General features: G+C 41.6%; 11 protein-coding genes and 2 long non-coding RNA genes across 16 annotated transcripts in view; 9 read left to right on the top strand and 4 right to left on the bottom strand.

Moving 5' to 3' along the window:
- The first annotated feature begins 19838 nt into the window (after positions 1-19838).
- Positions 19839-28723, top strand: igfbp5a (insulin-like growth factor binding protein 5a). The gene is made up of 4 exons (XM_061032220.1): positions 19839-20725; positions 25721-25932; positions 26311-26430; positions 26582-28723. The coding sequence occupies exons 1-4, from the start codon at positions 20392-20394 to the stop codon at positions 26717-26719; spliced, it is 804 nt and encodes a 267-aa protein (XP_060888203.1). The 5' UTR covers positions 19839-20391; the 3' UTR covers positions 26720-28723.
- A 1388-nt stretch (positions 28724-30111) lies between these two features.
- On the bottom strand, positions 30112-42186 carry igfbp2a (insulin-like growth factor binding protein 2a). The gene is made up of 4 exons (XM_061032219.1): positions 41731-42186; positions 32456-32637; positions 31191-31331; positions 30112-30717 (listed from the first exon to the last, which is right to left on the bottom strand). The coding sequence occupies exons 1-4, from the start codon at positions 42128-42130 to the stop codon at positions 30559-30561; spliced, it is 882 nt and encodes a 293-aa protein (XP_060888202.1). The 5' UTR covers positions 42131-42186; the 3' UTR covers positions 30112-30558.
- A 4173-nt stretch (positions 42187-46359) lies between these two features.
- On the top strand, positions 46360-66983 carry stk11ip (serine/threonine kinase 11 interacting protein). 2 transcript variants are annotated; one of them, XM_061032141.1, is made up of 25 exons: positions 46360-46498; positions 46776-46978; positions 47112-47186; positions 47311-47406; positions 47496-47603; positions 47690-47761; positions 47853-47982; positions 48391-48494; positions 48711-48800; positions 49238-49279; positions 49528-49695; positions 49800-49881; positions 50087-50551; positions 50639-50859; positions 50939-51049; positions 51694-51865; positions 53770-53927; positions 54010-54268; positions 56074-56183; positions 57204-57301; positions 58691-58866; positions 62583-62667; positions 63681-63763; positions 65138-65364; positions 66091-66983. In XM_061032141.1, the coding sequence occupies exons 1-25, from the start codon at positions 46408-46410 to the stop codon at positions 66229-66231; spliced, it is 3567 nt and encodes a 1188-aa protein (XP_060888124.1). In that variant the 5' UTR covers positions 46360-46407; the 3' UTR covers positions 66232-66983. The 2 variants fall into 2 exon arrangements, with proteins under 2 accessions (XP_060888124.1, XP_060888123.1); XM_061032140.1 differs by having other exon boundaries at positions 46361-46498; positions 58688-58866.
- A 5347-nt stretch (positions 66984-72330) lies between these two features.
- LOC132959555 (gap junction gamma-1 protein-like) lies at positions 72331-81070 on the top strand. Its single transcript, XM_061032669.1, has 5 exons — positions 72331-72674; positions 77223-77494; positions 77579-77804; positions 77883-78563; positions 79503-81070. Exons 2-5 carry the CDS (start codon positions 77255-77257, stop codon positions 79514-79516), a joined length of 1161 nt encoding a protein of 386 aa, XP_060888652.1. The 5' UTR covers positions 72331-72674; positions 77223-77254; the 3' UTR covers positions 79517-81070.
- A 126-nt stretch (positions 81071-81196) lies between these two features.
- Positions 81197-84084, bottom strand: inha (inhibin subunit alpha). The gene is made up of 2 exons (XM_061032671.1): positions 83429-84084; positions 81197-82613 (listed from the first exon to the last, which is right to left on the bottom strand). Exons 1-2 carry the CDS (start codon positions 83787-83789, stop codon positions 81862-81864), a joined length of 1113 nt encoding a protein of 370 aa, XP_060888654.1. The 5' UTR covers positions 83790-84084; the 3' UTR covers positions 81197-81861.
- Positions 84085-87417: 3333 nt separating this feature from the next.
- Positions 87418-132000, top strand: spega (striated muscle enriched protein kinase a). The gene is made up of 42 exons (XM_061032205.1): positions 87418-87779; positions 88948-89483; positions 104809-104907; positions 107933-108083; positions 109254-110108; positions 110291-110745; positions 110872-111018; positions 111475-111657; positions 113871-114028; positions 114483-114571; positions 114730-114905; positions 114993-115176; positions 115295-115368; positions 115676-115834; positions 115928-116117; positions 116323-116552; positions 116639-116758; positions 116852-116956; positions 117143-117349; positions 117431-117554; positions 118178-118350; positions 118748-118860; positions 118995-119163; positions 119552-119651; positions 120360-120560; positions 121027-121084; positions 121168-121245; positions 121339-121511; positions 121615-121641; positions 121748-121900; positions 121997-122039; positions 122153-122218; positions 122594-125276; positions 125368-125535; positions 126781-126903; positions 127849-128013; positions 128199-128802; positions 129238-129477; positions 129570-129793; positions 129951-130026; positions 130364-130513; positions 130595-132000. Exons 2-42 carry the CDS (start codon positions 89117-89119, stop codon positions 130830-130832), a joined length of 10098 nt encoding a protein of 3365 aa, XP_060888188.1. The 5' UTR covers positions 87418-87779; positions 88948-89116; the 3' UTR covers positions 130833-132000.
- LOC132959303 (uncharacterized) lies at positions 99098-103543 on the top strand. Of its 2 annotated transcripts, none has more exons than XR_009666964.1 (3): positions 99098-100213; positions 102331-102373; positions 103245-103543. It is a non-coding gene; the product is annotated as an uncharacterized LOC132959303 (long non-coding RNA). The 2 variants fall into 2 exon arrangements; XR_009666963.1 differs by lacking the exon at positions 103245-103543 and adding an exon at positions 102937-103135.
- A 1901-nt stretch (positions 132001-133901) lies between the features above and the next one.
- LOC132959853 (carboxy-terminal domain RNA polymerase II polypeptide A small phosphatase 1-like) lies at positions 133902-144151 on the top strand. Its single transcript, XM_061033093.1, has 7 exons — positions 133902-134235; positions 139012-139160; positions 139317-139412; positions 139945-140001; positions 140494-140586; positions 141061-141246; positions 141611-144151. Exons 1-7 carry the CDS (start codon positions 134163-134165, stop codon positions 141737-141739), a joined length of 783 nt encoding a protein of 260 aa, XP_060889076.1. The 5' UTR covers positions 133902-134162; the 3' UTR covers positions 141740-144151.
- Positions 144152-144752: 601 nt separating this feature from the next.
- On the bottom strand, positions 144753-156067 carry obsl1a (obscurin like cytoskeletal adaptor 1a). The gene is made up of 24 exons (XM_061032792.1): positions 154792-156067; positions 154326-154595; positions 153744-154004; positions 153173-153478; positions 152674-152940; positions 152311-152586; positions 151892-152006; positions 151568-151728; positions 151178-151450; positions 150814-151089; positions 150395-150670; positions 150035-150310; positions 149662-149937; positions 149303-149572; positions 148938-149204; positions 148594-148863; positions 148236-148502; positions 147158-147424; positions 146885-146997; positions 146619-146772; positions 146348-146509; positions 145838-145942; positions 145473-145739; positions 144753-145329 (listed from the first exon to the last, which is right to left on the bottom strand). The coding sequence occupies exons 1-24, from the start codon at positions 155984-155986 to the stop codon at positions 145052-145054; spliced, it is 6648 nt and encodes a 2215-aa protein (XP_060888775.1). The 5' UTR covers positions 155987-156067; the 3' UTR covers positions 144753-145051.
- A 28321-nt stretch (positions 156068-184388) lies between these two features.
- LOC132959851 (sodium/potassium-transporting ATPase subunit alpha-1) lies at positions 184389-199781 on the top strand. Its single transcript, XM_061033088.1, has 23 exons — positions 184389-184583; positions 185018-185128; positions 188203-188262; positions 189599-189700; positions 189867-189968; positions 190058-190171; positions 190523-190657; positions 191029-191146; positions 191264-191532; positions 191621-191929; positions 192945-193079; positions 193368-193560; positions 193638-193813; positions 194078-194214; positions 194789-194939; positions 195029-195197; positions 195279-195433; positions 195587-195710; positions 195799-195944; positions 196093-196223; positions 196608-196709; positions 198084-198175; positions 199582-199781. The coding sequence occupies exons 1-23, from the start codon at positions 184572-184574 to the stop codon at positions 199608-199610; spliced, it is 3072 nt and encodes a 1023-aa protein (XP_060889071.1). The 5' UTR covers positions 184389-184571; the 3' UTR covers positions 199611-199781.
- A 3230-nt stretch (positions 199782-203011) lies between these two features.
- Positions 203012-228296, top strand: LOC132959850 (sodium/potassium-transporting ATPase subunit alpha-1). 2 transcript variants are annotated; one of them, XM_061033087.1, is made up of 23 exons: positions 203012-203209; positions 215092-215205; positions 216068-216127; positions 217625-217726; positions 217864-217965; positions 218174-218287; positions 218669-218803; positions 219388-219505; positions 219799-220067; positions 220152-220460; positions 221729-221863; positions 222216-222411; positions 222515-222690; positions 222799-222935; positions 223151-223301; positions 224556-224724; positions 224835-224989; positions 225152-225275; positions 226345-226490; positions 226586-226716; positions 226947-227048; positions 227331-227422; positions 227656-228296. In XM_061033087.1, exons 1-23 carry the CDS (start codon positions 203198-203200, stop codon positions 227682-227684), a joined length of 3078 nt encoding a protein of 1025 aa, XP_060889070.1. In that variant the 5' UTR covers positions 203012-203197; the 3' UTR covers positions 227685-228296. The 2 variants fall into 2 exon arrangements, with proteins under 2 accessions (XP_060889070.1, XP_060889069.1); XM_061033086.1 differs by lacking the exon at positions 203012-203209 and adding an exon at positions 212063-212176.
- A 2142-nt stretch (positions 228297-230438) lies between these two features.
- Positions 230439-275887, top strand: LOC132959376 (uncharacterized). The gene is made up of 3 exons (XR_009666980.1): positions 230439-230484; positions 238752-238868; positions 275793-275887. It is a non-coding gene; the product is annotated as an uncharacterized LOC132959376 (long non-coding RNA).
- Positions 273880-287199, bottom strand: part of LOC132959375 (prospero homeobox protein 1-like) — a 37065-nt gene continuing 23745 nt past the window's right edge. The window contains exon 7 of the mRNA XM_061032321.1: positions 273880-276397. Within this exon, the coding sequence (XP_060888304.1) occupies positions 276212-276397 (186 nt within the window). The 3' untranslated portion in view covers positions 273880-276211. The remainder of the gene's footprint in view (positions 276398-287199) is intronic.

The following is a 287199-nucleotide window of genomic DNA, read 5'->3' on the forward strand; positions in this document are numbered from 1 at the left end:
CACTTTATTCTTCCTCTTAGTTATTTGCATTTCAACACAACTTGAGCTGAAGGTGTTAAGTTGAAGTGACATGACACCAAAGAGCATCAATAGAGGAGGAGGATTTTTGAAATGTAACATGGTGAAAGTCACAGGTTTTAGCGATAGTTTGTCACTTCCAAGCAGAAGCTGTGATCGATATGAAAAAACAAAAAGTGACGACGAAAAAGATGATGATGTGTCGAATTAGAAGAACGGCTTAGCTATTCTTGTTTCTCTCGCCCTGCCGATCCAAGGGACTGTTTAAGAGACCACAGGTATTGTGCAGGGCTGTATGTAGGAAGCTACACCTGCAAGTAAAGACAATTTATTTGGCACACTTTTGGCCTTAAAAGAAAGTGAAGACGACACGTAGCAAGAGGCCGAGGGTTGATATCGTTTGTGGGTTCATTGTTGAAATGACTAAACCTCTGTATTGGACACACTCTACCCTGAGGTACTGGGAAGTTTTATTAAGATAGGAAAACGTTACTATGCTTAAGATAGGAAATGTTCCATGAGAAATAATATGCACTTTGTTCATTTGAAATGATATGATGCCATGTCATTTCAGAGTCCAAGTCTAAAAATCCTGAATCAGTAGTTCCAACCACAATCTAAACTCCAAACACACCAGAGCTAAACTATCACGAGAGCAAACAGATTGACAACAGGTGTGTGCATGTGTGTGTGTGTGTGTGTTTTTGTGGCCATGTGCAGAGTCAACAAAGGCAGCTCTCCAAGCAGTAGCAGGGTGTTTTTGTTTGCGCCGCGTGTTTCCAAGTGCGAGCACCAGAACGCCAAAAACCGGAGTCAGAGGCGTGAGTGACGGAGCCAGGCTGTAGGGAAACATAATCGTAACTGTGTGAGGTTCTCACGGCTGCAGACGGTGTGCAAACGTGCAAATATGTATGACACACTCCCCCCCCCGGACAAATTACATAGGCCGAGTCGCCCTCTGTGATGCTGCAGCTACATTATGAGCTGTAAGGGTGGTGCACGCACCCAACAAGGGTTTTTTTTTGGCTCATAGACTCTTTAACATTCAAATGATCCTTAAAAAGGTCAAGTGTAAAGGTAGCACATCTTGGATTGCTGCTGGATTGTTTGAATTGACATCTTTATTTGGACCATTTACAAAAAGTCTTTCTTTTAATCGATCCCTTGAGTGCAATATATCTAACATTTCACAAACTTGAACAAAATAATGCTAAATCAAAACAGATTGTCAAGAAAATGAAAACATGGCGAAAGATAAAGCTTTGGATTGTTGTGATCCTGAAATCATATGGCTCTGGGTTCACGCGACGCCAATTCATTGGGTAAAGAATCAGGACTGCACGCTTCTTTCTTTGGAACCGTTTAAAAGCGACTTCTTGACATGAATGCAAAACCCCTCGGCCTGTAATCGAGCTGAAGTGTGGAACGCAGTGGAAACATGTGCGGTCTGTGAGCGGCATCTCACCCAGGTATGACCTTCCTACACGGAGAGTCTGCAGTTTTGGAAAAACCTGACCCCTACACATGCAGATGCCACTGAACTGTAAATATTCAAATAGAGGGAAAATTCCCACTCTGCTCTTATCAAATGGAAAAATCAACCTGCTTGTTTTGGTTTTATGCACTCCACCTCCCTGTGTGCTGTACTTACCCTCCAAAGACTCTCCCTCCAAAGAGAAGTTAGTGATATATTCTTGTGTAACAAAAATGATAACATGAGCGTGAAAAGCTTCGTCTATTGTAAAAGAGCAGCAGGCGCTAATTGCATCTTAATGCAAAACGAGCTTTTATGTAGCTTTAAAACATCAGTGACATCATTATACTGTAGTATGTTTGCTGACAAAGAAGAAAAATCTTGTAGGAAATATAAAAACCTCATCAGCAATGTTCTCTTGCTCCTGCCAGTGATAATCCTTTCTAGAAACTCATTATTTTAGTTCACTCAGACTTCCTTAAGACAACACTGCCGAGTTCTGGCTAATTATGGGTCGGAAACGGTACACTGGGCTTTTCCTCACATCCACATGTTGGTCAGGAAGAGGCCAACACGGTCGCTTTTGAAACAAGCCAGCTGTTCTCACGCCACAGCAGCAAAACAAGGGCCGTGATAGACTCTCGTCATGTCCCTGCAAGAGCTCGCTGGCTCCCTGTTTGGCTTCACGCTCGTGTGAAATCTCTCTGGAACAGCGATCGCGCATCAAGAGTGATCATCAGCGCTCGTATCTGCCACGATGACGTACATTTTTCAGAGTCGTGTGAGGATTCAGATCCAGTTCGGCCGTTAAAGGGTCAAGTTTTTGGAGACTGAGTGGAGACTGTGAGGCATCTCTGACGAGCAGACGTAGGAAGCAAACCAGTCCATTCAGGATCAAATAAAGATTCCTTTTCCTCTTGTCTCTTCTTCAAAAATATATGCAGAAGATATTATCAGACTCCATGCTAAGCTAAGCTAACTTCTCATCAGCTCCAGCATCTTACTCATTGTACAAAGTCAAGAGCGCAAGAATACCAGCTTTCACTCAAAAAGCACCTGATCTTTCTCCTTTGTCTTGTGTTTATGCTAAGCTAATGGACTCCCAGTATGAGCCTTGTACTTTACTATACTACCACTTTGTGAATGAAAGCAAATGGACATAGAATATATCTGAAGATGTCCAACTATTTCAGTAAAATCGGGCTTAAAAAGGTTATCTCAGAGCCAGTGATACCTGAGGTTTTTACAGTCAAAGTCTGTCTGATTTGTTATTTTTAGCATGCAACCATCATAACATTGAAAGCATCATAAACTAAACAAGAACAAGAAGTGAAAGATACCTGATGGTCCAGAAACAGACCAACCACACAACCAGAGGTTGGCAGGTCACCTGCTTCATACAAGTACAGCGCATTGCATTTAAGAGAAACCACAAACTGTCATAAGTGTTAGCAACTCCCAAACTTGAGTCATGTCGGGCGTAAGTGTTTCTCTTTACGACGTGGCTCTTGAGGAGCCTTGGGGGCTTTGGGAAGGGCCTGTCTTCCATCCAGCTTTGAAGAGTCTGGATCTCCCAAAGAGTCTGCGACGTATAGAATTGGATGCATAATTAGTTTCAGATGCTCTGATCAAAATGATTTCGTCCTTGACATACTCTATGCATATGGCGCCTTTTAGTCTCGAGATCCATATTCTGAGAAACCTTCCAAGGCAAACTGGAAGATTCGTCTGGATTTAAACTACCTTTAGAGGCGACCACAAGCTCCCAAACCAGGAGTGATTTCTCCTTAATGGTTGCCCAGTTTCAAAATGTTTAGTGCACCAGACGAACACACACAAGTGGTATTAGATTTTGGATCAATCCACCACAGTCCATCCTTTCCAAAGTTCATAATTTCTTTTCTTTGAGTCGGTTTTGCCTACACTCCCCCCCCCCCCCCACCCCTTGAAAAGCCAGTGATAATTACCAGCATGAATGAACATGACCACCACCATTTATTTCAGGCAGCACCGATTCCATTACACAACCATTATTTAGTCTGCGAGTTTTGCCAATGCTAATAAAAATCGAGACAATCTCCTCCCCGGTGGAACCTACACCCTGGCCTCAACGCATTCATTCAGAGGCGAAAGCTGCCAGACAACTGCAGAACGTGTCTCACTTAACACATTTTTATCTCCTCTTCAGTCTAAAAACATCATATTTTTCTCATTCCAAATCTATCTGTTTGAAGAATCAGACAGAACACTATGCCCCGTCTCACTCCCTTTGTACTGTATATGCTTTAAATTCCTTGATCTGTAACATCCACCACCTTGTAAATCTGTCCAAATCCAGCATAGCAAGAATTCTTTCAGAGCTGTAGGAGTCCTGCATTAAGTCCTGCAAAGTTTAATTAGTTAGTTGTTGTGATTCTGTATATCTTCAGCATGGTGCATACTCTTTACTCTTACTCTTAATGCATCATTTCATTCTCACATCTTTACTTTTTCAACATGTTCTGTATGCCAGCCATTTAGTCCAAGAGTTTCTCGCAAGTTTGAGTTTATCTGGACGGATTTTTATTATTGAAGCAATTTTTGTGTAATCTCTTGATAAAAGTACGTATTTTATAAAATGAGGGATAAAAAGATGAAGTTATATTGATCAGAACAATATATTGAGTTGCTTATATGAAAGGTGGACCATTGGTTCAATGAACTAGGAAGCCAGTCTTTGCCATTTGCAATGGAGAAATGTTGTTTTAAGGCGGATTCTTTTCTAAGTAAAACATGGATGTAACACAGAACTCTTACACTTTAACAGCAGTGAGCCATAACAGTTCAAGAAGTAATTCATTTAAGATATAATTTATCTCCTTGTGCCTTACACGTACTCTCCTAATTATTACCTTTTCTCCAGTATTGGCAGAAGTTATCTCTTCAAGGCGTGCCTCGCCTGTGCCTGTAGCTACAGAAACTGATACAAATATGATCTGATTTATTTGATAGAGATAGAAACACACTGGGCTAAGTAGCTATGTCAACTGAGGCTATAACTATACACCACCATTCATAACTCTGCGATCGTGTTACTTCTTTATCGCTAGCTGTTTGAGTCAAGCGCAAAGATTTATTGCTTCATGTAGGGATCAAAATACATAAAAATGTGTGTTCTGATGTCAGATGTCAAATGAGGTGATCATGGCACCTTATTTTCACTCTGAGCTGGTTAAGATGTAAAGCTGTACATTAAATTGGACCAATCTTGCATTGCAGGCTTTCATGAGCGGCATTACCTGTGGGGTGATAAAGGATGAAGAGATCAGGACAGTCAAAATATGGAATCAAGTGTCATAAGAAGATTGGAACAGATGCATTACTTAAGACACAAAGAAAGGAATTCGCCATGAGGGAGACCTCTGTGAAATAATGCCTGAACATGTTATATAATGTGGTGTCAGGCCACGATAATCCAGATTGTGTTATAATGAACGATGCTGTTGAGTTGTAGGATTAGATCAAATTGTACCATTCAGTGTTTCTGGAGCTTGACTAGAGAATTGAAGTCTGGGCCTTATGCTTCAATTTTGACCATTCATTTATTTAAATCTGTGTTTTGCTGGTCTCAATAATGAATAAAATAGAAGTATTTACTTTTGAAACAAATACATTTGTATGTATAAACATGGCCTTTCACTTCTAAAGTTCAGGAAAGAACTTGACCCTACAACTCTCTTTGTTTGGTTATTTGTCATTCCGCTGGCATCTCCCTTCGGAGTTTAAAACAAACTGAACGGTCCAACAACAACATTAGGTAACCTTGCAACATGCAGAGGAATTACGTTACAAATGGATATCTAAAAAAAAAAAAAACACTTGATTTGAGAGTCATTGTTAAGGGAAGAGCAATCGAGCCATGAATAGAAAAGTGTGACTAATGTGGTTCACATGAGTTCTTTGGTATGAATTGTGCAAATTTCATAGCGGGACACGGATTCCTTTTGTACCTTTTTTCCATCTTAATATTGTCTATTTGTTTCTTTCTGTGCCTGCGTAATGTTGCGAGAATTGGCATGAACCCCTTCAGTCTTGCTTCATCAATCTTTTAAGCTTCCTCCATCAACACAGGCTTCAGTCTCTTTGCCTCTGACATGACGACTGCATTGGTCCATGCAGTGCAAATTTAGCTGTTAGGATCGCTAAGTGCCCTGTTAGAAGTCAGTGTACCATCTTATTGGTTTTCATCCCATTCAAAGGTCATGTAGTGGAAATATGTTACTTTGAGTTTTTGAATATTGAATCAGCAAACTGTGTCCAGTGAAAACACAACATGAGTTATTATTTCTGAATGCCAAGTCATTTGCTTGGAAGGTGAGCAGCCATGTCTTCCCTCAAAGAAAAACTAGAGAAGATTTTGAACGCCAGCGACATCAGCACCTGGCACAGTTAAGGATGAATCACTGCCATTGGTCATCAATCCTGTCAATTCCCCCGAAGGTAGGATACAAACTCCGACTGTAGCCTAGAGACACGCACTGTACACACACACATAGGCTTGTGTCTGATAGGTTGCCTGGAAAACTCTGAGTAGAGGAAGAGAAAACCAATAATTTATCCTTCTGTCAACATCGACTGTCAGAGGAACCCTTGAGTATAATACTCAACCCACAACTAAGTAGAGCTGCTCAGGTGCCAAAAGCAGAAGACTTTGGTTGAACTCCTACAGGTGTTTTGATATGAAAATTTATGAGGAGACGAGATCTCGCCTGCTCAGCAAAAACTCTTCTGGATAAATAAAGGTGAGAAAAAGAAACACATGAGTCACCGGATAATATCTCCCAAGGTGCAAAGCAAAGATGCCAGAACTCTGAGAGTGTCCCGCCTCTTTTGTTCAACACACCACTGGACCTGTGCTGAACTCGCTCTTTGCCTGGAGGGGGTTTACAGTGTTTTGTTGGCGAAATCTCTTTCCTCACATTTACCGACAAGGACAAAGAACACCTTGTAGTGGTGTCTGGTGATCAGGGCTGACGGCATCTTTAGGCATATGTCTGTGAAAAAAGGTCACAGGTCATAGTCAAAAAAAAAAACTGTGTCCATTAGCAAATGTTTGAAGAAACATGTTTGAGCCTCTGAGCCAAACATTCTAAATTTGAAGGAAGCACTGTCCTGTCAGTGTTAACACAGAGCTGAGTACAACAAACCCAGAGGGAGTTTGACTTCACTCTTCTTTTAGAATGCCATGACTCAACGATATATTTAGGATATACTTGATTGGCCTGCCCTGAGTCAGGTTGAATTAAAATTTGATTTGGAACCGATAAGTCCCAGGGTTCACTTGGGGATGTTGGAGACCTCCACATTTGATTGGCTTTGAGCATGAGCTTGATCAAAAGTTTCCAAAGCAGCCAGGATCTTAGAGATAAAAACAGTGATTTCATTTTTTATCCAAGTGTAAATGTTGCATCTAAGGAGGCATGAATCACCGCACTTACCCTACGTTAAGGGATTCAATACATCAAGGGGCTTAAATGGAATTACAGAAGACTCAACTGTACTGATAGCTATATAAAACGTGTTTTTAATTAGACTCTATCTTGCTTAAAAATGTGTTTGAATCATTATGGTGTTGAGGGAATCTGTCCAGACCGTAGTTATGTAGCTGTGTGCGACCACATCTGGAACGCCACTTGTGCATGCAGGTTGTTTTTAATGTAAACAAAAGAGTTCCGCTGTACATGTGGGAATCGGCTGCGTCACATGTCAAACTTGGTAAGAACAGAAGGTCAACAAAATCAGACATGGGTGAGAAAATGTAGAGCTGAGCATCATAGTACTCAAAGTCTTTCTAATAGCATTCATTTATTGTGTATTATTGCAATTGAGAACATGCAAGAAAATATGTTTTAAAATCGTAAAGGCCTCAATCCAACAACTTCCTGGTGATATGAGCATGCTATGGCTCTTTTGTCTTCCTTCAAGCGTTGAGCGGAGCAAAACCTTTGATGGAGGTGAAATCTATATATATTATATTCTTTTGGCCACGATGGTCACAAAGTCATTAAGCCATGTTTTTTTTTGCCAAGCATCTGTATTAGAAATCAATCCCTACATGAGCTACACTTTTTCACACTTCACATTTTCATGCAGCAGTTACAGTGGATAAGATCAGTCATTTTGTTTGGAAAGGGAAGTACAGTAAAAAAAAAAATGCTTAATAGAGACTGTATCATCTAAAACCCACCGCTCTGGTCGAAATAGGAGACAATATTACTTTAAGTTGTTTGCGCATGGATGTTTAGATTCACCTTATTTGCTATAAAAAAAACTTTCTAGGAATTCAATTCAAAGTTTAATTTGGATATTTAAGAATGACTAATGTCTGGTTTTCCTTTTTATATTTACTGCCAGATTACATACAATGTTTCCAGGAAACTTTCCTTCCAAGTTCAGTTATATATAGGAAATCATTAGAATGTCATGAGCCTGTTAAATAAAGTGCTTCCACACTTTGCACAGGCCCATAAGGTTTTTTTTAAATGTTATGTGCCACAGTTTAGTTGCTACAGTCAATAATCTGAATTCCTTCAACATGCAGAATGATTTTGTCGGCTGGATCTGTCATCATCACCAACAGGTTTAGCAGTGTTGTTTAGCGAAGCAGCAAGCTATGAGAGTTTTTGCACTCTGAAGCCCATCTGGGACGCACAGATTCACTGTGTTGCACCTCTGCTGTCACTCAAACAGCCCACTGGGTATCATCGCTCTCTCACACATCCACGGCCAGATCTCCCTCCACATCTTTCCATCAAAACAACCCGGTATAGCCTCATTCATCATCCTGACACTGAATGTCTGTCCCCCCCCCCTCCCCCCCCCCCCCCCCCCTTTGACTGCACAGGATGTCCTCTCCTCGCAGTTTGCAGGTAATGTCAAAGGAATAATGGCCATTTGCGATGTGTTTATGTACACTACTGCGGGATGTTGCCCCTAGCTTTGGAAGTTCAAGCTGAAAATTGACAGTTTTGAGTAGCTCCTGTAACTTTATCTCTTTTAAGCACAATACGGGTGACTTGCTTGAGGTCTTTTGATGGTTTCTACCCTTAGAAATGCTTTCAAATACATTTCAAGTACCATGACCGTGTCAGCAAAGGACCACCTGATAGAAAGTCAAGTTTTCTCACCAGCATCAAATCAGCTTTTAGCTCAAAGTAACACTGTGTCCAAATTAAGCCTCACAAAGTTACTAGTTTAGCCTCTGGCCCAAACCATAGTCTTTGGTATTTGTTGCAGTTTTCATGGTAGATTTATCCTGATATATCTTCAGTAAAATCTCCTTCAAACACAATTAGGCAGACTTGTTTGAGGTATTTGATTGATTCTACCTTCAGAAAAGCTTTACTGTATGTTTCAAGGACCATGAATGCACCATGTTTTCTTTAAAATGGCATTAGCAAAGGACCACCTGATGGAAAAATCTAGTTTTATCATCACATTTCAGAGGTTCTTGACCTTGGAAGGCCTTCTGAAGCATCTTGAGTGTAATAAATTCAAATTTCCTTCTCACTCCTGTGCTGTTTTGCAGGGCTGATATGGTGTTATGCATGTACAAAAACTTAGAACCTCCCACACAACCATCTGCTATCACGCTGTGCGTTGGAAAGTATTTATCATGCATGCAATCATATTCCTCTGATCCTGCAGAAGTTTCTTCGAATAACTTTTCTTGCTGCAGATTGCAAAAGTACGACACTACACAAGGCCACAAAATAAAATCACTTCTGCATGCTGCTGTTCCATCAGTTTTGTACTCAATAAATGAAGATGAAATGGGAATTATGATGCTGCAGCATGTAGATAACAAACCTCCCCTCCTCCCCTCACTCTGATCTGCTGTAAGAGGATCTGTGGGCCTGGATTTGGCATGGCAGCTGTACAAGGCACCAAGCTTCCAAGCACACCGTATCTGTTTGCTTTGGATACTGATGTTGTTGCAAACCTCCCGTAAGAGGATAATATTTCTTTGTAATTAATAGCAGCCTGTTCTGTCTTTTGGCCGGGGGAAGGAAGCTGGTTTGCGAACAGAGAAACGGAAATTTAGCTTCCTTGCCAGCCGTGGTTGAGTTGGATCAGCTGGACTGAGGCAGCGTGGAAAGAGCGTCCCTGGACCGAGAAAACTCAGGTTCAGGGCCTCATGCCGGCAATTATCTACTCTGCTGAAGTACGCTTATGCAAATGACTGAATTACTGCCATCTCACTTGCGTGCAGAAAGAGAAACGGTGAAGAAAATGTAGTTCTTTAAACTCCTTTAAACTAAATGTAGTTCTTTAAACTCCTTTAAACTAATTCTCTGAAGATTGACTCTCCTCTTTACAAAAAAGTATGCACAGAGTTTTACATTTTAGGAGATAAAAGAAAAACTAAAATTGTATCTAACAAGCATGGCACATAGAGCAACGATTCACTCTTCATAAATGTACCCATTCGGCAGTCATGGTATAACAAATCCTGAAAGGTGTGTGTTTAAATTGCCTCTTGTAGTCACATCCTTTGCCTTATCTGATGTCATCGGGTTCATTAACTTGGCCTGAGCTCTGTGTGAATTGGCATCAAGAATAGTAGGAGAAGTATATCCAGCATAATCCCCCAGAAATGCCACTGTCTAAAGCTGTAATCCTGGAAGGCTTTAAGACTCTCGCTTTGCTAATACTCTTCAAGTAAGGAGCACTCTGAAGATATTAGTTTGGCCTTAAATTTAGACATCTCACGCATATTTGGAGGTTCTAGGTGAAGATGTCGTGCATAATTTGATCTATTTCTGCACCATCCCAACATGGATTAAACACCCTGTATTTACTTTAAAAAGTGCAAGAGACACATTTTTACCTGTTGAAACCTTATAGAAAGAATACGCTTTTTACCGAATGGCCAAAACATCAACATGCACACAACACACATCCGGCCCTGGCCTAAAACAAGAGCAGTTCTGTATGTGCAGTGAGGAAAGAGGCGCATCCCTCTGACAGATTTCCATCAACTCTCCAGTGTGATTGTAAGCGCCTCATCTCCGCCAAGAAGGGTGACTCAGGCTGCACTTATGACATGTCATTAAATCAAGACTGTAGTGTATTAAGACGTGTCAGTGACAGCTTAGTGAAAGGTTTGTTTTGCCTTGTTTTTCTTTTCAGATGAGAGTAGACAGCTCAGCTCGCAGACAGAAGAAGGTAGAGAAAGAGGCAGGCTGAAGAAAAAAGGCCTTTAAGGTGTAGATTTTAGAGGGACATTATCTTTTTCACAAAACTACTGAAAATATATAAAATGAATGCAATATTGCAGAAAGGGTGTTTTTTGTGAGCAGTACTTAAATATTGTGAGAAAAAAGCCTACTCTCTTTAATGCTGGAAGTTAGCTGAGAAGATAGATATCTCACATGCCCAAACAGTAAATTATTAATTCAACTAAATTCAGCAGTCAGTTAGCTTAGCTTAGCATTAAAATGTAGCTGACCCTTTACAAAAGACTAAAAGTTGCTGACAGGCATTTAAAAAATCAAGGCTGGCTTTTCCTGCAATTCCTGTTTCTCATGCTAATCTAGCCATCAACTAGCTTGACAACTCTGCAAATGTAATACATGGAACAGGAAGGGCATGTTCTGTCCAAAATCGGCCTCTAGAACTCACAAAGTAAACTTGTTTTATCCTGTTTGTTTAATCTATATATAATATGAGTGCCAAATGTCATGTTAAGTTTTAACAAGGCGTAGTGTGACCTATGTGTTGGCAGGGAGCAAGAAATAGTCTAGCAAAGGTTCAAACCATCACAAGATTGACATCTGATGTTTAGCTTAGCTCAACATAAAGAATAAGACCCTGTTAGAGCGGCTTGTTGTTTAGATGTTGAGGTTTTTGCAATGATGAAATAGATTTTTCACCTTTATTATATTATGCCTTGCAACCTTTCTTTTCCTCCCTCCTAGAAACATCTTACTCGCTGAAAGTGTCTATCTCTTCAAACTTCAACAGCTGTCCCCCTTGAAACACAAGACTTCACTGTGTCTGTCATTCACCTGCGAGTATCTGCACTCACACGCTGTTTCTGAGTTTCTGTCTACAAAACACAACACACTGTGACTCAGTGCAGCCTGACAATGCCCTCCTGTTACAGTATCACATATCTTGCAGAGAGACACAGCTCTGGCAGCAGCTCAAACATATGAACAAGAGCTTCAATCCAGCTGACTTTCGTAAGCTGATGAAATGCACGTATCCTGAAACTTGACAGATTTGGAGGGGGGACTTCCAATGATAACTCAAAACCAGAAAAATAAAGCACATGTAGTTCTTGCAGTCTTGTTCATGGTGCCAATGTCCATGATTCCTATCAGCGTCAAATCTAGGTATCCCTGCATCCGAAAATGCAGAACTGACAAGCTCAGCAACTCTTGATAGGAATCTGCAACGCTCACGGAAATTTTTTTTCCCTCTTGTCCCCTTGTCGTGCTGGTCTCCTTGGCCTCTCACACTGCCACAATATGCAGGATCCTCAAGGACACTGACGAGACCACAAGTTCCTGAATCATGACATGACTTACCTTATGCAAGCTGAGCCAGAACTGTAAACTAGACCCTCTGGTTTGTACTCTCACCGCAGATTCCCCACACACTGACACATCATACATGGGGTAAAATTGTTGAGGATAATTAACCTCTGAGGGTGTAAAACCACAGTGTACCATTGTTTATACAAGCCCACGCCTGAAGGGGAGTCGATAAAACATTCTGATTTGGGAGCAGTGCATAGACTCATTCCTGTCTTAAACAGAGTTCTGCAAACCTAGGCTTTCCTAAGAAACCCACTTGTCTGTATGTGGAAACAGCATGGTATATGAGACAAAAAAATCTAAGAAAAATGCTTTTGATTCTTGTTAATATTTGGCAGAAGTTATCTTGCATGAAACACTCACATTTGGCTCACTCATCCAAGGCAAAGCTCCTTCAAATCAACGTACTTAAGGTTCTACAGTCCGTTTGAAGAAGCATTCTCGTATCTAAGTGTGTATCTAGCACTTCGTTTCGCATCTGCCCCAAAGCATGCCTTTTTCAGTTTGAGTTACATTCTTTTTGTTGACTCAGCCAAACGATATACCCCCTATACAATACCATAATATATAGTCAGACATGATTAAATTAGGGGTGTTGCTTTATGAGCATTCAAACCTGACATATTTATTGCTTGATTGAAGGTTGCTGTGATGAGCATTCCCTCGTCAGCAAATTTCAATGAATGATTCTACTATCTCAAACCAAATGACTCTCGCTTAATCGAGACAGGAACCAACCTGATTAATCTAATTACACGGCGGCTTTATTGGGCCCAATGGGAGACACAAAGTCAGTCAGTTACATTGGGAACACATAGCTGCCACTTATGTGAGTTCAGTGCCCAATTTGCAGTTGTCTTAGAAACTCATCCTGGTGGTCCATATCCAAAAAATATGATGGTCAACACATTGCTCTCAATCTTCTTACAGGAGAATTACAACATTGCCATTGCCATTTACAAGTTCCATAATCCTTTAACCAATGCCTGGGTGCTCATGTGTACCCCTCAGCAGTTTTTGCTTGCTGCGATAATCGCCATTCATAGTTTTCTTTCCAAAAACCATCCAGTTGAAGGAATGGAGGACAAAATCCACAGGCCTCCTCCTGTGCAAAAATGCATTGTATGGGTTTCTTGACTGACATGATCCCAAGACAGTTTGTTCTTCGAGTGGTTTTTCAAACCACACTTGCATTATTTACTTGTGAAAACAACCCCAATGCATTTCCAAAAAATTTTAATGTACTAGCACAAGCATGACTGGAGGATCACAGACTGAATGTCAACAAATGGATGTCACTTTCATACTTTTTTCTACAAACTCAGTCCCTCATATTCTTTTTCACCTGCTCTGAGTATGTGCATATTTCATGACCATCTTAAAATGAGGATGTTAACTGGAGGAAACAGGTCTCTAGCACTTCACATGAAGACATACTGACACAAATGAAGTACAGGACACACTGACCCCAGAAACCACAGCAGGACTTATTCTGGGAAAGACCCTTTGGAGAAAAACTCTACCATAACTCATTGCGTAGTGCACCCCCGCCAGCAGCAAAGCAGCAAAGGGGAGGACAACGTGACCACAAGTTCTAACCATTTGGGCGCACAATAAGGACTAAAGCCTCGGAGCAGTAAATCACAGCGATTCCTTGGAGAGCCTACTCTGGCCAAAATGTTGGATGTTCAATCGCACATACCACGCTGCAAACGAGTAGCAACCGCAAATTCTGAGAAAGCCTTTTAACGAGCGTGAAGCATAATTCCGGGTTTTCCAAGAAATGTTTTGCTAGTTTTTTGGCTTTGAGCTCTGCAGGTGCTACAGCAGGGTTGTTCTGCTTTTGGGTCCTGCCTACGACTTAGTTCCAAGAGAATCACTTCCTGTTGGGGGGAAAAAACATTTGATTCAAAAGTATGTTTTTTTTAATGCGTGATCTTGGAAGAACTTTCTAAAGCAAGTTTGAGGATGTAGATATCTTAGCCACTTGTAGACCTACTTTTAGGTAGACCTACCTAGCTACCTCCCTCAGAGAGAAAGACCCCTTGATACACTTTGTCTTTACTACAAGGCTTTTCAAGGTTTTTAAACCCAGCTCTCAAGTTCCACGTATTCACGGTAAAAGGAACTTGTTCTTTGAATAGAATCTCCATGGCACAGGCGCACCATGGCTTTTCCAACATCTGGATCCAATGATCTGCCTTTGTCCAATCGACGGTTGCCAGGGCCACACAGATGTGCTGACAGGGTTCAGCCAATCTGCCATCTCACATACTGCCTCCTCAAACCCTCCTCCTTCGCTGCAGTGCTCTTCAAACACCTTGTTCTGCTCGTTTTTTCCTCCTCTTGCCTCCCACTATACTTTTGCAACGAGATCACAGCATCCTGCTGATTTGAGGTTGACATTTCCCAAACATGAGTACGCCGATGTGTAATTTGGTGCCAATGACTGCTATTGCTGTGTCATGGAAATTAAAAGTGCAATGTCATCATAACAAGTGTGTTAATGGTGGCGACCGCAGTTTAGCAGTTTACAGTAAAAGGCAATTTTTGGTGGAAGATATATTGATGGGCACAAGCTTTGTTTTGTATCTTTGCTGCAGCAGCCTGTAAACAACGCATTATGTTGTGTTTCTTAATTCAGATACCGTCATTGATGCTGCACAGCTAGTGATGTGGTTTTCTTGCACTTCCCACATGTAAAATTGAAACCTAAAAGTGTGACCAGATGTCGGTTTTTCTTGGGATTTTCCCCTGAAGCTTAGCTTTTTTTTTTTTTTAAGTGGTGCTCTGCTTGTTTACTGCTAATGCTATATTCCCACAAACACCACTGCCATTGCCAAAAAAAACATAAAAAAACATCCTTCCTGTGCAGCATAGGACAACTTTTCATATCAAAAAAACATTTTTTTTTCCCTTAAACAACCATTAGAAATCCAGTAAATCACGACAATTAGTATAAACCAGTTATTTATTTTCTAGTATGCTTTGGGAAAAGTCCATGAGCTCCAGCTGTCCTGACAAACACACTTGCATTGCTTGAAATTTCAGCCGCCGATAATCCAGTGTCAACTCCTCGAATTGTTTCTGAAAATTGAGTGCTTACAGTATTCTGGGAACCGACTCTGTCTCTGCGTGAGACTATATGGGGGAGGTTGACGCATGCTGCCTCAGCACATTTGCAGCGGTTTACTCGGCTTTGTCACTTACAGTAAGCTCTGACTGTGTCATATGGTGCACATCAGTCACGTACAACTAGTCAGCTGTTGATTCACATCAAGCTGCGTGAAGTCGGGGTGATAACTGACTTGAAGCCAACCCCCTTTAGAAGTGCACTGTTTGTGAGTGCATGAGTTTCTTTTATCATTTTCTGGTAAGTCGCCCACACATTCCTTGATCTGGCTGCAGATCCATCCCCTGAAAGACTGGAACCTCCACAGCATTATCCAGGTCTGCTTTTGGGTCCCTATTATCCACATTGAGGAGGCATTCTGTTCAGTTTCCAGAGCACCTCCAGTGACTTGTTTCAACACAATGGAGAATGAATTCTACTTAAAATGCTTCTGATGTCTAAAAGCAAAAACACCCCAAGGGAAACCTGTTTTTGGTTGATTAATCTAATTCTTTCACTCCTTATCAACGATTGACAACCATCAGTAACGTTTTAAACTTCAATTGAATGGAAATGCTATGCAAACGCTTGGATCAAATGGCAATGCTCACCAATCTGCCCATGAATCTAATGCTTCATTTCATTTATTGTTCATTCACGTTCCATTAGTTTTACACATGGCAATCTTAAATCATCCAAGATTTGCTTTCTACACTGGTTATTTTCCTGCATACAGTCTATGCTCATAGAACATATAGAATACAGTACTAAGTCTACAAACAGAAGCTAGAACTGACACCAAAAATGTGTCCCTTGCCTCATATTCTCCATTCAGAATTCAGATAATGCATCTGTTTATAGAGAAAACCCATTGTTGTACGTAGAGACAATTAGACAAAACCTCTGGTTTCCAAAGTAAAGTCAATGTAGATGTTCTTTCAACCTACTTTCCTTTCTGAAGGCCAGCAGGGGACGACTCAAGTTGATTAAGATTAAGCAGGGTGTGCTTTAGGTTGAGGCGAGCTGTAATTGACTAGAGACTGCTCCTACAACCTGTCAACCAGGGTAGAGGGATTGCAATGTATAAGCCCATTTTTAGAAGACAAACACAGATAACATCCAAAATAAATAAAGGTTATTGATAAAATCCTAATGTTCACAGTCTTATTTGATGATACCTGACTTGGATTTTCAAGGCACCAAAAGATACTCTGTCAAACTCCAGAAAAAGTCTTGCAGACCAAGCCTACAAGGTATCACTTTCGTTAGGATTACTTCAATGTGCGCAAAACTTTTCCTCTCCTGACTCTCCTGTAGTGCTGATCTTCTGCCCAATGTCCTCGGGCTGAGGAGAAATCTGACACTGAAGCTCTGTTTCCCTTAGATTGTATCACAACTCTACACCATTTTGTGCTGAGGTTGCTTCTTTTTTTCCCACTTTTGATCATTTCTCTCTTCGTTTAGACATCACTCAAGTTCAATGCAGCTTCGTTAACACTTCCAGAACAAGTGCAGGAGCTGCTTCATTTCCTTTGGATGGATAAAGTAGGTCAGCATAAGAAAGCCAAGCTGCAGACAGAAGCAGAAGAACAATGGTAGAGAATCACAGATGAGAGGGGAAAAAGATGGATGGCTTGAACACAACTGAATATATCTCTCGAACGTCCAATCCAGAGGAGAATCTCTTTCAGTTGAAGAAAACTTCTATCCTTATTGTTCTGTATCTTCTGTGTCAGCCTTTTGAGTATGTCACGTTTCTGAACATTGAAACCCCAAGAGCGAATGTAAAGGTACACAAAATATTCCCTCTGAATTCAAAGTAATGTTCTGGAGAGGCAAAAGAAGTATAGAGGGAACGTGAAGAAATACACGCATTGACTTCAACAACTCGTAAAAAGTGATACAGACCAAGATCAAGAATCAGGAAAACACAAAGAGAGAAAAGGGCTGTTGTATTATCTTGTTGTCACGGGGGGGGGGGGGGGGGGGGGGGGGGGGGGGTGAAAGGTATCATGCTGTTTTATTAACTGTGTGCAATTCACTGGCAGAATAGAGAGAGAGAGAGAGAGAGAGAGAGAGAGAGAGATAGTTAAAATGAGCTAAAGTCAGAAAGTACCAGTCAACCTGGGTTTTTTTCATTTCAACACATCTGTTTACCAAACCAAGGTAAACTCAAAGCTATGTTTCTTACTAAAACGTTGATTATTACTTTGTACCATTACACCTCTAGCTGCTTGAAGGTTGCTCAGGGAATTTACAGAATAAACACACCCTAATAATAATTTTTAAAAAAACATCAAATATCTTGCCCTGGTCTTAAATTCAAGGGGAATCCCAAACCAGAACAATTTAATGTGCCATCTGTGCATCATAAGGCCCATATACCGACTGACTCATACCCAGATGTAGTGGCAGGGTTTACGAACCCCAGCAGCCCTTAGACCACAGTTCCCAAACAGTTTTACATCTGGAGAAAACAAAACAAGACCGGAATACAAGCATAGTCAATATTGGTAATAAATGGTCACTTTATGAATCATAAGCACAATTCAGACTGCCGCCTCAAGCCACAATATTTACGCCTGTGATGTTTTGCTTTCAATCTTAATGTACCGTAATAACCTTAATGGATGGACGAAGTGGTCCACCATCTGCACTATCTTTTGGCGGTAGTAACAGAGGTGTTGCAGAGACGAGATGGTTTTAGAGGTAGACGTGAAGCTGCGACCATTGAGATGATACAAGGAGGCTGGCCTCAGATGTTGGTTTGACCATGTCAAGGTTGGACCATCATTGGGTTATTGGTTTTAATCATGTTAGTTGTTGACTGGGCCGTGTTTAAGTGATTGGTTTTACTTTGTTTTAGCTGTAGGTTGAACCACCTTTGAATTGTTTGTCCGAACCTGTGAGAGACAGACGTGCTGCACAGATTCATCATCTGAATGGAGCTCTTTCTTCTCATGTGGACAGGTAGATGGAGAAATGAGAGGTTTGTGTGGGCCACGATGAGCTGACCTTTCCACCTATTGTGACGTTGTTTGACACCTGATACGATGCAAAGGTGAAGGGCAAAGGCAAAAAAGGGGTCGGTTGATAAGAGCAGAGTTTGCCGACAAAGTTTCACAAAGGGGGGGGGGGGGGGGGGGAGAGGAAGTGAAAAGAAGCTTTGATCAGTGTGGGTCTGTAAAGGTCAGTTTCAGGGCTGAAAAACATCCCACGTTGAATTCATTCTATCATATAAAGGACACTAAAACCCCACTTAACTTACGAAACAGGATGAAAAATAACAGGATGTAATGAGAGGAGTAAATAAAGCCATATAACCAAGAATTACACAGTGTACTCATTCTTGACTTGGGTCAAAAGCATTTAATAAACTCTTCCTTGGCTCCAGAGGCTCTGTTTACTAAAAACAAAAACATGCTGATCATCTTAGACATATATTGCTATCTGCCAAAACATCAAGTGAATTATGAGCAGTTTGTACTCCAAAAGGGCTGACCACTTATCTCGCTGGACACTGACCTCGCTTGGTCATAAAAAAGGGTCAGTGTGAGTCCGGATCTGCCCTGATCAGGCCTTTTTTTTTTTTTTACAACGTACATCTTTGGAGAGTGCTTTTGTTATGGTTAAGACAGCATCGTACAAATATTTTAAGCTACAGCTCTTTGGCGAAAGCGAGAAACCCAAAGATATCTAAGGGGAATTGTAAAAGTGTTCTTGCTTCACAAGCAGGATCCCACCCTTAACTTTGAACAGCTTCAGCTTTGTTACATGAGTGTATTTGGCGCCATTAGGCAGTCAAATTTCCCCCAAAAGGTTTCTGAAAGAAAGAAGAAAATGGCACACGTAAGAGTGTATTGGGTCGTCCATCTGGCAGCTCCACAGGGCAACATGTTCAACATAAATATCTGACCGCATCTTTCAAGGAGGAAATGTCAGACAAGTATTAAGATCTTGATGGAGATCATCTTGGATTTCTGCTTTTTGCAGTAAAACACGCAGGGATCAGGATGAATTCCAAGCCTGAACACGAGATTTCAGGGGTCAAGTCAGGAAAATGGGATTTAAATTGATGTGTTTGTGATAGGAAAGCAGAGAACTAGAACTATGCTTGTATATAGTAAGAGATATGAAGGAACAACTTGTTCTCAGCCTTGATTGTAAATGCCTGATGCTGGAAGATAATGATGAAGAATGTGAATACTTGTGTATCTGAGTAAGGAGAGTATAGTCATTTTTAATTTCTCTTTGATGTTTTTTGGGACCAACAGAACAGACAAAGTATTTCCTTAACTGAAAGCCAATTTTTGAAGGTGAAAACCATGTTAAGGAATGAATTTAGTCCCATTTTCTTCTTCTTCTGCCATGTTTCTGTCCTATTTGCAGTAAAGGCAAAACCTTATTGTTTCTCTCTCCTGTAAACTCTAAAAGTGCTATTCCAATTCTAAGTTTCAGCAGTCTTGTTGCTCTTGTAGGGAGTGACATGTCCTGTTTTAAAACACAAACTGGTAAAAGAATAATGACAATGTTGTTTCCATGAGCCTGGGGAGACTAAATGGCCACTGTGCAGCGAGAGAGAGAGAGGGAGAGAGAGAGACAAGGTCTTATTCAGTCGCCTTCAGGAGCATCGTCTCATATCTGGCAGATCTGGAGGCATGCCAGCACCCGCCCTGTGAAATCAGCATCGCAGCGCGCGGAGTTGACAAGTGCGCCTCCCCCTCTCCAAACGTTGTTTGACATACCCATCGTTATAGGCTTCGCCTCAGGCAGTTTCTTTTTTTAAAAGGCAAGCTCAAAGCCGCAGATTATACATTTTGCTCACAAACCGTGCGGGTTAAATAACCTACAGAGGGAGAGGCATCGGGAATCAGACGCTTTTCTTTCCCATTTGGAGACGGAGACGTTGCGCGTAAACGGCGGAGCATCACTGAAGGATAAGATAGCCTGCATATATGTGGATATTTTCTGCTCTTTTTAAATTTACTTCAAGGTTGCAGGACTGCAGAGAGGGGGTAGCAGAGAGAGTGTGAGATTTGGATGCATTGAAATTTGGGACTTGAGCGCGCAAAGCACCTGTGGATGCAAACACCCCCTTTTGTTTGGACTGAAACCTTTTGCAAAGAAAGGATTCACCGTAAGATTTAGTTGATACACGTTGCAGGTTGCAATCAAACAACCTTCAGTTCAGACTAAAGTGCACCATGCTCCTGCGTATTCCCTTCCTGGTTGTCACCCTGCTGAGCATCACCGACTGCGGCTCGTCCTACGTGCCCTGCCAGCAGTGCGACCAGAAGGCCCGGTCCATGTGTCCGCCGGTGCCGGTGGCCTGTCAGCTTGTCAAGGAACCCGGCTGCGGCTGCTGTCTGACGTGCGCGCTCGAAGAGGGCCAGGCGTGCGGCGTGTACACGGGGCCGTGTACGCGCGGGCTCCGCTGCCTCCCCAAGACCGGCGAGGAGAAGCCGCTGCACGCGCTGCTGCACGGCCGCGGGGTGTGCAGGAACGAGAAGTTGTACAAACTGCTGCATCCGTCAAAAGGTAAGGCATGTGGAGAGATGACTGATTGAGACCACAGAGGCTGAAGTTCGGCTTAAACAGGTCACTGAATTCAACAGAACATTAATTAAGTGGATTTATTGAGTCATAAATTAATGGCAGCTTCATTCTATTGTATTTCCTCTCACAATACTGAACTTAAAGGGAGGGGAAATCGAATTGCAGCACTGAAAATGTAGTTTTCTTCTTGGTTAGGCATTATTTTACACACTGTTGTACTGTCACATATCAAGTTTCATGATTTGGTGAGAATAAATAGCAGCTGGATTGAGATGATACTCTTCCATTGAAAATAAACCCATAAAATGACCAAAATTCATCCAATCATGTTGTGGGAAATAATCAATTATCAAACTTAGATTTTAGGTGTTCAAAGTCAAATTAAAGCTCCTATGTGGAGTTTTTACCCATGTAACAGACTGAAGTGTATGTTGCTGCCTCTTTGTGAGCCACAAAAGCAAACAAGATCATCATCAGCTTAAAGAGTGAGTGTTTCCATAGTTTGACTAACTGTTTGTAATAACTGCAGTATGGGGTAGGTGTCAGACAACGAGTTGCATGAATCAGCCTTTTTAAAACACTTTTTCCACAGCAAAGATTAGTGATGCATTTGGCTGTAAAAAGAAGCAGAAGTCGATTTTTGGTAAAAGAAAATCACTCCCAAATCACAGAGGTATAAGAGGTATCACTTTGTCCACAGGGGCGGCCCAACTCTACACAAATCAAGAGTTTCTCACAGGAGCTTTAAAGCTAACAGTTGATGTTGTATTCAGCTCTTTTAGTGCGCCTCCGGCAGAAAGTGTGTGATCTAGTGCAGAGAAAGAAAACATCAGGATTGTGATGCCATTCCCCCTTGGTAATGAAATTGTTGAAATTACTAATTTTGTAGTGGGAATTGACTTATCAATAATCACCTCACAACAACCACTCCTTTTTAAGAATTTGACCACAACATGCACGCTTATATTCTGTAGCTTCTGATCTAGAGGTGAAGTGAGTTAAAGAAACCCTCCTCCGTCCTCTTGTGTCTCCGGGAGCCAGTGATCCTGATGTGGGTCATCCTCACTGACACCTGTCATTAACCAAGGCACACGACTCAAAGGCCCCCGCTGAGCATTGACCCCGTGAACTCTGTCAACAATTGGTGCAGGGCGCCAATCAACCTGTCATCCTGGCTTTTTTTAAAGGCCGTTGTGGGGGCTGCCAGCAGTAAATCAGCAGGTTTCGTGTGAGTGGCCCCGCCGCCTCAGGGCCCCCTTAGCCCGACATAAAACAAGGGAGAAGATTACAGGTGGTGCTAAAGGAGAGGCTTCTTGTTGGCTCCTTTGAATGACAGTCACTGTGTCTACTTTGTAGAGAGAATTGTGGGAAATATTGGCCCTCTTTTCTTCTACAGTTTCTTGTTCTTGTCTTTTTCCCATTCTTTAGTCACCTCTCTTCATCCACCACCTGTGCCCTTTTTTCCCACACCTTTTTGTCTCTTTATACTCTCCCGCCTCTTCTCCTCTTTCCCTGCCTGGCTGCCGTCCCTCCTCATCTTTAACACCCTATTCTTCTTCCTTTCTTCTCCCCTCCCAAACCCCATACCCGGTTTCACCCTTTCCATTCTGTCTGCTGCTTTATTTTCCAGCAGATTGGAGTTTTAGTGCAGAAGAAAAAGCTACTCTGGAAACATAAATAATCCTTCTGGCTGTGATAAAACCTCAGTTGGCTGAGGGGAAGAACCGCAGTTTTTCTTGCAAAGGGCAAAAGGGGGGAAGCTTTGGAAGTCACGTTCAAATTAGGTTGATGAAAAATAAGCCATCGCTTTGACGTTTACAACCCCTTTTTCTGTTATCTTTATTTTCACTCTCCGCTCTTAGTTCACTAAAGAAGTCTTCCATTTATATCCCCTTCCCTTTTTTTCCTCCCTTTTTTTCCCACACTATCCCCCTCTTCCTCCCACCCCGCTTTGTTAGTCCCACCCTGCTCTCTCTCTCTCTCTCTTCATCTCTTAGTCTCCCTCCTACTCCTCCCCTCTCACTGTCTCGGCTGTGCAGTGATTCAGCAGAATGCAGGTCGAGCGTGGGTTACTGATCCCCCCACTCAGCCCCTCCCATCTGCCTGCCCGTCAGCCAAGCTTCTCCATTAACTCCACGGCTCCTGCTGGGCACTCGCTCCATGCATAAATTAAGCAAAAAGCCCTTGTGTACACATGCCCTAGAAAAAATGACATTTTATAGACACTTGAAAATATTTGTATATGTGTTCGTACTGTAAATTTCTTAGAATATACGAGAAGATTCTGAAAAGTGTCAGTAGTGACTATCAGATGTCCATGTATCCAATCATACTTTTAGTCACCTGTATAGGTGCATGGAATGGTTTTTACGTATTCCAATAAAACAAATGTCCAAAATGACGTTCTGGTTAATTGCAAGATAATGAAGCAGACAACACTTACAGGGATGATGATGGGAAATGATGAGCTATATCCAGACTGTTAAATTCTGTTGCTGAGATTATAATGCTACATGTTCGTTCCCACCATGGATGTATTATCGAACTGGATACAACATTGGAGGCGGAGCCCTGAGCTGCTCAGTGGCGTATTTTGCAAAAATAAGGTCTACGCTACTTGGCCCATAGAGCATGCACACTTCTGTGGCTCGGATGCATGTTCATTATGTCTAAAAAACCATCTCTGAATTCCGCTTTAATTGCATCTTACCATTTTAATCTATTGATTTGTAGACATCTTTCCCAATGTAACTTTTTGGGAAAAAGTCTTTGTGGGCCCAATGGGTTCAGGTGATATTGCCACCATGTAAAATTGACTTCAACGTAAATTGTCATTCAAACCTGATCATAACAATAATAATATGTTCATTTAATTCCCTTTTTGTCATGTGTGCATGATATCAAATTAAAGTTATAATTATGTCTTTTTGACATCATCTGAAGCAGTATCTAACATTGATGCTGAAGATTAAAAATGAGGAAGGAAACTTTATTTTAAAGAGCATTAGAAGGGAATAAATATCAAACAAGGAATCAGCTTTCTGTCTTTAAATCCTGAAGGAATCTCGTTCTCCAGGATTGCCGTCTTGCCAATTCAAACAAGGAAAAAGAGAAAGAAGGGAAGAAAATGAAAGATGTGATCAGTCAGCACAGGTCAGATTAGAAAAGCATCAGGATTAGCAAGTGAGGACTTGATTGGAATTATGCTGATCTGCTACAGCTTTTTCTGCAGAGAGAGAGAGCGAGAGAGAAAACAGTGTCAGCAGGAAACTGGAGGATTGGGGAATCTCTTGCTTTTTTCCAAGAACCTGTCATTATGTGGACAGATGACATCACCATGATCATCATCAACGGGTTGGGTGGAGGGGCTTAGGCGTCATTTGCAACGTGGCGGGTGACCTTGTTTCACCGCCCGGTTAGCTTAATAGCTTAGCGATCACGTCAGTGCAGAAATGGAGGGGCTTTACTTGCAGAATCCGCCCAAAATGAAGCAGAAACAAGTGCGTGACACAGCAGTGGAAATGGGCCAGCTGTGGCTTAGGACGCGTACAAGCTAATGCATGTTTAAAACTATAAATGAGGAGGAATATCAGTTTTAAAGTGCTTTTGGGAAGGGAAGCCTCAGTGGCTTGTTTAGGCGTCCACACAACCGTTATGGTCGTCTGAATAGAGGGTGGGACAAGGGAGAGGGGTGAGTTACTTAGATTTAGCTGCAGGAGAGCTGTATTTTTGATGAAAGATGCATGTACATGAGGGCTTCTGCTACCCAAAATGGGCTGCGGCTGTTTCTGTCGGCTTGCCACATGACAAGTGTAATAGTATGTTTTCATGGTCCTGGGTGCCAGGGTGAGACTAAATATCTCATTTAGGTCAGTGGCTATAAAAGTTTTAAAACCCCTGGTCTACATATACCCCAAACTGGCAGCCTGACTTGCCATAAATGTAGGCTATGTTGTCCCTTATGTCAACACTTCCAATCTTGAGCTGGCTGGTAGCCACTGACTGTGTTAAATAAGCATTTAGCTGCTGCAATGAAATCATCATGTCGTCTTGTGACGTTGCCAAAAGTGACTGTGCTGTCTTGGATTTAGTGCTCCTGATTTTGAACCCTTCTTCAAACAGGCCCTTGAAAGCGGCAGAAAAATGCTTTGAAGCCGTCTTCGAGAGGACTAATATTACAGCTGAGGACATTGAATTGTTTGTAACAATTGGTTGCATTGGTAATTTAATCCAGTGTGTCTGTAATTTGTAAAGTTCCGGTGTAAATTGCAGTCCATGCTGTGGTGAAGACGTCTGATAATAGTAATCCAGCTGTGAATCAAGCTTCAGCCGACAGTAGCTGGACTCTTTCTTCCACATTCCTTTCTAGTTCTGTTTTAAGCAAATCGGAACTGAAAGGCAACTTTTTTTGATGGCATTCTTAGTCGAACTATTTCTAAACTGTCAACAAAGTCAAGTATTTAAGCATATCTTTGGTGTTGGGGAAGTTTCAGCCTCTAGTAGCGCTATTAAGCAATGTTTTAAGAGGTCCCTTTTTCCTCGTATTTCTTGCTCTCCTAGCACCTGCACAAGAAAGTACCTACTTGTTTGACTACCAGGATAGAGACCAACAAAGATGACGACAACTACCAAGCTACACTTGAGGCTTTCCAAGTCCATTAACAAATGGGTGGGGGCACAATGGCTATGTCCATTTCTTATACTGTATGCTTGGTCCTGAGGATGTATTGACCTGAGTTTAACACAACTTTATCTTTTAATTGTTAAGCAATAACAAGCCAAGATATATATCACCAGATTACCATAAAAAGACAGAGAAGAAGAACACAGACTGACATTTTTCAGTTATTGCAAATGTTTTATAACCAAGGAAGTTAATGTAACGTCGTTGTAAGACCCTAAATGTTATACACAGTTTAATTTTAGAACAAACAGGGTACCTTTAATAAACCTTAACCCCCCTTCGTCCCCTATCAGATGGAGAATCTCACGATGACGCCATGCTACCTGTCCCAGAGTCGATGCTTCCCCAAACCAAGGTGCCTTTATATGGAATAGACCACATCAGCAGTCGGAAGGCCCTGGCCATGAAGCAGGCCAAGGACCGCAAGAAGCAGCTGGCGAGGCTGGGACAAACCAGCACCCTGGACTTCACTCCACTGAGCCTCGACAAACTGGAGCCAGAGTTTGTAAGTGTAGTAGGGATTGCAAAGATGCAGCTAAACCCTCAGGGAAATTTTCGCTTCACTGATCAAGATTTAGAGCCATTCCTGAACCATAATTTGTTGGATATTGGCAAGAAAACAATGTTTGCTTTGCTGTAAATCATAAAAATCTCAGATACTGCATCCTACTGCTTCAGGCTCCATAAAGAAACCAGTTCTGACAAATCTGCCAAGATGCCTCGCAGGGCCACTTTCACACGTGACAGCATTGTGTGAACAGTTAATTGCAAAATCACCCCGTAATTCTTGACATGTCATGTTAAACCACAAGTTTCACTCAGGGGCAAAAACACACTTTAAGATAATGCAAAAACAAACGTATTTGGTTTTGTGTGTGCGTAGGGACCCTGCAGGAGACGACTGGATAATCTCATTCAGAGCATGAAGGACACTTCTAGGGTTTTGGCTCTCTCTCTTTACATCCCCAACTGTGACAAGAAGGGCTTTTTCAAGCGTAAACAGGTACGGAAACATGTTTTTTTTTTTGCTTATTACATTAATTCAGTAAAATAATTTGTCACTTTGGCTTTTGAGACAAACTTTTAAATGAGAAAAATGACTGGAAATCATTTTAAACTTTCTTTTCTTGCTTCTGCCAACTCTTTCCTTGCAGTGCAAGCCGTCTCGTGGTCGGAGGAGGGGGATTTGCTGGTGTGTCGACCGCTTTGGCGTGAAAATCCCTGGCATCAACTATGCCGGCGGAGACCTGCAGTGCAAAGAGCTCGACAGCAGCAGCAACAGCAACGAATGAAAGAGCTAACCGGTCAAACTCGTTGAGCCCTGTTCTTTTTAAAACCTGCCAATCAAGCTAGCACGCTAAATGACTGCCAAATCAGGAAAAAAGTGACACAAATCGTTATATATATGGTCAGGTGTGATGGACTGCATTGTTCTTTTTGTTGTCTTGTTAAAGGAGAGTTGAACCGAAGTTCTTGCTTGGTTAAAATCTGCACATGTAGGTCTTAATTCTGGCCCCAAACGGACTGTTCTGAGGTAAGCTAACACCAGGCCTCTTTATATCCATAGATAGAATAGAGGATTATATATATATTTGTATGATACTGATGATATATTGTCTACTTGAGTCTGTTAAATTTTACCTAGAAATTGTAGGACAAAACATATTTTAAATGTGGCTACAAATCATATTTTTTCTTATTTGATTCAGTTTTGTAGTAAATTAGCCATGTAATGCTAAATGTTAGTAGTGTAAATGATATTCTGGTATAAGGTGAGTTTTTATATTGTCATCACATGGGGAAAAATGACTCCTAAGTGGACAGGAGTCATACGCTTAAGCTGTGGTGGCAGGATAGCTGTCATTGTTAGCCAGTTTTGCTAATTGGAGGCCTATAGCTAAAAAAGCCTACATACCAAAAGGAATAGTTTGACATAAAACATGATTGCGTCATTGCAGATAGTAAGATGAAAAAACACCACTTTCACACTTGAAAGAAGAAGCTGAGAACCCCATATTGGACTCTGTCCAAATGTTTAAAAAATCCACCAAGCACCTCAATTGCGCACTTATTTATTAAGTTGTGCTAATATTTTTTGGTTTATTGACAACACAAATGTTTTCTGAAAATGTAAAAGAACTCACTGATCAACCAGGATACATTTTTTTGACTGGAAGCAGCTACTTCCTGTTGTCTCTGCTAGCCTAGCAAGGAATCGAAGCTTGCACTACAAACTCACCAATATCAATTAAGAATTCAACATTACATTGGTGGAAACCAAATCAGAAGCCAAGAACAATTCCCATCAGAATCATGTTAATTTTTTAGGGGGTGAAATATAACTTTTCGACATCATAGTAAAGGAAATAGGCTACCAAAGCTTAGCAGTGCAATTAGCCACAACTGTAGCTCATATTCTGTCCCTATCAGAAGAGTCTTGTATGCGTCTAGTTGTTAAACTTGGTTGTATTTTAGGCAATTACAATAAAACCTGACTCTTGAACAAACTGTATTTTACAGTAAAAGCTTAAATATTTTAACTGCTCTTGAATGGCCTTTTCCAAGTCTGAAAAAATGGCGTCCACTGTTTGTAAATGTATGTACAGAGTGTGTGTGCATGCTCCTGCGTGTCTGTATGTGTGTATACTGTACTGTACTGTACGTGCCATGCCCTTATATTGTTCTCAATAACAAAACTCTCTGGTTGAAATGCTTACAAGCTAAGTCAATCCAAGCTACTGCCTGGTGCTGTTCATTTCCCTCCACACACAAATCGTATGCAAACACCTCACGTTGATTCTGTTTCCACGTGTAGGGTGTCCACAGGCAAATCTGTTGGCCGTTGGGGACTTGGTTTTCCGGGTCTCTTATCCTGCAAAGAGCAAGGTCGCTGAGTTTGTATGTAAATTCAAGTGCCTTCTGGCAAACGCCACTTTGAATTTGATTTGCATGTGGACCCAATGTGTTGTTGAAGAGGGATACTCCAGAAAAGTTTTTCAGATGGTTTCTGACAAAGACAACAATGATCTCCTAGTCAATCGCCACTGTTTGTTATTTTAATCTCCAATGAATGGCTATTACATTCTCAGACATTCCTAATGCATTGACAGGGGCTCATGAAACTCTTGCTGTTAATAGTAGCACAACACAGTGACACTTTGAACTTTTCAAAATCTCAGCTAAGACAAAAGATTAATGTGAACATCATGGTGAAATATTTATCAGGCGTGTAATTGATGTACTCGTTTTTGTAATGACAAATCACTATTTAAATAAAGTTCATGTACTCACTAAAATGCACATCTGTACTTTTTGCTTACATGTGTGAACCTTGCTGTCTTAATGCTGAGTCCGTGGTTGTGTTATTAAGTAGATGCTATCTCTATGACATTGAAAATGGTAAAGACACTCTTGGTTTTCCATGCAGGTTGTTTCCATCTGCAGTCAAAGACAAAACCGCATGCAGGTACAATACTCATTTGAGAGGAACACTACGCTTTGCACAACATTTGGTTCATTTTGGCTCACAGTCATCATGCATTACTATTACATTTGGTCGACCTATATATGGTCATCAGAGGCTGTTTCCTGTCAACCTTCTAACTTTTCCTCCAATGCCAGATAAGAATTGAATTTTTGACCAAACAATCTCTACAAATATTTGATTGAGTGCCATTGTTATTTTGTCTCAAGAGGATGTATCCTACAGACATTTTTTCTAGCCCTACCATGAGGTTGAAATTTGTGTTTTTAATATTTGGATGAATTGCTATCCAATTCAATTGCACCTCTGAGCAAGGAATGGATATAAACTTTTAAATTAGGTAGGATAGGTAAGACACATTTTTTCAGAAGCTGTGATTGGTTAATCAAAAAATGTAGCATAAGTGTGATAATTTGCAAGACATACTTTATAAGTATATAGCCTACAAAATGTTTGAAATCACATGTCCATTTGTGCAGCAGCTTCTTCACATGCTGATCGGTACAACAGCCGGTAAAGAGCCTTAATTAGTGATTGGATGCACCTGTGGAGGTGAGCACATGTATAAAAACTCAACATGCACGTCTCACTTTGTCCTGAAAGAAGTCAGAGATGGGTTGAAATGTCTGTTTGGCAGTGTTTGGAGGACATTTCTCTGTTTTCGCTTCAGCTTGAGAAACTCTTAAGCCTGTTGAAAGTCCTCTTCACTACTCCTAACAGTTTAACACTTTATGAGCTCTCTTAAGGGCTAAGACACTTTGTGAATAAATTCCTTACAAGGATCTAGTCCTAACTTTGAGTGGAAAATGTCCTGATTTTAAGAATTTTCTTAAACTACCACTAGGAGCAACGTTTAGTACTTAGGAGGCTTTGTGAATATGGCCAAAGTAATTTAGCTGTTTCATGCTGCAAATGCTAGCATGCTAAAGTTATTATTTAGCTCAAACTTAGATGTGCCAACAGGGGGACAGCCTCGCTTAGTAATTTGCATGATTGTAGTCTTTTTTCAAATGCAACTCGGTTCAATTAAAAGTTTAAAAACTTGCAAAACAAACAGTTTTTTCAACTTTAACTTGATTTGTTTAAATGTAGACTGTATTGCCTTTTCCTGTTTTTCCTCAAATCCAACCACTTTTTAAAATGACCCTGCTTCTCGTGCACAAGATTTAAAGTGAAACAGTAAAAACAGACAGGCGTGGATTGAAATTATCACCATTTTAATAGCATTATCTGTTAATGTTGTTTAACAGTAGTCTGCAAGCTATGACACAATAAACTCCTAAAAACACCAGATATGTTGAAGGCTTTTCCTTTTTTTTTCAAAACATACAGTACAAAACACAGATAACAGAGCAAATCTGAGCAAAGTCACATTAGCAAAGCGAAGTCACCGACTCCAGCTGACATCTACTGAATATCTACGAGTCTTATCTTTACTCCTCCTAAAATTAATCTGCAGTTACGTCCTACGCAGCAAGCTGGATTCTACCATTTAATCCTTTTTGGTGGCTAAGATTTCACATGTCGCTGTCATCAAATGTACTAGAGACGCAAACACACAGAAAGATAAGATATAGCTTACTCAGATGTTTTTTTGTTCCCAAGTACTTTACAGTTTTTTGTTTTTTTGGGGGGTTTAATGCCACTCTATATCTGGGCCGTGTCGGGGAGCTCCAGCTCCAGCTCTCTGAGGTACTGGCTGCAGTTGGGGTCACCCCTCACAGTGGGGGCTGATGGGATAGGTCGGCCGGTGTGAGGGTTGACGCACCAGCACTCACCCCTCTGACCGTGGAGTGACATCTTGCACTGAAAACACAAAATCAACTTTATTCCTGCATGTCATTCTTTGAATTGAGTCATCCCTTATTATTCATGGTTATCGTTTATTTGTGCAAAAAGTTATAGTTTAATATTTCGTATTTTTTAATTTGACTCCATTTTATTTAATATCTTGAAAATATCTTTAAATTAGGAGTTTCATTTTTTATACTTTGCAACCCTAATACACTGCAAAAGATTTGCAGTTTTATAATCCATATGTTTCAATTATATCATCTTCCTTTTTTCTTTTTATTTCTTTACATTAAGAGGGTTTAAACAAACAAAAATCTATGCAAATGTTTTTTTTTTTCCTCAAGTGGTAAACTTATGACTGTAGGGTCTTTTTGACGTAAAAATACAAAAACATTTTTGTCTGACTTTACGTTTCTAATGCTTTACACACCAGAGGCCTGAATCCTGCCTGCCTTCCACCCTCTGTTTCAAACTCCTGGAGTCACCTGTTTGAGGTTATACTGCCCCCTCTTGTCGCAGTTGGGGATGTGCAGGGCGTACAAGTCTTCCAGGGGACCTCGGTTATCTCTGAAGGGCATCTTGGATATCCTCTCCAGGATCTGGTCTAGCTCCTGCTGACACTGAGTCTGAAAAAGAACAAAACACTTGTCATGCTTTCAGGCCTGTATAGCTTGATTTGGGTGTGTTAGCAGCATCAGGTTTCTGGGTAAAATGATGTGGCTTGCTGTGAAAAAAAGTTCAGTACAAATTATTCTGTTTATTCTAACTTCTGTGCATGCATATTAGAATTTGTTTACATTGAAATATGCCCAAGAATTCATGAAAATCAATGCACACAAGAGAAAGTAGCTGTGCAGATGGATTAAAAGCAAGATGTGTTTGCAAAGCAATCGCAACTTTCTAACTTGCTACATCAAGTCTCATAAAAAAGGCACAGCACACACACACACGCACACACAGACACACACATTATAGAGCAATGGGGATTTCTGTAATGAAGCAAATGAATCGTGTTTTCTTGCCAGTAATGAATAACAACTCCTGCCAGTGACCCCAGGTTTACCTCCCGATTCAAAAGGAGCCAAATGTCTTGTTGAGATAGTTATATGTTTCTGGTAGAGCAATAACTTTTTAAATGTTTTTTTTTTTTTTAATGGTGGACGGAAAGTACCACGATGCCTGTTAGAAATACCCCGTAAGTCAGGCCTCAGGGATCAGGTGCATTTGAGGTCAGTAAATATCAGATTTTTGATTTAAAAGGCGGAAAGGAAAACATAAACTGGAAAATTACACTTTTTCTTCGTGCCAAATCCCATTAAAATGTATATAGTGTTTCCCTCTCAGGCTGTAAATGAATTCAAATAGACCTATCGTCAACAGGCATTACTGTACATTTAAAGATTTTTTAAAATTCAAACATGAACCACTGCATAACCAGAGTGAGGCAGCACCGCACTCCCTTTTCTTCCCTACTCCACATTCTCAGTCTCAATGGCAGCCATGAAACAGAACACATTGTGCACCCTGTTTCAGCTCTTCACTCTTCAATATTGGATGGTTTCTTATTGAACTAAGTGGGTGTTTTATCGCAAGTAAAAGGTAAAGTGAAAGAAAGCACCTTTTGAAATATTTTCTCGTCTTCAAACTGTTCAAATGATCATGTTAACTTTTATTATGTATTGATGAAAAGTTTGCAAACATCGCCACCACAGCTATATGACGCTAAAGGGCCACCTTCGTAATGCCTCACCTGTTTGGGCCGTGCAGGTTTTGTCTCCTCCACCTTGTTGGTCTTCATCTTGGCTTTCATCTCCTGCCTGTGCTGGCGTACGGCGCTCTCTTTGGGGCCCAGCCAGGTGGTCTCTTTGCTGGGCTTCCTGATGGCCGGGATCTCGCTCACACCCTGCTCGGAAAGCGGCTCCACAGCCTCACCTGCGGGGGTTTGGACACACACTTTTGTGATGTTGTGAAATGTCTTGTTCAAGGATACTTTAGAGGACCTTTTGGCCTCTGAAGTCATTCGACCAATGACTTGTAAGGAGGTATTCTCCTCGCGCTGCCATTTCCATAATGGATTGGCCTTTTTAGAGGCTCAAAGTGAGGTGAAATGAACTACACTGATCATTTGTCAGAGTGACACAGCGAGAGGTCTGCTCTGCTAAAAAGTTTTTTTGATAAAGGCTGCTCCACAGGCGGCACCCTGACCCTGCACACTTTGCTCCTTGATGCAATGCAATGTGTGTAATGTCCAAGCAACTACCCCTCTTTTCCTTTCCTTCTTCTTGTTTTGAAACAATTTAAACAACTTTTTAAGTCATTTAGCAAATTTCCCAGCTAGCTAGACCAAGCTAATCACTTTTCTTTCTGTCTGACTTTGAATTTTTTACCACTTCTTCTTGATTGTATATTTTTGGTTCGGCTTGAATTTTGTGCAAATATCTTCCCTTTGTGGCAAATTCCCTCCTTGTCACAGCTTACATTTCTCTTAAAGAGTGAGTGGTTAAGTCGTGGGGGTACACCTGGAAGGGTCCAAACCACTGTTAAAGTGCTCTGAAATGCATCAGCACAATCAGTGAGTCACTACAAGCCTTTTTCACAGAGTGAGGCAACCACATGCAGCTCTGTTAACAAGCTCACTGGCTGAGAAAAAGTTGGCCACTGCTGAACTTTAGTCACACTCAGGTTTCCATGGTTGCTTCTTTTCCTTAGTAGTGTGATTTTAATTTCATGAGCAGATGTTAAGAGTGGTTATAAATGAGTTCTGGTTATAAGGCTTTTTTGCACTATTCTTGATTTAGAAGTCTAAGTGATGATACGGTCTATATTTAAGGTCTCGACAGATCCCTGCAGCTTTGTCATTAAATACACAGTGTCTTGAAAGCCAGAGAGAGAGAGAGAGAGAGAGAAATCAGAAGTTTCTGGGAAAAATAAGTCAGAATATTTGGTCTGTGAAAATATCTAACCTAAGTACCACTTTATTTAGCTCATAAACTATAGCAAGCAAGTCCATAGATGAACCACTTAAAGACTCTTAATGTGCAAAATGCTCTTAGCTAGCTAGCATGTAGGATATGGCTACTAACTGGGTAAGGTTAAATGAAGTTACAATGTCAAAATATGTATAAAGCAACAAAACAAACTTAATTTATCTTTTCTTGGATGCATTTTCAGGCCCAACATTGACTAAAGTACAGAATGACAAACATCTACCGAGCAACTCAGTGTGTGAAAACAAAATGGAAAACACTAATGTGATTGCTGCAAAAAAGAGAAAACCTATAGGCCATCAATTAAAGTATTTGGGAATATGCTTATAAAACAAGATTTTCCAATTTAGACAAGTAGTAAATTGTCCAAATTCTCTTAAAATCAATTGCTTAGACAGTTTTTGTCATGTGAAACTTTGTCAAATATCAGACTTTCTGTGGCCATCTAGCCATTCCTTCAGATGGTTTTCATTCACTATACTGTCTCCTCTCTTCTAGGAGTCTTGTTAAACATCAACCTAAAAAAACTCTCTTCAAACAGATGGGGCAAACAATGTGAGAGGCCATCAGGTCCAACCCAACATGTTATTTCTGACAACAGAGCATACTTAGGGAGTGGAAAAGGAGCTTCACTGCATCCAGCTGATTTTAGACGAAAAGTCTTAGAATACAAATTCTTAAGAAAGCAACTAGTCTAAAACCTTAGCTTGTGAAAATGATGAATATACAGAGCAGGAGGTGGTTACTTTTTGTAGGAAAGCATGTATTTCTCCTTTGCAGAACTTCACTTGACACCCAAAGGAAAGAAGGGAAATAAGCACAGACAGGAGAGAAGGTCAAACTGTCGGCCAGAAAGTTCACAGTTATGCAAGGGCCAAGCTGTAACTTGCAGACTCGTGGAAAGTCATCTGAGGGGCAGAGAAAGAAAGCGAGTGTGGATACTCTGCAAGAGGTAAATTTGACATCCGGTTGTAGAATATGATTACAAAAGGCCTAACACAGAATGGGAGAAAGGAAATTCCAAACGAAGCAATAACAAGGTGCTGGCGCCTTTCGCCATCAGATAGATCTGGTGTTGTTGGACTTGAGTTCCCCCTATGACGCTCCACTGTGCTCTCTCTGGTTTTCCTTTGAAGACTTTGCAAAAGAAGGGGCAAAAGTCAACTGAAATCAGGTGTGTGTTCAAACTCAGGAGTATCGACAGCTGGGGAGCCTTTTGTTTTGCTGTCTTACATAATCTCCACAGTATCCAAAGGGCAGAACCATCACTCCCTCTTTTCTTGAAGAAAGGAAACTTGAGACGTTCACTGTCTGTGCTCGCATATAGACACACACAAGAAGGTATATTTCATGAGCTGCGATCTCCCTATTGAATGTATACGCACACACACAAACCCAAAGGGTCAGGACCCCACTTTCAGGGGGCACTAGGCCTCTGCAGTCCAAGCCGTTCCATAGCGGTGGGCTCGGGATCAGCAGTGTCAACAGAGCAGCAGGCCTACTGTCCAGTCTACTGCTTGAGTTAATCCCAGCACAATGGTGCAGAGAAGCTTGCTTTCTATATCTGATCCATGTCAAATTCCCAGATGGCACATAGGCCAGAAGTGTCATGTCTGATTGCCCAGGTGAGCGATTGGCAAAGCTTGGACGAGTCTTAGAAAATGAAGAGGTTATGAAAGGAAAGATACAAGCAGGACAAGATTTTACCTCCATCTAAATAAAAAAGACAATTGGTTATGAATTGGCTTTGGGGTCTTAAGTCTCGCCATGCACTTTGTATTTTTAGTGGTTAGCTTATAGAAAGTAGGAGATGTCAATTCAAGTATAGCTTTTCTTTAGTATAGGTTGTGAACCTACATATAATACCATAGAGATGAGCTGATATGAAATGAAAAAAGTATTTCCATGAGACTATTAATGGAAATCGTTGGACAAAGAAACTGCAAAAACAATTTTGCACATCCCCAAAACAAACATTTCTGTGTCATTGACTTGATCGTTTATCTTTCTTAATCAAATTGAAGTTGTTTTCAGCTCAATATGTTGATGCTATGCAAGTTCCTGTTGTTGGAACTAATTTAAGGACACATAAATAATAACTTTTTTGTTGTTTTTAAAAAAGCCGTTTCTTTATAAATCAAGCAGCTACTTGATTCCAAAGACATCCATTGACTTAGAGAAGCCAACTGTGGACCTACCAAAGCATTAAGAAGCTGATTTGGGTAGGTCTGAGCAATATTCATCAAAAATTTAACCTTTCTTTTGAAGGTGAAAGTGTGAAAACTGTAACAAAGCATATCTTTCTCACTGTGGAGCTCAGAGGTGTGAAACGGGTCATGTTGCCACTCAAGAAGTTGATGAAAAGGTCTGCCAAGAGTAGCTGCAGTTCATCATCCATTATGAAGTGGCACTGTTTTCCTAGAAACACAAACTCAGCAAAGTGCAGATTTGTTTACCTTCCAGGCTTTCTGGCCCGCAACTTTCATCCAAAATTGGATAGGCTCTGGCATGCAATGCCACATCCAAGGCCAAATATCTTCCTAACTAATGGCACCGCAGGGTGAACCTTCGGAGGATTGTATGGGACCCAAACTAGGACATGAACTTGGGCAAGCTGAAACAAATTGGACTTGTAGGGCGTCACATGAAAACTGCATCCGACAATCATTCCTAATCGATGTGAGTGGATAAAACCTCTGAGGTTAAAGCTTCTGTTTTACTGTATTTCATGGTCACTAAAATGTCAACAACAGTGTTACCAGGGCGATGGCCAGTCAGGTTTTTAAAAGGTCAAGGGACAATATCAACCTACTGTAGAGTACAGAGTGCTATTTTAAGGTTGCATGTTTTTTTTAAACTATAGAATGGACTGTTACATCATTTGGTACAGCCAATCATATTACCCAGAGGATGAACTCTATAAGCTTTGAGACTCTAAAGAACCTGTTGAGAACTGTTTCAACTCCTTCATCTCCATTCTTAGGCAGATGAAAAGGGAAATTTGAGAAATAAGCCCCCAATCATGCACTGTTGGGAAAAAAACTAAAGTCACAAATGGTCACACTCTGCAAGCTACTTAGCTAAATAAAAATCAATCATGGAAGGTATTAGCCCATCAACCAAATTGACTGGGCAAATGTACTTATGAATACTCAAATTTGATGTCACATCTGCATATTTGACAAAGACATATTCAGGAAACTGAGAAATAACATAAAAATCAGCTTTTTAGTTGAGGCATGAAGAAGATGCAAAACACATCTGCCCATGTTACGTCTTCAAACAAGCTCAGAAACTTCCCCCCTCCTAAACTCAAAACTCCTTATATCCCATCCCCTCCGGTGTCAGTAGTATTCTAGACAGTGTTCATATTGTCTTAAATCACCCTTGACCCCCAAAAAAGCAGGGTGGGAAGTCACTGTGGATCTCTATAGGCACAGGGAGATTCTTGGCACGGATACATGTGAAGTCGACGCCTGCGGGGAGATGGTACGAATGCCCCTGTTTTTGGAGACGCCTGTGGGGGGATTATCTCGGAGCTATTTCAGTCTATGCGGGCTCCGTCTGGATGCCCCCGCAGGTACACAGGAATGCCCCTTGTTAGCTAACTGTGTTATGTCAGTGACTAGATGGCACAGGAGTTTTCCACTTTTCTTTCCAGCCCATTTTGCCTCTCCATAACAACTTTTATAACACAACTGACACAAAAAAACCCTTTCCCCCTGATTGTCGACATCTCAAACAGACTTTGAATATATTTGATGAGAGATAAAAGGTTGTTTGGAGGTTTAATAACCAACCAACGGTGTCTTGGACCAAAAAGTTGGCACCATTGGAACCACCTTTGGGCTCTGTTTAGGCTATGTTAATCAACTTCCTTCCTCTGAAGGTCATAAATGGTGAAATCCCAGTCAAAACAACTAAACGTCCATCCAAACTGATTCAGGGAAATATATGTGGGTCCAGGTTTCTGTGAGAACAGAATATCAAGTGATACTGTGCATAAACAGAGAATATAGGGGGAAAATTTGGGGTTTTAGTTGGAGAGTCAGCTTAAAATTAAAAGAAACATGGAATATTTTTGTAGTTAAAGTCTGGAATTGAAATGAAAATATACTGTCTGAGATCGTATCTATGTTATAGTTTGGAAATTTCAAATTGACCCATTTAAAATAGTTAGGTTTATGTTTCAACTTTTTGAACCCTACAGTTGCACCAAATGGGAAGCTCTTATTTCATCCTCCAATTTTTGCCACAACATATAGAAGTCAAAGTGATTATTTTGTATGGTTTTAAGATCTTTTTATGAAAACGTTATGGTGTTAAAGTGCAAACAGTCCACTCCGCTTCAAACTGATCAAATGTATATGTTACTTAATTAATCTCAGGATTCTGTATACTCCATCAAAACTTGTACTTATTAAGCCAACGTCTACAAAAACACAGTATTAGACCACCTTGGCATCAAATTGAATCAAACAAACTTTTAACTCCCATTCAATGCAAATAGTATTTTCAGGTTATATGAATAAAATCAAATATATCTTCTCAAATACAGAGTGAAGCACACGTAGGCTATCATGCAGCACACAAACACACTGATCACAGATGCTCAAGAGGGTGGGAGGTTTTAGGGGGGAAATCTGAGCACACAGGGCTTGGGTTTTTTGGTTTTATTCAACTTCACCAAAGAGCAATTTGGAATTTTGATGTTTCCAATTCAGATGTTCAGCTGTGACTGGATGAACCACATATCTGTGTGGTCGCATGCATAAAACGTATACGTCTGGGCACCACAGAAACATCAGAGGCTCGTTGGTGCATGGAGGAGTGTCATGCAGACACTTCTCCATCTCATCATTTTAAGTGACTGCACTGAGATCTTTGAAATATTGAGATGCAACTATGAGTTAATTTAAATTCGAGTTAATTGGCAGAAAATAATCAGTGTGGCAGAAAGCAGAAATTTGCATCTGCTCTCTGCACCCTGGGCGAGTGCATTTTTGGAGATTTATAAAACAATATCTAATTACTAATAGGCTGTAATTAGGTGCTTGGATAATTTAAAACAGAGAACAAAAATGGCCTGAGGTCTGGACCACAGAACAAAATAAGCAAGTGCAGTGCCAGTACACTTAATCCAATCAAAGTTTCATTAAAAGCAAACAAAAAGCTTAATTGGTTCATTGTTTCACTTTCTTGAAATCATCACTGCAGGCTTTATTTAGCAGCGGGGGGATAGTTAGAGGGTCATAGGAAGACTGGATCTGACCTTTGATCGCTTTTCTTGTAGTTGTTTTAAGTGCTGATCCAGGAGTTTTCAGGGATTGTATTCCTGCCTGTCATTGCATTTTGTGCAGGATAATACCTTTAAATCAATTCTTCAAATGCATTAAGTGCTGTAAAAGCCCTTTGATGCTCACATTCACCATATTCTAACGGCAGCCATTTTTCCTCTGACTGCACTTAGGGTTGGGAGCTAAAATGTTAAAATATGCTTACTTTTGTGTCTCAGGTTGCATGTCATAAAAAAGCATGTGATGATTAAATACCACTTTCCTGATTATTAAGCGCCTGGAATAACGATGAACAGTAAAAATACATATTTCAAGCCAAAACCATTTTGATTGTATACAACATGGACACAATGTCTCAGTGACATCACCCATTGGTTTCTGGAGGGTGTTTCAAAGCCAAAGGATGGTGGTCACCATAAAGATATGCTATCTTAACCTAACGTGATTCATTTAGCGAGCCAACCCTTTTTCACTCCTATGTGGGGATCTTTTTGTTGTTGTTAAATGTTAGCCCTGCATTGTTTTGTTGTGACATAGTAATGTCACACAGAACTATATCGAGAGCCAAAGTTTTTGGAGGTGTTATTTGTTTGTATCTGGCTGAACGAAATAAGCTGTAAAAACAGCATGACAGGATGTTGAGGCTTTCAAACATCCAGCTAAAGCAGCAGCAGTGTTTCATTCTTTGATTCTTTGCCCATGTCTTAGCTTAGCTTTGTTCCTCCTTCAAATAAGTACAGCCACTTTGATTCATAAGCAGCCTTTCTCCCCTTTTTTTTTTTTTTTTTTTACAGATTATTTCTCTGGAGCAAATGACTTTCAATAGGAAAGTAGCCAGAACTTGAAGGCCAGAAGGTTTTTCTCCACCTTCCTCTTGTGAGCTGCTTTCCATCAGTGATCTAATTACTTCCACTTTTTGCAGCATATCTGAGAAGAATTAATGACAGGAAATCAAGTGAGTGTAGTTTAAATCAGGGCCAGAAACAGTCAGCAACCACCTGTTAGAACAGCTGTAACTTTGCTGAGTTATATTAAAGGAATTAAATCAAATATAAGGTGTAGAAGTGGAGGAAAAGCATTTCCTGGCAGTTTTCTGGTGGCCTTTTCAGCCTCGCTTTTTCTTCGTAAAAAAACATTTATCTTCTTCCGTCTTTTGACCTTGGGAAACACTTTGTACTCTTCGCTCAGGCCACTCTGTCTTTGTCAGAAATCGCTCTTCCATCTGAGGTAGCTAGCCTTTTGTCCGAAACAGCCTTTAGAGCCAATTTCTAAGCTCTTACTGCGATTTGGGACACTTCTGACTTAATCTCAGAGCTTTCAACCTGCAAGAGTGAACACACAGCAAGGCCCAAAACCTGAGGGGGAAGGAAAATCATTGACATCTAACAAATTGCCTTCTTGCAAGCAAGTCTTTACATGATGTCTCTGAGTAATTTGTCTTGTTTTGCTCTTGCGTAACTCTAAAACTCAGGCATGTTTTATTGCAGGTGAAGGTTACAAAATAGTGGAAGAAAATGATTATGATGGGCGGTTATCAAAAGTGTTGTCAGGCTTTTTGTCAAGCTCTGTCAGCATGCTAGATAGTCCTTGCAGAGTGCAATGTTACTCCAGTAGTTTCTCTAAGTTCAGTGCCAAAATAAACACGTGTCAATCTGGAGGTAAACTCTGACAAAGCCTGGATTTTGTAAATGAGTATAAAATCACATCCGGCAGGCTCCGCTGGTCACTCATTGCCTGTTTTACAGCCTCAAAATCAGCTAATTAATAAAGCTGTTGACTGTTCTTCCTCTCTGTGACCTTTTCTTGTTCAAACACACACAACATGGACCTTCACTGTGATCCTCCTGCACACATGTACAGCTTATTTTCAATGCAGACAACCTCGTTAATGTCGTCACTGTCAACAGCAGGTTATAGCTACGTCCGGTCAAAGCTTAAAGTCCACTTTTCCAATCAATACAGCATTCCTCCTGCTGTCCTTTTCTCTCTGTTTCTCTCTCCACTCCCCTGTAGAAATGTCAACATCAATACTATGATGTTTTCTGTGTCCCATCCCACTGAAAGTACAACTTCTGGGAACTTCTGGGAATTCTTTTGCAGGCCACCTTGTTGTTTCAGTCGTTTAGAGGCAGATATCGGGGAGAAGGCTGCAGGGCCAGCTGTTTGGTGCATAGCTGAGGTGGGCAGAGTGATTTTCTTTTTCCTCCTTTGTTTCTCTCTGCTCATGCACACCACGATGATTCAGGAAACTTTGAACAGGTCTGTGCAACTCAGATTTTACCAGGAGTGTATGAAAGTGTCATGCAAGAAGCAAAAAACAACTCAATACTGCAGGAATATAAAAAAAAAAAGATTGCACAATTAAAGACACAAGCAACACAAAATTCACAGCAGCAGATCTGAAAATGGGCTTGTAGAGCAATTTTCCATAATATTTTAAGTTGTTAGGAAGATGTGAATGCAACAGGGGTGTTAAAAGGCAAATGAATGATACAAAAAGCATGCATTGCAAACAAGAAATCAAAACTATGTGTAAAATCATAAAGATAGGCTATCTTTCAAAAAAGTGCAAAATGATGAGTAGAACTTCCCCATTAAGCAACAGTCCCTGCTTGACACAGATTTTGGCTCAGCCTTCATGACTCTGCAAAATTTCTACTCTATTCCCCATGCTGCAGTCTAGACAGAGTCATTAAAAATTGATAAAAGACAACCAGATTTCCAGGAATAAAGCGACTAACCACTGGTTTGCTCCCGCTGCTCGTGGCTGTAGGTGGTGGTCTCGGTGTCCACTTTGCGCCGGCACTGGCCCTGGCCCTGCACCAGTTGCTCCAGGGGAAGCTCCGAGTCGGGCGTCGGGTAGCACCGCAGACCGATGGAGCACCTCGGGGTGTACACGCCACACATCTCGCCCTCTTGCCGGGCGCACACGGGGCAGCACCCGCAGCCCGGCTCACGCACGATCTCCGCGCAAGCCTCGGTGAGCTTCGGGCACAGCGCCTGACGCTCCGCGGTGCAGCCCGGGCAGCGGAACACCATCTCGGCCAGGGAGGCACCGGCGAGGGACGCAGAGAGGATCAGCAAGCTGCAGCCCGCGTACGACAGCATTGTTGGAGGCATGAGGGTTCTGGGCATTATCATGGGGCGTTAGAAGGCAATCCCAAGTGGGAAAAAAGGGGACGAATTGTGCATGCGAACAGGTGAAGCCGGGGGCTGGGAGGGCTGCTGGGTCCTACAAATTCCCAGGTTTGCTCTTGGGGCCACATGTTGGTGTTGATGGGAAATTATAGACATTGGATTTGGTTCAAATGACACTTTCACAAGAGAAAATGTAAGATTGGTGTGTGCTTCTTTATTCATTTCAACTCAGATTAGTTTGCCCCAGGATGAGAATAAAGGTTTTAAATGTTTAGTTAAATTGGTTTATTTTGTGCAAGTTTTTAAGGTCAATGTAAAAATGATCCATTACTCCATACATGTCTTCTTCTTCTTATAATTTTGTCTAACAAACACCTCCATTATATCATTGAATAAAAACACAACAGGCATGCAGGTGCAAAATATTTCTAAAAAGTTTCACCTCTAGAACATGAATTCCTGCTTATCCTCATTCATTGCCCTAAAAATGCATTTTTAGCTTAAGTGACTATTGTCATCAGGGTTTTATTTAAGGTTTCGAGGTTATGTAGCCTAGTAAAAAGAAATGTGAAAAAAGAGGGGAGTTGGATAGCCCATAGCAGTTATGTTGTGCGTCTCATGTACAGCGGCCATTGTCCTTGTGACAGCGGCCATGGGTTTGAATCTGACCTCTGCCCTTTGCTGCATGTTATCCTCCACTCTCTCCTCCCCGCATTATCTGACTCTTCAGCTGTCCGATCAAATAAAGGCGAAAAGGCGTTTGATTTTGTCGGTCATAAAGAGGTATCAGTGTTCATTTCAGTCTGTTTCATTAACAGGTACAAACTCCTCAAAGGAGCTTTAAGGGCAACACTCGTTATCTTTAAATGAAACCGTTCTGCTTCCACCTTATCTCTCCAAGGCTACATGAAGTGGGAAAGAACCTCCTGAGGCACAATAAATACAAATATTATCCTTATTGTAAAACCGAATTCAACCCTAGACATGAATCCTGTACTTCTGCTCAACAGTAGACAGTAAATTAACCACCCCCCACCCCCCACCCCCCGCCTGAAGGACTGCATTAATATCCTTACTGCATGTTTTCTTTCAATCAGCGCAGCCTGCCCCAAATCTCCCAGAATGCATAAATAAACAAACAAACAAACAAAAGGACTATGTGCAGAGCATTCCTAACATGGAAAGACCTCCCTGCTGTGGCAGACATGTCCATTGACACTCAATTAAAACTCACCATGTGTACAGTAATGCTACTGTGCACATATAGGCTACAGCAACATTTCCAATCGAAAAAGCTCCTATTAACCCTGTGTGTGTTTATCCAGAAATAAAATGTCCTCTGCAGAAATAAATGCAGATTATTTTGTTTTGTGGGTGCACACTGATTTGATACTATTTGGGGACAGAAAGGACACATTTGAAGCTGTCTTGTGCCCCATTGGTGCAAATCAGGAGGATGCCTGGAGGCCTTGTTTGCACACAGAACCTCACATGTCACATTATGAAAACCAATGCATGGAAAAGGAGCCGGCTAATATGCCCAAACAGGCCGCAGTATCTGCCCATGTGTGCAAAGTTATCCCCACCCCAAGGTCACTAACTTAAATTTCCTCCCCGTGGAAACTCTGGATAAACTCCACATTGATAGAAGAAGGTATGGGATTTCTGATTGGACCAGGACGCATACAGAACACGTGTTCCTGCAAGTACACAGAGCAGCCTTTTTAACAATTTACCACTTAATTTTCTCCCCGTATTTAGCATTTATGAGCAGTATACAAACACATAATGAATGCTCTGTAACTCAATAAGGTGTCAATTTAAAGCTCCTGTGAGGAACTTTGGATCTGTGCAGGATTTGGTGCCTTCTGTGGACAAAGTGTGACCTTTTATGAACCTCCTCCTGTTTTCTTTTAACAATCAAAAATGTCACTGGTCGAGAAATGTTGCCATCTGATGTTTCTGTTACATAAAAGGTCTCAAACTTTGAATTTGGACCAAGAGCTGAACATCGCAAACACTAATAGGTTGATTATAAAGCAATAAACAGCCACATTTTACAGCAACTATCTCGGACGTTAAAGTGTAATAATACACTGTCTCAAGTGTTATTTTAAGAAGGCTTTCTGGAAGATTTCTGCAACGACTGTGTCACTAAAACCTACTTCCCCTTGTGTTTCAATGCTTAATTTAGCAACTGTTTCAAATGCTTATTCCTAAAGCCAACAAACAAAGTATTACATTACAGTAGTACTAGCTCTATATCCCTATAAACAGAAACAGGTCCCTTATGACATCAGGGACTAGAAAAGTCATTTGTCATCTGGTCGGATAAGATAAAATTAGAAAAGGTCACGCTTAAAACTTCTAAAAACAACAGATTTGTATCCCAGAAGAAGATCTGTATTTCATTGCAGTACAAAGACAGAGTCCATCTTTGTCAAAACGAGCTTTCATGCATGCAGAGTTAAACAACAAGCGCAATGTGCAACATCTCACTGAGTGGAAATGTTTACCAAATTACAGTACATAAATCCTTACATGGAAACCCTCACATCACAAGTCCCAAACGGAAAAAATGCTTGTGTGTGTGTGTGTGTGTGTGTGTGTGTTTTTGTACGCGAGTGTGTTTGTTTGCTGCCTAGCAACAAGTGATGCATGTCTAATTTAGGGAAAATTCTTGCTTTATTTGGTCATGCAAATCTTTGTGAGGTATCTGCATTACGAGTTCCCCCAATGAAACTAAATAAAGACTTGTCGAAAACTGCTCTCCTAATGTGTTAAAGGAGTTAATGTGTGGGTTTACAGTTTTTGAGGCCAGAAGTTGCTACCCTTATAGGCTGATGTCAGCATTTCATTTCACTGACATATTGCAATAGCATTAGCAGGGCACGTCAGGTCACACAATTGTCTCTCTAACGTAAAAAAAGAAGTAACAAATTGGCATGATAGTTTTTCTAAGTGCAGCACAAATTGGAATCAGACGTGGTTTAATCTGCTTTATGCTTTAAATGAGTGCACTCTCTGCAGCATGCAAAGTAAGCATAAATAGCACTCACACTCCTTCGCCAACCAGCTACCCTGCTCTGTTTTTAATCTGTGCCATGACTCGGATATGGTTTGAACACCATCTGCAAGAAAGCAGAGGTAGTGTAAGACTAAAGCTGGTACATTTGACAGCTGGCATTTATTAAAACCTTAGCCACAAGGAAGGCAGTGCCTCACTGCTTTGGTCTCAGATGCTGTGAAGCACAAAAGAGCCCCTTTAGGCCTTTGTGGAGGTCGCATGTTCAAGTTATGAAATGATAACTGGCTCTTGGTTTGAAATGAAAACCTTGTGTTTGTTAAAAGCTGCACAAAACAAGAAATTACAGTTATTTATTGTATTAGTTTGGATTCTGTGTCTATTATGGTTGTTGTTTGTGCTGCATTTGAGTTCCTAATAGGCAAACAAATACTATTATGGTCAGTAAAGCCTGTGGAGTCTGGGGTTATTGCGCCACTTAGTGGTCCCTTGCAGCAATAACTACAGGGCAATAGAAACAGTTATTGATCTACATCTATGCTCCTTTAAAGCGAATGTTCAAATGAAATTAAATAGGCTGATTTAGTTGAATTTAGTCGACACACAATGCAACTATTATTTCGTAACATTTAGAACATTGTTTATCATTTGTCAAGCAGTTTTGCTGAAAAATACTCAAAAAAATCTTTATTTTGAGTTACATTAGGTTAGTTCCTCCTCTTTGTTCATATATATATAAAAAAAAAAGTATAGACGCAGTTTCTAAAAGAGGTCATTTCTTCTGTTATTGGACATTTTCACGGCATAACGAGGAAAGGCTTGCGACTTATTTTTGGTCTGCCGGGGCCACCGTAGAGGCTTAGGCGGTTCATCATGTGACAAAAAAAAAATGTCAACACCACCGAACACTGCTCTGCGAAATCAAATATTCACCACGGAAATGTCGTTTTCTCCTTGTAAAAAGAGGAATATGTTTCGGTAGTGACCCTTTCGAAGTCAAACTTTATGTTAGCTGTTCATTTCTTGCGCTGCCACTGCACAGGTAAGTCTGTTTTAAATCTCTACCAGGAAACGTGTTCGCTTGTGTCACATTATGTGAGCTAACGCTAACAGTGACAAGTGCAGAGGTTTTGGATGGTTGGCATGACAGATACAGGAAATGAAATAACAAGGGGGAAAAAAAAGATATTTAGAAGCAGCTCAATGAGGAATTGTCTCTTTCTTATTCTTGTTGATATCATTTGATCCTAACTTGATGTCTTGTTGGAACTCTTTCAGGATGTCTGTCTCTCATAATGGTCAGTCCTCCCTCGTACAGAGCTTGGCCACACTCCTCCGAAACGATGGTATGTCACTATTTTTACTAAATAACTACATCAGTCACCCAATACAAAAACATTTGACACATGTTAACACCAGATAAATATCCTTGAATGTGCTCTGATCTGAGGTTCAGCTCCATGTTTTATTATAGACATGACTAGAGTGTTTCAGTCTGACCTTGCAGATACATTCAATGTGGGAATTTAAGGTTAAGATAAATTGTTATCAATTGCCTTGGATTGATGTTTGAGGCTATATTAGCGAGAGTGTAATTCATTTTCTCCCCAAAATAAAATGTAGGCGACTTGGTGCTTGATGGCAGCAGCACGCTGACGTTGCCGGCGTCCACCTTGCAGCAGCTCACCCGGCTGTTCGAACAGTACCTGCTGTCCAGGAGTCAGCCTCATGGATTCCTCGCGCTGCCCTCCCACCCTGCCGACACCGCCTCGCTGCTGCAGCTGCAGTTTCTGTTTGATGTCCTGCAGAAGACGATCTCCCTCAAGGTGAGCGACGGAGCCCCCGAGCGGGAAGTGGCGGAAGTCTTTCGTTTGCGCATCTGTTCCCCCCCCCCCCCCCCCCCTCGGTTGAAGCTCTTACCTGCTTGTTCGCTGCGCTTTCTTTTTTTCCCCAATGCAGCTCATGAACCCTCCGGGGGAGAGACTTCAATCTGTGGTGAAAATATTCCCGTTCAAGTCTTTGAAGTGTTTGGAGGTAGAGTATCTCAACCTGATCACATTCATTCCTTCATCTTCCTTATCCTTCTATATTCCATCTGCTGCTCATCCCCCTTAAAACAATAATCGAACTTCCTGTGGTGTCCGTTCTTCCTTACCAGTTAAAGCGAGTCCCCCCACACTGTCTGGAGGGACTCCGAGGGGTTTACTCCCAGCTGGAGGTCTTCACATGTTCAAAGAGCCTCAGCTCCCTCGAGGTACCGTCCTTTACAGGAAAAGTATCGCTCACTGTATGTCCGGCATGTGCGACTATAGAAAAAGTGACGCTCGTCCGTCTTTCTTTCAGGAGCTGCTCTCCCTGTGTGGAGGAGACCTCAGCTCTGCACTGCCTTGGCTGGACCTGCACACCCTCAACTTCAGCTACAACTCAATCGTCTGCCTTGATCAGTCACTAGTGAGGCCGACATACATCATCATTCCTGTCTCATACCATGACGTCATCGTCATCTGACCGTAACTCTTCTTGTCTTTCTTTCCTAGAGTTTACTGAACGTCCTGAAGTCTTTAGATTTGAGCCATAACAAGATTCAGGAGTGCGCTGAATTTCTTAAGGTGTCTGTGTTTTTACTCCTGATTCAACGTTATTTCAAAGATGTCTCCTCTCTGTTGTTATTGTCTCATTTCTTTTTTTACTTTCCCTCAGCCTTTGAGCGAACTGGAACACTTGAACCTGGGCTACAACTGCCTGCAGAGGGCGCCAACGCTCGGCCTGAGCGCCAGGGCCAAACTGCTCACGCTCCACCTCAGGAATAATGAACTGGAGACAATAAACGGTAAAGCAGACTCACACAGGAGGCTGCAGAGTGTTTCTCTTTCATCACTGATCGGCGTATTGCACACTAAATTCATCGTCAAAATGAAGCTGATCAGTGTTCAGGAAGTCAAAAATGTGTTTTGTGAGATAGTGGATTTTCAGTAACAACATCCTCTAAATGTTTTGGAAGTTCTTTTGTTTGTATTGGATATTGTTATCGTCACAAAGGGAAACATTAGATAACATTACACCTGCCTGGTTATTGTGTCTGCGTGGGTGGGGAAGGAGAAGAGCCTCAGGATGGAATATGAGCTGCAGGTTTTTTTCTTTTCCATTTTATTGAATTTGTCGTTTAAACTTCACATTCTGGATGTCCCGTCTTGAGAAAAGCTTCCCCCTTGCGTTCGTGCTCTGTCTGATGACACAGGTGTCGAGCAGTTATCTTCACTCCAGCACTTAGACCTGGCCTACAACCTGCTGCTGGAGCACTCCCAGCTGGCTCCGCTCTCCCTGCTGCACAGCCTCAACACAGTAAGGAAGCACATGCACACATGCACCCTCAAAAGTACATGAGCTCAGGGCTCTATTTGATCAAGATAGCAACATCTAGGTCATGTACGTCATGCCAAGAATGTATGAGAACATGGTCTTATTTTTGCAACGTAATTTATTTGACTCATTTATTATCCTTTGGTGTTGTCTTAACACACCATATGTGGACTGAAAGTGTGATCTACTTTCTTTTAGCTGAACCTGGAGGGCAACCCGCTCTACTTCCAGAAGTCCCACCGCTACTGCACCGTCCGACACCTCTCCCCAAAGGCTGCAAATCTTCGAGTAAGAGATTGTTAAAGCAACGCACCTACCGTGATATGCCAGTTTTCTCCCCTGAAGAATGCCGAATCATTACAGATGTGTAAAAGTAGCTGAATCAGTGTTTTCATAGCAGACTGAGTTCAGCAGCTGAAGACAGAGGGAGAGAGCCCAAATAGAAACAGGAGAAAAAGGACATTCGTGGGAAGCTGTAAACTTCCCTGTGTAGGCTGTGTTTTCAGAATCTAGCGTAACATCTGTAGCAGCTGTCCACTCATCCGCTTGCATGTAACTGTAAGCTCTGATTTATCTCAAAGCGCAGCGACTCCTCAAGTAGAGAACACAAAGAGCTTCCTGCCTGTCAGAACAGACTCACGCTGGCTTCTTGTTTGACAACATAAACAAGTCCAAGTGGTTACTATTAGAGAATGTATTAACGCAAATGTGGCTTCTTCTTCCAGCTCAAGCTTGATGGGACCACGCTGTCGTCATCTGAAATATCAGTAAGTTTATTATCTGTGTGTTCTGCAGCAAACAGTCAGTGTTTTAAATCATCAAACATAGTGCAGATCTGAGGCATGACTTTCTAGGTATATAAATGTAATTGTGTTCAGATGCATTTCATCAGGACGTAATATATTTCTTGGCACGAGCATGTTTTTTCAGCTTGAATGAATATTTGTTATCATAGGTTGTTTTTGGCTTCTCTTAGTTGGAAGCAGTTAGTACATTAGACGATTGTTGTCCGCAGGTTCTCCCAAAACAAGGCCAGCTGATCGTGCAGGTGCAGCCTTCACCTCCCGTCACCGGGCCACCTGAGCGCAGTAACCAGGAAGCGTCGAGTGGAGCCGGCGAGCTGAGTGACAGCATGTCCGTCGGGGAGGTCGCGGTGGCACGCATTCGGAAGAAGAAATCAAGAGTAAGGCGTCGACTCTTCCTCAGTGTCACTTTTCCTTTCGATTTGAAGAGACGGTAACCTTTTTTCAGTCGCGTGACGCACTTTTGTATGCGTTTGTGTTGCAGAGTAAGGTGAAAGTGCGGAGAGCGAGCATATCGGAGCCCAGTGATACGGATTACGAGTCCAAGCCCCTTTCGACCACACAGGGTGAGTTTTCAAAGCACGTTTGTTGAAGATTATTCTATACTTGTGTTAAATCTCAAATATTTCCCCCAGGTTTCTTTTTAAATGTTTCAATCAAGATTTTCACTTGTAGTTTTTTTCTAGTAGCTGCTTGTAATGTTGTTGAACAAATGAAAAGCTCACTCAGCTGCTAGATAAATATTTAAAACATGTTTCATTTCTCCACTAGGTATTGTCCTCCCCCACCAGCAGGAGATCGAGCGCATGTCCAGCTTCAGAGACCAGATGGGTGAGGATTGGCTGAGGTACCAGCATCATCTAGACGGTGTTCCCTCTTCCAACGACACCAACCAGCCCCTCCAAAACGGCCTCAACGCCACCCCGTGTCCCTCTGCCAGCAACAGCTATCAGCCGTCCTTTGATTCTCTGGAAGTCCCAGAGGTCCTCCCCCCTCCGCTGCTGTCCTCCGAGCCCAAGATGGAGACCTCAGACGCCGATGCGGACCTTGAAACGGAGTCCACGCTACAGTGGGCGGGCCATAGCTCTCGGCTCACGTTGGAGGAAAGTGTGGTGGACGGTCCGGGGATGAACCAGGAGACAGAGAGCACACTAGGGCCGAGTCCAGAGTCCCAAAAGTCGACAAGAAGGGAGAGTGGAGACACCAAAGAAGAAGAGGAGGAGGAGGATCTTGGAGGTAAGAAAGTCAGAAACGCGTAGTATCTGTAGACTTAAAATGAATCTTCATATAATCATCATTTTCTCTCCTTCTTTTGCGTCTTAGTGGACCTGTGTCACCCCCTCCTCGTGGGCGTCCTGACTGACAAAGAGGAAGAAGACGCAGCCAATGAGGGGGAGAGGAAGGGGAGGAGGAGCGAGGTGTTCCTGTGCATCAAACAGGGTCTGGTGCTGGAGGTGGACATGCAGCGCGGACGGGAGAGATGTCGGCTCGAGCTGGGCAGCCTAGCAAGGGTGGAGGCTACTGAGGCCGCCTGGACTCGAGGGGTGAGGATTAAGAGAGAGGGGGAGGGATGATAGGAAATGACATTGTAGTCAAATATAAGCTTTTCTTTTTGTCTCTCAGGAAACAGAGGAGATGCTTCCAGCTGTGGAGCTTCAGTTCGACTACATCAGCAGGGAGAAAAGGAGGAGACGCTACGTCCTGCTTGATGACGACCCCCTACAGGCGCTGCAGGTTAATGACACACACACACACACACACACACACACGTTGATGGTAAAGCTCATGCAGGTGAAGTGAAGCACATTCAGTCCACGTGAACAAGACAAACGGCCACCCTCTGACTTCCTGGATGTGTCTGGTCATGCTCGCATGCTGCCCTCTCCTCTCCTCTTAGTTCTCTCAAAGTGACGTCAGCATCCAGCAGCACATTCTGTACCATGTTTACTACCTTGTTTACGATTTCTTGTCTCCTCACATTGTGTAACAGCCAAAGTGTTCCAGATTTAATTTTAACACAGAAAGCCGACACCGATGCCAGTATGTGATGTTGTTTTTTCAGGTTTGTGGTTAGCCGTCTGGAAGTTAGCTTTTGCAAACACCAGCATGACTAGAGTGACAAGAATAAAAGCCCTATAAATACTTTAACTCTTGACACCCCCAGCTATGATGTAAGCCTTTAAATTATCCTCAAGTCTGACAGATTGTTGTCCCTTTTTAGAAGTTTGTTTTAAATCCTATGGTTTCCGTGTTTGCAGCTACAAAGTTTAAGCTTTTCTGTGCATTTTGTTCATGCAAAGAGGACTCCAAAAAAATCCCCTTAGCAAGGAGGGAAGAGCATGAAATTGTCAGAACATCTTTTAGTTTTTTCCTTTTAGGCTCTGACTGACGTGCTCTCTCATGTGGCGGAGGAAAACCAGCGGCGCGTCCTCGAGCTCCGCCCCAGCTGCGTCCTCCTGCAGTGCCTCCGCTGCCGGTCAGAGTTCACGCTCCAGGGAGGGGTCGCCGAGGACGAGGCGGCAGGGAGGAGCAGGGATGAAGACGACAAAGGTGATGAGAGAGGAATGAACTGTAGCCTTTGGGCAAAACACGTACAAACAGAGGCATGAGGAGGCTTAGGTCATATTTGCACAAGCATCTCTATTTGTGCAAATGTTTGGGCTTCTTCCAAGTTTGTCAGAGTTGAGAGAATTTTCTGTGCTTCTTTTTGTGGGCTCAGCGCCCAACAATCATAAGCAAAAGGTTCACATTTTCTGCTGATGTACATTTGTTAACTTGCAGGATGGGAATATGAAAAAAGGGCGGGGGGGAAAAGTTCTCCAAGAAACAAAGCAACAAGCAGCAAATTTAAGACAGCACTCAGATGGAACAGACAAGAAACACAGAACAAAGAAAATCTAGTTTTCATTCAAGTTTTGAGTGGAAAAAGAACAAAATAAAGTGGTTTGATCAATCATCAGCTTTTGATCTGTTTGTCGTGACCACATGTAAAAAGGCATCTCGGAATAAAAGAAAACATGTTTTAAAAAGATCAATAAAGAGCGTCTGACTATAAAAAATTGCGAGCTTGTAGGTGGATGCGTTGCCCGAGCGATGTGATGTTTGTCTTAAGTTTATATCTCAATCTGTCATCTGCCAATTTCAAACAATCCCGCACACACACACACACCACAACCTTAAGTCCAAGAAGTCTTTTACTGACTCATCCCTCACACGCACACTCTCTGCTGAGTCATGCTCAGCCTCCTTAAAAAACAACATGTCCTTTAATTTTTTTCCATTTAAATGATGACTTGTGTGCTTTTTTTTTTTTTTCTTTCCCCCTGCTTGCGCTGCTTTTGAAACAGCAAAATCCTCATGAGGAGGTCACGCGTTTCAACTCAGCGCGTCGTCACAATCGTGCAAAAAGAAGTTAAGCATCTGACTTCCACTCCTCCGCAACTTTCACGCTTGTGTGCATTTTTTTTCCCAAAACAAAATCCCCGGTCTCAGATGAACCCAAGAGAAGCATCCCTGGAGTTATCTGCTCTCCTTTATTGCCGCGCTGGGTTCCCACCTCTATAATCAGCAGCAGACAGATAGCACTCTTTCGCTCCCACCAAACCTCACATTAAGAACCTGCTCCGGCATGCACGGGCTGCACGCAGGCTTTGTTCCACAGATGTTTCAGGGATTCTTTTGAACCATGCTCCTGTGTTAGTGCGCTTAGGAGAAGATTTCAGGCAATAAATACCTCTTTCAGACGCACGTGTCTGAACGTAGTTTGTTTGCCTGTGTGGGAGAGAAAGAGATGCCCTGCAGATACAAGAAGAACATACACGCTTTTACATGAAGGCATGCATTGTTTCCCCTTTTTCTTGCATCATTGCTCACTTGGTTGTCACTATCATTAATCTCTAATTAAAGCTCCTGTGAGGAGTTTTTACCCGGTTATGAAAAAGACTGAAATTAATATTGATGCCTCTTTATAAACAACACGAACAAAAAAGATCATCAGCAGCAAGATTCATAATTTATAGATGACAATTGTTAATGCTTGTAACCACTGCTGCAGGGTAGGTGTCAGACAGCCTCTGTTTGAGGAGTCGTCCATTTCACTGTTAAAGAAACATTTCTTTGTGGGGAGCAGCGATAGCCTAGCGGTTATCTTTTGTGCCCCATGTACAGAGGCTATGATCCTCATCACAGCAGCTGGGGTTCTAATTTGCAACTGTGGGGGTACAAGATGAATATTCAAGATCTCAAGGAAACCAGAAATTCCTCATTATCACGGGAAAAGTGTGTCTCATTTTGGCCTCCGTAGAAAGTCATTTAAAGTCAACTTCACAGTTATTAAATAAGCACACATAAACATACTTGCAATAGCCAGTCAAGTCCTTTAGGGGGAGCACTTTGTATTCAATGTCAGTGGTTAACATTTTTTTAACCATCACATCTGTGTCTTTCTACGTCAGGAAGCAGCAACATTTGTCCAGATTGTGGTAGCGATCATGTGGTCCAGCTTGCCAGCCAACCAACTCCCTACACAAGCACCCCGATCCGCCAGTCATCGAGGCCGGACAGCGAGGACGATCACCTCGATATCACTCAGAGCACCCGCAGCGTCAATAAGGTGTCCTTTTCCTTTCTTTTCTGTTCTTTATCTCTGAAGTCTCTGACTCACAATCTCATCATGTCCTCCTCTGCCACATCAGGACAATTACACCGACGCCAGCATCAGCAGCAGTCCTATACTGGAATCTACGGCAAACACAGAGGATCAAACCTTCATCACGGCCCACGGCAGCACCTTCCACATCGAGGACGGGCAGGGGGGCACCGCCGGCTCCGCCGTCTTCTACAGCACAGAGTGCCAAAGTAAAGAGGAGCTGGCCGGGAGCTACCGGTACAACGCTGCAGGCGCTACTCCGCCTGACGTCCAATCACAGCCTGCAGGGAGACCCGACCTGAACGGTGGGTTTTTACACTGGCCTGATATTTCACGCCTTTAAGAGTATACAAACTGGTTAAATATATTTTATAAGTAGTCAAAAAATCTGCTATATTTATGACACTTTAGGTCGGCCTGGGTCGGTCATTCTTCTGCTTATTTGGGTCGGGGTTGCATGAGTTTGATTTACATTTTTACTTCAGAAAATAATTCCCAAAACTCTGCATCCATTGTCCAAATACTTCCTGAGCCTTCTTCTCTTATGACTCAGCAGTTTATCGTTGCAGCCCCAGCACTCTGGGGTGCAAATCTTTTTGTTTTTGTCACAGCCTCTGAACTGTTCTGTTTCTGATGGGACTTAAATAGAAGTTAAACTCATCTCAGCTGTAAATGATAATCTATGTTTTATCACTCAGTTTTTCTTTAAAGGCCTGCCATTTAACTTGTTGGTGAATACCGACAAATCGCTGATTCGGAACTGAAGACAAACATTTTCTGTCCAGTTTTATTCCAGTGGAATCAGTTTATTCCCATCCATTCATTCAGCCTGTCAGCAGATTCCAACCCGACATCTGTGAGGAGACAGAGGAAACAACTTCCCTGCCCTCTAATCATTATTCAGAATAAGGATTGGAGAAAGAGAAGTGCAATTAGAGGGTGAAGCTAACATGAAAAAAACATGAAGCATAGCAGCAGCAGCACAGCAACAACCAGTTTGTTTCACTGCATCCTTTTCTAGTGTCAGAAAATGACGCTGATTTCTGATTTAAAACAGCAAATGGTCACAAGAAGCTTGATCCAACAAAATGACAACGTGAGCCGTATAAAGATGAGATTAACAAGCAAAATGAACCCAGTCGTGCATTTTTGACATCCAGAATAAGCGAAGGAAATTGGCAGGAAAGAGGTTTATTGGAGGAGAGCCCAACCAGCAGTGAAATAGAAATGGTGTCTTACGACTTCATTTAAATGCTGCGGCTCATTCGGTCAATGTGAAACGCATCAACCATGGCAGAGTGTTTACATCAGTGAAGAGGTGGGACATATCTGGATCATATGGATGTAGAGAAGCTCTCCGTATCTCTGTGGAAGCATCCCACTTCCTCCCCAAACATCTGGGTGCCATTTTTAGACCGACCGCATGCTAAATGTGCAACAAGACGGACTGGAATCATTACTGGAAGTGATGGGAGAGGAATGAAAGCCGAAGAGAGGGACGGCCTGACTCGTAATAACAGCTTTCTGCCACTTTTTCCCTTTTTTTAAATATATATATATATACTGTAGCTGCAGAGCCAATAGCGTGTAATCTGTCCCTGTGAAACCGCAGGCTCACACTGGAGACGAGTCAGACGCATCCTGCAGCGCTGACACTGAATATAGTGTGTGTGTGTTTTCAGTGACACAGTGCTCCCATTGTTGTGGCGCAGAGCCTGAGTCTTTGTCTTGTATGTTTTTTCGGTGCATTTACCTTTCACCTCGAGGCCTTTTTAATCTCACCTCCGATCTCTTCAAATGAGAAACATGTTTGTTTTGGCCGCCGCAAGTCCGGCCCTGTCGTCTTTGAGCGGCTCGGTCCGTTAATCAACGCTAATAAAGCCTCCGCTGCTGTTCAGTGGTCGATTTATTGCTCTTTAATGCCTTTCTGCGCGAGGCCTGTTTGGCTTCACAATGCAGCCTAAAGTTTCCAACAAATATGCTTTTATGAAAGGGGGACACCGCTGCCAGGAAACTATGGCTGAACTGTTAATGTAAGGTATCATTTGAGGGAAGAAATAAAGAAAGAGCTTCTCAGTTTGACTCATTTAAACGGTCGATTTGTCCGTAGATGGTTTGGACCTCCTGACTGAGGACTACACGGCAGTGGATCATCGCTTACAACTTTTCCTGGACGTGGAGGTCTTCGAGGGAGAAGAGCACCTTCACTCTTTCCTGAAGGTGTGTAAGAGGGAAGCACTGGTGACATTAAAAAGTCTCTCTTGTTAAGCTAAGCTTGCCTTCTGCTGGCTTTTCTCTTTAATAAATCTCCGGACTGTGTAGCTGTCTGGTTCAAGGTTTAAACACTGCTTTTATTGTAATTAGCTTGTTGCTGAATTCTGATGACATTTGACTCCAACATCATATATTTTACAGCTGAGCTACAACATTTGAAACCAACACAACTAGCAAGGACAAAATCTGAGTTTCAGAAATAGAATAAAGAAATAAAAGTCATCTAACTTTGGCAGAAAGTATTCTGTTTTTTTTGGAGCACTCCGTCGCTCCCAGCATGAAGAAGTTATAAAAAGCTTTTCTGGGCCTTTAAGTCTTGATGGGAGCTCTTATAAAAACTGTATTATTACCAGACCGGAGTATTTCTCCCTGTGACAGCAGCCTGTGACTGATCGTTTAAATTTAGCAGCATATTGTTTTTATGTCGCTGTTATTGTTTCTTTTGTTATTGCGGTTTGAAAAAGTCCTTAAACATATCTCCCTGATGGCCAAAAGACTCCAGCGTAATGAGTGGTGACAACTTTAGGACCTACAACACTTCAGCTGCGGTTTGCTCTTCAGTCAAATCTCTCTGGGGAGCCCGTTCAACCCCCAAATCTTCTTCTTTTGTTAGCTTCTTACACGCTCCTCTCCTCCTTCTCCGTAACATGCAATGCATCATGGGAGCTCCTCTCTGTCGGGCACCTGGACGAGGAGCAAAGAGCGGAACAAGACGGAGCGAACACACAGCTGGAAACAGGAGGTCCCGCTCCATTCCTCTTAGTTGTGTTTATTTGTGCAGTCACAGGGCTCCTCACTGTTTCACTTGAGCGATTTCCTCTTGTGTGGTTTTACAGGAAATAAAGAAAAACCTTGACTTATTTATCTGTTTCAAAAGCCTGAAGCTGCTCATCAAAACAATAAGCATTCCTCTTATACATGATGTGCATCTCTCTCTCTCTTTTTTTTTTTTTTTGTTGCCTTCAGATGTCAGCTGTCAAATTCGGGGAGCCGGGGGAGGTTCCCTCTCTGCTTGTGGTGTCAAACAAGAGCATCTATTTCTTGGAACTGATGTCAGAAACCCAGTGAGTTGACAGGATAGAAAAATCTACTTGTTCTGAATGATTATTTTGCACACGAGTGCACATGCTTAGAATGCATAGCTCTTCAACGTCTTGCACTGTCGCAGGTTTTTGCACAAATTAAATCTGATTTTTTTTTTTGTGTTACACTTGAGAGGTAAGAAAAAGAACCAAATCCGTTTTTTTACGTGTTAATTTATATGTAATGTGAAGCTACGAGCTAAATAAAGAGCACTAACGTTAGCCTGCTAACACAACAAATGCAGCTCGAGCAAAGGACAGTTTTGTCCACCGCTTGAGCTAATCTCCTCTCTGCGAACTTGAGTGGAGGCGGGTTGGAGGCGTGGCCAAACAGCAGTTTGTTTTGGTTTCATGCTGATGCTCAAGGGCGACATCTACTGGATCAAGAAAGTCAAACAGTCTTCCTTAAAATCTTTCATTTATTTTCATACAATCAACTAGATGTGAATTGTTATCAGTTCATGCAGGTGGATGATTATTTGTCGGCCTTGGGGGTGGGTAATGATGGAGAATATTTTTTGAAATTGATACTTTTGGGGGGGGGGGGGATTGGGTAAAGCGACATCATTTGAAGATATGCAATGCAACTGATGAGTCATATATAGTAGAAATATGAAAACGAAACATAATTCAGTGTAAAGACTGAAGATAGTATGTTTGAAAGTGTCAGAAAAAGCTGGAAATATCATGTCAAGCTAACTCCAGCAGGTAGACATGGACTTCAAAATGATGAAAGGAAACACTCTCCGGTTTTCAAACATAACTTTGAAATATAAACCAAGTCAGTGAGATGTTTCCGCAACACATTCCAGTTTATCAAAAGGGTAATGAAATCCTGCTGCAGTGGATTCAAGAGAGGGCGCCACACTGCAGTAAACAATTAGGACTTTTAATGCTGGTGTGTAGCCCCCCGCACCCCTCTTTTTAGGATGTGGATTATATTGCATAACCTGCGCAGGTTTCTGGGTCACATCTTGAGAACACATTGACCTCGCAGTGTCTGTTTGGACCGCGGCGTCTCTCCTGTTTCTCCTCCTGATACCCTTCATCCCCTTTTATTAGTTTTTCCTCCTCCATTAGAAAAAAAAGTTCTTCTCTCATCAAAACAATATCTCCCTCTGCTGAGACGTGAGCCCACGCTGTGACGGCTCTGAAGAAGTGAGCGGGGGTCGGACCACAGGGGTTGTCTTTTCTTGTTCTTGGCATTGAGCAAGAATCTTTAATCTAAAGTTAATCTTTGAGAAATGAGGTATTACATCATTTGTCGGAGGGATTGTGCTGAGTAAACTTTGGCTTTAACAAACACCTACACCTCCGAACGTCAAAGAAAAGCCTTTTAAACCCAGCGTCTCTGCTCTCTCCTCCCAGCAGAGGCCAGCTCTCTGATTGGCTGCAGAAGCGGGACAGCCACCCAATCATGGAGCTCGGCTACCTGGAGGTGGGGCTTGGCTCGCAGACCATCCACATGGAGTTCGACGGGGGCGTGGCCTACACTCTGCTGGTACGAGACAACCTACGATGCAAGCGGTTCTTTGGCTTGTTGACAGGTAAGAAGGAAACACTGCCAAATAGGAGCAAAGTGCAAAATCACTTAATGTATGGAAAAACACATAAAGGGAATTTTTACATTCTGGGAGAGAAACTCGCTCACCCTGCTCTTTTTTTTATTTTTTTTCCCTTCACACTGGTTGCAAAAAGACACCCCAACATGAGCGTAGACTCATTTAGATTTCAGGACGAGTCGCAGAAAGCTGTTGTACCCCTGAGGCAGGTATGAGAACAGCGTGTTCCTCTCGCAGGCATCGTGCCACTCTATCTAATACTATACCATATGTGGGCTACGTGACGCAGGCTCCCCCCCCCCCCCTCCTCCTCAGTATTGTGTTCACACAGACGTGCGTACATCCTGCCCAGGCCTACTCGTCTGCTACAGAGAGGAAAACCTTTTATTAGAGGAGGGGGGCTCCTGCGCGGGAGCTGGAATGTCTGGGAAAATATGGAAAATGAATTTGACAATAAGCAGCCACCAGAAAACAGGAACAAACATCTTGGCACGTGTGGAAGAAAAAGGATTGCAATTCACTTAATTGTAATAGAAAGTAGGACGGGGAGTTTTTTTTTTTTGTTTGTTTTTCCATAATGGCTCGTTCAGATTAGCAATAAGAGACGGAACACAAGCAAAGCAAGCCTTTTCATTCAGTCCACAATCACGCTGATTGGATGATTAGAGGAGCGACTTTTTTCCACAACTGTTGGGTTCCCTCCAGCTTTCAGCCACACACAAGCAAAGAGGGGCTTTTCTTTGTTTCATACATGATCCTAAACCTTCACATGCAGATTCTTTATACTCTTCCAAAACGTTTGTGTGACTCAAGTATTTCTTTATTTAACCTGGTGGGCTTTTTCATCCTCCTCCTGAAGCTTTGTCCTTCTATGTAAGTTTATAAACGGCTCATTTTACTTGAAAATTCTTTCCAGGTCGCTTCAAGGAAGACGAGAAAAACAAGATACGGCTTGCTGTAGGCCTCAAAGTGCGTCCTAAAAAAGACATTACCTTCACATGGAGTATTATGATGTTAACATTTCCCATGATCCTTTGAGGCAAAGTCAACTACAGTAAGTGTAAACATGGTGATCTCCATTTGCACTAAATTGTCGCAGAATCAGCTGGTGTAATATTCAGTCAGCAGAAGGAGGAATAGATGAAATACTCTGGCTCCCAGCGTGCAGAGAAAGATAAAAAAAAAAAAAAAAAAAAAACAGCTGGAATGATGAAGGATTGAAAAGAGGGGAGGAGGATGTGGTTGTAATTGTGGACGAGACAGACACAACTTTATTGAAACATGAGCGATAACACGAGAGAGGAGCGTATCTGCAGCCAGGAGAGAAGTGTAGAGAATCTGTTGCTGTTTGTGCTGGCAGACGTCGTCATTTCACACGGAGGGAAATCTGTCTGTTTTACTCAAACTGTGTTACCAGAAACCTCTCCTCTCACACTGTCCTGTCTCCGCGCTCCAATATCTCCAATCATGTCCTGGCGTTTAATTTCATGTGATAATCATCAGGGGGCCGAACAGTCTGAGTGTGAAACACGAGGCAGAAAGGAGCGCTGACAAAGACCAGAACACCCACCAAACTTGGTTCTCCACCCGCTCGGCCCGTCGCCTTTGTTTTGAGAACGCGCTCTTGGATGGCACCTTGTTCAACTGTCTTCGTTCACACGTTACATAAACACTTCACTTCCTCGGCACGTGGAAAAGTTCTCCCAAAAGCGTGGGAGACTTCGACTCCACCAGCACAATGCAGAATTGACCTGAAAAGCAATCAAACCTTCTTAGGCGAAAATATGTGAAAGCACACTGGAACTAATTGCTGGCTTCTGAACTCAAAAGGACAAGAGTGAAAAACAGCGTTGAAACTGATTGAAGCTGCCTCCTGTGTGTTCTTTTGCATTTCAAAAGGTCAGAGACATGACAAAGAACGTATATCCTCGTGCATTTATAACATTCAGAAGTGAAATTTGACACAAAAAATAACATTTCTACCAACAGATCCATGAGAATAGTGAGTAAGGATGCTTGTTCATACAAGGTGTGCAGATTAAATATGTTTCAGAACTGATTATTAAACCTTCAAATATTCAGATTCCTACCATGATGGGGAGTTTTTAAGAAATGAAAGCAACAATGTGTTTCTATTTTTTCCACTATCTTTCTTTTCCACATCCCAATATAAGTTTTACAACAGGGAGAAAAACATGTGTCTATTTCAACAATCACGCCACAACTCCTGAGACTCACCCAGCAGCTCTTACTGGGAGTCCCAAACCAACACGAGGACACAAGTCACAGCTGTTTGTTTTCTGTCTGTTGGGGTATTAAAGTAATACTTTACATGTATTTAGGTTAAAGCATGAATCAGAGAGCACAGAAACAAACATGTTTAGTGTCATTTTGTGGAGTATGTGACCCAATATGTGAGCCTGTTTTTCCTGTTATTATCACAACAAGGACATGGACGAGTCTGCTTTAGCTTGTCATCTTCCTCTTCTTCTTCCACCACTTGTCCCCCGTGTCCCTTTAACTCCCTTTGAAGTCCGTCTATTCACACTTGACTGCGGAGCCAGAGCGCAGAAATCCTTCGCCCTGTATTGTTGTCACACTCAATGATACGCTACAATCCTTGAGTGTGAGCGTGACCCGGCGCTTTGTGTTCCCAACATTTTCTCACCCACCGAGTCCAGTGGAGCTGAAATCGTACACCTGCAACCGGAGACCTTTTGGCTTTTCTTACAGCGCGGTTACAATAGCAGAAGAAGAAGAAGTCTCAGACTGAGTTTGGCTTTTGTGGTCACACCTCTTTCCAGGAGTGTGTTTTTTTGGGCTACTGTAACTTGTCTCGTTAAAGGAGGTGTGTGAGTGTTCTCTGAGCTTTCATTGGGTACACCCTGAAAAACTCTGGACAAAAGTTTTAAATCTTTAGCCCCTGGAGGTTGTTGTTGAAGATGTTCCAATTATTATATGGATTGTTTCCTTGAGAGAAAGCTATATTTTTCGTAGAGTCCGACCGATTCATTGGTTACATTTTCATTTAAGTTTCATTGTGTTACACTAGCAGTTATCTTTCTGGCTGTCACCAGCAGAGGGCGCTATATGGATTACAACGAGCATTATCACTATCCAGCGTGTCAAGCGGTGATGTACGTACATGCTCTGTTACTTTCCAGCTGAGTGACCATCTTCTCTTAGTTCTATATCTTCTCCACAGGTTTTTGATGAGTGAGTTTGAGGGATCATCATGCATATCTATCTATCTCAACGGATCAAAGACAGATATAAGATAAGATATTGGCCAATCAGATCAGTTCATTTTGGTTCGTCACCAGATGTTTTCCAAAATGTTTCAAACCAGAGAAATATTCGATTTCATTCGGTCGACCCTCTTCAGTGGTAACACAACATGGGAGGTCGTGGCTAACTCGTAACATTATCTAACATTTACTTACTGCGACGTCTTTGAAATCAAATGATTACAGGTGGATGAAATGCCGCTCCTAGTGGTGGAACAACAACACTCAGGAGAGCATCCTCTACTGGTGGTAGAAATAAGCGCCTCTGCTTCTGTCACTTTCTAAGCGGTGAAAAACCGTCTTCAAAAAATCTCAAACAGAGTTACCTTTGAGTGCTCGAGATTCAGTGAACCGATCGATGACACCGTCGCTTGTTTCAGCACTTTTTCATTTTCTTTTCTTCTCCTGTTTCAGGAATTGTGCGTGAAATGGCCCACGACTCGGACAGCAAGCTGCAGTCCATCTCGACCACGAGACTCAACCCTCAGCACCACCTCTGGTACTCCTCTCCGCTCTGCCGCTCTACACCCACTTTTAACACACTGAGAACATGGCGGCCATCTTTGTTTTATTTGTTTATTTGCTGACAGATGTGGTCCTGATTGTGTCGCGCTCATTTGGATGTGGTTGGGAGGTGCGAGCTAAAGAGCGTTTTTTTAACTCATGTTTAGTTAATTACAATCAGATTATTTTTTAGTATTTTATTTTTATTTTGTAGAAGCGGAGCGTTAAATTAGCTGCTAGACCACATGTTAATTTGTAGCATGTGTTGCTCTGCAGATCTCAAAGCATGCATGACATGTTGTGTCGCCTCCTTTTTAAGATTTAATTTATGTTCTCACAACAAAAGTGAGATTTTTTTTTTTTTTTAAATGTGAAGTAAATGACGACGTTTTTCTCACATATGAAACGAGATGTGAATAATCAATCATTCCATTTAAAACCGTCTCGGTTTATAAGTCTTTGTTTCAGTTCGGACAAACACGCCTAATTCATCTCAGAGAAGTGAAATAAATAGCATTTTTCCTTCAGTTTGGATCTGTTCAGTGAAAGATGACGGGTTTCCATGAAGAGAAGATAAGGAAATCCAGGTTCTTAGAGCAACAAATACTTCCAATTCCCCTGTCTTTTTCCCCCTCGTTTGTCCTCCGGTGACAGACTCCACAGCTCAATAATAAAGAAGTAAAAACAAATCAAAGCAAGGCTGCTAACCACAGTGTAAGAACACACTTCCCAGTGTTTTCTCAACCAATTCCTGTCAGCTGTTATTATGTCAATTATCCCCTTTGCTTCACAGTTACTGTGAAACTCACCCCGTGATGTTCAAGTGCTTCCATGTGAGAGCGCAGCAGCAGCAGCACCTGCCAGCCGCAAACCACCACAGACGCCGTGTTATCTTTAGGAGAAACAGTGTCTGTGCTTTTAGATCGAGCAGCCGCTGTGTGCAACTGATTTTTAAAAAATTCTAATAAAAGTGCATTCATGACATTCTGGTTTCTTGTATTCTGATAGGCCGCTGGTGTGTGAAGACATCCAGGCAGATGTGGAGGACGGGCAGCTGCAGTTTTTCTACATGCTGGCTTTCATCCTGCAAGGTGAGAAAACAACTAAAATATGTCATTACTCATGTTTAGGAATGGAAGATGTGCTTCCACCTGCTTTCCTCCTCTTCGCTGAGGCTACCTTTTGGGCAGGTCTAACAGGATATAAGACTCAACATATAGATGCAAATAACAGTGATGTTATTATAGTGCTAATGACTTCATTATGTAGTCTTCCTGTCTGCTTTCCTTCTGGATATACACTGGTAGAGTTATGTTTGATTGACCCTTTTTTTAAGTTGTTTTTGGGCCTTTGGGATAGGACAGCTGAAGACGGACAGGACATGTTGGGAGGAGAGGGTGAGGGAGGACAAGCAGCAAAAGGCCAAGGTCGGATTCCAACCCACGGCCGCTGTGACGAGGACTATAGCCTCTGTACACGGGGCGTGCGACATTACCGCTAGGCCAGCGGCGCTCATGCCCTCGCTATTGTCGTTGTTGTTGATATATATAACGTCCATGTGATAACAATACACGTGTTAGACATGAGAGAAAATACTAAAGATGGTCTAAGAGGATAAAAAAAGAGTTACAGAAGAAGACATCATTTACAAAATGAAGTAAAACAGGAGGGAGGGAAATTGGAAGAAAATAAAAAGTGACATTTGAAATGAGAAGGTTGAATTTCCGAAATTGATCATAAATTCAGGCACATGAAGTCTAACCATGGAGAGGAAATCCAAGTGTAAATTCCTCCATCAAAGTGTCATTACAGCCTTTAACCGCAGAGAAGAAGTCCCAAGAAAATAGACAGAGGAATGAGAGATAATAAGATAATGGATCAGACCAAAATAGAGGGAAATAAGGAAGACAGGAAGTGATTTGTGGCTGATGTGAGGCGCCTGTCAAAGACTCGTGAACAACCTCAGCCACTAGTCTTTGTGGATTTAACGGGACTAATTGACAGGTACTCATGAGTGGGATGTGTGGGGGGAGAGCTGCGATGCCTCGCTGTCTGTGAGTCGGCAGATTTCAAGCCCAGCGAGCTGCGGGCTACACGCAGCTGTGCACGTTTGAGGAATGTCACTTTTGCATGCCTAGATCTGCCTTTCTCCTCCGCTTGCTGCTCTGAAGACACAGTTTGAGATGAAGTAGAGAAACTCGTTATGTATCAGAAACGTACCTCGTGAAGCTTTTCAAGTCGTCGGCAGGTAACTCAAATGTAAAGACATAAATCAGAAGCTGAAACACCCTTTGAAACGGCTTTAGTTATACCTTAATCAAAGATTTGAAGCAGCTCTTAGAGGGAAAAATAAACAGATTTATGTCAAGCTGTAAACACAACACAAAGAAAAAGCCGGAAACCTCATACAAAAAGTGCATATTGATAATTTGTATGAGGTAGAACTGCTCTCCTTTCTTTTTCAGATGACGTCTGGACACCGCTAACAGTCCTCGCCACCCGGGAAACCCTGTACCTCCTCAAAGAGGACCACCAGTGGTCCAAAAGCTCAAGCGGCTCAACGGAAAACGAGAACCAAGAAGTGAGCAGCGGGAGCGTCGCCGTTTTGGAGACACAGGCGATCAGCTGCGTGAGCTCGGTCCACCTGTGGCCGTCTGATCAGTGCAGGGTGGATATTCAGCTGTACGATGAGGTCAGTGTGCAGCCCTGTTTGTGTTTCTGCGTCTTTCTGTGATCCCTGGAAACACAAGAAATCTGACAGATGAAGAAACGCCGGCTGAGGAATCCGATATAGATGATTATACGTCATCATTACAAAAGGACCATGATGAGGAATTAAAAAGAGTGGGTGGGGGGGGGGGGGTTGTGTGTCACTGCAGCATCCTTGGGTTGGAGCTGTTTTTGCATCTTGAAAAAACATTAGGTGGGCGTGTGTTCATTTATCATTTGAATCTTAGAAAGTATTAAGGGTTTTTATTCTTGTGAATTTGTGGCTTACCGTAAAGCTTCAAATAAACGCTCATCTCAGTTTAAGGCCCTTTTACTAGCCTGGTGTAGCTGCATGCTTTGATGACATTTTAAAGACATTTAGATCATAACAATATTTAGAGTTAACAGCTATAAAAAAGGGGAATAGGTAGAGAAAGCAGCTTTCTAGGAGGCCACGTTTGGTGTTGATTAGTCCCATATGTTCACACAGTCGTCACAGTAGAACACTTACATTGCTCTAATTGCTCTTCTGTTCACCGTGACAACAAACATGACCACACAATTTACTGTCTGAGTTGAACAGAAATGGATGAAAGTGAAGATGTGTTTGACGTTAGAAAAAAAAACACAGGAGGAGATCGGATATGTCGTTAAATACACTCATTGGTACGTGCTTTAATCTGTGATGTTGTGTGTTTTCCCCCTGCAGACTGCGAAACAGGAGAAGACGTGGTGTGTGCACTCGGAGAGCACGGAGCTCCTGCGGGGTCTGCTGGCCTGGGTCAGAGCTCAGTGGGAGGCCATGTTCGGCGTAAAACTGAACTGCAAGACAAAGCAGAACAATGGCTGAGGGCATTGGACGTATTACAGACTCTGTGTGTGTGTGTGTTATGTGAGCGTTAGTGAGTTCTGCCTGTTGGTACTGGGAAATGTTAAGTGAGCGTGAGTGAGTTGGTCTTTATTTTCTCTGCGCTGTCTGCACTCAGTCTGCTCCCATTATGCTTTCTTTTTAAGCCAAGAGCTTGGAAATGATTGCACATATCCATGTGGTACACAAGCCTGTAAAAGAAGAAGCACTGGTTGCATAATTCCACCCTCCAGATACCAACCCACTGAACTTCTCCACAGCGCAAATGGAGTGTGCCTTGTTTTGTTGTTTTCTGCAGCTGCTATGTAACTTCTGTTGGAATGCACCTGAACGCATCTCGCATTGTCCCTCCATCACTGGCGTCAGAGCAGATTTGGGTTTTTGGGAACTAAGAGAAGAGAGCGTTTCGCTGAGCTCGTCGGAGCTCTTCCTCACTTTCTTAGGGTGCACTGAGTTGTGACATCACGCGCTCAACACGAGGACAAGGGACACTAGTGAGAGGTCAGAGGTCACAGCACTTGTCATCGAGGGTCACCAAACACCTTTGCCTCCCTATTAGAGTCTTGTGATGTCTCTGCAATGCAGATAAGATTAACAATAGTGCTTATTTTTTACAATTGGAACAAGTGTTTCTTTAGTTTATTTGTAGCGTGGGTGCACTGCTGTCATCTAATAAATAACATTTCTGTAGTTTCTCAGCTTAAATCTTTGTTGTTTTTTTTGTTGAACAGGTTCATAAAACAATCCTGTAGACGTGTCACTTCTGTCTGCAGCCACTAGGGTGTAAATAAGCCGAGACTCCCGTCATGCAAAGATGCCGTAAAGATCAAAATTAACCCCCCGCTGCTGATTATAATGTTGACACCTGTGATGTAATTTATTTCTCTGGTAGCGTTTTTCATTATGGGTTGTTGCAACAAGAAAAAAAATGTTTTATTTTTATATAAATACAGAAGAAAAAACATAATTGAATATAAAAGTCATGTGTTCAAACCTGTGTTTGTTTGGTTTTCTTTCTTTAATTTAAGTGTTCATTAAAAAATAAGTCTACTCAATCAAGTTCCTGTTCCTGAGAAGAATAACCACTTCAAGCCCGCCATGTTGAGTTGGATGTAAACAAACAGTGTTTACATGCACACTTTCTTATATGCATGTAAACATAAGTCGTGTATCTTTAAATTTAACAATACATGATGTGATCAAAATATAACATTTGCAAACCAATCTCAAAAAAATTCAACCGTGCTCCAAAATCCAACCTGACTGCTGTCCTCTCTTTTTACCCTCTTCGTTTGAAGTTATTTTTGGGCCTTTTTATCAGACAGGACAGTGACTGTTGGGAGGAGAGAGTGCGGGGACGACATGCAGGAAAGGGCTGAGGCCGGATTCAAACCCACAGCCACTGTGAAGCGGACTGCATCCTCTGTACATGGAGCGTGAGACATAACCGCTAGACCATCGGCCCTCCTCTACCCATTTTGGTTGGTAAATGGAGTATCTCAAAACAACTTCAGGGTATAAAGTAAGTGGTGTAAGTTCATTTGTACGAGCATTTAACGTTAAAAACAGGTGACATATTCAGGGTTTAAAACCTGCAGAAACTAATTGTTAGATTTCCTCAGCGTTGCTAAATAATAGCCTGTGGATCTGCTGTCTTGACCAGCCATTTCTACTTTATTGGTTCAGCTTAATCACTACAGTATTTCTGGCTCCAGTTAAAAGCAGCAACAGTGGAGGAATGTTGAAAGCTGCAGAGGAACACATCATGAATTTCTGATTATTGGATCCAAATTGTGGCCTTTTTAGTTACACATCACCACTCAGCGCCAAACTGCCAATCCCATCCCCTTAATCGAAGCTCCATTTGAGTCCAGGCTCAGCTGTGTAGAGGTATGTTAACCAATTTCACAGTGTAAATATTTCTTTAGCCCTTGCCGGTGCTGTACATGTGTTGTCCACATGCTCGTAGGAGAAAACTGGATCGCCTTCAATTGCACCCACGTGGCTGACAAAGCCCACGATCCACGGCACAGTCAGCAGGAGCAGCTTTACGCACTGATGACTTGTGACTGCACTTTTTTTTAATGCTCTTTACATAAATCTAAATCACACAATAAATACAAGCACATTTGGTGGTTGACTCTCTTTGTGGCTTCTTGTTCCTGCAAAAAAAAAATCACCCTTACATCTGATCTGGATCTTTCCAGTTGGGATTCTTCCTACATGAAAGTCTTGAACCCCTCAAATCTCCCCCCAAAAATGAGGGATTTGGGTTTCTGTTGACATATTTCTATGCAGCCTTTTCACGGGAAACGGATCCAAAAGAATCAAAGGACTTACGGGATATGTGCAGAAAAAAATGACAAAGCTTTCATATTAAGAACTTGTGTTGCAGCTGCAGCTCTCAATGCTGGATTTTGGGATTTTATTCAGCACGAGTCAACAATTGATATACTATGTGCTGCAAATCAGCTGAATGCACACCTCGTGCACACCACTTTTTTTTTTTGCAAAAGCGTAAAACAAACTTCTGTCCCAGTTGATCAGTTCTACAGAAAATGTAGCATTTGACATGGTGTTTACTTTTACATCTTTGTTGGGAGGCTTTAGTCGTTTAAAAAAGTGTCATTAAGGGTTTTAGTCTCACTCAGAGTTTTGGATAAGGAGTGTGTAAAACGGATTCAAACTTCAGGTATACTTCTTGCAAAATGCATAACTTGCATCTTGGAAATTCTGAGTTAAATCACAGAAGAATATGACTAAACCCTGAGGGAAATTAGTTAGTCTACAATTTTGAATATTTACATGTTTATGTTCATTAATGTGCACTGTTCATATTTTAAATAAATGAAAAATAGCCTTGAATGTCTCACATATAGTTTCAGATGGTGCATAAAAACAGGTCAAACCTTCCACAGAAAAGTCACATTTCATTCCTAGCTTTAGGACTTGCATCTTAGGAATTCGGAGATTTAGACATGCTAAAATGCTTCTGTCTCTTAAGAGGCCAGGGGTCAAAAAGGGGTCTCAAAGGTGCATGAACAGCTGAAAAGTGAAGGGGAAAAGTCACTTTCTAGCTAATTAAAAAGAAGCAATAAGACAGGTTTAGTGTAAAATGTAGGCCTTAAATAATCCAGCTTGTATCCACATAATGACATCTCATTCAGTGTTTCTATCTTTATGGGAAGCTTGGGGTCAAAAGAGTTCAAAAGGTCATTTAACCCCCTCAGACTTTTGTGATTCCAACAGTTCAAATGAAAGTAAAAGCAGCGGGTACATAAAACTGATTTGTGCATCATTAATCTGCTTTATAGACCTGACACGGCATCTGGGACTATTTTCCTCACACGTTTCTCAGTTTTTATCATCCATCTCCATGTGTAAGTTGTTTGTTTTAGCTTGTATTCTTTCGGCAAACGTCTCAAAAGAAAAAAAAAAAAAATAGGTGATTTCCGACCCGATGATCAAAATACTCTATCAGCGCCTCATCCATCTTGCCTGAAGTAAACTTCTCGTGAGGAAATATTGAATCCTTTTGGTTTTTGGACTGCAATATGGGCAAAATTAATGAGCTCAGAAACTCAGCCTCAAAAAATCCATGAGTCATAACGGTTACGCGGCATGAATTCGTGTCAAAAGGTTTAATGTTGGGGGAGGAAATAAGCAATCAGGACTGATACTAAAACATAACCACAACATGGACACGTCAAAAATAAAAAGGGCTCCAGATCTGCGCTTCGCTCCTGCAGTCAGGCAGCTAATTGAATCCCTGCAGGGGTGGAGGTAGGAATTTAAAGCCCCTAGATACTCACCCCACCCCTTATGCCACTTTAGCTTACATTGCATAATGCAAGTATCATTTTAGGCCTCTTTCCAGCTTGTCACCCCAACACTAGTTCATTGGAATTGAATATGGCTACCAGGTGCAGAAATAAGAAAATACTGACTCCTAACAGAATCTGTGAGTGAAGAATGAGAACTAGAGACTTCCCTGACATGCCAGGGTTTAATTATTTTGGTCTGCAGGGATTTAAAGGTGCAGGTGAATGAGTGCATGCCTCACTTGGATCTGATTTGAGAGGCAAGAAGAAAAAGCAGGGAGGATAGTTAGTGTGAGAGGAGAGCTGGGGTGCAGCCACGGCGCACTTGGCCCGGCACACACATCTGGCCTGACTCGACTTCCCACAGCCTCCTCCAAACATTTTCAGGTCCTCTGCTTCGATCAGGAGCACTACAGCTGTGGCGTGCATGACAGCAAGAAATCTATTGTTTTGCTGAATGCCGGACTCAACTAAAATCTTGGATGGTGGGCCCTGTCTTCAAAAAGGCTGCAGTCACGCAGCGCTCCGTCAGGCCTCCGAGCTGCCAAACTCTGGTTCACAGGAAAACACAGGTCCTCGGCTAGGAAAGGAATGATTAGATTATGGTGTTGTAGCACTCAGTGTACCTTTTTAGCATCAAAACAGAAAGAATGTAAACTGATTCTGGCAACATAAATCGTCTCATGAGGCGATGCTTTGGACAAGAAAGTCTTTAGAGATCTTCCATGACTCTAAAACAGTGGTCGATCCTCAGGACCCACCACCAACTCCTTCATGAAAAATCCCAACCCAAATTTCAAATATTTGTCAACCAATCACGTTTATTTAATGAAAGACGGTGCAGTTTGGTCCTCAGGGTGAAAAACAGCCGGAACAAAGAAACGTCACAAAACAAACAGACATACAACAGCTTCACATTCCAAGCACACCTTCGCGACCCACTTAAAAAAACGACTCCACGACTGACTTTTGGGTCCCGACCCACCAGTTGAGAACCACTGCTTTTAAAGATGGACCTCTTAAGTCTGAGGCAGTGCCATAGTGACGTCATCTGTCCAATCTTGGCCCTCCCTAACAGAATATACCAGAAGGTGAAGGTTGCAAGAGTGAAGATAAAGCTGCTTCTACTGTCATGTTAAGTGTAAACAGTCGGGGCAATAACAACAATGGCTGCCAGTTTTGAAGATAACTTAATAAACCAAATGCAGAAAAATGTTCATGATGTCTGGGCCTTCACTTCCGTTTGACTGCGCGGTTAACAAAAGTGCAACCTTCTTCTGTGGCTTTGCAAACGTAGAGGTTCTTCGTGGTTTGAGTTAGTTGGAGTGCCCCCCTAGTGGAGCACTCCAGTACTGCACAGAATATACAGAAGCAGGTGTAGGAACTACTTGAATCCCAATGCAGTCGTTGAAGGTGTGGCGGAAGAGACATACGTCGCTATTTCTCTATCCCAGTAAACAGGTCGCTACGGCAACTTGAGCAAGGTCGTGAGAAATGTTGTTTTTAAACCTCTGCCTCACTGACATATTTTTGCGACCGTTGGAGTCTCCCCCTGGTGGCCATTAGGAAAATGAAGGTCAAAGTCAGTACCACGTTTGCTTCACTTTTAAAACCAAGAGGCTACGTCCATTTCATATGATTGTTGAGTAAAAGAATCTCAGGCCTATGCAGCAGCGTCCCCCCCCCCCATTAACTCTAGATATATATATCACAACTCCCCCTCCCACACACACACACACACAAAACTGAACATTTTAACATTCATGCAGGATTCATTTATTGCAGGACTGTTAGTTTTTGCAGAACATAATGGCACCTGGACAGATTTGTAAGTATAGGGTAAGACCATCCATATATCCATTGGTTTTACTGCAGGCCTTGACGACTTTACCATCTTTAATTTGTATTTCTAAGGTTTTTTTAAGAGTCAAGCACCATGACTGTGCACTGACATAAGGTATAGGTTTTCATCAGAGAGGTTTTAGAGGCTTCATTGTTCCTCGTGGTATTTTTTATGTCCTGTGAAATTCCAATAAACTCCCCGTGGACACCAGAGGTCTAAAGTAGCATCATCATATTATAAAACATGTAATAGGATTTCCATAGTCCTTTTGTCGTGAGGGCAGAACGGTAGTCGGAGTCGCGGGGCTCAAGTTTCAGGCCTCCTCTTTTTGAAGTTACGTGGAGGAGGTGCAGAAGGAGGAGGAGGAGGAGGAGGGAGGAGAAGGAGTTGCCTATTCAGAAATCAGAAATCCTTTTTTTTCCCCCCCTCTTGTTCGCCGACACATGGGGTCACAAGAGCTGAATGGGTTCACACCATAGACTGTAAATATTGGTGCACAGTGACGGGCTGCCTCGGACGCGGACGCACGCAGACGCCGATGAGAGCGCGCGCGCTAATTAGGAAAACCTGGTTGAGCAATTAAGCGCGAGGAGAGAAGACTCAAAGTTTGTTAAGACAGTTTAGTATCTTTCTACCCGTTCATTAAACCCCGGTGGAGCTTCTTTTTTGTATCATCGGGGAATTGATTTTACGAGAAGTCTAAATTTACTCAAAGTGGGTTCCACGTCAGGAGTTTTGGGATCTGCGCGTCCCGGAAAGCGGTGAGTCGCAACACAATCCTGTCTCTCTTCTGTTCAAAGTTTAGAGAATCTGTAACACTTCGATAAAGTCGCGTATACCTCGACTTTAAATGTCAATAAAAGTACCACAAAAGCTATTTTTAAACTCCTGCCACATCAGAATGGCAGAAAGAAACCCGCACGGCACCCTCCCAAGCTTTACACCGATTTTCCTTTGTTATTTTAATGAGTAAGTCTCCTATTAATAAGTGGTTTAACCTTTTTTTTTTTTCTAATCGTGTCTTATTCTGTTTCAAGTGACTGCTTCATCCTCTAATCCACCGGATTTTTGTTTCCCCACTGAAGCTTGGCAGCACTTTGTTTTCCTCAAGGAATGCCACAATTTCCAAAACAATTCAGTCTGAGTCAGCAAAGCGTGTTCATAGCCTTCAACAGCTCTTTGAAACCGTCCTTTCAACTTCTTTTACTGCTTTATTTGAAACAGAGAAGGAGAAGGCAGCCTGTCTTTGGGTGAAACGTTTGTCCCCTTTTTTTTTTTTGGACGTCCTGGGCAAACTGTACTTTTTGTGCACCAAAGAAGAGCAGTGATTGACATTTGTAGGTGCTGTCTTCAGACTGCATGGGGATTTCATGTGCCCCCTGTCTGCTCCCTGAACCCTAAAATCCAGGCTTTCTGCTCTTGGTTAGGCAGGAATGTTAACTCGGCCTTCGCTTTGTCCAGATCCTCTGCCCAAAAAAAAAACTCTCCAACCCCCTCCATCTCCTCCTGCAGCCCAGTGACTCCTGGAGCAGGAAAGCCATTAAATCAGTTGAGCTGGGTTTATCCCACATGAGCAAATAAGCTACTGTTTGAGAGCTGACTTTGGTTAGCTGTTGCAAAAATGTTTGCGTTTACTCGAGGTAGTTTGTCTAAGATAAACAGATTGTTTGGAGATGAGCTTCTTTTTTGTGTCTGTGTTTGGAGAGGAAGATGGCAGCGAGGGGCATTTAACAGTGTCCCATCAGTGAAGTTGTAAAGTGCATTTTGTGTGTCTACTGTGGGAGGAGACGGGTCTTTAACCTTTCCTTTAGGATCCGCACCTTTGGATCCCTTTTCACAGATCTTTAATAGGATCTTTGGAGCAGGAACACCTGCTGGATGAAGGTTATATCACCAGGTCCATCTGTATGAGTAAATCATGATAGAACACAGAGGCTGTGGTGGTTACATTTAATCCAGTGGACGTTGATGATTAATGGAAACTTGGAAAAATGTTTTTTGTTTATAAGGTTTCATTCTAACAGCAGAAAACAGTGCTAAAAACTAAAGATCACAATACCAGAATTTTAGACCTCAATACTGCTCTATGAAAATCAGACATTATCCATACCTGTTACCACGGCAACAACAATACAACTCCTAGTCATCAAATATTTGGAAATGTCTTGGTTATAATCAGCACACATTGCAGACAAACTTTTAAACGGTGTCTGAATTGCGCAAATACATTGGCAATGTTTTGTGTGGCTCACGGCCGCTTTTGGTTTTGAAATATGTCTGAACGCTTTGCTACCTTTGGGCTATTGATTGTTAAAATAAAGATGTGGATCATTTTAAACAAAGTGGTATCAAAAAGTATGACACTTTGACAACCTTGGGTCCAACTGCTATATCTAATTGAATATCTGAAAGTCTGATAATGGTGAGTCTTGTGTGTTTCTTTGCAGCAGTGTGGCTGATGTTCTCAGAACAGTCTGCAGCTAAGGAAGCACAAAAGAAGTCATTTTTGTGCAGAAAAGAGTGTGTAGTCAGAAAAAAAAAATAATGTATTTTTCTATCAAGCTTGAAAATTCCCCAAACCTGAGGCAATGTTCTGTAACAAATGAGCTTAACCTCTCTTGAATAAGTCTTAACAACTCCAAAATTGACAGGCTCCACTAAAAAAAAACGAAGACAAAAAGATGTAAATGGGTTAAAATGACTGACTTATTTTATGGGCATTTGGCTGACTAACGTGGAGCTTTGTGGAGAAGAAGTCTGGACACACTGGCTCCATGAAGCGACCACTTCTTCTTCAGTCTTGCCCCTTTCTTTGAAAAGTCAAGTAATATTCAGCAAGTGTAAAGTTTCCAGGTGTGTTTGTGTCACTGTGTTGGTGACTGATAAGTTTGTGGAGAGTGTGTTCAAATCCAGATGTCAGCCCTCTGGAGCTTCTTGTTTTGGCACTTCAGTTTTTGATTCTATTTGTATGCAGATTAGACGCCGATCAGCGGTCAGGCCTCTGCTCAAGACATCTCTGTGGATTCATGACGGTAATAGTTTTCAGTTCTGGAAAGATGCTTTATGGCCAGTGTGTGCAGCACTTTTTCAGATCGGGTCATGTCCTCAAATCACAGCTTGAACCGGAGTTTCTGAATATCAGACTTTCAATGGAGGAAACCAAACACTGTGATAACTGGGTCGCATGATGTTTAAAGGGACAGTTCAGCGTGTCTGAAGCAGGAGTGGCTTTAAAAAAGTTTAAAAGAACACCAACATGGGGAAAAACTGCTTTACAGCAAACCTTATGAAACAACCTCCTTGTTGGTTTGTTTGTGTTTCAAAGTGCTTCTTTCCATGTTCATGTGCTCTACACCTCTGCCTTAACACCCACTGTAGACCATATAGGTGGGGTTTGTAATTGCATGTTGGGGTAAAACAGATGCCACATCCCAGCTGTGCTTGTTCCTGTCTCAGAACTACTCTCAGGGTCATGAAGCTGACTGGTTTTTATGCAATTTCCCATTCCCACCCTCAAGAAGAAGCACTTTTATATTAGTTTTCCTGCAGATTAGGGTAGGAAGTCAATGGATCGGCTGACTCTTGTTTTTTTTTTTTTCTGAAGTTAATGAGTTTGAGATTTCATGAAGGGGACTTTTCAGACTGAGTTTTAGATATGAGAAAAATCTCAGACCCATAATTTTCCCCGTCTGGCTCTCGCCAAGAAAGGCCAACTTCCAACGTGTTATCATAGTTTTGGTTAGCTGTCGAGCGTCTGAACTTTCACCATGACGGCTCTGGTTTTGGGGAGAACATTTTTCTGGTCAAGCTCGGGCAAGTCAGCCTTACCGAAGCTTGTGAAGATGCCAGTTTGGAGAGAGGAATGGATGAGTAACCTGGTGAGGGAGGGCCGCTGTATAAGGCGCTGATCTGAGGAGACATACCTAAAGATGCTTGTAATGGTTAAAGCCTTGTACTGTTGAAATGAGTCATTAAATTTCTGGTAATCTTCTGTGTTACACCCTTTTTTTTTTTTTTTTTTTAAAGAAGACATTTAGAAATGAGAGGTCCAATAAGTCCTAGAGTGACTATTGGATTTAAGGTATTAAATCAAAATATTGTGGCATTAATATCGGTTTAAAATGTGTTTTTGTTGTCTTGTTTGATTTAGGAAATATACATGTTTGATATGTAATCAACCTCATATGAGATCAATTTCCAAATGCAATGATTTATTTGTCTGATGTTCAAATTTAGTGTTTGAAGCCTTTCCTACAAAGGGACAGCAGTGTCATGTAAAAGAAGCAGTAGTGAAAACAGGACCCGCTCTGTCTTTGTGTCACGGCCATGTTAGATTATCAAATAGTGGTTTTAAATCATTTAAAGGGAAAGGTGACAGGAAATAAATTCCTAAGCTCCATTCACTGCTTTAGTATCATAATTCCTGCGGTCCAAATCCGCAGCAGGTCTCCTCACAGCTAGCTGCAGCTTGCCGGCCCGACACTTTGAAGTTTGATTAAGCAGCTCAGGCTCTGAATAGCGGGGAGGTGTGAAAATGAACGAGTACCAAACTGTCACTAAGGCTACGAGTCTGAATCGCAGCGTGCTGTGTAGTTTACACTCAAGATACCTGCATGTGTGAGAGCTCTGGGTCTGATTAAAACAAAGAATGTGGTTGTTTATTTCTCTGACCTGCAGCCGAGGTCTACCTAAAACACTTGCATGCAAGATTTGATCTCACATTCTTTTATCATTTGGTGGAAAGATAAACCTGCATGTGCACACTTTTTCTTTCTTCTCTAATGAAGTAAAGGCCGACAACGAGGGGTGAATCGATGGCTGATCAATGCCTTGGTGAATTCCAGATTTACAGTCCATAAGCTTCAGGATTTGATTCATGAGGAAACTGAGAGAAACAGCTGATATTTAAACATTAAATCATAGAAAACAAACATTTAGTAATCATAAAAAAGACTGAAATGATCATAAACGTGTCAAAATAGATGCCGCAAGTTGGATGGTGGACTGATTTATTGATGCATCAATAAAATGCTTCAGTTTTATGAACCCACTTTTCTGTGTGGACAGACAATAACTGCTAGTAGTTGCTTTTGTAGTTCTCAGTTCATTCTTGTTTGTACAGTGGAAAAAAAGTTATTTTTCCTCTTTTTCGTTTCTGTAGAGCTGTAACCTCAAGAAAAACAAAAACGGTAAAACTGTGCAAAAGAGCATATGTTTGCAATACAATGGTGGCTCAGGGAACTATAAAAGGAACAAAACAAAAAAAGCAAAGTAGAATTTAACTGTTTCTTTTAATGTATTTTTTCCAGAGCTGGTTTAGCTCCCCGGTCACCTCGGCACCATGAGCTGGAGCTTCCTCACTCGTCTGCTGGACGAGATCTCCAACCACTCCACCTTTGTGGGAAAGGTCTGGCTGACTGTGCTCATCATCTTCCGCATCGTGCTCACAGCCGTCGGCGGCGAAACCATCTACTACGATGAGCAGAGTAAATTTGTCTGTAACACGCAGCAGCCTGGCTGTGAAAACGTCTGTTACGATGCGTTCGCGCCGCTCTCGCACGTCCGTTTCTGGATCTTTCAGGTGAGGCGCCCATCGTATTTCTATGAAACCGTTCTGACGACGCTATGCCTCAGAATAGTTGAGTCTTAATCGTTTTCATTCCAGGTGATCATGATCACGACCCCCACCATTATGTATCTGGGATTTGCGATGCACAAGATCGCGAGGAATGAAGACGGCGAGTATCGGCCTGTTCGCAAACAGAAGAAGAGGATGCCCATCGTGAGCCGAGGGGCGGTCCGAGACTACGAAGAGGCGGAGGACAATGGAGAGGAAGACCCCATGATCGCTGAAGAAATCGAAACAGAAAAACCAGATAAAGTAGAAAAAAGTAAGATGGCTATTTGAGCAGCTAGATTATTCCTTTTTTGTGCAGATGAAGATTCTAACCAGTGTCTCTGTTCCCAAGGCTCAGAGAAAAAGCATGACGGTCGTCGGAGAATCCTCCGCGACGGCCTGATGAAGGTGTACGTGTGCCAGCTGATGTGGCGCTCGGCTTTTGAGGTAGCCTTCCTCTTCGGCCAGTACGTCCTCTACGGCTTCGAGGTGATCCCCTCCTACGTGTGCACCCGCTCACCCTGCCCGCACACCGTCGACTGCTTCGTGTCGCGCCCGACAGAGAAAACCATCTTCCTTCTGGTGATGTACGTCGTGTCCTTCCTCTGCCTTCTCCTCACCGTCTTTGAGATCATCCACCTCGGCATCGGCGGCGTTAGGGACACCTTCCGCAGGCGGGCAACGCTGACCCCCCGAGGCCCCCATCCAAAGTCATCACGCGCCATGCCAACAGCTCCGCCAGGATACCATGCCACCATGAAGAAGGAGAAGCTCAAAGGAGAGCTGAAGGACTTGCCGATAGGCGACTCCGGGAGGGAGAGCTTCGGGGACGAGGTGCACTCGTCCAAGGAGCTGGATCGGTTGAGGAGGCACCTGAAGCTCGCCCAGCAGCACCTGGACCTGGCCTATCAGGCGGATGAAGGAAGTCCTTCACGGAGCAGCAGCCCCGAGGTGAACACGGCTGCAGAGACGGCAGCCGAGCAGAACCGCCTAAACTTTGCCCAGGAGCAGCAGGGAGAGACCAGTGAGCAAGGTAAAGATGCTTTCAGAATCAGGCCTGAACTGCTCAAATATTTGAGATGTTTTTTATCAGTATGTCTCGATTTCTGACATTGAAACAGCAGTTTTCCACCAAAAGGTTTGGATAAAAGCTCCCAAGATGTTATGCCTTTGTTTGTGCCATTTATCAAACTTTTAAACCTGAATAAACAAACACTGCATATGTTTTGCAAAACACAGCAATTACTCATTAGCTATGTATACCAGAAGAAGCTAAACCATCTTTAGTTGAGACCTCTTAAAAGTAAGGATTTGTACTTTTTGATGATATGTTGTCCTGAATAGGGAAACTAATGTGGTTATTTGACTGTCAAGTGTACTACATACACATTTCAGTGACTAAGAATAACTGTTGGTATCAGACCCAAACCTTGCACTCGATTTTTTTTTTTTTTTTTTGGGGGGGGGGGGGGTAGAAAACATCTGGAAGAAAAGTTTTGCCAACCTATAAAAATACTTTTTCCATAAGTCATGTTTTGCAACTTGCAATGAACCCATTAACATCAAATGAGATTAAGTTTCATTGAATTTATGTAAGAAAATAATTTAAAAATGCCCTGGAGAATTTCACAGAGCTCGAGTTTACAGCTTGAAGTTGAATTTTTTCCAGCAACAAACTGCAAACTGACTAAAATCAACACTTTGAATGCAGTGAATCTCTTCATTTCACACTATGCTTTTAACCAATGAGCACAAAGTTTCTAGGGAAGATTTTGTGGATTGACTTGTAGATCCAGCTCTGCTGAAAACCTCCTAATTACTGATCTACTTTAGATTTCTATCTGTAAAGGAATGGGCTGACCTCAAGAGAAGCAAAACATCATGTCACCCATGGAAGAAGCCTTTTAAAGTTGAGGTTTTTAAGTGAGAGTACGTGCTGAATATCCCTCTTGTTTTGCTCTTCTTCCTCCAGGAATACATGCCTGAGCGTGCTTCCTGCCTCAGACGTCTGCGCCTCCATTCCTACTGGCCTTAAACACATGGGGGAAGCACATATGGGAGTGCAGTCAGACCACTGAGGGAGACCAAGAGCGTATGTTTGCGTGTCTGTGTGTGTGTGTGTGGATGGGAGAAACGTGCCTTTCAGTATTAGGGGTCAGTCTGAAAGCTGACTGAGGTTCATCTCCACGACTGTAAACTTGAAAGCCGGCCACATCTCCAGCTTCTACTTGCTTACCTACGTAAAAAAAAAAAAACCTTGTCTACACCCTTTTTTTTTTTTTTTTTTTTCCCCTGAACGCCCACTCTGTGTTTTTGTGGCCATGCTATAATCCTCCATTTCAGACCTCGCCAGGATTATGGAAAGCTTTAAACTCCTCCGGCCAAGTCTACTTTTGTTGTCTTCATCACAAAAGAGTGGCTCTCTGTTTATAAAATGTCCCCAAATCCTAACTTTGTTGGCTTCAGAGAGGTTTTCAAACAACACAGCCTTGGGTTATGTCGTGTCTGGAGCACGAGCAGTAGAATCTTTTCCAACAAGGGTGGCTAAACCTGTACTAGATGGTTCATCTTTCATGTGCAAGAGAAACAGATCTCATTGTAGGGATTATTGGTGTTTATTAGCTGGAAACCACAGCATTCATTTCAAAAGTATCTGACAGATTTTGTAGCCTGTATATTTGCTCAAATCGGCCAAAATGTTTACCTGGGAAATGCTTGAATTCTTAAACAGGAAATGTTCCAAGAGATTTCCAAGAACCATTTTTATTGGTACAATCATTTATAATTTTTTTTCTTTCAGTTTCTTGACCAAAGCTCTTGATTAGTTTCCTTTTGTCTAGATTAGAAGGAAATGTTGGCATCTTAACGCCACCTGTTTCACATAACTGCTGAAAACTAGGCTCTTGGATGATAGATACTCCTTTTTTTTTTTTCTCCTTCCCTGAATTATGTACAAAACAAATGATTCATAATGTTAGTGCAGAAAGCTTAGAAAATATCACTTTTTCTTTTGTCAAACAGCTGAAAACATCTGTCTCCTGGGCTACCGTCAACAATGACATTCCATCCTCCGTCTTTTGAATTTACATATTTCTCCGCTGAGACATATTTTCCACCCTTGACGTGCACCACTGCCCCTCCGTCGTGCTGAAACATGGGTGCTTTTCATGCATCCGGGGGAAAGAAACACAAACCCAGCTGAGGAGAGGATGACAGTTGGCTGCTGACGCACAACCCGGCACCATGTAAACACACACATTCTCCATTCATCATGAGACTTTTGATCAATAGCTTTCTGTGTTCAGTGTACTTTGGTTTTATGATCTTTGGCTGGAATAATGAAACTGCAGATCGCCAAAGAGCTTTTTGATGCTGTATTTTTGTAATCATCTCAAATTCAACTTTCATACAAGGTACGACGTTCCATTTTTGAATATGGTACTTCTTCAATGCTTTTTTTTTTTCTATTGTCAGTTTTGTAGTTTTTGTAACTGTAGAGATTATTTTGTCTTCAGAGTAAATAAATATATTTGAACAATATGTTTGGGACTTTGGACTCCAATCTTTTTCTGTGGGAAAGTTGCTGCGTGGTTAGTTCTAGCTGTGCTTTTAGTCCGACAGTCTTGTTTGAGAATTGAGTCAGCTAGTTAATTGTGCAAATGTTCAACTTTAATACTCGTTTAAACTGAAATGCACGCAAGAAGAAATGGCCATCTTTGTTTAATCATCTCAAGCAGATTAGCGTTGTGTGTGTGTGTGTGGATGTACAAAAACAAAACAAATCCACGTTTAAATCAGTGATTTAATGTACATTACAGAACATCTGTTAACAGCAGGTTTCAGACTATTTTAAGTACTAGGGAGGGAAATGTTGTAAAAGTTAGGTCAACACTGACCTCTACAGGTTAAATGAAAAAACACAAAACATCAAAATCAACCTTCCAGGATTTGATTTAGTAAAACAATGACAGAACATCTCTGATTAGTTGGACAGAAGGCATTTATAAGCCGAGTGAGTGGAGTCTTAAAGGGCCAGTCACCTTTAAATTACAAAACGTTTTTGTTCTATGTGCTTGGATTTAAAATAATCCACTTTGGAATTAAAAATCCAATGAAACACATGTAGCATCAAAGAAATGTGCATGTCTTGTATACTCAACCATACCCTTAGGCATTTGAAAAGTAAAGGGACTTTTATTGTGAAGTGTTTGTAATTGGAGGCTGAAAGTACTTAACCAGGAAAAAGGAAACATACTTGACAAACTTCATGTAAATAAAAACAAATATGATTTAGTTTTTTTTGGTGAACTGGCCCTTTAATGCTTCAATCTTCAGATACAAGTGCACTCCTCAGGTATGATATTGGGCAGGGTCTCGTACTTGAATGAGTACCCTCCATCAGATGTCGTAGTGATCCTCAGGGACCTCATCGTCCCGGGCACTGGAGCGCAGCACTGCGGGATCCCCAGCACGGAGGTGGTCCGATCCAAGGCCGAGCAGTTCCCGTGGCAGTAGTAGAATGTCAGCACCTTCGGGTGGATGATCCAGTTGTCCCAGCCGAGCTCCTCGAAGCTGATTTGGATCTCTGCTCGGTGGCAGTCTCTGTGCTGGGGTCTCTCCTGGGAGGGCCTCTGGAGGAGGTCAATGGCAGAGAGAGACCAGGGGATGGCGACAGGGGCCTCGCGCGGGGATCGAACAGAACCACGAGACTGAGCCCGAAGGTGGAGAAAGGGCATCTTGTCTGATTCGTTGGCGTGGCACTCACAGGCCAGACAACGCACTTGAAGCAGAAAAGGACCCTCAGCCATAAAAACAAGCAGCTTTTGGTCGAGGTCAAAGGTGGTCCATCCGTCCGAGCTCCTCGTTGCTGGTGATTCTGCGGCCTGCAGGAGCTGCTGCCCTGAAGTGAGGATAAAGAGCTGGACCGAGGAGTTTGCCGACACTCCTCCCCCCCCTGCGTAGAACCAGAGGTGGGCAGATGTGAGCATTGTCTCGTGGTTGGTCACTGACGGCTGGAAGTAATACGTAAAGTGGGTGTTGGTGGTTTCTGCAGGAGCTGACTCAGACTGGGCACAGGACGAATCTGCAGAAGTGAGATTAGAGAGCAATCAGGGACATAATTGGGGCTGCTTTTCCATCATAATACCTTTAACCCACATTACGTGTAATGTTTTTGCTGACCTCTAGTGGTTCCCAGTTGTCAAAGACTGAGCTAAAGTTACCAACTACAGCGGTTGTAATCACAAAAATAATCCACATCTTGGGTCTGTAATGAAATGCCTCTCAAAGTATGTCCATGTACTTTAAGGTCAATTACTTCCACACCTTTTTTTTGTTAAAGTCGGCCTCCTTTTCCATTTTTGTTCTATTGTGTACTTATAGAAATCGCAACTACCTAGCTTTAGTTGTTCTGCATGTGCAGCACGCATGCACTGCTATACAAAAAAAAAGTGATTTTAACATTTAGATAATGACTGTATGTGGTGCACAATAGCCTCAAAGGTAAATGTAAGGAAGACGAAACATGCAGCAGTGCTTCAGCGTCATACCGTCTAGTCTTATGCTGAAGAGTCTAGCATAAAAATGATTTAATATTTTCTAATATTTGCACCTAACATTCTCTGTTACACATCACTTGCATGGCACTCATAGGTTGGAGTTTTGGTCAGAAAATGTTTCACCTACAGCGCTTCAACTATTTCAATGCGAATTATTTTGACTCATAAGTTGGGGGTTAAATGTCATTTACATGTGACATACAATTTGCACAAAGTGTGTGATTTATTTGCACACGATCAGGCAAGTTTTGTTGTGCAGTTGCATGAAAAAGTTGCATGAATAAGTGTGCTACACTGGAATCTATAGTAGCTTTTATCTGCTCGTATCTGGGTTTCTTACCAGAGCTGGGGAAGACAATAATTTGTGTTGTTTCCTGGTTTGAACCAGCTGGCTGCTTGACCCATGCTGTCCTGCTTGTCCTCGGGGACCTCAGCGGCGCTGGCCCTGCATCTGGCTCTACTGTATCCCCATCTGCACGTTGCATTGTTGTTTGAGGAGGCTCCTCTAAATCAAGGCCCTGCAGAACCCGATCTCTGAACCAGGACAAAACCGCTTCCCGGGGCACCTCCTCCCCCCTGCAGGCATGAGTCAGAAAGTGGATCCACAACGGGGCCAGGATGAAGACCTTGCAGGACACCATGACTGTACTGTAGCTCCAGAAAACTGATTCTGTTATGTGACTTTTCCTATTCTCACACATATCTGTTTGGCTCTGCAGCTATCTGACTTTGACTGTAGTCTGCAAGGCAAGTATTTTGTTGCGGATACACAAAGGGAAGATAGCAAAGGATGGCCTTGACGGTTGGGATGTTGTGTTTTGCGTTTCTGTGGCTAAACTTCACTGAAGGAACTTTTCAACTTGTTTTGTTCTCTAACACTAAACTTAAACTTAACACTGCGTTGCTCTTTACAAAATCTAGACCAAAAAAGTGCAATAAAATCACATTTATTCTGTTTTTATTAACACATAAAATATGTGGATAATAATTGCCATATCTAACACACAAAAGCCTATTGTACCTCTCTCTACCTTTTTATCTGACTGTCCTTGAGTCCTTGAATGCATCCTAGAGAAATATGTTTTCACAATGTTTATCTTTCATATTGTTTTGTACCAGCCAATAATCCTTTTGACTGCTGTTATAAATAAGATGTTATATTCAAACAACTCAGTCCTGAATGAAAGTCCACTCACTGACTATTTCCAAAGCATTCAACTTTCAAAACTGTCTAACTACTAATAAAAATATGTATTATGTAACAATGCTGCAATAAGGAACATTGCACAAATAACTAATAATAATGTGCTGTGTTTACATCATTAACTAAACTGTTGTTGTTTTTTTACCAGTACATTCAAGGTTTTTACTGTATGGCCACACGGTGCATTGCAGGATGGTGGCACATTAAACTTCTCATTATTCTATTTAGAATATAATTATCACATTTTACTGAAACTGCTTATCTATAAAGCACTCTTTATTTTTAAAGATGCTATTATTACTCTTCTAGTTTTTTAAAGTATGATTGTCAATGCAATACTGAATCAGTGTTTAAATACTTTGTTTCTTTAATCCAGCACTTGTCATGTGAATGTATTTACTATGTTCACCTTAGTTTCATTGATTTACCTGCATTTTGTGTTTTTGTAAAGTAGTTTCTCCTCAGAGTCAGGGGTGGATCTAGAAGGGTGGCATAGGGCAGTAAATGATTCAAATATAATCAAGGTGTGTAGCATATATATATATATATATATATATATGTATGTGTGTGTGTGTGTGTGTGTGTGTGTGTGTGTGTGTGTGTGTGTGTGTGTGTGTGTGTGTGTGATGAGTGACTATACAGTCAGGTAAACCTTGTGCATGTGAAAAAAAAAAGTCTAAAAACACACATTTTTTTTTATCAATAAACATTTGATTATTTACTTCATCTTGTTTATGTGTCCTCTTATTTATAACTTTTACTTTTCGTCGATAGAAACTTTCTGCGACACTTCCTGTTGAAGCTTCCGCTAATCACGCCCAGGTGTGTTCAGGTGTTCTCAGGTGTGTACAGGTGTTCTCAGGTGTGTACAGGTGTTCTCAGGTGTGTTGATCATTGTTTGTACACCTTCGGGCAGCCTGGCTGTCGATCAAAGCAGTGGAAGAAGAATGAGCCGGGGAAGGAAAGATGAAGTGTAGATACTCAGTGAGTCATTCAAAGCAAATTATGCGCGTATTTTAGTCTCATTATTCACATAATGCTTACTGCTCATTAAAATCGGACATGTCGTTTTAGTTAAGAATTTAGACAAAGTTAAGAGAAAGTTGTTGTTTGAACTCAACATTCAGGGTTTTCTTCTTGTTTCTTTGTACAGGTGTGTGCAGGTGTTTCCTCGCTCTGTGCTGTAGCTCCGAGGTAAAATGATTTTCTAAACATTACTGTTCACAGAGCTCAGAGATTAAATGTTCATCTTGATAAAGTAATATGAATAAACTTCATTTATTTAATTTAAAAAGTAAAAGCTCTTCATCCAGCTTTCTGTGTTTAATTTACTCAAAGAAACAGCAGTCTGATTAATTTATTATTTAAGTGCAGTAACCAACAACTAACCACCAGAGGGCGCCCTCTCTATATAAAGTGATTTATAAACGATATAATGCATTTATTTTAAACTTTACAACTAACCACCAGAGGGCGCCCTCTCTATATAAAGTGATTTAATAATGATATAATGTACTTATTTTCAACCTATAACTTTAATTAGAATTTTTGTTCTTGTGACAGTTAATTAAAGTCAATAAAGTGATTGGATATTTAAGATTACATCATTGTAAGGTAAATTATTTATATTAAAACTGCATTTTTACTTTAGACCTTTTCATATTAGGTTTTACAAACATGTCATTTATTATTACAGTGTCGACAGCGACTGCAACGGGACCAAAAGCAGGTAGAAATCACTTCCATTACTTCTTGTTTATTTTTTGAGATATAAAGATAAAAAAAAAAAATAAAAAAAAATATTTGTTGAAGTACAAAAACCTTTATTCATCTGAAAAACTTTCACAAGGGCTCTGGTTGCTAGGTAACATGTAGAAATTATTTGTGGTAATATTTTGGCGTTTGTGACAGTTTCATTTGATCGAACTCATTTATAGGCTTTATATAGCCTAAACAGAGCCTTTCTTAGCATTTGGGTTATTAAACTGTTAGCCCCCTCTTAGCTTTGCTTTATTTACAACAAAAAAAAACAGAGCTGAATTATGTAGGCTACGTTGTGTTGTTTTTAACGTGAATGTGACAATTCCGTTATTGTCCACAAGAGGGCGATAAAATACCACAGCAGAGTGTGAATCTTTCACAGTTGTATGTTTTTGGACACTGCAAAATGAACCGGTTATAAGTGATAAAGTGTGTCAAATAATAAACAGGTCATGTGGGGAGAATCATTTCATATAAATAGAAAGTATACAAACATGTAGGCTATAATATTTTTCAGGAGAAAATAAGCAAAAAGGCTATGAGGGGATGCCATTGAACTTTCTTTTATAAGATCTTAAAACTGTTTTGCAACCAACAGTTTAAAAAGGGAAGAAAAAGAGATGATGTTATGTCATCGATATATATTTTGGGCTTCTTTTCAGGTCAGGATTTTTGGAGGACAAATCGCAATTTAAAAGAGATGTATTCAAGTTTTTCAAAGTCTTGCTGCGAATGAGACCCGTGATACTTCAGATTTCTCATTATCTTGCCTTGCTTTTGAAAGTGAATATCATGGGGAAAAAAAAAAAACCCGAACAAAGATTCAACTTAATATATGCCAACATGTTGACAGGAAATGAAAGACAAGACATATAAAAGTGTACAAAGCAAACGAGAATGCACAAGATTGTTTTTTTAATTTACTCTTCATAAAAATGTTTTGGAAGAACTTCTTAAATGCTTCTGTTTGCTGAACGTCTTCAACAAATTGTTGTGTCTGTTGCAGTCATTACACAGACTTGAATTGCATTGTATTGCTGTATCACTGCTGTACAGTTGCATGAATCACTGAGCCCCAACTTTATTCTTAGACTTTCTTTTTATAGCAGCTCCGACTGTCACGCGCACGCTGTCTCTGCTTGTCTCACACACATTTGGGTTGATAACACTATCTAAAGGGCTTGGAGTGTGGGAGCTTGTGTGTGCCTGTGTGTGTATGAGTGTGTGCGTGCAGGTCATACATGGCAGCCAAAGAAATGTGACCTATCAGTGGTGGTGCAGCTGTCGTGTCCAACCTGAGGGAGTTGGGGGTGAAGCAGTGAGATGGGAGAGAGAAGGAGACAGATAACATGAGCTGGTTTAAGCCCTAACAAGCTCAAAGAGGTAAAAACGTGTGTTTCTTTAAATGCGCACAAATGTAGTTACCTAAAAGAGACAGAAGTTAGAAGGCCAGATTGGTTTGACATTTGGATAAAGGATCTCTCGTTCTCTCTCTCTCACCATTCTTCAGCAGGGTTCAATGTGTTGAAAAGGGACCATGGCCGTGGCTGCTAATGCTACATGATCTCGTCTGGACTTACACCTCCAGGCCGTGCTCGCTAAAGGACACAGAGAGACACAAATGATTTGAGATGACACATTTTGCTCGATGGATCCTGTTACCTTCACCAGGACTTTGCAGGGATGTCCAAAGGGATTCTTTTTCGGCTGTGGTGGCAAAAGTGAGGTAAGCTGGATTTCTCTCTATTATCGAGCAAAGTCTATTTTTGGAAAAACTCTTTAGATCAGCATATTAGTGGAATATTTAATTAGCAGATGACGCATAACTAAATGCTGGTGTATTCTTTGATCCATTTTGAATTTTAATTCATTTGCAGGGAGTCCAAAAATGATGTGCTCACACCAGTTAGACAGCGACAAACCAGCAGTGTCTGTTTTTCACCGTAATGAAGAACTCCTGGCATGAGATTGCAAAAACCGGTGTGAGTGAATTGTCTGAAGAGATTGGAGCCTGATCCCGGCCTCCAGTGTCAACTCCTTGTGTAGGGACATACTACTAACCTTTTTATTCAGACTTGTGTAACATTACAGTATTGAAGCTTTTTAATGTGAAACCCTACAGCACAGCAGTGTAGATGGCTGAGGTGTCAGAATGCTTCTTTGTCACTTTTCTGGCCACCATATTAGACGGCTTCCTCCTTTCTGATTGTCGTGATTTCTGTTTATTTCTCACATCCAGATTACAGACGAGGCCCCTTATTGAACATTACGTTTTGAGACATCTCTCAAAAAGAGTACATTTTAGTAGTGTCCTTAAGTTTTAGGATACTTAACAGAGAGAGAAAATAAGAGAGCACTTTGCTTTTTTTTGGCCCTTATGAGTCAAACTGGACCCTTCAAAACCAGACTTCTACACTTCCCACAATGCAATTTGAGAGCTTCCTTAGTTTGCGTGCAGCATCCTATTTCTTTATTCAAAACCTGCGTTGTTAAAAATCCGCCCATCAAACTTACATTGTCCAAGTGACAAGTCATTTTCTCAGAGATGATGAAGCTCCTTATATTCGACAGAAAACTTTATGCAGCTTTTTTTTTACCGGCCAGTTTGTGAAGTTTAAAATGACATATCTTGATGTTGAAGTTTTTGTACTTAAAATCATAAAGCAATGCTCCTAGTGTTGAGGAAAGGAATGTATTTTTCCTATAAATACACGTCATGTTTACCTGTCGTGAATATTCAATATGGGTAGTTTTACACCATTTGAACAAACACAGAAACCAATCGTGTCTTTTTTTTCTGATGAGCACATTCCCTTGCAAAAAGTTAAGCTATACAATTTCCCAGATATAACTATGATGTTATCCTGATTGATGCACTCTTTTCGTTACAGTAGCCATAGCAACAGCCGAGGTCACGCATCCTCTGCCCTCCCTGAGAGCCCGGAGATAGCTGAACCGATGGAGTCTTTCAGAGGAGGCCTTCAATAACCGCAGCTCATCTTCATACCAAAACCAGTTAGCGGAAGGGACAGTCCTCGAAAGAAGCCCGAAAAAGAAATCAACATGTCAGACGGCCCTGGATCCAGTCCCCACTCTACCTCCAAGAGGCCCAGAGTCACTCAGGACCTGGACGCCGGGGTTGCAACGCGAGACCCAGCGCCGCCAGTTTTCACCCGTAAGCTCCGAAAAGCAGCCGTGGGGACGGGATGTGACATCAGACTGAGGGTGTCTGTGTCGGGACTTCCAAAACCTTCGCTGACGTGGTTCCGCAACGATGAGCTCCTTCCTCCGTCTGAAAACCAGGACTCTGGTGGGCTGTGGATACGGGACTGCCGCACGAGCGACGCTGGCTTGTATGCCTGCGTGGCGACCAATGAGCTGGGAGAGGCGAGCTGCAGTGCTGTGTTGGCCATTATGGACCTCGGTGAAGGTAATCACACACACCGTGCGCCTTCTTTAACACTAAGGTCTGAGTCATTAGATTGAATATTAAGCTTCTTTTTTTTTCTTAAAGACAGGTTAATGCTCAGTATTAGTTTTTACAGGACCTAAGAGGGTCCTGAAATAAAAACAACAGCTTCATTATGACGAACAGCAGAAGACCTGTATATGTTTTGCGAAAGGAGACGCTTCAGATCTGTTGAGCTAATTGCCAGTCTCAACACTTTGTCTTCTCTAGTTAATATGGATCCTTCAGAACATTATCCCAGTTCAGGGAGAGGGCACCCAGACTAAACAATGCAAATCCAACCCTGCGTTTTTGATCATCAGACAGCCTTCCACGTCTGCAGAGCGCCCCCTTCAATTAGCTCCTGAATGCAAATAGAGTCTAAGCGTTGTAGCACCTGCCGTTGCACAGCTAAACTTTTGTGTTCTTTGTTGCGAGCGAAGTTAGGCCAACTGGTTAAAACAATCTCACACCAAGAATATTTATCTTTTAATTGAATACATACAACTGAAATGAGCCTGGTAAAAGTGACCCACAAGACTAAACAAATCATTAGAGGGTCTACAACTGTGGTTGTTATGGATATCACTCAGCACCAGCTGCTGCTGTATATTGTAACTTCATGCAAACAGCAGGATGACACAATAATAAGGTTGTCCACATTATTTATAAAAGCTGAAAAACTGCAAATAGATGTCAGCTGTGAGGTTTTGGCTCTGGTACAAGCACAAGCTTTGAATACTTGCTATTTTGGAATTGCAGCTCTGCAACATTGAAATTCCTTGTGGTACTGTTTCTCTCCGGGTGGTTGTACTGCCGACATGAATTCACACAGCAAAGCATGCAGGACTTCAATCCTTCTTTTGAAAGGCTTCAGTCAGAGCAGTCCTATCGGTCCTTTCTTCAAAATGACCGTCATGTCTCTCTTCTCTGTGTAAAGTAGAAATGCAGCTCTTAGTGCAGCTAAGGTAAGCCTCTCTCTCTCTGCATCTCTGCAGAGCTGCTTGGACCTCCATTGCTCGCATGTCTGGGTATGCTTTCGTGTCTCGCTCAGAGAGACTTGAGTCTGATGGGTCTAAATGGATCGTCCTTCATATCTCAGGTTTTCTTGTCGCCTGCACGTTGCAGAGATGAGGGGGGGAAAAAAACAGTTGTCAGGAAGCGTCTGTGTCTTTTTCAGCTCAACGCTTCTCTCTGTAACAAACTGTAAGATAATGTGGAACCTGTTGCGTTACCACGGCAACAAAGTTACAAGTCCTAGGCACCCAATATTGGAACATTTCTTGTTTTGAATCACCAAAGAATAGCAGGCAAACTCTTGCACACTTCCTAAATTGCAGAAACAGATAGGCAATGTTTCGGTACAGCAATTTAAACATTGCGCTCTCTCTCTCTCTCTCTCTTTCTCTCTCTCTCACTCTGTGTTAGTCTTTAGTCGAATGTTTCCCAACCTCAGATTGTATTGAGTGGTCATTTTCTGCATTGAACCTAATAGCAGAATTCATTTGAGCCTATTTCATGAGCTGAATAAAACCACCGCCCTTCACTTTATTTTCCAGGATATTAAGCATCACAACTGGAGTTCTAAATACGTCCGTCCAGATTGCATCACCCGTTTGATTGACAGAGTCCCACTAGTAGAATTTAGAAAACAATCTCCAGTGAGATCACTGCCGGTTAGATCTGATAGTTGCCTGGCTCTGTGGAGAAAGTCGACGGTCGAGCTCACATGTCACCAGCTCTCACACTATGAGCTGGCAGCCACGGTCCAGCTGGCGTATCACTCAGCACCCCTCTGTCTCACTCGCCTGGATTGGATCTCCAAACTTCAACCCAATCTCCTCTTTCTGAACTCTGTTCCCCCAATAACACTTTCAGCCAACTTTCTTTCCTTTCATCCGGCTCTTGTTTTGGGTTTATCTGCTTTTTTCAGTTTGATCCAAGTTGTGATTCTAGATGTGCCTCCCCTCCCGACAATATTACGCATAGTTACTTATAATAAATAAAGGAATTGGATCAGTGCGTTGATCAGCATACTAGCCAATAGTCGCATGTATTGTTACCAAAACAAACTCTACATGTTTGCCTTTGTCTTTTGTTTGTCCTTTCTGTCAAGTCTCGAGCTGCAGACTGGATATTTGGACTTGTGTCAGTCCAATTGTCAGACTCAGTTGAGCCACACAAATGAAGAGCTGAGAGTTGACTTGGATTTTACTGCTTGGAGACTTGGCTGCTTCAGACTTGACCTAAATGCAAGAACATCCAAGGTGGATGTTGAGACATAACAAAACCCTTACACAACACTAACCTTATAATGCTACATTGATAATGCTACATTAAATGGTAGAGATATTAAAAAGAGACTTTTCAGAGGAAACTAGTCACATAGTCATGTGTCGTTGTCTGTATTTCTATAACAGTTTAGGTCAATAACAGACAGGTGAACCACAGCAACATAAACATGTGTTTTAACCAATATGTCCTGGTTTCTTTCCATTTTCAGTGTTCCTCTCTCTCTCTCTCTCTCTCTCTCTCTCTCCCGCTCTCCCTGTGGTTATTTATGGCGTGGTATGTGTCGTGCAGGCCAGAGGGCTCGTGCTCTACTGATGTGTGGATGCCACTGGCCCCCTTCTCCGATTGCACCGGCAGACATCACAGATAATTATAGCATCACGGCGGTCAAGACGCGGCGCTGTCACACTCAATCACAGTCAGCGTGATGAAAGAGTCGCGGGGAGGGGGGGGCGAGCGGGGGGCGGGCAGGCGGGCTGTGAATGTGTGTTTGTGTTGGTGCACGTCGGTGTGTGTTCTCTCACGTGTGCGGGGTTGGTTTTAATGGCTTTTCTGGCTGCTTTTGAGCATCACTCGGTGAGTCAGACCGACAGCCAGGTCTGCCACTTTAAGAGTTCACCTCGAAGAGTTGAGACCAACCAGAAAGCAGCTGTGTCACAAGTCTAGACCGCTTTACTGACGTCACACTGTGGCGTATGGCTTTGATTAACATACTGTCAGGATATAAAGGCCGGAGAAGCAGTTTTGACGGAGGCTCTGACAAAGTGGCACATCGCTCACCTGTGGTATTTTAAGCTGCTTTTATAATAGATGATTGTTGTATGGTGACGCAGGAGCAATGAAAGCCTGACTTCACTTGCTGTTAGTCATGAAATAACATTCTGAAATGTCTTTGTTGCACCTGTAAGAGAACGGTTTCCAACCTGGGGATGTGGACCCAAGAAAGACTCGAAAGATAAATCTGAGGGTATTTAACACAATTGAAGGGAACACAGAGAAGTCCAAAATATATTTCTGCTGTAGTATTTTCAGACACCCGTAGATACATGTGTCCCGTGGTGATTTTATTTCACGTCTTACAAGCCGAAAGAGGACAAAGACACAGCTCTAAGGCGAGCAAATCATTTCATATTGTGTGCGTGTATAAAATGTGATGATGTGCAGAAAGTTTAGAAGGCTAAGGAAGGAGGGGTGAGAGAAAGAGGTCAAGTGTTGGAGAAGGGAGTCGTCAGGTGAACTTTGTGGAGACTGTGGGTTTGGAGTGAGGAGGAGGCTCAGTGTAGGGGAACGGACGGTGGTTCTGCGTCACTGAAGGCCATTTTAAACCACAGACAGCACCTGGAGGAGGAGATAAGAGAAGTACGCAGAGAATCCAAAATAGGGTTGGTTGACGGGAGTGATGACGGGAGAAGCGGTTGGGAGGGAGGGAAGAAGGGATGAGGTAGTAATGTAAATGGGCGACGGAACGGAGCGATTACGCAGCAAAATCTGCACGATTAGTGCCACGCTAGAACAAGCAGTGTCTTTGTTATGGCTCGCAGGTTTTCACTTGAGTCTCGAGCCAGATTTTGTGTGGCTCCAAAAGAGCAGTGTGCATTTTAAAGGCCCCAGCACTGAGGGAGATTGTTTTTCATGTAGGCACAGATCCAATCTGTAACACAAACAGTGTGATTTTTGTAGATTTTCGGTTTCTGGGTCACGGCAAACTGTCTTCTCTGTTGCACCAGTCTATGGAAGCTCTTCAAGCTGCACAGTCAACGTGACTTTGTCAACGTTGTCAAAGATGTCCGGTGAGTCATCATCGCTCTGAGTTGGAGGACTTGTAAGACAATTTAGCGGCATAGATTTAACTCAAATGCAAAGCCACAGTACCGACTTTTTATCCCCAGAAGGGGAAAAACAAGCAAAACACACGTTGACTTATTGTGATCTATATCGCATGTTCAGTACCCTGTATGTCATTCTTATGCTCTTGTTTTTTTAGAATGTAATGCAGGTTCAGCCTCCCTCCAGAGCCAAAAATAATACTACAAAATACATTGTCTGAAAACTCCTGAAAAAGCTAAGAAACCAACCGTTTTTCAACTTCAAGTATACACTTTAAAGAATGTAAAACTGAACATTACAGACAGCCCACTCTCAAGCTGATTTTGTCTTTATACCGAAATGAATGAAATGGGAAGCCACCAGGGCCCCACATTGCTTTTTCATACAGCTGTTATAGTATGAAATGCATTTTTAGAGACGTCTTTTTGATAGCAGCATGGAGCGCTGTATGAACTGCAGAAGGTGTGAAAGAAGCAGAGCACATCCAGGCTGCGGTCAGCATTTGATATTCATGAAACAATCTTGGCCCACATTGATGTATAATCACATTCATATTTAGGTAACGGTGAATCTCAAACACCCAGAGCATCCATGTGCAGCCTTGTTTTCATGTCCATTATTCACACCATCTTCAGCTCGGTATTTATCTCATCCAAGGCTATACAGCGTTCTTTTCACCTCCAGCTCCAAGGTTTATGAGCACTGTCTGTCTGAAATAGACCCACCTCGCTCCTACTGGTGTCCCTGTAGCTGTCTCATTGTTCCATAATGCATGTCCAGTCGTAGCATATCATTAATTCTGTATTACAACATGTCTGCCTCGTTCTTGAGTTTCAAAACTCCCTGTAGCCCCAGAGCAGAGTGACCCGCAGAGGACAGCTAAGGTTGTTGTGCAGCATGTGTTTAATCTCCTGCTATAACTGGGGGGGGGGCAGGCTCTGTGAAAGGGGGTGCAGAGGGAAAGTACAGTACAACTGAAGGGGTTGTACTACGCAGGTCTGGAAATAGAGTGCAGAAGTTGACAGGGAGGATTGGGGGAAGACATTGAGAGGGAAAGGAAGACAGACATGGGTTGAGAAAAAGTTTGAAGGTCCAGCGGACTTCTTCGAGTGACCATCTTTGCTTGACCCATTCAATATTTGATGCTGCAGAGGAACGCCATTTTAAAGCATTCATATTAAAAGGTGGAAATGGAAGGAGAAGGCCTGCTGGAGTCGCCTTGTTTTTAAGTGGTTTCTTTCGATGGAGAGGACTTGAGTTTTTGTGGGAAAGAAGAAGAAGCAGCGATCTGTTAGGTTTCCAAAAGACGAGATGTATCGGAAGGAGCTGCTCGATGCTCGCAGAGCTTTGAGGGGTGTCAGGGAAGGCGTGAGTGGGCCGAGAAGCAAGAAGCAGAGAGGTGAGTGGGAGCTGCTATCGGTCCTTTTGAAAAGCATACACTGGTTTGTCGAGAATTCTCAAAGCAAGAGAAGGACGACAGTGTTGCAGGGAATTATTAAATGCAGAGTCAACTGAGTGGAACAGCTGTAATGGAAATGAAAACAAGGTGATTCTCATGAGGCATCCATTGTGGCTGCTTAATTGGATTCATTTGGTCTCCTGTAGGCTTTGCCCTGTTCTAAGCCCCTGCTATACCCATGGATAATGCTTTTGACTGCAGGCTTTGCTTTAAAGTACAGTCATGTCGTTTGTATGGAATTGGTCGACAGTAAACACACATTTTCTCCCCTTTTCTTTAAAATTTAAATCACAATTTAAAGTACTGAAAAATGGTAATACCATCATTGGCCTATAGTTACTAGCAAAGGCTGCCCTGAAACCAGTAAATCAACACATTTTTTTTTTTTGCAGAAAAAGTGTCTTTTATGGACCATAAGTGGCATGGCGTGCCTGCTCTAACAAATTCTTATCGACCCAGCCCTCTTGTTTGGATTGGGACCCCGCTTACATCGGCATTCTTGCGCAGAGATAATCTACAGCCGCTTGATGATTTCACATTCTCTACATGTTACGTTCAAGTGGATTAACCATACAATACAATTCATTAGGTCGTCTATTCTCACGAGGCAGCTGAGGCAATATGTGAGGGTCAACCCAGTGCTGTTTCCCTGCTGTTTGGTCTGGCAAAGTCTGTGTTTGTGTTCCATCCTCGCTGGTACACGGTCATTCACAGGAACCCTCAGGGATTCGCTCAGGATTAGGTGGTAGGATCGGGTTGCAGTGTGACTGTCAACATTGGCCACTGTTATTTGGGATTTCCAAACCAGCTCGCCCTGCGAACGGAATCGACATACCAGCAGTCACATTTATCTCAGAAGGGTGGCGAAGTCCGGGCCTGCGTTTCAGTCTTTTCAGATGAAAGGCGGCCAAATGAGACTCCAACGTGGAGCGAAACATTTCCATGCAGTCCTTCGGGTTTTCTTCACTCTTCTCTCTTTGCTGTTCGTTGAACTCTGACGTCCAAAGCAGATCAATGACAATACCGGCACTGATCAAAGACAGCACCTGAGTGTGGGAAAATCTGTGACCCGATGATAATTAGAACCAAGATGTTTGGTTCAAAAATAGATTTTATTGGTCGTATAACCTAGATGATGTCGAGCTTATGGTGCAGTGGTATTTTCCTACTAAGAAATTGGTGCAACATAGCTTAAAATGTTGTTTGGCTACTACTTTGTACTGGGTACGTTGATACATAACTCTTGCCTGCACATGAGTATTACAGTTCAGTTTTGAAGGGTAGTATTGTTACAGAAGACCAGCTTTGAGTGTGAAGTACACCTACATGATAAGAAGGCTCTGGTTTGATATGACAAGACTTGTTCTGCTCTGAGAAGCAGATACAGTGTGATCACAGTGTGATGTAACAGCGGCTGAATCTGTACTCTGTAGCGGGGAGATTATGCCCGACTCGCTGCTGATAAAGCCGTACGCCTGGAAGGCATCCATCAGGGCTGCTCCACGGGAAGAAGCGTCTGTCACAAAATCAATGGGTTTCCAAGAAGTCCGCTTCTTCCCTTGTTGTTTTAAGCTAATTAGCTTCAAGCTGCACCTGTCCAAACTCTCTTTAAACACTCATTCTGTGTCTTACAGTAGATCCCCCCCCCCCATGTGTGTTTCCAAAGTCCACTCCTGATAAACAGAGTGTCTTTACAGTAAGAGGACAATAGGGCCCCAAATGTCAAATAAAAGCAGATTCAAAGGAAGACAAATGACATGCACAAAGAAAATCTAATCAGCTCACTTTAATGGCTGATATAAAGCCGTGTCCTTTTGGCTCCTAGCGAGCGTATAAAAAAAACAACAGCCTCATGAGAGATATTTCCAAGCAGCATGAAATGGACCTGGATGATGGTCCTGGAATCTTGTGTTATGATGAGCTTATTGATCCAGGGGGGCGTTCGTACTGTTACTTGGGGGTGTATCCCGTATCACGCATAAAGCATTGGTATTGATCGCTGCACTCTCTGCCGCACCGAGTGCCTCTCACTGGTGATGGATGGAGGAGGAGTGCGAGGCGGGCGAGGGAGAAGAGAGAGGGAGGTTTGTGTAAAAAAAAAAAAAAAAAAAAACAACAACAAAAACAATGCAAACAGCAGATCAACATTTCCCAAATGGAAAAGGGTGTTTGTGAAGTTTACTTCTCGTATGATTAATAGCACTTGTAGCTGTGTGATTGAATAAATGAGCGAAGAGGACAGAAAACTCCTGATTCATGGCAGGAGTAAATCGCACATATTGATTCTGTGTTTACAAGGCCATAAACATTAACATGCTTGACTTAACGACGCTAAAAAAGCACATTGTTCAGCGATGTGAGTCGGCAGCCGAGAGTGGGAAAGCTGTGCTGAAATGTAAGACCCATTCTGGGTGGTTTGCTGGAGAGCGACGTCTGCCTGTAATTATTCTCTGATTCACTTGGTGGAGGTGCTGAGGGGAGCACAGATGTGTCTGAAAGGACAATTAACGTGCGTCAGAGTGCGTGTTCTCCACAGAGGGGGAGGTGGAGAGATGGTGGTCTGGTTTTTTTATTTGTCACGTTTGCTTGACAAATGAGACATTTGTGGAGGAGCGTGTTCCAGAATCTCCTCCTAATCATCTATTGTTTTCATTTTCATACACCTATAGGAAAAGATAATCGTGTGGTGCCAAGATTATAACTAGACAAAATATGTAAAGTAGAAGCAAAACTTTACATTGTAATGAGTTGAAATGTTTCAATTTCCTTTATGAATGGCAAACATCTTTTAAAACTCCTGTGAGGACCTGTCAGTTTGTGTCAATTAAAGCGCCCCAGGCATCCAAAATAACCGTTCAGAAAAGATCAATCTCACTGCTTATTGTCTCGTTCGTAGGTTATATTAATTGCATGTGTTTCTTAACCAGTAGAAATGCTCTCACGGGAGCTTTAAATGACCCTTGTCACTGCGCTTATCAGATAATTTATGTGTCTTTCAGCTCGTTGTTTTGGTTTTACAGCCTGCAGCTTCTCCCTTTCCCTCTCTCTCATTAACCTCATTGCTGTTTTCAATGTTGTTGTTTTTTTTTTAACTCGAGATTTCACGACTGTACAGTCACTGCCCAATATGTGATGCCATACAGACAGAGTGAGTGACTAGCTTGTCGCCACTGTAGCGCGTTTAGCATGTGAAGAGCCGACCTTCCCTGTCTGGAGTAGATAACGACTTGACAAAACTTTTGGCATCGCGCATTTTAATGCAGTATAAAAGTGTCGACGATGTGACGCAATTATCAACACAGCTCATGTACACCCAACACTCTGCAGGTGCCATGATTTTCATTCTAAATGCATGTTGCTATTATGGTTTTCTTCTATACCCAATGGGCCTTATTTGCATAGAAATGAGCCAATTTTATGCCAGATGTATGCACATTACCCGATTTATTGGTGCAAACAGAGCTGGAGACCCGTTGCTTTTTGTCTGGCAGCGCAGTTATGCTTCATTTGTAGGTGCTGAGAAAGATGCTTGTTGTACTAAGATTGGAAATCAACAGATATTTTGTAATACTCAAAAGGAAAGAACACAAACACTACAAATATTTCTTCATAATTAAACTGTATGAACAAACATATCACTGTGCATGCTTACAGTTTCTTTCAGTTAGGAGACTTGCAGCAATCAACATCTGGATTGAAATCACAAAATCTATTTGTGGTAAACCTTGTGTGCCGTTATTTAAATGCATTCCTACATTTTGTTCTTGGTAGGTTAGTTGAAGTTGTATCTCGGTCGAAAAAAAAAAATGTAAGCGCTTGCCTTTTCAGAGCGGCATTCTCACTCGTAAAACAATCATCTCTGCATTTAGGTTGTGACAGCTACAACTAGCGTTTTCATTTTTCTTATTATTTGACTGTTTTCTTTCTGCATTCTGAGATCATGAGGTTGCCACTGCTGTCTTCGTGCCCCTGAAATAATAAGTCCCATGCATCACGCTGTAATCCAGTGGGGGGGATGTGTTTGCTCTTGGAGTCTGAGTCGCCCTCTGTGCTCGAGGCGGTGCTCACCTTGACCCTATCACTGGTTAAAGCTAACAGACATGGAATAGAGATAAATAATGGATGGCCTATGGGCTCAACTGGGGGCTGTTTGCTTTCACTGGAGAGGGTAACAAATGCATCAAGAGAATAGAGTGAGAGGAACGTTATTTTGAGGAGCATTTTTTCAATTTAAACGGATATTTTTCAATCACCCTACCCCCCCCCCCCCCCCCCTGAAGTGGAGTGAGTGATTTCACCCTCTTTATCATATCATCTGTTCTTCTTCATCTCGCTTTCTCTTTCAGTTTCTCCTCCGCTTTGCCTCCTCCCTCGTGAATAATTTCCCCACCAACCTCTCGCCTCCGCTCTGTGCTCTTTGTCTCTCTCTCTCTCTCTCTCTCCCTCCCTCTTTCTTCTCTCTCTTTCTCCTTCTTTCTTCCCCTCAATCTTTCTCCTTGTCACTCTCGTTTTTTTACTCCTGCATCTCAAGAGAGGAAGGCAACATGCTCTTTTAAAGCCGGTTGTTTTCTTTCTCATCTTTCTCCGTTTCTCTCCTTCCTCTCCTCCTCCTATTCTCCGCTCGCATCCCTGCAATCAAGACCAACACGCCCCTTCTGCTCAGACTTCCAACCCCCACCTCCGCTTGTGCTCTGAGTGCGCTCTCGATCGGGGCAGAACGGCTACAGAGGTGGCAGGGGGGGGGGGAGTCAGACAAAACCAGATGAGAATTGCCCCTCTAAAGGCGGCGTCGACGTCAGAGAGGGACGCTGTTCACATCAGCGGATGCGCGCTCAGACACAAAGACACCTGGCTCCTGCTTATTTGCATCCTCTCGCGCTCCCTCTTCCTCCTCGTCTTGCTCCCAGCTCGGAGAGTAAACACACCCACCCACACACAAAAAAAAAAGAAGAGGCAGCTGAATCCCGTACTGAATTTTGATCCTTCTGAAATTGTCGTCTTGTTGAAGCCACACCCTGAGCTCATTTTTGTGGGGATGTTTTTGTGAGTTTATGCCACAGGTAATCTTGCACACTTGACAGGAAGCACTTCTTACAGAGAGATGAAGAAAATCTGGTCCAAGAAGAGATTTCAGGTGAGTTTGCTACTTTTCTGATTTGCAATAAAAATGCATTTATTGATGATGTTTGAAGCGATGTGCATGTTTTCTTTATTCATAGATTTGATTTTGAATTTGATGCCACACCCTTCATCTTACAATAAGATGTGAATATGTTGGATTTGAACAGATAACAGTGGTAAAATAAGTATTTAGGGATATTTTGAAGGCAGTAAATGAACCTGAACGTTAAGTTCTGTTGGGAAATAGTGAAGTAGCAAGAGGGAAGATGGGAGAGGGGATGCTTGTTAGTAATGAATTTTGGCGACAAAATTGCGGATAAATCAGGTCAACATAACGAAGAAAGTCAGCTCAGGACACTATAGTTGCCAGGCGGAAAAAACACCTTTTTGCAATTATACAAACAATGCAATAAACGGTTGCTAAGAGACACAAAAAAATCACAATAATACACTTTTATACCAATTAAAGGCAAACAATTCTGCTGTGCTGTTGTGTTGAGTCGTCAAATCTGAAGTCATTCTTTGTGGGGAAAAATGGAGGAGCAGATGGAAAGTGTGTCAGTAGGCTACACTCCATGGAGACAGGAGAATCAGGGCAGCCAGGCACAAGGGCTACGAAGTGAGCAGAGAACAGCATCAAGCTGATTTCTAATGGTGGCTTTTAGCTTTTCTGAATTCTGCACAAATCCTAAATCCTTCAGTCTTGTTTTTTTTGCTTTAAGCAGCAGAATAACACTGTAAGGATTTGGATTATACGCATAGAATATTTTTGAAGTTACTGCCAAATGCAGCCATTTCAAAGGATGCCATTTGTGGCTGGCTCCTGCTGATATGATTGCCTCGAGGCCACAACAATGGAGATCATGACAGCGATGGAAGCTTCTAGTGGAGACTGACAAACAGCAGTTACCACCAGGCAACAGTTAATCAAACTGCCTGACAAAAAAAAAAAAACCTTAACCAATGAGGAGTGCGCAGCAGAACGCGGGGGGGAAACGAGTGTGAAATGAGTCATTTTACTTCGCACTTCGGCTACTTTTTAATGCTTTTTTTTTTCCCATCGGCTGCAAAGCTGTGAGTCATTCTGAGGAGCTCTCCCTGGTGCTGATTGACAGACTGTCCAAGAAAGCAGTTTTACCAACTGCTTTATCAGCACTGACACCAACTCAAACATAGCCTTTTTGTCAGATAGTTTCTTTTCTTTTGAAGAGAAACTATGCCCTGACATTCAGCCGTATGATTACTGGCTCCCTGTGGAATCTGAACTCTGAAACCAACACATCATGCTTTTTTTTTTTTCTCCAACGCCTGGAAACATTTTTCTGAGCACAGTGTTAGAAATAAAACTAGCTTACTTCAAACGAACCAAATGTCTTGAGTTAGGTGCTGTTAGTCGACATTTAAAGACCACCTTGGATTGGAAAGCATGCTTTGACCCATTTTTCAAACATATTTTTGAACAAATTTGCACAAATGCAAGCTTTGATTTGCAGCATGACTTTATTTCCCAACTGAATCATTGTGCCAAATTGCACTCAAAACAAAAGCAATACCTTTGCATAAGAATGTAAAAACATTAAATGTGTCACTGTTAACATTTGGAAATGTAAGCTATGAGAGCTCCTGGGTGAGACTTAAAAAGCTTTCAAACATCTCATGGCAAAGTGGTTTAATCTTCAAAGGACCACTTACCAGCTATAGTGGAGTTTTCTATGTTAAATCTGTGAGGAAATGGAGGAAGCAGAGGCAGCTCAGGTTAGCAGTTAGGACTAGGAAGGAAGCTTAAAAAGAAGTGGATCTATGAGTTGGGATTATGATGTCATATTTAATATTATAATGTCTGGGAAGGATACTTAAAAGATTTATCCCTGGATGCCCTAATGTGTTGAATGTGTCTTGCCACTGGAGTTCGCTTTCATGCAACCTTCAGGATTTATTCTTACAAAAAGGGACTATCTAAGCCAAACGTCCACAGATTCCAGCGCAAATCTCATGTCACTGTTCTCACTCTCTGTGACAGTTAAAGACGTGACAGTACATTTGCAGTTTGCCCTCTTGTGTTTTGTATGAAAACAAAATCTCTGGCTGTCTTCACTGTTAAATAATGCACTTTCCTCTCTCTTGTTTCAGAGAACTGGGCACTCCACACGGACATTTGGCAGATTAACCCATGGTGTGTTGTCAGTATGAGCTCCCCCCCCCCATTCTCCTCTCTTCTATTTGTTCTATTTCTGTTACGATCTAATGTAGCTTAGCTGTACTGTCAGCTCTGTGTTTATTTTGTCGTCTGTGTACAGCATGCGCGTCTGTTTGATGTATCCCTTTAGTAACTCTTGTATTTATGAAAGTATTGCTTTCTACATGTTTTTTACTGCTTGCTGCTTACAAAAAGAGTGGGTTTTTATTGTTGTACATCCACCCCCACAGAGCAATATTTTATAATCAGGCTGTTGCATAAAATCAAGAGTGAATAATGTCTGGCCCTGGATGGCTTATGGTGTAATATTTGGCAATATTTGTGCAATCTATGTGCCAAAACAATTCACGTCAACTCAATTTGAAGCTATCCACTGAAATATACCCCCTTATATTAACACTACCGAGTTAATTTCTCTGCATAGAGCGCACAACATTGATCTAAATTCGATTCAGACGGGTGGATCTACATCCCCACACCCAGGAAAAATCACATGCAATGAGTTAATGGTGATTGTTCATTGGCTTTCTTATCATTAGGCAGATCTTCTGGCATTATCTAATCAGGATCTGACTTGATGTGAGGCGCAATGAGGCACAACCTGTTTTGTGGTTGTCTTAGTCCTCCTCCTCCTCCTCCTCCTCCTCCTCCTCCTCCTCTTCCTCCTCCTTCTCGAGCTCTCTCTAACCAGTAAACATATCCGTCAGCCACCCAGCAGCCTGGCTGACGATTTTTAGACTCTTAATGGGTACGAAGAGGATTGGTCGTGTGGGTGAGAGGGATGCTGGTTTCCATAGTAACGGTGCTCTCCCGTCTGCCCTCTCTTGCTGCCACTATGGAAGCGAAGTTTTCCGCTCCTGCCGAAAGCAAAGCTATGGTAAAACCTGCCTGTCTTGATTCATCTTTTTCTTTACGTTCCCCTCCCTGACTTCATCTGTTCATCCTGCTGATGTAACGTGATCGTGCTCTCAAAGGTGTTTATTTCCATCTGTAGTTTCTGTTTCAGCCTCTGTTCCCTTTTCCTTTTTCATCATCGTCCTCTCAATCTGTTATATTTCATTTGTCTGCACTGCAACCAGCACCCCATGTATTTATGTTTTCTTTCTGTTTTGAAATGTTTCACATTAAATTATGATCAGAATCAAATGAATTTCATCTTATGAGTTGTTTTTTTTTTTTGTTGGTATTTTCTTCATCTTCTGAGTTTGGTGTCATTTTCAGTAATTACCCGTGTACCAGGTATTTTCCCAAATGTTTGCCACCCTCGTCACTGCTGCACAGAAATATCACTACATGTTTCACTCACTCTGATATTTTTTTACTTTCTTTTTAGAGCAACCAGGTCAAGTTTTTAACATGCATGTAACCATTCGTTGTACAGTACCAGGGTCGACTTAAAGCTACTTTTTAACAAAGACTTTATAATCTAAATACAATAACAAATACATCATCCTTGGGTTTCTGACCAGGCGCTATGAAGCCTGACGATAGCTTAGTGATATTTTAAATGCCTAACTTTCGATCAATCTAGTAACAGACAAAGAAGCTGAGTTGAGGCTGGCAAACCGCTACTGTCAGTTATCTCACCTACGCCCGTAATTATAGGAATGTATGAATAACTCTTAGGCTCAATAAAATCAAAAGAGATGCATTCTTTTTTTAAATCACCCCCATATAAGAAACAAGCTATTGATATCAAATTAGTTTTAAGCCTTAAGTGGACACTTGGGGAGCTGCAGTTATTTGCACTTCTTAGCATCAGAGCTTGTGGCGTGCTTTTCACATGCAGTCTCTTTTTCTAAATGTTAACCAGCGTTCGCTTTTATTTTTGGCATTATGAAGGTCGAATAGGTCAGTGGTAATTCAACTTTGATTTAGCCTTTTGTTCAAGTGGGTTTTTTATTTTCCGTTACCGTAAAACTAAATTGGATTGTAAGTGAGCTGAGGTGAAGAGATGCTTTGCTTTTGAAGTGTGTGAGTAATGATTTTAGCAGCTCACATATTTGTAGAGTTTTAAACCACATACCATTGAACGAAAAAGGGTCATTGCTATGAGTCTAAACAAAGAAACCATGCTCACCCTGCTGCCTTGTTACCAAAGTCAAACATACCCTTACTCAAGGAAAGAACATTTATTCCCCCCCCCCTCCTCTCATGCATCAGCCGTGTCTTTTTTTAAGCCACAGCTGGCTTCATGTCACGCTTGAGCTTCAACCCATTTATTTCACTCTGGGGACTCTCCGTGGCTCCTTTCAAGGACCCATCACACTCTGGGGCGCTAAGCAAATGTGAAATGTCAGTTTCACCCCGACTCTGGTGTTGTTTTTGGCATCAAATTGTCCTTCCTGAATTCTCTCCTCTCCTTCCTCTATCTGAACTCACCTATGTGTTTTTATACCTGTTTGTTTCAGACTCTGAGAACACAGAGGATGAGACCACAGAACCTCAGATGGAAACCAAAGAAGGGCTCGGGAGGCACCAGGACAAGGCCGGAAGGAGAGGACACCCAGGTATTTTAATCTTAAATCCTGCTGAAGTTAACGCACTACCAAGATTGGCTCGTCTTTGTAAATGTAATGCATATTTTTTATAGCTTCAGACACTTCCAAATGATTGTACAGAAAGAGAAAAGCAGTATGCACACATTCAGCATGTTTTTATGAGGCGAGAGTTGGTATGATTTACTGCGGCACCACTATCGTGTCTGCCAAAAACACACTCGTACAATATTATGATTCAATGCCGATTGATAGATTTAATGGACGCTTGTTACCAGCTTGGCCCAAGTCGTGCGTTGGATAGAATCCGATATGGCAGGATGCATTAATCCATCCTGGTGTGATGCAACAGAGTGACACACTGGCCTAGTTTCCAGCAGAGAACCTGTCTCAGGTCTGATTCTCACTGCGGAGCTCCACAGGGAACGTACAGCCTCAAAAACCGGGGCTGTTTCTGCTCCGTATTTGAAACTGAAATTAATAATAATTCCACCTTGTGTTGTGTACTTGAGCTTTGCCAGATTAAATAGAGTGGTGGTGATTAGCTGAGTAAGAGCTACATTAGATTCAGGGGATGGCGGTGAAGATTTGTTGATGAGTTTCTATGAGCTGGAACGATCAGCTGATTCCACTGACTTCAGAGAAATGCAACTGACTCGCTACTTTTACTCAGTTTAGCATCCTTCGTTAAATGATTTATTTTCTGCAGAGTGGCTTGTGCCATTTTGAAATTTCACAGTTAATTCAAGTTCAATTAAATGCTTGAAAAATCATTCAGATATGTCCATTTTTGACAGCTTTCCAAAAAATCTTTGACAACTTGTTTTCCAAAACTTCAATATTTATAATTAATGATATAAGGAAGACGGAAGCAGAGACTTTTACACTCTTACTTACAAGTGTAAGTTGGGTAGTTTTGCTTGATAAACAACTAAATTGCTTACCCCATTGAGGCTCTCTTGGTGTATTAATGGTATTTTTTACTGGACTAAAGGCAGGTTTGATGAAGTCAAAAGACTGCATGATGGGAGCAATTTTGGATTCACACACTCATGATCTCCAAACTCCAAGTTGTCTCAAATGTAGGACGAGGCATCAGACAATAATAACCGTAATAAGCTCTTTCCTGTCAGCACTGCAAATATAAAAGGATTCCTGAGTGAGTATTTACTCATTTGTTAAAGTGTTGTTGTCGTCACAGGTCCCGCATGCCCTCACACCCGGTCTTAACCAGGCTACAGGATGTCTGAATATAGACCAGAAATATTGACACCCTTCTCCTCCGGCACCAAGAAGATGTTTTATATTCTTCCCTCGCTCATACGTGGTGTTTGCTCTTTCTACACTTTTCGTGTTGGCGGGCCTCATCACATCCCTCTGGAGACGCGCAACAAAGGAATAGAGAGCGAATATTAAATAAGGGAGGGATGAGGTGATACATCATTTGTTCCTTTCAAGGAGCAGATTCTGGATGCCTCTGCTGCATGCAAACACTACGCTGCCTTGTTGAACCACAAACACGATCATTTGTCTTCCTAAATTGAGGCATTTCTGCAGGAGATTTGGTTTTGTGTCACTCCATGTGGACCTTGTGTGCATCCAGTCGAAACACAAGACAAGATTCATTTTCTTTATTTGGTTCAAAACAGCAGCAAAGGCCTGATCTGCCTTCAGGTAGAAATGCTGCAAAACCACCTCGTATGGAAATAAAAACAGACCTTTAAAGCTCACGAGTACAAGGCTGATACGGTTTGTTTTCTGGTTGTGCGGCTGAGTCAGTATCGTCCACGATTGCGGCAGGAGCCTGTCGTTTTATATCCCTGACACCATCCCCGCTTCAAGGTTTCTGTCGTTAACGGGAAGATGCTGACTGCTCTTTCTTTTCGCTGCCTAAAGCATTCCTGTCTCCGTTGCTCATCACTAAAATGTCAATCATTACCTGATTTGCGACGGGGGAGGATCTCTTTAAGTGGTGCACGCTCCACAACGTAGCCATTCCCCTTTCTCTTTCATTTCCTGTCTTCAAGGAATCAATAGACTCTTTATCCAACGGGCCGTTTTTTTTATGCTTAATGTTGTTCCATTTTCTACCAGCTCAGGGTTCCTGCTCTTATTCTAGTTCATGGAGTGATCCTTGAAAAAAGACAGGTTTTGAATAAAAGCCTTGAGTAAACCCGTTTCTTTTATGCATGTTATGCTTTAAAATATCTATCACTTGATATTCAGTTGATTAAAGTTTGTCATTGAACAAAAATGGATTCCAAAGTAAATTTCATGATATCATGATCCATCTCTTTATAATAAATCAAAAAGAACCTCTTTGATCATTCAAATGAAAGTGCACCAAGTTCGTCTCTCCTGACCCATCCCGCTCTCTTAAAGACGTTATGTGACATTCTACAAAGTCAAGTCCCAAGACTGGTCAAAAATGTTTTATTTATAAGGCGCTGAATCATAACAAAAATCATCCCATGACACAATGAAAGCATGAATTCTGGGGATCAGGGCTGTCTGAGTATCTAAAGCCTCATAATTCTACTTAATCTTTGCCAAGGAACTCCATTAATGTAAGCAGTCTACATGACTTGCTCCTATATTACCATAAACACACAGAAACTATAGTCCATTAAGAGTCAATCCCACCTACAGTGTCCTGCTGTAAATACTCACTAGGACTAAAAGTGTGTGTCTACCAAAGTCTGCCGTGAGCAAAAGAGAGAAAGCACACATTGTCAACGTTTTGGTACCAAAACATTGACAATGTGGGGCATTATCCAATATGTGGTGCCAATAACTTTTTTTATCTTATTTTTGTTAGCTTGGCATTGAAACAGGTATCGATATAGTTTAGCTTTAACTAGAATCAAATAAAAATGTAAAAATCTGGTATCCTAACAACCCTTTATATTGCTGGGGGACAAATTTGTGGTTTTGGTCTTTTTATTGCATTTTTTCCGAATGAGGTTGGCATCAGGCTTTTCTGATAAAAGCAAAAAGCCTCTCTAACATCTCTCTAATGTCTCTTTTCTTTGTCCAGGTGAGGGAGGAGGGATGATGGACTATAACCCCGATGCTCCTGATCGCAGAGCCACCCTCCCCGGAGGCTATGATCCTGTGGTGGAGCGGGAGCTCCGCACTCTGGGTTCCCGTCCTCCAGGGTCCCACTTCGACCCCGCAAACCCATCCAGGCAAGCCCTTGGTGGGGCTCCCGCTGAGGGGGGGGCCCCTGTGCGTCACCTTGGAGTGGAACCACTGATCCGAGCATCTCACGCTAACCTGGCCCGGCCTGTTCAGGGCTCAGAGGAAAGTGTTTCTGTAGGCAGCGACTACTATGGGAGCATGTTCAGCCTCTACAGAGGGAGAACATTTTCCATGCCATTATAGCACATGGCTTCTTATTTGAAGGATTCCACTAAAAAGACATGGCCACAAACTCAAATTGCAAAGAATACTGATACATAAGACAAGACATTTTATCATACATAGACCCAACTTGCAAAAATTTGACTCCTTTTGTTATACGTTACCAAACGTGTTCATTTTTCTTAACTTTGTTTTATTAGTTCCAAAATGTTATTTTGAAGTCGCACTTTCCTTTGACTCTGTGTTTTGTTTTTTTGCTGTGAGCGTGGTTGGTTTCAATCTAACACTGATGACAAGTCTTACAAAATATTATCGTTAATGTTTCTTACAGCCATTAGAGAGAACATGATGGTACAATCAGCTTATATATATACATATATATATATTATTCAGCACTTCTGAAAACTGTGATAACTCTTTTTAGCCACCGCATGTTTTGTTGAGAAGCCGTGCACTTTTGGATTAACACCTTTATCTTTATAAGTTTGCTGTGGCATGCATGGGTTGCAGGCTTGGATCCAATGCTAATGTTAGCATGAATGCTCACACACATTTTTGAACATGTGATTCACAGGTTGTTTTTAGGCATGATGTTTTTGTATTTGCAGTTAGAGCAGGGGTATTTCTTCTGAGGTTTTGTAAGATCTCCTGTTGTGAATCTGCTTTTTTTTGTTGCTGCACAGGCCAATAATTTCCGATTCTTACTTTTTTTTAGAGTGTCTTCCACTTCACCACAGTTAGATTGAGTTCTTTTGAGAATCTTTAATGTGGGAAACATTATTTTACTTCTATTCCTTTTTTTACTGTTACGTTTTACGCTGTCTGATCTCTGAAAACGAGAAACAAAGAGCACAGACAAATCACAAAGATCTCACTGGAAATACAAGATAAAATGACACAAATGGAGCTTGATCTGCTTCTTTATAACTCCTCCAATGCCTACAGCAACTGCACTACAGCTCTAACTTCACACCTCCCAATCCTCACCCCTCTAGGAAACAAACTTCTACAAAATCCTCCCATCATGCTTCTCTGTCTTCTGACCAGCCAACTCCCAGCACACACAAAAACAGCAGCAGTACCCCAAACCAAGACCTGCACAAAGCAAAACCTTCTGATCCTCAATCTTCTAAAACAGACCAAGCATCAAGTGTGAACAGTGTTGTCATGACACCAAAAATGGCTCGAGCAGCACCCAAAATCTTCGACAAAGTCCTTGCTTTTGAGGAGCGAAGGGCTAGCGTAGATCTGCCAGGGGGAGTATCAGGATCAGGCCTTGGAAGAGCAAGTTCTTTTGACTCAGACGACAGCGGAAAGAAAACAGGAGGCCTCAGCAAAGAGGAGGGTCGACTCCTGCAGGGGGTCGCCCAGAAGCGAGCGGCATTCAAGCAACGGGCCTCGTCTTTAGAGGACAAGACTAGCTACTCCCAGAGGGTCCAGAGCTACCAGAGCAAGTTCGCAGAGGAGCTGCAGAGGATCAAGAAACTGGTGGGGAAACCAAGCTTGAAGAAGGCGTATTCCACTGAGCAGCTGTCCCAGAAAGAGAGGCTGACCACAGGGAAGCTGGAGCCTATTCCCCCGCAAGTGGTGCAAAAGCTGGAGGCCCGGGAGCGTGCCCTGGGGGACACCAAAGACGGGGAACTGCAGAATTCCCAACAGGCCAAAGGCAAAGATTTAGGAAATCAAAGCATCCAGCCTGAAAAGGAGAAGATGACACAGCCAAATCTACCAGTGAATATCTCATCACGAGGAAGCACAGGGAAAATCTCTGTTACCATGGAGACTGCACCAGATAACCACCAGTTACCAGGGAAACCATTGCCAACAGCTAAAAGGACAAGCATCACCAGGTTTGGCGATTATCTAAACTACAGATTTTTTCTCTGTTTCTCAAATCATTTGTGAATGTTGTCTCGTGATTTAGTTTCTTGTCAACAAATCTTGACTCAGAATTTAAGTAATTCTACACTACTTGAATATTTATACAACACTTGTCAGTGTTACATAACAGTTTTCTTGTCTTGGCACACAGGGAAACTCTACAAAGATCTCCGGCAGCTGACAAAGACGCACTTGTTGCAACGTCTCATAAATCCTCATCCCCCATTAGAGATCTGGGGACTGGACCAAAGCGGGAAGCCAAGTTGGACGACAAATCAGACCACAGGTCGCCAAGCCCGAGTGGGAAGAGAGCGTCTCCATTAACTGTGAGGCAACCAGTGTCCCAGTATCCACCTAAGCCACCCCGACTCACCCCTTCGCCCACTCCTTCCATCAGCCCGCTCATGAAAAGGAGGAAGGCGGAGGTGGGGCGGACGTCTCCGGCCTTGAAAATGAACATCCCCACGATCCTGGTGGAGGATGAGCCCATGGAAACAGAGTGCGTCCCAGAAAGGAGCAGCGAGGGAAGAAGGACCAGGAGAAAGGAGGGGAGAGTCCACAAGAACAAGGAAGGACGATCGGTTCAACCAAGGAGTCCAGAGGAAGGTAGGAAAGACTTCATGATGACTGTTAAGAACTGAAATTAGGCCAAAAGAACCAGTTGCATGAAAAGACTAACGTTGGATCCAACTCTTAACGGCTAAACGATTTAGTTCCCCTTAATTGCTACAGGAGGATCATCTGACGACTCCTACCTGTCTGCTGATGAAGAGTCCGCTGAGGCCCCAAGGTTTGAGAGGCCTCTTCAGGACACCAAGGCAATCAGCGGTGCAGAGGTCACGCTGAGGTGCATCATCACAGGGAGCCCGCCCCCTACAGGTATGACTGAGAACTTTCCTATATATAGTTTCGTGTGTCTGTTTATGTCTTAATATTTTAAATAAATATATTTTGGAAGCATTTTGTGGATTTTATTAAGTTGATGTATGTCCTTAAACTTATTTTTCTTTTGAATGAGAAATAGATTTTAAGAACTTACACCACACTAATAAACCCTCAAACCTTTGCTTATTTAATCTTTGTTGTGTTTGCTTGCTCTTGCTCTTTTGCTCTCTTATTGTTTACTGAAAAAAGAAAACATCTAAGTGTCCCTTTACAGAACATTGTTTATGAGAGGAAATAAAATCCAGTTAAAAATCTGTATCTCTTCCGGCTGTTGTTCAGCTTTATTCAGTACACATCTTCGTCAGGTGGCTTGTGCTATATCAGTGTTTCAGTGGGAGGTGTTATTCATTTCATTGTTTGTGTGAACATGTTTATTCTCTGCCTCCTCAGTGACATGGAGGAAGAACAGCGTGGAGATACGGAGCGATGCCTTCCATGTGGTGAAGTCTGAGGTCGAGCGGCACAGTCTGCTGATAAAACACATGAGGCCGAACAACGCCGGGTCGTACTGCGTCTCAGCTGTCAACCCAGCGGGCAGAGCGTCCTGCAGCGCCACCATCTACATCCAGTCAGGTGAGACGAGGCCAGAGATGGAAAGATAATCTGACACATGAAGGGATCTGCTGTTTGATTTGTTGTTACAGTGGCACATTTCGGAGCATGTAACATAAATATAAATGAAGACATGAAAAATGATGCTGTCCTCGAACATGTTGACTCGCATGCTTTAATCCACTGCCAGCCCTCCTCCGCCTGACATTCTCTCTTAACGACTACAAAGGCCTGCTGGAGCTCAGCATCCCGACTGTGGCTCCTCGCAGCGATAGTAACCATGGCAACCCATTAATTCTTAAAGGCACTGAGCTCCCCCTCGGTGCCGATTGGAAAACGCAGAGCTGCCCCGTCACATAAAGGTCCCCCGAGTCTTAAAGGCAGCCGTGGCATTCAGAATCAGGAGTAAACAGAATAAATTTTCTTTTTGGAAAAGATTCCTGATGAGAATGTGTCTGAGGTGGACGTGTGTTCACACTGTACCGCATGTGTGAGTGTGTGTGTGTGAAAGCTTGAACCATTGTCAGAGTGTTGATTCAGCCCACGTTAACGCATCCTGCACTTCTTCAGTTTTGTCAACAAATGTGAGCGTACACTCGGCCACCGGCTCAGCAGCAGCTCAGGGCCTGTGTTGCCATATTAGGCCAGTGGAGTCTAACTTGCAGGAGTATTTTTAGCCGCCCTCTTGTTCTCTCGGGTAATTGCAGTCTGCTTTATGTCCCCCCCCCCCCCCCCCGTGTGAGATTACTGCCCCAATCATAGAGTTCTTCATCTCTGTAGTTTTTCACACTGCAGAGTTTGGAGTTGTCAAAATGCGGTGGGAGATTGTGTGAGTCACTGTAGCTGGTTGAGCTGGAAACAGTGGAGATTTTTGGCACTGTGAGCCAAAAAGTGAGGGCGAGAGTGATTGAATAGCTACAAAGGAAGGCGAAACTCAATATGGTGAAGATTAGCATTGTTGTTTTGTCGGTTTTTTTTTATACATTTGACAATAAAATGATCCTCTGTGGAGGCTGCTTTAAAACCAATCCCTCAACATTGTTACGAGAAATACATTAAAAAAAAATGGTTTTATAGGCACTTTCTCTATTGTTTGAAAATGTATGGGAATATGAGCGTGACAGTGACGGGGAGCAGAGGATGGGGCTGAAAGGGAAGGTTAGCTGGCTCAGACTGTGCAGCAGTTGTGTAAGAGTTGGCAGGTTTGCGTAAATACTCCGGGGAGTTATCCCCTGGAGCACAGACGCAGCTCAGAGATGTGACTCTAGGTAAGTTATTTTTCCATTTTAATGCCAGTGCAGTGATATTTCAACAGAATACCTTTTGTGCTTATACGCTTAATAATCCTGCATAAATAGTTTGTGTGTGAGGAGGATGTCTTTAAAATCGAAATGTTTTAATCTATGAGTCAATTCTTGCATGTTTACTGAGGTTATTTTCGTCTTTTTGAGCGTTTTTCCACCTGCAGATTTCAGGAAATGATCTTTTTCCTCCTGTTTTAGACCGTTCAGTTAGTTTAAGAGAAGCACTTTTATCTCTACACCCTGCTGCTGGTCTCTCTCCAAAGGATGACAAGTCTTTATTCAGTTCCTCTGATGGATATAATTCGTTTTCAGTTGTCACAGTGTTATCTCCTCATAGCAGAGTTTGAGGTCGAACAGAGAAAGAGAGAATAAAAAAGGCAAAAAAAAGAGAGAAAGAGGAGCCTAAAGAGAGGTAGTGTGGTGTGTCGGCGTTTTATATTTCTCCATCCAGAGGTGAATTCATTCTGACTTTACTGCCAGGAGTCGAGACGCAGCGTCTGCTCTGGAACTCCACGGGAATAAGCAAGTGATTGGGTCAGGGATTAAGGGATTAATTCATTATCTGTGACTTCAGAGAGGTCCCCACTCCCTACCCTGAGAGTGTGTGTGTGTGTCCGTGTGTGTCCGTGTGTGTCTGTGTGTGGGAGCAAGTGGCCCACTCATATCGAACTCATCTTGGCAAAGAAAGTAATCTCCAGAAAAAAAGAGCAAAGCCTGTAAACATGGTCGCTCCGACGGATTGTAAACTCCTCAAGCTTTACCGAGCCTCCTCACTGGTGGCGCGTTGACCATATCTCAGAGATTTACACGTAATTACTCCGATTAAAAAGTGTGTAAATCAGAGCCAACTCTGTCATGAACTTCAGTTAAGTGAATTAGATTTACTTTCACACTTATGTGCAGTATTTTTCCTCCTTTTTTTTCTTCCAGAGCCGACCCACATGCAATGTGGGAAACCGGCCTCAGCAGTCAGAAGTCCCATCCAGTCAGACGAGGAGTATCTGAGCCCTCAGGAGGAGGCCATGGAGCTCGGGGAGCCACCTGCTCCCATTAAAAGGGTCCACTTCACAGAACCTCCGTCCTTCCAGGTAGGGGAGTCTCAGAAGTGGCACATTTATTTTGTGGTAATACATGTTTGAATGTACGGCTGCAGATAACAGTTGTTTATTTAGGTATTTAAAATCAAATTTTTATATAAATCATCTTCATTTATCTGTCAGAAAATGCTTAGAAAATAAACAGCAATTTCCCAGAGCCTAGGGCTGCATTTTCAATTTGCTTGTTTTTATCTGACAAACAGTGCATAACCTCAAAATACTCAACGCTCTGTTTTCATTTAAATGGAAAATAACGTAAAGCAATCACATTTCAGAAGCTGGTCGGTTCGGGGGTTTGGCACATTTTGATAGAATCAAAATTACTAGATGATGAAAAAAGCTGCAAATGAAAGATGTTGAAACAATGAGTTGATCATTTGATCTTCTTTCTCTTCATCCCTTCAGGTCCTAGTACATCATTAATAAAGTTGTCTTTGTTGAACAGGTGGCACCGTGTGATCAGAGTGTAACTGAAGGTCAAGATGTTGTCATCTCGGCGAGGATCAGAGGGCAGCCCAAACCCATGGTTTACTGGTCAGACACCTTCCCTGAGAGCTTGATTTACATGCATGTTTTTGTAGACACCTGAAGCTATTATCTCACAAGGTCGCCCACTGCTTCCCCTGTCAGACACACAGACGCACACAGCGCTTTATTAAACACCTGACTGAAACATCTTTGCTCTGACCCAGGCTGAAGGACAGAGTCGCGGTGAAGACAGCGGGGCGCTTTGCCGCGCGGGAGACGGGCGACAGCAGCAGTGAAATGAGAATCAGCTCTGCTCAGAGGTCAGACGCAGGACTCTACGTCTGCAAGATTATCAACGAGTACGGATCCAAGCAGGCCGAGTGCAGAGTGGATGTCAAAGGTTACTATCAGATAATTCAACTGTCTTGAACAAATATCTCATTGCAGTATTTTACGTCTGTTTTTTTTTTTCTATATTTGATCATAGCTGGAGCACAAACAGCTCTGAAAATCATCCGGGAGGTAGAAGACATGGCGGTGAGAGCTGGAGAGTCGGCCATGTTTGAATGTTACATGAGCGGTCCTCCAGACGTTGATGTGGACTGGCTGTCCAACGGGAAGCTGATCCAGCCGGCGCTGCTCAACTGCAAGATGCATTTTGATGGCAAGAGGTTGGTTTCTCATGCTCTTCGGTGACAACTATGTGTTTGAAAGATTTTTTTATTGAATGTAGAAATGTTGGTTTGCTTCATTGCTTGACTCACTTGTTATACTGTTAAATTCCTACAGGTGCCGTCTACTGCTAAACTCAGTGCACGAGGACGATAGTGGAGCGTACACCTGCAAGCTGAGCACTGCCAAAGGTGAGCTACAAACACTGTCCGCTTCATCTTCAAAGAAATGTTGAAAAATACATTTATGTAAGCATGTTTTCTGATTGTCTCTTCATTGATTGGAGGTTCTTTCTGTTTGTTGTTTTTTTTACAAGCTTGAAAAAAGGAATTTGTCTGCAGAATTCAAGGATTATTTGGTTTATAATTAATCTGAAACCTATCTAAACATATCCCCACTAGATTGAGTACATAATATATTGAGCTAAAAAGAAAGATAAATGCTAGATTTGTGTTGATCACAAACTTATTTGGATGGGACGTCTCTTTGCATTTACAGAGGAATTAACCTCAAGCGCAAACCTGAGAGTGTCCCCGTCCAAGGAGCCTCTGTTCACCCGTAAACTGGACATCCTGGAGGTCATTGAAGGTCGCATCGCCCGGTTTGACTGTAAGGTGAGCGGATCACCGGCTCCACGAGTCACATGGATGCACTTTGGTAAGATTTTCCAGCGTTTCTTTTCTACCGTATTGTTCTGTCGAGATGCAGAAATGAGATGCCTTGTTTGACGGTGCGTTAATGTTCTCCCAGAGACGAGAGTGGAGGAGAGCGATGACGTTTGCATCCTTCAGGAGGGGGGTCGCCACTCGCTTGTCATCACCCACGTGAGCGGCAACACAGAAGGCTTCTACACAGCCGTCGCGCAAAACATTCATGGAAAGTCTGAATGCACCGCTGAGCTCTACATGCAAGAACCTCGAGCTGCCATCGCCTCTCACTTGTAAGGAAAATAATCTATATGATGATGTATTTGCTTTAGTGTCTTTTTTAAAAGCTTTAAAAGGGCAAACAGATGATTTATGTTTTCAAGGGCAAAGCAAAAATGCTTCTGGAGAAAGAAAATAAATTTAAAGAGGCGAAAGCACATAAAAACAAAAAGTAAACCTGGTGACCTCTCAGTTTCTAATCTCCTTTCTTTCTTCCAGGTCAAAGCTGGAGAAGATGCCTTCCATCCCCGAGGAGCCCGAGGTGCTTGAGAGCGAGGTGGAGAGGAGGACAATGCCCGACTTTGTCAAACCTCTGGCTGACGTTGAGGTGATCGAAAGCAAAGAGGTCATGCTGAAATGCAAAGTGTCTGGGCTTCCCTACCCGACCATCGGCTGGTACCACAACGGGAAGCGAATCGAGAGCAGTGAAGAACGCAAAATGACCCAGCGTAAGAACAGGAACCGACCGCGGTCAAAGTTAAAGAATTGTTCTGGTGGAGATGAGAAAATGAAAACGTGTGTGTCTCTTCTTTAGACAGGGATGTCCACAGTTTGGTTATTCGGAGTGCTTGTCACTCTCATGGGGGCGTCTACAAGGCCGTCATCTCCAATAAAGTGGGCAAAGCCGCCTGCTACGCACATCTATACGTCACAGGTAGAGACGGAGGATTCATTTTGAATGCTAGAGTTGAGATCGTCCAGAATACGTCATTGGATATGTTTTCATTGTGTTCTCATTTGAAAATAGACGTTGTTCCTGACCCTCCTGACGGTCCTCCAGTGATCGAGGCTATCACAGGGAAAACGATAAGCCTCAGCTGGAAGAGACCAAAGAGGCTGGACACTTCATGTGGTAAATAAATGAGACGTTTGTGGTACCAGTTTTCATTTGTTGGCTTACAGCCCTTGCAGGGACTCATAATTAATGGTAACACATTTAAAAAACTAAAGAGAATCCGTTTTTTTCCTGCATCTTAAGAACCTCACTGTATTGTATTGTCGCCTGGATTTAGTAAAGGGCCATTTCATGTGTTTGCAGATGCTGGCTCCTTACTCTATGTGGTCCAGCAGCAGCCTCTGGGTTCGATCCAGTGGTCTGTGGCGGCGTCAAACCTTAGAGAGACCAACTTCACCGTCACCTCGCTGTCCAAGGGAGTCCGCTACGCCTTCAGAGTTCTGACCTCTACTGGAAAGACAACGAGCAAACCCTCACCCTCGACTGACCTGGTCCAGCTGCTGGACAGAGGTAAACGATTCAAACTGTTACAGATGAATGTTTTAAGTCAAACATGAGCCCTCTTTGATTTTGTAGCTTTTAATCTTGCAGGACCTTATTTGAGAAAAGCCCCGATCATTACGGACAAACCTGACGTCGTTTATGTGGTCGAGAACCAACCCGTGTGCATCACCATCACGCTGAACCACGTGCATGCAGTCGTCGTCTGGAAAAGGTTAGTCTCTCCATCTATTATCACAAGTGATGGCTTCGTAGACTGTAGAACTTGTTTTTATTGGTGCAAAATAATACAAGCAGTAATGTACCGACATCTGAGGTTTTGCAGAGGCTGCAGCTGAATGCATGAGTTTTAGATCTTTGTTTAAATGCTGTGACAGCGTCTGAAGTGCAGGAAGCTCATTTCAAACAAAGGGCTGCAGAGCTCACCTCTCAGGAGCCGGAGCACTGCTGGTTTTCATCTCATTTCTATGTACTTCAGAGAGTGTTTTATACATCGAAATAGATTATGCCAACACACTGATTCTCTAAGGAATCAAGAAGGTGTTTGTTACCTGGTGGTTTAATTTCTTGTATCCTTGTATCAAAAAATGAATTCCCTCTTAGAAAACTGCATGTCTCCATTGTCAAATCTATACCCTAAATTTGTTCCATTTATACTCTCAAGTAACCCTTACAAAATTCCCTTCTGTCTATTTAAGGAATACAGTAAGTCGTGTTTAGAATATGCACTGTCCCTGAGAAAATAAATCAATATCAGTCTTTCTTTTTAGTCTCTTTTTAGGCCTTGGTTTCTCATGTACAGCTCTGACTGTGTCATATTCTCTCTGCTGTTCCCAGGAGAGGGGCGGTGTTGGTCAACAAACCGGGAGCGTACGAGATGAGCATGCCGGACGACGACCAGCACACCCTCAAGCTTCAGCGGGTCAAGAGCACCGACATCGGTCAGCTGGTGGTCACCGCCAGCAACCAGTTTGGCAGCGACCTCTGCACGCTGCAGCTGGCCATGTCAGGTCAGTGCAGTTCAGGCGGGGCAACACACGATAAATTTAGAGCCTCTGCTCGAATCCAAAGAACTTACTACTGCTTACTTCTGACAGCAGCAGAGGCCAACAGGGAGAAGCAGTTTGGAATTTAACTTGAGCTTTTGCTATTTGGAGTACAGACTCATAGAAATAACTTTTAATGTTCCTTACTTTTGGACTCCTGCCGTGTTTATTCATACATGAGTTTAAAAAGGGCAGAGTAATCTTATAAGAAAGAGGACAAAATAATGTAGCTTCATACAGCAAGCCCTTTGTATGGTGGAAACTGTCCTGCAAGACCTTAAGCAAAGACTTCCAGCTCCACTATCCAGAAATGTTATCAACTCTAATGTATTGTTTTTCATCATGTCTGATTCTTCTGTAGTGCCTCCAAAGTTTGAATCCATCATGGAGGATGTGGACGTGAGCGTTGGGGAGACGACCCGCCTCGCCGTTGAGGTTGAAGGGAAACCAGACCCTGATATTCTGTGGTACAAGGTACGAGTCATGACAAGGATGTTTTTATTAATCACAGAAAATTAAGTCAGTTATTTTGTCTTCACTCATCAGTGATAAAACAACATGATCAGTGTCATCTTGGACCATACTGATGGTTTCTTGCTCTTTTGCAGGATGCCGTGCTTCTCACTGAGAGCAGCCACTTCACGTTTGTGTACGACGACCCCGAGTATTCCCTCGTCGTCCTGAACGCCCGCCCTGAACACTCCGGTGTGTACACCTGCACCTCGAAGAACCTGGCCGGCGCCAACTCCTGCAAGGCTGAGCTCACGGTTCATAAAGGTCTGCAACAGTACTGTCTGCAGAGGCAGGAACCATGCATGATTGCAAATTCCTGCAAATTCTCATGGTTTGGTTTGATATAAATGATCAATAAGTTGTTCATATATTAAAAAAAGAAAAGAAAATGGAGCTCCAACATGCTTTCCTCCATTCTCTGTTGGTATTTTATTTGAGATGATGTCCGTTCGCTGATGTACTACACTCAATATAAGCTAGCCGTTGTTGAAAATTGCACCTCTAAATCTACACCATATGGGCGTTACCACACAGCGTTTTGAGACTACAATATGAAACCATCTGTCTCTATGCTGGCACACACTTACAGCCAAACACACACACACACACACACACACACACACTTATAAAAGGCCTCTGTTGGTCCCCGCAGAGCGACAAGAAGCAGCCGAGCCAATGGAGGACGAGGGAACCATCCTGAGGAAGATGAGGCGCTTGACGGATTATTATGATGTCCATAAAGAGATCGGGAGGTGAGTGTGTGTGTGTGTGTGTGTGTGTGTGTGTGTGTGTGTGTGTGACCTACCACACACTCATGCTGTTTGCATCCAGCCACACAGCAATTACATGGACGTTAAAGGCTGTTTGAGGGTCGGGCTGTGGGAGGGACACGAGGCTGCACCTGCTGAACGACAGCAGACGAGCGATGAGTCACCAGACTGAGAGGAGGAAATACATCAGATTGCAGATGATTGTTTTGGTCTGACTTGCTGTAGACAGACATTGAATGTGAATTTAAGAGCGAAGAAATAAGCAGACGGTAGAAACTGTCACACAAGACACTCAAATACACGTCCAAAGGTTCATTTCTTCTCCGCAACATCACAAAAAACTCCCAAAGAGAATGAAAGTTCATTTTCTTGTAATATGGTTCTTTCATTTTCATTCAAATAGACAGCATGCACGTCTCACACAGAAATATAACTAACCTGTTGTTTTAAAGCCATTAATGAGAGATTGTGGCTCTTACAACATTTCAAAGATTACACCTCCACTCTCTGATGTTCTGACCTCATCTTATTTGTCAGACATGTGTCTTCTGTTAAAAATGGACAAAACAACCTTCCATGCTTGAATATTAGTTACATGGTGACTCCTCCTGCTGATATAAGTCAGAACAGAAGACAAACTACTTGTTCTGTACGTATTGAACCCAACATGTTTTCCCTGTTTGAACACAGGGGAGTCTTTTCTTATGTGAAGAGGGTGAATCAGAAGAAGGGAAAGGCCGAGTTTGCCGCCAAGTTCATCTCCGCTCGAGGGAAAAGGAAAGCTGTGGCCCTCAGAGAGATGGAGCTGCTGTCTGAGCTGGACAATGAGAGGATTCTCTATTTCCACGACGCCTTTGAGAAGAAGAACGTGGTGGTGCTCATCACAGAGTTGTATCCTTTTACTGCACTTTCACTTCCAATGACAGATAGACTGTTTGGCACTCTCTCTGGGTCCTGTTGTTTCTAAGATTATACACATTCTCATTATAGCCAAATTTGATCATATCTTTAATTCAGACATTACCCTTCCTTCAGCCCTCTTTCAAATGTCCTGCGCTTCATTGTGGAACACGAGTGCTCTTAAATGCATCTCAAGGACACTAAAGATCCACAGCATTAATCCTAATGTCTTCTGCAAAGCCCTGGAGGCATGAATGGAGTGCAGCACCGCTTTTTCTCTCTGACTCATTGCCGCTGACTGGAATTAGCCAGAGATGGGATGTGTGGGAGTTTTTGCTCATTTATAATTCATTTCTCATGCACCTACCTACCTACCTACCTACCTACCGCTTGGACTCTGCAGGCGAGTCGCAGCTTTGTTGTTTTTTTTTTTTTTTTCCTTAACTGCTGTACGAAGATGTCACGAGGAGTTGCTGGAAAGGATGGCCAAAAAAACAACAGTGAAGGAAGTGGAGGTTTGTTATGCTGCTGCTTACTGCACTGCGCTAACATTATGTAACATGACTTTTTCAATTCACTCCCGCCTGTTTCTCTAAAGATCCGCAGTAGTGTGCAGCAGGTTCTCGAAGGCCTTCGTTATCTTCACCAAAAAGACATCGGCCACCTTGATATAAAGGTATTAATCCATCACACTAACACTGTTGCATCAAATTCATTCATATAGTCTCTACTTTACAGTGTTGCTTTTCATTATTTTTTCCCCCTTCAGCCAGAAAATATTCTCATGGCAAGTCCTGGGAGCGACCAAATCCGCATTTGTGACTTTGGTAATGCAATTAAACTGGAGAAGTCGGAGGAGTTTTACTGCAAATACGGCACACCAGAATACGTCGCACCGGAGATCGTTAATCAAACTCCCGTCTCCACGGCAACAGACATATGGTGAGCCACCTGTTCCTGCAGGCACTACCTTGTTGTCTGCAAGAAAATAAAAAAAAGTGTTCAGAAAATGTACTTGTCACTCATCAGTGCTGCTCTCCCACAGGCCTGTTGGTGTCATCACTTACCTCTGGTATGTTTCATAGCGTTCTTACGACAGTATTTAAATCAGATTGTGTGCTTTCATTGTGCATATTTCAAAGCAAGCATCTATATCTTACATCTTTTTCTTTTTTCAGCTTGACTGGCGTGTCTCCTTTTGCTGGTGAGAACGACAGAGCGACCGCCTTAAACATCCGTAACTACAACGTGGCGTTTGAGGAGAGCATGTTTTCCGACCTCTGCAAGGAAGCCAAGGGATTTGTCATCAAACTTTTGGTGGTGGACAGACTGTACGAAGCGTAGAACTCTATCTTTGACCTTAATCATGTATTAATATTCTGTTGATTAGCTCCCTCTCCTCATGTCAAAAATGTTCTTTCCCCTAGGAGGCCGAGTGCCGTCGAGTGCCTTCGTCATCCTTGGTTCAAGGTTAGTCATGATTTAGCAGAATATCACCCCGCTTCAAACTCCTCCTGTGTCATAGGACTTTTATTTATATCTCAAGCAAGGTTAATGGTGACTCTGCTTGTTTTGTCTTACAGTCACCAACGAACAAGAGCATCAGCACAGCGATGCTGAAGCAAGTTTTGTCTAGAAGGCGATGGCAGGTAATCCCCCGTTGATGGCAAATTGATTGCCTACCATTTTATTCCATAAAGACTTTGTATTCATCAGAGAGTTTGGAAGAGTCCATTATTCACCAAACTTCAGTATTTTCTTCATGAAGCTTAAACAGAGTACAGTGAAACCTCTCAAACTGTCAGGATGAAGCTGAGATGAATGCTTTTCATGTCTTTGTAGATATTACTTTTCAGTCCATTTCAAATGAGCAACAAACACTTTGAGTTAGCGAAAGTTCTTTCTGACAGAAGCAGCCCACTAACTCAGAATGAATCAGTTTGACTCTGCATTATGCATATGAAGTAGGGCAATTTGATAAAGAAGTGTTCTATCTCATGTTCTCTTTGGTCTTTTTTTTCCAGCGCTCTCTTATCAGCTACAAATCCAAGATGGTGATGCGCACGATCCCGGAGCTTTTGAATGACTCATCCAGCCACGTCTCCATCGCTGTGGCACGGCACTTAAAAGAAGGATCCCCTCCGCCCTCCTCCTCCTCAGACTCGGATGCAGATGTGGATGAGCTCCCCTTTATTCCTATGCCCCTGTCCATGGTCTTTTCCAGTTCTAGGGTCTCCCTTAATGAGATCCCAGGGGACGAAGACGCAACTATGCGGCCCAACCTGGCTACAGATGGGGCGAGGAGAAAGGACAACATGGAGATATCAGGCACAAGAGGAGGGGCCGACAAAAGACAAAACGATGAAGAAGAAACTGCTAATGAGGAGAAAATGGAAAAGACAAAACGAGCTCCTCTTCAGAAAGGATCAAGTGTGGAGTCTGAGGATTCGCAGACAAAAACCCGGCGGGCGACTATGAGACGAGGCAGCTCTGCTGATTCAGCACTGCTCCTCCACATCGACCCAGAAGAGGGAGAGTCAAATAAAGATTCTGAAGCAGGTAACAAGAGCCTGAAAAAAGCTGTTTCTATGGAACTACCCAATCGCAGCCCAAGCCCCGGAGCGGCACAATTAAGCCAGGAGGATTACGCCCTGAAACTGGAACTGATGAGACAGCGGCTGCTCAGGGGAGGAAGCAGTGACAAAAAGATGAGCGGTCTTCGAGGGCCTTTGTTTGAAACACTCGGCATGGAAGATGAGCGACGCACGGGGTCACTGGATCGCAATTTAAGGAAATCTAGAACGGCAACCTCAACGCTCACGAGAGCAGCGTCCACTGAGACTCCTGGAGAGGACATGCCAAAGACCAAAGTGTTTCGTAAAAGCACCTCCTTCACTCAGGGCGATTCTGAGCCCATGCCCCTGCACCGCAGGTTCGGAGCCCCCTTAGAGATCCCATCAGCAGGCAATGGTAGCATCGATGGGAAGAAGCTTCAAGAGGCGACCTCAATGTCAGCACTAACAGAACAAATATCTCTAGAGTCTACCTCGCCTATGAATAGGACTTCCTTTATATTCCCAACATCAGGAAGATCGGACCAACAGAACAATGAGAAGGGACTTGAGCACATACAAAGTATGAGTGACGAGATTACAGAAAAAAGGACCAAAAATCAGTTAGAACAGGCAGACAAAATAGAATCAGAGTCTAGATCCCCTTCTGTAGTTACACCTATAATCGTTATCGAGGAGGATGACGAGGAAGACGACAGGAAAGAGAATCAGGAGTTACATATTGATGAAAAAGTTATGAAGGGAAACGAGGAATTGGCACAAAAAAGTAAGGCGTCATCTGCATATGACAGTAACCTGCAATCTCAAACATCAGACAAAACCCAACCAAAAAAACAAGCAAATTCAAACGATACAAAGTCTGCAGATAACCCAACATTACCTGAACATGCAGCAGTGTTTGCCAAAGTAGCAACAGGGGAGAGATCTCCTGTTTCCACATCATCAAACCCTGATCTCTCCGCCCTCCCCCGCCAGCCTGTGCTCCGAACAGACATAAAAGACATCGACTCGGAGGAGCTCTTTGAAGCTCGGTTTAAGAAGAGGGAGTCATCCCTGACCCGCGGCCTTCGAAAACTGACCAGAAATAAATCAGAGGAAAAATCACCTGTGCTCAGCCGAAAAGGAGTGGAGGGGGGCGAGGAGGTGTACAGGCCGGGGCCGAGGGGGGCTCCGCTTGAAATGGTATCCAGAGGACTGCAGGAGAAGTCCAAATCTGTCCAGGATCTAAGAGAAGAAGATAAGGAAACAGGGCTCAGTCTGATGGGGAGGTTTTCCCTGCGGAGTAAGAGGTCAACATCTGTCGATAAGAAGGGGGAGAAACCAAAGGAGGAAAAGCAACAGGATGTGAAGGAAACTGCAGTTAGTAAGAGGGTTTCATGGGCAATTGGTCGCAGCAAGTCTCTGGATACAAAGGAGCTGAGCAGTGCACAGAGGCAGCTGGATGAAAAAGAACAAAGGAAAGCGGAAGAGTCATCAGTTTCTGCAATGAGGAGAAAGTTTGAGTCCAAAGTGGCTGGAATCTCTGCCAAAATCAGGACCCAGTCAGAGGAGAGGAAGGATAAAGACCCCGAGGGGAGTCAGAAGGATCTGGCGCTAAAAGATTTGAAGAAAGTCTCGGACTCCCCTGTTCTGGCAATGAAGAACAAGTTTGAAAACAAAGTGGCAGGAATTTCCAGCAAAATCCGGAGTCAATCTGAGGAGAGAAAAGAAGACACAGAAGGGAAGAGGACACCCCTGTTTGCTCGCCATCGTCATTCCCAATCCGAGGGGCGTGGCCTCAAAGGAATGGGCATCCCCGAGAATCAACTCGCCAATCAAACCGGTGCTGGTGCATCCAAAGAATCAATTGAATCCACTTCGAGCGTCCAATCTGAAAGTGACAGGCGATCGAGGTGGGACAGGTGGGGTTTATCGAGGAGTAAGAAAGACAAAACCCCTTCTCAATCTGATCTGCCGTCATCCGTCCCCAAAGAGGAGGGCGTGTCCAAGAGCCAGCAGTTCATCCGCTCTGCCTCGGATTTCGCCCCCGTGTTTCACATCAAACTGAAAGACCACGTCTTATTGGAGGGGGAGCCCGTCACTCTGAGCTGCCTCCCAGCTGGAAGCCCACATCCGGAAATCACATGGATGAAAGGTTTCTCATCAAACAGTCTCTCTGGCATTGTCGTTGATACATCCAGAAGCATCTGTTTGTCTTCTCACTGCTCCATTTTCTCTCCTTCCAGATCGTAAACCCCTCGAGGTGGAAGACCGAGTCAGCCTCGTCTCCCACCCAGATGGCCGTCAGCTTCTTATGATCATGAAGTCCAGCCGGAGGGATGCTGGAGTTTATGAATGTGTCGCTACCAACCCCATAGCTACCATCACCACCTCCTGCACACTCTCCATAGCCTGTAAGTATCCCACAGTGAGTCCAAAGTTCATTTGTTATTTAGTCCAACGGCAAAATGGAGATCTCTGATGTCAGCGCTGCAAATTGAATTAGTTCTTTTTCCAGGAGTTTGAGGGCTTCGTTCCTTTTATGGTCATACGGTAATTATCAGTAAAGTATGATGTATTTTACCTAATTACATTTTTAATAGCAGGAAGAATGCTTTGACTATTAATCCAGCTGGCATGAATATTAATGTCAACAGATTAGCTTTACAGTAGATTGATTTAATGGATTCTTGGCTTCTCTGGTGTTCATCATGTATAAGAATAAATGATGCTTCCATGCCTTTGCACAAATGGTGTGTAATGAGAACAGCGCTGCTTCCATTCACAGCTCACAAATCCAATAATAATAATAAGACCTTTGAGGCGTCGGTGGGGAATATATTTCTCAGCTGTCTGGTTCGATCTGTTGCATTTGAACTTGATTTGTTACGGCTTTGGACATTTAGTGTTACTAATCTCAAGCGATGGAGCTCCTCGACTTTCCCTGATAATCTATCAGCGGTGTGAAAAAAACTTCTGACATCTTATCTCGCCTGAACAAATGGGTTCTTTGTTTCTGCATTTTAGAATTAAGGGATGTACAGTTGTTGTGTCAAGTTTGGTTTGATGTAACGACAAACGTATCATGAGAAACTGGAAAAAAACTGAGCATCAAACACAGACAGTGTAAACCACAGCTTCATGAGACAATGACCATCAATATGTATCAAACAGACAATACATCAGGATGTTATTGATTGAAAACTGGGTGTCACAGTAAAAAAAAATCACCCTCGGAAAATGAGTAACAATGCAGGCACCATGCAAAGATTACAGAAACTCTTTTTTATGGAAGCTTGGAAAGGACATAGTTCAGTCTCGCCCGTGTGGTTTAACAGTCTTAAAGCATTGCACTCATACTCATAAAAACACTGTTGTAGTCACACTTGTAAAACCATGCACACTTCACAGTGATACTCCCTGCACACGACACACACACACACACACACACACCCTTTAAGCCTCAGAACAGTGAAAAGAACTGCACAGACAAGAAGGAACACCTTTGAGCTTAAAAAACCCACAGGAGCATCTTCATTTTTAAAAATGTGACGAAAAAAATCTCCGATACAGTCTTCATGCCACTTTACACTGATTAAAACATGTTGTTTTTTTGCACTCCTTTTTTAATTTCCTACCTCCCTCTCGCCCTTCTTAAGGTGTCCCAAAACGGCCCGGGACCCCTGAAGTCCCCCAGACTTACAACAACACGGCCCTGGTGCTGTGGAAGCCCGCAGACACCAAGTCTCCATGCAGCTACAACCTGGAGAGAAAGACAGAAGGTGGGGGAGAAGGGACTTTTTTTATTTATCATTTTCTAGGATACCGTTGTTGTTGCTTTCAAAACTACATCCCCTTGTATTTGATTACTGTCAGGAAAGTGAAATCACACTCAAACATTTTAGCTCCAGGAAGGTGTCAGTGTTTGAAAAGCTCTGACAATATTTGTCTTTGTAGCGAATGTGGAGAAGGGCTTGTGGAAATAAGTTTCCTAATCCACAGACACCAATTAGAGCGAGAAAATGAGTCGGTCCACGAGGGAATACAAACTGTACTCAAACTGCTGCTGAAGCTTTTTGTCATTATGCAACTTTAATCATAGTTATGTCATAATGCCGGCGATGAAAATGAAGTCTGCAAAACTTGAAGAGGCAGACTCAGAGCTCGTTAATATTTATTGAACTTTTTGAGCCTGATGGACTTCGGGCATGTTTTACCTCGTCGCCTCATTCTGAATTACATCTTTACCAGGCAGCGTAGACGTTCTCATAGTGAAGTGCTTTAGCAGCCAATGCACATTTAAGTCAGGTCTGTTTTACGGTGGATGAAAAATAAACATGATACTTTGACAGATCATTTCAGCAGACAGTATTAAATAGTTTGTTTAGACATCACAGTTTACAGAACACATGATTTAAAGACTTAGTTTAGTCTGTGAACATAGAGTATCTCCGGTGTATTGTTTGACAACACCGCCATCTGGTGTTCAACTTGTGAACTGCGACAAGCAGCTTAATTCAAAGAGAACAAAACCAAACAAGATTGTTTTTACTCCACTTTTTACATTTTCCCCCCCAAAAATATTTAATTATAAACATCTTTTGATCTAGTTTGGATGCCTAAATAAATAAATAAAAATATATTCAGCATTTATTAGCCTCTTCTGTAACTCTTGATTTATTCACTAAGAACATAATCATTCATTTCTTTGGCCCTCTCTTCTGCAGGTGATTCTAAGTGGCTGACTGTAGCCACGGGGGTTGTCGACTGTTACTACAACGTCTCAGATTTACCACCAGGGGGCACCTTTAGGTTCCGTGTCTGCTGTGTGAACAAGGCAGGACAGGGGCCACACAGCAGCAGCTCTGCTCCAGTCAGCCTGGACTCTACAGGTACATCTGCACACTGTTCAAATAATAATTATCTGGATATTGGTCTATATACGAATATGAATACAAGTAAGGTAAATATAAAAGAATAAAATGATGCAATTAAAAAGTTAAATCCTCTAAAGAACATATTTTTCACAAGGTTAGGAATCAGATGTGTTTCATTCTGTGTTTTTTTTTTCCAACAGCTGGACGAGCTCCACCTGCCGTAGCTGTTGTACAAACTGCTCCAGCTCCACCTGTTGTCACCTCCTCAGTGACCGTACCCCCTCTCAAACCAGTCCAGAGCAGCGCTCCGAGGATAACCGTCTCCACCATCACCTCCACCTCCACCTCTCCTACTCATGCAGTCTCTCCTTCTGCTCCACCTGCAGGAGAAACGACCAAGGACACTCAAAAAATAAACCCCACTCTTCCCTCGTCACCCCCAGTCAAAGCTCCTCCTCCATTTGTCCTCCCCAAACCACAGAGTCCTATAAACGTGGTGTCTCCTATGACCCAGACCCCACCTTTATCCCTGCCTCCTCCTCTTGTGACTCCACCAGCAACTCCCCCCAAACCCACTGTGGCTTCTGTGCCTCAGTATGTCCCAACCACCACCGTCACCGCTCGAGTGGCCCCGAGTCCTGTCTCCTTTACCCCACAAGTGCTGCAGAGCTCCAGCCTGAGCCCCATCGCCGACGGGGCCAATACCCCCACCAGAGCAACCCCATCAGGACGAGCTACACCCTCCACTACGCTACGTCAGGGGGTGCCACAGAAACCGTACACTTTCTTAGATGAGAAAGCAAGGTGAGAGACATGTGGAAAAAATCTAAGTGAGGCGACTTTTTAACAGGAATATATATTTTTTTTTTTAATCAGTCGTGTAACATGATGTAAAACTCAACTAGTAAACGCTTCATGACTTATTTTAGACTACAAGAATTTGTTGCTGATCTATAAAAGCAGCCGTGAAAACCCACTTAAAGCAGACCTGAGTAGCTGCTGATCCCCATAAAACAAGTTAATTACATTTCTTTCATTTCATGCTCTGCTTTATTGACTGATAATTAATCACACTTTCAGACCTCCCACTGACTGACACTCAGACTGCTGATCAAGGGACATCTGTACGGGTTTTATGTTTTAAAGTGATGTTACTTAAGTTGTAGTTGTAGGCGTACACACACAAAGCAACAGAGGAACAAAAAAAAATGTGATTTCTATCGGCTTGTTTTTTCTCAGGGGTCGTTTTGGAGTCATACGAGAGTGCCGCGAGAACTTGACGGGCAAAATCTACATGGCTAAGATCATTCCCTACAGCCAGGAGGACAAACAGGGCATCTTGAAGGAGTACGAGATCCTGAAGTCGCTCCACAATGAGAAGGTCATGGCCCTGCACGAAGCCTACGTGACACCGCGCTACCTGGTGCTGGTGGCTGAGTACTGCACGGGCAAAGAGCTCCTGTACAGCCTCATAGACCGGTAGGAGAGGGGATGTGGCACCTCCAGAAAATCCCAAAAAATGTTCCATCAACTAAAACAAATAAAAAAACGTCCTCTCCTGCTTCTGACAGATTCCGATACTCTGAGGATGACGTCGTTGGCTACTTAGTCCAGATCCTGCAAGGGGTCGAGTACCTCCACAACCGCCGCGTCCTCCACCTGGACCTGAAGCCCGACAACATCATGGTGACCAACCTGAACGCCATCAAGATCGTGGACTTTGGCAGCGCTCAGAGCTTCAACCCGCTCAGCCTCAAACACCGAGAGTCAGGAGCAGGGACGCTGGAGTACATGGGTGAGCACAGAAATCCACACAGGAATAAAAAAAGAAAATCACTTTTGACCCCTGAATCATAAAGTAAACCTGCCTTTGAAGTTTCATAGATCCAACTCGATGACACTGATCTTACCATTTCCAATTTCTCATCCTCTTAAAAAAAATGCAATCCAAGCCCCTGAGATGGTGAAAGGGGAAGTGGTGGGGCCTCCTGCAGATATTTGGAGCGTTGGAGTCGTCGCACACATCATGTAAGAGAGTTCACTCAGATTTATTTCACTTCACTTAAACAATCAGCTGGCTAATGTTCTCACAGCTCTGTGAAACACTCAGGAAAAAGAACATGCTTCCTCTCTTCACATCTACCAAAAGTCGTGCAGCTCAGCTCAGTTTTACATTCAAGCGTCCTAAAACAAACATTTCTGAAGGGATTTCATACAGGATTAGTTCCAATTAACACAAAAGATGTGATCGACTTCTTGATATATTTGATGTTTACTTGATTGTGAGCTCAATCAAATGAACACAAAAATCTTCAACTGTGTTTTAGTCATTTTTTAACCTTGATTTTTGCTTTCTTAACTGCAGGCTTGGTGGGCGGTTGCCCTTTGAAGATAAAGACCCCGTCCAAGTGGAATCCAAAATCCTGATGGCCAAGTTTGACCCCTCAAAACTCTACCCTAATGTGTCCCAAAGTGCCTCTGCCTTTCTCAAGAAGATGTTGAGCAGTTACCCATGGTGAGGGCATACGCAATGTTCACTTTACACTCCTGTTAAGAGAAGAAAGAAATAATGAAATTCTGTCGTCTGTACTTTCAGGGCTCGCCCGACGACGCGTGACTGCTTCACCCAGGCCTGGCTGCAGGACTCGTACCTGATGAAGCTGAGGAGACAGACCCTCACCTTCACCTCCGGCCGCCTCAAAGAGCTCCTGGTGGAGCAACAAAGCCGCCGCGCAGAGGACGCCGTCAAGCACAAGGTGCTGCTGCGCACCTACCAGAGCTCACCCAAGTCTCCGGGCTCTGGGAGCACATCGCATGTCTCCGGCCCGAAGTGAAAACGCAGCGACGCACATCTGTGTTGGAACTTTTTGCATCTTAAGTCGTCTGTGAACCAACTGTGCATGAAAACTGTCCCGCCTGGGGATGTGCAGACAGATGGAAAAAGCAGAAATATCTAAGGAGAAAAGGAAGGGGATTCGGTTTTATTGTGGATGACTTCAACATTCAACACAAGTGGGATTCAAAGAGGAAACCAGAACATAAAGAGAAGCAGACACAGTATCCTTTTTTATGAATGGATGAAATTCAGACCTGCCCGTTATCCTCTGAAAGGACACAGGACGATCTCCGGTTTTCTTTGATTGCACAATTTCTCTGCCACATTGTGAGTTCTGAAATTGCACATTCGAAAACCGTTGGTTCTCCACTCTGCACGATCAGCCTGGAACATTAGCGTGCATCATTAGCATTTCTACTCATTTATGTCCCTGAATTTAGTAGTCAACAACTCATGTGAGTGTACCACGACGATTTAAGCTGCTAATTTATTTTTGCATTTACTTCTTCATTTTAAAAACCAAAAATAGATTGTTTACTTTTTCATGTTAATTTATTTGCATGTGTTTGCGCGCGTTAGCATTTTAGATCCACTTTTTGAATACGAATGGAAGGGGAGAAAATCCAAACAAAAACAAGGAGAGTCTTTGTGATCGGTGTTAGGATTCAAGAAGTACTCAATTTGAGGATGAGCTCGGACTCTTTTGGTCTAACTTCTCGTTCTGTGGTTAAACTGAACTCTAAGTGTAATAAAAAGCAGTCCGTAAGTTGCTGTTGTTTCTCAGTATTACCCGTCGGATCACCCAGTCAGTGCCTGAATCGGATAAATATCCAAAATCTTGATCTTGTAAATGTGTCTCCATTGGTTCTAATTTACAATCGATGAATTCTTTGAACATGGCAAATGTTTGACTGCAATATTTGGACTTTAGAAACACACAGATGCTTCTAGATTCTTACACACAAGCGTACATGGAGAACATGCAGTCCTTGTAATAATAGATCGTCTCTTGTGTATTGATCTATCGCAGTGTTCCTTTTTGTAAGAATTTGGACGGTTGAAGATTTGTAAATGTACCAATTTGCGGTGTTTATATGTGGAAAGAAGTTGAAAATGTTTTTATGAGATAGTCTGTAATAAACTATTGATACAATTGAGAAAAGGAATTTGTTTTTCTCTCTGCATTGATGTTTTTTTTAGGGATTTTGAAATGCCTCCTGAGTACATTGACGTGATGTTTAACTTTCTAATAAAAGGCCTTGGCTATCGTCTCTCCTCTAGGCTCCCTGAAAACCTCAAGGACCACTTATGATGCCTCAAGTCTGCTACGTGAACCTCTAAACAACCAATGTGGCAGTAGCAGCTCTTTCCATCTCTGTGACTGTTTTCCTGTTCACTTTATCTGCATTATACAAAAGACAGAACATAATTCTTCATACAAAGGTTTCAAAAATTAAAGCAATACAAAGGTAAACGCAATAAATACAGGTTAAGAAATACCATTGTTAAACATGTGCATAACACTTTAAAAAAGCTGTGTCTAATATTTACTTTCTATGGTCTACACATGAAGCCAGACTTCAGTCAGCTTCTGTAGTTTTGCAAAGAAAAAAGTATAAAAAGCGCAGAGAAAGAACTGCACTTGTGCGACGCTCCCTGACTTCATGGCGGTTTCAAGGGGACCCAAACTGGGCGTTTCTTTGCTTCTGCAGAAAGTTTGACTCTGTAGCAAGTTGTAGCAACAGCTGTCCTTACACAACATCTGTAAAAACACATCAGCTACATATACACACTATTCAGTCCGTATGTGGTGAAAACACAGTGAGTGAGGTCACGCTTTAACATCATTTCTAGTTTTCGGTATTATCTGATATCACAGGACTGTCCACTAGCTGAGATTTGAGCGTCGATGCAGCTTTCACATGAGCTACGTATTGTCTTTAGTTCGTCCTTTAACGCCCTCGTAACGTAAAGCACACTGTTTATGTCTTCTGTGCCTTTTTTGTTCAACTTCATTGGTGTACATGGCGTCGTGTATTATCGTTCGGCTGTGTGCAGAAACATATTCAGCCACGAAAAGTCCAGTCCAGTGTAACTATGATAAAACTTTATTGACACAGTGTGGCTTCACACGACAGCAACGACGCTCGTCACGCTTCAGGAAGTCGACACATAATAAAAGATAACAGTAAATTAAAAGATAGCTAAATATACCTAATTAATTATGAAATCATTTTTTGTTTGAACTATGACAAATGTAACGAGAGACAATACCTGTAGGACAATACAACAACGAAGATTTCTTAAATAAATCCAAACTAATCAAATCTCACCCAGGTGAACTGTAGGCCTATTCATCAGTGAATGTAAAAACTTCACTTTCAATCTAATAAACAATAAGAAAGCGAAAGCAACATACTGTAAACCTGATTCAATATTCATTCAAATATGAGGATGTTTGAATGCCTTTAAATGTTGTTTATTCATGTATTTATTTATTTAAAATAGGGACAGTGCATATTAATGAACATAAAAATGTAAATACGACAGATTATATAGCAATAGGCTAATTTCCATCTGTGGTCCCTTGGCAGGTTGGTGGTAAACAGGTAAACAAAGTTACATAATGACAAAACAACTACATAGACTGTACAGTGCTCGGTGTATTGATTTGTTATTTTGAATAAAGTTTATATTAAAAAAGCTTGATGTGTGCTAGTAGATCCTTACAGGGTTTTTTTATATGTGAAGAATATGTGTAGGCTGCTAACTGTAATACGAATCCATTTAATCACAGCAGGTACTCTCAGTATATTAATGTGTCTAGTTAGTTGACAAGAGTGCATGTAAAGTAAAGTGTTGTTGCAAAGTTGCTGTTGTTTATATGTGATTTTACAAGGCCAGATAGAAGTTTTGATCAACTTTGTTCGAGGCTACTTTAGGGATCATCTTGCAGCTTGCAGACGCCAGAAGAGGGAGTGTTGTGCGCACGGCCATTCCCTCACTGCGCCACTTTAAGTGAAATGGGAAGCCTTGAAACCTCCATGTTTGTATCTTCAATTTGCGAGCGGAGTTGAGCACCATATTGAATCAAAGTTGCCATCCGCCTGTCAAATGTTGCCGAACTTTTCGATTGGAAACTTTGAGCGTGTTTCGACAACCTTTGCAGAGTAATGGATGTACTTTAGGAGAGTTGTTGCGATGTTTCCCGAGCCGCTGCAGCCTCGCTTCGGTTCATGTTGAGGTGATTTAATGCAAGCAGCGAGTTAGCGAACAAATCTCTAACTTTAAAGTGTGAGCTCAGCACTCTGGAGCAGACCTGGATGTGATGGACAATTCGTCCTCAATAATCACACAAGTCAGCCGGGATGAAGAGGGAAACAAAGCCGCAGGAGAGAGGGGTAAGTGTGGATTTGTCTTTTTTTTGGACCCGCTTTGGCTCAGCTGCACTCATGTCAGAAAAAAAAGTTTTGCAGCTCCGCAGTGAAGAGTTCATTACCCTCAACTTTGACACCTCACTTTAACCTGCTTTAATGCAACACACTTTAACAGTTACCGCACCGTTTTACCTTCTTTAAATGTGGACTACGAATAGGTGAAAGCTGTCACCCTTTTTTCTGTTTTGCATAGATTATGGTTGCGGCCCAGATGAAGTAAAGGAAGTGACGTAACCAAGCTCGAGCGAGATAGTTGTAATATTTTATTTAAAGCTGTTTAGCAAATGTAAAATATAATAATGACAAATATCTAACATAATATAAAAATATACGACTCTCGTGTATTGTTAGTTTAACGTTATGTGTGCATTAAATTAAATAAAGTAAAAAATAATAATTTCAAACTGTTGAATCTTTTTTTTTTAAATTTAAATATATCGACATGACCAGACTAAGTTATTATTTACTTACAAACAAGAGCAATTTATTTACAAATTGTTGTTTGGACACGTATTTACTATTTTTAACAATAAAGTTAGAAGAAAAAAAAACATTAAAAAACGTAGATTTACCCTTAATATTTACAGTCTATGCTGCAAACCCATTGACCCCCCCCCCCCCCCCAAAAAAAAAATAGAAAATAAGGTTACATTTTTTAATAAATGAAAACAACCTCTACAATATAAATATGATAAATAATTTAGCCTGTAAAATACAAATCTGTTGCTTCAGTGTTAATATAATTCCAAATATTGTAAGTGCAAGTACATCCTGCTAAGAGAGACTTCTGGTTATATTACAAATATAGAAATATGACATAATATCTTAAAGTCAACATAAACCTACTTTGAAGCCTTACATGCCAATTTGGCTAAATAATTAGGAATAAAAAATTGAAAAACATTGTTAGAAGTAATAATAGCCTGATTAACATCTGTGGCTGTGTTACATTTTAGTAATATAATAAAGTATAAATTATTATTATTTTCACAGCGAGTATGAAATAGCTGTTGACCGGTCTTAAACTTCTCCTCTTTAACTAAATGAAAGGCCGGTTGAATTGATTTCCAAAATGTCTCACACTCACTTTATCAGCTCTGTGTTCACGGGTATCGATTTGTGGCGCTGTGACTGTACACGCTGACCAATGAGATGGCTCAGAGAGTAAATGCAGGTTACTGAATAATCAGGCGGCCTGTCGGTCATCATCCCTGAGAAAACTCTGCCTGCTGTTCTCGTAAAGGCCATAGCTTCACATTTAGACTATCTGGTGTCCCTTCCAGGCTTCCATACTGTCACATTTAATATAAAGAAACACCTTTTTTGTATTCAGGCATGCGCATAGACATTGTGGTGGATTTTTTGACATAATCTGGGATGTTAAGTAGCAGCTCTTTTGTAAATGTGTAATCTGTTACATAACCGTGTCCCCACACAGCTGCTGTTACAAGCAGCACGGTCACCCTGTCCTCCCCTAAACACTTGTGACTTTATTAAAAAACCTTTTATGAGCTTCAGCAAAGAAAAAGAAAGGCTTTGGTTTCAGTTTAATAGGAGTTTCACTTTGTGTTTGGATGACGTGTACAGTTTAATGCTCACAGTTTCTGTCTTCACTCAGGCACTCGAAGGACCAAAGAAAAGTTTCCTCTGTGGTTTAAAGATTGAAGTTGTAAAAGGAATATCTTGTCATGCCGACCATCTCTTGAGTTTCTCAACGTTGATGTCAGGCCCAAAAAAGGAGTTGTTGCTCAACATCCCGAGTCATTAGATCACCACGGCTGATTATTTACATCTGTTCCAAAAATGTGCACGACGTCAATCGAACACAACTTCTACAGATTACTTAAGAACTTCCTTAAGAATATGAAGCAGTAACGCACTCGCAGAAACCTGCAGTGACAACTTTCCCACGTCATTAGCAGATGATTGAAGGTCGAGTCAAGCGACAGGAAAAAAACAAACAAACAAAAAACACCAGCTGTGCATGAAGTGTAAGTGAAAATCTAAACACAGCAACCATGCAAGTACAAATCACTTAAAAAGTCAGCTTAGTTTTCTGTCTGATTAGTTTAGTATTGACCAATTATAACATCTTTGTAGCTTCTGTAGCTTGGCCTTAATCAGATGGTGAATCCAACAGGCACATAAAACAAGGCCTGCAGTGATGAGGATGTATGTAAAAGCAACAACAGATACCGTCTTCATCCATAAAGAGACTCAGATAGGATCAGTAATGAGAGTGGATTACAGGAAGCTGTCCACACTGTCAGGCCTTCAAAAAAAAAAAGTGATCCTGGCTCATGAACAGATCTGATAAGGAGGAGTATGCGTGAACTATTCCGCCCTGTTTGTCATGCGCTCATGGAGCTGAGGTTGACTTACTCATTTAGAATACGTTCTGGGACAGGAGGTGACACGCTTTTCGATATCTTCACAGTTCAACATGTGATGATAAGAACGCGTGCGGAGCCGGATGACGACAAACAGTGTCGTTCAGGATTATCTGAGGTTTGTGTCTCTGGCTCGACGATCGTTCATCTGACAGTGTTCCTTGCGTCTTTTATCTCCTGCATCGTTTTTTAACTTTAAATATCAGGAACACGCTGCTGTCAGTGCGTTCCCCCCCCCCCCCCCCCCCCCCCCCCGATGATCTGACAAAGCCTTCACACATCAGATGGATGTTCAATCCTTTTCACGAAAACCTCAGATTTAAATGTACATGTACACGCTTGTATTAAAGGTTTGGTTCTTGAGTGCTGTGAATTTTAAACTACAATGCGCAAAAAAAAAAAAAAACGTTTCAAGTTCCAGCTTCAAAATGTTCAAAATGCCGTAGCTTGATTTTGAAGAAAAAAGGGCCTGATTGAAAATTCAAGCTGGTTGAAGTATGCTGAAAAGAATGGAACAATAGACGTGGCCTCAGACCAACATTTCTGTGTCGAACGTCTCCATGGCTGTCTTCTCCCTGCAGCTCATCTGCATTATAAGCCAGTTTTTTTTAGGATGACATCATCGCCTGATTGTTGTTTTTGCAGCGGAGGAATTAAAAATACTTAGAAAGCAGCACCTAGTTCCAAACGGTGAACAAGAGAATACTTAATACCAACAACAGTCGTGTTTTTTTTTTTTTTTTTTTTAGATTTTTAGATTTGAGAAGAAGTCAGGAGATCATCTGTTTGCAGTGTGTTCATTCTATGAACCAGCTCCGTCCTTCTTATACGTATGAATCTTCTTTTCATGAATTCATGCACGCTCTGTGTTCACAGGATGGTACAGGTTTCTTCTTCTGTTTGCTTCATTGTGTTGTTTGAATTCGTGACATCAGCCATATGTTCTGACATCAATTTGGATCGTTTCTACCCCAAGTTCTCTGCAACAGCTCGGAAATGTTAGATCGCACCCAAATGGAAGAGAAACCACCTACAGTATAAGTTGGTGTAAAACATGACGGCGCGCAGCTTCCTGCACTGATACCCGTCTGTTTCCTCTTCCTGTTGTGCAGCAGAGGGCCAGCGGAGGGTCAGACGGGGTTTGAATCCACAAACGGAGCAGAGGGGGGGGGGGAGAGAAAGAGGCATGAGAGATGCACAACAGAGGCCTGAGTGTTGGTAACACGGTCACGTCCAGAGAGCGAGGGAGTGTGGAGCAGAAAGAGGCCCAAAACAAAGTGTTGATCAGAGATTTATGTAGCACACGACCCATCCTGACGCGGAAAACTTCCCGAGTGTGATGCTTTGATTCTCACTCCTTCATCACCGGGCCCTAAACGTTGAGCAGAGCGTGCCGCTGGATTAGAGTGAAGCTGACTTTTGCTCTCTGCTCGAGCCGTATGGTTTCATAGTATTGAGGTCACAACTCGCATGCCAAGCAAATACATTTCCAGTGTCGTCAGCAGTGTTGTGCTTTTCTAGGAGTTTACTGCTGTGCGCCGTTGTCACAGATGAACTTTTTATTTTGTGTACAGCATGTCATGCATGCAGGGATGTACCTTAACGTGCGTACACGCTTAACATCTGCAGCAGGCCCAACGCATTCCTTCAGTGGAGTGTTAATGACGCCTCCATGTTGCCTGCATACTTTGTCAAACTTTTGGAGCGAGGTGTTAAAAGGGCTGCGTGTTCATTGGTGGTGTTGGAGGCTGACATCACGCAGGAGGTTATGTAAGAGCTCCTGGCAGCGCCCCCGCGTCTCCAGGGAGGGTTCGTGCACATGACAGAGGTATGAGGAGAGCTGCTCGCTGTGCTTTTTTTTTTTTTTTTTTACTGCTCTCAAATGATCACAGACGAGGCGGCCCTTGTGTTTGGGGTTAGGCCTTGCGTACAGTTATTACAGCTGAGAGGAGCAACAAAAAAAAAGACAAGATTGAGTGGAAAATCTTTGGGGGGGCTGGCAGGAGAAACTAGTTAATCTGAAAAAAAACTTGTGGAAGTGTGAAAGAGGCTAAATGGACGAGTTGATTCAGCTCTAAAATAATGTAGTTACATGACCTCAAACTCATTTATTGCAAGGACGTGAAGATGTGTAACTTTTTAAACAAAGATGCCAAAAGAAACAGTGTTCCTGCTTCTTAAATATGAGGAGGAGTTTTCATCAGTGTGTCCACAATCTGAGTATCACGGGGTCATCGACTTATTGTCAGCAAAACGAAGACTTTAAAGATGCAACCTTTTTGAAGCCCTTTGCAGTGGTGAGCGACGTGCTGACCTGCTGGTCTCCCCCCCCCCCCCCCCCCCTGTGCAGGTTCTTCCCCGTCTCTGTCCTCCAAGAAGCCGCGCGGCAGAGGCCTCTTCTCCAGCCTCTTCTGCTGCCTGTGTCGGGATCAGCCCGAGCCGCAGCCCGTCAACAACAACGCCCCGCTGCTGGTGGAGGAGAACGGGACCGTCTCAAAGGTGGGATCGTTTTTTTATTTTATGGTTTATGTTTTGACAACAGAGGAAAGATCAAATCAGCGTCAGACAGACTCAAAAATGAACGTAGATCAAATTTCTTGCGTCTGGCATTCGCCTTCATCTCACAAATATTTTCTGGTTTTTTTGGACATCCAGGTGAAGCCACTGCTGCCTCCAGTGAAGTCAAAAGACTCTGGGAAGATCTGCGTGGTGATAGATCTGGATGAGACGTTAGTTCACAGCTCCTTTAAGGTAAGAAGCGCAAATATGTACAGGTGTGTTCTCTCATTTGCAAAAAGAATGAAGGCGCTAGCTTTTGTATTTTTGATTTGAGATCAAATTAAATAGAAGGGTTTTTTTTTTTTTAAAGAAAAGGGTGAAAGCTTAAGCACTGCTTCGTCCCCTGTTACCACCTTGCATTATTATAAAGCTATGTTAAATGTTGAATATTAAAAACAGCATGAATGGAGGACGACTTCTGCCTCCATCTTGGCTTTAAAAGTTACATTTCTGCCCTCGCTGGCAAATGCCAACCCCAAACTAGCTGCTTCATGAAGCCAGATAAACACAGCGCTCCTTCATGTCCACACACAGTGCAGACTGTTTGTCTGTACCTGTCCTGAAGTCACATTTAGTCTGTGTCTCAGAACAGGCCTGCAGCTTCTCTTTTCCGCTTAAATTTCACATCTTGTGACTATTTTTGCAGAAGAAAAACATCAAATGTGGTAAAAAGTCCTTTTTTTAGATTTTAAAAATTCTTTTTTTTTTTCCACGGTTCCCACAGCCGGTGAACAACGCCGATTTCATCATTCCTGTGGAAATCGACGGAACAGTACACCAGGTAATGTTCACGACGCCTCACAGTCCTTGCGGCTGTGGTCGCAGGTGCCGCGTGTGTGCGCGCTCTTTGAGAGGCTTGAAGACGGATGACGTTACTCTGGGTTTGGGCCTGATTCAAGTAATCCAGGATAGGTTTGTTCAGACAAGCTCAGCCTATTCCGGATGACTTGGTTCAGGAACGCTGCCCTCAGCCGCAGAAGGAAGAAAACACACGACGGAGGAGGAAGAGGAGCTTCAAGGAAACCACAGCTGGAGTTCACTTTGAGATTGTCTTTCTGTTCTTCATATTTAGTTCCCTATTCTAGTCTTGAATGCATCACAGTTTGTGGCACTGTGAACTTTCAAACTGTCCTTTGAGTCATTTGCACATATTTTATTTAACACCAGAATACAGTTTCCTGCTTCCTGGGGCAGTAAAGGTCTGTAGTAACATGTTTTATATCAAAATGTAAGCCGTGCAGATACCTGATTCAAAACGCCCTGCGTCCTCCAGGTGTATGTCCTGAAGCGGCCGCATGTCGATGAGTTTCTGAAGAGGATGGGGGAGCTGTTCGAGTGCGTCCTCTTCACTGCCAGTTTAGCCAAGGTGAGGACTTGGAAGTGACTGCACTTCAAATGTTGTTGTATAACGGGTATTAACATGATGAATAAGTACCAGAGGCTGCAGCGAGTGATGAAGCTGGTTTCAGCGGAACAGTTTATACTGAAAATGAGGCATCACTCATAGATCAATTATCAAAACAACAGACTAGAGCGTGACGGCGTGCAGAGCAGCCCTGAGGCGCTACCTTTTGTCATAGTTGTTACATTTAATGAGAGGTGTTAACCGGCTAAATTTGGCAGCAGCTGTCAACTCAAGAGAGGCAGCGAGCGTGTGATTGGCTGAGATTTGTCACTACGGAAAGAGATGTGTGTAAAAAAAAAAAAAAAAAGTACCATGATGGGGAAACATTGACTCAAAATGAGCTGAGATTTCATCTTCTATTCAGGAATAACTCTTCGTTCGTTGTTTGGTTATTTGACTTTTATTAATCAATCATTTCGTTTGTCATTGTCTCAGTACGCCGATCCCGTCTCGGACCTCCTGGACAAATGGGGCGCCTTTCGCTGCCGCCTCTTCCGGGAGTCGTGCGTCTTCCATCGAGGGAACTACGTCAAGGACCTGAGCCGCCTGGGGCGCGACCTCAACAAGGTCATCATCGTGGACAACTCCCCCGCCTCCTACGTCTTCCACCCCGACAACGCGGTGAGCACGTCACACCCCCTGAGTCACTGCAGTTGTTGTTGGGTGGAGCGGCATTTACTCCTTTTTTTCATTTGCAGCTTTATCACATAAAAACACCATCTGTTTATCATCTGACTGATTCCCATTTACTTATTTCACTGCGCTTCCTACTTACTTCAAACACACTCGTCTAGAAAGAAAGAAATGGACATGAATGTTGCATTTTTTTAAATTGAATTCTGAATTTATTGCATCTGGAGATTAAAGCAAAGACTTGATGTCTATGACCTTAAGTATGTTCTCCATCAGGATCCAAAGATGAATGAAAAGTCAAGGATTGATGACGTCACACATGTGATTACTGATGCTTTGTGTTGTCCTCCAGGTGCCCGTGGCCTCGTGGTTCGACGACATGTCAGACACCGAGCTGCTGGACCTCATCCCCTTCTTCGAGCGGCTGAGCAAAGTGGATAACGTCTACGCAGTCCTCAAACAGCAAGGGGACGCCAGCTAACAGCGTTTCTGTCATCTCAGCTCTGAACAAAAAAACGGCGTACACGACGGAAAAAAAAAAAAAAAATACACAACAACTCCTGCTCCAGCTTCCACCACCCCTCTGAACACAGACTGCTTCACAGCTGACCGAGCCTTCACCTTCCCAGAATCGAAACCAGGTCATGTTTTGGGGTGGCAATGCTGCCACCTGCTGGTCGAATAGAAAACTGCACAGAGTTTGCCTTCAACTTTCTGTATCCTCTGGAACAAGGCTGGGTACTGGACTCTCATGGATCTAAAAGTCCCATCCTGCAGAAAGTTCAGGATTTAGAAACCAGGAATCAACTAGAGAGGACTTTTTCTGAAGATTTGAATGGCGAAGAAACTGATCTGACCTGTCATTGATAGAGCAGATTATAAACATGTACTGTAGATGTACGTCACCCTGATCTCATCGATTATCACACTATTTGTCTGCAAACGCATGGTGTCTTTTTAGAGTTTTTAAAGCAATATGATCAGGTATTTTTGAATAATCATGACAGTGTTATGGCTAAATCTGAACATAAGCAGTGGGATTGTAATGTCTAATATTATAAGGAATTGGTAAATACACTGAAAGACGTGTTCAGTGCCTTGTGGGGGATTCTTTTCAGCATTATTTCTGACCTTACAAAGTGAAATTGTATAACGACGACGTTCATTATTTGATTTCTTTACATCTATCAGAAAAAAGGATAGGAAAAAAAAATCTACTTATTGTTTTTTGTTACAAGAATCAGCACAACATTTTGGTCTATGGGGACATAAATCAGTGTAAAAATCCATAGAAAGTGTGCTGATTCTTTAAAAAAAAAAAAAGACTTTTTTGCACTGAAAATTGGTATACACAAAAAAGAAATGTTCTCAACGTAACATGCAAAGTTCTTTTGACAAAATGTCTGCATGGAAAAAGCAATGACTGCAGTGTTTTTCCTTAAAAGCCTGACACTAACATGAAAAAGAAACCATCTGTACACATCGGTGAAGGAGCAGCTGCTATGTTATTCTGACATGGATCGTGCTTTTTGGACGTGTGTGGCAATAAGTGTCATGAAACTGTTGACTCCAGAGACAAGAGGACCAGGATCACCTCCTAAAAACCGCTTGGAAATTAACCTTCATGAATGTCGCATCATCACAGTCAGTGGTTTTGCAGCCACTCGCACAACACTTGAATTTCTCGCAGCATTTATGAACAGATTTTTGAATGGTAACAGAAAGACGTCTGATGCAAAATAAGTTACACTCTGGCTTCTTGTTAGTTTCAGAGTACAGGTTTTTTTTTTTCCTCCCGAAGTGGTACACATGGGCTGGAAACTGTTTCAGGACTCTGTATTAAAAGGTGTGTGGAGTGGGGGAGCTGCCATAAGGACTCGAGGATATATGAGGTGTTTGAAAAACAAAAAGTGTTTTCATTAAGTCCAGGTTTAAAGGAGAAAGTCTCCCTGAAATACTTCAACACTGTTTTAAATGTTTCTCAGGCCGGGAAACATATCATTCATTCATACATATTTGCAAAAAAAAAAAAGGCATGCTGGGAAATGTAGGAAATCACTTCCAGAAATTAGATCTCTAAAAAAACTGATGTTAAACAGTGTGAAGTAATTTCAGAGTGGACTTTTCTCTTTAACTACATGGAGTTCGACCCAGGCCGGACACCTTTTAGACTCTTATCTTCCACGTATGCGTTGACAATACCATGTGTTGACACTGATGAATGAAGGTGGATTCGACTCAGAGCCTCCGCAGCAGCAGGCTTGAGATGGGACAGCAAGGACACAGAAATCCACCGTATAAAGAGCTATTACATTATTTTTCTATGTTTAACAAATTCTTGTCAATCACATTAGCCCTTTCCTTTTCTAAATACTGATTTAGTTATTATTTTTTTTGCCCTGGAGTTGGTCTTCTTGATACAATAATTGGTCCTGGTAGGTATATTAATATATGGAGCAGGAAAACCAGCAAATGACTAAAAACGTTTTTACTGATGTAGGCACATAACAGGGTAAATATTTTCATAGGTGTGTTTCATGTCAGCCATCATCACATCTCAATTAGTTTAACTTTCATTGTTATTCCTTTGCAAAAGCAACAGTATTTATAGGAACATACAGTCATATAATTACATATAAAACAAGTGTTGTCACTACAGGGGCCCATTCACTGATACTGTACTTCTTACACATTCAGTAGGTATGTATATTTTGTTTTGCACAGTAATAAAGCAAACAAATTGTCATTAATATATGGAATATTCATGTTACTGTACTCATGATTGAATAGATGTAACCTAATTTTTTGACCTATTGTTTTATCATACCAAAATATATGTGGACTCTATGTAACAATGCCATTTTCTTTCCCATAAATGCTAAATGAAAGATGGTCCAAGTGAGGTTTTTTTATTGAGCATTTATTCTTTCACATTACGCAAATGTTTAAAATTAGTTAGCTTTAGATGTACTACTGGCTTTTAGTAATTTCACATCAGCCGCAGAGGAACAATCTTACTTCAATCTTACGCCCATGTTTGTTTGTTTTTTCCGACAAGAGCACTTGAATTTGTGTATACAGGTGGGAAGCGGATATTTCCGAGGATCACTTGAAGGCAGCATTTCAGTCAATTAGATGCCGCACAACGAAACATCGCGTTAATCAGCTAATTGGTAGCTGTCAGCGAGTAGCGCAGTTATCTTGGTAAACGACAAGTAAACATGAAGCTAACTTGTGTTTTGGAGCCGTGTTGTTGGCCAACTCATGAACGTAAGTTTAAAATGAATCAAAGTTCACACCCACACTAGTTTGTTTTTTTAAATTGAAGTGCAATATGGAAACATAGTGTGAATAATGTCACTGCAGCTACTTGCTAACTCTCAATCAATCAATTAGGCTGTTACTCTTTAGCCATAATGTGTTAGAAAGTAAAAGTGCCATAGCTTTTTCGTCTTTCTTGGAGAGGAAAAGATTGCAAAGTATTCAACACCATTTAATAAACACTGTTTATTTATTTTGTGTTTTATTCAGTGGGGGTTTTATTTGTATACAATATTGTAAAGGCAATTATAAATCTTTAAAAGGCAAGTAAATACAATCTACACTGTAAAAAAGGAATAACTTCACTGAAGTAACATGCTTCAGAATACATTACTTCACTAAGAACTCTCAATTCAAACTCAAGTCAGAACAGAGAGATGCAGGCCATCCAGAGACTTCTGAGCAATTCACAATTTTGCAGTCTTCAGTTTCTTTTCTTCGTTCAAAGTCAATGCTTTACTTTCCTCTCCCCTTACTTTTCCATTACAGTGAGTGTGGCGCTGCTTTTGGCCTTGCCCATGGTGAACTTGACCACCCCGCTCATGTCCATGCTGGTGTTTTTCAGGGTGAGTTTGTGGACTGTCCCGTGGCTTTCAACACGAACGAAGGGGCCTGCCTGAAGAGCCTCTCCATTCAGAGTCCAAACGGGGGCCTTGTTTATGTCGACAGATACCTCGCACTGGAAACATGCTGGCTCCGACTCAGTCACCTCCTCATCCTCTAGTTCTTTGACAATTACAAGAGCTTGGGCTGCAGAAACAAAGGGGGAAACATGCGATCACGGTATTGTTCAAAACTCATCAAATCCAACAGCAGCAGATAGAGAAGCAAAGATTCACCTCATTTTTCCCTCCTTTCATTTTAGGATCAAGAACCCTCTACAACCAGCTTACCTTCCACCATCAGTTTGGCTTTACATGTGTGCTCCCCAACCTCGATGCTGTAGGTGCCCTCATCCTCCACTGACGCCTGCAAGATGACTAGTTTATGGGAGCATTCATCTGCCAGGATCTCAACTCGATCCGACGGAGCAAGTTCCTCTGTGCCCTTATACCAGGTGGCGCTGCAGCGAGGCGAAGAAACGGTGCACTCAAGGATCACTCTGTGTTTCTCCAGGGCCGTTCGATCTCGCAGGGGTTTCACAATGGTGACAGGAAGTTCTGAGGTGAGAGGCACATGTTCAAGGTTTTTCATGAAACATTTTTAAACTGTTAAAATCCCATACAGATTCAACTAAGACAAAAAAAGTTAGACTTACCTTCCACTTCAAGGTAAGCCGTGGACTCTATATCCTTGGCTGTAAAGCGGATTTCCCCAGCATCCTCAGCTGTGACATTACACATGAGTAGGAAGTGTTTGGTCCCTGAAAGAGAACAAAAGATTTGTACAATCCACCTACATTACAGCTCGTCTTTAAATTTGGTGATTTCAAACTTCAGTAAGACAATTAACAGTGCTTCATTCATTTTTGTCATCCCTCTGTAAGTGTTGCTTCTCTTCATTTGGTGCTACCTGGGAGCCTTGCAATTCCCTTTACACCCACCAGAGGTCATCCCAAATACTTCTATCCTTTGTTTAGAGGCAACTTTTTTTGCAACTCAAAAGATGATTTAATTTTTCCCTTGTTTTATTTAAATTTTTAGTCATAAAATACATTTCATTACTTGGTTACTAAGGCAGTGTGTGTATCTAAGTGCTTTGAATTTACAGAGATTTTCTTCACTCTCTCTTATCATTCCCATGACTAATCACTTCCTCCTTTTCTAACCTTCAGTGCGGATCTTGATGGTGCTAGTGGGCCGGATCTTGTGCCCATCTTTGTACCACTCTCCTGGGACGTCTTCCAGAGAAACCTCACACATGAAGACAGCGTTGTGGTCCTCCTGGATGTAAAGGTCCTCCAGATCGTGCACTAACTCCAACTTGTGCTCTGAGAGGTTAGTACAGAGATTCAGATTAGCAATAATAGAATCCAGTGTCTGCAAAGAAAAGAGCAAGTGTGCAGGCATAACTTCTTCTCACTGTGTTATAATTCTTACCATAAACCTCCAGTGAACAGGAAGTGTTGACGTCTCCTGTGTCACATGTGTAGGAGCCAGAGTCAGCCAGAGAGCACAGCAAAATCTGACAGAAACGCTTTCGTCCCATGGAGTAGATCCGACAGTTCTTTCCTGGCTTCAGCTCCGTCCCATTCTGGTTCACAAAAGCAAGAGCATACAGGTATGTCTCATGAACCGAAAATGCATTTCACAGGAAGCAAAAGCAAAGTCAAGAGCGAATGGGGTTGTAATTGGTCTATTTTTACCTTAAGCCATTTGACTTCAACAATTTGTCTGGAGAATTCACACTCCAAAGTGGCAGAGCATTCCTCCTCCACACGAACATCGGAAAGTGGTCTCAGGATAGTCACCGGAGTCTCTGTTGATTTAAATCCAATCAACAACTCAATTAACAAGCAACTGAATAACCTCATGGGTCAATGATGTGGTCGTAGTTCACTTTTCCAGTTTGCAATTTATTAAAACTAACTAAATGTGTACTTTAACAGCAAAGCAGAGCTCCACAGGCCAGTATTTACCTTTGACAGTGAGCCTTGCAGTGGTGCGTACCCCTTCAGCTGAGAAGGCGATAGTGCCCGTATCCTCCAGGGTGAGATTTGACAGGGTGAGGCCATGGACTAATCCATTGGTGCTCACCCGAAACTGGTTGTTCGGTTTCACTCGAATGCCATCCTTCTGCCAAATTCCCTCCACATCCGTGTGTGAGAGCTCCACTTCGAAGGAGGCTGTCTCTCGTTCAAAGGTTTCCTGATCAGTTAGGCCTTTGCGGATGGAGATTTTACGGGCTGGATTGGAAGAGATAAGGGGGGCGATGGTAGTGATGATTATTTCAGAGATTCAGAAACTATTCTTATCAGAATTAAATCATGCAATTGTGAAGATTACTCCCTTAATCCTAGGGAAATGTACTGTAGTCTATAATTTAACACCCCTGTAATTTGTAACTTAAATCTTTTATATCTGCATTTTAAGTATAACAACATTTCTCTAAAGCATCGCTAACACTTTCCGTGTACATTGAAAAGAACACTATGTTTCAAGGACAATAAAGGGTGGTTCAAATATAGAACAAGCTCAGTTTATCACATTACAAAAACAACACCTACAGGTGCTCCATAGCACCATGTCATTCAACACACTATTGTTGACAGCGTGGCCTTGTTTCAAAAAACCTTTGCACACTTGCAGGACTAGCCCTGCTATTCTTAGGCTCTCTTTGCACTGTGCCATACTTTGAAAACACCTTACAATATTCCTGTTCTTTAGTTTCACAGAAATCTGTCAGATGATTTTCCAGTGTTAAAGCTGTACACTAAACTCGCTGCTGAACAATTCCTACCAATTTAAATGTTCTGCTACTCCTCAAATATTTGAATGTGTTCAAGTGTAGTATTTCAATAGTGTCTAAAACTAAATAAAATGATTGGCCATATATTTAGCAAAAATGCAAAATACTTTCTAAGAAGCCGCCTTTGTTTTTTTTAATATATTTTTGAAAAATACATGCATTTCAGGTTCAACTGTTGGTCTGACAAAACAAGAAACATGATCATGTAATATTGAGGTCTTTATAAGTAAACACCATGGACCACTTACGTTCCACATTGAGCTTGACCTGGGCCCGGTCATGCAGGGTCTCACAGCGATAGGTCCCCCGGTCGGCCAGAGTCAGGTTCTGGATGCTCAAACTGCGTTTACAGCCATTCTGTGATAGGGTGTGTCTTGGACCAGGCTGGATGACCACTCCTTGCCTCATCCACTGTACTTCTCCTGTCTCAAGGCTGATCTCTGTCTCTAAGGTGGCGTCACCAAACTCTTCTGCCATTACAGCCTCCATTTTCTTAGTAAACAGGACCTGGGCCTCTAAAATGTGTGAGAAGAGACAGAAAGATAGGTTTCAAGGAGCTCCTGATTGTGCACCATATCTCGTCTTTTTGTCATGAAATGATCATACCGTTAACTTTGAGGCTTGCTTTGCTGATTTGTCCCTCAGCCTCTGCCGTAATCTTCGAGCAGTCCAACATCTGACACTTTTTGATTACCAAGGTTTGACACAAACCGTTCTGGTTTGCCTGGAAACGATCACCCAGGGTGATAGGCTCATTGTCCATGAGCCAGACCAACTGGACATCCTCAGGGGAAACAACACACTTAAATGTGGCATCTTCTCCTTCAAGAACAGTGGTGTTGTGGAGCTCTGTCAGGAACTCCACTACTCTTGGCACTAAAAAGACATAATAGAGATTATGAACCTCCATCCACACCTCAACAAGAAAATCGAAGTCCAGGAATACTTACTCTCTACTCTCAGTATTGCCACAGTCCGATCATCTCTGGACTCACAGGCGTACTCCCCAGCATCCTCTCTGGTTAAACGGTGGATGGTCAAGCTTCGCTCAACTCCATCTGCCCGGATGGAGAACCTTCTGCTTGGAACAACCTCTATGCCATTCCTTAACCACTGGACATCTGCTTTTGGCTTGCACACCTCACAACGAAGGGTCACCATACCATCAGCATGGGCCACAGTGTCTCGCAGAGGACTCACAAACTTGATTCTCATTTCTGTGATTGAAAAAAAACAAAACAAGAAAATGGCTTATAAGTCCAAACTGAAGTATTGAACATCATTTTTGGATAATAAAAGGAAGCTGAGTGTTAACCTTTCACCAGCAAGCTGAAGTTGATCTGGTCAGTGTTCACGTCGCAAGTGTACTCGCCGGCATCAGAGCGCCTCAAAGGGTCGATAGTGAGAGTGCGCTCATGACCCTCAGTGAGTGCTCTGAAACGCTCTCCTTCAACAGGCGACCAGTCTTTCAGCCAACGCACAACAGCACTTTCTTTGGACACGTAGCTCGTCAATGTCACGCTCTCCGCCTCATACCCCGTCACAACAATGTCATCCTGCTTGTTCACAAATGTTACTGGAGACTCTGACGGAAGACACGAGAGGTCCCAAGTATAGTTAAACTGCAATCATATTGAGAATTAAATATTGGCAGTGTTCACTCTGAATTTTTACCTTGAATCCTGACAATGCTGATCATCTTGTCGTCCACGGCATCACACACATATTTCCCAGAATCTGATGGCTGGATATTTGAGATGATAATTTTTCTCAAAGTGCCGTAGGTCTCAATATATGTACGGGAGTCTTCAGAAAGCAGACGGTCATTGAAGTACCACTGAGCAGGGGCATTGGCCCGGGACACTTCACATGCCAGGATTAGGTCTTCCCCTGCCATCATCTCTTGGTAGTCAGGGTCATTTGAGTTACCCACAATTCTCACTGGAGGCTCTAAAGTCAAGGAGAAGAGACAGTTGCTTCTTTTGGGGAACAGTTTTAAACTCAAACCTTTTATTTGAGATTCATAAAAAATAAAAACAAATCCTACCTTCTACTGTAACCTGGAAGCTGATGCTGTCATCTCCAACATCCAGGAAGTACTCTCCTGAGTCTCCAATCTCAGTGTTTAGGATGACCAGCGAGCGGAAAGCACCTTCTTCTTCTTCGCAGAACCTTTCATCACCCTCAATACGACAGTTATCCTTGTACCACTTGGCTACGACATTAGCTCTGGACAGCTCACACTCCAGCACAATGTCATCAGAAATCAGAGATTTTAGATTTGTCTTAATCTCTGACTTTCTTAGGATCTTCACTGGAGGCTCTGTAATACAGAATTACGTATTAATACTCAATTATGGTCAAGGGAGAGAAGTAATCTGAGGATCTGATACATAATGCCTCTTACCTGAAACTTTGACCTGGAAATCAATTTTATCATCTACAGCATCACAGGTGTACTTCCCAGAATCCTCTGGGGTAGGAGAGTGGATGGTCAGACGGTGGATCAGTCCGTCCTCTGTGATGGTGACGTTACTGCTCTCTTGTATTTCTCTGCCATTTAGCCACCATGTGACTTCGGCACTTGGCCGGGACACCTTGATCTCCAGCACGATTGGTTTGCCGGTTAAACTCTCCAGTCTGTCAAGCATGTTTTGGGGACGAGTAAGTGTCACTGGTGACTCTGAAAGAAGGCATGAACAAGGTTTTTTCTTTTTTTTGGGGGGGGGGCAAGGGTCATGAAAGATGGAAATGTGCCCAAATAATCTAAACTTGGTTATCCATTTATCATGACGCTAAATTGTGAGCCTTTCACCTCAATCTTACCTGTAATAGTCACAAGGAAGGCAACAGAATCATCTTCAGTGTCACATATGTACTCCCCTGCATCTTCCACAGTGGTGAAAGGTATGATCAGTCTACGTTGGGCCCCATCCACCTTCAGGATCAAATCAGGACCCTCCTCTACCTCCAGGCTGTCCTTATACCACCGGACAGGGGCATCGGCCTGGGAGATCTCACAGCTGAGCTCCAGCCTCTCAGGGGCCAAATGAGTCAATTCCAAGTCAGATTCACTGGGGGAAATTATTCTTACTAGTGGTTCTGGAGGAGGAAGAAGACAGTTAGCAATCTTTTTAAAATGCTTTAAAGATTCTAAGTGCGGTAAAAAGAAGAAAAAAAACGGTCCTACCTTTGACAGAAAGCTGGAAGAAGACAGAGTCCCCATCAGTTTCGCAAACATATTCTCCACCATCCTCCACTGAGCCAGAGAGAATGCTCAGCCTCCGGTAAGGACCTTCTGATATCAACTGGACGTTGTTGCTTTCCTCCACCTCCTGGCCGTCCTTGAACCAACACACCTTCCCACTGGATCGGGACAACTCACACTGCAGGTGGATCTCCTCTGAGACATAGCCCTCCATCACAATATCATCCTTAGGTTCAACAATCATCACTGGAGGCTCTGTGTTTGAAGTCAGAGGAAACAAAGTCTTTAATGGAAGAGAGATGTTCTACACTTTGCTCACCTTTGACTATATGTTTTTAAACATTACTTAGAAAAACAGGGACATCCATATACCTTTGATATTGACAGTGAACTCTATGTTGTTGTTTCCTGCTTGGCAGGTATAGCTTCCAGCATCTGACGTCTCTGCAGAGCGAATGATCAGCCTCCTCATGGTCCCCTCTGCCTGCAGAGTGATTTTGTCACTGGGCTTTACCTCACAGCCATCCTTATACCTGTGACATATAAAATAAAACAGATAACACAATGTCTTAAATAACCGACTAATGATTTTAGGAAAGCTGCATGTGGAAAAACAACAAATCAACAACAACAACATTAATGTAATAAACAGCATAAGTAGAAGCACATATTGGCTAACAATTCTCTTCATCTTACCACACAACCTCTGCATCTTCTGCAGAGACATGACAGAGCAGCACCACAGGGTCCAGCTCCATACTGCTCTTATGGAGCTCCTCTTCTGGGACGGGAGTAAACTCCACAGGTCGACCTGCAGAAAACAGGAGGAGTCAGCAGCTGGAACACAAGGTACCAGTGATTTAACTTATATCCATCAAATCAGAAATATTATGTTGGCATTTGTTGCAAACAACGTTACAAGGTTTTGAGTTCGCTGTACAGAAGAGCATATGAAGGAACCCGAAGGACCAACACATTTCTAACCATAGACTACAAAAAATGACTCATCAGACAAGATACATTTGTGTTTTTTTATGAAAGAAACTCATATGCATGTGAATGTTGTCATTTCAAAAAATCCTGAGAAACACTTTTTCCTGATAAACACTTCTTACCTGCAACATCCACATTGAATTTGATGACATCTCCAGAAGTTTCACATGAGTAAACTCCAGAGTGAGATGCATCAGCTGATTGGATCACAATTCTCCTCATGTTCCCGTCTGCTTGGATGTTAAGACCATCGGTCACCTCCATCTCCTTGCCATCTTTAAACCAGGATACTTTTGCAAAGGGGTGGGAGACTTCACAGTAGAGCACAATAGCATCACCTATGTCCACCCTTTTTTTGCTGTCTAAGTCTGACAGAGGACTGAATTTTATGACTGCAGCTGCAAAGAAGTAAACCCACAATCAAACACCGAAGGACAGCATCATTAACATGTTAAATGTGAAAGAATAAATATTTCTACACCTACGTTTCACTCTGAGTACAGCTGAATCTCTGACTCCGTTGGCTATAAATGTGATCTCTGCTGTGTCCTCGGCAGCGTGAGTTTCATGAATAACCAATGAGTGCTTTGTTTGGGACTGTTGTACTGAATATCGGCCGCCATGTTGCAGTTGTGCGCTATTTAAAAACCAGGTTCCAACCATTGTTGCAGACAGTTCAATGGAGAAGCGGGCGTCTTCTCCTTCCACAACTTCACAGCCTTTCATGTTACAGTGAATCTTGGGTCCAGGAACTAAGGAAACAGTAGAATTTTAAGTTTATAAAGGAAATTAAACCTCATTAGAATTTGAAATAACATGAATATTTAAGCATTTTTCTGTATTGTAAACATTTATATTAAATTGAATCCACCAGCATGAAAGCCAGTTATCAAATGTCTTTCATATAGCCTATGTTTTAAGAGAATGAAGATAGATTTACAATGAATAAAATGTTAATTTCTTCTTCACAGTTATCCTCCTTACCCAGATGGACAGCTTTGGGAAACTCCACATGACCACTTCTCCCGTACTTGTTGATGCAGCAAACACGGAACCGGTAGTCGCCTTCACATGGCACGCTGTCGCCAGCGACCTCAGCTGTAGTCGCAGTCTCTGAGGTGAAACACTTCTGCCACTCTTGGGAGCCAACTTCCTGTCTCTCCACAACAAAGATGGATCGGGTGGAGGTCTGGCTGTTGGGGGCTGGCACCCAGGTAAGCAGAGCACTGTTGGGGCGATCCTCGTCCATTTTGACTCCGACAGGACAGATAGGAGGGCTATGTCTTGTGGCTGCGATACAAAAAGGGCAAAGTAAATAGTAAAAGAATGATTAAGGCAAGTTAGCCTGTTTGATGAAATAATATAAAATCAAAATTTCATCATCAAGCCTGTGTAACTTTGGCTTCCAACAATTTACAATTAACTTAATTACAATAAGGGATATTTGTCTAAGACTTTCCCACCCATGTCATCTAAGAAATATTTCCAAAACCTTTCATAAACCAATTCAGTCAAAGTAGAGACAATCGTATACATTACGGTTTCCTGAATTTACCTTTAACCTTGAGACGTGAAGAGGTCTTGGAGCTTCCTGCGACAAAGGTCACTACACCTGAGTCTTGATAGGTCACGTTGACAAAGACCAGAATGTGAGTTTTTCCGAAAGACTTCAGGATCGTTTGATGAGTCTCGTGCAGTTTCAAACCGTCTTTGAACCAGTGGATCTCCATTTCGTCGCTTTCCACTTCCACGCAGAACACGGCGTTCTCACCCTCCAGGACCTCCAGCTTTCGGGGAAGCTTACGAATAATTGTACCTGTAAGTAGAAATAATTGGTATTGTATAGCCAATTTATTTTAGAGTAAAAGCTGTTGTTCATTGTTTTCTTAGGTTACATCAAATATTTAAATTTTTACATTGAAAGACATGATTACCTAGAGGTCAACTAAAATGATACTGTTTGATTTTTGAAGATCAGAAGATGTTTTGATATGATTTGATATGCTGAATAAAAGTGTCTCATTTAAACCCCACAATGTAATGTAAGTGGGTTCGTTAGCTTTTCTGAAGCTTTAAAATGTAACCACTATAAACTCAATGAATTACCTTTATTTTAGAAATGTAAAGTAAAGAATACCTTTCACTGACAGCTCTGCAATGCTTTTTGCTCCATCTGGCATCTCACAGAGATACACTCCATCGTCGTCCGTCGCAACATCATGGATGGTCAGTCTCCGTCTGGTTCCTTTCTGCTCCATGCCGTACTTACTGCTGGGCATCAGCCGCTGGTCCTCCAGGTACCAGGCTGATGGGATTGACTCATCAGGGACCTCGCACTCCAACACAGCCACATCCCTCTCCCTTACCTCTACGTCTTTTAAAGGACACCTGAACCGCACAGCTGGGCCTAAAAAAAAGGAACATATTGGTTTTATATGGTTTTTAAAAAGATCTGCTTAAAGTAACACCGTAAAGTTTTTTTTAAAGTTTAACTTACAATCCAATGTTTATTTTTAAAGATATCTTCTACTGAAATATTTGTGTTTGACCAGTTACACTTGCAGGAAAAGCTGATATTTTTTAAAAGATTGAGGTTCTCTTACCTTTCACAGACAGGTGAACAGCGCTGAGTGTGTTTCCAAGAGCATTTGATGCTGCACACACATACAGTCCTGTATCCTGCACTTTACAGTACAGAACCTTCAGTGTGTAGTAACCCTCTCTGTCCTCAAATACCAAATGACGCCTCCCTGGCTCTAGGGGAACCCCATCTTTCTTCCAAATGATCTCTGGCTTAGGCTTCCCTGTTACAAAGCAGCGGAACTTGGCGTGTTTCCCCTCTGCCACTGCAAACTTCTTTGCTTTAGAAGCATTGACAGTTTGCTCCTCTGTAAGCCTTGACAAGCTGAGCCTCCCGCCCCTGTGCTTTGGCGACCATTGGCTGCTTGCCTGACCATTTGAGGACTTCTTACTGTCGCCCCGCTCCGGTACAGGCTCAACAAGCAGGACAGCACCTGCCAAGGCCTCACCATGGCAGTTGGTGGCCCTGCAGGTGTAGACCCCTTTGTCTGGCATGCGTGTCCTGTAGATCTTGAGCTGGAACCAGCCGCCATCTTGATTGTTCACGCTGAAGTGTGCGCTCTCAAAGATGTCATTCAACTTCTTCCCGTCTTTCTCCCATGTTACCTCTGGAAGAGGAGTACCCCAGATTTTGCAGGAGAAGGCAGCATCTTCTCCCCGATCCACCCTCAGAGAGAGAGGCTTGATGAGAAATCGAGGTTTGTCCTCAGAAGTTAGATCAACCTCTTCTCGAGCTTCATTTAACTTGCTGTTCCACCTGTGCTCTCCATTCACCCCTTCTCCATTTTCTCTCCTATGTTCACCATTTGGCATTGTACAGAAGCCATTCAGTTGTCCTTGGAGCTCACCATTTTCCTTTGTTGGCTGCTTCACACCATTGACTGCTAATTGCCTTTGCCCCCCGTCTTGTGGCTGGGCCTCTCCTTCTACTTTCAGGGAGGCTGCGGCATAGGTTTCACCTATGCTATTTTTGGCCTTGCAAATATACTGGCCAGCATCATGCAGAGTCACCCCATTAATGATTAGAAGGTAAGCTTTCCCCTCCTCAGAAAGCTTGTAGTGTCCATCAGACAGGATCTGGACACTTTTACGCTCCCAGATCACATCAGGACGAGGGTCACCATCAATTTGGCACCTTAGTGTTGCAACTGTGCCGCACTTTGCCACTATAGGGCGGGGATAGCCCAAAAGACGAGGAGCTCCTCCAAAAATATCCATTGCAATGTCTCCTTCTTTTTGGTTTGAATGAAGAAATGTCCTAATTTTTTTGGGTTGCCTTGATTATAGCCTCGTTGGTGAAATAGCTGTAAGACAAAGAGAAGTTTATTTTGGAAGGCAGTCAACTTCAACTGTTATGCTGAATCAAACAATGTTAAGCTTAAGTTTGGACATGAAGTCTTTGTCTACATCTAACCTGAGATGATTCATTATAGAGAGACCTGTATTGATATGTTTCAAACATTCCAGCTTCTTCATGAAGTTGTCGAGGGTTAACTGAGCATCAGTTCGCTCTTTATCACATACTTGGTTGTTTATTGAAGTATTTTTTCTGGCAAACATAAACCACTCTCACTTGTGTCTCAGCTGGTGCTGTAACTCATTGAAGAGTGTATTTATAAAGTAGTATGTCCAAAAAAAGGCAGCAGCGACCGTGTGTCACACAGCACACATCTGCAATCACTAACTAACGCAAAACTGACACGTGACTATGTGTGGAGTCTGAGTTTACTGATGTATTTTCTTTGTTCTAAATAGTTGCATTGTTGTCATGTATGCAGTCTGATCACTCTTAATAGTCTCTTGATTAAGACGTATAGTAGCTTATGGCTCATGCTAAACCAGCCAGAAAACATAAATCTCTCTCATGTGGCTCAATTGTTTCCCTAATGTTGTCACCACCTTTCTTTGGGCATTAAGAATTGCAACAGTCCCTGCTGTATGACGCACCACAGTCCTTATCCAATGCACATCCTCTAAACAGCATGGATCATTAGTTATGTATGGCCAGTCTTGAAATGAAACAGGCTCAGCTCATGGCTCATGGAGAGATATTATTCTGAGATAGAAGATGGACAAAGTGTAGCACCTAAAACTTGTATGAGAAAAATCAATTTTTAAGGTAACAGAACAGCCAAAGGATAAACTTACCGTTGCTTTGAGTCGCCTTTAAATCATTTTGCAACTGTTGTGTTGTTTCCTTTATCCAAATTATCCTCAGCTGTCATCATTTCATTTGTATGACTTTTGGTCCTTCTACAAAATGTTCTTTTTCTCGTAGAAATGCCAAATATTGGTTCCTTTGATCCGATGAACAGTCATGAAGTCTGAGAGACCCCTCAGCTCTTTCCCCTCTGGTTTGGTTTGTTGTTTTTTGAGTCTGCTACAGACTTGGTACACCTCCTGGTCACTGAGAGTTAAAGCGAGTAAGACTAATCAGTTCTTCTATTCACCCCTGGTGGCCCACAATTGTAGTTTCATCTCTTGGTTGTGTCTCCTCAGTTTGGCGTTGGGTTACAGGTGGCAGAGAGGAATACGACCACAGACTTTCAGCAGAGTTCTTGGTTCATGCGTCAGCTCTGATACTGTCATTGTCCAACAGCCTAAGAGTGAGAGAGGGGGTTGGAATGGGTGGTGGAGGGGCATTAAATGCTTTCGCAGCTGCTGCCACTGCGAGCCACTACCTAAAAATACCGGCAGTTTCGATGACAGCAGGTCAGATAAAGTTAGGCCCTCCATTCACAGACCATGGCTCACTGAAGATAGGGGGAGGCTGAGCTCTGCTATGGATCTCCCGGCTCAATAGATATCCCGAGTTAAACCTTAGAAAAGAAAGGACACTCCAGCTGCTGGGACTCCTTGAGTCATGAGTCATGCTGACCCATAAATAGGGTCAGACTAGAGTCACATCAATGTAAGAAAAGGAAATTAAAAGAACAAACTTAAACCTAAAAAGATTTAAGCATCGCGATAATCCTGATATCGTTTGTTGCATTTGATCCTTGAGATAAATTATAAGGCTTTGTAGATCTAAAAACGACATAATTAAGTCAAACAGTTTGAAGCCTCCATGGGTCCTGAAGGCAAAATGATGATTGAAGTAACACAGCTTTTCTTGAGACAGTAACTTTTTACCAAATTTCAGAGGGAGATATCAGTATTAAAAAAAATTTGGATCAAGCAAATCTAATGTAAGATGAAACATTGGAAACCATCTGTGGGAATCTTCAGAATTTTAGAGTTGACATAAATACTGAAGAAAATGTGTTTATTCTTAAAAAAAGAAAAAAGAAAAACGGATGAATCTGAAATAGTTTGAATAAGAAATAAAGTAAAAAAAAAAAAATTAGACCTAATTCTGAATAGATAAATAATTCTGCTTGATACTGCTTGACTAAAAAAATAAGGGCTTATTTTTTCTGCGTCTTCACCAACTGCAAAAACCATTGAGGCTTTTTTCATGCCTCAGAAAAAACGTATTGTTAACTGTAGCAGGAAAAAGGTTAAAACTGAATAAAGAGGACATTAGACAAGGCATTACAGCAAGTGGAAGTATAGGCCTTTTTGTAAGCTGAGACTGTTCTCGGGCATTCCTGAGATAGTGATAAGAAAAAGATTACCTCAGTGTCAAAAGAATTTAAGCCCATTATGACCCGATGAGCGCTATCCTCACTATCAGGGTGTTAGGAAACCGTTTCAATGTAATTTTTTGCTGCTTTTATTCAGCTGCTTTCATAGTTCAGGTCTGAACTAGAAGCTGTAAATTGAACAGATATGATTGTAAATGCATAGAGAATAAAGTGAAACAGGTTTTTGTCATGTATAACACAGAACTCCAAAGCTGTTTTGAAAGATATCAGGATTTAACAGTAGATTTACAAAACAAATTGCTATTTTTCTAGTTTCATTTCCCCAAGCAAGTGGTTGTACTTGTGCAGTTAACAGACTCCTACCCCCTCACAGACTCCTGCAGATTTGCATCCGGTGTCGACAGTTGTCGCCTGCATTCTCAGACAATAACGCTCTCGTCAAGTGGAGTGTTTTGGACAAAGCCACTGATAGACGCTGCAAACGGTTGTCCCAGTTGTGTGACCTTCAGTGCCTTGGCATACCACCTTTAACAAAGATGTATTGAAACAAGTACCAAGAAGAGATGTTAAATCATTTCTAGTTAGAAGAAACTAAAATAACCTCTGATAACAAGCCCCTGATATAAAACAATTTGCTAAATGAATAGCAGAGTCATTTGAAGGACTGACACCACACAGTGGTTCCATTTAAAGCTGCTGGTACCTCTGACATCCATGCAGTCATCCCTGCAGCTGTTAGGTACGATGACTACCACGAATCAAAAGCACAGCACCGCTCTTTGTCATGAGATTGGGTTTCAATATCAAAAGCTGAAGAGGATTGGCAGAGGCTGTAGCCTTTTAAATAGACATCAATCACCCCTGTTTTGAGTTGAGGAAACCTTTACAAGTTAAATCAACCTCTTCTTACCAGAAATGAAGAAATCATTTTGCTTAATGTGCTTTTACTGATTTTTGGGGCAAAAAATTAAAGAAACTTGGTCATTGATATTTTTTTTTAAGTTTAATGCAAAGCTGAAAGTTCACTTCAGCCAGTGTGCATCCAGTCTCCCTGTATCTGAACTGAGTGGTGTATCATAAACAGGCCGTCCACTGAATCTTTCAGGCCCAGGCTCTGCTGAGGTGGACAAGCTGGATTGAGTTAAAACAAAAACAAAGCAAACTTAGAAACTTTATGAGCAAAAACTAAAGTAAAACTAAGACATGAACCCTGAGTTTGATTTTCTTCCTTTTTTAAACTAAAGTTGAGGAAGGTCTTTTGAATCCCATTTACATCATTGTCCAGCAGATGGGGCTAGAGATTTATTTAAACTGGCCATTTTCTTTTTTTATAGTCAACACAAACTCAAGTGAACTCCATACAAAAGAAATGAAATACATTAAGGAGGCTCACTTTGAAAACCCACAACTCTGACCTCCCTACGGGTGGAGGGCAGGATCATTAGTGAGTAGTGAAGCTATGCAAATGCTCAGAGCTATGAGGTCTTCTGTGTAAAGTCATTAACTGATACAATTGAAAAGATTATTTAAATACACATGACGTGGTTTGAAAATATGTGAGCAAAGATGAGCAGAAACAAACATCATTGATGGATAGATAAAGGAACTCAACTCAGCTTTACTCAACTTCACTTTATTTATATAGCACTTCACACACAACCCAATGACTGGTGCTTAAGAATGTTACTTGTGAGCAGAGAAGAATGTGCAGATTCTACTTTTTGCCATGAAATTGATTATTTCCTGTATGATCTTATCAAGTGGAAAGTCTGGCTTCTAAATCTGTGAAAATGTTTTGGTCCGGGGAAAAAAAACTGACCCCAGAGACCAGAAGAAGCGTGTTAAAGCGCACGTACACTCTTGAATGCATGATCCTATCCCTCCATATTTAACTTGATCTCTGCTGTGAGAGTGAGGGGTAAATGTATACTGAGAGAAAAGGAGGAGGTAGGGAGGTGGGAAATGATATGGGGGGAAAAGGCATGCAGAGAAGAGAATAAAGATTGAACATTCCTGTCAGGTGACCTCTGACATTTTGGCTCCTCCTCCTTCTCCCTGCAACCTGCAAGCATGCTGGGAGAATCAACAAGGGATTCTGGGAAAGACAGGAGGAGGGCTTTTTTAAAATACAAATAACATCTGTGTGTATGTGTGAGGCAGAAAGAGGAGTGTAGTCGAGCACAAATGTTTTTTGAAATTATTATTGTTGCATATTTTTCTCCTGGGAATAATTTTAGCTCAGATTAATCAGTTTTCCTGGATGTAGCATTGGTACAGCTTGTAGCGCGTAAATCTTCTTTATGTGGGAAAAGCAGCTTTTTTTTATTGTGTTATTGGAAATGGAGTTTCCTGGTTTGAACTTTCCGTGGAACGTCTTCTATTTGTGGAGACAAGAGTCCAAGGGGCGTAGCAGTTGCTCTTAGTAAATTAAGAAATCTGAATCCAAAGTGATGGAACCTATTTGTGAGTGATGGATGAAAATGGTTTATTTGCATTTAAAGCAAATTCAGTCGTTGCTTCTCACGTATCTAGTTTTGTAGTTGTTGATGAAACCACAGAACTGGCAGAAGAAGTTTTGAAACAAAAAACTTTACCAAGAAAATTGTTTATTACCGTAACTGAAAATGAAACTGTGAATGGACCTGATTGTAACGTTAGGTAGCTAAAAGAATTGATAGACTGACCAAAACATAGTTGATTTTGTTGTTTTCATAAAACTGACTGTTTAGTCAAATATATCTAAATTCCAACCTTTTTATTTGTACTTTTCTGACCTTGAAAGCTTAGACAAGGATCTTAATTGGCAGAGTTAGCAAACTTATGACCATTAGGCTACAGCAGAGTCTCTTTAATATATTCCTCTAGCCAACATTTCTCATGCTCCCTTCTCAAACTGCCATCCAGTCCATCATTTTAAGTTTTCCATTCCTCAGGGTTGGTCTGCGAAGGCGGGGCAACAGTGCAGTGTGTTTTAAAAACAATAAATCCTTGAATCTCTTCAATATCAAAGATTTTTATATTGATCCTTGCGTATTAGTAAGAGGACTTACAATTTCAGATGTGTTCTTCTGTTAACATTTAATCAAAAGTTGCAGTAGATGACTGAGCTCCGAACAAGGGAGGGGAAGATCTCTCAGCCACCAGCGTTTACTCTAAAACTCCCCACACTTTGTTTTGTGTGTAAACTCAGACCCGTATTTTGTGTTGTGCCTCGTATGGCCGATACACTCCGATCTGGGGATTTGGCCTTTAAGCCCAGCTCCATATTGCATTGGTTTTAATAATGAGAGTCAGATGTTGTATTGGATAAATATTGCAATACTTTTCACGATCAGAAGCAGATGTGGGGCAACCTGGAAAAAAAAAGGCACCCCGCTGAGAGGACACACACAAAACCAGCTGATAGAGGGCAAAAGAAGAATGTTCCGTATTTTATTTTATCCAACAACAGACAGCTGTGTAGACCAATCGGCTTTCAAGGTTACATACACATCTGCTGCTATTCTGAGTTTTCTGTTCTCAATCTGAAGTGATGAGGACAGGAAGCGTTCCCGACTAGAAACTGACAAATAGTCTAAAATTGCTTTGTCTGTTGTTGCCAGCTCAAAGAATATGCAATAGGCCATTTAACTGATAAATCAAATTACTTGGATCTGTACGCCACATTGTAGAAATGTAAAGACTGCCAAGTCTTGTTTATGTAGACAGAATGACCATTCTCCATGTTAAATAATTAACTATTTGTAATTTGTATTTATATGAATGATGTATCTATATTGTCTAGTTAAGGTAGATCTCATGTTTCGCTTCTTTAAGTACTGATGGGTTTGTCTGTATGCATCAAAAGTTTTTACATATTGAATGCTGCAAAGGTTTGATGCATTTAAATTATTAAAATCATAATCTGCAAACGAAAGGAGATGCAGCAACTTCCCTGAAATAATACAAGCAGGGTCCAGGGGAGGGTAGCTCAATGAAGAGTAGTTTTTTGACCGGCCATGATAGCTTGGAAGTGGTGCCCTTTTGGCCCACAACCATTGGGGATAGGTATTAGGGTGGGGTGCATTGTGAGCTGAGAATCAGGCAAAGAGATGGAGGTTTGTGGTGGGGTGTTGGAGAATCACCAACTTGATATTTCTTGGTCTCCTGGAGAGTAGCTGTTATGTCTAAACAGCCAGGCTTGGGATACTCCTGTGCCCCAGGCTGAATGCTGCTGTGCTGGAGTTTTCTCGGAGAATCAGAGGTTTGCCTTAGAGGAGGAATATCATTGTTTTATTTCCCTTTGTGCAAAACATCATTCGCCTTCAAGCCAGGGTGCTCTTGGGAGAAATTGCCTCACTTGTAGGAACATTAGTGGCAGTTTTTAATCTGAACGCTGTGCATCAAGGCATTGTTAACAATAATACACAGTTTGTAGTCAGTCTTTTCTTTCCTTCGGCTTGATATTATACTTAACAATGGCTGAAACAATGCTTTTACATACATTTAAACATCCCACACCTTTACCTTTTTTAACTCCTAGTATGTATCCTTGAACACTCATCTACAGTTTATTCAGGATTTAAAACTTAACTACTTAACTTCCTGCTTCAACACTGAACAAAAATATATTACCACAAAGACACTGCATTGCATTTCCCATCCTGTAAATAGTCACAGCTCACTTATAACAAATCTTTGACTTTTGTCTGGCACTTCAAACAATGTGATGTGTTGTTAGAGGAAGTCTGCTGTCTTGAGTGAAATTAGATTTACAGCACACTGACTTTTTCACTCAAGAAGAGCCATGTAATGTACAAAGGGCTTCAGCTGCAGATGTCCATGTAAATTACATACGATCACTCACACACACACTCAGAGGGATGTTGCAGCAGATGTGAGGAATGCAGCGGATGCTGTCACATCTCTGGGTCGCCGCTGGCAACCATCTGCTGTACACACTGACCCTTTACTTCAGATGATCTTCCTCCTTTGACTCTTTCACGCTCTCACTTCCTCTCTCACGTTTTTGCTTCTATTCTAAATCCTTCTCACATTTTCCACATTTTTTTGTTGTCAATTTCAAAAGAAGAACTTGTGTTAGTTAAATATTTGATATGTGACTGAATGTTGCAGTTTTTTCAAAGGAGGATGGTCTATTTGTGCCTCTGGGCAGCATGTGTAGAACTAATCACCCACCACTTGTCAATCACAAGCTCACAAACACACACACTCATGCACAGCTGCTCATTGTGAAGCCTGTGCCGTTAGTGTGCCTTAATTAACTGATGTCTCTAATTAGTGGCAGGTTATCTAGGAAATAATTGTCTGCATGTGACAGGGAATAATTAAGGAAAGGCAGGGAGAAATGTGACTGCTGTAAGTGTAAAAGCCAGCCATGCATCACGGTTTATTCCAGCTCGATATGTTAAGAAGCAAATCTTAATTGATTTTTTTTATTCAGACCATGTCCACTTGAAATCCAAATAAAACCCCCAAAACTTTATTTTTTTTTACTCAATAACAATGTAAAAAAAGAAAAACCTAGTTTTCTACTAGGTGATTAAGACGTTTGAGAACAAGGCAGGAGAAGAGGTGTTTCATCATGGTATTTTCTATCTTCAAACTTTTCTGCATTAGTTTGACAACCAGAAAAAGTTTACACGAGAGAGACAGAACTTGTCTTATTTGGATGGATAAAGCTGATAATTGACAGGCAGAAAGTCAGACAGACAGGAATAGATATATAGGGTATTTAAGGCACACATCCTGATGCTACTGCTACTGTTACCATGGATATTGTTTTTTCCTGTCTGCGTGTGTATGCACAGGCTACCTAAAGTGTCCTCCACATGAACCTTATGCACTTACTTTCTTATCCTATCAGAGAGAGACTGATTCACACTTATTAAAAAAGGCATGTGTTTGTGTTTTCCCTGGCTTCCTCGTTAATTGTCACGTCTTGTCTTTCTTCGTCTTCAGTTTTTGTCTGCCTGCTTGTGATTTCTCTGACATTGCAAAAATGTTTTGTAACGGTGTAAACAAAGCAAGTCATTCATTAAAATTTGAGTACTGCAAAAAAACGGCTATCAAAAGGAAAGTAAACCTTTAACCTTTGGACTAAGAGATAAGTTATAATGTGAATAGATCTGCCTCCATGCAGGGCTACACAACCTGCTTTCACTCACTCATTTTACCGTCTGCAGGAAAACTAAAAGAATATGTGGAAGAATTTGCATGAATTATATTTGGTTGGATCAGCCTTGAGCCAGTAACAATCGATTAGCAGCTGGTGGGAATTCAGATCTGGAATTTATGCAGAATTTTATCCATAACCGCAGGACTAATATGAATCCTGCCGGTCTGCATTCAGAATCAGGCATGATTTCCAGGATGTAGAAGCAATACAGAACATTTTCATTGCACACTGACTTTCTAAGCTCAATATTTCAGACATTTGGCTGTATTATTAGCTTATACATGCGTTCAATTAAGGAACAAAATAATATAGAGGGGAAAAATGAATGGTGAGGATACTGAGTGTTTTATTCACCAGAAAAAACACACACAGCTGTCAAACTTGTAGAATCTCATCATACAGGACGTTCATTTTTATACAATTAATTTCACACATATTCTTACATATTTATACATTTTCTTTGCCAGTCTTGGGATTTCAGACTTCCTCGCCATACTCGTTATTTTCTCCTCTGCTCTCCTCGCTGTTTCATTACAGACGAGGTTGGCCCACTTCTCAGACACTTGCAGCTCCGAAGAGGCGAGATAATGATGGCATGAAACTCCAGCTTCCTCTAGGCGACAGTGCGCGCACACACACACGTTGTTTGTCTAACTGTACATGGCACATTGTCATTTCTGCCATGATAAGGTGCCATGTTTTAATGCTCCTGGCAACACTCGAAGAAAAAAAGCTGAAACACACACATACATCCTGAGATTTTTTTCTGATACAATCTCACTGACTGACTGTGTTTATTTGGCAAAACAAATGGACGCACTTCAAAAAACCTGGACAGAATCGTCAATGATCCTCACCTTATAAGGCTGTTTCTAGAAACAACCTTAGCTCCTCCTTCTATCTGATTGCCATGGTTACTCGAACACCTGTCACGTGCAGACACACTCATGCACACTCAGTCTTAAATTAGCAATTTTGTAACAGCAGTCTGTCAGAGAAGCTGGAGTCTCAGTCATTTTCACCTGCAGCAACCACTCGTCTCCGACATACCAAAACTTCAAAGTTATGTTGATTTAAGAAAATTAGATTCTGTATCAATTCTGTTGCTGTAAGTAATACAGCTGACACCCAAATCACTGATTATATAACCACGTGTGTGTGTGTGTGTGAACTTGTTGTCCTTTGAACTCAAATCCCACTGCAACACTTAAACAGATGTTGGAAATGGATCTCACACTTGTCATAAAAAGGTCAAAAACAAGACAATGTCTTCTCAAGTTTTTTTTCTCGCTTGCAGCTATAACTGAAAAGAGAGGTTTAATTTCAGGAAAATCATTATTACATACTAATAAGATGACAATAACTATTTGTACTTTATTACTGGTGAGACTTAAACAGTTTTTCTTGGATTTAGTGGGATGCCTGTTTTTCTTCTTGGATTTAAAATCATGAATGGGTAGCAGCAAAGACGTGTTGATGCATGAGTGTAATGAATGGAGGACTGAATGGAGTACTCTTCCCGATTGAACTTCCACTAAGCTCTATTTAATATCTTAAACCCACATTAGCAGCAGAGGTAGATTAAATAATGCCAGGAGCAAGTTTTACAATAAAGAGAAGTGTATGGGCTTACATTCAGGTAGTGCTTTCTATTCATGCATGTGCACAATATTTCTCATATTTCTTTCACTTGACAAGTGGACCACCATGGACATCCTTGATGTTAGAAAAAATATCCAACTCATTCACGAACCTTTACTGTTTTGGTGGCAATGTTTATACAATATAACAAAATAGCAGATTAATGTTGAGGATTTATTGAATGATGCACGCTGGGAAATATAAGAATGTATTCTCAAGCTGACTGTGACATAAGGGAGTTTAGTTATATTCTTCAACCTTTTATTTATTTTTAAATAACATTATCTCTAATGATAGTTTTTATTTTACAAATAGGAAAAAAAGAGTAAGACACATTTGCTCACTTGTTGTTTTATTTAAAAGTTATGGATACAACATAGCTTAACCAAAATGTCTTTTACATGCTCGTTATGACCTTAAGAAAGATACAAACTATAACTACTACTATGACTACTGCTATGCATTATTTTTTCTTATTAAATAAAGCCTATAAGTGAGATTCTTACATGAAGCTTAATAGCTTAATCTCCATTTGAAGGTATTGCATTAAGTAAGCAGGATTTTATTCCTCTAGTTATTTATCATCTGTGCATGAGCGAGGCGATATTTCAGCTGTCATCACCTCGATATATCTGCCAGTTTACAAGCTGCTATTGCAGGTTCTTGAAGCATTATGTTCACACAGGAAGAAAAAACAGCAGCTATTAATTAGACCATGATTGGCCTGTTGCGTAACAGGTTGCACGTGCTTGCTATATTAAACTGTGGCAGCTCTGTGATTCACCGCGCACATGGATACCTAAATGGCAGAAAGTCAGAGCCGGGAATGAAGCGTTATGTAATGAGAAAATCAGATCACATATGTGCTTGATCGAGTAAACCGGGCGAAGGGAAAAAAAAATCCCACATTCACTAAAGAAGATTTGCTTGTTGGGGTATCTGATTGTGTGTATGAGTGTGTGTGTGTGTGTGTTCAGATAAGAGCAGCCAACTCTGAGTGGCAGATTGACGCAGTGAAATGTCAGCTGCCCACACTATACGACATGCTGTGCTGCTTGTCCATATCGGCGTGCACATTTGTGTGCGTGTGTGTGTGTGTTGTCGCTTCATTCACAAGGGTGTGTAAAAGATTGACAGGGAGACAAACAGATGGGAGTGGAGCTTGAGAGACAGCAGGGTGGATAAAAAAAAAATCAAAACAAAATGTCAGAACACTTTCATTTATTATCATATTTGGTAAGTACTCTGACACAGTATAAATGTTTATTTCTCATTAAAAACTCATGAGAGTATCTTTGTCTGTGAATGTTTCCCCTCAAATGACCACATTAATACATCCAGCTTTAAAATGTGAAAGCGTCACGCAAATCCCGCCGTGATAAGTTGCATGGGTTTTTCCAGAAACGAGGCTTTTCTGAAACAGCTGACCTGCAGCGTGGTTTAATCCGCAAACATATTCATATTTTTGTGATGTTCCAGTCTGCTAGAAAGAGATGAAAGTAAATAAATGATAAGAAATACATATATACAACATACAGAGTCATTTAGTTAAAGATTCACCCTAATCATGAGTCAGGATAAATCTATTGATCAATCCGAGCCTGCAGACGGATGAAGAGTGTTCCAGGAAGTCTCAATTGAATTGACGTCGTCATCAAATAGAAATTATTACTCTCAGAATAACTCAGACTTTTCAATAACACACATCTTATTTTCATTCAACAGTACATGTTGAACAGTAGCTGGAGAGGTGCCAGTTCACTTCCTGAGCACTGCTGAGGTGCCCTTTAGCAAGACACGGGACCCCCCCCCCCCCCCCACCAGCTCACTGTGTGCAGCCCCCTCCCTCTGACATCTCTCCATGAGTGCATGCTGTCCATAGGATCCTGTTTGTGCATGTGTGTGTGTGTATTTCAGTGTGTATTGTGTAGTATGTTCAACAACATATCTTCTTTTGTTATAGATGGATGAAGAGACAGAGAGCATGGAGTAGAATAAAAAGTTTAACAGAAAACCATAACAGATGTTTATGAAATCTTCTCCTTTGTTGCTCAGCCTTCGCTAATCTCACCATCATATGGATGCCCCTAATCCCAGACACACAAACACGCATCCAAACGCACACATGCACGAAACACAAACAAACACACATTAGCCGAACTTGTTCATACATGCACATGTCTACTTTTCAGGCTAAAATACTGCAGTCACTCTATCGTCTGTGTGTTTATGTCACAGAGTCTACTGCTCGCATTGGTTTGGTAGATGGGTTGTGGATTGTCGTCATGGCAACTAAATAATGGGGTTAAGATGGCGAGTGGTGTGTGTGTGTGTGTGTGTCTGTTTTTTGTTCATTTGAGCCTTTCTGGTGTCTAGAGCTCTTTGGGAGTGTGTTACGGTATCAACAATGACTGAAAAAAATTGTGTTGAAGCGTTTGTGTGTGTGTTCGTTTGTGTGTGTGTGTTGATGGGATGATAGTCGAGTAGTGAAGAAAGAGAAAGAGAGACAAGATCTAGACTTTCAATGTCTCAGTACGACTGTTATTGATTTTTTTTTTTAATAGTCCAATCTGCTGACCATGAGTTCATGTGTGTGTGTGTATGTGGGGGAAGGGGAGGGGTGGGGGGGGGAATGTCCGTCAGTGCTGCCCTCTCTCACCCCTCTGCACCACAGTAAATCCATCCCTCGCGTTCCGTCATCATTAAGAGGCCAAGATGGGTCCCTCAGGCTCCGGAGAGAAATCCATGCTCCTCAGTGTGTCTGTTTTTGTCTGTGTGTGTGTTTGTACCGACTCAAATCCATGCTCATGTTGTTTCCTGTCCGTGAGCAGTGTGATAAACCAGCAGGGCTTCAAGTGTAGCGTAGTCTAAATCCAAATTCAAGTTTGTTTTTTTGCAGCAAAAGCTCAGACGGAGTCGGGAAATGTTTTACTTTGCATCCAGGGTCATATTGGCCCCGAGAGGCTCCCAGTGCAAATCCATTTCCATTCCTACCTGTGTGTGTGTGTGTGTGTGTGTGTGTGTGTGTGTGTGTGTGTGTGTGTGTGTGTGTGTGTGTGTGTGTGTGTGTGTGTGTGTGTGTGTGTGTGTGTGTGTGTGTGTGTGTGTGTGTGTGTGTGTGTGTGTGTGTGTGTGTGTGTGTGTGTGTGTGTTCGGAGCAATCCATCTGCTCTTTCCTTGTTAAGATTTGTCCCTGAGGGCCCCTTTGGCGCAAATCCTCTCCCTCTTGCACTCTTTTACCAGACATCAGGAGAGGAAAATATCAGCCCGAGTGTGTGATTCTGGCCCCTCCATGATACTCAGCACTCAGAGTTTAGAGGGTCTCAACCTTTTGAAACACAGGAGCGTAAATATCGCGCATTGAAACTGCAGTGTGAATGGGGCTAAACTCTGGGCAGCTTTGTCCTGCTCTTTATTTGATTTCAGTTACTGTCAAACAACCCTAAGTAACCTGAATGTTACCTCATATTTTCACCAAACACATGGGTTAGTTCTAACCCTAAAGCTCTATGTAAAAGGTTTAAGAAAACAAGCTAAGCCACCTAAAAGTCATGTATTACAAAAAAGCTAATTGCTAAAACTGGACCAAACTCTCACAGCATTAAAAGAACAACACTGCGTTAGCCTCAGTCTTTTAAAGTATCATGCATGTAGCTTTTAAGTGCATATTTATAAACCTCTCATCACTGGCAAGAAGAGTTTGCATATTTAGCTGCGCACACACACACACACACACACACACACACACACACACACACACACATACATACATATACAGAGATGTCCTCATGTCCCCTCCTCTGATGATCACCAGTCGACAGTTCCTTACAACCCCATTACAGTATTAAAAGGCAAACACATAAACACACACATTTTCAGAGTCTGATTTCGCGTCCAGGGAATTTCTGACATGGCCAATTGTTGCTTAGCAACAAGGTCTCACTCAAGGTGTACAAATGTAGAGGTGTGCACTGCAGGATTGGCGATGTGTATATTTTTGGGTTTGAGTAAGGACAAGAAAAGTAGAAATAAGGACTTGATGAAGACAGCAGAATAAACAAATGTGTGTGTGTGGGTGTGTACTAATCTGGATTGCTGGGTTGTGTGTATAAGCTGCAGAGCGAGTATATGCTGTGTGCTGGCACGATATCACATTTCAAACTTTCCAACAACAAACCACAAATATTTTTGCTTACTTATAAAAGCTCTCCGCTGTGTTACGGTTAGATTCAAAGTTCTGATGCGCGTTCTTTTTTCTATGAGGCTTTTTTGATGCATTCTCTGTTGTGTTGTGTGCATTGTGCACACAGAGACATCAAACAGTTAGACTGCGCCTGTCCTCTCTGGAGATATCTAGTTCTTTGTGCAAAGAGTATCTCTGTTAAATCTCCTGAACAAAAAAGGCCAGACTGTGTACTTTACAGACTTGACTTACTTTCACAGACTGGAACAGTTGTGTACTTTAAATTAATCCTGTAGCCTTTTTGCTCCGAACTGTAATTACCATAACAAGAATTATTTCATATCTTACCAAATAGCACCACTTGAGTCCAAGACAAGACTTGACAAGACCTTTTATCGTATCATATATCATATCTTATCATATTGTTTCTTAAACTTCCATATAAGCCTGATATCACAGCTATTTAGTATTTATGTGATGAATAACACAGTCGTATTAGGGCCATGCTCTGTTTGTAACATTCTTTTAGTGTGGCACTCAAATTCTAATGTCATAAACCTTATCACGTTTCAGAAAATACAAACGTAAAGTACAGACAAAATCAATCATCTACAGCTGGATTGAAATCTGCAAAGAAACACTGACTCCTTTATCTTCAAACAAGAACATGTTTATTAACTCTGGATTTCTATTTAGCTTATTTAACCACTTGCACTTGGTTGTGTTTCTGAAAAGTTGGACATTAAGGCAATAAAACACAACATCATTTTTAGATTTATAAAATGGCAAGCTGACGAGTAAATAAATCTATTGGCAGAACAATGTTTTTCCTCTGCTGGTATTTTCACGTTTACCGCTGCTAATGTAAAATTTTCTATAAATAGAATACTTTTTCCACATCAGATGGTAAAGCTTCCACTAAGTGTAGCTTAAGTCATTTTTCTATCATAATAACTGTATTCTTTAATCAACATTCATGTGTAAATATCAGCTTTTAAACCTTAATTATGAGACATAGAGGTGAATAAATAATCCCAGGACTATTTGGTGCAGAGTGTGTGTTTATACGGTGTAATAATGCGTTACTCATTATTACACAACTGATTACTAAAGAAGATTGCAGGTTGACACAATATATATTTAGCAGAATGCACATATCGTTATGTGTAATCCACATGTTAAGCTTGGAAGCAGGGGTCAGAGAGCCACGTGTACACATCTGGATGTTACACTATAAGATATAACCAGAAACAATCCATCAACGCTTCAGAATTACAAGTATTATGTCTAAAAATAGCCCTTTAAAGACGCGGTTAATCAATGGGGACTGGTTATACCCCTGCTGATCCTGTGGAGGATTGTCCATGTAAATAAAAAATGTCCATTCCAATCAATAGTGAATAAAGTAAATCACCACCAGCCACTTTTTTTTATATAAATCACTTTTAGCACAAATGTAATCATCGCCCACAAATGTATTACCCTACCAGCATCTACTGCGATAATAACCTGTTCGTCTGGATATTTCTGGTCGGGGGGGATTCTTGTTAGCCTGTAAAGTCATAGAGTTGTGTGAAAATGTGTAGTTCGTTGCTACAATGTGAACATTTCTTGTACCCACATACAAGAGGAGCGCAGTGATTGAAACTAAACATCATTTAATTGAAAATAAAAAAACAGCTAACCTTTTCAGCTCCACTGTTGTATCCCTGCCGGTTTATTTCTCTTCCTTTCCTTGTCTCCTTCAGAGGTGAATCTCACAGATTTGAGTCAAATGTGATCTGATTTGCCCCATAAAGAACTTTTTTATTTTATTTCAGAAAGTGAACATGATAAACATCCCAGTTTTCCCTTTCTATGTAAGTCATCTTTGCACTATTGTGTGCATTAATCCTCTTGTGACAAGCCTAAGCCTGACTTTAGTCCATCTTTCAACAGTGCTTTTACATACAGTGAATGTCTGAGGAGTATTGAAGTCCATCATAACAAGTTTGAAAAAAGAAAATAAGCTTCTGTAGAATCAAAGTTCATATTGGTTTGCTTTAAAGTCTTACCAAAAACAATGATGAGACACACTAACAGCCACATTAGACTACTTGTCAGGGAGCTTTAAACATATTAAAGTAGTTTAGTGTTTGAAAAAAACAATCTAAATCTGTCTTTGCTGGTTCAAGCCATCTCATCACCCACTGAAAACTTCACTACAAGCCACCCATTGCACAAGCCATTGGTATTTTATAGTCAAGAGCAACAGCCCGTTTCATCTATGCTTAAATCCCAGTTTATCCGAGTTACATAAAGTTGTTGTTGGTGCATTGCTAAGATAAAGGCAGCTGCTCCAATGAGAAAAGTTAAAACAAACTTAATAGTTACACCTTCACATCGTCCGAGTGTAGTTCATATTATCACACAGAAATATGCTCACTTATGGTAAAACAAATGTTTCTGTGCAACACAGAATAGATGGATGGAGACCTTTTTATCCATATGATATATCGGTATTGGTTTAGCTTGTGACAATGTGCTATAACGCCAAGTGGCTCATGCATGAGAGAAACATATGCAAACGGTAACCATAGAGAGAGAAATGACAGATTGATGATGCAACCCACTAGACTCATGTACATCAATCAAATTTCAGGATGATCATGTTATACAAGTTTGAAATGTTGGATCCTTGCCAGCAAAAGCATATTTCCAAAAAAAAAAAAACCACTGAGAGTTGCAGCAGAGCACACTTTGAAAAACAGACTTTCTGTGTAATCTGACCTTGAACAACAGTGCATGGATGGTAAAAGGCAGTGAGTAATTAGCAAAGAAAATCAGGCAAGGCATAGTGTTAGGTCGATGGAGGACTAGTCCAGTGGGAGGTGGTGTTGCTTTGAATGTGATAGGCTACGTTCTCTTTCTAGCTGCACCATGTGTGTCAAAGGAAGTGTCTGCCTGTATTTAACTGTCAGGCAGCCTTTCATGGCTGTTGGGAATGCAAATATTGGTGCTGTCAAGTGTGAGTGCATGGAAGATTCATTTGTTTTTATTTGATTCTATTGTTACCATCAAAGACCCTCTCTCTCTCTACTCCTGCTTTTATAGCATCTTGTTTCTTTCCAATAATTCTGCCGTCCACTGCTAACACAGATCACGTTCTGTCTGCCTTTGTGTGTCCACATACTGGTAGTTTTCCATGAGGGGAGGTTGAGAGGGCCTCAGGGGGAAAGTCTTTACAGGGGGAGGAGTCTGCAAAGGAATTCTGTCGTGTGTGTGTGTAAGTGTGTGTGTGTGTGTGTGTGTGTGTGTGTGACAGTATGTGGGGGGAGGTACAGGTGTGTGTATGTGTGAATGAACTCCGATTGGTTAATAACAGCAGCAGAGTGAAAAGCGGAAAACTCCAAAGTACAGAGGGCTTTGTGAGTGTTGAGTTTGTGTGTGTTTTGTCAGGAAATTGTGAAGTCACTCTCCGTGCTGCAAAAGCTGCAACAGTACATTTGAAACTTTTCAACTGTAAAAGTTTGATAAAGCTAAAAAAGACTAGAGATAGAGCAACAAAAGGGCAAGAGAGAGGGAAGACTTTAACAGGGAACAAGACGCAGAGAGCGAAGGAGGTGCAGACAGATAGGCCGACAAAGAAAGTGTTTGTTGTGAGATGCCGGTGTCCTTCCCAAGGACAAGCAGACATGCCACCACGGTCATGTGAGGAGACTCCTCCTCCACTTCTTCCTCGTCTTCCTCGTTTCCTCCTCTGTACGTTTAACCCTTCCTTCCCCAACTTTCACTTCTCACTTACTTGCTTCCTTCGGCTGCTTCCCCTGAAGCTGGAGGTGAATGAAAAAGTGAGAAAGCTGCTGTTTGTGAGGGCACTAGGGAGGGCAAAACAAATCTACAGCAGCGTCTGAAAAGTTTTCAAAAAGCAGAATGAAAAACATGTTTTTGCAAAGATATTAAAAACCTTTTCTCTGAGTATTTCTTGACTTTTTCGCTCTCTTTACTCCCCCACCTCACTCTGTCTCTGTTACCTTGCACAACCCATACAGTATAGTTCAGTTCACAATAAGTTTGAGTTGATATCCCCTTCAACAAGACGCATACTTCTTGTGGTTTTCTTATTACAAACTCATGCTGTGCAGTCTTTCAAAAACACCACAACGTTTCCACATATACAAAAAATGTTTGATTGAAATATTGCGTTTGAAGTGATTGTGATGGAAAAGTCAGCCATATCACACCATAAAGCTCCAATAAAGAGTTGGAACAAGCAAAATATATATCATGCTGTCAAACAATAGGAAATAAGCAGATTGCAACCAATTTAAAGCTTCTAAAACTGTATGAAATAGGGTTGCTCTCTATCTACCCTTTAATAGATGTGCTTTACCATTGCTCCAACTGCTCTACTAGTCTAAATAGTTACCACTGACTCAGTGACTCTTGACCCAGTTAGTCATTAGACGTCCTGTCTCTGCGATCTGTCCGGGAAGTGCGAACAGCTTAGTTTGTCTGACGCTCACCAGCAGGGCTTTTATTCTGAAAGCCTCCCTTAAATTCACACAGCCACAGTGTACCAGAGCTCTGTCTCCAATGACGTGACTACAGCGAAGGGAAGCTGAGAGGGACAAACTTACTCATAGATAAGTTATGTTATGTTTCGAAACATGCTTGTACATCATGTCTTTCAAAAGCTGAACTTTTTCTTGCCATTACATTTGAAGACATGTTGATTTATGTGTTTTAACGACTTACTAAAGCCATTGTCTTTAAGTTTTGTGTTTCTTAATGTTGTAATTAAGTGTTTAAACTAAAACATACAACACTTAGTACTTAACTTTAGGTGCACATATTGTAGGGCATTTTCAGCTTCAGGGCAAACATTAAGCAAAACACACCCTGGAGATGAACTTAATGTTGGGTTTGAAGGCAGTTATTATGTTGTTTTGTTTTGGTAGGTGCAACCTAAATGAGTAAGTAGCAGCATGTTTAAAATGAAGGCAAATCATAACGATAACTTGCTGTATAAAGTCGCTCAATTCAGCAGCTGAAAGCTGAATATTGATTTTTTTTTGATAACAGTTCTTACAACAGAGGACAGATTTTCCAGCACAGGCAAATAAGCAACGCCTTCGGCCTTATCAGGAGTCTGAGTTCATGACCCTGCAACAATTTGCAATGTTTGATGGTCATTTCAACACATTCACTCTCATGAATGTCCTGATCTTTTGGCCCCAGACTGTGTCCTAAACCAGACACCACAGAAAGGAGTTCATTATTGATTCAGATATTGCTCAATCTTAAAAAAACGAGGAGAAATTCACAACAATGTTTTGATGAAGTTTTTTTATTTTTTGTTTGAACAGGTTCTTTGAACTGTCCTAAGAGGTTTGTAACAAGACCGCTCGGTCACAAAAAGACATACTTCAGGTTTATCATAAAGGAAGAAAGCTTTAGAATCAGCCTGTAGTAGACACAACATTCATTTTTCCCTTTGTTATACGTTCATTTCATGCTACAAAATGTAGTTTTGAATACTTGATGAACTAAATATCACAACACTGGAGCTCTTGAGCTAGGATGCTAGCATGGGGGGAAAAAACGTAAAAAAAAAAACTGCTGCAATGGGGCGCTGGTGGCGCATTGGTTAACGCACATCTTGCTTTTCTTTTCCTGATGCTGGTGAAGTTATCAAAGTTTGAACTGAACTTGCATGTTGGCTTGAGTCTATCTTTGGAAAATCTGACCTCTAGAGAAGGAAATCATCAATTCAGTTTTCACATTTGTGGCCCATTTCAGGGTTTGCGTGTGTCTGTTAGCAGACTTTTCTGTGTCGTTGCTTTGGTGTTCACAGTACAGTTTGTGTGTGTGTGCGAGAGACACAGTGAACAGAGACAGTGGCTCTTTGTTGCCGTTGCCAGGGCTTTGGATCAGCCGGGCTGGCAGTGCCTACAGCCACTCTTTTCTTTCTTTCTTTCTTTCTTTCTTTATCCTCTCATTCACTCTCATGCTAGTTTTCCATGTAGCTGTTATTCTCTGCTGAAAAATTATGAACAATCTAAAACTATAAAGTGACATATCTAATGTTGAAAAGGTGATACCTTGCTTTTGGTATTGATTTGTAAAGAAAAAAGAAAGATATATTTAAGGAGAAAAGATCACGTGTACTTGGGTCATATCACATATAAGAAAACAAGGTCTTTCCAAAGTCTTTCTATTAGTACTCTGGTATGTTTGTGAAAAGGTATCATAGCTGTCACTTGGCAGAGAGACAAATAGTCCAGTGTTGTGATTAAAACTGGCAGCCATACTTGGTTACTTCCACAACAAAGATATCAAAAAAAGATGAGAACAGGGAGTGATGTGAAAAATAAAACCTGGTGAAGGCTGTGGCCCAACGCATTATACACATTATACGCCTGCTTGGTCTGATTTTAATAAATGTGGAGTTAGGAAGAAAATTGAGATGAGCCTCCAGGTGAATAAAAAATAAAAGCTTGTGTCCTTCAAAACAGAAAGTTCACAGCATATTTAAGATGGAATTTTTTGTTTTGAGCATACTGAAGACTTTTCACTTCTTTTTCACCAGCTATAGTTACCATTTTGAAGAGATCATTTTGAAAACCAAGTGATTTAAAATTGCCACTCTATGCTTGCCAAAATCGAGGAAGGTAGCAGTGGTACATGTCATTGTGGCAAGTCTAAAATGTGTTTGCATAATGAATCCTTGCATGCAGTAAAATAACAATAACAATAATCAAAATTAGAAAAATAGGGTGTGGCTGTGTCTTTTTCTCTTCCTGCCTCCATATCTCTTTCTCATTCCTCTAATTGCAGCCATAATCCTTTGTCAGATTAAAGGGATGTGCAGGGTCTCTTGTGTGTGTGTGTGTGTGTGTGTGTGAATGTGTGTGGTCTGAATGAAGGATGCATCGATGCTCTCAGAGATTACATGATCCCTGTCATCATTAAACGGGTTGAAACTGACAAGAATCCAAATCCAATATATTCTCCGCCGACATTTTTTCATACGAGGAAAGGAATCTGATCTGGCAGCTTGTGAAACTGCGAAACCCGACCGCTGTACATCTCAGAGATGCTGTAATGTTTTTAGCTTAGTTTGATTAAAGTTTGATATGTACGCTGTCATATCGTCTTCTGATGTCTGGTTCTAATTTAGATGCTGAATATATTTGCTAATTCTACACAATTTGTCCTGCCTGATTTCATAAATCCTGTCAGCTCTCTCTTTAATGCAAGTTGGCCTGGAAGGAACGGAGTTTCTGGCAAATGTTTGGACCTATTAATAGCATCATTTTCCCTTTTGTGTCTCTCTTCTCTTCTCTCTGCTGCAGAATCTGACCTGGTTGTCTTGTGCATTAGTTAGTGCTTATTTGTGATCAATTTTTTTACTGAATTTTGATGTCTTATCTTTTGTCAGTTTCTAACGAGGCTTTAATAGGCTTAATTCAAAAATAACCTTTCTTTATATACTCGTAAATAAGAAAGTTTTCCTACCCCGTAAGGGTTGCACGTGAATAATTGAAGTATCCCCCAGGCAGCGAGTGTATTTCTAGTGGTGGATTTTGGCTAATTATGGAATGAATTTTAATGGCTTTTTCCATGTGTTGTGTGTTGCAGAAACAAAGTCACTGAATAGAGAGTTTGAATTACAGCCAAAGTTACACTGGAAAACATTTTTTTTAAATGGGGGAAACCTTAAATGGACAATACAACTGTTGTCCTAGCTGTTGAGATTTGTACAAAATATTCTCTTTTTGCTCTTGTGATGCTCAAAGTAATGTGACATGGTCCAAGCTGCTAAATTTGCCATTATTTTCTCCGATGGGAACACGTCAGGGAGGGCTGTAGAGTGTGACGGTAATAGGATCAGGATGCTACTTTTTATTCTGAATATTTATCACTGAAAATGTTCACTATCACTATAGTAGTTAAACCCATGTTGTAAGATTTGTTAGTTATTTGTGCAAATTCCTGCTGTTTATAACATCACAGATAACATAACAGAAACATTTAGGTTTCATTACTTGGATGATAGAGAGCGCCTTGGTGTCACATAACGTCCAAGTCCTTTATCTGACCTCAGCTTGTTGTAGATACGAGAGAAGTGCTAGAAGAACAGGGAGGCAAACTTTTTGTGCTTTTGTCGTCCTTATCAGGCTCACCAGCCTAGGCAAGAGCGTACTGTTTTGTCTTTCTGTCCTCACATTTATCTGTGTTTCTTGATCATTTCAGAGGAAGGACCTAGGACCTAGGCACAAATATCCTCTGACGAGAGTTGATGATTTTTGAATCATGTTTAAATTTGATACCACCAAAGCTGAATTGAGCTAGAATTTGGGCAATAAGAGTGAACAGAGAGGTTTCACTTATTTTCCTTAGTGAGAACTCAGCCTGACACAAACACCTTGATTCAGAATTTCTAGCAGGGGTGTGAAAGCGCTTCTGGGGTATCTTCCTCCCCATTTTTTGTCCAATTCATTGATCTCAATGCACAGGAGATATCATGTTTTCATCAGTTTGCTTTTAAGATTCTTGGTTCTCTAACCAAAAGAACTATTATTGGTTTGTTTGTGTGTTTTATACAAAGACAGACTTTTATTTAGGAAGCTTTGGATTTGGCATTTGCACTGCCAGCATTGTGTTGGCAAGAACAACAATGTGCGTCATAAGGATTCTCTCATGGGATTGAAGGTGTCACCAGCCAAGACTTAACATTTTGGAACAGCTATGGCACTAACAGGGAGGCACTTTAACACACTCTATGTGTTTTCAAGCATTGTTCTCAGAGAAAGAATGCGTGAGGTCTAAACTGTGATAATGTTTTAGTTCTGTACTCTTCGGTGTGAAAAACCACCAGCAGAAAATAAGATCTTCAGTATCAAACTGTGAAAATGATATTGGATTGTCCTCCAAATCTCTGACATAAGCTGAAGTTTGGACCTCATTATAGGACTTGAAGTCAGCGATTTATATGTCATTTTGTATCTGATAGGTTCTGCTTTCTTTCCTTTTTCAAGTTGGTGCATTCTTGACTCTTACCCTGACATGACCAGTGCACACAGGAGAAAGGTGAAAGAAAGAAGACACCTTGTTCATTGTAAAGCTCAAGACTCTTTTAAAGACTTGCAGTGTCTAAGTATACTGAAGTTGCCATAAAGGGACATTTATCTAGTTGCAACTAGATATCTATTTTTTTAAGGCTCAAAGTAAGAAAGCTGCGATATTTACCTCCCTGTGACATTTTGCTTTTATCTGACTGTTGCAGAGGCATAATGGGGGGGAAGTGATCCCCTTTGTACCGTCTTCAGAGGTAGTAAATAAAATGGTTAAAGGGGTTAAACGGGATCAGCTGAGCCAGCGTGGGAGCTGCATGAATCAAGTGTATGTGAAGCTCCCGCTGTGCCGTGCATACAGAACCCCGAAACACAATGTCAATGCACAGACTGGGACACCAATATTACGCCATAGCAGAATTTATATAGAGGTGCAAAGTGGTGACGGCTGAGCTTAGTTGGGGCACTTCTGCGAAAAAGCAGTCTGAAAAGGGCTTTAATCTACATTTGACTATAATGAACTTCAATCAAAGGCCGAGATCATTTGTGTGTCAAAGAGTTGGTATCCTCCCTCTTTGAGATAAAGAAGATTTTCACTGAATTTCATTGACTTCTTGGCAGTGCTAAGTCTTGGCAGTTTGTGTGCTGAAGAAACATGTACAGGTTTCCATAAAAAAGCCAAAGAATTTTCAGCATCTGGAAGGTGTTACAGCTCACGCACAGTAAAATTGTGTAATTGCACATGCACGTCATTTGAAATGTTAATAGTGCTGTAGAAAATCAGTCTTAAGTACACAACTGTGTGAAGTAACTTCCCATGAATAAAGGCAGGTTTCAGGTTAAACCAATGTCACATGTTAAAGACAATGTTATTTTCATTGCTGAATCCAATTACATTATCCTTTGTCAAATAATGACAATTTCTGTAGTGTATCGTGCAGTGTATTGTGGGAATACTGGCAGTTCAGTTCAGCTGACAAACACTGTTCTTATATTGTAGTGGGTCGTGGTTTGACTCATGATTTTGATTGTTCACCTTCTTTCTGCTACCTTCCAAATTTGATGTGATTATCATGGTGAAAATTGCATCTACTGTAAAATACTCAATGACAAACTATAGGTTTTTATTTGAGTTGACAAAGGTAGCTCCAAAGTCTTTTCCTTTTCTACTGTGTGCTGTTTGGTGTAAGAGTTAAGGGGGAAATGTATACATATATCGTTTAGATAACAAAAATAAAATGTAATCCAAAAGAACCTGTTTATTTAGCAAACTGAAGAACTGTTGACGGCTGATCAAGAAGAACAATACAGTAGATCTTTTGTCTGCTCAGGCTCGTCTGAAGGAGGAGGATTGACTTCACGAGGCAAATTATCTCCCCACGGGAACCTCAGTTCTCGCTGCCCCCTGCATCACTGAAATGGCAATGAAAGTCGCTCTACAACCAAAAGTCTGTTTTGTAATTTACATTAAAAGAGTTTCACTTGATACCAATTCCTATTTATTTAAGAAGCAACAATCACTCTTTTATGAGATAACATTTCTGGATCTACCATGTTTGATTACCAATATGAATTGGCTTTTGACTTTTGTAATATTTTAAGCAAAATTTAAGGACCCTAATACTAATTACTAACGGTTATAACCCTGGCTTTCATTCAAGGTCATCTGAGTCACTGGCAAAAAAACAGAGCTCCATTCAGCTCCACAATGTATGTCTGCATTTTTCCATTCTTTTTATGCCCAATGCAAAACATTTATTGAAGTGTTAGTGAATAATGGTAATTGAGTGTCACTATGGCAGTAATTCAACAAAAGGCCAGCCGCTCAGTAAACACACATTTATATTTTTGCCAAATAAACTTCAGACAGCTTGTCAGTATCAGAGTGTAAATAAAATCTCAGTCAGTGGTGCTGGAATCATCATTTATCTGTTGACTGTCTCTCGCTGTGTCTGGCTCGCTCCTCTTTGTGTGTCAATCAGTGCTGGACTTCTTTCAAACAGTGACAACTTGGGGGTTTTGGTTTGATTATTAAATGTTGTAAAATGCCTCTAGGTCACACAAGGTACAAAGTTCAGTAAATCTGAGTGCTTCGAGAGTAACCGGCAGTAGAGTGAAACATTTACAGCGCTCTCTTTTAGAGGCTTTTGGACTAAGCAGTGGAAAAAAAGGAATGTACATGAAGTTCAGGCCCCTATGGCATGAAAAAGTTACAACAAGAACAAAACACTGAAATGTAAAACGATGTCCTTTAAAAGTCTTTGGTTTACTCTGGTTGCAAAAAAACCTTGTCTCAATTTCAACTGGTGGTTACATCTCACATACACATGCAACCCAAATTATCCACATGGATACATCAAATCAAGCTAAGTCAGGAAACATTATTCTATGAAGACAGTTTTTCTGGCTTTCAGCGTACATAAAACATTAGCTGTAGAGAACATAAAGCAGGCATTAAACAACTCTTCCTAATCCAAACACCCCCTGCAAATCTTACAGCAAGTATAGGTCATACCTACGTCACTTGCTTCTTACATGTTTCCCCTTATAACACTACCATAACTCCTGGTATTCGTTACAACAGTGACATTCCTAAGGGCACATTTTACGTCTTCAGCTCCGATGGTGTTTATGTATGGCGGAGCATTGTTTGGGGTTAAACAGGAGCATATACTGCATCAATTATGGAGCTGAATGACTTTAAAATTCTTAGGCAGCCACTTAGGCTCAATCATGGTTAACTGTTTTGGTTTTTATCAATGCAGGATTGACATCACTGCGGCGTGGGAGGTACATTTCCCAAAGAATTAAACATTCTCAAGTACAAATCCTGCAAAAGAAAAGTGTAAACAGAGATTCCCGCAGTGTGTTTGAATAGTAGGTGTGGTTGTAAGTCATTTTGACGCGGAAAAGACAGGTACTTGAAATACGTGAATAGACATCTACAGCAGTTGACATATGTGCTGTGAAGCACATGTTGTTAGTTAGCATCTCAATGAGCTTCAGCTGATTATCATGAATGACTCCACCACTAACCACTTTCCCGTGGCTTCTGCTGTATTGTGGCAAGCAAGAGCCATTATCTGAGTTGATATGCAGCACTGCGGGAAAATACAGGAGAATGGGTTTGATTTGATTTTAGGCTACACTGTCCCCTAAAGGATTTTCTGAACCTTCTCCCTTTCTGCATTTCTTACATCACAGCCCTCCTTCTTTTTGGCTTTATTTCATCCTCTTCAATAGAATTGGATCAGATTGAATTCAACACACTCCATGTTTGCATGGTTTTATAGGCCTATAAACTGACTAAGCAGCAAAGAAATCAGTTGCTTTCATTGTACAAAAATATAACAGTGTTGGAGGAAATGTATGATTGCTGCCCCTCAAACTCGAGTTTTTATATTTTCACTTTTTATCACATAGCCATCTCTCTTTCATTTAAACTTTCTCCTATTCTTTGGATTCCTTCTTTCCCTCCTCCTCTGCTATTTTACTCCTCACTCCCTGCATACTCCAGTGACCATAAACAGTTGGAAGTTTACTACAAACATGTCAAACAACCCCCATTCTTACAAGGACAACCCCTCCCTCTTCTTGGGAGCAACAATGGAACAGGAAAGTCACTCCTTGGTTTCGTAGTGACTTCAGGGTCATGTGTGTCCTTTGGTGCTGCAAAGGTGGCCGCCATAGATCTGTCATGACATTGTAGCAGAACTGAAACTCAACAGCTATTGTCCAGTGCGTCTTCTGCATACATAGGCATCATAACTCTTTGTGTAAAGCTTTTTTGGTACCAGCCTGATGACAATTGGGACAGGATGTATTTCAGGGGCATTTGACGGTTCAATTGTTAAATAAAAAAACACCTAATTTAAACTGTATGGTCTAGCTTTAGATTCCCTAATACACTGTGGCGCAAATCTTTTGGTCCTGTTCGTTTATCAACTGAACCGGATTAAAAATGTATTTGTATTCATGTCCTGGTTTAGTGGCAGCTGATCTTTGCCCAAGTTTGTACGGGAACCTAAATCACACCTACCTCTCAGCACAAAGTGTGAAATGCAATTTTTTTTTGTTTCTTTTTCTCAAGATGATTAGCATTCATTAATCCCTTTGTCCCTGTAATGGAGCAATAGGCAGTCTGCAAAGGACCAAGGTGTTACAGCAAAGTATAATTCTATGTTAAAAACAATGATTTAGCATTGCGAAGGACATCAAGTCCTGATATTTTGAGTTGGCCATAGGTGAAAGGACTTCAGACACATTTTTGAACAGGGCACATTGACCTTTGGAGTCCTCCCTTTGCATACCATTCATCATCTTTGCTGTGAGCAACCAGTTGGTCCAATGTCCTTTCCCGAGCCCACACTTGGGAAAAGTCTTTCATCTTGAATCGTCTTCTCGTCTTTTTCTCTTCCGCCAGTTGTTATTCAAATGACTTGTTAAGCTTCGGGCTATCAGGCACCTGTAGAACTGGACCTTCACCTTCCTAGCTCTGCCTTTATCTGTCTCATTCACCATCCCCACTATCTTTTTTTTCCCTGGTTCATCCCTGTTTGTACTGTAAACTAAGCACACATAAAGACAGTCAGTGCACTTGTCAGTGCGCTGTCTCTGGAACTAAAGAGAGTGCGCTATAGTTGTTCAAACCACATACCTGTTGCTAGTAAAGGTTGAATTTAAGCTCAGAGGAATGTAAAAGGAAAGAGATTAAATGAGTGTTAGAGTGAATGAAGGGGGAAGCAGTGAGAAAAAAACAAGGAAGTTGAGCAAGCATTACCCCTCCCCTTTCTCCCACACACCTCCTCCACATCTCCCTCCCCCTCTGTAACGCAGTCCTATTCCCTTTCCCGACACTACTTTTACTCACCTGTCCAGTTTCCCCCCCACTCCTTCTACACATACCCCCTACCCCCGAGGCTCCTCCTCTTAGAGCAGGTGAGCTGCTGTAGGGTATAAAGGTATGGTAATGTGAAGCAACCTATCTTCTCTGCTCAGGGGAGTGCGGAAGACACAGGGCAGACGCAACAGGGCTGTAAGAGAGAGAGTGTGTGTGTGAGAGAGAGAGAGAGTGAGAGAGAGAGAGAGGCGGAGTAGGAAAGCTGCAATTTAAAAAGACAATTGGATTGACTGTTCTCAGACTTGCACTGCAACCATGGGGCTGGGAGTAAGTATAGTAACTTTGTCACATGCTTTGGCCTGCTTTCTGAGAGTCTTTAGATTTAGGTTAGGATTAGACCAGTTATGTTTTTTTTTTCAGTTTTTGAGCTCAGACCAAGTTTCTGTCAGAAGTTATTGGTTAAGCTTGACAGTGGTGGATCGCCTGAAGTACTTTGAACCTTAGTTTTGAAATATTCTCCGCAAGTGTAAGGTTGTAGGAGTTTTTAAAGTTCTTCAAACTTGACTAATTAGGTATTTTTAGGAGTTGTTCACGTTTCCTCCAACAATGATTAACAGCAGTTTCACAGCATGTTTGAACTGCAAAGTTGACACTTCTTGCCGCTCAAACTCGTGCGACAAAGGAGGAAGTTTCAGTGCTGACTACTCACATGTGCTAAGTGTTTTCTAGAGGCTCATTTTGTTTCACTTTTTTCAATCCAGAGAGGGAAAGATGACTACAAACTGGCGGCAACGTCGGATGGCGGGGACAAGAAAGGCAAGAAAGCCAAAGGGCAGAAGGATATGGATGAGCTGAAGAAAGAAGTTGACCTGGTAAGTACACAAAATAAATGTAAAACCAGTCTGTCCTTATGTTGAGAACACAGTCACTTCGTAAGTGCTTGTAACTTGCAACATACCCTTGATTCAAACTGAAAGGATCAGGCATTAAATATAATGACCTTCTTGAACTTTATGCTTTCTTCCAAAACACTTAGCTGACTAATGCTTAAAGACAGCCTTATTAAGGCCATCATGGTCGCTGTAAGTCCCTACCATTGGTCACAGCAATGACACAGTCACAGCCGACACAGCCTCGGCTTTGACCTCATGGCCAGTCACATGAGATGTAGCTGTCTACCTCGTATTTCACAGAGATTACTACCTACCCTCACATGTTATTAAGGAGTTCACAGATATACTTAACTCCTAATTCATGTTTATCTAGATTTGTTTTTAGCACTGAATGTTGGGTTAGAGGCTCTGTAGTCATTATGGTCTTTAGTGTCTGATAATATAAACTAGCCCTTTCAAAAATCTCATATCACGTTTAGTTTGATGAGTGAATTATTTTAACAGCCGCAACCATGCCGGTACTAAACTTTCACCACTGCACCCAGCTATTCTGGAGCCATGTAAATTTGCAGAGTAGTAATGTGTCTACATGAAGGTTTGTGTGGTTTTTAAATTTCCTGTGTTGAACACCCGCCCCAGTTTCCACTGGTGTCAGCTTTTTCTGTAGCTCGTTAAGGTCATTTCCCCAAGGTCAGTGAGGTACCATTGCATTAAGTTCTCCCCAAGTCACAGTAAAGGTGAATGACTTCACAGGACATGTTGTGCCATATATAAGCACAATGGTGACATTTTACAGACAGAACAACATCTATATGAAGTCTTATGGGCCATCTGTAAATAAGTCTTTTTTTAAAACTTAAGCAAAACTTTATGTCTGCGTTTGTCCATGATCTACACTCATAAATGGCTTGTTGAAAGACGGTGTCGTAGAAAATGTCCTTCACAAGGTCAGTAGATAGATGCAGGTCTCATGTTTCAAATCACTTTGTAGATAAAAGTGAACATGACATCTTTATATGTCACGGTAAAGATTTGTTTATATTGTTGTAGTGATTAGTGTTTAAGTTCATTTTGCAATTTGATAGATGTAAACCCCCTTGACTCTTAGAAGGTCATCTAGTCTATTTAAAGAGTAATGCTCTGTGCTTGTTGTAGATACATTTAAAATGATACTTTGAAGAACCACAATTATAATTGAAAAAAATAGAAAAGTCAGCTCTTTTTGCGAGGTTTAATTAAAACCTAAATCTTGAAAATGAAGCAACAGTTGCCCAATGTCATCCAGGAGGTCACAGAGTACTTATTAGCTAATAAAATCACCATCTAGGTTACATATTAATGGGTTATTGTCCTCCTTACGTCTTAACTAGATCTCAAAGTCCTGCCGCGCTGAAGGACAAATCAATGCCATAGCAACCGTATCGACAGTCTGCCATAACCTCCTTGGCTTGGCATATCATTTACTGCAATAAACAGCTGGCGCTCTCTTTAAAGTGTCCTCATAAAGGCTTTATTTTCGAAACTGATTTGAATGAGGGAGATAAAAGAAACAGTTATTAACCGCTATGCACTGACAATCCTCAGGTCTCAGATTTGACTTGTGATTACTGAATAATTGCTTATTGGACCGTAGTGAAACAGTAGTAGAATTGTAAGTGATTCTCTATGGAGCCCATCAAGCCGACATGTTAATGATTATTACACCATCATACTTGCACCATCACAATATTAACTGAGGTGTCAAAGTCCAGCTAAAAACAATGGACACTGTTCCCATGGCAGCATAAAGGAGCGAGTGATTCAATCAAATGTGACAAAGTCCAACGGTGAACGCCAAAAATAGAATCATGTACAGTTTCATTTCATTTACCAGCCATGAAGTGTGTGTTTGGACATCCAGATATTATCCAAAAATATGAGTTTTTAGCAAGAAGACTTTTTCTCATCTGGCTTTAAAATAACTTTAAAAAAAGAGTTTACCCTAACCTTAAAGCAACAGTTGTCTATAGCATGTGTTAAACATTATCCATGGTGATTTTGGCATGAGGCACTGTTGCTTTCTTTTTCAAATGTAATACAGTGGCATGCCGGCAGAACAGTGTGTCTATTGTAACCATATTTTCAATTTTTCCAAATACTCATGTTATTCAAAAAGGCAGCATAAAAAAACACCTCTCCATGTATTAATAATGAATTCAAGAAGGCATACTTTCCACGTTTTATAATGGTTGACTCATTCTATTTGTCAGGGTGTAGCAAGCCGCTCAGGTTTAATTTCATGGGAAAGCAATTACTGCGGAGAAAGAACTCTGAGTGTTGTACAGAACTGGAAAATTCAGCACCGTTTCAATCACAAGAAGAATTTCTCACGTATGTGAGGTTGGGAAACCAACACAAAAAACACTGTTGGAATCTCTACTGAGGATGTTACACTTTGCTGCATTTTGCACAAAGATTACAACACTGTAGCTGTTAAAAAATAAGAAGTGGGAGTCTGATATTATTACAGATCATCCAAATTACAATCTCTATTCATTCACTTGCTGTAGGCGTTATTCAAACAACACAGAGTAGGCGCATGAATGTGCCAGCTTTTCTTGTTTTTCATGTGTATATCAACTTCAGTTCATTTTCTCCTTTGATCTTTACCTCAGAAATAAAGAGTTTTCTTTTAGATGAAACTCTTTTAGAATTAAAACACTCTATGATCAACATGTTCCTTAAAGCGAATGCCTAGCTGATCAAATCATCTGGCTAATTGACTTTGATGGTGATGTGAGTTCAGCTAGGAATCTGAAAGTACTGCTGCCGCTTCTGGGGAAAATGTCAAGCATCACTCTCAGGAGCAAACATCAGTGTATCAGTTGGGTGACATTGATTGGGATGGATGGACTGTTTGCTCGCAGAATTCTCATTGTTGTGGCTTAGACCTTGTGTTGGCTTTGCTTATCATCTGCAGAGTCAAGTTTTACACAAATACTCCTCAAAGGAGATAATGTCTGAAGTTTAAAATGTCAGTGGCTTTTTTAAACAATCTCTTTCTCTCTCCATAGGATGATCACAAGTTGACCTTGGATGAACTTCACAGAAAGTATGGAACCGACCTAGCCCGGGTAAGCCTTCAGTGTTTGTTTGTTTTTGTCTGACCCTATCAGAGTGAAAGTAGCTCTCCATGTACAGTAAAGCAGATACGCCAAGAAGTTGGGAGTGCAGAGTCAGGTCAAAAGCACACATCCGTCCACTTCCTTTGTATGTTTGAGTAATTGAAAGATGTGTAGATACAGGACTTGGTTCCATTTAATGCCATTTTTTGAGTTATATTTTTGAGGTTTCTGCCTCCACTATTATAGTGAATAAAAACAGTCAGAAGGAGAAATATTACAGCTAAAGATGAGCACACTACATTTTTGACTTCACAGGTTTGAGCCTTACTGTTGAGCCTTAACAAAGGAAGAATTTGGGACAATTGTAGTCCTCTCAATGCCCTCAAAAGCACAAACAATATTGTTATTGTATTGGTGTGATGGCAAAAATCAAAGAGACAGCTGAGACATAAAGCATCAAACACCTGTATTGATACACACCTCAAGAGGAAGAGGAGAAAATGTAGTGATTTTTGCTTAGATGTCGCTTCAGGCAGAAAAGGGGAAAACCCGGCTGTTACAAAATGTTCTTTCCATGTTTAGACCGTGGTCTTCATTAAGCTGAGGACACACACACACGCACACACACACACACACACACAGAATCCCATTACACAACCATACACCGGCTAAATGCTTCACTGATGCTGATTATCTGCTGAAATCTGATCTGTCTGAGTTTGGCCCAAAACAAAGACTTCATTCAGGCAGGAACACCGGTCTTATTGACCCTACCAACAAGGGAAAAAAACTCCTAGTACCCTTCCAAAGAGACCTTCAGTCACACTTTACCCTTAATGCTGCTGCGTTTATATACACTACAAGAAAATGTGACCGTGGCCATGTTGAAGTACACACTGTCATTGATGGTACCCATGAGCATCTTTTCTGCTACTTTAAAACTGATATCACTCTTTACAAGCTACAAATCTGACTTATTATGCAAAAATTGTAGTGAAAAAAGCAAACAGTAATCATCAGATTACAGAGATCTTTTTTCCTTTGAATTCTGGTTTCTTTTGTTTTTGTTCAACCTCACTTTAATCCACCACCTCCAGAGGTAATAACAGTGCATCTGTTTACCAAATAAAACAGTTCAGGAGGGAAAATGTGCTTCTGACTTGTCCTTCATGTTTCACCCAGAAAGAGGACAAAGAAAAAGCAGCAGGGCATAAAAAACTGGCCTCACAGGTTTTCTAGTTTAGGTGCCCTTAGTTTACACAGTCCTTACCACAAACACATATCATGCAAGACAATAATGGGCATTCAGTTAACCAACCCTTTCCTTGTTTTTGTCTCCAATCAGGGTCTTTCCAACTTAAGAGCAAAAGAGATCCTGGCCCGAGATGGTCTAAACGCCCTCACACCCCCTCCCACAACGCCTGAATGGGTCAAGTTCTGTAAACAGGTAAAAGTCACTACCGGGCGAAAACTCCCAACCAGAAGCACAACAATATCCATGCAAAACACACAAGTACTTTGCATATTCAAATGTTAGAATTGCAAATGTGCTTGTTGTGGCCTGTAAAACCTGAACTTTCCTGAAACTTGCTGTTGTTTCATGTCGTTTCTAGCTGTTTGGTGGTTTCTCCATGCTGCTGTGGATTGGTGCTCTCCTCTGCTTCTTCGCTTACGGTATCCAGGCTGCCTCAGAGGATGAACCAGCCAATGATAACGTAAGGACAGCTTTGTCCGTTAAGATCAAAATTAAGAATTAAGACTGCAAAAATGGAAATGACTAACAGTCTATTCTCTCTTACTGTAGTTGTACCTGGGTGTCGTGCTTTCTGGTGTCGTCATCATCACTGGTTGCTTCTCGTACTACCAAGAGGCCAAAAGCTCCAAGATCATGGACTCCTTCAAGAACCTGGTCCCACAGGTAAGTTTGTTTTAGGGATTTGGTCACGGTTTTCAGTTCAACTCTGATGGCCCAGCCACTGTAGAATTCCTAGATATTAACATTTGCCTTTGGAGCCAAATCCTTCAGGAATAGCAAGTGGTTAAGGAAAAAAAAACATTACATTTCCAATTATACACATTCCTTGTGTATGGTGTAAGTCTCTGTGGTCTCTAGAGTGCTGCATTTAAGTAGTGCAATGTAGAAATGTGCAAATAGGAAGACATTTCAGTTTTTTCAAATATATTTTTGTATAATTCTCACACACAAGGATCGTAAAGAAGAATCAGAATCAGCCCTAAAACGTGTATATTTTTTCAACTCGTTTCACAGCAAGCCCTGGTCATCCGTGATGGTGAGAAGAAGAGCATCAACGCTGAGGAGGTGGTGGCGGGAGACCTGGTGGAGGTGAAAGGTGGAGACAGGATCCCTGCTGATCTGAGAATCATATCTGCTCATGGCTGCAAGGTTCGTTGTTTCAGCCTCACATTAGAGACATTGATATATAACGCAGTGATTTGGATCTGAAGATCTTTAATATTAGATGTTGTTTGGAGTTTCATTTGTTGATGTGTATATCGTATGTAGTTTCTTTGAGCATTACCATTGGCCAATTGGATACAAAGACAAAACTAATTATGATATACTAACATGTAATAAGTCAGGAAATAATGCTTTAAGTGGGTAAACATGTGATGGAAGATACAGTTTCTTGGTTAATCACTTTCAAAAAGGTTTCTTTTCACTGAGTTAAACTTATTAATTACATCCTCAGTTCCCTTTGGTTCCCCAGCTTAATCCTCAAACATTTCATTCTTAATTTACTTTTCTTTCATCAGGTGGACAACTCCTCTCTCACTGGAGAATCTGAGCCCCAGACTCGTACTCCTGACTTCTCCAATGACAACCCTCTGGAGACAAGGAACATTGTTTTCTTCTCCACCAACTGTGTTGAAGGTAAAGAACTAACAGCCTACAGTCAAAATCTATTGGTGTGGAGGTTCAAATAATAAAGTTGTGTTTGAAAAAAACAGTAGTGAAAATGTATGGAGATAATTCTTGTGCTCTCTTCAGGTACTGCCAAAGGAATTGTCATCAACACTGGAGACCGTACGGTCATGGGTCGTATCGCTACTCTTGCTTCCAGTCTGGATGGCGGCAAAACTCCCATTGCCAAGGAGATTGAGCATTTCATTCACATCATCACTGGTGTGGCCGTTTTTCTTGGTGTTTCCTTCTTCATCCTCTCTCTCATCCTTGGGTATGGTTGGCTGGAAGCCGTCATCTTCCTCATCGGTATCATTGTCGCCAACGTGCCTGAAGGTCTCCTGGCTACCGTCACTGTGAGTCCTGTTTTAAAGCATATCGTCCCATTCTTTTTCATGTCTTTCATTAAAGAATACATTTCTAACACTTGATATCTGTCTCTAGGTGTGTCTGACGCTGACCGCTAAGCGTATGGCCAAGAAGAACTGCCTGGTGAAGAACTTGGAAGCCGTGGAGACCCTGGGATCCACCTCCACCATCTGCTCCGACAAGACCGGCACCCTGACCCAGAACAGGATGACCGTGGCCCACATGTGGTTTGACAACCAGATCCACGAGGCCGACACCACAGAGAACCAGAGCGGTGCAACCTTCGACAGGAGCTCGGCCACCTGGGCCGCCCTCGCCAGAGTCGCCGGACTCTGCAACCGCGCCGTCTTCCTGGCAGAACAAGGAAATGTTCCCATCCTGAAGGTGAAAAAACGAATTTCACGCTTGTGACTCTAATTACTGAATGTTTGGCTCCACTTCACCCTTTCAGATCATCACAAAAGAGTCTAAATAATTCACCAATGGGAGAGGATATCCATAACATTAGCTTTTGGTGTAACACCATCTCTTGGCACCGCTAGCATCTTAGCAAGCAGAGAGCTCATGGAATATTGTTCTCCTGAAAACACGTGGTTTAATTTGAAACTGCACAGATGAATCTGAGATGCAGTGTGGGAGGTGACTTGGCAATATGACGTGGCCAGGAACTTTTTGGGCCCAGCATTAAACCAAAGCAGCCAGACTGCACTACAGATCTTTATAAACAGCACTCAACGTAATTAAAGGCTCTTTCACAAATATATAGCTGCTGCTATAGCAATATGTAACCAGGCAGACCAAGTGATTTATTTCTGAATGAGGACTGGCAGCTTTATTTCTTTTTCCAATTGCATAGTGGGAGCTGATATTAAGTAGAAGAAAAGGCCTTTTGGAAAACATGCCCACTAACGCCATTTATTTGTACCAATGTCACTTCTCCCTTAGCCCCCGATCAAAATCAAGAAGGGGCGGGACTTCTGATATAATCAATACTGAGGAAAGTGGAAGTCAGCTTTGTAACCTGACAACATTAAGCGTCGCTGTGAGGCGTTCTATAACTGAGGCCATGAGTGTTGCCAGCCCAAAAATAACGCACGGCCCCTTTTACAGTTTTAACCTTCATAGTAAATGCTCTTTGAAATGTTGTGGGGGACTCCTGCAAAACTGTTAAGGTCTTCTTATAAGTAAACTAGTAACATGATTCTTTCAGATGGTCTTGCCTTTAAATGTAATTTTGTATTTTCAGTGTGTTGTAGAGGTGTTACTCTTTAAATAAGTCCCCTGGTCAAAGTATAATAAGCATGTTTGCTGTTAAATCAGTATTCATGTAGAATACATTGTAAAAGAAGTATTTTGATCCACCATTAGTTTTAAACCCACTGATCCATTTCATCCACAGAGAGATGTTGCTGGAGACGCCTCAGAAGCCGCCTTGCTGAAGTGTATCGAGCTGTGCTGCGGATCTGTCGGTGGTATGAGGGACAAATACTTCAAGATTTCTGAGATTCCCTTCAACTCCACCAACAAATACCAGGTACACATTCAAGTTTCCAATAAGCATACAAATTAGTTCAACATGTTGTCTATGCAGGTGAAATGATTCAGATGTTATCTCAGAAACGTTTATCCTAATGTTATGAGAACATTGTTGTAGATGTATTTAGGGGAAATGGGATTTGTGCCCTCTTGTGGCAGGGTTTATAAATATCTTCATTGAACAGCTTCCAACAAATGAGAACCAGCTTGGCTCAAATAAGATTACCAGTACTGCTAATTTGAGCTAAGAATAACTATTAAAGGTTTACAATCCCTTGTCCCAAAGCTCTCAGTCCACAAGAATGCAACTCCCGGAGAGTCCAAGCACCTGCTGGTCATGAAAGGAGCACCAGAGAGGATTTTGGACCGCTGCTCCACCATCATGCTGCAGGGCAAAGAGCATCCCCTGGACGACGAGATGAAAGACGCTTTCCAGAATGCCTACGTTGAGCTGGGAGGACTTGGAGAGAGAGTGCTGGGTACAATACAGCTCCATCATTACTCTTTGATTAGATGGTGGACAAAATGGGCTCTGACAAACATTTTCTTCCTGCAGGTTTCTGCCATTTCAACCTGCCTGATGACCAGTTCCCAGAGGGCTTTGCTTTCGACACTGATGAGGTGAACTTCCCCACGGAGAACCTCTGCTTCATCGGCCTCATGTCCATGATTGACCCTCCTCGCGCTGCTGTGCCCGATGCTGTCGGAAAATGCAGGAGCGCTGGAATTAAGGTATGGAATAGTAGCCTCTACAGATATCCAGTGCATGGAAAAAAATCAACCTGCCATTAAAGATATTCACATTTACATCCTCAAAAACCTGCAACAAGTGTGATTACTTTGATTCAAAGTAGATCTTCTCATTGGTTTGCTCACTCAACGTCCATATCTTTGTTTATTGATCATACTACTGCGCAATCAAAAATGTAAAAAAAAAATGTTTTACACAATGCAAGCACTTCCCATCCTAAGACTTCCATAACTTATTTTCCTCAGGTTATCATGGTGACAGGAGACCATCCCATCACAGCTAAGGCTATTGCTAAGGGTGTGGGTATCATCTCTGAAGGCAACGAGACTGTTGAGGACATCGCTGCCCGCCTGAATGTACCAGTTTCAGAGGTCAACCCAAGGTTAGTATAATTACCAGAGTATTAAATGTAATTATTGAGCTTGTTTGTTACACTTGTGGAAATCTTGAAAGATTTTGTTATCATTTACCGCACTCCCTATATCTTCCTCTTAACTTGTTACACTTTTTGTACTACTTGAGTAAAATTAAATCAGCGTTGCCTAACGAGGCCCTGTTTTCTACTTTGCCAAAAAGGCTTTTACTGTTATTTCACTGCAGACAAATACTTCTCTGGATGTGTCAGAGCTCTCTGGTTTTGTAAGACCCCAGTCAGTCTGTTAAAAAGAGCACTAGTGCCCAAACAAAGATGTAAAAAAATACTCCAGGGCAGAACTCTCTGCAGGAATATCCTGATCAAGACATGTCACCTGTTCCTTAGAAATGCAGAGCACTTGATTTTAAATCAAGCTCTCCACAGACAATGGCATAATTTTTCTTTGAGTTGTGTCTGTTTTGGGAGGGAATTTCCCAGTTGTTGTGTTTTGCTCTCATCTCGATTTTACAACTAATCAGTTTCATGATGTTGCCAGTAAACTCTAACTGTTGTCTTTCTGCTGCTGTGATTTCTTCTCCAGGGATGCGAAGGCCTGTGTTGTTCACGGTGGGGAACTGAAAGACATGACCTCCGAGCAGATCGACGACGTGCTGAGACACCACACGGAAATCGTTTTCGCCAGAACCTCCCCTCAGCAGAAACTGATTATTGTAGAAGGTTTCCAGAGACAGGTTGGTAGTAAAAAGAAAAAGATGCTTTCAATGATCTTAGGTTTGGCGTTTCTGGTTGATATCTTAACATTTCTGTCTTCTCTCTGCAGGGAGCCATTGTGGCTGTGACAGGTGACGGTGTGAACGACTCTCCTGCTCTGAAGAAGGCCGACATCGGCGTTGCTATGGGTATCTCTGGATCTGACGTCTCCAAACAGGCCGCTGACATGATCCTGCTGGACGACAACTTTGCCTCCATCGTTACTGGAGTGGAAGAAGGTAAGAGTTAAACCTGCAGAATTATAAAAAACACAAGAACACAGTAAGCGTCATTATAACTGGATTTTCTCTCTTCAATAGGCCGTCTGATCTTTGACAACTTGAAGAAGTCCATCGCCTACACTCTGACCAGTAACATCCCTGAGATCTCACCTTTCCTCCTCTTCATCTGTGCCAACATCCCGCTGCCCCTGGGAACCGTCACCATCCTCTGTATCGACCTGGGAACTGACATGGTGAGCTCTTTGCATAAAAGATCATCTGACTTCTTCACATCCTGCAATCGTTCTTATTTTTCCTGATAAGAAAAGTAACTACAAGACCAAATTTGTGCCACAAAGAGGTTAAAAGAAGTTGACTCTGGTGTAACTGTACTTGTTGTCTTCCAGGTCCCTGCTATCTCCCTGGCTTACGAAGCAGCTGAAAGCGACATCATGAAGAGACAGCCCAGAAACCCCAAAACAGACAAACTGGTGAACGAGAGGCTCATCAGTATAGCCTACGGACAGATCGGTAAGAATAGCTCACATTTCCTCAATTATATTTAGTAAATAAATCTTTAAGAACACATCAAAGTGAAACTACTCTTCTTCTCTGTTAGGTATGATGCAGGCCACAGCTGGGTTCTTCACATACTTTGTGATTCTGGCTGAAAATGGTTTCCTCCCCATGGACCTGCTGGGGATCAGAGTGGGCTGGGATAATAAATACGTAAATGATCTGGAAGACAGCTACGGACAGCAGTGGGTCAGTAATGCTCATGTTAATTCTACCATACCGTATCTGCTCCTTCTTTATCGCTATCTATCCCGATAGGGTCCATTTCATTTCTGTATTAAATTACTTGACTTTAAAAGAGAAGGTGCTGATCTTAAAACAATGTTCTTTTCACCAGACATACGAGAGAAGAAAGATCGTGGAGTTCACCTGCCACACAGCTTTCTTTGCCAGTATTGTGATCGTCCAGTGGGCCGATCTGATCATCTGTAAGACCAGAAGGAACTCCATCCTGCAGCAAGGAATGAAGTACGTACATACCAGTACAAAACTATAGACAGTGACATCCAAACTTGCAAAAGGTTCATTTGTAGGATCAATCTTTGTCTTATCTTTCACAGTTAATTTCTTACCTTTAGCTGAAAATAATGGGATTAGGTCATGTAACAGTAATGATACTGAGGTTCAAAAGTAGCATCCTCAATGCTTATCTTGTTTTGTTCTGTCCTACACTTACTGCACATTCAAACACCGTTCTTGCTTTAAGTGTCAATGAAATACCAAACATTATTAAATCATGATTATCTTTGGAAATGCAAACATTTCAAAGAGGGCATATTTGTTGGTTCAAAAGTAGTGTGTTATGACATGAAAATGTTCTCATCTGTTTGTTGTCACTCTTCTCTTCTACAGGAACCGTATCCTCATCTTTGGACTGTTTGAGGAAACAGCTCTGGCTGCTTTCCTGTCATACTGCCCAGGCATGGACATAGCCCTCAGAATGTACCCTCTGAAGTGAGTAAAACACACACACACACACACACACACACACAGACACACACACACACACACACACTGCACTTCAAACCTGATAAGCTGATAACTTTCTCTTTCCGTGGTGGTTATTTTGGTTGGTCATTTTCTGCTCTGATACTCAGAATATTCATTTTCATGTATGCTGGTGATTTGACCAGTACATTATGCATTATCCATATTAAAGTGGTCATCCGTAAAATCCTTTTTTCTGTGAATTTGCTGACATGCACCATACCTGCCTCTTTAGTTCTATCAGTGTTGAACTGTTTTCCCTGATCCTGCTAATGATTTTTACGTCCATCGCCTTTGTCATGGTTGTGTTTAAAAAGGTGGATATAATCTTGTTTCATAAGTAATGACCACTCCAGAAGAAGATTGAAGCAGAGTAGCTACTGTACTAATGAGATTTTTTACCCATCCAAGAACAATTGAAAGCAGCGAAGGCACCTGAAGCTCATTAGCTCTGAAGTTTCACACGCTGCTGGAACCTCCTTGTCTTTTTTTCTCTTGGTTATTGTTTCATATCTTCCCCTTCTCTTGCTTCTCCTTTCTCCCTGACTACATTTTTATCTGCTGCTTCCTCATCCGCCACACACAGCCAGTCACCCTTCTCTTAGGGTGACATGTGAATAACCTTTGTTTGTCTGAGTTTCCCCTTTTCTGTCTCCTCTGCTTTCTCTGTTTCATTTTCTCTCTAACTTTAAATACAGACAGGAAATGAATCGGTAGTTACTAAAAAAAAGGTCAAAGATATGCAGGAAGTGAAAACAGTAAAAACATTTGAATCATTTTCTTTATTGATAATTGTGGTACTTTTTTTTTTTAAGTTGCTGTTTTTTGGGCTGCCCATTTCTAGACAAATAATCAAAGTTTATTTGAGCACTTCAATTCTCTGTAAAACAAAGATGTAGCCTTCCGCAATCCTCCAAGTAATACTTGATAAAAACAGCCCATAACCCCATGTTATGTCACATCACGGCATGTTACGATATGAAACAAGCAGACAAACTTTTTTGTCCCCTTGGGGAAATTTGGCTTGGAATCCAATGCTGCACACATTGAGCCGCATCTACAAAACTTATAAGCATCACTCAAAATCCCCCATTTACAAGCATTTGAAGCAATGCCTCAAGGGGTTTCAGTGCCGTCAGCACAGAGGACTCCACACAGCTTCTGGATTAATCTTAAAAATTGAGCAGTCTAATGTTCCCCCCTGAAGCTCTTCATGTGCTCTTAGAGAAGCTTCAGCCAACCATAGAGCCATAAAAGACAGCCTGCAAAAAGTACTCTTGTCTTTTTTGTCACATTCCAGCTGTAACTCAACCTCTCTCTGTCTGTCCCTCTCTTCCTCAGGCCATGTTGGTGGTTCTGTGCCTTCCCCTACTCCCTCCTCATCTTCCTGTATGATGAAGCCAGAAGATATATCCTCAGACGCAACCCAGGAGGTAAGAACCCTCACTCAATACTTTACAAAGTTTGAAACACTTCTGCTTCCGCTCTCTGTATCTGGAGGTTGATGTAGAGAGGAGGACAGAAATCATATTTAAAGCTCCTGGGAGGAGATCTTAACTAGTTAGGAAACAGCCTGATATTAATATGGATCCCTCTATATAAGCAACAAAAGCAAACTAGACCGTCCCTGTTGAGATGGACTGCTTATATAGTCATTTTGAATGGCTGTAACCACTGCCACGGGTCGGTGTCAGACACTACAGCACACTGAAGACATTCAGACTTTCAAAAATTCCTGCAAACTATCAAAGGAGACTGAAAAAAAAGTCCTGGAAAGGTTCAGTACCTTTGAATATATATTTGGTTTGAATCTTCCTGATTTATCAGCTGCGACAGAGAGAGCAAAGAGGTAAACGATACAAGGATAGGGAACAACATGTGTGTGTGGGCATGGGCTCCATATGCGCCCTTGTGTCTATTTGTGTGGATGTGTGTGTTATCCATGCCACAACTGCGCCCCCACACAGACCAGTGAACTGTGGCAGATGGCAGAGCCCAGTGGGATTTCAACCCTCAACCCCGCGATTGTTAGTCAAAGCCTCGTTCCACCCACGGAGCTGCGCGCAACCTGTATCCAGAGCTGTCACTGATGCAGCTGTGCTTGTGTGTCTGTGTGTGTTAGTGGGTCTGCTGCATCTGAGCCCCACCGCACAGATCAGTGAACATCCCATTGCCCATTCATGGTGAATAATTTGTAACCGTCAGACAGTAAAAGCAAGTTAAAGCGACATCTTCCAAACAAACAGGAATGGATTCAAGTGGATAAATAGAAGGAACGAGTTATATTTGAACAATCTACTCAGAGATGATTTGCCCCCAGAGTACATTGAACCTTCAGTTTTATAAAGTTTTACAGTCTACCTCAAAAGTGTGGCCCATATTTCTAGTCCAGTGGATTTTTAGCCTTCTATGAAAGACAGATACTCCAGTGTTTGAAGCCTAAAAATAAAATGTAGCTTAGGGCTAAGTGGCGCTGAGCAAAAAGATGCTACATCACACAATTCAAGCCTTCAAATCTAGAAGTCACACAGACTTCCTCTTTAGTTTTATGGGAGTATGCATCTTTTTAGGCACAAGTAAGGCCTCAAGGATGATATCATCATCTCATGACACAACCTCCCTGTCGCTGCAGGAGACATCATGAAGAAAGTCTCGGCAGCGTTTGGCTCTAAATTAAGAACGTGTCTTGCTCACGCTAGCTAGTCAAGTCTTATAATATCACCCTGCAGCCCGAGTGCAAAGAGAAAAAAAAGGTTACATTTGTAAATCCTGAAAGAAAACGTGGAGAATTTAGAAGCTAAAAACGTGTGTCCCTAACCATGTATCCTTTGGTTTCTAGGTTGGGTGGAACAGGAGACATACTACTGAGTCAACACAATCACGGAGGGAGCCGTCAGTGTTTCATCGTTATTTACTGCCATGTTACATATTTGTCTGAAAAGTTAGCCAGACATGAAAAAACACACATAAAAGCATGGATAAATTAACAATATCTTGATGTATATGTCATTCTCAATAAAATATTTCCTTACCCTTGTACATCCATGCTTGGAAGTTCTTCTTTGAAAAAAACCCCTGAAATTTCAGGCTTTGATGCAGGATGTTGTCTCAGGGTTGAATGGGTATGTAGCAGTGAGTCAGGCCTGGTGACCCGTGCAGGAAGATTTTATACCTGAACAGTTCCTAAACTTCAGGTCTGGGGTCTGATGTGAAGAACTCAGACGTGGGAATAATGAATGCATGATAAAAAAAACTGAAAAAGCCAGAAAGATTATGATCACTTTTCAAGGCTTACTAAATGTTTTGGGCTGTTTTTAAGACCTCGAAATAGACCAGCAATCAATTAACTGCGGCGCATCAGTCAAAACAATTCATCTTCTCTTGAAAGCCAATAGTTCCCTTACATCATCACGGCAGATCAAAAGCAGAAAATTAAATCAAGTTTGTGTTTCAGAAAGTAACTGATTTACACAATAGAAGCAGTTAAGTAATACACTGTCAGTCTTATCTGATGCTACACTATTATCTCTATTTTCCCAGGGTTTTATCTGCAAGAAATTAGGTAGAGGAGTGGGAAAAACTGTGTGTTTATTTGTGTGTGTGTGTGTGTGTGTGTGTGTGTCCATTATCTCAAGGGCTAGTCCGCCACAGTGGTGTTTGCAGTGGATCGCTCTGTCGACCGCTAATGCAAAGAGACCCTCGGTGAAAATTAACCGAAGCCACTCTTGTGCTATCTACTATGTGTTTGCCTCCGTCATTATGAACGCCCCCTTCTCCATCAAACCCCTCTTGTGTGTGTATATCTGTGTGTGTGTGTGTGTAAACAGTATCATCAAACCAACCTGGGCACAGATGGCCTGCTTCACACACACACTTAGGGAACACTTAAAGGCAGAATGTGACTTTAATTTATGCACTTTAATTAGTGAAAACTGCTAATGCTAACCCCATTCAGATTGTGCGCTCCAAACAGCCAGTCAGGTTGTTTTTCCTTCTAACTTTCAAAGGTGATTTGTTTTACAGCAGAGGGTGCTAGTGTTAGAAAGACATCAAGTGTGCAGTCAACAGGATGGAGGGATGGAGGGGTGTAAAGAAGGGAAAAGGGTAAGATTGATGGTAAGAAAGTCAATCGATGCCACAAAAAGGAAGAGGAGAAAACAGAAAATATTGGTCTTTTGGAGCGCACATTTTCAATTCATCACCTTATTATGACTTGAGAGCATAAATTGTGGTGCGCGTCGTTTGTCATCAGCGCTTTGTTTGTACATTTTCTGATGAATTGTCGCGCCGATGAGAGCGATCCGGTTGTGATGAATTGAGCGCGGAGAAAGAAAGGCAGCAGACAGACACCGACATTATCATGCCTCCATCCTTTTGCACACAAGCAGGGCCCCATGAACGTGCCTGTTGCTATGGCAACTCATTTTAGAGCCCTCTCTCTCTCTCATCCCTCTCTCTCTCTCTCTCTCTCTCTCTTTCTCTCTCCAACATCTAAATAAAATCTCGGCTATTTATAGAACACAGAGCAACACGCTAGCTACACAGACGTTACATGCATGAATGTGAACGCATCAAAACAAAAATAGTACGTGTGTAGGTACGCACACACGCTCCGCCAGAAACACTAAGGCTCCCTGCTGTGTGTCCATCTGTGAAGGCTACGTTGATCATTCAAATGCGAGTTGTTGTTTTTGTCGGGGCATCAATTTTTAGAAAAGAGCTTAGAAAGATGAAAGAATTGACTGCTGGGTAATCAAGCTCGTCCTCGCTGAGGTTTAAAGCAGTGAAATTATCCCGTCTCTATTTGATCTGTCTCAGATTTATCTTGTCAGTCGGCGCAGAGTGCTCTCCAGGCCAAACTGATAAGCTCTATTAGAATACACTGGGGGCCAGACAGTGATTGACAGTCTACCTATCAGGATGCAATAGCACTTCAAAAGCAGCAGGTTTTTTCCCGCGTGCTAGGGTCTACTTCTTGTCTGAAGAGGTCAGTTTGAAAAACTCAATCTACTACAGCCTGTTGATAGAGCTGATAGGGGTTTTGCTACTGGTTGCCCCTCAAAATGTGTCAAATTACGAAGTTCAGGTGAGGCCGGAAGACCTTTGTTTACGTCCCTGTGAACAACAACTGGCTGAATGTTTCTGTTTGCAGGCTAAGATCCAGGGATGAAAGACTAAATCTCTCATTTGTGTCATGGGATGAAGGGGTTTAAGAGCTCCTGGAACAGATGCAAAAGGACATGAGGATGCTGCTGCTGGGTTACTGTTCGGCTAAACTTGCGAGCGTGGCTCCAATGTGATAATCAATGGGCTTATCTGCACACAAAAAGCTGCCCTTGCCTCCATACTTGCATCTACACAGGCGGTATGAAAGGTCAGGGAGCATCATGGATCATTGAGTTTCTGCTATTAGCAACCAACATGTGAAATTTGGGCCAAAGACTTAGTTTCTGCTGAATCTAAAGCTGCACTTTTTTTTTTTTTTACATTTTTGTATGGCTAAACCACCAAACAGATGCTCTGCTCTTGTCCATCAATAATATTATTTTCGATTTCACTGAAGTATTGTAAAGTGCAACACTGCAGCTCTGTTCAAATCAGATTTTTGCAGCTCTGGATTTAGAAGCACAGGGTTCACAAAGTTGGCTTCCCGCTATCAGCACGCAACAACCTTGTCAAAGCAGCATGGGAAAGGAGGTGTCTGTGGACCCAGCTGTTAAGCCTGAGTGAGGTGTAGATGAATCAGGAGTGTGTGTCTGTGTGTCTGAGAGTGTGTGTGGGCAGGGTAGCACACTAACATTTGAGTGTTTACAGTTAAGCTTACAGAACATGAGATGTCTATAAAACATCTGAACCATAATTTGTAAAAAAAAAAAAAAAAAAAACCCTCCTAGTTTGTTTTTCTAATTGTTATGCTAAGCTAAGCTAACTAGCTGTGCAATTAATATTAATTCTCTCAAATTGCTAATTGATTTTGGTTTTCTTTTCCACTCAATATTATCAATGCTTTCACATGATCTCTTTTATTTGTATTTTATTTATCTTATTGTTTATCTATGGGGAGTGATGTGTGCTGTGTGTGTGTGTGTGTGTGTGTGTGTGTGTGTGTGTTGCATGGCAAGATGAGAAAAAAAAAAAAAAAACGCCCAATAATGGATGAAGCCCCTCCTCTATCCGTGGCGTTACCATGGCAAACGGCGTCGACGTCACAATGGAAGGAACGCCGTCTATAAGTATTGGAGGGTCTGCCGCGGCGGCTCGCGAGCTCGGATGTGCGTCCTGAAGGAGTGACACGTGCTGTAGAAAAAAAGTTAAAAATAAAAAAAAATAAAAAAATAGCAGCCACATCCTGGAGTTTTATTTTCTTTAAATATTTGTATTGTAAATAATTTTTAAGGTGGAATTTTGTTCGTCTATTTCTACTTGAAGTGGGAAGAGTCCACATCTTCGGAACCATGGGACGAGGAGTGAGTAAAAATTGTTTCTCTTTGTTTCACTTCTCGGATGCTGTTAGTGTTTATGTCGAGGTTTATTTTGGCGAAAAAAGACGGATTAAAAAGTTGACCATTCAAACAAGTGGTTTAGTGAATCAATGTTGATGTTGTCACGGGGGGAGGTGGAGTATCACATGTGTTAAGATAAGCAAGCTGTTTTCTCTCTCTCTCAAAATGCCTGAAACTACTGCGAGGACTTCCGTGTTTGCAGCAACCCCCCCCCAAAAAAAACACAAGACCACCTTTCGAGTGGTCCGAGTTAGGAGGAAACAACTCCTCAGAAAGAAGTTTCCAGAGGCTGAGAAAGATGCTCGTGGCGGCTCGGCGTCCCGGTTACATAACGGGATGTTCGCAAACGCCTGCACTGTCAAAGTTTTGCCGGGCTAACGGTATTAGCGGAGATGTTGCAGCTGTGGAAATAAACGGAGAAAACTGCGTGACTGGCTGTGGGCTGCTATTTCACGCTCCGTTTTAGTCCAATTTTGAGCCGAAAAATGGCGACAGAGTTACCCCTGCTGCATGTGGAATTTCAAGTAGTTTCAAAATCACTGTAGCTCTCTAAGAAGAGGCAACATGTGACAGTTTCCTGATATGTTGCTGTTTTTTTTTTTTGTTTTTTTTTTAATGTGGCACTTTAGAGGACAGCAGTAGAAGAAATGTTCTGACAGTGGGAGGGAGGGAGGGGGGGGAAGTCCAGCCCAGCCCAGCCCACGTTATCCTTTGATGGCTGAGAGATTTGGAGCTTTGTGACTATTAAAACTTAACTTTTAAAGTCAAATCTACACCCCCCCCCCCTTTCCGGGATCATTAATCTTTCGGTGGCTGCTTTTTTAGGCTGGCACCCTTTTGCAGTATGCTCATGTCCAAATGCATCCGAGTGAGTTACATTTAAGTAGTGAGCAGTGAGAAAACATGGCAAAAAAAATTTGCATTATATCATATAATATGACATTTTCAACATGTAGCAGTTATCTTTCGATGACAGATTATTGATAATGCCACCTGGACATTGAAATAGTCTGAAAGTTGTTTCTAATGTGTCCGCTCTGCAGGGGTCTTTTTTCTTCTGTTTCCGTGATCTTTTTGCAAAATCATCTGTTTGCATGCAGTTTTTCCTCCCTGTTTTATTTACCATGAAGTTCCTTTGAAAGCTTTATTGGTTGAAAAATGATAATCCTCAACTAGTTTGTCAGCATTTCTTATTTTGTGCAGTGTTGTCGTCATTTTCTGGTTGTAGCTTCGTTCTTTTAACAGTAACATTTGTTTCTTCTGTGTTTTCTTTTTATTTGAAAGATGTGTCTCGTTAGTTGTAGCCATAAGAGTTGTTATTTTCACTGACATTTTTGACAGGCGGTGTGTAGAAAAACATCCTATTTCGACCCAGCAGACCTTGTGTTATGTTTTGCTCTTTATTTTTAGCCACCACACAGCAGTTAGTTGAATTGAACTGGACCCGGTTCTACAAAATATCAGCCGTCGCCACACCCTTCCATGCTGCGCAATAGAAACACTCATTATGGATGCAGCCTGCGAGGGATGGAGAGGTGGACGGAGGGAGAGAAAGATGGACAGAAAGAGAGAGAGAGAGAGAGAGGGGTGGAGGGGGGAGATCTGTGGCGGGAGATGTGAAGCAGAGCGTCTCATTCAGTCATTTACGATTCTGAAAATCTTTCCTCACTCTCTGTTGGCTGCTGCTGTGTTTTTTTTTTTCCTCCTCTTCCTTCCATATGTGATGAAAGCCATGCCCTGCCCCCATCCAACCTCCTTCCACCTCCCTACAGTGCCCCCCCCCCCCCCCAACCCCCCTTCTCTCTGGTCTTCTTCTCCTCTTTTTTTTTTTTTTTCCAATACATTCAGCTTTGGCAAAGACAAATAGCTAGACTTGGAAGGAATGAGCGCGACTACAGAGCTTCCCTGGTGGGAGGAAAAGGAGAGAAAGAGATTGAGGGGGAGGAGGGGGAGTTGTTTTGCTGTAATGGAGAAGAATCAGGGCAGTGAGATTGAGCACAGGTATCAGAGAGATTATGTTTTTCCCACTTTTACTCCAAGCGTTTTGGACCTTGCTAATATGAGATTACCCCTCTGCTGCCCTTTTTTCCTGCTCTTCCATGTTTGCTCATCACATCGGCATCACAGTGATACCAGCAGGGAAAAGAAAGTGAGCTGAGAGGAGAGGAAAAGAAAGAGGCGGAGGAGGTGTTGGTGGTGGAGGGGGAGATTTTTTTTTGGGGGGGGGGGGGGGGAGCAGAGAGGCACCAGTTGCCGCATTGCCTCCCTCTTTTGAACAACTTGGCTCTCAGATATGGTGTAAATATTCAAACGCATCCCTTTCTGTCGATGAATTTTGTTTTTACTTGATAATAATAATCTAAGATGCATTTCAAAAAGTCTGTCGATCAGTCTCTGTGCTGGTTGGTAAACAGGTGCAGCGATATGGACAGAATATATAGACAGATGTCGAATTCGCAGGAGACCGATGGTGGGAATCCTACAAAATATTTCATCATAATACCTCACTCAGTCTTCTCCGTGTTTTCTCCTCCACAGTTTGAGTTTGAAACTTGACAGCAATAAATGTTAAAGGGAAAAAAAACAACCCAAAATGTTCCAACAAGGACATTTTCAGACTCTGGACAAAAGTGACATTTGTTCAACTTCACGTCATTCCAATGAAAACGTGCAACATTCAGCTCGACGTCTATTAGATCAGACAAAGCTGCAAACGTGTCATTGTGCCGATTCTTGCAGAGTACGCTCATTATGTAAGTGTCATTTAATTGGACCGTAGATCTGTGGATCTTTCTGTTTATGATCGCCACACTGGGTCTGAAAATAGGGCATACGATTGAAGGGGAAGTCATCGGAGGAACTATCTCTTTAATTGCAAGAGATGGCAACATCTGTAACTCCTCGCAAGGTCTCTGCTGGTTACATCTCACACTGTTCTCCCCACTGTGACCTGACCCAGGATGTCAGCGCGGGGCCACATTTAATCTCGTCCAAAGGGGGCACCCCGACTCTTCCTTCACATCCATTCTTTACAGTCTGTTTCCCTCTTGTTCTCTCACTCTGTTTCTACCTGTTTTCCCTCCGCTCCGTCCCTCTCTCTCCGAGGATTTAACATTCTTTCCGCTCGGCAGTCATTGTGTATTAACCGGGGCTTTTGTCACACTCCACCTCTTGTCTGTGACAGAACACAGCCCTCTCTCTCCCTCCTACTTTCTCTCTTTTTTCACACTCTCTCCATCCCCGACTCCCCCCGTTATTCCCCTTAGCCACGCTGTTTGTGCCTTTTATCTTCTTGCTGTCTCTTTTTCTCTCCCTCCCTCTCTTCTTTCGCTTTCTCACATGATGCCACCTCTCCCTTTTTCTCTTTCTCTTGGTCTCTGTTTGGTTTAGCAGCTTCTAGCCGTGCGATTTGTTTTCTGTGGAAGCTCTTTGAACTTTCTCTGCAAGCCTGTTGCTCAGCAAAAGTAGAACATTAAAAATAACAATCTGGAGAGCTCACTCTGTCAGCTAGAAGTGGAAAAATGTGACATTTTCCATGCCACAGGAATGCCATGTCATAATCCAGGCCTTAAGCACCTCTGCATAAATCCCTGCAAAGTGTTTGTGTGTGATTTATGTGTTTACGTGAAGTGTTTCAGACAAACATGTGCAACACATTTTCTGTCCTCCCGCTGCTGAGGAAATGATGCAACTTGTAGCTATGGTGCCTTGGCCTATAACTGTCAGGGAGGCGGGGCTTTGTCCTGAAAGTGGGAAAAGAAGGAGCCATTGATTTACTGCTTCATTCATTCCAGTCCAGAGCAGCTTCTCCCACATCCAGAACAATTTATCTTTAAGACTCCTGGTACTAAATGAAGCATTAGCTTGTGGAAAAAACAGGCCTCAAGGATTCTGTTTGCCTTGAAATATGAGGAATGAACTCAAGGAATCATGCACTGACTTTTCAGTTCTTTCCAACATTAAGGTTGTCTACTCATGGACATAAAACATTTCATTTAGCACAGAAAGAAGAAGAAGAAGACACTTATTAATCAGGGTATATTTTTTTAACGATGTAGCCTCTTTGAGCTGCCTCATTCAACCAATTTTCATCTGACCATCATGCACCTGTTGATACTGAAAATCACCAAAGGGCACAAACCTTAAATAAACTTCAACGTTATTGCATATCTTGCAACAGGTGCCCGTGTACTTTTAATTGAACACAGGAATGTCGTGTGTAGTCGGGGTGAGATGATGTGTGAATGCAGCCGGAATGTTTCAGGAACATTGAATGCAAGTGAGCGTGCAGAGGGCTGTGGTTAATATCATACGACTGGTGTTGTCTTTGTGAATGTAATGAAGCAGTTTCCAACTCTTTTCTTTGCTCGCCTGTACGTTCTTTCAGACTCCGTCACTTTGTCGGGGACATGCTGTCCTGAAACGTTCTCAAATGTTCAGGAGGATTGTGTGAAAGTGGCTTCAGTCCATATAAAGTATCCTTTCAAGTGCTATATTGTGTAATGACGATGGCAGCCTGTAGATTTCAGTGGTGTTTTGTGCGTCACCCCTGGCAGTAGAAAGTTCACAAAAGGAAAGCCATTGATTCATCCGTCCACTTTTGTTCTGCTCGGGAAAAAAAAGCTTAAAGTTGCTCCGGACGTGAAGGGAGTGTTAAACACGACCCCCGTGTAAATTAACACACTCTTTTCACCGGTTAAACAGAAAACGGGGGAGTCGGAGGAAATGAAAAGAGAAACGAGGAGGGAGAAATGGGGGAGAGAGGGGACATGGGAAGGAGGAGGGGCTACATCACTTGACTCTGTCCATTCACATATCTCCAGAGGTGTGGCGTTAGTCGCTGGTAGCAACGGGGCAAGGTCCCAGAGCTGTGTGTGTGTGTGTGTGTGTGTGTGTGTGTGGGTCTGCACAGTTGAATGAGCAGCTTGTGTATCTGGCACCAGGAAGAGCTGTTCGTAGGAATTCAGGTCTGCCTGTAAAACCAGTGTGCGCTTTAAAATATGCAAGCGCTTGACCGAACGCTCTCTTCTGATGTTTGTACGAGCCTGTAGGACGCTGTTCTCTCAGGCGGAGCAGAAAGGGACATACAGGGGCTGCATAAGTTGTTTTAAGGGGTTCATTTTGAGAGAGGCTCGTTCATTGAACCTTTTCTTGCACGTGTTTTCTTTCCCCTTCTTCCTCTGTTTTTCTCTTAGTTTTCACCAAGAGTCCTGCTGCTACACACTTTTGTCCTATTCCCCACCAAAAGGAGCACATTGTCAGTCTTCGGACTTTAGACATTCCTTACACGTTAGTCATGAATCAGGATTAGTACATGGCTTTATTCAAACGCTAGAAGCGACATTTTTTCTGTATCAATTCAAGGCTGTGTTCGGTCAGCTTCACTGCCGGATAACGCGGCCCGTGCGTCCGGGGTCTTCACAGTCGCATGAAAAGATTTCTGAGCCTCTGTTTGTGTTTTTGATGTGCATTGTATGGAAGTTGAACAAAGAGTTATTGTTCTGTGTCCAGTAGGCTCGTGTGTGTGGCTTCTTTTCTAATCTGACTATATTTCTGCCCTCAACATTAGGTTTAAATATCTTCTATCTTCTATCGCTAAATTGACATATCTCAAATCATGATTAGTGTAAATAGCATGGCTTTGAGTAGCCTATAGAGTTATGAACATATTCCAAAAAAAACACATATTATAAACTGCTTAGAGAGTCATTATCAATTGTCTTATTGGACTCTAGATGGCCTGTGCACGTTCCTTGATTTCCCTTTATAACAAGCAGAAGAAACAGCCGTGCCATAGACTGTGAAGTGTAAGTGTCTGCTGGTTTGTAAATATTGAAATAGAGTTGAGCTATTGTTACGCCACTCGTGTCTGGTGTCTCTGGTGTATGTTGGAATTGGCTTATTTGATATCATGCTGCCATAAAGCATAAAGTCTCAACGTTGCAGACTCAGTGCTCATATATTTTATCTGAAGTGCTCTAAGTGGTTTTGTGGTCTCTGAATGAAAGAAGACAGCAAGTAGAAGGTCAGCACCATACACAGCAAACTATGTAGTGTATGAAAAAGAAAGGGAATACGAGAAACTTTAACTATTAAGACCAGGGAAATAACGTTATTCTTTTTAAATTAAATGACAGTCCTGTACAAACATTTTCCAGGAACTTTTGATAGATTTTGTACAACATGAGAAAGATAAATAAGCTGACCAGATACAGCTTATTCTTTAATTTAGAAAGGGTGCTACCTCCTCCTCAATTGAGACGATACCTCATACACCTGTAAATGATCATTTGTAAATATTTGTCATTTCATTTTAAATATGTGTTAAACTGGTCATTAGAACGCTATTTTAACAATCTGATCAGATAGAAAAGTTTGTTTTCACTGTGTTAGTATTTCAGATACAGAGCTTGAAATAAGATATGAGAGGGATGCTGTGATTGGGTAAACGGCAGGCTCAGAGCTGCTCTTTGAAACAGCTCGGCTGGGCAGCTTGACTTTTCAATTTGCTTCTTCTTTGGAAGGAAATGTCAAGAGATGACGCAAGAGGGGCTCTACGTGCAGCAGCTTGGGCCTGACTGATGCTCATCAGTTACTGAAGAGTTGTTTTTTAACTGTTCAATGTGACAACAATCTTTTATTTTGACTCTTTTATTGGAGATGACGAGTCCACCCGGAATATCTGATGTTCAGATTTATTCATTTTCTTTCAAACTTTTAAGGGAACAAAAGAGGCAGAACTGGAAGGCGTCTGTGTTTTCTATCAGTGTTTAGTTGTTTGCTTGGGTCAGTGGATGTTAAATAAATAGGAGTTGTTGGTATGCCACAGGACAAGTGAGTGCTGTTTACTGAAATGACAGGTACTTGTAAAAAAAAATATTGATGCTATTTATGCTACTTTGCAATCAGTTTTTAAAGTTCTTAATTGTAAAATATGACTTAAAATAGTAAATAAACACCAAAACTGAATGATATAACATTTAAATGAAGAAGAGGAAAGAACACTAACCATTGTTTTCCTTCAGGACGTTTGAACTATGGGAACATTTTCAACATTCAGAGAAAGTGGTTGGAAAAACAATTTGTTGTCAAATTTCTGTTTTCTCTCCCTTTTCGTTTTATGGCTGTGATGTCCTGAAACTATTTATATCTACACATTTTCTATTTCATCATCAATTAATCTTCCAATTATCAAGATTAAAGATTGGATCTAAGACAATACTTTAAAAAGTACTGACATATAAATATGTATTATATGAAGAAGAAGAAGAAGAAGAAGTAAAAAATTAACATTCAAAAAGTCAAAATCAGAAACATCTTTAGTCATTTTTTTTCTGCAAGAAAAGTTTCAGATTTACTTAATCAGTTATCTCCTTTTTGTTTTAAGTTTTAATAAAGGTCTCCAATCCTGGACCTTCATCTCTCTACTTACATTAAACACAGAAACCAATCAATCAATTAATCAGTCTTTCATGTCTGTTGGAAAGAAGAAGTCTGCATTCCACTTTCAGGCTCTGAACCACTGGTTTTTCGCCTGAAGCCAGATGGCCCCCGGGGGCTCATCGGGGGTCCAAAGGCTAAGATGTGGCCACAGCGATTCGGGGCCAGACTCAGTGTTTTCCCAGCTTAGCCGGCCGGGGGGGGGGGCTCCAGCAAAAAAAACAACATGTGCTGAGATCACACACTCTGCTCCGCACACTGCCTGGGAAACGTTAAAAGGCTAACGCAGAAGAAAAAAACAATATTAGTTAGCATATTTCCATGACTGGGATCGTGTGCAGGAAGTCCACATTTGGTCATTATATCGCCTTCTGAGCTGTTTTCAAAATGGCTGCTGCACACTGTGAGTTGTATGCAGCAGACAAATGGCTGATTAGTAGTCACTTCAGCAGCCTCCATCTCTCCCTCCCTGCTCACATGCTAACACCTCTAATCCTTGTTCACTGCTGAATTATAGATGAGCTTTAACTGCTAATCGATGTCAGCTTCTGCTGTTGTGATCTCCTGTTACCTACCTGAAACGCACACAGGCTGAACTTTCACTCCCTGCCTTAGATTAGCACACACTCTAAGAAGCTACACTTGTTTCACCTGTTGAGTGACGCTGCTAGTGGTGCTTATGCAACATGTCCAGCGGCCATCACATTCACATACAAGTACAGTACATACGATTTCATGCTCAAGGGGTCTGCAACATTGCTTCAAAGAGGAGCTAATAGAGTTGTCCATATATGCCATAGATTGTCAGCTGCACATTCAAAAGTTTATAGTGTCTGCGTTGCACTCTGTACCATAATGCATTTTAAAAATCCCTTTGACTTAATGTGAGTCGGCTCCGGCTTTTCCTGACTGATGATTCAGATGATTACATCTCAAGGAGGCACAGCTCTTCTCTGGACAGCCGGGAAGAAGGATAATAATAATAATGATAATAATAATAAAAACTTTATTTATATAGCACCTTTTAAAAACACAGGTTTACAATGTGCTTTGACAAACAGCAAGAACAAAGCAAGCTAAACCAATCACAGAAGAACATAAACAACAGCAAGAACATAACAGATGCAAAATACTCAAAATAATTAAATACAATTCAACAGAAAAGAACCCATAGTGCACGATACCCAACAGACCATATATAACCCGACCGTCACAAGAACCATTATAAGATTCCCAGGCTACACAAGAACCCAACAGCACGAGCTGAGACCACAGATGTTTATCTCCTAGTGAAAACGATGCTGAAAGTAGCTCCACTTGCCATCTGTTGGTGCAGAGTAATGAAGTTAGGGTGCGGTGTTTGCAAACTGACTGTAGACCTGTATGTTTGCAGTTGTTTTTGAAATCTCACCTGATATGACCTGTGGCTGAACACTTGTCAGGATGGATATTTTTAACTGTACAAAGACCGATGAAGCAAATTTGTGCCAGGTAAGGTAAGGCTTTTTGTGTCTCTGCCGTGTGAGATACATATTTTCTTGCGTTCAGTGCAGGATTTAGGACAAACTTAAGCTCATTTTGGGTTCTTCTTCCTTTTGCCTCCTCCTCTTTATCTCTCGCCGTCGTCCTTCCTCTGTATCTCACCTTCTCTGTGTCACTCCGTCTCTTACACCCTCTGGCTTTCAGCCGTCTGGAGGACACAATCTTTGCTCAGGCCTTTGTTGCTCTGTCAGCTACAGCAGCGGCTGATAGTGTCTGTCTGCGGAGAAGACGGCGGAGAGAAAGAGGCTGTCTGTCACGCTGAGTTATAGCTCGAGAGCTGATGGAGTGATACTGGGAATTTAGAGGAAAAACACACAATTTGAGGATATTTTTTCACTTGGGTTTGATCAACACAGTTTTCCACAATTCCTTAATTGTTGCAGGGATGCTTGATACCAAAGTAGGATCAGTTTTAATTAGGTCTCTTCTGCCTACAGCGAGAGTTTGTGTCTCAGTTAGAGTTAAAATCAACAAACTGTCCCCGAGTGTGATTACCAGTAAATGACTCCTCTGTGGTTTACCGTTCCTCTCTGGGGTTTGGCATAAATACGTAGTTAACTGGTGAGGTTATGTTAAGGAAATGTGCTGGTGAATGAATAGAGTGTTATTTGTATTTTTCTCACTCAGACTGTGGCACTCTTTATTGCAAACGTGGGCGTTTGAAACAAGCGATTATTGTTTTCATGGCGTAGATTTATCCGTCACCATGCATAAAAAAACACCTTATCTTCCAACTGAGCAGAAACAACACAACACCTGTCACTCCCCCTTTTTATACTGTGGTTTTCAGTGGTTGTTTATTTCTTAATGTGTCATTATATTACTCTGATCAATCCCTGAAAATCGAGGGTTTTAATAGATTAAGAAGAGACTGGTCCTGTGTTTTCTTTTCAAATATTCCTACACAGTGATTAAATAATAAACACATTAAGCATGCACATGGCAAGAGGTGTTCAGTCTTGAGCTTCAGCTGCTAATGAAACATTGAACCGTTCAGTGGTTTAATGGTTTCAGTGAGTTTTTTAGTAATAAGTAATTCCAAATAAAATTAATAAAATAAAATTACCAACACAACATCTGGACTTTTGTTCTCGAGCTGCAACTTTAAAAACGCTTCCTTCTTTGGTTGACTTTTACTCAACAAGTGGCACATGATCAGTTGGTGGAAATGATTTAGATTTTTTTTTTTTTAAAAAGGATAAGATCCTCGAATTCCGATGGTGCAGGTAGCCCAGTGGTTATTGCCCATGTACAAAGGCTAAAGTCCTCAATAGTGGGCTTGGTTCAATTCTGACCTGTGGCTACCCTTCCAGCATGTCATCCCCCCCTCTCTCACCGGTTTCTGAGTCGATCCACTGTCCTATCTCTAAAATAAAAAATAAATAAATCTTAAATTAATTAATCTTTCCTTTGTGGTTATTTGAAAATCATTTTTGTGGGCAAAACCTCTAGTTGACGTCGTCATCTTCGGCTTTTGAAGGAGTGATCCAGAGCTTTTGCAACTTTCTGACATTAAACTAACCAAAAATCTTTAAGTAGAGACTTCTATCCACAGATTTACAGACAACAAAACTAATCTTTTGGTTGCAACCCAATTTCATTAAACTTGTCAGCTGCTGAAGTGAGACTCAAACAAACAGAAAAGTTTATAAAAAGCTTTTCTCGTGATGGAAAACCTCCCAAAAGTTTTCATATCCCCGAAAGTAGATCCCCCTGTAGAGTTTGTTTGTGCAGTGACAGATGGCGCTGGTGTCCATAAAGCGACACTACTCCTGATCTCTCACCCTAACAGCATGTGGCAAGTAACGAGGTGACTCTGTTTGTGTTCTCTTGAACTTTCTGTTAAAGTTTTTGGCAGTTTGTCGCCCCAATTTAGTCCACACTTTTCCGAGTTGTTAGACCTTAGTGTGTGTGTGTTTACTCTTTAATCTTGTTCTAAGTGCTTCGACCCACAAGCGGTCTTAAAATGAAGATGTATGACAGAATACCTTCTGGCATTTTGAGTCATCGGGCATGTTCACGTCGCATCAGACACACCTCAGCAGTAGTCAGCGTGTTATTTCTGCATGATCTCTCGTCACCACCTAAAAATACTCCAATAAAACAGTTTGAAACTTTTCATTTGAAATGTCCTGAAAGCATAGAGTGATGAAAGCTGTTACAGGGTGTTACAAGTTGACAACATTTAGGAACAAGTAGTATGAAAACAGCCGGACAACAGATTATACATTGGCCTCTTTTTTTCGCTGGAAGATTTTTGGCACGACAAAGGACAAAGTGGTTTGTGGTGGCCGTTCTTTTTGGTTCACCCAGATTTTACCACCGGTCTTAAATCCACTCCAATCCAGTTGGTGGCAGTACTGTTTGTCTGTGTTTTTTTTCTTCGAAAAACACCAATAACCACTAGAAAAAGAAGAGGAACGCTTATATGAAAGTAAATATTTGAAAAAAAAACCTTGACTGTTTACCTAGCTAGGTGACGGCCTCTTTCAGCTGAATACAGTGTTCAATGTTTCCCCTAGCTTTACAGCGTTGGGGGGGGGGGGGAGGGGGGGACAAGCCGACACGACGACACAAACACTTGGTGTTCATGTGTTACTTTTAATGACAGATGTCCTTTTCTATCGGAAAGGTATCCTTAAATGACTTATTTCCCTGATTTCCGACTCTATCCACTATCCTATCCCTACAATAAAGGCACAAAAAGACCAAAAATAAAATTGGGGCCGCCCCCCAATATAATGGTAGGGGAAACACTGGTGTTGCTGAAAACGTATTCAAGCCTATGAATATTGCCTGACACTAATTGCTTTCTGAGTTGTCTTAAAGTTTTTTAAAAAGCGATGTCTTTGATGTGTTTGCAGGAAGGACGCGAGCAGTATGAGCTGGCTGCGACCTCGGAGCAGGGCGGCAAGAAGAAGGCGAAGGGGAAGAAGAAGGAGAAGGATATGGATGAGCTGAAGAAAGAAGTGGATATGGTGGGTGTCTTTAATTCACTTTCATACCCGATGGCTTCAGGGCTTTTTCCTCTTGCTGTTCAACGTCTGACCATCCTGTCATCCTTTTTGTACTTCCTTCATGCATCTTGACACTGTTTCCCCAGATAAAGCCAAATATAATAACACACAATTAAAGATGTCACAAAGCAAAAATGTCTGAAATACAAAGTTTAAAGGTCTTTTAAGCTTCAGTTTCAATTACATTTTACATTTATAAAGCTCTAAAATGAGATGTGTGTTGATGTCTTCATCCATTACAGCTGATTCCTTACTCGAATATTAAATGAATTCTAAATTTAATTTGAGGACACTGCATTATGTAATATCTTCAACCTGGCTTCTAAAATATTGCATATAAATCCAAATTCTTTTCTTTCTATCTGTGCCCACATGTTTTTCCTATCTAACTCCCTCACTTTTGCCTTTGCTTTCATTCTTGTGTCCTCATTTCACGTTGTGCTCTTATCTCAATTTGTTGCTTCCCATATTACCATATTCCATATGCTCTTCCTCCTACATTGTCCCTCTTACCGTTTCATGTCTTTTCTCCTTCCCCCTCTTCGTCCTCTCCTTCTGTTTTTTCTTCTTCCCTCCTCCTTGTCAACCTCATCCATTTAGTCATCCTTCCCCTAAACAGACAAATGTCCCCCTGTCATTGTTAGAGCTCTTCTCAGTGTGTGGTACTCACTCTAAAATGAAAGGTCAGCACACAATATGCCGTAAATGTCACTGGCTTTTTGGCATACTGAACACACACACACACACACACACATACAGTAGATACTCATATGTAAACACTGGTAACTGAAGCCTCAATCTGTCTCTTGTGGTGTGTTTGCAGGATGATCACAAGCTGACCCTCGACGAGCTCAATCGCAAATATGGAACAGACCTCAACAACGTGAGTAAAGTCCTGCTTCTTTGTGTCCTTTTGAATGTTTTCGTTCCACAAATGTGTCACACTGAGATGTTTATTGGCAGCCGCGTTTCTCTGTCTACATTTATCACAGAGACGACTTTAATGTCAAATACCAGCAGCATATCGCCTGCTGTTTTCCATTAACTTCTATCCTCTCTTCCGCTGGTGAATGATTAATGAGGCTTCAATGAATTAAACTGATTTTGTTTAAAGGAGAGGTTATCTTTCTCTTTCATATCATGAAGGGAGAGTCATTGAGAGGGTGATCAGCTGCAGCTCGCCCAGGATTATTTAAAACCCAAGACTTCGATATCAAAAGAGGGGGAAGAGGAAAGTTCGCAAGGAGAACAAGATTCTTGAGCCCAGTATTGTTTCAAGGAGAGCGTTCAAAACGTTCAAAATATGTTTCTCTCCGTTCTTGACGAAAACTGTGAAAAACTGAGAAATATTCTAACTTAGCTGTTAACCGCACTCACAGGGACACTATAGGTTGGACGTAATAATGTAATGTCACTAAATTTGCCTCTCAAAATAAGTATTTTATTTTTTTCTGGTCTTTATGTTTGTGTAAAAACAACCAGCTGCTGAATTATGGTTTATATTTTGTCTGAACAATCTGTTTTTATGGATTGATCATAATGAATAATAAAAGATAGATAAGATAATAAATAACAGATTTATGAAGACATTTTTAAACAATAATAAGGAAAAGAGAAAATAGATAGGTTTAGTTTTTAGACTATTTAAGTGAAAGTGTAGAAGAAATCGTATTGAGAAGGAGATCTGTTATCTCTTACCGTTACAGTTTACATGTGATGAAATTTTGAGCTCTAAAAATGCCAGCAGGTGTAATTTCTGACCTTTAGACATCGTCTAGCCAGCTGCTCCCAGTCTTTTGCTAAGCTAAGCTAACCAGCGTCTGGCTGTAGCCTGTTTAAGTGTTCAGTTCAGCTTTTCAATCTTCTTTGGCCAGAGAGAAAAAAATGAGCTATACCTTTTTTAGCATCCTCTAATTAGCAGCTCTCTCTCTCTCTTAATGCTAATGTGCTCCTGGTCATATGAAGAAGATCAAGGAGAATAGCTAATAAGTGCCTCTAAACCAGGGTCTCCAGGCTAAGAGCGCATACGTGTGTGTGTGCTGCTGCTGTGAATAATTGATCACCTGCAGGAGCCCCTGTGCCCTGATTTCATATGATCCTATTTCTCTCATCTCCTTTACCTTCATTTATCTCCTTCTCTCCCCTCTGTTTTTCCTCCTACCTGCTGATCAGGGAAATTGCCTTGTTTTTCTGTTGATGCTGCGTTCCTAAGCAACTAGTACAACCTTCAGTTCCCCTTAGACTTAAATAGTGCCAGTGAGATTGTGTTTACACGTCAGACTGGAAAACAACGATGAAGTACTGAAAATGTGGTTGTTTTGATAAGAAATGTCAGCTATTTGTCACTTAATAATCTGGTGTTTATCTTTTTTGTGTGCAGGGTTTGACTAGTGCAAAGGCTGCTGAGATTTTGGCCAGAGATGGACCAAACGCCCTCACTCCTCCTCCCACCACCCCAGAGTGGGTCAAATTCTGCAAACAGGTAACATCAACTCAGTCAGAAACTAGCTTCTGGAACGTTTCTCTATTCTCTCTTAGTCCAATTTCAGGTTTTAGTTTTAAATGTCTAACCAAAATTCAACGTCTTAACGTGTCCCTTTTGTTCTGGTCATCCTTCAGATGTTTGGTGGTTTCTCCATGCTTCTGTGGACCGGTGCCATCCTCTGTTTCCTGGCCTATGGTATCCAGGCTGCAATGGAGGATGAGCCTGCCAATGATAATGTAAGAAAAGGTCCTTGAAATATCCATGACACATCGTCTCCATTTTAACAGAATGACAGATCCCAAGCCACCTGAGGATTTTATAAAATGTTTGATGTTTTTATGAGAGCAAAGCAAAAGGGAGCAGAATTTTACATCTCATTTAACGTTGCATTTTGATTCAACGGCATGAAAAACCTATGTAAATGTCATTTATTTATGTCCACAGTTGTACCTGGGTGTCGTGCTTTCTGCTGTCGTCATCATCACTGGTTGCTTCTCGTACTACCAAGAGGCCAAAAGCTCCAAGATCATGGACTCCTTCAAGAACCTGGTCCCACAGGTACCACTCCCAACCTTAACCTTATCCAATAAATAGTCTGTTTTGTACATCTCCTCGTAGATGTACAAAGATCACTAATAATTACTGAAAAACTCCAGATGGTGTTGATGTGTCACCATGCCAACTATATTGTCTCATACAAAATCAAGGTCTTAACAATTTAGCAGCACAAAACAAAAAGTGTCCTCTTGATATTTCAGTCTCATTGTCCCTGTTGAATAATTTGGAGTTTAAAAATGAAAGTCATTCAGCATTTAGATGATTGAAATGAGCTTTGCTTGCAGACGTGGAGGCAGCTTAAACCATCACGCACAGACATCAGGCTCGCTCTGTCCCCCTGTCTTACATAAGTGCCTGTCTCCGTCGTGTCTCCTCTCGTAGCAAGCCCTGGTCGTCCGAGACGGTGAGAAGAAGCAACTCAACGCTGAGGAGGTTGTGGTCGGAGATTTAGTGGAGGTGAAAGGAGGTGACAGGATCCCCGCTGACCTGCGAATCATCTCCGCTCACGGCTGCAAGGTGGGCGACCTCGGCGCGACTTATTTTCTTCTGTCTGGGAGTCATATTAAAAGAAAGTGTGTCACTGTGCTTCATTCGACACTTGGACAGCATCTTTATTTTTCAGTGCATTGAACTTCCTTTATAAAAGCTCAGCATGCTACTAGATGTAAGCAGTAAGCGACTGGATTTCTGATACTATAAACATTTTATCATGTCAAACAAGGCACTATTTTTCTTAAGGGATTCATGTTGTTTCATTTGAAAAGCATTAGGACAGATAGAAGTTTGCGATGCATTTTCAGATCATTCACCCAAGACACGCTCGACCCAGATATGCCTCTTTCTTTGTTACACCAAGTCGCCTACCTCTGCATCATTTAGCTGTTTTTCTGTTAGGGACCCAAAGAGTGCCGTTCAACCCAAATCTGCCAAAAACTCCTCTGAAGCCAGAAGAGAAAAGTTTGTTTTCCTCCTTGTGAAAGGAACTTCCTGGCAGCCGTCGTCTCAGCTCTTACAGCTTTTCTCTTTTCTGCAGATGTTGCCACGTGCTCTGTGTCGTGTTTTTTTTTCCATCAATCACAGTCAGATGGTTTGTTTCTCAGGTGGACAACTCCTCCCTGACTGGAGAATCTGAGCCCCAGACTCGTACTCCTGACTTCTCCAATGACAACCCACTGGAGACCAGGAACATCGCCTTCTTCTCCACCAACTGTGTTGAAGGTATGTTCAAAGGATGATGCTTCAGATTATCCGACGAGAGAACGTTTTAGAGATCTACTGTTCCAACACACATAACTTTTCTGAACTGCCTGGACATAGTTGGTGTCTTTATGTGCCGCCCAAAAGCACAAATCGATTTGATTGGTTGTCTACAAGCCAATTGTACTGTTTAACAAAATCCATTGTAGACTACAGTAGAGCCTCTAGAGGTCTCTTTAATTGCTCTTTTTCCACGTTATATATATTTATTTGAGTTCCATACATAATTGGGTTCCTATATATCATCGCTGCAGGAACTGCTCGTGGTGTCGTGATCAGCACCGGAGATCGCACCGTCATGGGTCGTATCGCCACTCTGGCCTCTGGACTGGAAGTCGGACGCACCCCCATCTCCATCGAGATCGAGCATTTCATTCACATCATCACTGGTGTGGCTGTCTTCCTGGGTGTTTCCTTCTTCGTCCTCTCTCTTATCCTCGGGTACACCTGGCTGGAAGCCGTCATCTTCCTCATCGGTATCATTGTCGCCAACGTGCCAGAAGGTCTCCTGGCTACCGTCACTGTGAGTCCTGTTTTACTATATAGATCAAATTAAGCACCAAAAAGTTCACTTATTGACTAATTACCTTAAAAATATTCACTCTAGGTGTGTCTGACGCTGACCGCTAAGCGTATGGCCAAGAAGAACTGCCTGGTGAAGAACTTGGAAGCCGTGGAGACCCTGGGATCCACCTCCACCATCTGCTCCGACAAGACCGGCACCCTGACCCAGAACAGGATGACCGTGGCCCACATGTGGTTTGACAACCAGATCCACGAGGCCGACACCACAGAGAACCAGAGCGGGACCTCCTTCGACAGGAGCTCAGCCACCTGGGCCGCCCTCGCCAGGATCGCCGGACTCTGCAACCGCGCCGTCTTCCTGGCTGAGCAGAGCAATCTTCCCATCCTGAAGGTACGATTTCACCCTCATCGACACTTTCTCTGTTGATTGAATAAATAATGAAGAATATGATTAGGCAGACAATGAGCTCTGCAAACTTATTATCTCTGGACCTTCATTCAACAATAAGAAAGCCTTTTTTCTGTTGATCCGTGCTTTTAGTTTGTGTGCTCACTATGTGGGTAGTGTTTAAAACGTCTGTACTGCTGACTCATTTTTCCAACTCAAATGTGCCTTTTTTAAGCACTGAACAAAAGACTATAAAAGCAAACAACTGTTCCTCTTCTCTTTTGTTCTTTTTTTTCCTGATATTGGCCTCAATTATTTTCTGCTAATGGTCAAAACCTATTCAAGGGTGCTGAGAGATGAATGTGTTTTTTATTGTGATGATGTACAAGAGGCTGAAACATTATGTGTAGCCCTGAAATTAGAGTTTAATAAGCCTCATATTTGGACTCTGGAAAATAAAAGATGATATTGTAGTTTTGAACATATCCTTCAGTTTTCTTAAAGAAATAGAAACATTTATTGGACAATCAAACTTTTCATGTCGCTATACTACCAATACATAAACATATTAGTCCTTTAAGACTTAAAACATTGATATCAGCCCCTTTATTTGTTATTAACATTAATTCTTTGCAAAAAACTGACCTGTGCCACCATCAGGCTTGTTTTGCAGTTGTTGTATTACTCTCCCTGTAGTACACACACACACACACACACACACACACACACACACACACACACACACACACACACACACACACACACACACACCCCCAGGAGTAAAATAAGTCTCCTGGCTCCAGAGCCCAGACTCTTGTTTCTACCCTCGTGTTAATAACCTGTTAACGTGTGTGTGTGTCTGTGTGTGTTAATCACCTGTAAATGTCTTGCTGCCGTGGCGGCTCTAATTACCAGTCACTCTCCCCTCACTGCTCATTATTTTTCTCTCAACCACTGTAACAAAAGAGAGGAGAGTAAACAAGAGGTTGGCGTTTATCAAACCCGATAATTACGATCGCTGAATGCAGGAAATTTGCATTTTTCTTTCAAGGCTCGTTCCCCAAAGGAATTTTTCTTGCATCCTATATTTTTGCATTCTAGTTTGTTACAAAAACCATACAGGGCACTGATGGACCATTTAGTAATTGTCAATTGAGGGTATTGATTATTCAGACTCGTGCTATATTCATAAATAAATGCCACAAAACAAACCGAGAAGTTTGGGACCTGTGAATTGGGTGCATACGATTCAAGTTTTCTTTCTCCTCCAGAGAGATGTTGCTGGTGACGCCTCTGAGTCGGCTCTGCTGAAATGCATCGAGCTGTGCTGCGGATCAGTCCAGGAAATGCGAGAGAACTATCCCAAAATATCCGAGATCCCATTCAACTCTACTAATAAGTACCAGGTATGCAAAGAGAAGCTATTTTGCAGCATAAAATCATTTTTCACTTGGAAATTGGCTGTTGTCGGATGCTAAGATAGATATTAATTTCCTGAAAATAATTAATTTGTTTGTTAATGTCATGAGCTTAATGAAGCATTAGATGTTTTGTTATTTTATCCTCATTTATCAATGTAAGACCTTCAGTTGAAACATAGCCTTCGGATAAAACATTTTGTCATCTGCCTGCTTATTTTCTACCAAAGGTTTTTAGGGAAGGCCCTTCTTCATACCTGTTAGGGTTGAGGATTAAACAGCAAAACAGGCATTTAAACATGAATAATGAAAATAAATGTTTTCTTTTGTGTGTTTGTAGCTTTCCGTTCACAAAAATAGCTCATCTGAGGACGAGTCCAAGCACCTGCTGGTGATGAAAGGAGCCCCAGAAAGAATCTTGGACCGCTGCTCCTCCATCATGCTGCAGGGCAAAGAGCAGCCTCTGGACGACGAGTTAAAAGACGCTTTCCAGAATGCATACCTTGAACTGGGAGGTCTGGGAGAAAGAGTTTTGGGTAAGGATGAAGGGCAAAAGGGAATGAGATCAGAAAATTGAAATACTATTCTAGGTTACTCCTCTCATCCTTTTGATGCTTTTTGGCTTCTGGTTTCATAAAGGTTTCTGCCATTTCAACCTGCCTGATGACCAGTTCCCAGAGGGCTTTGCTTTCGACACTGATGAGGTGAACTTCCCCACGGAGAACCTCTGCTTCATCGGCCTCATGTCTATGATTGATCCTCCTCGTGCTGCTGTGCCCGATGCTGTCGGGAAATGCAGGAGCGCTGGAATCAAGGTAAAGACAATTAGAAATGGAAACTTAAGCCTCTTTCAGTCAGCCTCCAGCCAACTCATTATGTTATAATGTGAAGTGTTTCAGTGTTTCAACTTGGCTTTCTCCTAGGTCATCATGGTAACTGGTGATCATCCAATCACAGCTAAGGCCATTGCTAAGGGTGTGGGTATCATCTCTGAAGGCAACGAGACTGTTGAGGACATCGCTGCACGTCTGAACATCCCAATCAATGAAGTCAACCCCCGGTACTGCTTAACATAGCAAAACACCCTGTGTGCAAAAGTTAATAAAATGGAAATTTTTTATGACACTCGGAGTACCCCATGGTTATGTTCTGGGTCCCATTCTGTTCTGATTGTTAAGAATTTTTAACCCAATGCTAAGGATATTATTCCTAATCCTTGTTTAATTAATCTTCTATTTTGAATAAATAACCTTTGCATCTTTGTCTCCCTTCTAGAGATGCCAAGGCCTGTGTAGTCCACGGCGGAGACCTGAAGGATCTCTCTCCAGAGCAGCTTGATGACATCCTGAAGTACCACACCGAGATTGTCTTTGCCAGAACCTCTCCGCAGCAGAAACTGATCATTGTGGAGGGCTGCCAGAGACAGGTGGGAACAAAACAAACAAGGAGGTGTTTGTGTGTGTGTCAAAGAGAAGATGTTCCCACTCTTATGAGCCTCTGCAGCATTTGAACTGCTGTGCTGTTTTACAGTTTGGCAAACGCAGCATGTGCCTGTGCCTTATTATGTAAATTCACGTGTGAATATTTGATATTTCTGTCCCCTAGTGCTTATTTATGATTATTGCTCCGCTCTGATGACTGAGTTGGCAGAAAAATCAGGCGTAGCATCTGTCATGCTGTGACCTCAATCGCACATGAATATTCACGAGTGCATCAGTAGGCAGAAGACACTGAGCTGAACTGTGGTTTTATTTACTGATATGAATGTTTTAATGAGTTATTGCCTGATAAAGTGCGACCAACAAACGGTGTGTGCATGTTAAATAGTCCTTTATTTGTAACGATACATTATTTTTTAAAGCAGATATTCTTTAACATTTAATACACATTTAATTGGATTTGAGATTTGTGGTGTGATGAATGCGACTGAAAGTGTCATAAAGTAGGCAGAACTAATTAAAATAATGTGTTCCAGAGTGTCCCACATAACTGCTTCTGGGAGATTAATTGTTGATATGTCGTTTTAAAGTCCCAGCATTATACTTCAAACTCCTCTGTTCACTGCGTTCTTCTTTTAGCTAGTTTTTGGGAAACTTAAAATCTATGTGACAGTCTAAATATGACTCTTATTTAAAACAGTCACTTTTGGCCTTTTTTTAGTTAATCCAATATCTGTAGTCAGCATGCAGCACTGTCTCTGATTATCTTCAAAACCAGACATTCACATTTCTGCCCAGATGACAGGCTCGACTGATCCGCCCTGCTGTCTCTTCTTCACTTTTATCACATCCCTCTGTTCTGTTGAATAAAGCAGAGCTGCCCTGAAACCTTTTGGAAAAATGAGGCTTTTCTCTCACAAGAGGATATTATTCTGTGTGACGCAGTGTAACTTCAGAAAATTGAAATGCCACTCAAAAGCATGAATGGTGACTCCTCTCTCAACAAAGGGCTACCTGTTACTTCAGTTGAATATCTCTTCATGCGCTCGCACAATTCACTTGGACTTCTCCGTTTGGCTGGAGTCAAACATCTGTTTTTCTGAGAAAATGTGACATTTTTTCTTCCTCTTCTCTTTCTAAGAAAAATGCAATACAATGTAAGTCTTCCCCTTCGTGCCTTTTCTTGTCTGCACATAAACATTAATATTAGAATCACACGTCTCTCTTCCCTCTCTCTGCAGGGAGCCATTGTGGCTGTGACAGGTGACGGTGTGAATGACTCTCCTGCTCTGAAGAAGGCCGACATCGGCGTTGCTATGGGTATCTCTGGATCTGACGTCTCCAAACAGGCCGCTGACATGATCCTGCTGGACGACAACTTTGCCTCCATCGTTACTGGAGTAGAAGAAGGTAACACCACCTCTAATTAGCTGACTGGATTGTTAGTGATCAAATTCAGCCTGAGGGTTAAAAATGATTAAAACACTCACACTTAAAACCGTTTGCATCGTTCTCGTCAGGCCGTCTGATCTTTGACAACTTGAAGAAGTCCATCGCCTACACTCTGACCAGTAACATCCCTGAGATCACACCCTTCCTCCTCTTCATCTGTGCCAACATCCCGCTGCCCCTGGGAACCGTCACCATCCTCTGTATCGACCTGGGAACTGACATGGTAAAGATGGATGCCTTTTATCCCTTTTCACTCTCTGACACTGATTCTGGGACATCAACTTTTGTATAATCTGAAAGCAGAGACTTAATAAGATTCCAGTGCCATTTAAAAAACCATACATACATATTATTAATGATCTGTTACCCTGCGTTCGTTTTCCAGGTCCCTGCTATCTCCCTGGCTTACGAAGCAGCTGAAAGCGACATCATGAAGAGACAGCCCAGAAACCCCAAAACAGACAAGCTGGTGAACGAGAGGCTCATCAGTATAGCCTACGGACAGATCGGTAAACAGAGACTTCTATTTCTATAGCTGAACCAGAAAAGGCCATTCACGTCTCCTTTGTTAGATCTTTCTGAAGGGGGCAGCTCTGTATCTGGGTGGTCCAAGATAACTGGAAGAGAGGCATGCACCAGAAATAGGCTCATACTGATAGAGAACAGCAGCAGCAGTAGTTGTGTGTGTGTGTGTGTGTGTGTGTGTGTGTGTGTGTGTGTGTGTGTTGGAGTGACGACAGAGTGGTGCCTCTGGCTTTTGATTTTTCCCTCTCGGGTAATGAAGCCAGGAATAACTTGACCCTTCAGGACTTCCTGAACTACCTTATAAGAGCAGAGCACAAGCAACACATCTGGCTGTATTCATTTTCCTCAAAGTTGCGAACGGATCATTTGTTGTAAAGACAGCTCTGTTGACTTTTCCATTCAAATGTGTGTTTCTTAATGGAGGATATAGTTTATACCTTTTAAATTAGAAAATGTCACTAAAAGACAAGCCTTTACTTTTGAGGTTTTGATTAAGGGTTCATAAAATATCTTAACCGGCAACAGAATTTATGATATGATACGCTACTCTAGTATATGACATGATACGACACAAGACGGCATGACACTACGTGATGCGTTACGATACAACACAACACGATATGACAAAATAAGATACAAAACACTTGGACTCCAGTGCTCCTATAAGGTCTCTATCTGCAACTTTCCAAAAATATAAGGTCTCAATTTAGATCTTTATGGTTTTGATTATCCCATAATCAATTACCCCTAAATCCTTTTATTTTCAGTAAGCATATAATTCCTCAGAAGACAACCTAATCTCATTATTTATTTATTAAATCAAGTATTCCTCAAATTTCCACAAAAGGCTGCCTCATTAATCTTAAAACCAAAGTCTCAGTGTGCCCCTTTAATCATGTACTGATTCCTGGTGAATAGTGAATAGTTAGCTGTACAGCAGTGTCCTGTTTAAAAGGCAAAGTCATTGAAGGCATTTCTTAAAAGATGACACAAAGTCAGAATCATTTCAGTGTGGTGTGCTGTCAGAGTTCTGAGCTCTCCTCCCTCCTGCAGGTATGATCCAGGCGCTGGCAGGTTTCTTCACCTACTTTGTGATCTTGGCTGAAAACGGCTTCCTGCCCTCCACCCTGATCGGCATCAGAGTGAACTGGGATAATAAGCACATCAATGATCTGGAGGACAGCTATGGACAACAGTGGGTCAGTGACAGCTCACGCACTAGGCAGCAAATAAAGCGTATCATTCAGTAGTTAGAACCTGATAGAAATCCTCTGTGATTGTTGTTTCTCTTCAGACGTACGAGCAGAGGAAGATCGTAGAGTTCACCTGCCACACGGCCTTCTTTGCCAGCATCGTCATCGTGCAGTGGGCCGATCTGATCATCTGTAAGACCAGAAGGAACTCTGTCTTCCAGCAGGGCATGAAGTAAGCACACCAAAACCCAGTTTGTGTTTCTTTACAGGACAATCCAGCTCTGGATTGTTTAGGCCTGAGATGGAGATGTTTCGCCTCATTTTCTGTACTAGCTGCTGTGTTAGTCAAGGGCAAATTGAAACCCTAATGTTTAGTTTGGCATTTTGGATGTACCTTTTCAGCCATTCAAATAAGTTTGCTTGAGTCTAATTTTCTATTGATTTCTTCCTTGTGTGTCTCAGAAACAAGATCCTGATCTTTGGACTGTTTGAGGAGACCGCCCTCGCTGCCTTCCTCTCTTACTGCCCGGGCATGGATGTCGCCCTCAGAATGTACCCTCTCAAGTGAGTAAACCATCGTAAACTCATGAATGAATAAATCACTTAGATAATTAGCCCCCTTCAAAAGTTTAGTGTCAGAATACTACAAAGTGGAGCCTGCCATTCTCTCTCTTATGCATTGCTCTGTGTACAATAATGCAGATAAAGCAACGCCTAAAGATTTGACTAAAGCCTCAAACTTATCTAGTTGACTCTGTAATCATGCTAACTCCACCTAGCTCATGTAGCTCAGCAAAGCCTGAGGGCATAGTATGGGTTTCTCATCTCTTTTTGTGTGTTTTCCAGGGCCAACTGGTGGTTCTGCGCCTTACCTTACTCCCTGCTCATCTTTATCTATGATGAAATCCGTAAGCTGATCCTCAGACGCAGCCCAGGAGGTGAGTCCATAATCCATGCTTGTGTTATCTTTTCCTTCTGCACTTTGTTTTTCTGCCTCGTTCTCCATCTCTGCTGTCCGTTTCTCTCTTGTTTTTCTCCTTTCCTTCTCTTTTTAAATCCCTGTTATACTTCTGTCTCTTTGCGTGCTTTTCAAATATCATACTGCACAAGAGGACGCCTCTAAATACTGTTTGTCTGTCTGTTTGTTTGTTTTCTCTCATTGTGCATCCAGGATGGGTGGAACGGGAGACCTACTATTAAATGACCCGTCAGTCCAAGTCAGCTCGCATCTTCTCCTCCACTCCCGTCTTTGCATGAATATTGTCTTGCTGCTCGGAATAAAATTTTAACCTCCTGTGAAAAAAAAAGAAGAAAACTATTGGAACGTGTTTTTATATTAGGGAATGCTTGATACTACTATTAGACAAATACTGAGATGGATCGTGCTGATGATGCTGATGACGATGTTGATAAATGATAATGCTAATAATGACATGAACACTGAACAATGACATGACTATGCGTGCCTTGTTTCTGAAACAGGACCAATTTTATACATGTTTTTAACAGTTATAAACGTTCAATAAAAATGCGCTCGAGTCAGGTCCCAAAAACGTTTCCTGTGCTCATTTATTGTGTGTGTGTGTGTTTGTGTGTGTGGGTGTGTTTGTGTAGTGTAACACAACAACAGCTCTGCATCACATTTAGACCATTTGTTTACCTTTTCAAATATGAATAAAGAATATTTTAAAGTACAATGTGTGATCATGTTGATATTGAAATCATATTTATATTGGAGTTATTGCATTTAATGTTTTGTTGTATTCCAATAATCACAGTATCAAACACCATTAAAAACAGAACTTAAGCTCACTGTTCACTGTTGTATGTTTTTTCTTGCTATTTCCCTCCACCTTCTGGATGATAAAAATCTGACTTTAAAGTGGTCAAAATGCACTCAGTCCTTACCAAATGATCAGACAAAATTAACACAAAAACTGCATCATATTCCAACTTGTTTTTCCATTTAGAAATGTGCGCTTCCTGTCTTTATGGAGAAGCATTTGCGAGTCCAAAGTAAGAAGTGTCATCACTCCATCGATTATTTTAATGAAGAGATATTGTGGTTCGTAAGACTGCTCATTCCTGTCTCAGTTGATATCTGATCATAATTTCTGGGGCGTATATATTTTTTTTTAACAGAGCTTTTAAATGCTCTGTATTTGATTGTTTTTGTCTGTTAAACATTTAATCTACATGATCAAGCAAGCATTAATGCTCTGATTTCATAGGTGACCTCAGATCAGTCTGACATGACTGTCTTGTGTGTAGGCTGGTACTTGACACAAGACTTATTTGCTTATAATAGAACTATATACTATGGTTAAAACACTGACATTGTCACTAGTTAGTCTTAACATACAGTTATAGACTCAAAATACTGGGAAACATTACTTCGGAGTTAACAGAGCCATTGGAAGCTCTAAAAAGCCATGATGTTAGGTTAAACTTGATAAAGTAAGTAAGGCAAAATAAATCTGCAACTTTAGATAGACAGATGGATATATAATTTTTTTAACCTCTCATAAACTTTGCAAAAGCTCTCAAGAGTCTCAGAGTTGTTCAGGCCATGGTGGGTGTTTAGTTTACCAAGAGGCACTTGGATGCCTAATCCAATATCCATTATGCTTAAAACTGGGAGTTTGAGGCAGCTACTGTGTGGGGTCTCTCCGTCCTCCCACACACTGCTTGCTGAGCCTTGACATGCACACACACACACACACACACACACACACACACACACACACAGATTGTTGAGACTTCAAGAAGTGCAGAGCAGCATCCTCCTACTTAAAAAAAAGCATGGTTTAAAGAACAAGAGAGAAAGATGCAACATGAATCTGAACACATTTGTAATTTCAACGATGTAAAAAACAAAAGACCAGGGCGTCAATGAATTTAATTATCTTTTCCAAAACTACAGGGACATATTAAAAACCAAATGAATGCAGAATTATCCATATCAACACCAACTAGCTATTATTGACGGCATGTACCAGGTGCGTCAATAGATCAAGATAAGCGTCTAAGAACAATTACAGGTGAATACATCAAAAGGAGAAATACGGGACTTTTTTAAATGCCTTTTCTGACGCATCGCAACAACAGTACTTTCTGTTTTAAGTCAACCTTTCTAGATATAACTCGTTAAAATAAATAATGTTTACCAATTAAAATAATGGAAGTTTCCATAACTTCCACGCGCCCCCCTCAATGAGAAGCAAATGGTTTAGTCCGCAGCTCGTCAAACGTTGGACGCTAGGTAGGTAAATAATTGAGCATGAAACTACTTTAAAGTCCTCCTAAATTAAAAAGAAAAGATTAAAACGAACGAAACCACAGACAGAGTTTGTTCAACACAAGGTGAGTTTACCACCAGTAACAGGTGTTTAAAAAAAAAAAAATCCTCTGTTAAGGTTGAAAATCTCTTAAAATGTCACTTAAGTGCATTTGTATCAATAGCAAAATGTACATTCATTTTCAAAATTAAAGCACCTTATGCCAAAAATAAAAGGTCCCTATAGTTGTTTGATAAGTGACATAGATTCAATTAACCTGTGCAAACCATTGTAAGCTTGTTTATGTGGTTTCCAGGCAAAGTAGAGCTTGTTTATACATTTATATGTATATATTTGCTGTTTTTAACAGTATGAGACAATGTATATGACTATAGCCTAACACTATTAGCTGCACTCAGGTATGGAAGCTCAGTGTATTTAATACAGTATGTTTAATTAATGGTGATTAGTAACACCTGTTTGATAATGCAGAATGTTCACCATCAGAAAAGATACACAAAGTACATCTCAATGACTTGTCAAGCAGTTTTCCAGACTCAAATGGAGATAGGATAAATTGTTGTGAAAATGTTAACACTGCATGTGACATTAAAGATTTCTGCATTTTTTTTATTTTATAGCTGTACCATTGTTCTCAAATGACAGATGTTACAGCTACAGGGAGAAGCAGCAGTTTCCCCAGCACCTGGTGACATCATAAGGTGAGCGGCATGCTGTATAACATGCAGGTTGCTCAAGCATATTAAAGCATTTTAGTGTTTACATTAGTTTACATTTCCAAGTGATATCAAGTCATATGGAATTTGACTGCATTTGCAGGACAACCAGAGGTTTGAGTAAAACCCCTGTTATTCTCCAGAAAGCATACCTGGATGTTTTTTTTTTTGTATGTTTGATTGCAAAGTTACCATTTAAATGCAAGAATTTCAATAAAGATGAAGTCATCATCATTAGAAACTGAAAAACCTTTTGAATTATCTTAAGGCAATTTTATATGTAGTTTGCAATATATTATAAACACTGCATGGAAGCAAGAGCACTGTTATAGTTCTGTCTTCTAAGGATAGAAGAGGACTAAATACATAACATTATTGTTGATTTTCTACTTCATAATAATGTGGGCAAAAGGTAAGACAAGACCTATGATAGTGCAAATTAATTATGTTTACAAAAAATAAAAACCAAATTCCCTACGAAAGATAAGGTATTAAAGACGTAAGGAAGGACACACTAACACACTGTTGTTAAAAAAAACAACAGGGACAGACTGTGAGGCACTGAGTTGTGTTTCTGTGTCAGTGAACACTTCAGTTCTGTCAAGATATTGCACTTCTCCCGACTGACCCCGGTGACAGCCCTGCAGCTCTGATCTCTGCTGTGTGTCTGTGTGTGTGTGTGTGAACTCGGTACTCTTTAGAGCATGCGATCGTGTGCTGACAGTGCAACGTTAACTGGGCTCCCATCTCCCATCCCTCCTCTCAGTCTCTGAGGATCCTCTCGTTCGGAAGACGGTTAGTTTGCGGTGACAGATGCCATAAAGCTGGCGTGGAAGCGGCGTGTGGAGAGAAATGGGATGAAAAGAGCAAGTAGCCTTCAAGCATTTTCTCTCTCTTGTGTGTCTACATAAAAAAAACTAGGAGTTGTCGGACGCTTAAAGGTAGAGTCAGTAGCACACAACATTCAAACTGGGCCCCTCCTCCTTTGCTCATCGCCCCCGAAACTCAGCTGCGCGCTGTTATCAGCTGGGGGAAACACACCAGCGCCCCCCAACCAGAAACGACCGGTGTCTAAAGCTGTCGGCGGAATATCCCCCCCCGAGTTGATTTATGCTGGCTCTTATGCTGTGTTATCGCACCAACCCCCTTGTTTTGTTAATAAGCAAATTTGTTTGTGAGTCAGGGCTCGGCAACTGGCACGCCGCAGTAATACTTTTTCAAATTGCGTCATCAAAAATAGCTGATTCTCCTTTTTCGTTTAGCTAAAAGACGAAAGTGGTGACGTTCCATCCAAAGTTACAGCCGGAACAGTTGCCATTGTTTCCGTCTGAACGTAAAGTGGGGTGCGATAACGTCACATGCAGTTGTGGCGGTTGCCTCATGCTCCGTGGGCCGGGTTGTTTATGTTGCGGTAAATCATTTTATGGGGTTACCACGGCAGCCTTACCCGTTTCAACCTGAACAAAGTGAAGCATCAATGAACAGGCAGAGGACAGGGCCTCTGCTGCACCAGAAAAATGCATTTCATATAACTGTACATGCTGCAAGGCTTTGTTGGCCTACTATGATTAGGATGCCCACATTTGATACCTCTCTCATATCTGCCTGTTAGGAGCATTGCTCAATATTCAGACTGAAAACAGGGGATAAGAGGTAGCCTGGATCTGTCAAAACGCTGTCAAAATCTTCATATCTGCAGCTGTTAAGCTCTCTAATTAGCACGTTCTATCTCTTCTGTATAAACTGCATAAAAACCCCTCACTGTGACGACAAGAGTGAAGAAAGCTGACGTCCTCTGTCTGTGTTTATCCCCCAGACAGAGAAGTTTATTGTTGAGACTTCTCTGCTGCTGTATCTGCTCTCAGTACTGACAGAGATAAAACTGCCTCCTCTCCTTATAAAGCCACGATGTTGCATAGTGACACACACACACACACACACACACACACACAACTAATACCCTGCAAAGAATACCAAAGTCTGTGTCTATGTGCCTCACTGTAACCTGACATCTTTCCAAACAAGTGTGCAAGATATGTCTGCAAATTCTGATATCATATATGATATATCATACCCTATTCGTATAAGGTTTGGTTATATTCATATTGTGTTTGTTTGTACATTCAAATATGAATTGTAATTTATTCTCCAACTTATTTTCTTGTGTCTCAAACATCTTTAAACTGCTCATCATACTTCTCTTCAAATCTCTATCCTGCGGTGGTTTGGAGCATATTGTTGTGCGCATCCTCAGAAATCTAACTCCGTTGATACACGTTCACAGGTTGCCGACGCAGCCGAAGGAGCGACGTGTGGCTGCAGGAGCCGGGGAGACGACCAACCCTACCACTGAGCCACAGCCGCCCCAATGATGACAGTATTCACCAGCAGTAGGTTTCATAAACAATGCTCAAATAACATTTCTCCATTTTGAAACGTTTCACTTGATATTTTGTCGTCACGTCTAGTGATTAGCGCGTGTGAGACAAGAAGACTTGCACGAAACAGGTTGTTTGATGAACTGGACTAAATGGAGATGGTAGATGGCATGAGTGAATTTAAAGTAGTGGAACAGGATTATCGAAAAGAAAATGTGGTCATCAACTGACAGTTTGTTATGTACCGACCAATGGCGCCTGACCTCATTTATTTTTCTCGCTAAAATGGATTTTTACCTGCATTTGGCAAGTGACAGGTGCTTAATTTTGGACTCAGGCTTTGTCCTTCTTCAGGTTGTGTTAGGGAACTATAAGTAATTGTTTCATATACACATTTGGAAAATATCTGCAGGCTTACCAAACATGGATGAACATAACGTTATCCATGGTCATCAGAGAGGAGAGGTCTAGCCTATATCAATCTGAACAGCATTTAGAAGTTTAAAAATCCTCTGCAGGCTGAAGCTGTGCTGGTGTAGTGCTTTTGCTGTGTTACTAAAGCAGCAATCATCTTAGACGAGTAAGCTGATATGGCAAGTAGCATTAGTGAAACAGATGGCAGCAGTCACATATCAGCCCATGTAAATGCCTTTTAGCCACGTTGTCCCAAAGAACCTCAGATCCACACATTGCCTTCTTTTTTTTTTTTTTTTTTAAAGCTATTACTGACTTTGAGTCCCATGTGTGGGAAGTGCTAAATGACTCCTGGTGAAACGGAGCTACTGCACAAAATCAGAACTTATTAAAGAGATGCTGGGAAAAATGAAACCTGCCTGACATACGGGGGACGTCAGGAACACTATACCAGGTTATACGAGGCACTAATGGACACAAGCCAAAAGAAATAGGACGATAATTTGGCTTTTATGAGTTTATTAGGTCTCACTGTCTGTCTAGCTTTGGGCTGACTCTGGTAACGGCTGCTCCCTGTCGTTTCTAAAAGGAGCCAATGAGCCGGAAAATTTGTCCAAGAGCAAAGAAGAAGCCACTTGTCCCTGTTTTACTCCTAGTAGGACACTGAGTGTGTGTTTCAGAGTGGATGGGTTTCTGCTTTGTTATTCAGTTCAGTCTCCTGAGGGCTTAACCAAGTCACAGAGATGTTTTCCCTCTTTTCATCTTCCTCCCTCCATCCACACTGCTCTCTCTCTCTCTCTCTCTCTCTCTCTCTCTCTCTCTCTCTCTCTCTCTCTCTCTTTCAGTAAGGAGCATGAGCCAGATATTTCTTAGGCAACAGCAGCTGTCTACTCTAAGAAAAGAGGCACAATCTTGCATGCACACTATATAGCTTTACAGATGAATAAACCATGGTACCACTGGAATTAAAAAAAGGTAATGGTCAATGTCGGTCCTGTTGACAGAAATCTGCAAATAATGTGGCATGAACTGATGTCAGCAGCCGATGTTTATCTGTTGTTTGTTGTGTCAATTTTATGCTGGCAAGATTTTAACAGCTAACTTCTGATTGAGAGAAGAGTTTATTTTTAATCTGACTGAGGAAGTCACCTGTTGGGCTGCTCTTTTTTTCATGGTCAAACATGAGAGAAAGATGTTGCCAATGTGGGAATCTTGCACCAAAAGAAGCAGTGAATCGGCCAAATTGTGATTTTAAACATTGGTATCGCCCTGATTAGCACAGTCAATCGATGCATCTCTTGTTTGAAATCCTCCTGTCTCCTTGAAACGTACAGTATATCTAACAAAATTCACTGACTATCAAAACATAATTTGTTTTATAACCTTATTCCATAGTGAATGAAAAGGAAAATTTAAATCCTTTCACACACACTGCACTCCTGAAAATGAAAACGTTTTTAAAAGCGTAAAGGTTGGAGTGTAAAACAGTAGAAATGCTGCTACTCTGAATAAACCCAGCATTACAAAGTGATGGGCTGGTAGGTTTGCATGCCTTCATGAGTCGCACAACCTTTTGCTTTTTGTTCTGGCACCCTTCTTAATACCTTAGGGCAGACAAAACAACTGGCTTGTTTCAGAGGTTGAAGTTGTAAGACTCCATAAGAGATGACAAAACCCATGGCAGAATGCTGTTTTGCATCAGAGTCCCTGTTTTGGTCTTAAGATGCAGAACCCTGAAATGTAATTGGCCTGTTTCATTGTGTAGCATCATGAATCATCATGAGTAAGAGTTTACATCACACTGAGCTCTGTATAATTAATCAGATTTGTTCTTCTGGTAGAAAAACATTAACTGACTACATTAAGAGGAAACTCATTCGAACCCTTTGAAGACTCTGTTTCAACCTTCTTGCATTTAAAAAGGTCATGTTTGCACTTAGGCCTGTTATCAAATTTAACCAAACGGCAACTCTGATGCAGCTGAACTTCGGATGTGAAGTACATTGCAGTTTTTCTGATGAACCTGTGACATACTGTGAAAACCTTTGGTCCGTTACAATCAGCTCCATCTTTTCTGTTTCTCAGTAATATTTGAATTTGATCTATAATACTGGTGTCTGCACACAAGGACATTTGGATACCTGTAAGTTACTTCTGTTAATAATCAACATTATTCTGGCCTCAAGAATTATTTCTTTTTTACAATTTGGTGCCCGTCATTAGCTGAAAGTATCAAGTAAAAGTTAGTCCAAGTTTGGCTCGGTGGTTGGAGTGTGACCTCCATGTACAGAGGCTATAGTCCTCGTTACAGGGGCCGTGAGTTTTAATCCGACCTCGGCCAATCGCTGCATGTCATCCTCCCACTCTCTCCTCCTGTGTCTCATCAGCTGTCCAATCAATAAAGGCAAAAAAATGGCCCCAAAAATAACTTAGTAAAATGAGTTGAAGTTTAGCCTAATCTTTTTTTATGAACTTAAGTTATGAAGTGTAAGAAAATGTGTGTGGGTGCAACTGGTTCAGTATGAGATTATAAGATCCACCATTATTCTTTTACAAGCTTAACATGAACATTAAATGTCCACATCCTGAATGTCCTGAATAATAAAGCCTGGAAGTGACTGGAGTGATAATGTGATTGGATTACTCAATAAAATAAACATGTTAATTGTGAGCAAAAAAAAAAATAGATCATCACTTCAATAAAAATGACAAATGTGTTTTAAAAAAAGCAATTCAGTGGTTAATTGAGATGAGTGGAGTGTGGGAGGTAAAGAGTAAAGAGGGCAAACGATACAAGGGAAACGTGTGCATGTGTGTGTGCTAAATATGTGCAAACCCAGGGGGGAAATAGAGGCTGGATGGTTTGATTAGATTAAAGCTAGCTTAGATCTACAGACTGTTAATTACCTGACCCAGTATGTGTGTGTTGGTGTGTGTTGTTCCAGTTGTGCGTCTTCGAACTCTGCTGCTGCAGGGCTGAGCAGAATGGAGTCGTAAGCGGCGGTAGCATCTGGTTTGTAAAATTCCTCCTGCTCGTCCTGACCCATTGCATATTCCTGAGAAGAAAAACAATCAGAACATGATCAGTAGTCAGTAGTTATTGCTATGCCTCCATCCTTGTTGACGCCCCAACTCTTGAAACACATCAGCTAACATGATGACCTTTAACCTCTGGGAGGGACCACCAACTTTTCAGGTCTTTTAGGTGAAGCTAGCAGTTCCAGAGCATTTGTTTACACTTCACCTTGCACATTTAGAAGAGAGTGGTGATGTGTACAAGCTGATGGTTAGCAGCCCTTGCATGCAGACATCTGTTTTTAGAAATTGATTAAAGCTAAATCCTAGCAGGGATTGCATACATAGAATATATAAGAAATTCTATTGGACAAGTTCACTTAATAGCGGTTAAACTTTCAATATAAAATCCTTCAGTTAGAGGATGTGGTTTGTATTTATTTAAAATGTTTGTAATAAATATGAGAATCACCCAAACGAGGCAAACCATTTCATGCTGTTTCTATTGGCTGTAAACGTGCAACAGCAAAAGTGAAGTCTTGTTCTCTGTATTAGTTTACCAAAAGTTTAAATGAACCGCAAAATCAGTAAAAAGCTGTTCTGAGGTTCCAGTTGGGTCCAGTGAGAGAAAAGAGAGAGAGAGAGAGAGAGAGTTCAGTCAAAGGGTTGAATTGATTTTCAGGAAGTAGTTTGTTCTTCTCCACTCTGCCAACGTCATCGTCTCTGGCTCGCACTTTTTCCACTGCCTTGGCCAACTCTTTTCTCGACCGCTCTCGCACACACATACACACAAACAGAAACACACAAACACAGATAGACAGGCTGCAAAAAAAAAATTGGCACTAATACATCAGCAGGCTTTTTTAAAACTGCAAACTAGTTTTGGCTTTGCTGTTTTACTACTCTTCTACCACACACACACACACACACACACACACACACACACGGTTACAAGCCTGCTCTGTAGGCCTCAGTGTGTGTGTGTGTGTGTGTTTGTGTGTTAGTGTGAGTAAGCTGAGCATTTAGCCAGCAGTGATGCCGGTGGCACCGAAACAATGTGGTCATTATTGGACTCGACACAAAGCCAGGGGAAGAAGAAGAACAGGGTCGACATAGAAACAAAACTCACAGAATACACACAGTAGCTAAAACTTCACTGTCTATACTTCCAGCTATCTGTTGGTACATTTATCTAAACTTTGAACACAAACGGTCCTCCATGTGGGGGGTGGAAAAGAAGGATTTGGTTAGATAGATTTAATGACACCTTTAAACTTTAGAACTAGCAGAGTCATTTTATTTTCCTGAAGACTAATTATATTCTTTATCTCAAAAGTCTAAATGATAAAGTAATAAGTAAAGTATTTTATGTAATCCAGCATGTGTATGACATTTTGCAAACGCATTTATGAACGAAGAACAGCATCAGACATAATGACTATGAGTTAAAGCTTGACTGAGTTTGTTTATTCTTCTTTAGTCCAATGAAAATCATCATTGGAGATGAAGATTTTTAATTTTGTATTTTATTTGACTTTAAGGATGTAGGATTAGGAAGATACGCATTATCAGGCAGGCAACACACTCTGGTGAAGCTGCCCTGTATAACAACACGCCTCATACTATTGGTTGAGATTTCGATGCCAAATGTTTAGTTTTGTTGGGCTGGCATTGCGTCAGAGGTTGCCGTGTCGTCATGATGATCCTTATATGACGCGATGGCCAAAACTTCCAATCAGGGACTTTGCAATCCACTATCTTTCCTCTCTCTTAAAGTTGAGTTGAAAACTGAACTCGTCCTGTTTATTGAGGCTCCGTGTTGTAACAAGCTTCCAGGGATTATTATCTGTGTTTCATAAATTGCAGTTGATGAACCTTCTATTCATTTTCCTGAATTGGGGCTATTTGAATCTATTCTAAGCGATGTATTTCTATGGAGGTGATGAGGTTCAGCAGCGTCAGGAAGCAGTTTTTTTCCTGGCTTCACTCTTCTGCACTTTCTCTCTCCCTCTCTCTCTCTAATTCCCTCTGGTGGTCTTTGTACTTCAGGGTTCCCCTCACTAATTACTATGCTGAGTGGCCCCAACAACAATAACAGTCCACTGTGGCTGCAATTCAAAGCAGGAAACTAACTTTTCTGCTCAGCGGACTCAGCGGCATGCACCCACAAAGACAGTCCTGTTTAACCAACCGTTTACTTCCCTGCTTGTGTTTTTGTTGCTGTTTACTCAGTCTGATCTGAAAAAGTGACATTTTCTGGATGTAATGATGAAATATACACTCTAATGCTCTACCCTGAAGTGAAACAACTTTACAGCTACTAACCAAAACCCTGATGCAGTAATTCACATTTCAAAACAGACTACCAAACAAGTCTTTAGTGTAATATGAAATAATCTCCAAAGAAAGTAAAGGGGATTGTAAAACCCTGTTGTGTCTTTCCAGGAACCCTCCAAGTGTTTCCTGGAAGCAACAAACCCAGTTATCATCAACCGACGTGGGGGAAATAAGATTTAAGGAGCATCTCTAAATGTGGCCGAGGGGGCGACATCCACCGTGCCTGTAAGTGATAACATATCAAACTGGCTTCTCTGGAGCTGTGCATCTCCGATTACTCTCTGGTGTACTTACACAGATGATTGCAATGTCTCAAACAGCTTTGCAAAATGACAAGTGTCTGCCTTTTGTTCTAAACTCTGACATTGTTTATCTTCCTGAGGGATTTCTTCAAGGTTTTATGAATGTTTGGGGAGAGTGTAGGAAACATTGGTTACCTACTGTTTATTGTTGGCTGCTTTTTTTTTTAGGATTTAAAGTGCCACTTTCTAAAGTCCAATTCCTACTGTGTAAATTATAGTTTTGTGAGCCTCATAGTGAGCATCTGAAAAGTACAAGACTTGAGGTTGAATCCAAACTCCGACTATTGTCGTTTAAGTTTTGAACTTGACTTGAGTTGGGTTTGAATGATGGGTGTTCATTGGAACTATTTTCAATGCTGATTAAACACAAATTAAAATTAAGACTAGTTGCATTTAACGAGAAATTAAAGTTGAGTGTCCTGAAAGGCAATAAAAAGTATTACTACTATTACAGCTTAAGCATTATATCCATGCCAGTACATATTTCAGTTCCCTTTTACCTTTTTCATTATTTTGCTCTGGTGCATCTTCGTTTTAGGGGTAAGGTTTTTGGAAAACCCCCTCTCCTTCCTGGTAGTAGGCTGGCAAACTCAGTTAGAGGCCACTGGGGGAAGAGGAAATAAGATTTAGAGGCCATTTGAGTCTGCGTGAGCCTGGATAAAATAGGATTTGTGATATCAACCCCAGGGCGAAATGAGATAACAGATCAAAGTTCACAAGTAACCGGAAACATAAATTCAGGGGGCACAGGGAGATGAGAATGAGTTTAAGGTGATGATGCTGTGAGTTAAAGGGAGATTAACATAAAGTAAGACCTGTATGTTTGGGTCAGTAGAGGCCATAGGATAAGTGAAGATGTAGTCTGTGTAGAAACATGAAGTCCTGAGCCATTCTACAGAAACCCTCTTATATCTGGCCTGTGTTGAAAAGTGCATCTTTGGATCACTGCAAAAAAAATGACTCTTTCATACTGTTCATCACATAAACTGACAAACTTTACAACATTTAGATTTTTTTGCAAATAAATAACTAGTAACAAAACATAACTGAACACTTGGTCTGTGGTTTCAGTGGACATGGCACGTAGTGAAATCAACTCTAACTGCACAGTTTGCAAACTGTAAAAACACAACTTCCTTTGAAAACAGTGACATGAAGTCTGCTTGTCCTACATAAGTCCAGAACTCAAAGATATTCAGCCAAATATAGGGTAAACGAAGAATAGAGGCCTTATAAAGAATATAGTAAATAGAAGCTGTAAAATGTGCATTTTTTACTGGAAGTCACTGTAAATGAAACTGTTATCAATGTAGTTATGTAGATAAATACGTGATTGCATTGGGTGTTTAGTTCACGTACACATTCTGTAAAAAGGGGAAAAGCAGACGATGTGCACAGGTATTATTGGGATTTGTGCTTAAAAACTAGATTAAACGAGCATCAGTTTACAAAGTTTTTGTCATTAATTTCTCATGCATCATCTCGGTGATTTAATGATCTGTGGATTCAGCTCTTAAAGACTTGTTGTTTTGTTTGTATAAAGCAATTACAGATCTCCTCAGCCTTTTACAACGCTGTCAAATCCTCTTTGATGATCATTTGTATCTCTCCAGAGTTCCCTCGTTTCCCTCCCAAATTAAGTTAACTTTCTACAGTCCCATTTATCATCCAACTTTACATGAAGAAAACACTATGAGAGGAAGTTAAAGGTAATGATGGTGCGTTATGCATATGCTCCCCAGTAAGCACAGCACTGCACTATTTCTTTTTAGATAATTGATTTCTCTGTGTGGGTGTAAATAGTTCTTCTCTGCCATTTACACATTTAAGCTCGCACACACATTCACAAAGGAGTAATGGTTATATTCCTCGTATGTGTGGCCATGTGCTCGGCTGCCTCTCTGTCATAAACACTCAAACGAGAATATAGTCAGGTGCTGCAGTGTGCACACGCAGTATGTGTGTGTGTGTGTGTGTGTCCGCGAAGATGGATGCATGTTTGTGAATCGAGAGAGTTACAGCAATAGATTTATAGGCCACGCAGCCTTTGGCAAAACAAGCACCGAGGGACCGCACACCCACACACCGCAACCATTTCTCATGGTTCCTCAAAGATGAGCGTTACATATGGGGGGAGTGGGACTGACACAAATAAGTCATCTTTCTGCTGTAATTATGAAATATAGCTATGGGGGGTGGTGTGGGGTCAAAAGAAGAAACAGTTAGAAGAGGAGAGAGGACGAATTAAGGGATGAGGAGCAGAGACAAGGATGCATGAAGAGGAGGTGAGGATAAGACGGCAGGTAGAGCCTCACCTGAAGGTTACAGATATGAGCATTATCTTTGTAGCACTTGGAAGGCGATTATTTTAAGTCTGCTCAACCATAACCAGTGTCACTTTGAATATAACCATATAAAAGCAATTAAAAAAACCTCATCTTTCTCTTCGGCAGACACTGAGTTTCTCTGCATGAGAGCTTCATTAAAAATAGAGAGCAGAAGAGATGAGAGAGAAGACAAGGCTTTATTTTGTCCTTAATTATGAAATATAGCTTCATTAATGGTTACACAGCTCCAGGAGAGAAGATTAAGGAGGCACAGGGCATCACGGGAGGAGATAGAGAGACTCTTAAAAAGGGAAGGAAAATATTTTAGAGATTTAAAAAGAGAGGCAGGTGTGAATAATGTGTTTGTGGGCAGATTCACACCTCCAGGCTGACATGAGCCATTATTTATGTTGCAATAATGATATAGAGCGTTTCCCATCTTAAGCTTGCAGACAGCTTTGTACTCCATCAGCTGAGGCGGGGGTGCTAAGGTCACACAGCGTCTTTAATCCACATGAATGATGGAAAAAAAATACAGGTAAGAAAGGAGTGTTTTTGTACACAGAAGCGGTGCTACAAGTGAAGCGCTCTGCCTTTACTGTTTTTATGGAAGTCATTCAGAGATGACTGTTGTGTCCTCTCCAGAAGAGTCGTCACGTTTCCTCTGGAAGAAACACAAAATGTACACGACTGTGTCGATATTCCCCATGAGGCGTGGTTAGCTAAGCATCATAAGTGACCATATACAAGCTCTTAGAGAGCCTGGGGCATTGTTTTGTTGTTTTTACCGTTTAATAATGAGACAATACCTTGGAGATAACTATATATTCAAAGGAGTTTGTGTACACTTTCTCAGGGTCTGGAGCTTTTGCTTCTGTATGCATGCTGAAAACCTTCTTCCAGGGCACATCTTTGTTTTATGACTTAAGTTTCAGCTGTTTTGCTGCCACTGACGTTTATTTTCACTAAGGTTTAATCTGTCTGTAATTATTATCTTAATCTATTATACTGTATGGGTTAAAAACCAATCACAGTTTCCCATGAACCAAGTAAGTAGCTTGTTTTGTAGGGCCAAACACCAAATGTCTTCACCTCACTGTCAGACTAAAAAAGCCACCATGAACATCATATTTGAGATGATAGGATCACATTTTCTTCCAGCATTGTTACAAACAACAACAACAACAAAAACACACTATAATAATTACAAGAATTATTGCTGATTTAAAGGTTTTTATTTGTTGCTCATTTCATTCCATTTAGAGTCATTTTAGACAACACATGAGATAATGTTTTCTTCATTCAGCCTGACAGTTTAGTTAAACGTCAACAGCAAATGAATTAAAGTGAAATCATTTGTGGAACATCCTGATTTAGTAATGATGACCCCAGATAGTGTGGGCTGGATTAGAATACCTACACTAATCCCGAGAGATATGCCTGCAGTTTGCACCTGTTTATCACTGTTATCTGTAATACCTGTAACCCTCTTAGTGTTGCTGCAATGGCGTGACAAAAATAGGGCATTTTTTTTTACAGTAGGGGAAACAGAGGAAAGGAGCAAATGAGGATAGAGGAGGGAGGATGGAAAGGAAAAGGGGGGCTGGAATTGGTTTGGGTGCTCTGGGCAGAACGATTCTGCAGCTGTGATTATGGAGGGATAATTTTCTTTATCTTATGCTCGGACTTTTTCATTACTTGCAAGAAAATGCAGAAATGATGTGTGAGATTTCTCTCCTGGATAGAGTTGTCAGACTGTCAGAGGCGGTAAAATCACATGTTAGAGGGAGAGAGAGAGAGAGAGAGACTGTGATGGGCACGCTGAGGATTTTTCTTTTGCTTACTGTGTTTAGCCTGTTTGGTAATTATCATATCCACCATCTGCTACAGAGCATATGATAAGTAGGAGAAGGTGCAGAGCTGCCAAGAGAAGATGGAGGGAGAGAAAAGGAGAGACATCCAGAGGGGGGAGGGAGAAGAAGATGAAGGGAAAAGCATGTCAGCGTTGTAGCGTATGTGTATCTGTGTTTGTTTATGTATGAGTGCTGCTGCCTGCATGCATGTGCCTCTGCATACATTAATGCATGAACGTGTGTGTTTGCAGCATGGTGGGTGGGTGTGGTGTGCACAGAAAGAGCTATTTATAGCTGCTGCCTCACCTAGCTGTTAGCGGTGTGTTTACGAGGAACACAGAGGCATCATGGGAGTCCCAGCAGACGAGCCCTGCCTCACAGCTCATCTCACCTTCCTCCCCCTTTTCTTGCTCTATTCCTCCTCAGCCTGTGCAGGAAAAAATCAATCTGAATAATCCTCCAGACATGCCTTGAACCAGTTAAAGTGTCTCTGCAGTCGGTGCCACAGCAGCTCGAGTGCTTCCTGCCAAATTGGAAGTCATGCCACCATGAAGAAAAAGGCGACTGTCGGAGGACTCACTCATGGAAATTGATCAGTCACTTGCAGGCTAGCTTGTTACCAGGGCGGAAAAGACAGTGAATCATTTTTTTCCTGGGAAAGATTTTTGTTAGGTGAAAGGCTGCAGAGATGAACTTTGCTCTGCTCATCATGTGTGGTAACGTCGGTATAATCATTTTTTTCTCACAGAAAACCAGACATTTCATGGTTCTTTTTTTTAATGAAAATGATACCTGTGGAAGAGCGCCTCGTATAGCGCTCGGCAAATACTACTGGCTGGTATGAAAACTTGTTATATAAAACATGTTAAAAAAAGAAAAAGACTTCATTGTGGTGACATCACTTAGTTTGGCCTAGTGAGATTACAATCTTATCAGCACCTTTCGCCGAGCATTACAGCTGAGGGGACAGTGGTCTACACTGGAATTGATTTACAATGCATGACACATTCTTAGATCCACTTATTTCTTTAAGAAGCAGCCCCCTGAGTACCCTTGCATAGTCAACTAGCGTTCATTACTGGCAGATAATCGCAGAGCTACGCAGACACACTGGCGCACAAGTATGCAGTGCTCACAGCAGCGTAGGCCACTATGACGTAGCTACGGTGTAGATTCAACACAGACGTATAAACCAGGCTTTAGACAGACATCAATGGCTCTCATTAGGAGAACGCCTGTATACTGAGGAACAACTCAGCTGAATATGAAGAAGGGCAGAAGGTGGGGTGTAGAAGTGGACCTTTATAATCATTTTACCCCCCGTGATCATTCGTTTTTGCTAATTATGTCTCAAGACAGTCTTTCATTTTCTCTTTGCAGTATCATTTGTCATGTTTTGTTTTTATGCAAACTAGCTCTACATCTTGTCAGGCATGTATATTTCAGCCACTTATTATATAATTAAATGCAGACAATATAGGGTGAGATTGAAAACCAGATCGCATTCACTTATTTCAAAGGTTTCTCTTATTCTATGACCGACCCTGATTTAGACTGGTAACTATTTTGAGCCCCTGAAAAGCAGCTTCATGCGGCACTTTGAATGGACTGAATACAGAATGATTGGAGTCCTTTGAAGCAGCTTCAAACGGGCTGGAGAGTGGACACAATGCTTAAAAGATATGATAAGGCAGCTGCTGCTCTGGTGGAAAAGGACACAGTGAATGGTAGCTGGGAAAATCGATCTAATGGGCAAAATGAACGTTTTTAAATGAAGGTTACATTAACACAATAAGGCTTTTAGGCATGTTGCTGAATGTCGCTGACTGTGTAAATCTTTGATGTAGAAACTTTTGAAAAAGGAGTGTTCCTGCAAAATACAGTAGTTGGTGCTTAATCTGCAGAAGGAGCACTCCTCAGTCAGTTTCCTTAAAAGGTCTTTAATCCAATCATTGTTGCTTTGTTGTTTAATGAAGAGAGAGAACTTAAAGTATTTGGACTAGTAAGTTCATTAGTGTGTGTGTGTGTGTGTGTGTGTGTGTGTGTGTCAATTTAAATTAAAGGAGACGGGAACAGCCTTTGGCAAAGCAGGATAGAGGCAGTGTTCAGAACAGCGTGGTGATTATTTATAGGCTCGTAGGGTCAATATTGAATATTAAACATCTCACAAATGATCCGAGGCAGCCTTAGTTGCTCTTTTATTTTATGATGTAGAAATTTTAGTAGACTGTGAGCAAGTACTTTTATTGTTCTTACATTATGAAACGTTTGATTTGATGCTACTCTTTCCTAAGATTTAGTGTGACATGTTTGACTTCTTACTCCTCTACTTTAAAAATATGATTTTTTTGAAAAAATATATGATTATATAAAATATGAAGAATCTTTACTGTAGCTGTGTCTCGACAAGCATCTGTCAATACGATATGTATCTTGATGGGGGGGTTACCATAAAGTGTTGTGCGATGTATTGTATATAGTATATTGCAGTAATTTCTCTACTTCATGTAGGAAAAGTGTCAGTGTAAAGAACGTGCCATATGCATAAAGTCAAAAAGAAACATACATACTTTTGATTTATTATCAATTTTACTCATTCGCAAACTTCATAGCGTACTTTTTTTCTCAACCTATCTGAGCTACAGATTCACGTCTTTCTACGTCAGTGGATGAAAATAATCTTGCATGGAAACAATCTGTAACAAAGTTTAACATTTCAAGACTATTGAACTAAAGCGCCGTACAGAAAGAAGTCGTCACTTTTGTTGCATAGAAATAGAATTCTAGTTTAAGTTCACAAAGTATTTGGTACTAAATGAACCATAATGTTGAGGGTGTTTCTAATTCAGTAAAAGTAAAGTTGACTTTTCCCCCCTTGCAAAACGTTTCAAATGAAAAGCAAGCTCAATCTCATTTGTAATGACACGATAGTTTTGAAACTTGTAAATGTGGGGATCGTTTCATTTAGCTGCTGCAAATTCAATCCAAACTACACCGGCTCCTGGAGAAATGTTAACTCATCCCGACATGCTGTCAGTGCAAACTCTCCTGAGACTCAGACATGAAAATAACCGTCATGTTTATATTTGAGTCAGACATAAGACACAAACAGATAAAAAGGAAGGTAGACAGAAGAAAACCCCAATTTTTAAGTTGTTTCATGTTGTTCGCCAAACATCCTGCATACTGTTTGGTTTCATTTTTTACATCTCTGCGCAAACGATCCCAAATAACTCAACTTTGTACCAAATTGGTTGAGCATCTTCATCACATTCATGCTGTCTAACGTCCAGCCGCGCACAAAGCTTTATAATCGGTCTGAAGCTGCTTCATTTTTCACCAATGAAGAGCTCAGAAAGACACACTCCAGCAAACCCGCGCACACATGTTGGCAGAGGGGTCCTCTTGAAGCTGCAGATGGATCTTTATTCTTTTTTTCTCCCTCTGGACCAGATTCATGAATAATAAACAACATGGCGAGATGGATGGATAAAGTGAATGTGAGCAGGGGGAGTGAGGGGATGAAAGAGAAGAATCAGAGGGATAGAGAGAGGACATAAAACGAGGAAGAGTAGCATTAAAACTGTCAGCGACACTATGGAAAACTGGACCACTGGGGAAAGGGGAGACGGTGCGATTAAGGCGAAGAGATGGAGGTGGAGGGAGCGAGGTGTGAAAACAAGAGCAAGACAAGCAATACGCACCGGGGGAAAGAAAGGAAGAAGAAGTGAGGGGGATGGGGATAGGGAGGAAGATGGAGAGAGATGAGGAAGAAGAAGACAAATCGATGGGTGATGAGCTCCACTTCTTTGCAAGGAAAGAACAAAATAATTTGCTGATTCGTCTTCTGCCTTTTCAATCTGAGTGTGATGTAACGACAGACAGATTCTATAATTGCCCCGAAATTGAGAAAGAATAGCTGCTTAAAAATTGAAATCCTCTTTCCCATTTTGCAGACGGCGCTTTCTCCTCTCTGGCACGGCGCCGATCTCTACCTCCTCTCTGTCACTTTTCTCCTCCATCATTACCACATCCAGCATAAAGCAGGACGAGGAAGCAGAAACATGAAGTGCCGTATAGCATCTTTAGCACTTACTCTAATGGTCGCTAATGAGATCTTTCTGTTTCTCCCTCACACACATGCAGTGTTTTTCTGCTCATTGTTGTGGACACTGGGTTTGAGTGGGAGAATGAGAGGAGAAACAGCGCCCATCATCAATATCAACGTATCAGTGTACAATGGTGAATACAGGAGAGCTCAAAGGTATGAATGGAGGTAGAGAGGAAGGTGGAGATTGATGGTTTATGCATTGCTGCAGATCCTTCAATTTTGGTATAGAAACAGAACAAAAGGGACACACTGCTAAAAATGTGTTTCTCTCCTTCTCAATGAAATGATATCAGATTGTTACAAATAAGATAATGAATCCAATCAATGAACTGTTAGATCCCTTTCACAATCAACACCCGTGATTACTGTTCTGTATTTTTACCATCATACACTATAAAGCATGCTAAATATCCATGTTTCACGCTTCAAACTATCAAGAGAGGATGCCAGAAACACACACATACACCTAAAACACACCTTTATGTCACACGCAGATTTTGGAGAAGCATCAAAGACTTTCGGTGTGATTATGTTAATGAATTCCCTCGAGTTGAGGCGCTGATGCAGACAGAAACTTGTAACAAACCTAAAAAAGAAACACTGGTTTTCATCCCGCTCTCACTTTCAAATATTCTTTTCCAAAGCGAAAGAAATGAATTCAGAAAACCCAATCATAAAAATGCACTTCTTCATGACTTGAATATTTTTAACCCTGGAAACATTTCCTTCTCTGCTCTCCTTCGTTCTCCGTTAACCTGTCTTCCCCCTCTGTTGTATTTTATATTAAAATTACCGTACATACACCCACACAGCCATGCAAATCTATCTTACACCTGCCGGGTTGGCTGTATGCAATGCTGATGAGCAGCAAAAATAGAAAACAGTGTGAATATTTATATTCCAGAGGGATGGGAAATAAGAAGAGTCACAGATGGAGCTCTATTTGTAATTTCAAGGTTGGACCGCAGTACAAATTCAAACCCACTCCAGACCCTTCATTTTACAGCAGATATTGTGAGCTTAGCCACATATCGTATCTTTAGCCTGCCGTTCCTCTGACCCCGGCTCAAAGTTAAGGTGTGAATGCAAGAAAAATGCACAGAAGCAGCACCAAACAGGAGCAGACCTGCTGCTTTAATTGACTGACCTTTAAGTCGGAGGTTTTCGGAGATGACGTGTTAATTTGCATGCCGAGGTAATGTTGGTGAAGAACAGAAATCGTGCGTCTGAATATTTTGTGACAGATCTCTGCTTAAAGTGAAACAAATGACTGAATCTGAGAAAGAACTTGCATGTGGCAGGGTGCAGAGTCTTCTGTATATGAAGCCTTGTCCGAGTACCGTCCTGTAGTTAACAGAGCAATCTGCAATTATTCAGTTTATTTTATTTTCCCTGTTAGTTTCACGACCTTCCCTTGCGATACGGTGGCATTTTTTGGTGTGTTTGCGTTGGCTGTTTTCCCAGGGTTCATGTCAATATGTGATCTGATGAGCCTCAAATTCTTCTGTATTGCATTTCCGCACTTGTAATTCTTGTATGTTCTTCCACTTTGGTCTGAATTCCTGCTGCTGTTGCACTCTGAATGAACGGAGTAGACGTGCTTTCCCTCCCCCTGCAGAAGAGCTTTCTGGATGCATGTGTGCTGCATTATAGATGCATGAGAAATCTAATGGAAAGTGAAGGATGCAGCTGAGTCACACTCACACGACACAAATTCCAACGTTTATACACACACATGGGGCATATTTTTCATTCAAATGCAGGCACGCAGAAACCATATAAATACATACACAACTGAGTTTCTGCAAGTTTTGTGTGTTTGTGTTCTTTTATGCATGAGGCTTTTTAAAGAGTTGATCAATAGGCTGCAGATTGATTCTCTGACAGATCGATCACTTTGATCACCTGCCGCTGTAGTTCAGCGCTTATTGATCACAAACGTGCACAAAAACGCCCACTCACAAAATAATAGAAACAGTTCAAACCAAGCAGAGATGCAAATGTTTGAATGAATTTCTGTTCAAAAACACCATATACAGATTCTGATCATATGTATCATCACTGTAGGCGCCAAACAACACGGAGAGACAAAGCACCATGTTGTTTACACAGTGTTCTCTTTATTCCCGCGTGATCTTGTTGTTCTCCTGTGATCTCGTGAACTTGTATATACAGCTGCTCACGGCGGCGCGTACGCTCCAGAAACCGACCCAGTGGGACAGGGCGCTTGCCGTCAGAGGGAGCAGAACAGTGGCGCTGACGGAACGCGGGACGCACAGCCTACTGTATGTGGAAATTGCGGTTAATGTGTCAAATGTGGAAAAGGTTATCCAGTGTTTTTGCAACTTAAAAAACCAAAGGACTACAGGGCAGGCCTCTTCTGTATGATGTCTCACCTTTACTTTTTTAACAGCCTCTTTTGAGTCCTTCAGCTTTATGTAAGTACTGTGCTGAATCTCTGGAGTACCCCTGTAATGTTACACCTGCACTTAATGAGTCAAAAAGTCAACTTTGAGAAGAATCTAGTGCTTTACAATGGTTTATGTGTTACATCAAATTGGCCCTCAGTTGTTAAAAAAGCTGCTTTGTTAACACTAATGCTATCAGTATAATGATTCATTGAAATCTCTGCCTTTGTGATGCTTCCAAAGACTTTGAAAGTTCAAGTGAAGTACTCGTCTTTTCTTATCAGCTGTGTTGGCACTAATGAAGAAAACAAATGCATGTATCAGTTGTTTGTGCAATCACCCGAGGAGCCCGAAACTTAAAAAGTACAGTACAGTAGTGCCAGTCAGAGGAGAGGAAAGGAAAGGAAAATTGATGCCAAATGGATAAAATGTGCCTCATGGATTTTCACTTAACTCACACCTTAAACTCACTCACAGTGAACTTTTGCAGACTTCTTTATGAGGAACTGAGCAGGCTGGAGCATTTCCTACTGAAGGACTACAGCTATTAATCGCAACAGAGGAAAAAAAACTACAACATCCATCAGGGCGAGGGCTGTTAAACTGCACTATTCAGCAGTTTAGGTCGGTGAATTGATGGTTTCTATTTACATAAATTCTCTTTACTGTTCCAGCGTAGCACACAAACAAAACAAATACAAACGTGCACAAAGACACTGCAGCAACAGTTTAACCTGCAGTTTATAATCTCCAATCCTTCATCTCCTTCTGCAGCCACTCATGGTTCTCTTTTTAATATTCACTATCACTCCTTCTTTTGCCAAGTCATGCACTTTTTACTTTCAGTTGCTCTCTCTCTCTCTCTCTCTCTCTCTCTCTATCTCTCCCTCTCTCCCTCTGTACTGTTATTGTGTCGTATGGGTGCGCCTCTCCCAGCGTCTGTCTGCAGTGGAGGAAATTTCCCGCGAGGCTTTCAGGTGCAAAGACAGACTGCGGAGAAGTGCGGTGCAGTAGCTGTGAGGAAATCATCCATTAGGCGAGTTCTTATGGCCGTTTTAATGAGGAATGCTCTCAGCAGCAACAGGCGGCGTACTGAGACCAAATTAGGCAGCAGGAAAACTCCTAAAATCTGCACTCAGTCAAAGTTTGGCAAAGACTTAATTAAAAGTTTTACATTTAGCCTGCCCATATAGCTCAAAAGTAGATAAAAGTAACATCCACAGTTTGTCTTATTGTTTCTCAAGTATTTAAGATTCTTGATTCAGTCTTGAAGCATCATGTTGAACTCTGAGGTCTGTTGAAGTGATTTAAAGTGACAGCTCCATGCATCGCCTGGTTCAGAAAGTGTGTCGACTATAAGGTCTGAAAAAAATATTACATTTTTATGAAGTGTGTCAGGTTGATAATGAGACCCTTCAATGTGTGTCAGATTGAGCCCAGCAGGTGATTGATTGATTAATCTCTCCGAGCGTTCTCTTTGCAGTAATTAAAGAAAGCAACATGTCGCAAGAGAAAGAAAGTGGAGACAAATCAGTCACAATCTGGTGCTGATGTGTGGAAATAAAAGTCTTTCGGCACTGCAGGTCAGTTGGCGGCTGAAGTTAGTTTTGCAATCAATCATAGGCCTTGTTTTTTTTTTTACCAAACATTACATTGAGTTGAAGAAGGTTTCAAGTGTGTGTATCAACAGTACTTTGAGTTGATGGAAAGCGGGGGCAAGACCGTAAAGAGAGAGTGGGTGCTGTACGTCCATTCAAGTGTGTACGGTATATATTAGTGTGTGTGTGGGTGTATGCGTGGGTGTGTCGCTGAGGTCAGACCATTACTGACAGCAGAGGGAGGAGGAGGAGGAGGAACGACTGAGGGACGGAGGAGAGGAACAGTTGATTAGAAAAAGAAGAAAAAGTACATCATCAGCAAGAAACCTCCCAGACTGCCGATTACTTTGTTGCTGCAGTGTGTGTGTGTGTGTGTGTGTGTGTGTGTGTGTGTGTGTGTGTGTGTGTGTGTGTGTGTGTGTGTGTGTGTGTGTGTGTGTGTGTGTGTGTGTGTGTGTGTGTGTGTGTGTGTGTGTGTGTGTGTGTGTGTGTGTGTGTGTGTGTGTGTGTGTGTGTGTGTGTGTGTGTGTGTGTGTGTGTGTGTGTGTGTGTGTGTGTGTGTGTGTGTGTGTGTGTGTGTGTGTGTGTGAGAAGTGCTGCACTGGGGAGCCCTGCCTTGTCTAGCTGTCTGGTCGGGGAAGTTTGCTTTCCAAATGTAATCAATTAACTGATGGCTGGTGTCCTGCTGCAAATGGTCGAGTTAGTTTCCTTTCAACACAAGATATCCACCATTAGAACCCCCCCCCCCCCCCCCCCCCCCCAAGCATTCACTCTATCTGAACGTTTACTGTGTCACACCTAAATGGGAGGGTTGAGTGTACATTTCTTTCTAGAGGCTTTCTATTTGATTGTGGAGTCATTTCAACAAAAATCTCAGTCCTTTCACACGTAATGTTTTTTGCAAAATCTAGCCATGTCCAGTTATCTCTCCCATGCGACCAATGCCTGTCTTTAGAGAGCCTTTTAAGTGTGATTGCAACAGCAGAGAAAAGGCTTTTTTCGCTGAGAGCCAAGGTGTGGATACTTCATGCTATCCTGAGAATTGGCCTTTATTAATAATTCAGAAGTCACAGTCTGCACTGCAAACTATCTGCCCGTCTCAAAAGACCACTTTCATTTATGCAGAAAAACATGCAAAACTTTCTCTTCAAGAGTGGGACTTTAGTTGTTTTTTTTTCCCTCTCTTCTTCAGCAGTGTATCTTCCTTAACAGGGGGATTTGTAAGGCCGTGTGAAAGCAAAGATATATAGAAGATAATGCATCTTTGCGGCAAGGGAACTCTTCTTCTTTCAGGCTGCTTTAGCCCGAGTAGATTGATGAAATCATAAATTAGAGCCCTGCCTCGCCCTGTCAGGCTTTATGGCTGCAGTAAAACACACAGGGCGGCGAATGCTGAGGCGCACAGAAAAGGCTAACAGTGACAAACGAAACCTGAGTTAGTTGAATAGTTATTATAGCAGACTGACCGAAAAAGGGAAAACAATGCCAGTTAATGGCCAACATATGTAGAAGAAAATGTGTTTATGCATCACAGGAAGTAGTTGTAATGGGCCTGTGATTCTCTGAAATCAAGACACAGTTACTTTTATACTACTTTTATTTCACTTTATTGACTTTAACCCTAACCCTAACCCTAAAGTGCATAGTATTTTAACCTCTTTGTTTGTTCTGCAACCAACAATAAAGCAAGACAACTACTACATGCTTTTACAAAACTTGGCTGAGGATTCTCTTTTTGTTTTGTCGCCTCACTGTGTCCTCTTTTTCTGCAACTGTTGCTCATCATCACTGTACTGGCTACTTGGCAATTCAATATACCAGTAGTGAATGAAAACATGGAGTCATTTGCATTATTCTTTACTCATTTCACAAACATCAAACAGAGCTATGCATCATTTGGGTGAAAACTGGCCTTAAGCCTTTTTTCTGCTGCTTCCTCTTTCCACATTTGGTTAAATTAGTGACATAAATGAGCTTTTCATATGTTCATCTATGAAGGGAATTAAGCATATTTGATTCCGCCCACCCTCTGCTAAATGTGTGTTTTAGTGGTGTGACACAAATAAGTCAAACTAACCGATTTGTTTGCAGCCTTTTCATGTTTGCTGTTAAAAGTGTCAGATGTTTATATTCATTGAATGTCCTAGTTTTTGGGTTGAACCTGTGCTGCTAGTTTGAGGCTCCAGGTGCAGATTGTGCTGCCTCGTATAACAATATTTCCACCTCAAAGATGAACTTGAGCACCTTTATGTCATCGCTGTTCAACATTAAGACATTTTTGATTGTTGTAGCGATTTCGAGATTCACAATAGGAACAATAGGGACCCTTTTTACTTGTATGACACTATCAAGCACGATGCTAATGTGTTTATTTATGCAGAAAGTCTGCAAGGCACAAGAGATGACACTGCAACTGACACTTTCCTTTCTTTGCCTTTTACGTTGGTCCATGTTCTCGGGATCTTCCATCCCTCTTCAGGTTATCATCCGAGGCTTCAACATGAAACAGATATTGCAGACTCGAGCATTCTCTGACGGCTCTTCACAACTCTCAGTCTCTTTTGTCCTTTCTGAAAAGATCAAACCCTATTTTAGTGATTGCCCTTTCTACCAAGTAGCTCAAGTTTAAAGTGACATTTGCATTGAGCCATATTGTCAAAACTACTTCTTTGTCCCCTATTGTGTGCTGAGCCTTTTCAGATTTCTTTTACGCACAGATAAAGTCACTGAAACGAAGCTGAGTGACATTATCAGTAACATTTTTCATCACGCTGTCATCCAGCTCTTGTCTGCATTATTTACAGGTTATTGTCGTAGAAGAAATGATGCCTCTCTCGCTTCTTCTTAAAGTTGAATCCAGTGACTGATTTGACAGTTCTTTGCTGTCGCTGTGAGAAAAAGGTTCATTGTTGAGGAGCCAGAGCGTGACAGCAAATATTCACAACCAAACACGATGCTGGAGCCTGATTCAAAAGCTGTCTTTGTTTTTATTTCATAATTGGTTAGTTTTTAGCATCATGTGCTGCACACACAAAGTGTAAATCTTTACTGCATGACTTCAGCGTTGTAAAGAAGCTACAGGTGTTTTATAGGACATAGAAGTGTTTCTGGACTTGATGCTAAGAAAGAGCAAAGAATTTGTAGTCTCTGTTGTCACTCATTTTTGCTTTTACATTTTTATTTGACGTATTTTCACTCCAGTGTGTCAAACCCTTCACCTCCTCCCTTCCTTGTCCTCCATCTTTCTTTCTGCAGGGCTGTGTAAATCTCCCGCTGTATCCTGCACAGCTCTCAGCCTCTCAGGGTATATAGACCATTACAGTTTAATTATTAATAGATGGAGGAGGGCTGATCCTGCTGCTCTTAACCCAGGGCTACACATGCACACACACGTCCCCCAACACACACACACACACACACACACACACTCACAAGTCCTTAAAAGAAATCATTACACTCCACCTCATGGGGAAAGCAGTGATAGCATGGCTGTCTTTAGCTTTAGTGTCAGCCTTGTTTCTTGTTCTTTTCACTCGTCAGGTCCATGTATGATATCTTTGAGCCTGTTTTTGAAGGTTTAAAGGGGATGTTACTGACAGCAGGGGAATATTTTAACACTTGAGTGTGTTAATGAGAAAAAAACAATTCCTCAGTGAGCATCAACTTTGTTTTTTGGTTAAAAAAAAGAAAAGAAAAGGCTGTAATCATGTCTGTAAACATTTAGGACTTCTTTAAAGGGTTTACATAATCAGCGCGTCACACAAAATGCAATTTTGCTTTATACTCACATTTTAGCATTTAAATACTGTGATCTATGTTTTGACTCTCCATCGATTTGATTGACTCATTGGTCAACCAATCGATCCCTCAGCCTTTATTGCCAGGAGGGAAAGAGCTCCACTTCTCTGCCTGTTTCCTGTGTGTAAGTCACACTTCTGCAAAATGTTGTGACAATAAATCAATTCTGCAGAAATAATGAGGAAACAAGGACAGTAAGGCAACTCAGTGTATTGATTTTAAGGAGGCCAGTATGATGCCTGACAGACTCTGTGCCTCATGTTGTCGCTCTTTTGTCTTTGACGTCCGACCTTGTGACACATGGTCATGAACAACGGCTTCTCTCTCTCTCCTCCCCCCTTCTCTCTCTCTCTCTCACTCCAATTCTCTCTCACACATACACACTTTCTGCCTCACATGGATGCGAACAATAGGACTTCTCTCTCAGATTCCTGCAGTCTAATCGCGTTATGCAATCTCCCACTGACCACCCCACACACACACACACACACACACACACACACACAGTCTCTCTCCTCTTCACTCTTTCTCACACTCTCTCTAAAACCGACTACTGACGAGAGAAACGTGAGAGAAATACAAAGTGCTTTTCTCTCTCTCTCTCTCTCTCTCTCTCTCTTGCGTGTGTGTGTGTGTGTGTTTGTGTTGTTATGTGTGTTTGAACCATGTACTACCCTAACCCTAACCCACTACCAATGGAAGAAAAGTTATTTTGTTTTAAAAGCAGTTTGAGTCTTTTAAAGGGGCAGTGCAGACGGGACAGAAATAATCTTGAAGTATAGTAAATCACAGATCATTTCAGTATTTTGATGGTTTATTGAATGAATGACTGAAAGATATGAATCCCAGTTTCTTTCAGTCCAGTATGGTGTCTTTAAAGTCTCATTTTGTCAACCGACCATCCAGAAAATCATGATATTTATTTGAATATGATTCATGAAAGGCATAAAATCTTCTTTATCCGTAGGTTTGACGAAATAAATGACTCTTGCATGTAGAGTTTTTTTTTCCAGCATGTTGAGTTTGTCTGATTTACAAGCTTCTTCACTTTAACATCACCTCTGTGGTTTAAAATAGATAAAACAAAATGTAGGTAAACGACATTAAATGTAGTTATACCGGGTCTTCTCACATTGATTTAGAGATTACATGTGAAGACAGGTGATTGAGTACTTGAGTCCATTCTGTTCTCATCAAATGTTCAGGGAAAATACTCGTTTTACAAAGATTAAATTCAACAAGGGCTAACAATGTCGTCCATCTTTGATATGTCACTGATTTTCATTATTTAGTGAGTCATATTAATTCAGTAAACATTAAAGAATTGCTGTTTTAGAATATGTCTAACCCCTCCATGATATTCTCAGCAGGTCAAAAGCGTCACATATTGAATTCATTGGTATATAAAAAAAGAGAAGAGCAGCTGCTTGTCTTATTTCAGAGCCTACATTTTTGTGCATCTTGCCTGAAAAAAACACTGAAAAACATAATCAGTCCTCCTCATTTTCCTTCAGCTGACATGTCGATGAATTGACTACCTGTAACAGAACGCACAATGTGCTGTCATCTTGTAGTTAGCTGTCAGTTTAGTAGCCCGGTGTGAGACCATGAAATACAGCTAACGGCATCATTGCAGAGGACTCAGAGCTCCCTTCAGATTTATGATCTGTTCATTCTGCTGTCTGTGTGCTAAAGTACAGACTCTCCCTCTCTGTCACCATACATCATCTAATGAACATTAAGTCAGGAACATAAATAAACAAAGTGTAGCACACATGACGACAGGATACTTCAGAAATCCAAGTCAATCTCTGAGTGTATCCGTTTATTTGGTTGAACTTTTCATATAAATGTTTCCCTTTGAAATACGACTATCAGAGAGATGATAACTTTGATGACTGATATCATGTTTATTTCATCATGATCAAACTTTAATCAATCTGTGATGCATTTGGCTTGTGCTCAGATCAAATCTGTAGAGCGGAGAAAAACAAGAGCAAAGCAAACGCGGTAACGTAAACATACAAAATTGATGATTTCAGAACTCAAATGTCAACATGAAGTCAACACAGCTGAATACATGATGAGGATAGTATTGAGGTCAGTGCACAACATACAGAGGAAAACATTCACAGAAATGTACTGTAGGAGAGCGGAAAGACCCCCCCCCTATCATATGATCCTTGCTATGGGCTTTTTATAATATCATGAGTTACCCTGACTTCCATCCCGACATATTGTATCCAAACATATCGTATCATGTCGTTTTTTTGAGTAACCCTGTGATTTCCACACCGTTCTCAGGATTTTTTTTGGCTCTATTATTAGATTACCATTACATTGGGCCACATTTTCTGTCAGACTGTATCACATTGTATTTTACCGTACTGCTTCATATCGTACAACGAGTTACCCTGCAGTTCCCAACCCGTTACTCAGGACTTCTTTCACCAGTTTCTGATGCTTTGTAACCATTGATTCATGTTGAGGAGAATCAGGAGGAGAATGAAAAAGGGCAATACGTGGTGATATCAGCCCTGTAGAAATTCTACATAAAATAAGTCAGCCAGCCAATCAGCAGTGTTTTAATATGCAGATAAAAGATCTCATGAAGTAAAGTGTGATAATAACTGTTCTCCCGAAACTCATCAACAAAGAGCCCACATAGCGTATGACACATTATTAATCTGACTGTGAATCTTGGCTTTTTTATTTTTAGAGAAAATCTCTTTTTCTCAGTCTGACACACATGCATGGAGACGAGGGGAAAAAAATACTCAACGCTTAATTCATTTTGCAGGATGAAAAAAAAACAAAAAAAAAACGGTACATTTCTAATGACCCATTAATCCGGGTTTACATTTCCACGCCCTGCAGGGGAGAAATCATTTAAGCGCTCACCACAAAGCAAAACGTACTAAATCAGAGAGCGTGGCAGCAGGAAATAACTGAAGACAAGTCGGAGAAGCAGACGCCAGGAGGTTGCTGGTCCAAATCCGGGCAGAAGCACAAATGGAAAGAGGTTGTCTGTGGTGAACTCGTCTCCCTGCAGTAGTAGGGAGTAGTAGTGTCTTTCCCCGTTTGCCCCTGGAGGCTTCGTACAGTCGATTGCATAATCTCTTCACAGCAGAATCCCTGCGTGCCGGTCTCAGTATTGCCCGCCCGATGGGACAGAAACCACTCTCACTCGTGACGTTGACACTTTAAGTCTGACCGCCTGCCAATCTTTCTCTCTCTCTTTATTTTGTGAGGATTGAGCTTTTTCAATCTGTCACCCAGTCCTAACCCCAACATCAATCCCCTGCTATCGGCTTTATCTCTGTAGTTTTTTTTTTTTCTTCCTCTTTTCACTATGAATCTTAAATCCAAAGATGGCAGCATTTTTCTGTGTTTGGTGTGAATGACTGAAAAACTGAATGAAGAGAATGAATGAAAAGCACCGGACAGCCAATAACACACAATCTGTGTTGTTACTGTAAGCTGTCGTGCTTGATTGAATACATTAAAAGATTATTTTCTCTTTGATTTCCCTGTCGCTCAATGATACAGAGGAATCATTATTAGGTGAATGATGGCTCTTAAGAGAAAATCGCGCCTGCGGCTTCACATTCAGCCGCTGGAAATGGCTGCTGGGATTGCGTGACAGAACACCAGAATAGCTTTTTCAACCTCTCACAGCTGATTGTCAATAAAATGACTGAGCTGTTTGCTGGCGGCTCCAAAAACAGATTAGTGCGGATCACTGAGGGCCCCTGGTGGTTCATACTTTTAATCCCCTCTTTTTCAATCCCTCACTCTCAATCAGTGCATGGTGAAGATGTCACAACAAGGTGGACATGTGATCGCAAACAACAGTAACTCATTTATCTATATGTTTCTGCAAAGCATTTAAGTCACACAAGATCATTTGTTATCAGACAAAAACGATTAGGGTGTGAATTACTCTCACATTAACTGGAATAAATAGTTTGTCTTTATTTTACAAACATCTCAGAGAATTCAGCAAATTCAAAAATCTACAGAAATCCAAAGTTCACTCTTTGATCATGTTGTTTCATAAAAATGTAAAATGTCATGCAGTTAAAAGCATTGTAACCTACACTGTTACTGAGCTTTTTCAGTCAGTTATTAATAAGTCTGCAAGGACACCTAGTGGAGGTTAGAGGGAATTGCACATTTAAAAAAAAAAAAATCAGTTCTTCAGACATACTCGGCAACAATTTGTGTCTCAAAGATCATCGATGTAGAAATAATGACATCAAATAAAAAGAGTTTTAGAGCATTTTGTCTGAACATGATGGAGAGGAAGTGTTTCCATAGTTACACTTCAGTCAAAGTATTTAGTGTTGCAGGATAAAACAAAGCAGAGTCGTCACTTAACCATAAATTAAATAACATACTTTGCAGACATTCAGTCATGCCGCTTTTCATATTCATAAACCGATACTTACATTCTTGCTTTATATATTGTTCCTGTCGTTTTTATTCATGAACTTCATTATTTACCATGTTTGAATCATGTATTTACCTAGCCAAATTGACTTTTTCAAAATATTTTTAAATCCTCGTGCATCACCCTGATCGGCCTCTAGAGGGTGCTGTTGTTCTTAAAGATGGAGTTCAAAAGAAGCAGGAGGACATGTGAGGTCAGGGATACGGGTCAGCCCCCTCTTTGTTGTTGAATTGAAAGTCTTTTTTTTTGTTGACGAATCACTTTGAATAGATGTCTTAATGCTTTTTACTTAGAAATATTAGTGTTGTTTTCACTGAAGCGTTCTGTGAAGAGTCTTTGTTGTCCTAAAACACGAAGGCATAAGAAAGTGTTTTTGTCATCAGAAAAAAAGTCTTTTAATACATTTAGGTTTTGCTTATTTATTCTGGATTCAGGAGAAGCATCCTGCAAACACAGGTATGGTCTTAAACATGAAGAACAGCAGACAGACATAAACTAAGAGTAAAGCTTTTAGGTACTCTACTTTTATTTATTTCACTTTGTATTGGTATCACAAAATTGAACAACATATCACACGTCACTTTCCTTGTGTTGTCCAGGCCTCATTTTTGGGGCTTTTTATGCCTTTATTAGACAGACAGGATAGAGTCAGAAATCAGGGTTAGAGAGAGAGAGAGTGGGGAATGACATGCAGCAAAGGAGCCACAGGTCGGATTCAAACCTGCGCTTCTCTCTTTGAGGACTAAAGCCTCTGTGCATAGGGCGCGTGAACTTACCACAAGGCCACCAGCGCCTCAAACTTCAACTTTTAATGGTGAAATTGATTAAAAGTGACAGCCAAAAAAGCGTGTTTCTTCAGTTGAAGGCAAAACAAACTTAAAGAATAACACTCTGAAGAACTCTACAAAGCATTAATTAAAATGACACCAGTATGCCAGATGTGTTTATTGGTTAAGTGTCCAATGCGTTGCTCCTAACCAATGATGGTTAGTACATTAGTCAAAGGCTTGATATAACTAATATTGTATGATCAGCTGTCCAAACCTCAATACAACTCATTTTTATATAACAAAAAGCAGTAAATTGTCAGTTTTTCGAGAGTGAATGCTTCTTTTCCACTTCAAATAAATCAGATCTCAAATTGATTGATTTGAATGTATACTTGAAGTTTCTTCCAGGACTGATGCAGAGTTTTGTGTCATGACTTTCTTCAGAAAACCAAACAGTGAAGGTGATCTGCGGCCGTCCTGATGCCTCCTTTCCCTCTCAGGGTCGTACACTTTGGTCGAAGCTTAAGCTGATTGTTGGATTTGGATTTCTAAGAAAAAGCAGGCCGAAGCACCCAGGTCACCCCGACTTCTTATCTCTCCTCCATCCATCCATCCCTCCCTCCCTTCATCCATACAACTCCCCCTCCAGATATACCCTCTTTCATTTTTCATCATTTTCACCCCCCCCCCCCCCCTCCACCTCCTGCTCCGTCCGAGATGAAGATTTGGCTCTCGCTCATCCACTCGGCCCCCATGCGACCGCCGTAATTTAATTTTTCCAATCTTTCTAATCTAAAGATTTCGTTTTCATTTTTCTAATACTATCAAGGCAGAGGGGAAGAGGGTGGGGGGATGAGGTCGGGTGGTGAGGGTGGGTGTACACAGCTTGGGCACCATTTGTGAATATTATAACCTCATTTTATTCCTCGTCTTGATTAATAAGAGACTTCTTTGCACCCGTTCCTCCCTCGTTCTCTTCTTCTTCTCTTCGTCATTTTCGCTGTTCTCGCACCTCTTTCAGTCCAACCTCTTGTCTTTTTCCTGTTCCTTTTTATCCCTTTTTCTTTTCTATCCCCCTTGAGTCAGTCCCCGAGTCCTAAATCATTATGAGTATTTGGCTCAGGGAGGGGCAGCGGAGCGTATGGGGAAATGTTAAATCCATGATGGATTACGACGTCCAGATTGTCCTTTTGAATTAAAGAAAATGATAAGGAATATACGAAAAAAGAAATCTAAAAACAATCATAAGTAGATTTAGTTCTCAAGGAGAAGCTGTGTTATAATGACAGGAGGGTGCGGGGGGGGGGACGTTGCTGCATTCAATCAGAGTATATCTGCTCAGCGTGTCCCCTTTAAAACCTTTCCCTGGTAAAACGCAGCTGGGCTTAACCGGGACCTGCATCGACTCAATTTAGGAGAGCGCCCGGCAGCCATCTTGTTTGTCAGTTTGTGTTATTATTGTCCTCCTTCAACCATCTGAAGAGCAAAGGAGCTTTCTCATAGTCCATTCTGCTGTGTGTGTGTGTGTGCAGATGTAGACATGTATTTTATTTCTATGAAAGCTTGAAGTGGACATGCATTCATACATTTTACTTACAGCGTTTTTTCTGTGGTAATGAGTAATTTCCTGCTGTTTTCTGAAGAGCTCTTCTCATTGGTCAGGCCTTGGTCTGGCCTTCAGCCAGTTTTTATTTCCTAGATTTTCTTTTTGTCGTTTGGTAGCCAGAAATGATCCCATTACTATAAGAAAAGGCTTTGTTGTCTCAAGATAATCGTCTATTATTAAGGGGAAATCAGCTTTTACCAAGATACAGATAAAAATGATTCATGGATTTGTTATTTTATTGCACTTCACATTGTTACGGTAATATTGAATAATTTGAATGCACTTGGCATACTTTTCTCATATTGTGCAGGCCTAGTTGACAGACTGGGTTGTATTGTTATCCAGGTCTTGGATGAAGGATAAGTCTCGGCCTTCGCAGTAGAAAATGATTCCAAAAAGTGTGAATTGAATCATAGTTGAAGTGCTACAGGTAGCCAGTGCAGGCTGCAGAGTAGGGAAGTCATGTGAGAGAACTCGGGTTAGTTACTGACTCTCCTGCAATTACAAGAGTCAGAGCAGAAACTGCAGTGCCTTCTGAGTAAAAACCAGCTGAAACTCCTGATGTCGTGAAGCATTCATCTTCTGCGTTTTTCTTTTTTCAGTCTTTCTTGCTGCAAAGGGAGCTCAATCAAATGGTGTGATTAATATTATATACTTATATCATATAAGTGAGTTAGCCTAATGCTAGCAGCAGTGAAGACAGTAACTCCAATAGGTCAAAAATGTAATCTGCATTATTTCACATAAAGAAGGAAATGGGAGCTGAGCTCTGCTGTTCAAGCCTCCCTGCTCTCTATGATGTAACTTAACCAGCAGCTGAGAGTTTGATCAGAAAATAAAACGCATATAAAGAGATCCCTGCAATATTATGGGGGAAAAAAACTTGTTTCATAGTAGTTAGTTCAATTAGCCAATAATGGCCAAATCAATATTTGAATAAGCAGTCATGGTTTGTGTAAGCTGGAGCCGGTGGTGTGAGGGTGGAGGAGGAAGAGTGAGTGAGGAGAAAGAGTTGGATTAGTAGAGGAAGTCTGCGTCATCTTTGGGCAGATTATGTCGTCAGGTCAGGTCACCAAATGCTTCAACTCAGATTATGTTTATGAAACAATGTTTTTTGTAATTCCTGCCATGTGTTCTTAGTTTTAGTGCATTGCTCTTTTTCAGCTTCAAAATTAGGTTTTAACCCAGTTTGTGTGTCGTCTGGCTGCCACTTGTACCAAATCAGAGACAGTCAACTGTTATTGTTCTTTTAAGTTGTGTATTCAGACTGTATATGTCATATTAATATATATTTTCCCTGCAAGAATATTGACATTTATACGTAGGTAAAGTCTGCACATTTCTGCAGTAGTCTGCTATTTTGTGTCAGCTTTTTAGGGAGGATGACATTTTGCAAGCTTTATCACAAAACCCTGATTGTGAAACCCAAACTTCAAAGTATTTTATATGCAAAAAACACAAGAGTACTTTAGTATGTTAAATCACTCCCACATCATGTGTTTTTTTAAAGTTTGCAAGCCGGTACTTTTTTTGTTACGCAAAGCTTAGTGCACTCTGTTTCATTTATCCAAGGCAATCTCATTTGAAATGTTATAGGGATCCTAAGTGTGTTCTTACTGCATGCATAGCATGTGGGCAGCTGCAGAACATACTCTGGAAAGAAATCCGTTTTGCATTCCCGTCTTAATGACTAATTTTAATGAAGTTATTTATCTGAAGATACTCTCTCTCTCTCTTGAAGTTGGACTTGATTGCATGAAATTCCCGTTTTCTGTGACTCTTTCTCTACTGCAGGTCAGCACAGAAACACAAAAAACACCCCAAACAAAACAGCTACCTGTGTGGCAGCTAACTAACCTCTGATACACATACTTTTAAAAACAAGGACAGTGGATTTTATCTCGGTCACTTAAATAAATTGAAAGCATCTAGTAAGCAATCTACTGGTCAGTATAAAAAGGAGGAATAATAAAAAACCTTGACACTGTTTTCACAGTGACTTTGGTTAAATTTAGGCCGCACAAACTCAGCTTTTAGGGACATCAAAGATGATTTCACAGCAAAATAGTTTTCCATCACTCTGTTTTGAACAAGATGATAAAAAGACACAAAATAAAATGTCTTGTTAGTCAAACTAGCCCGGCAGCAGCAGCAGCATGTAAAGTTTGTCAACCAAGAAAAGAGAAACAGCCCTGACACAGTTCAAGATTTGTGTTTCTCGAATAAATGATAAGAAACAAAAGAGATGTTTACAGAGAGTAGTGCGCGTTGAATTCCTTCATAATGAAGATGATAGTGATATAGATCAGCTCATACCGAGTGAATCATCTATGTGCTGAAACTAAAAACAACTGTAATATGATTCAGTGCTTTATGTTGGATTTGGTACCCTGGATTCAGACTTTGTTGATACACAAAAGGAAGAGTTTTTGCTTACTGGGGAAACCTTTGAAACCTCTAAACTTGATCCCCTTCAACATTTGATTCCTCTCCTCTTTTTTACTCATCTGTAGATATCTTCAACGCCAAAGCAATCTCCCAAATATTTTCCCAACATTTCATTACCATCGTATGTTTGCCATTGTTATCCTCACTCAGAGGCTTAGATTCCTTCTCTTTGCTCTCATCTGGTCTGAGAGAAGGCAGGGGGCAGTAAAAGAGCATTACATGATGATATGCAGCTCCGTGCCCCGCTGTATTATACGCTGCGATGCCCTGGCAGTGTAAGAGGCTTTGAATAGAAAAACCCTGGAGCGTATTGTTGTGGATCAACAATGTCTAATTGATTAGTGTGTTTTTTTTTTCATCTCCAAACACAGTTTACATCTTTGCTGCTTTTTTCTTCTGATTTTCTGACAAAATTGCTCGAATGTAAAAGAAACAGATCCATTTGTAGAATGAGTTGAAAAGGGCAGGATTGTTCAGGTTTTCATGGTCAAGTTCAGAGACTATGCCATGCATCAATTCAAGAGTCTGAATCTATAAAGACATGAAAATAAAACAGATTAAACTTCAGGCTATGATACAATTTTCATCAGAAAAAACTCAAAGCCAGGGCAGATGGTTTTATTCTGAAAATGCGATTTAATACACTTTTATTTTTGGGTTTTTTATGCCTTTATTTTAGAGACAGGACAGTTTGTAGAGAGAGAGTGAGACAGGGGAATGACATGCGGAAAAAGAACCACAGGTTGGATTTGAACCCAGGCTGCCTGGAGGACTACAGCCTTCGTACATGGGGCGTGCACTCTAACCACTTCCCCACTGCTATTGCGGCTTTTCAGCTTTAGTAAAAGTGAACTCAGTATTGTAGAGTTTTGGATTGGTTACACTTTTAAAAACAGCTTGGCGATAAAGCATATTTTGAGGATTTCTTTGTGGGCTTGTTTATGCCTTTGTTAGAGGGACAGTGGACAGAAAATGGGAAGAGAGAGGGGAGTAGACCTCCAGGCTAACAAAGCTGGTTTTCCCTTTTTAACAGATGAATTTATCTCATTACCTCAAGAAAGTGAAGCTTGTGTTCTTGTCATGACGGACACACCGTATATTTCTGAGGATAGAAAAACATAAAACTGAATAGTGGTACATTTTATAGACCAGACCACATCATGCCATGCTGCAAGTGTTTAAACTAATGAGGTAAGTTAGGCCGGTTTCTAGCTAAAAAGTAACTAACATCAGGAGCATCACATAGATTTAAATCCAAATCAACTGCGGTTATAACAACAGGAGACTTTTATTCTTAAACCAGAACTTGCATCCCAAACATTGGGCTTTAGAGAACCTTAAAAAATGTATAGTTATCATTATTACACTATTTCAAAATAAGTCAGGAAGATACAGCAGGTACATTTGCAGCCCTGTTGTGCACTTTTTGATTGATAACTCCTCTGATTGCTGTATATAATATACTGTTGAAGCCGCCTGCAGAAAACTAGAGACAGAATTCCTCCGAGTCTCATCATGTCAGCAGTAACTGTAAAAAGCCTTGTTGCGCTCGGATGTTTGCGTATCATAAACACACATAAGATTCCTGGCATGTCTGGGTCTGATTTACCCCGACACATGCCAATCTGAGAGCTTAACCTTGTTTTAACCCCAATAAAAACTCTTTGCTGTTCTCCTTCAGCCCCATTGTTTCATCTCAGACCTGCTTAGCTGCCAACTGACAGCTGTCCACAAGTGTCTTTGTGTCCGTGTGTGTGTGTCGCTGTGCATGTGTGTGTTATATTTTCCATGTTGTGTTCAGCCAGTCCCCCAGCTGACCTGCCGGTGAACCTTGACCACTGCGTGTTCAAAGAAGCCGCACAAGCTTATTTGTAGTCCGTTTGTGTGTGGAGAGACGAGCACGGGAGGACTGAGATTCTTCCCCTCTGCTGCTTCTTTTTCATGCCACTTTATCCAGCACTAATTGATCTATTCTTCATTTATTCTTCCCTCTTTTTGTCTCATTTTCATAACTTTTCTCCACACTTACAAACCAAAAAGTCTCCCTACTCTCCCTCTTTTCCACCCACTAGTTTCTCCTTCACTGTGTCACTTAGTTATTTATAGTATGTGTGTGTGTGTCTGAAGAGGGCCCTTGTAGGAGCCCTATCCATGTCTTGATAAATGAAATTCTTCAGCCCGCTGCAGGGTCTTAACAAAAGGACAACACAGACACCCAGCTTAAGAGACTCAGAAGATCTAAACACACGCGCACACACCTGCTCCACATGTCAAGTTTTTGTCTTCGCTCACATATTTTATCCACAAGCAGTCTAAAGATTTCCTCGCCGCTAAAGGTTGCTCTCAGTCAAAGTGACGTGTGGGAGAAACTCTCCAACCAAGGACACAAACAGACTCAGCCAGGGAGCAAAGACCCCGTCTGAATCCAAAGAACACATTCATCTCTCTGTGAGTCTGCAAGAGAAATGTGTACTTCCAAACGTCAAGAATTCATTGTCGACCATTTCAGAGAATAATAATGAAGACTGTTTAGCAATGAATTAAAATGCAGTCTGAAGATTCACCCTGTTCTCCAGGAAATTTAAAAATGACAATTTAATCCAACTTTGTCATTTTATAATCTCTTTGGATTTGTTGTTGTCAGCTCTGTGTTCACATGGATGGGACAGCGCTTCCTTCAGCTTTCAGTAGCAGTTTCAGCTTCCTTACGAGACAGTCTTTGTCGTGCTGTAACATCCGGTATTTCCATGGCAACGAGCGACATGACATTTCTGTCACGGCGGCTGCCAAGAAAGACACTGGCCATTACAACTATAACATTACAGATAACTGTTGTAAATATTGAATATGTCCAAATGTAATTAATTAGGGTATTTTAGTGTATACATTCTACGTATTACAACTTTAAAACCAGTGGGAAATAATTTAAATGAATGTGCTCCATTAAATCACGTTCCTTAAAGCTGTATGGGTTGTACAATCGTGTAATGGCGTTTTACAGCCACACGAGAAGTCAGACCCGTCAGTAAAACGCAATAAACTAACTTCCTTGTGTTTCACAACCGGGCTCCAAAACAAAACAAAAGAGAGTAACACGGCGAAAGGTAAAAGGAGCAAACTGTAAGAAAGATAAGAGACATAATGAGGAAGGTGTCAGGAGAGGGGGCTGATGTGGATTAAAATGGAACGGCCCCGGGCCTCACTCCACTTTTGTCTGCTTAAAGGACAAAGTGAGAGGGGAAGTCAGTCAGTGTGTGTGTGTGTGTGTGTGTGTGTGTGTGCTCAGATGATGGTGTTTTATCCATCCTTGTGTGTGTGTGTGTGTGTGTGTCATTGACAGAACCCCTGGTATTCTTGAAAGGCCTTTATTGACTGGACTTAATGCCCTTATTGGACATGAGACACGTGTCCGACACACTCCCCTCAAGTGTATGCGTGTTCAAGCAAATAGTGAAAGTGTGTGTATCTATAAGCACGTATGAGTGTGTGTGTGAGCCCCCCGTATCTGCGCGGTGTGAGTGTGTATTGATCTAGAAGTCTCCTCTCGCTGCTGGTTGAATTTTTACCATCGCAGGGTGTCCGATCGCTGCCTTCGACATGTCTGATAACACGCAACAGGAGGAGAAAAAAAAAAAAATCCTCTGATGAAGAAAGTTTAAAAGCTTTGACTTTAGCCTACTAATGCATGAATATCCAAACTTTTACAATACCAAATAACCTCTAAATGCTACCTTTGATTGCATCTTTGTAGTGGTCTCCTGCCAAAATACCTGTCATTCTTGAGCTTTTTCTACTGCTTTGGTCTTTGACAATATGACACTGTTTTAATGATTTTACCCACCCACTGACCAAAGCTCATCAGGCAGCATTAATGGAAAGACATTGAAGCATAACAAAACATGCAGGTGTCCTCGAAACTTCATTTTTAATAGATTCATTCCTCCTATTCTTTGAAGATAATTATGAAGCTTTGAATAAATCCACACCTCAACTTTTTTTTCTTTTTTGCAACCGGCATGGCTATTGTTCACGAAATTAAATCAGTTTGAGAAGCAAAGGCATGAAATCTCAGTAAAAACCTGTTAAAGATACAGTACTCCCGGTGATGTCGGGCGTTCACTGCTCCGTTTCCCCCTTGAAGGTACTTTACAACAACTTTTCTGGGGGAAACAATGAATCTTTGTGATTTTCTGATTCTGCAAGCCTCTCAAGTTTTTAGACAGAGAGCCTCCTGAGCATGCAGATTCTGACAAACATAGTTGCACAACAGCCATAAACAAACCTCAACCTGTATGTAAGCACAGTGACGTTTCCATTCGGCGGCATAGTGCGGTGTTGTCATTTACCTGATGCACCTGAATGCTCCACCGTGCTGCTGTAATGCCGTCAGGTTTACGCATTCACCTCCAACTTTCTTTCCCGTTTTCTTTCCTCTGCCTTTGCCCTCTTGACTCCAGTTTTTCATTGAACTTTTTCTCCTTCATTCCTTTTTTCCTCCTTTATTTCTTTCTCCCCTCCTCACCCCTATTTCCTCCCCTTTTGTGCCATGAAAAAGTGCAGTCTTGGCGTTTCAGTCTCATATCAAATGCTCATATGCGTAAAGGGAAACGAAAGATGCCAGATAGTGTTATATATATTGTGTGTGTGTGTGTGTGTGTGTGTGTGCCAGCAGAACATTGCATTGAAGCACCAGTGAACATCTGGCCTATGTGCCAATGATTGGTTGGGGAAGTTCCTCAGGATATAACACTTGAAAATGTCTTGGCATGTTCGCGACAACAGCAGTGCGGTTTGTGCAGCCAGCGTGGTGCGTATGTGTGTGTGTGTGTGTGTGTGTGCATGTGTGTGTGAGCGTGATTATATTTGCTCTGCGTGTCTGTGAGGGATGATTGTATTAAATGTGTGAGGAAACTATTATGTGCGAGCGAGTTTAAGATGATTGTATTCTTCTGTTTGTGTGTGTGATTGGAAATTGTCTCCTTGCATGTGTATGTGTTGGGAGCTTTTACTTCCCACCATTAGCTCCAGCGCTTTTCTTTTTTTTTTGAGCAGGCGGCTGATTCTTCCCTTGATTACTATTTAGACTTCCACTCATTTACCGAGCGCCATTTCTCCTTTGTTTTATCTCTCCGTTTATACCTTCTGCTAGCTCGTTATTCGTCTTTCTCTGGAATGATTTTATTTACTTTGCTTGTGTTTACTAACGGTGCTTCTGAGGTTCAGAGAGAGGCCAGTGCAAGTTTCTGTCCCTCTTTCTTTACACTATTTCTCCTTTTTTAACTCCTTCCCTGATCAGTTATTCCCCTCTAATAGGCGACACTTGCATGCTTTTGTACGCCACGTGTGTCTGTCGGGTTGGTAAAGGAGGAGGCCGTCCTCGAAGGCGACGTCGGCCCCGGCGGTGGGCGGCGTGCGGCGGGCCGTGGAAGATGCGGCGGGGTTGTTAAAAGTGTTGTTAAGAGAGCGGCTGGCAGCTGTTCCTGACAGGTTGGGGATGGAAGGACAGATGGTGTTTGATTAGCGAACAGACCGCTGATGGAAGGAGGGATGAAGGGAGGAGGAAATGGTTATGCATTAGGATGGAGGAGAAAGAAGATGGAATTGGATGGAGGGATGCGTTCTTTGACTTAAGGAGGGATAAGTGGCTTACAAATCACATAAAGAGTCAGACTCATACCATGGAGAGATAATTGTTCAATCACAAGTGAATGGACAAATATCCTAAGATATAAACTTTATTACAGACAGAAACAAAGAAGGGAAAATGTAAACTGTTTAGGATTAATTAGACATTGAATTCAGGGGTAAAAGGAGTCTGACCTGATGGAGAAACGGAGGGAAGCAGAGCATGCTGGGAGGAGAAAGCGAAAAAGCTGTCGGGGCAGCTGCTCCAAACAACAATTAGCGTCGTTCACCTGGGTGCCATCTTAAAGAACTGATGCAAGTAAACCTGCAGCGCTGGCTGATTAAAGTCTGTTCAACAAGCTAACAGTGGTTGGAGCAGCCAGCGATGGTCCAATTCAATCAGCCGTTTATTTGAGTGATGTTACAGAGATGATGTGTTAGAATGAGTGAATGATCATTAGAGCAGCACCTGACCTCAGGCTGACCTGTCAGAGAGCTAAAAAACAGCTCTGAGGTTCATCTTAAACAGCATGAAATCACCATGAACACAACATCAAAGAGCAAGCAGAGATATGAAAATGGTCAGTGTGCAACTTTTCAATAGTCTAGACAAGGAAACACACATGTTCAATGGACTCTACAACTTCATCAGCTTAATTTACAAAATGCTAAAAGTTCAACAGTTAAAAAAAATTACATGAGGAACACCATAAAGCTTATAACAGTTCATCAGTGAATACATCATGCATACAAATAGAAATAAAGATTGTTCTAAAGCGATCACACCAAATCAAGAATAGTTTTCATATAATCTTTCAGCTTTCTGAAGCTTATTTGCTCATTACATATTGCATTTAAAACGTTTTTTATCTGTTTTTTTTTTTGTTTCAAATAGTTAGATTGTTTTTATTTTTTTAATTATTCTACAATTTCAGGTTATATTCATTATTTTCACTCAAGGAGTGCCATCACAATTGACTTAAAATCTTGTATCATATTGTATCGTGTCCCATCCATTTGTTCTAACTTTTCTTTGTCCCTTGAACGTGACATTCTCATAAAGTCATCCCACAGTTTATGTTAACCCGCCTTCCACTTTAAAAGACCTCTTTGACATGACATGTGCCTTACCTTGTGAATGATGAAATGTGCTTTTGGTGGTTTACATTCAACATCTTAAACATTTTAGCTGCAAGCAACACAACTTTAAAAATACAGAGGCAATGTTATCCTGCAGGTGCACTTCACCTTTTATAGATAATTGCATTATAGATCAATGAAGTGCTTCATTAGGACTTAACATCTGTTAGCATACACATTCTGGTAAACTGTATCTACTTTGTCATCACCATCTGCATGATTGCACGCTGCTGCATGCTCGCTGCGCTGTTATCATGCACACATTTCACACAACTGCAAGTTCAGAACCAGGTACACGAGGCGTTGCAAACAGAGCTGTCATCCTCATCAACACCAGGCTTGTTAAGTCGGTGCCTCTTTCATTCAGAACCCACAAAAAGGCATGGAGAGCGTGACATTTCTTTGTGGAATTCTGTCGTTGCAATAAAAATCGGGGGAAGCTGGGTCGTTTTCTGATTATTCTGGAGGTTAGATATTCAGTTTGCACCTCCACTTGTGCTTCTTCTCTACCCCAGACCAACTCACTTCCCCGCTCTTCCACCCACCACACACCACTCTGACAGCAGTTAACGCAGCGATGACCATTTCAGCTGACATTTTCCTCCATAATAAACTCTCTCCCTACTCCATAATGATAGCTCCCATTACCCAAGATGCATCACTGTCATGCCATCTCTGCGGACAGCGGGCGTGTTTGTGTCTGCGTAAGTGTGTTTGACGCGCTGATCGAGAAATGAAACAATCAGCAGGCCAACACAAACACAGCTGTTTTATTGTTGCGCTGCTCAGATGTGCTTTCACAGGCAGACGCTGTGTGTGTGTGTGTGTGTGTGTGTGTGTGTGTGTGTGTGTGTGTGTGTGTGTGTGTGTGTGTGTGTGTGTGTGTGTGTGTGTGTGTGTGTGTGTGTGTGTGTGTGTGTGTGTGTGTGTGTGTGTGTGTGTGTGTGTGTGTGTGTGTGTGTGTGTGTGTGTGTGTGTGTGTGTGTGAGATGATATAGTTCAGAGAGTGACCCCACCTCCTGTTCAGCTCCTCCTGTTTGAATGAAAAGCTTTGGCAGTGTAAGCTGTGATCTCTCCCTGTCTGTATTTCTTTGTTTTGTTGTTCTTAAAGCCACATCTTTCTAAAATATTCATCTCAGAAGAAAAGCTTCCCCTTTCTTTAGTTTTAATGTGCAGAATGTTCATTTAACAACTCTTTTTTTAACCTCTCTCTGGTGCCTCAAATGTTTCCTCAATTACTTGGAGATGCATATAAAGCCATTTTATATCTAATTTCTCCACAAAAGGATTACAAAGCCAAGCATTCAAATCTGTGGATTATAAACAGATCCAACTCCTCTCCTAATATGACCTGTGTTACCTCATCTCAGGCTATTATCTAATATCAAGTACAGCTCTTTTACCAATTTTTGTTTCACTGAAGAGAAAATTAGTCCGCTAGATCTGACAAATCGGATCATTTCCGCCCCTACTTGAGAACCGTTGGGTGATTTATTCATTAAAATCACTACAACTTTAGTTTATGAGCTCATGAAAAACTCAAACTACGATCTTTGCCCTTGTTTGTCATCATGCACTCTTTAAACTCTTCTGTATCTTCTGTATATTTTCTGTGCTGTGATTGGCCAAATCTTAGTGTCTTCCTCCACAATTTGTTTAATCCCAAACCATTATCTTTTCCTTTACCCAAAATGTATTGGTTCCTACACCTGAGCAGACTGCAGCTGCTTAATAACTTGAGCTACTGCTGATAGGTTTAGGTACCAAAAGTGCTCAGTAAGGTTAGGAAAAGGTTTTGGTTCAGGTCAATATATATCAAGTCAGAATCTTACCTTCGCGCTAATGTGAGCTTTGGAGACAGTAATATTTAACCCAAAGCATTACGACACATACTGTAGATACAGTGCAGCATCTTAGAGCTGCTGATATGTTGTTAGTTGCTTTTTAATTCTACTTCATGAATAACAACCTTGTAGTGTTATTTGTTTTTTCTGTTAAGATTCATTAATTAAATACAAAAAAAGGAATTGAATCTGGATTATCATGGGGCAGTCACGTTACAGAAACCATTATTCTGTTTATTGGGTCATTGTTGTAATTAGACTTCAATCAATTTCTATAATTGCATATCAATACTACAATTTCATTGTTTGGATTTGTCGTTTTATTTTTATTTTTGCTGTTAAAAAAAGAGAGTAAGAGGACAAAAGTTTAGCCATCCTGAATATTGTCACTTTCTCTCAAGTCGGTGATGCTGCCTGTCATTATGTGAGGCCTGTTAACATTGGCCGGTCACACACAGAGGGCATGGCGTGTGTTTTGTGAGTGTAAGGCAGAAGAGGCGGATCGAAATAATACTTATGAGAAAGGAAGCCAAAAGAAGAAGAACAGCGGAGCAGGGAGTATGGTAGGGCATCGAGGGCAGACAGGCCTTGTCCCTGTGCCTTTGTGTGTCTGTGAGTGTGAGTCTGTACCTATGTCTTTTTGTGTGTGTGTGTGTGTGTGTGTGTCCCTGTGTCTTTGTACTGGCTAATCTAGGCGTCAGCAGCTTTTTGAGGCTTTTGTGCTGACAATAATCACACAGCGCTCCTCTTTTCAATTCATCAGCAACAACAACAAGGGATCACATGTCGCCCGTACAGAATCCAGAGAGAGAGAGAGAGAGAGAGGGACGGAGTTAAAGTGGCCATCATCATGTTGCCTAGTTACTGCCTGAGTTGATGCTGATTTTTTTGTGTGCAACGGTCAACGCCCTCTGCACCTCTTCTGAGCGCAAAAAAGTAGAAACAAGCCTCCGTCTTCTTCTCCTTTTTTGTCAAAGAATAATTTATTTCATGTTGCAGTGTGATGGAGAAACAATGAGTAAACCACTGGTCAAATCTGTAGCAAGCATTAATAATAATCATTATCATCATCAGAATAACATTAATAGGAATAATTATTTCAATTATAAATAATAACAATATCAGAGTGATCAGAGTCATTATTACATCTATACAAGCTACAAATATCAGCATTTTCTCGTATGTTCTTTTTTTTCTGCTGTTAAAACCTTAAACACTTCACACATGACCCGGTCGGTGAGGCCGCCCCTCTGGGACCCCCAGAGCTTACACAACTCATCTTATTCTAAATAAAATCATCTTATTCTAAATCAGGTTTGGGAAGTTGTTTCCAGGTAATTAGCATGAAGAGAGGGACTAAATGGACTCGAGGTATGGGGTCAAAATCCTGAGTTACTCGTTCACACATGTTCCTAACAGCGGGTAAGGAGGCAATGTAAATAGGACACTGAGGAAGTCACAGAGTTTGAAGCTGTGATAACAGATTCTGCCTCATTATCAATGTTTTGTGTAATTGGACTTAGTCATAGTTTCAATGAATGGATGGAAAAGAACATGCTGAGGAGCATCAAAGATTGTGACGTAGCTTCACAACTTTGCACAGGCTGCAGGATAAGAAACCTCATCACCTCCTTCCACTTGCCCCTGTGACCGTTCCTAAATATTACCCTCTCTCACCCTGACTTCTTGGGATCATTTTTATTTGGGACTGTGGAGGAAAAAGTCCAGATAAAGTCAAGGTGGAAAATGTAGCCGTATTGCAGTTCACCCTGAAAATTACAGGTAATGACAGGAAGTTTAGTGCATGTGTCATTAGCACCAGTGCAATACACAGAAGAAAACCCAATGGTAGTCTAACCTCGTATATCGCTCAAATTTGATTCATTTCTCCACCAGAATTTAAAGTGAAGAAATACCAAGAAGTGCTGCTGTCAGTTCTTAACAAGAAATCACTGAAGTGTGTTTTGTACCAATGAAATGTCTTCTAGAAGTTCATCACTTTGTTGTAAATGTTAAATAAATATGAAAGTAAATGTTAAAGAAAGCTGAGGTTAAACACACAGTATGTCATTTCTGTCAGTCAAAACAACAATAACAGACATAATGTGATGATGTTGTTAAGTAGCGTGGGATCATGGGTGCTGGATTCTGTCCTTAATCTCTGACCTATAATCTGTTTATTGTCCCGTGTTTCCCTAGAAGACAAGCACAATTTATTCCATTTACCTCGTGCATAAAACGTCTATTTTCTTATTACGCAACCATACAAAACATATAACAAAGTTCTAATACCTTTTGGACATTTTGATGCAGAAAATGTAGCGAATTTAAGCTTTTTAACGAGACTTTCTGGTTCATCACAGTTAAAACTCACTTCCCATACTATTTAAAGGGGTTTGGATTAACTGATTTTCTCATATTTGAAGATTTTAAATCGTGAAATCCTTATTTTTCCTGTCGCTCTGGGTACCTGAATGCAACATGATCCGAGAGGGGCAACCAAGGAAGGGATGGGGCAGGGAGAGCCACACAGTCAAAAAAAAGAAAACACGCAGTACGTCTCAGTACAGTAAGAAGAGGGGGAAAAGAAGGGAAATAAACAACAACTAAGCTCGTTGACACCCAGCTGTCTGGGTTTGGGTGAGGATTTGGGAATGCTACTGTGCTTTTCTATTCAAGAAGATTGTGTGTTTGTGGTTGTGTGTGCACGTGTATCTATGTGAGTGACTGAGGGATCATAGAAGAGAAGCTTATACAAAGAAGGAAAAATACAGAAACATCACTTTTTTTGTCTCAAAAAATGTCCATGAAACTTAAAAACATCCACAATAAAAAGATTTGTATATATTATCTTCTTTATTTTTAGTTGGCTCCGGATGATCACAGGATGAAGAAGGATCCTTCATCTTCTTCATCCCGTTGTTTCTCCAGAGAGGGACGAGACTGGAGACGGGCTGTTTTAACAAGAAGGAGCTCTTCTGTAAGTGCAAGGACGTTCGTTTTCACTGTTTTGCCTTTATAAAAGTCTGGACATAATTTGTTAGTCTGAACGACTCACGAGTCCGAGTCTTGAGGAGGAATATTTTCTTGTTTTATAAAACATTTCAAAGGCAGTTCTGTCCTTAAAAGATGACCAAAAACAACAAATATCCGAGATAATCACTTCAAGTCTCAGCATCGCATCATGTAGGTCAAACGTCGATAAAGTCTAATCTACGTTTTCTTAAAGTCTTCTAATGTCCTCTGAGGCTTGTCTTGCGTGCGGGATCTGCTCCCTCGCCCCAGTCAGTCGTGGAGGAGCTCTTGTAGACAGTTTGGGGATTTAAAAACCTCAGGAACCTCGCTGTCCAGTTTGCAGATCACCTTGTAGATGGCCTTTTTCCAGGACGGGTCTGCATCCTTTCCTGCCACGATGGCGTTGAAGAACTCGCGAAGGGTCACCTGGGCCACCTCCAGGAATCGTTCAGGAACCTGGAAGTAAATAATGGAAAGGGAAGTAGGGGAAGGAGGAGGGCAAAAGGAGAGAAAAGGGAAATGATGAGTGCCTGCTTTGATTGTTTGAACTGAAGAGGAACTTTATTCAGCCAACTTCCCCTTGTCCTAAAAATGAGTAAAAATATGATTTATGATAAGCTTGAAATACAGAGCCGTTTAAAGTAACACATACTCATAAAATCTAAAATGTGCAAACACTTGAGCACACCCACAGACGGCTGACACATCAATAGTGAATGCTTGACTCCTACAGTGAGGAGATCAAGTAGCCTTTTCATGCTGTGGGGTGCATGTTGCTCTCAAGGTTAGGGACACAATGTGAAACATTTCCATCCTAATGGATAAGAAGAAAATGCCTCCAAACCTCAGTGTGCAAAGGGCATTAACATCACGCTGAAAGAACATGAAAGTGCTCCAGGTTATAAACCTGTGTGTTTCTGATTATAAAGAAAGTTAAGAAACACCTTAACTGTTGAAGCACTTATTCATTCACTTTTAGGCAGACAGTCAACAGATTACCAGAGATTGTCTACGGATGAAAGAGTAGTATACTTAAACAAGGCGAGGCCTGCAGAGGGAGAATACAGATAACAGTATAAGGACATTAAAATAGGAATCAGAAGTAACAGCAGCCTGAAGAGGACACACATCTTTATACTCAATTATCTCGTGATATCTCGTCATTTCCGGTTGTTTTCTCAAGATCTTCACTGATTTTTCTTCTTATCTTTGGATTGCAAAGCTGGGTTTAACATTATTTTTCATGTCTTCTTGTGATAACAGGGACACATCTATCAACCAAGAAAAACAAAACAATTGGCTGTGATAGGCCAGACCACAACCTGCTGCCATTGGCCAAAGTAAAGAGGTAAGTTAGGCCTATTTCAGTGTTTGTTTTGTGTAGTAACTCTGCGGATAAGAGGTTAAAGAGGAGACCACAATAAAACAAGCTGACGTCTCTGGTTATAACTGGAAAACTATGTTAATATAATGTATGTGTGTATGTCCACTGAAGGCTTCCATACAAAATCACATCATCTTTTATTGTCAAAGTAAATAGTGCACATAACAAATCAAAAAACCTCCACAATACAAAGAAGACTGCGAGGCAGGTGTGCTGCAGGTGACTACGGTTTAGAGTAGTGCATTGACATTGCAGTATTGCAGATTGTGTCAATAAAGTAAAGCTGATGATCCCATGCTCCCTGAGAAGTCTTACTGGACAATGTGACACTGCTACTACTACAAAATCAACAGCCATTAAATCCACAAAGGGACATCTGCTTTCTTAAATCTACATACAAAAGAGAAATGAAGGGCGTCTTCAAATTGAATTTGAGTTCACTATTCAGAGAAACAGCGCTGTGGCTGATAAGGATGAAGAAGTAGGTTAGGTGTGCGTGTGTTTCAGGCGTCCATATTTGACTGTTCTTACCAAGAGTTCTTCTTCAGCTCTCGACTTCCTCTAAATATACTTCTCCTTTCTTAACAGCCTCCGTCTATGTGTGTGTGTGTGTGTGGTGTCAGAGTTCCTTATGAACAGTCATGACGGATGACACACGCAGGCCTTGACAATGGCAGGTGAACAGTTGTCTGTGATTGTCACAGTGTGTGTGTGTGTGTGTGTGTGTTCATGTGTGTGTGTTCATGTGTGTGTGAGTTTAAACAAGAGGGAAAGCATCGCAGGGATCCAATTGTCCTTTCCACGTGCAAGCATAAATATACTGTCAACACACAGCGTTTAGGTGTGTGTGTGTGTGTGTGTGTGTGTGTGTGTGTGTGTGCGCAGAACAATGGCGCACACACATTTTTCATTCTTTTTTCTGCCCTTTCTCCCGGGGGCAAGATCATTCAAAGACACAAAACAACCTGACGAGTGTAACCCCCTCCCCTTTCTCTTTTTTCTTCTTCTTCTTTGTCTCATTTTCTTGCATGCAGACACACACACACACACACACACACACATTAACACACTCTGTTACACACTCACACACAGAAGGCTGACTCCTCCAGACGAGGTACATGCTCCCATTCACCCCAACAAACTCACACACACACGCACCCGTAGAGGACGAGTGCAGTCTGGGTGTAACCCCGTCACGCGTGGCAGGACATGCCAAGGTTAGCCGCCACCAGAACGGATGAATCACCCAACACACACACACACACACACACTAATACACACACACTCTAAATGATTCCCTGGACTCTCATATACTCCGTCTACTCTCACTGCCCTCTCTCTCTTTTTAGCTGGACCCCTGAGACGGCGGTTATTTCAATGAGGCCCTCTGTCACTGTCTCACTATAGACTAGACTGTAGACACAAACACACACACACACACACACATACACTATCCTTACACATATAAACACACACACAACAAAAATAAACAAAGACATGTGACTTGTACTTAGAGACATCTGAACAGTTTAAAGGGAAAGTTACGACATGAAACCCTTCTGGTAATAGTTAATAAACACAGAAAAATGTTCATACTGTACCACCTTTATTGTCAAGTCTGCCACGTGCCAAACAGAGGATCCAAGTGCCCTTGACATCAGTCTAACAGGAAAACTAAATTACAACTATCAGAATCAGAAATACTTTATTAATCCTGGGGGGGAATCTCTCTAAAAAGAGAAAAATCTAAAACATGAGGTTCCTCGAGATTGAGTTGTTTTAGGCTAAATACAGACATCCCCAAAGTCAAGCTGCTGTGAATCTGCCCACAGGGACAAATAAAAGTTGAAACCTGAGCTTGATCTTGAAGATGAGCGTGCCTTTGAGGCGTCTCCTCCCTCCTGCATTACATCCCTTCATCCTTTCTTTGTTCAACTGTGCTTTTATCTTAAGAATAAGACAAATCCACTCCTTTGAGCAGCAACTTAAAATGATGTTTCTTAATGTTTCTTCTGTTTTGATGTGTTTGCTCAGGACCTTTGACCTCTCGGTTTTCAAATTGAAGCTTCTTCTCGTCAATTTTCCTTTAGTTAGGTGCCTGATGTGCAGGGATGTAGCTGAAAGTCTGAATACATTCTGCTCATTGCCTCCTCCTGTGTGCTCACACTCATTAATATCTCAATCTCAAAGATCTAAGAAACAGGAAATGCGACGTGCAGAAGGACAAAAAGCAATTCAATAGCCTTAACCTTGGGTTTTGTGTTGCAGCACTTGCGCAGCCCATTCAACCCGATGATTTGTGTATTTTTTTTAAATGTTTCAGGATGATGTGCGTCAACTTCAAAACACTGAGAAGAGGCTGCGACAGGGGGGAGAAAAGGACAGCGCTGATTCACAGAGAGGTAGGAAAACACAAGCTGGGAGAATGAAATGAAGCAGGAGAGGATATTGTGTGTCAGGTTGGGTATGTGCTCAACTGGACGGACACACAAACTCACACACAGACGCACACACTTATGTCCAGATGCCTAGATTTGTCTTGCCATCGTAAATCAGTCCAATAAAGAGATCTAAATTAGGCCATCATCAATACAGATGGGCCTGTTTCCCCAGTGTGTGTGTGTGTGTGTGTGTGTGTGTGTGTGTGTGTGTGTGTGTGTGTGTGATTTGTCCCCGGCTTGGTCCTTGATATGGTGTCTAGTTGCCAGGAGAGAGAGGGCGAGCGAGGAACGAGGAAAAAAGTGGGAAGAGAGAGAAAGATAAAGAGGAAGAAAGACACTTGGTTCCCAGTAAACATAATTCGCATGATTGCTCCGGTTTGCTGGGTAAATATTGGATGAAGGGAGGCTCAATTACTCTCTCTTCACACACACACACACACACACACACACACACACACACACACTCTCGCCGCACACACCACATACACACTCTCGCCGCACACACCACACACACACACAGAAGGACAAGAGCCTGTAAATCTCTAAATCGCTGCCCGACAAAGAGGCCTTCAGGGACGCCCCTCACTCCCTCTTTTTTTGTCTCTCCTCATCAGTTTCCTCTCTTGTGCTCCTCTTGGTATATTAGTCTTTGGAGAAATCACAAGTTTACAAACCGACTAATTATACTCATTTCAAGATATTTGTATAAAAAAAGTCCCTTTGCTGTTTTGCCAGAAGCCATCAGCATCACAGCATCTTTACATTTGTTTCATTTCTCTGATGCATTTACTGCTTTTCCTCAAATGTTTCCACTGTGTTGCATGCTATCAGTATTTGCATTCGCAGATGTATCTATTTTTGACTCTGTCTGATCTCTGTCTCACATTTGCATTGAAGCCATGATGAGGCCTTTTTTAAATTTTGCTTGCTTTATGAAAATATATGAAGGACTAAAACAAAGTCACATTCATCTCAACTGGGTTCTTTTCTGCAAGTCACCCAAACATCTATTACTAAATCAATATTGATATTATTCCACAATGTTGTCATGCTAAAAGCAGTTATTTAACAGATATGCTGTAATACTAAATGTTTATTTTCTACATGTCTACATGTATTTTCAGTAGCCTCTGGTTGTCTGATATCTTAGAGCGAGTGTGACGTTTTTATTAGTGAAAACACAAGAGGAGCCGAAGCAGCTCAACCCATCACTGGAACACCTGAAGTGCACAGCAATGAGCACTTAGCAACAGTGACGTCCGCTAAGCTAATTCAGTCTCTTTTTTTTTTTTTTAACAGTGCAGGTCACGATCACAAAAGGGCAGTGTTGCACTAAAATTATTTTTAGAATAAAGGGGAGACTTTCAAAAGTAGGTTATTTTCTTCATGCATACACTGCCTTATCCAAACACATAGACTAAAGTCCAACAAACGTGGAACATCGATCATCTCTTTGCACGTCAGCACATTTTTTCTAAACACTGTGACCACTTTGCTCATCATGTCACTGCTGCACAATCTGATTGAGATATTAAATTATCAAACCCAGAAAACTAAACTACAGGGTCTCGGTCAAATCTTGCAAATGTTATTTTTGTTATTTTGAAGTTATGCAAATCCTCCCCTGATGTGTTTGGTGCTTCTTTTATTCCTAAAGTGTATCTTTCTGTAACGTCGCCTTGCTGCTCGTTAATTTGAACGTTTTAATGCAGCTTCTTTACATGAAAAAGTTTCTGTCTTAAAGATAATACAAAGGAGTGCAAATCACTGATTTTGTATCAAGTTAGTGACGTAAAAAAACCCTCAAGTAAGTTATTTTCATGTTGTGAGTTACTAAAGCCTGGCAGTTCTTTCCTTGTTTAGATTCAACTGACTAGGTAAAGGAGGGGTGGGGATGTTCTTCTGCTTTTTCAAAGTCTATGGACATCAGTCAATGCCACGTCGCTATTGGCTGATGAGCTGATGTCTGTCAACAAGGCAAATATCGGTGCAGACCTACTTTAGTGAAATAAGCTACTTAATTAGACTTTTGTTCTCTAGTTGTGTAAATTCTTCATGACTTTTATCGCATTTGTCTAATTCTGTCCTCTTATTTCCCTTTCATTGTGTCTCTTTTTTTCACCCTTAAAACCTCTCTCTCTCTTCCTTCACTTCTGCTTTCTGTCGCTCCCTCCTCTTTACACGCCTCCTATCAGACACACTTCTTCTCTTTATCTTGTATTTCTTTTCCTGCCTCCCCCCCCCCCCCCCCACCTCTGAATATAAACCAATCCCCCCTGTGTCTCAAAAAGGTTTCATCCATTTTCTCTCCTTCCTCCCTGTAACCATGAGACTGATGAAGATGTCAGGCCTGGTGTGTGTGTGTGTGTATGTGTGTGTGTGTGTGTGTGTGTCCTCAGTTGACTCTACATGTTCACCTCTCTGTTCCTATTCCCACCTGCTTTCTTTCCATCCGTACTTACACACCATCTTGCACAAAAGGAGAAAAACACACACACACACACCAGGCTCTTAAGAAATCACTGTTCAAACACCATATGCTGGATTATCGAGGAGTGCAAACAGGAGACACATGCATGTGTGTGTTTCTTGAAGTCTGTCTACCTCCCTCCATTAACGCAGGAGACGGACAATGTTTACTCAAGTGTGTGTACACACACGTGTCGTTTGTTTAGCATGTTGTAAAGTCTTTTTTTACATTTCAGGTTGACTTGTGTTACTTGGTTATTGATCCGTTTTTTAACTTACCCTTCTCTTTTATTACATTTTATTACAGTTTTTACTCTTCCAATATGAGATGCACTCTTTACAAGAACAGACACACACACACACACACACACACACACACACACACACACACACACACACATGTTTTTGTAGCTGTTTATTCACTCCGAGGCATTGAGGGCCACTTTTCTCTTGGTCAGTCGGGTACTTTTCTATCTTTGAGACAATACTGGAACTCTTTCAGGTTTTGCTCTGTCTGTAGACCAAGCAAATACTATATGCGTGTGTGTGTGTGTGTGTGTGTGTGTGTGTGTGTGTGTGTGTGTCCCTAAAAATGTGAGTGTGTGTCTGAGTGGACATATCATTTCAGTGCCAACACACAAGCATCTGCTTCCTTTTTCCTCCTCTTCTCCCTCACTCTCCCTCTCGCTCTCTCCCTCGCTATCAGGCCTGGCTTTAGTCACACACACTCTGGCAGGAAAATACGAACACACACATCCAGATTACAGATTCTTCCTTCAAAATGTTCTCTCATCCTTTTTCCTTTTCTAGGAAATGGAAATGTATACCTCAACATTGTGCATTATTGTAGCTTCTCTTTCTTAATTGTAGATAAACCTCAATCGAAGCGGCCCCCATTGCTTCTTTTTCTGAGCATGCTCCGGATTTTCTGATTACATCACACCAAAACTGATTCATACATTAAAGGGACACTCCTAATTTGTGACCAAAACATTTGTTGTTTTGGTTGCAAACTCCCAAATACGCACACACCCCCGCCTGCATGCATATGTGTTCTCCTCTTTCCATCTGTGAGCTCCTCGAGCTTCGGCTTCTGTTTCCCTGCTGCTGCCACACACACCGACTGTAACTGTCGTCATAGAGGATCGTTTAATGCCAAAGTGTTTCTTGTAATGTTTACAATGTGGCTCTCCCAGAACCTTTAAAAAACTGAAAACAGGTCATAGAGTAAAGAAGAAAAAACGAGATTTGACGCTAAAAAACAAAAACATTCAAGTCAGAGATTTTGAATGGGACATAAAAATAAACAAGAGAGTGACAGCAGGCCTTGTGTTCTCCTTACACAGCACACAATCTTGAATATTTTATTAAAAGCCATCAAGTACTTGGTGTCAGGTTTGAAGAGAAAATATTGAAATGCTGCATCCTTTTTGAAGTATTTAGAAAATATTGTGCAACCCGATCTGTCAGAAAAACAGAAGACAACAACATGGTGTTACTGTATAACATGCAGGTGGCACCTAATGTGTTTAAATGATGTTTCAGCATCAACATGAGTTGCTTCTATTTGACTTGACACTATGTTTTTTTTAGTTTTTTTTAACAATAAGCTGCTGTAGTAGTCAGTGTCCAGAGGTAACCCACATGTGTTTCAAAGCCACATGTTAGAAGACTTTTTTCTTCTCCTACATTTCTGCATTGGTTTCTGCATATTCTAACACATGATGCCCGTTTTACAACCAAGGCTCTGGTAGATTTACTTCTTCTGTTGAAATAGGATATCGTGCAAGTTGGACCTACAAGGACTTTCAAGTCAAACTTGACTAATAATTGCCCTAGAAGTGGTCAAGGTCGACTTAACTCTGGGTTTGTTTCTTTTTGGTTTAAATCTCCAGTTAGAGGATTCAGTTTTGTTCTGATATGTTCCTGCTGCACACAGATCAAATTTATAGCACAGACTTCAACCTGCTGTGCAGATGGCAACCATGGCCAAGTGTGATCACACGTTACCGACACATTTTACAGGAAAAAAAAAAAAAAAAAACTTCTTGTTCTTCAGAAGAAGTAAACAGCGAATAAATCAATCGCCTCCCAGAGTTTTTTTTTTTCCTAAATTAAAAGTAATAAAGAAGTTGAGGGCTCCTCCAGGACATCAGCAATATGTTTCCTTTCTCTGCTGCTCTTTTGTCAGTCACTGATCTCACTGTCACCGGGACAATGACAATAAAGTTTGTCTTTGTTCGGCTGCATGTGACCCAGAGGAAGGGTCTGCGTCCTGAGATTGCGTCTACGCGAGTGTGTGTCTGCTCTCACTATCTCATGAGTGTGTGTGTGTGTGTGTCTGCTTTATGTGTGTCTTTAGTTTGTGTGTGTCCTTTTATACATGTGCTGTGCTTCCTTGACGTACTGTGTGTGTGTGTTGTATTCTTGGTGTGTGTGCAAGTGTGTGTCACCCATAGAGGACAATAGCGCGGGTCATCTGACTGAGAGGCTGCAGACCACTAGTATCACATGACGGAGGCTGAAGGCCACGTCTTTGTTAGCAGGCCTATTGTTAAAGCTAAGGAGACAGCTGGGGCAGGGGAAGGGAATCACTGCACACACACACACACTCATAATCACACACACACACATACAGGAAGAGCATATGCACACACACACACACACACACACACACATACACCGCTGCCTCCTCGTGACTCCAATCAGGCTCAGTGACAAAGATGATGCCTCCTTCTTCTCCACTGGAATACCAAGACACACACACACACATTTCATACACACACACTGCAAGCAGATAGCTATAATTATAGTGACAGAAACTGGCAGGTGGCATTGTCTGCAGCACACCGCTCTCTGTCAAGCAGAAACGGAGAAGGCGACAGAGAGGAGGACTTAGTTAGTGCTCGTACTCGCTTAATGACAGAATTACAACGACAATAAGTGTGTGCACATGGATTGTTAATGTGGCGTTGTGTGTTGTAGTTCATACTCTTTTTCATAGTTTTTCTTACTTTTCCTTTAACTCTAATTGGCACTTGGCGCTTTTGCAATATTCTCTTTATAGGCAATGAATCATATTTCCATGATCAATACTTTTGTTGGAAATTGAACCACATCAGTAAAGATGACTTTTTTTCACAACTTAATCAGCAATAATCTGCTCTATCCGCATCTAGCCGCAAACATTAAGTTTAGATGCTACTTCTTAAAAGATCTTCTCCCCTTTTTATCTACTCGTGCAGACTAAAACATGCATAACTGGCCTGTTTCTGTTTGCCATCCAAGCTCTTGTTAAAGGTTATGCAAAGATCAACATTTCTGTTAAATATTGAAGAACCTAAAGCTGACTTTAAGTATAACATATGATGGTTTGACTCTTATGTTTCGGCAGATCTTGATCTTTTCTTAATCTCAACCAAGAGTTAAAGTAGCCTACAGCTAATACGATGTTGCCGGATGCAAATCTCAGTCTCAAGTGTCAAACTCTTTAGCTCTGTATGCCCATCCTCTCACCCTGACCTGCTCAGAAATGCATTTGGCAAAGCAAATCAGATGCATATGCACATATTTGGTTGCATTCAAGTTGTGTGGGAGCTGTTTTTAATGCATAATGGAGGTAGAAGAAATATGTTCTCTTTGTTATCAATGAGAATCTCTTTTTCCGAACTGATTCTCACGAGACAACAGAATTATGTTTTATTTAAATGAAGGAGTTGTGGTGTCCCATGATAGTCAGAAACTCAGTTTAAGATGCTTCTGCACCTTTTTTAAAGAAATATCAGAGGGGAGTATTTAACACTTGACAGTAAACTAGTAAAATAAAAGATATTAAAATCTCTCTGTTACTAAAAGACTTCAAAAACTGCATCACATAAACCCTGGTGTGTAAGATGTAGACTGCCTTAAGCGCTACACGATGAATGAGGGAGGGATCCGAGTTGGAGAAAGAGGGAGGAGAGGAAAAGAAGCAAGGCAGGTGTAGTCTTTGAAATGTGTGTGTGTGTGTGTGTGCGCGCGCCTTCTGGGTAGGTTACAAATAGAAGAAGGTGAGGACAGAAAGATGGACGAGACAAGAGGAGAAAACTGATTGAGCCAGACAAATCATGAGCGTTTTTGTTTGTTGTGAATGATTGTAAAATGAAGCTCACATTTCTTTTCTTTTTTTTAAATCTGTAAGAGCGAGCCCTCTCTGAGAATCGATTCCTGAGAGTCGGGCTTGGCCCTCTTTTTTTTCCGTCTCGTCTGAAGATGAAGAGGAAGCGGAAAAAGATGAGTGAACAGATGAATAAGAGAGACAAAGGCTGACAAAGAATCTAAAACGGCGGAGAAAGACATGAGAAGTTGAGCCTTTCACAAAGTGCACAGCTTATGAAACCAGATAGCCCTGAAATGTGAGTGTGTGACCACTCTGTGGCCTCCAGGTGTGTATGTGTGTGTCAAAGTCAAAGGGCACATTTGGGTGCCGGCCACACCCACCCTTCGAGAGAGAGAGAGAGACTATCGCTGCCCTTTCAGACGAACACAAATGAGGATCTGTGTGTATGTCGTCGTGAACATATGTGTGTGTGTGTGAGGCGCAGCTGTGCCGGGGTTTGGTGCTGACAGAGGCAGCGAGGATCCTTGAACTGGAAAGATGAGAACGTCCTCTAGAAGGCTTCGCTAAAACGTCTCATTGTCCCTCTTCAGCCGACACGCAAAACAAGCACACGCACACACCTAAATATGACAACTACACTCTCAGCCTCAACTCCTCCAGTTCACAGTTAGTCTTTGGCAGAGTGTGTGTGCTCTGACATGCTGAAGTCACCAAAATATTGCATGAAAACTTTCACACAAACATAAGCCTTGCCGATTAAAAAGAGAAGAAATACAGTTTAGCAATGATAAACTTAAGACGGTGTGACCTGTTATGGAGCTATCAGCCCATCCCACTGCAGATACTTTAACCAATAGCAGTTGAT

The sequence above is a fragment of the Labrus mixtus genome, chromosome 24 (genome assembly GCF_963584025.1).
Source record: "Labrus mixtus chromosome 24, fLabMix1.1, whole genome shotgun sequence".
Lineage (NCBI taxonomy): Eukaryota > Metazoa > Chordata > Actinopteri > Labriformes > Labridae > Labrus > Labrus mixtus.

Coding starts and splice junctions, on each gene's coding strand:
- igfbp5a (XM_061032220.1), top strand. CDS start 20,392: ATGCTCCTGCGTATTCCCTTCCTGGTTGTCACCCTGCTGAGCATCACC. Junction 20,726..25,720: donor ACTGCTGCATCCGTCAAAAG/GTAAGGCATGTG, acceptor GTCCCCTATCAG/ATGGAGAATCTCACGATGAC. Junction 25,933..26,310: donor ACAAACTGGAGCCAGAGTTT/GTAAGTGTAGTA, acceptor GTGTGTGCGTAG/GGACCCTGCAGGAGACGACT.
- LOC132959555 (XM_061032669.1), top strand. CDS start 77,255: ATGAGCTGGAGCTTCCTCACTCGTCTGCTGGACGAGATCTCCAACCAC. Junction 77,495..77,578: donor TCCGTTTCTGGATCTTTCAG/GTGAGGCGCCCA, acceptor TTTTCATTCCAG/GTGATCATGATCACGACCCC. Junction 77,805..77,882: donor ACCAGATAAAGTAGAAAAAA/GTAAGATGGCTA, acceptor TCTGTTCCCAAG/GCTCAGAGAAAAAGCATGAC.
- LOC132959851 (XM_061033088.1), top strand. Junction 189,701..189,866: donor GGGTCAAGTTCTGTAAACAG/GTAAAAGTCACT, acceptor TGTCGTTTCTAG/CTGTTTGGTGGTTTCTCCAT. Junction 190,172..190,522: donor TCAAGAACCTGGTCCCACAG/GTAAGTTTGTTT, acceptor CTCGTTTCACAG/CAAGCCCTGGTCATCCGTGA.
- obsl1a (XM_061032792.1), bottom strand. CDS start 155,986: ATGGATATTTTTGGAGGAGCTCCTCGTCTTTTGGGCTATCCCCGCCCT. Junction 152,941..153,172: donor TCCCAAAGCTGTCCATCTGG/GTAAGGAGGATA, acceptor CTGTTTCCTTAG/TTCCTGGACCCAAGATTCAC. Junction 145,330..145,472: donor AGCCAAACTGATGGTGGAAG/GTAAGCTGGTTG, acceptor TTGTTTCTGCAG/CCCAAGCTCTTGTAATTGTC.
- igfbp2a (XM_061032219.1), bottom strand. CDS start 42,130: ATGATAATGCCCAGAACCCTCATGCCTCCAACAATGCTGTCGTACGCG. Junction 32,638..41,730: donor GCAGCGGGAGCAAACCAGTG/GTTAGTCGCTTT, acceptor AAACCCCCGCAG/GTGAGGCTGTGGAGCCGCTT. Junction 31,332..32,455: donor AACCTGCACGGCCCAAACAG/GTGAGGCATTAC, acceptor GTTCTTTTTCAG/ACTCAGTGTCAGCAGGAGCT.
- spega (XM_061032205.1), top strand. CDS start 89,117: ATGTCAGACGGCCCTGGATCCAGTCCCCACTCTACCTCCAAGAGGCCC. Junction 111,658..113,870: donor CACCATCTACATCCAGTCAG/GTGAGACGAGGC, acceptor TTTTTCTTCCAG/AGCCGACCCACATGCAATGT. Junction 125,277..125,367: donor GGAAATCACATGGATGAAAG/GTTTCTCATCAA, acceptor CTCTCCTTCCAG/ATCGTAAACCCCTCGAGGTG.
- LOC132959853 (XM_061033093.1), top strand. CDS start 134,163: ATGGACAATTCGTCCTCAATAATCACACAAGTCAGCCGGGATGAAGAG. Junction 134,236..139,011: donor CAAAGCCGCAGGAGAGAGGG/GTAAGTGTGGAT, acceptor CCCCCTGTGCAG/GTTCTTCCCCGTCTCTGTCC. Junction 140,002..140,493: donor TCGACGGAACAGTACACCAG/GTAATGTTCACG, acceptor TGCGTCCTCCAG/GTGTATGTCCTGAAGCGGCC.
- inha (XM_061032671.1), bottom strand. CDS start 83,789: ATGTGTGAGAATAGGAAAAGTCACATAACAGAATCAGTTTTCTGGAGC. Junction 82,614..83,428: donor TATTGTCTTCCCCAGCTCTG/GTAAGAAACCCA, acceptor TCACTTCTGCAG/ATTCGTCCTGTGCCCAGTCT.
- stk11ip (XM_061032140.1), top strand. CDS start 46,408: ATGTCTTGTTGGAACTCTTTCAGGATGTCTGTCTCTCATAATGGTCAG. Junction 47,604..47,689: donor TCTGCCTTGATCAGTCACTA/GTGAGGCCGACA, acceptor TTTCTTTCCTAG/AGTTTACTGAACGTCCTGAA. Junction 49,696..49,799: donor TTCGGAAGAAGAAATCAAGA/GTAAGGCGTCGA, acceptor TTTGTGTTGCAG/AGTAAGGTGAAAGTGCGGAG.
- LOC132959850 (XM_061033086.1), top strand. CDS start 212,129: ATGGATATTTTTAACTGTACAAAGACCGATGAAGCAAATTTGTGCCAG. Junction 218,288..218,668: donor TCAAGAACCTGGTCCCACAG/GTACCACTCCCA, acceptor CTCCTCTCGTAG/CAAGCCCTGGTCGTCCGAGA. Junction 219,506..219,798: donor CTCCACCAACTGTGTTGAAG/GTATGTTCAAAG, acceptor TCATCGCTGCAG/GAACTGCTCGTGGTGTCGTG.